The 253,666-nt window shown below is 39.7% G+C and overlaps 3 non-coding genes and 2 gene segments (V, D, J or C); 1 reads left to right on the top strand and 4 right to left on the bottom strand.

Annotated features, from left to right (window-relative positions):
• Positions 1–16,514: 16,514 nt before the first annotated feature.
• LOC101435371 (immunoglobulin kappa variable 3-20-like) lies at positions 16,515–242,067 on the bottom strand. The segment is given in 2 exon segments: positions 16,515–16,809; positions 241,985–242,067. Coding segments are annotated over 2 exon segments (351 nt in total).
• LOC111762142 (U6 spliceosomal RNA) lies at positions 60,064–60,170 on the top strand. Its single transcript, XR_002795327.2, has one exon. It is a non-coding gene; the product is annotated as a U6 spliceosomal RNA (small nuclear RNA).
• LOC111760893 (small nucleolar RNA SNORA9) lies at positions 69,595–69,731 on the bottom strand. The gene has a single exon (XR_002794462.1). It is a non-coding gene; the product is annotated as a small nucleolar RNA SNORA9 (small nucleolar RNA).
• On the bottom strand, positions 86,089–86,696 carry LOC101416719 (immunoglobulin kappa variable 3-11-like). The segment is given in 2 exon segments: positions 86,089–86,432; positions 86,615–86,696. Coding segments are annotated over 2 exon segments (426 nt in total).
• Positions 114,200–114,334, bottom strand: LOC111761893 (small nucleolar RNA SNORA9). Its single transcript, XR_002795132.1, has one exon. It is a non-coding gene; the product is annotated as a small nucleolar RNA SNORA9 (small nucleolar RNA).
• Positions 242,068–253,666: the final 11,599 nt, after the last annotated feature.

The raw sequence follows: 253,666 nt of genomic DNA, 5'->3' as shown, positions 1-253,666 counted from the left end.
TACTCATATCATTGGATAGATTAAGATGCAGTGCACGTATGGTGTATGTATCTCAGTCTAGATTTTAAACAGGTATTTGAAGCTCCTCTTCAACATCCCAAGGGCACCTCACTTAATATATCCAAAAAAAGACCTTCGTATTGCCCTTAATACAAATAATACTCCCAGAAATGAGTCACCAGATACTTACAAATCACCCTAAGCACTGTCATTTAAGTCAGCCATTTTATAAAACCACTGATGACCTGATTAGCAGAACTGAAGTGTAACACCTCCACCTAGTGGTCATAGGTAAAATGGCTTCAGCTCCCAAGGTCTGATAGAGCAGTTCATTTATTCCTACCCAAAACTAATGATACTTTTAGAACTATGCAGATAACGATATCATGAACACTTCTGGGCATAGGACACAATTCTGTGGATATTAGTGAGTGGTGGGCAATATTCTGTGGATATTAGGGTATTAGTGAGTGGTGCCCCTCTCATTTCCACCCCTTAATTCCAGGATTGTGAACCCCAGCTAGGGGAGAAATAGCACCACAGAGTGAATGCTGATTTAGAGCATACAAAGCTTCCTGGAAAGCATTGCCCCAGCCCTGCAGGTGCTGTCACCTAGTTGACAAGGTAAGTGAGCCCTAATAGGACCAACACACTGAGATGGAAGGACCCTGTATTTTGTTGGGTTTATCTCCCATCCTCTCTCCTCCAAATGTCAGGTTATTCATTAACAGCCTTTATTGTAATCCTAGTACAAAAAAGAGTACCAGGACTGTATGAGATAGCAACTATAGTATTTGTATAATAAGTATATGAATGAAAAGATAAATAAATAAATGATATAAATCAATTATGTAAAATTTATTTACAAGTAAAACAGAATTATAAGAAATAAACTAATGAGTGATTTTAGATTTTTTTTTGTTATTTCATAAATTTGCAGAAATGAAAATAGGTCAGCATACCCATAAATATTCAAGGGGAAATAAAGTTTAACAAAGGATAATGCTACCAAATATGAAAAATGTTTTAGGGATTAGACTCTTGGATGCAAACAACAGAAATGGAGTGGGTTTTGCTAAGCAAAAATGAAAGTATAAAATGAATATCCTTGGCTTACAGATCTGATCACAAGCTGGGGCAGCATAGGAAATGTGTTGGAAGTTAGATGGCATTAACACAGTCTGGGACATCACAAAAAGAGAAAGACATGATCCCACTCCTACCACAGATGGAAGGTGGACACTCCTGATGACAACATCAATGCTGGATGCCAGTCATGAGACACTGGAGGTTGAAGACATCTACTGCTGACATCATGGCAGAGGATAGTTTAGACTCAGAGATGCATATTAGAAAATTTTCCACATGTTATGTCCAAATTGTGTGAATCTAGCAACTGTAAATAAATTGCTAAATGCAATTACTGTTTTCCATCTTAGTGTTATCAGAGAATGCACAACATATGACTTCTTCCTGCATATAAGTAAGGAGAAATAGAACCAGCAAGATGGTGGCAGAGTAAGGAGCTCCTAGAGTCAGTTCGTGCTACAGGCCAGTTAGTAATCCCCCAGAGCTATCTAAAGCACCTGTTGGGTGGCTCCAGGAGACAAGAAGGTTATCGTGCAACATCGTAGAAAGATTGGAAGGAGAATATTCCTCATCTGCAGAGAAGATTTAAGAGTAGGGCACTCCACATCCCAGAGGCTGGTGCCCATCTTCCACTGGCTAAACGTGCTGCCTCAGGAGTAATTCCATGGCTGGAATTGGAAGCTCCACTTCCCAAAAATGGGGAAGGAAGAGAGGGTTCTGTACCAACTTAAGATACTGATCAGTAAATCTGGTGGGCTATCTTATAATCCTTAGAAGAGGTAAAGTTTGAACCTGTCCGGGTTAGAAAGAGGCCAGTAGCACCATTTTAACTCCACCTCTGGCAGAAGGGGAAGCAGCATGTACTGAATATCACACTGCTGGTAGGGTCTAGCTTCTTTCCATCCTGACCAAATTGCAGTTATAGCATAAACCCCATCCCCACCTCTGGCAGGGACATAACTGGAAAGGCATGCACCAGCCTATCCAGGAAACTATAGGCCACACCAAGGAGGCTGGTGATCATCCTGCTTGGCCATGCAGGCCACTTCAGGGGCCATCCTGTGGCTGGAATTTGTATCTCCATTTCCCAAAAACAGGGAGGAAGAGATGGTTGACCACTGATTTCAGCTATTGATTAATGAATTTAGATGGCTAGAGTATAACTCTAAAAATAGGTAAAGTTTTAAAATGTCCAAGTCAGAAAGTGACTGGTAACCTCCACTTTGACTATGAACACAGCATGAGGACAAGCAGGCTCACTGAAAATTACCATGATCGAAGGGACAGGTATCTTTCAACCAGGTTGCCCTCAGTCCAAGCCTAAGCTTCAACACCACATCTAGCAGGGAGAACTTGTCAGGCCCTGCAACAGCCTTTCCAGGTAAATGACAGTGCATTTGGCTAGCACTAACGGAATAGCATGATATGTACAAGACAACTGCAGTCACCTTGGACCTGTAATACATACATTGCTCCCCACACCTGTAGCTCCATCCCAGCCCCAGGAAGAGGAGAAAGGCACTTAAAGCTTTATAAGTCTATCTGGGCAATCACAGTCTAGAACAACACAACTTGGACTATCACACACAGATATAGCTTGGTTCAAACACCTGGCAAGAAAAAACTTGGAAGAAATTTCATCAGTCCCTGGGGCACTGAGGGCAACTTGATCCTCCACAGCTCACAACACCAACTGCATCCTTGGACCCTACTACACAACCAGCAAGGGAGAAAGGGCAAGAAAACCCTAAACTAAAGAGCAAAACTGCACCCAGAATGAATACTCTAGGAAGCCAGACATCGAGGTACCAAAAAAATTTCTACCCATGCTAAGAAACAGGAAGGTATTACCCAGAAAAAGGAGCAAGATATGCCTCCAGATGGCATAAAAGGGTTGAAACAACTAATTATAGTTGTTTAAACAAATCTCCTTAATAAACTCATTGAGATGGCAAAAGAGATTAAGGATATAAAGTAGACATTGGATGAGAACAAAGAAGAATTTGAATGCATACATAGAAAAATAGCAAATCTTATTGGAAAGAAATCAATAAATGAAATTTAAAATACACTAGCACAATCCCCCAAGTGCAGCGGGAAAGACCAAAAAAGAATGAAGGTCCAACAATGAGCCCTTGATACTAATGACTATGCTTGTGAGCCTGTGCACCTGAAATAACAAGGCCTAGAGCTGCAGGGTGCCTAAGAGTTACTTCCTGAGAGCTTCCATGTTGCTCAAATGTGGCCAGTCTCAATGCCAAACTCAGCATGTAAATGCATTGACTTCCCCCCAGCGTGGGACATGACTCCAGGGCATGAGCCTTCTTGGTGCTGAGGGATTACTACCAAGTACCAGCTGATGATGTAACTAGAAAATGACCATGAATAAAAGGGTCAACTCGGACAAGCAGAATATCTCAATCTATATATAATACCAGGAGTTAAAAATCCTTTTTGACATGAATAAATGGTGGAAATGGAAAGGACAAATGAGTTATATGGCTATGATTCTCCAAAAAGTGCCCAGAGGTTATCAGTGGGGTTGCCCTTATGCACACCTCAGCAGAGTCCCAGAGACAGATAAAGTAGATACAACCCCAAGTATTGGTTCTTCTGAGGGCTTCAGAAACCCATAGATTCTTTGGTCATGGCAGATCGAGTTCAGTGCCATCTCAGTTTGCCCTACTTTGAAATTTGTGTTTCTGTGTGATGTAGCTGGACTCAGATGTGATCTTTGTTCACAAGCTTCTCCTCATACTTTTAACAGAACTGTAGTTGGTGCTGGGGTTTAATGTATACCCAGGGGACCTGAATCTCTGGACTGACCACGTGATAGCCAGGCCCTGAACCTCAACAGACTTGCAACTCCTACCCTCCGGTTTATTGGACTTACCCCACTCAGCTAACATGGAGGTGAAGAAAGTCAACCACCACACCAGGGAGCCAAGAGTGCCTACAACTGAAAGCAGGAGAATTGCATCCAGCGTCCATGTGGAATCTAAGTCCCCTCTTGATATAGATGTGGAGTGGACACAACCATTCCAAGGTCCACAGGATGGAGGAATAGAATATGGATTAGAATGGACTTACTGATATTCTATTCATGAACAATTGTGATTAGTAATTGAAGGAAATGTGGCATCGGTGTGGAGAAAGTGGCCATGGTGGCTGCTGGGGGTAGGGAATGGGAGGAAGAGATTAGATGTGGAGGCATTTTCGGCACTTAGAGTAGTCCTGGGTCACACACTTTTTAAATCCAGAGTTTAGGATTCACTTTCAGGCAGCCTGATAAAGAGCCCTAATTCTAAAACAGAGTGCTGCTCCCTCAGTAGCTACTACTCATGGTTTCTATATTTAGGGACAAAGAATCAGAGACTCTTAGAAGGAGAAAGAAGCTTAGAAATGAAAGTTCTCATTTATTAATTAGGAAACAGAAGGACAGCAAAGTGAAGGACTTGGTCTAGTCATTTAGGCACAGAATTTAAATTTGAGACCAGTGCTCATTTACCTATGTTTTTGTTTGTATTTTTTTTCTTGAGGCCACCATCGAATTGTATAAAAAGACTCCCTACAATGCTGAGGGAAATATTTCACTGATAGAAGTTGCAGTCAGCTGTAGATGCAATCAACTGATTACGTAACCCAAATCCTGTTATGGTTTTACTCAATGCAATAGTGAACTAATTACAGACATCTTAGGGAAGTAATCCATGGACCTCTGTAAAAATGGAGAATTAAGAGCGGTAGTTGGAAATGTAACCCCTTCATCAAAAGTCATTTTCACACCCAACATTTTCCATCATGTCATCCCTCAAGCCCCAATCATGCCTCTAACCATTCCCTCCCCCAGGCTGATTATCAACAATTTACAAGATGACTGAACTGAGAAGATTTAAAAAGTAACAATACCTTATGAGTGATAGTCCCAGAGACAAAGATAGCAAATGTCCAAGCAATGGTCACACAGAATTAGTCAAGGAGAAGATCCTTGAGGCCTCATGAGGTCTGAAGATATATTTCTGTGTGTTTGTAGTCATCTGAAGGAGACCCTATTAAGCAATCCTAATCCTGGGAACCTATATGTGTTACCTCATATATAAAATCTCTGTGGATGTGATTAAGTTATAACTTCAGATGGGAGAATTGCCTGGATCAAAACCCTGGACCCCCAATGGCATCACATATATTCTTACAGGAGGGACATTTGACAACAAATAGAAAATAAAGTGGTATTAAGACAGTAAAGACAGGAATTAGGAGGCTTGAGGACTGAACAAACTCACCCACAACAATAAAATTATTCATTGCAATAAGGCTCTTAATATAGGTCTTATGTTTTATTTCTGTGGTGGAATCCTGACGGATTTTAGTACCAAGCATGGGTGGTTCTATAACAAATACCAAATATGTGGAAATGACAATCAAAATGGTTTATGGGTAAAGACTGGAAGAATTTTGAGACCTCTTATAAAACATAGATTTCTTTAAGCAGAACATTGTTAGAAATATAGACATTTGCTTCCGTTGTGGGCTCAGAGGAAATGATGAGCTGTTACCTTTAAAAGGAAATATGATAATCCTTGTATATAGAAGCAGAACATTGCTGAATTTTGTCTGAGTATTTTGCGTGAAAAGCAGAACTCGAAATCAATAAACTTTCACACTTAGCCTAGGAGATTTCCAAGCGAAGGATTCATGCCACGTCTCATGTTCATCTCGCTACATATGCAAACTACAGAAGAGAGGGAAAATGGTAAAGTGAAAAAGTAACTGTTAAGTAAAAAGGAAATAGGAATTTATGATTTGGGTAATATTCCATCTGTCTAGAACAAAAGATGCTAAATTTAATTTATGATCTGTAAAGAAAGAATGAACTGAACATAAGGTCAAGGGAGATTTGACAACTTTTGCAAGTTGAAAGACATTAGGCATGTGTATACGGATCACTTCAAACAAGGAGCAGAAATGAGGAACAGAGATGAGAATATCCTGGAAAGATTCATGGGGGACCCTCTTGTCTAATGATATGTGAAATGGAGAGAAGGCGTGCACATTTAATACCTGATACTCCTTCATATCAGTTATTAAATTTTCAAAAATATTTCACTTATTTTTTCTAGTATAAAATAAAAACATATATAATGCACTGTTGTTACACTATTTAACCTGCCATACATACTTCATCCATCATATAAGCAATAGTTGCTTAAAATACATTTTTTATTTACTTTAAGAAGAATATCTGTAGCTACACAAAGAGATTTCAACCCATCTTTTTAATCAAATTTTAGATTGAATTGATCCTAGCTTGTCTTATCTTATAGACTTCAGGGAAGCTTCCATGCAGCTCTGTCAGGAACTCAAATATTCCAAATTCTGGATTTTTATACTGCTTTGTAGCAAATTCTCTCTAAGTCAAGCAAAGAGATGCCACTTAAAAGTTCCTGTTGAATGAACAGACAACATTAAGCCAACAGTTATTTCAGTCTATGAAATTGTTTTCAGGTTATGCACATTTTTTCACTTTATTGAAATATATCATTCATCATAAACAATACATGTATAGTAATAATTGTGAACTTACAAAACAAAAATATGTAACATCATACAGGATTCTTGTACCTCACCCTACAACCAAACTTGCATGGTTGATAAACATTTTTAAGTATTTATTAAAAAGCATTGTCAATATATTACTACCCACCAAAATATTTTCCCCAACACACCCTATTATTATAATTGTATCATTTATATATGAAGATACAAAAACAACAAGTGTATATTAAAAGTTGTGCACATATATAGCAAACATGCATAACACCATAATGGAGGCTCATACATTGGCCCACCACAAATACCTTGCATTCTTACAAGATGCTTGTGACACAGTAAGAAAGAGTATTGTGAAAATCTTACTACTAATTATAGTCATTATCTTATATTTGGTGCATTTTCCTAAAAAACCACTGTGTTATTATTTTTTAAATATATTTTTATGACAGAAGTTGTAATCTTATAACACAATCATGCACATGTGCAGAATTCCCAAACAACATCCCTTTAGCAACACACCACACAGTGGCAGCGTATTTGTTACAGGTAAGATAATGTCCTCTGAATATTACCACTTACATAGTGTACATTTGGCCCACATTTTGCATACTGCCCCATTATTAACAAAGTACATCTTTTGCATAGATGCAAGAATATTATATTATTACTGCTAACCACAACCCATATTTCACTCCAGCTGTTATTTTCCCATGCTTCCCGACATTCCCACCACCCTGCATTAGTGATGTACATTTGCCCTAGCTAACAAAGGACACTCTTGCGTTTGTACCATCAACCACAATTCTCATCCATCTCTTGGTTTACCATGCTATTCAGTTCCTAGAATATTCTCTAGCATTCTGTCAATTGGCTCTTACATCCCTAGACATCCATTTTCATCCACAACCCCTTTTATAATCTATTAATCACTATGTATTATTATCCACTCTATACATTTCTGCACTTATACCATAAAGCTAATTAAAACTTCTACATACATTAAACATCAGTAGCCCGTCCCTGGCTTCCTCTTATTTCCTTTGAGATACCACCATCTAACACCATGTCTTGAAGATATTTTCTTACATTTTCTTCTAGAAAGCTAATGGTTCTTGGCTTTATTTTTAGTTTTTTTATCAGTTTTGAGTTAATTTTTGGATAACGTGTGAGATAGGGGCCCTCATTTATTCTTTTGGCTATAGATATCATACTTTCAGCATCATTTCTTGAATGGACTGTTCTGACCAAGATGTGTAGTTTTGACAGGCTAGTCAAAAATCACTTGACCATACATGTGAAGGTCTGTTTCTGAAGTTTGGATCCCTTTTTCTATATGTCTGTTTTTATGCCAGTACCAAGCTGTTTTACCACTGTAGCTAGATAACATGCTTTAAAATCTGGACATGACAGATTGCTTTTCCTTTTTAAAAGTTTCTGGCTATTCAGGACCCCATACCCTTCCAAATAAATTTGATAATTGCATTTTTGATATTTTTAAATGCTGGTGCAAATTTTACAGGATTGCATTGAATCTATATATAAATTAGAGTGGAATTAACATCTTAATTATATTTAGTCTTCCAATGAATGAGCATGGAATGGTTTTCCATTTATTTAGGCCTTTTTTTATTTCTTTTAACATTGAGTTGCAGTTTTCTGAGTACTAGTGCTTTACATCATTGCTTAAGTTTATTCCTGCCTAATTGAGTGTTATCTGCCATATTCTATTTTCAACACTCTTTTGACATTTGGTACTTTTATTGATATAATCTTCATTTCTAGACTCTCTTCCAAGCCTCTCTCTCCTGTCTTTCCATGTTCTAGGACACCCTTAGTATTTCCTGAAAATCTGGTCTCTTCTTTAGAAATTGTCCCAGTTTCTGTTTATCACTGATATTCTAAACTCGCCCTCATTTTTGAAATAAAATCTTACCAAATATAAGATCCTTTTTTTAAAATTTTTTAAATTGATTTTGTAAAAATATTACATTGAAAAAACAATATGAGGTCCCATTCAACCCCCCCACCCCCCCCCACCACTCCCCCCCCCACAGCAACACTCACTCCCATCTTCATGGTACATCCATTGCATTTGGTAAGATCCTTGAATGTAAGTTTTACTCTTGTAATATTATAAATATATCATAGCACTGTCTTCCTGCCTCAATGGTTTCTTGTGAGAAATTAGCACTCTATCTTATTGGGTATCCTTATTTTTTATGCATTGCTTTTATATTGTTCTCAGAATTCTCTCTGAGACATTGGCATTGGGCATTTTGGTCAGTGTGTGTCCTGAAGTTGGTCTATTTAAAATATTTGGAAAGGGAGTACATTGGGCTTCTTAGACATGGATGTCTATGTCCTTCAATAGGGTTGGGAAAATTTCTACCATTATTTCTTCTAATATTCTTTCTTCCCCTTTTCCCTTCTCTTCTCCTTCTGGGACATTCATGACATGAATGTTTGCACAATTTTTCATGTCATTATTTCCCTGAGACCTTGTTCAATTTTTTCCATTCTTTTCTTCATCTGCTCTTTTATTGCACACTTAAAGAAGCCATTTTTAAGCTCACCAAACCTTTCTTCTGTCTCCTCAAATCTGCACTTTATGATTCCAATATTTTAAAATTTGACTTATTGTACCATTCATTCCCAAAAGATCAGGTTTTTTTGTATATGCTTTCAAATTTTAATTTGTGATCATCCATAACTTCTTAGTATCCATAATCTCTTTAGCCATCTCATTGAATTTATTAAGGAGATTTATTTGAACATATATGATTAGTTGTCTCAACTCCTTTATATCATCTGGAGGCTTAACTTGTTCCTTTAACTGGGTCATATCTTTCTGTTTTTTGGTGTGGATTAAAGTTTTTGTTGGTGTCTTGGCATCTGGCTTACTACAGTATTTATTCTGGGTGTAGTTTTTCTCTTTAGTTTAGGGCTTCCTGCCCTTTCCCCCTTGCTGGTTGTGTAGTAGGAGCCAAGGATGTAGTTAATGTTATAAGGTATGGAGGCTGAAGCTACGCTCATCGCTCCAGATACCAATGCAGCTTTTCCCAACTTTCTCCAGGGGTAGGGACAAAGTCACAGCTATGTGGAATAATACAAGTTGTGCAAGCCTAGACTGTAGTTGCCCAGAGAGACTAATGAAGCTTCACACCCCTTTCTCCCTTGCTTTGGGTTGGGGAGAGCTGCAGGTGTGGGCAACAGTCTATGCAGTTTGGGTCCAAAGATGACCACAGTTGCCCCAGCAGACTTCCCATTATTCAGTCTTTGCCAGCCTAATGTACCTGCGGTTACCTGGATAGACTTGTGCAGGGCCCACCAACATCCTCCCTGCAAGAGGTAGGGCTGAAGACTGGGCTAAGGCTGCAGGGTGATGTGGGTGAAATAACCTGTATCCTACAGTCAATGTGATTTTTGTTCTGCCCGGTTTCCCTTTGTGCTGGGGACCGGATAAAAGTGGAGGGTAACAGCCTCTTTCAGACTTTGACAATTTCAAACTTTAGATGTTCTTAGGATTATACTTTAGCCATATTTCCTAATCAGTACCTGAAAGCGGTGGCCAAACATCTCCTCCTCCCCTGTTCTTGGGAATGGAGTTTCCAATTCCAGCCACAGAATTGCTTCTGGGTGATTTGCATTGCCAACTTAGCATGACCAAATGGCTCTGAGACTTGGCCAGTAATTTCCTAGAGAGGCTGCCACGGGTCCACCAACTTCCTCCCTGCTGGATGTGGCACTGGGCCCTAGGCTAGACCTGCAATATGTCCTGGATGGAAAGAATCTGGCCCCCACCAGCACTGTGATTTTCAGTCCTGCCTACTTCCCCTCATGCCAGGCGCAGAGTTAAGATGGCAGCTACCAGCTTCTTTCTCACTTGGACAATTTCAAACTTTAGCTGTTCTTAGGGTTGTAATTCTACTCACCAAATTTACTCATCAGTAACTGAAGTTAGTGCCCAACCATCTCTTCCTCCCCCATATTTTGGAAGTGGAGCTTTCAATTTCAGCTGCAGAACAGCTCCCCAGGTGGTTTATGCCTCAATTGGAGGATGGGCACCAGCCCCATGGCTTGGAGTGCTCTACTTCTGAGTTTTGTCTGCAGATGGGCAACCTCCTCCTTTCATTCCTTCAAGAATGTTGCAGGATGCACTTCTGGTCTCTTGAAGCCCCCAGGCACGTTCTTCAGCTATCTCAAGAGCTCTGAGCATTTACTAACTCCGCCATGTAGCAGGAGATGACTCTAGATGCTCCTTACTCCGCCCTATCTAGTTGGTTGTTCTCTCAGGTTATGCACCTTTAAAGAAAAAAAGTATGTAGAAATATATTTGAGGATATTGTGAGGAATTGGAAATATTGCAAAGTTCCCGTTTATTTGATCCTAATGCACTTATTTCTTGTACAGCACCATGGCACTCTAATAGAATCCAGTTGTAACCAAATTTTCTAGTTTAGGACAAAGGCCTGTTAGAGGTCTTCAGGATTTATGAAATTCCAGCCTCCTTATCCATAGTCCCTCCACTCATTATTGATTTGTGTTCCTCTAAACTAGAATATTTTTGAGAATGTTATATTATCAAAAGTACTGTCTGCTGAGGTGAAAGAGACAAGAGGACAAAATTAAAGAAGGCTGTGGAATTACAAAATTCTACATACTGATAAAACTATGAACTTCAAAAACCCTTTGAAGAAAAACAAGGTATGATACCTTATTTTCCCAGGCTACTATCATAGGTACTACAGAATGGGATGGCTTGAACACTGAGAATTTATAGGCTCACTGTTTTGTGGTTAGGAAAAAATCCACCACTAAGAAAGCAGCAAAGCAATGCTTTCTCCCTAATCTCTACAATATTCCAGTGCTGGCTACCAGAGATCCTTGAGGTTCCTTGGCTACTCTCCCTGCCTTGCCTTCATAGCAATGTCCTCTTCTTTCTCTTCTGGTTGCTGTTGACTTCCATCTTATGGATCCTCCCTGTGGCTTCTATATTTTGAATGAAGTTACCATGCTTATAATAGAATCCAATAATCTGATTAAGGCCCCCTTCCAATCATGTCAGCCACACCTTAACTCAAATAACATATTCAATGTCCTAACTACAATATGCCCATACAGACAGGAATACTGACAATGATTAAGAATATATATGTACTTCAATCTACACCTGATAAGACAGAGGTCAGCTCTGCAGGGAGAGTTATAACAAACATGGGCTCAGAGGCCAGAGACTTGGGTACAGAAGCCAAAGCCAGAGGTCCAGAGGGCAGAGACGTGTCACAAAGGGCAATCCCTTGGTTATAGAGATGACTCCAGGCAGTGAACCTAAAAGAACTTCAGGATTTCAAAATTGCTTGGAAGCAGTGCTTCCTTTCTTCCTTTCATCTTCTCCCTTTTGGAATTAGGATGTCTGCAATATTTATACAATGCGTGCCCCACCAGGGTATTTTGTAGTGAGTGAAATTCTTTTCTTGTTTCTGGTCGACAGACAGAAATAAATTTACCCCAGATTGGACCCTACTGCGAATGTAATGCCTACCTAATTTATCTAATTTAGACAATTTAGATGGTGACTTGTGACTGTTCAGGACATGATATTTAGATGAGGCTTGGGAATTGAGTTGAGGCTATAATTTGTTTGGATATTTGGGCATGTTGGGATGAGGACAGGTATTTTGCATATGGGATAAATGGACATCACTGAGGTTGAAGAAAACACACTATACACTGAACACCAGCCTGAAAATACCTTGTCTTAAATTCTGGTGCCCATGCATGCTACGTCATATGAAACATTCACGGTACTTTGTTTAGTTTGAGATGGAGACATTATCCTGGGACTTCAGGTTAGGCAAAAATACTATCACGTGTACTCCTATAAAAGGGATACAGGGCAGCTCCATGTCCCAAAGACACCTCCACCTCTCATCTCTTCCTGCCTTTCCCATTGACTATGAGGTGCAGAGGTGCCCAAAGATGTACTTACCAAATCCAATGGATGTGTCATGATGATGGGAACGAGTGTTGTTGGGGGGGGAGGGGGGGTGGGGGGTGGGGTTGAATGGGACCTCACATATATATTTTTGATGTAATATTATTACAAAGTCAATAAAAAATAAAAAAAAAATAAAATAAAAAATAAAAAAAAATTAAAAAGGGATACAGGATAATTTGGCAGACAAACATAAAAATGCAAGAGAGAAAAGAGCATAGAGTAATTTGAAGATGCTGGACTTGAAAGCTGGAGTAATGAAGTCTCAAAACAAAAAATTCTGGCAGCCTCCATGAGCTCGTAGAGTCATGGAATATATGAAGAGCTTCCAAAAGTTTGGCCTTATAGAATCCTTGATTGCAGCCCTGAGATACTGATTTCAATTCTCTGGCTTCCAAAAGTGTGAGTGATTTGAATTCTGCTATTGTGAGTTATCAAGTTTTTTTTTTTTTCAATTTGTTAAAGCAGCCACAAAAAAACTAATTTAATCATTAATAATTGATGAATAATTGAGGGATTTTAAAAAGAGACATGAAAAGCCTATCAATCATTGGAAATGAGGGTTTTATATGTATCAGGTTTGGCTCATAACCTGTTATGAGTGTTGAGTGTGTTGACTCATTTTGCCTCAAGACATCCTCACGAAATAGGGACAATTAGAATAAACACTTTATATCTGAGAAAACCTTCACACTGGGAGGTTAAGTAATTTACTTGAGGACACATGGGCAGAAACTGTTAAAGATGTACAAAATTTGCACGTATTTATAAGTAGGATTAGAAAATTGTGGGATGGCCTTTAACAGGAAGAGAATGACAAAGACAGATAATGTTCAATCTTTTTAAACTTTCTCTTATTTTCAAAATAAAATGGAGGGCACATCAAAGGTATTGAGGTAGTTCTGTAAAATACAATCAGGGGACACTGAGCAGAAGGGCCTGCCCCAACAGAGGGTCCAGTAGGTAAGGAGGGAGAGTGACAGACAAGACCTCCAGAGGAGAGTGTGAGCCTGTGCTGGTGAGGATTATACCTTTATGTCATATGTGGAGGACAATAACAGGGACCAGAGGAAGGGAAGGAGAATGAGGAGTCAAAATAGGAAAGTTTAGATAAAGGAGGCACAGGGAAGAGGTAGTTGATCCATCAGGGAATGAAACACTCTGAAATGGGCTTTCATTTCATCTTTCGGAGCATGAAAATAGCCATCAGAAGAATGTAGAATTAGTCTGCCAGGTGGTTAAAGACATGTGGTGTAGGCAACCCAAAGTCAGCCTGAGGGCCAGCTGAGGAGCATGTGAAGGAGATCAAAGATGATTGAGCCTAGAACACACAGACCTCAGGGGACCTGCCAGATAACTATACACCAAGAGAAGGCCCTGATGAGTCAGTGAGGCTCCCATATGAACAAAATGCACAGCTCACCAAAAACTCACCAGCTAACGCTTTATGATACTGGTGTTGGGCATGGTATCTTACATGACAGTGGCTAACTGACATATTTTCATCTTTTAAATTGCTATTCATTCTAAGCCACAGTCTCCTCCCCAGACCTGATTTATTTTTTAACCTAGCACTAAAAAATGACCTAGTGTATATTTTTCATATGTGTTTTTATCTCATTAACTACAATGATAGGAGAGAACTTTGCAAAAGACAGAGGAACCATTCAATAAATGTTCATTGTGTGAATGAATGACATGGATTCAATGATGAAAATACCTTTCATTACTAAGAGTAAAGAACAGTTTTGTGTGTCAGAGAGTTCAGTATATTCTCCTCTGATTTAATGAGATATTTGGTGAAACTAAATTTCATCCACCAAAATATTTATGAAGAAGTTTCAGAAATAATACTAGAATATTCAGAGTATTTCCACTAGTACACTGAGAATAATGTGTTAATTACATTTTATCCAGGGAAGTGGATTTGAATCAACTGGTAGATTGTCTCCCTACCACTTAGGAGGTGCAGGGTTCAAACCCAGGGCCTCCTGGCTCATGGGGTAAGCTGGCCCATGCACAGTGCTGAGGCATGCAAGGAGTGCCATGCCACTCTGGGGTATCCCCCGTGTAGGGAAGCCCCACACACAAGCAATGTGCCCCATAAGGAGAGCTGCCCTGTGCAAAAAAAGCAAGCCTGCCCTGGAGTAGCATTATACACACGGAGAGCTGACACAGCAAGATGACACAACAAAAAGAGACAGATTCCTGGTGCTGCTGATAAGAATACAAGCCGACACAGAAGAATACACAGGGAATGAATGCAGAGAGCAGGCAATGGGGTGAGGGGGAGTGGGCAGTGAGAGGAGAGAAATAAATAAAATAAATAAATGAATAAATAAATAAATTTATCTAAAGTGTTCAGGTTACAGCAGTTTTAAGGATGGTAAGAAAGAAAGTTGACGATTGGTGAAAGAGTTCAGGGGGAAAAGTCTCACACATTTCTAGAAGGGTAAAGCTGAAGAATTAGAGAGTAGCCGTGAAAGAATGAGAATAGCTGAAAGACATGCAGAAAAGTAAAAGGGCTTTATAAAAAGGGCAGACTTTCAGTTATTTTATAAATATTTGGATATAGACTGTTGTAGTTAGCCAGACTGAAATGGATTGGCTTTCACAAGAGGTATTTATTAACGTACAAGCTTACAATTTTGAGACTGAGAAAAATGTCTAAATCGAGGCATCATCAGGTAATGCTTTCTCCCCAAAGACCAGCTGCCAGTGATGCTCGAATCCTCTGTCACATGGCAAGACACATGGAGGCATCTGCTTCTTTTTTCCATAACTTTCAGGATTCATTGCTTCAGATTCTTGCTGCCATGGCTTTCCCCTTCTTTGTTTAAATCTCATTCTCTTATAAAAGACTCAAATAGAGGGACTGAGACTCACAGTGATCCAGGCATGAACTGAAGTAACCACCTCAAGGTGTCCCAACTATCTACAATAGGTTACATCCACAGAATGGATTCACCTTAAGATCATACTTTACCGAGGTTCCCACTGTTTCACACCATCAAAAATACATATGTTCTATTTGAATTGTTTTTTTTTAAACAGATGGAACATACAATGTTAGGTAATATTGTAAAGAATAAAATTTTATACGTGTCCTTTCAAATATATGGGAATAAGATGAAGTAAACACAGACCTTACAACAACATAGAACACATTTAATTTTTGGCAAGTTTGATGGTTCAGCCATTTTATAAGAGAACTATAGAAATAGCATGGCAATTGCAGGAATATGAAGCCCACTTGAAAATTTTATATCCAAACTGAAATCAACATATGTCATTGGCTGAGCATCATCCCTTATAACCAAAGCATTCTTCAATGAGTATAGTATATTAAGGCACCCACAATTACTATTTGATGGCAATTACAATGAAAATAGTTATCTAAATAAAAAAACAAGGTAGAGTAGCAAATGTAATCATCTTTTGTAACACTGAAAAGAAAGGTTTGGATGACAATGAGTCCAGGGAAGGAAAGAGTAAGGGAGGAAAATGACCTTCCACAGGGGAAGTTTTGAATATGAAGGATCAAGGATTTAATCTTGGGAAGGACCAGTTGTAGGAGGATGATGGGGGAGAAGAAAGAAGATGATGAATTTTTAAACATTAAGGAGATACAAGGAATAGAGAATCATTCCATCAGGTTGTAAAGTTTAAAAAACCCTAGCCAAGAGGGTCAATTCACCCTGATATTTGATATGGCCAAGTGAAAAAAGGATTTCTATGGTACAGTCCCCTGTAGCAGACAGAGGGAGGAAGCAAACATATTCAAGTCTATTTGAGGAGGAAGCAGCTGGTACCGCAAGACTGACTACCCTACAGCCCTGGGGAGGAGGTTTGTGTTCGAGGTTGAAGCACTGTGGGAGGAGAGCTCTGGTGTTGCTGACAGTACTAATCTCCCAAATCTTCAGGCTGGAATCTGCTGATGGTGAGAGTGAGATCTGTCCCAGACCCACTGCCACTGAATCGATCAGGGACCCCAGATGGCCGGTTGGATGCAGTGTAGATGAGCCGTTTAGGAGCCTGTCCTGGTTTCTGGTGGTACCAGGCTAAGTTGCTGCTAACACTCTGACTGGTCTTGCACTTGAGGGTGACGGTCTCTCCTGCAGATGCAGCCACAGAGCCTGGAGACTGGGTTATCACGATGTCCCCACTGACACCTGCAACCAGAAAAGAACATTGATCATACATTCAATCACATATGTATAAAATATGTATCTAAATATAGGTTTTCTTATTTATCATATATATTCAGATATTCTTTAGATGAAATGGTTTTCTCACTCTGCATGTTAAAACCATTCTCCAAATATAAACATAATACTCTTCTAAACCTCTCACCTGAGGCCCAGAGTAACAGCAGGATTGGCAGTTAGGAATGTGACATCATCTTGCTCACCTGTGTGATGTACTCAGTTCCCATCTCCAGGGAAACTACATTAATAGAGCTCTGAGCAGACAACCAAGTCCCCGAGGAGCATATGCAAATCTATAGAGAGTATAAAGTCAAATGTACCTGTGCAGTGAGTTGGAAAGATAAATTATGGATGGAGATTAAAATATCATGACCACAGGAAATGTAACTACACACCTGCAAAAGGCAGGGTATCAACTTAGCACCACAACTTTCAACAATATTCAGAAGAATTCGGAAAATGAAATATTTTATCCCCAATTGTACTCTTTCAAATCAATTGCACCCATCTTGAAAACAGAAGGAATTTGTAAGAAAACACATACATCTGTAAGTGTAATATCAGAACGTAATTAAATGTTATAAATACGGTACCAAAACCTATGTGGAATATCCTCATATCATTGGATAGATTACGATGTAGTACACGTATTGTGTATCTAACTCACTCTATTCTAAATTTTAACATCCCAAAGGAGCCTCACTTAATACATCCAAAACAAGTCCTCTGTTTTGCCCTTAATACAATATTACTCCCAGGAAGTAATCATCAAATATTTACAAGTTACCCTTAGAGCTATCATTTAAGTCGACCACTTTCTAAATTCACTAATGTAGTGATTAGCAGACCTGAAGTGCAACACCTCCACCTAGTGGTCATACGTAAAATGGCTTCAGCTCCCAAGGTCTGATAGAGCCTTTCTTCATTTATGCCTAACTAAAACTAATGATACTTTCAGAATAATGCAAATAACAATATCATGAACACTTCTAGACACGGGACATTAAATTGTGAACAAGTAGAACGATTCGTTTTACTGGGAGGTTACACAGTAAACAAGTAACATTTCTGCAGCCATTTCTAACCTGCTTCTTTGAGATTTCCTCCTCTGAGCTAAGCTGTTACTCAGGAAAGGTAGGGCCATGTGAACCTGGTCCATTTCAGGATCAACCCTCTGCACGAACAGTCAGAGGTAAGAGAAAATTTAGGACACTTTAACAATTATATGCATAAAAAATTCTTCCAATATCATGAGTATAACTTTTCCTGCAGACTTTTTCCAAAGCTCCTGAGGTTTTCCATGATGTGGAATGTCCTAAGGCATGTATTGTTCTAATTCTAATTAAGAACTTCATTTCCTATGAGCACTTTACCTTAGGAGAGGGTCCCCTCCCAGCATTCAGGAATGGTGCTGCACATACCCACCTCATCAGGGAGGGCGTTCCTTCTAATCTACAATCCACCCTGCTCTTGGCCCACCATGTATTTATATTTAGAAGATGTTAATAATTAATTCAGGTTTGCTCTTTCCACCCATGTATTTTTTCCTCCTCTTCCATGAAGTTGCATTTAATATACATTCTTTATTTTGCTTGAATTTCTACTACTTAATTGAAAGGTTTCCTGCATCAGTGCAACAGAATTTCCTTCACATTCTTACACACATTCAAAAATTTAAAGTCATCATGGATGACAGGATGATAAAAAAAAGGATGTGTCATGCAGGGTAACTGGCCCAGAGGGGTCCATGTGAAATGTGGAGGAAGGAAACATTGTCTTCAAGTAGGGGAGAGTTGGCCTAATGCGTGAATAGAGGAGGGGGCTGTCCTTCAAACCCAGGGAAGAGCACTTCAGAAAATGATCAGGATTGGGAAAAGATGGGCCTGGATATTTAATAAAGACTAACGAAACAGAGCGTGAAAGCAGAACGGGCATGATCCAAGGGAAACATTACTTCGATGAAAGTTTACGGCTTAGGTTATGTACTATGAGAATCCATGGAACAGGAGTTGAAATTAATTTTTTCATCTTAGGAGGTAATTCTGGGTCATTTTACAGCAATAACACTCCAAAGGTGCTCACACAGTGGAAGCCACTAACGTTTCAGTGCAGCTCGGAAACTAGCTTTCCTATCATCTTCTTCCCTGAAGTCATATGATGATTTTTAAAAATAAAATTTTCCAAATGCTCTCCCAATGCCAAAGATCCAATTGAGGTGCAATCAATCTTTGGTAAATGATTTAAGAAGAACACTTCGTGTTAATTAGAGTTCTAAAAAAGCCTGGGGACTCCTGCCCACAGTATATACACACCTTCTCTCAATTGTTGAAACATTATTCAGGTGCTGCTGTGAAGGGATTTTGCAGATATCATTAAAGTTGTTGACTTTAAGAAGGGGGGTACGTTAAATCTTGATCTACTGGTCAGAGAGAAAGAGCCCAGAGAAATTCATAAATAATTAGTATTTGAAATGGAAAAATGCATCTGAATTTGATTGTGGAGTTTCAGGGACCAGGTGGCAAGGAATGTGGGCAGGCTCTAGGAGGAGAGAGCTGACAGCCAGCAAGGACATGGGATCTCAGCACTATCACCTGAGGAACTGCTTCTGCCAAACCCCATGAGCTTGGAAGAAAACTCTATGCCCTGGACAGAAGGCAGCCCTATTTAACCATGGAGGAACCTGAGAAGAAAGCCATCAACTGTGGACCCAGACTCTTGAACCATGTAGGAACCTGAGAAGAGAATCATGAACATTGGACCCAGACTCTTCATCTACAAAACTCTGACCTAATCAATTGCTAATTAGTTATAAAATGAGAGAAAAGTGATGTGTGTGTGTCCATATATGTATTAAATTGAACCACATGCTAGAAGGGAAGTCATAAATCCAGATACAAGAGTTATCATCCCATTTTGAGCTCATAGCTGAATGGTGTTGACACATGTCTCTTCTCATGAAATGTGCTGTGCTTTAGGCCCCTTTCACCCACAGATGATTTACTGATGAGTTACCACATCCACAGGGTCAGAGCTGAATACTGTGCTATGAAAATACAGGTAAGAGCAGAACTAGCTTTGAAGGTGGTCAGGATCTGTCCCCTCTGTTTCCATGGCCATGTTCTCTGACAACTGAAGAAATTCTAGACAGGGTTGTTGGTAAGAGGGCAGTGACCTGGGGGCATCCCAGGTAGACCTGAACCAAGCTGCTGTCTTCACATTTGCTTTAGACTCTGGAATATTTCAGATTTCTAAATGTGGATGACTCATTCCTTCTACATGGATCAAAATGGGAATATTGTATTTTGTCTTGATCTAAGCAGTAAACTGACTTATGCTTCCATTTATTGAGAATTTACAATTCTATGTGTTTTATTTAATTTTGTATACTCCTGTTTTTCAAATGACCAACAAAATCTTAATTATAGATAAAATCAACTTAGCAAGTACATTTTCTTGGGACAGCTCATACTGCCCCATGAACTTACCAGGGGGCAATATAGCCAAGTGCTTTTGTTGCAGACATGAAATCAAGCTGATTGTAATAAGAGGCATGATTCATATGCAGCCAGATCTAACATGCCTTAGGTTCTGAAACAATTCTACGTTATCTATGGAATGCTTTTACCCCAGTATAGATACAGGGCCCCAGTGAATGTGCGCAAAACATTGGAGCATGAATGGATGAAAGTAATGTGTTACCAAATTCTTAATATGAAGGCAAAATTAATCCATAAACTTTAAATAATGAGATTTGTTGCCAAATGCATAGAATATTGATGTACAGAATAAAACATGATGCTGTTTCCTTAAAAGGGGAACAATGCATTAGCAGTGACCAAGACATTTTTCAGTAAAGGGTATACGATATTCCTGAAACAGATTCATGGAAACCAAATGCATGTGGTGTCCTGGACTGGAATCTGGAAACAGGGTAAGAGTAAAAAATTAGATAAAACTGAATGAAGTCTGGAGTATAGTTACTAAATTTGTACCAATGTAAATCTCTTAGTTTGACCAATGTACCATGATTATGTAAGATGTTAACATTAGGGGGAAGTGGGCAATGGTGTGCAGGGACTCTCTGGACAACTTCTACAACTTATATATGAATCCAAAATTATTCAAAAATATAAACTTATTTAACAAAACACAAGGAGAGAGATCTCAGTATAGCAGAGTGAACATTGTATTTAACCAAGTGAGGTCTGAAATGACGAGGTCATGTAAGATAATCCTATTCTAAAGCCAGACCCCATCTGCAGTGACATTAAAATGCTTGCTCCAGACATTCAGCATCTCCCTTTGTAAGTGAAAGCTGCACAACTTGCCATAGTGACTTTTCGACTCGTGATTTTCCTCACCTTATTGGACCCTGGTAGGCAAAAAGGTTTTCCCAGGGGTTCATGGCCAAGAATAGGTTTAATGGAGTACATTTCTAGATCTATGTATTCTGCTCAGATTCTTTCTTAAAGTGGATCTTTCCAAGAACAGTCAAGTTGTGCTGCTGACTCCTTTCCCACCTCATGTGCACAATCACCCTCAACTGCTTTAATAAGTTGAGTGAGCACTCACTCCTCTTACCACAGGCATTTCTATGGGATCCAAAAGAAAATGCAGCAAGAAATGTAGAGATTTTTTTTTTTCAGAAATCCACGTGGGTCAGCGTACAGAAAGTGAACGACTCCAGAAACTGGCAACTCTCCTGTGGTGCCAAATATTTCACACCCAACAAACTGAAGGAAGATATAGTTGAGTTGTCACAACAAATATTCCAACTTGAATCAGGGAATTTCAAAATTCATAGCTTGAGTCCACCTTGTTTATTCTTGTCTCTTCTATATTTTAATAAAACAACCTGATTGAAAACTTTCCATTTTCCAATTGGATCTAGCTAAACATTACAAGCTGGAATTTCCCACTCTTTTGAAAAAGGGATTAAAGAATTCCCAACTAATTTTTGAATATAATTTCTGAAAATTTTACATGATTTCTTTACAAAATGTTCATTAAAATAAAAAGCACCTTGGTTACTTTATGCATTTGAACAAAAGGTTCAAATATTTTGCAAATTAACCTATAATTCACAAAGAGAGAAGGTATGGAATGGATTATTATGCTTTTATTCAATATCAAATTGTCTAGGTCCCTATTCAATTACTCTGTGTGTTCATGTGTGTACAGATATCTGTGCGTAGACATATAGATATATTTTTAATATATATGTATTATAATATTTATGCATATAAGCATTTGTAAATTTTGATCACCATAGTTTCTCTTTGTGTGAATCGAGTAACAGAGGTTTCTTGATTCAAAGTATGAAAAAGTTTTTACCAAAATCAAATTTAAAAAAATCTCATCATCTTTGCATTCTTAAATTGGAAAGAAAATTATTCCTACCACCACATTTTGCTTTGCAGAAATTTGTCCTACCGTAACCACACACATAGATCAGTTTTCTTCAATGCTGAAGTTTTTATTTAATTTACAATAGGATTAATAAGAGAAGACATTGGGCCTCAAGCAGAATGAATTTTAAAAACCGTTTTCTCTCTCCTTCCCCCCAGATTTGATGCCCACCCAGAACCTCAGAATGTGAAATAGGGTCCCTGCAGATGGAGTTAGTTAGATGAAGATGAGGCCGTGCTGGATTAGGGGACCAAATCCAGGGGCTGGCGTCTTTCTAAGGAGGGACGTGGAGACTGGAGCCACGGAGGAGGGCGGTGTGAAGACGGGCAGAGAGGCAGGAGCCCCCACGCCAGGCACCGCCCAGGACTGGAGCCCCCGGGCGTGGAGGGGCTCTGCTCGCAGCCTCTAAGGTCCCGGCAATGATGACACCAGGATTTTGGACTTTGGCCTCCAGAACTTAGAAGAAAACGCCCTTGGGTAGCTGGTGCGCTTGCGCAGGGGTCCCCGCTGTCCAGGTGCGGCCCAGGCCCACGAGAGGTGGTGCCCGTGCGCTGGTGACAGTGACCCCAGGTGCCCCCTGGGTCAGTCCCAGAAGTACCTGCCTTTGAAGAAGGGTCCCCGTGTCGGGTCCACTGCGTCAGACTCAGCGTCACTCCTGAGCGGAACATCCTAAGAGTGGGATGCTGGATCTCTTCTCTGGGGTCCCAGAAGACTGGAGGCTTATCCGGTGGCGCAGTGGAGGACATGGACTCCCAGACGCCCTGCAGCTGCGAGGTGCGCACTTCATCCTCCTGGGGAGGCAGCAAATCAGGGGGCGCCCTCCAGGCCCTGGGAGTTTGGCTGCATGATGGACTGTGGGGCCAGGAAGTGGCTCAGCCAAATGCCATGGCCAAACTGATGACTGCCACCAAGAGCTGGTTCATTTAGAAAGTTACTGAAAATATGGCCAAAAATGAAATCAGTATTGCAAATAAACTATTTCCTAATGGAAGCATCTGAGGTATTAATGGAAAAGAGACATCATTGAGTTGTTAGTGAAACCATTCTTTTTCTAATGGAGAAAAAGCCACTTTATAGTTCATACTTGCACACACAAAAAACATGGAATTAAAGATAAGCAAAATTAATTTAGAAGAACCCCCTTTTGATCTAAATGAAATCTAACATATCAGAGATACTTAAATACATCCTAGCAGATACATGTGACAAATTGGTGTGAGGAATAGTGCTATTAAAATAAAAGTTTCCCTGAGCTACAGATGCTAGTATTCTGTCACTGATGTGTGTTCTGTTTTCAACGAGGTTAATACTCACACTATACTGTAAATTTCTACAAACTTTTAGTGCAAGTTATACTTTTGTTATCATTTACTCTTTGTAAAAAGGAAAACATTGAGATCTTCCTCGTGGCTCAAATGTGGCCTTTCTCTAAGTCACTCATTCAGCATATAAATTCATTACTTACCGTCAATGTAGGAAACATCTCACAGAAATGAGCCTCCCTGGCAGTGAGGGGTTACTACCGAGCACCAACTAGCAATGCAACTGGAAAAAGACCTCAGCAAAAAGAGCGAAAGACTAAAATGAGTTCATATGGTTAAGAGACTTCAAAGTGAGTTGGAGGTCATTCCAGAGGTTATGCCTATGCACATTTCCATAGGATCTCATTGACAGCCCAAGTAAATATTGCCTGAAATAGCAGGGCACCTGCAGATCATGGAGGCATCTAGACACTAGAAACATGACAAAGAACTCAGCAGTTTGGTGCCCTGACACTGAACCCTACTTTCGAACTTATATTCCCCAGTATGACAGAGATGGACTCAGTTTCACAAAATATGGCCGTTCTATCCCTTCTATTTGAACCTAGTGTTAGTACTAGCTCTGAAAAGTTATGCCCAAGAGACAAATCTTTGGGCTGTCCATCTCAACAGTTACCAACACCTCCTTCCGAGGTTATTGGATTCACCCAGGACAACTAACAAGGAGATGATGATGAACAATGAACATTTCAAGGAACAAAGAGAGTCTGCACCTGCAAGCAAGAAAGTCACATCCATCTGCCCCATGGGCTCTAATCCCAATGTTATTTGGAGGTAGAGTTGGAAAAACCTTCCAAAAATCCTCAGGATTGGACAATGAATGATGGACTAGAGTACTGGTATTTTACTATAGATGTGGTTCTAGCAATGGAGTAAATTTTCTCTTTGATGGGGAGGCAGTGTACACAAGAGGTTCTGAGAGTGGGTAAAACAGGTGTTCTATGTGGACATTTTCAGGATGTGGGAATCATCTTGAATGACATTGCAAAGACAGATACAGGTCATTGTATATCTTGTCATAATTTACAAAATTGGTGAGGAGATAATGTAAATTACAAAGTAAACAAAAATCCATGCCAAGTGTTCCAAAATGTGTTCATCAATGATAACAAATGTATCATGAAAAGGAAAGATACTGTTATTGTGGTAAAATATGGAAGGGACTGGGAGCAATATTTTTATATAACATTTATGCAATATAAATAATTGTAAAACTTTTTTAAAGTACAAAAAAGGAAATGAACCCTTTTTAAAAAAGAAAAATATTCATTAATTTTTGCTTTTGAGCATTCATTTTTCTTTTTCTATTGCTGCCTAAAATGTTTTTGAGAACAAAATGCTGGAGGGAAATGATAAAATAGTTACAATGTACCCCATACACTAAATAACAGAGCCACTTTAGCAAGATAATTTACATTGTCCTTTATTACTTTCATGGCAGGATTCCTGTGTCTCTTCTCCAGCAAATATTTTACATTTGATTAACCTTTAATTCCCATATTTGCCACTATTTACACCAAGTCCAACTTGGCATCTTCGTGCATCAAGGTGGACAGCACAGACAAAGGTACAGTACCCAAGAGAATGGGGGTTTCAAAATGCATCAAACATTTCACGTAACATCTTCTGAGACTAGATGGAGTTGGCTTTCCCAAGTTGATAAGGAAATGGTGAGGAACACAAGAATGGTTGACATAGGTCTCTCACAGACTTAAACAGAAGGTAGTGACAGCTCTGTTTTCTAAACTGGGATCTCATTAACTAAGACCAGAGCAGAAGCTAGAAGCAAAAACATAAACTAAAACTACAATGATTTTATTTGTACCTACTAATGACACTTTCAAGGTAACAAAAAGTCTGGAACAAATGTTAAAATGCAAAGTACACTACAACAATTGATACAAAGATAGAATTTTTCAGGCATTCTTGAAAAGAGAATGTTACGGAATTGACAAAAGAGCTCAATCTCTGAAAGTTCACCTATTACATAATCAACTAATATCTCGGCATCTCAGATCAGCTGAATATCAGAATCAGGTGTCACAATGGTTGGAAATATGAATCTTGAGCCACAATTGGACAAACTAGTCAAAATTTCCAGACCTGGATTTCAGGAATCTGTTCTGACCAAACTCACCAAATTTATAGCCTGTTGCACAAGTCCATGAATGGGATTTTAGAAATTAATGCTGCAACATATAAGCTGTCCCAATGACATCAAGCACAATATTAAATGTTATTAGGTAGATTTTATGAAGATTGAGATAAATAAAGCATAGCATGATGATCATTATATTTATCTCAAATGCAAAGAAATGACAACCTGGTTAAGGATTGAAAAAATGTAGATGTGATTTTGAAATTAACGGTCAATCTCTTACTTTATTGTCATCTTGGCAAAAAGCAGGAATGTGCAGACTATTCAACAGAAGAAGAGGCAAAAAAAAATAGGTTACATCAGAAACTAGAGGATTCTGAGATATGAGGATATATCTTTATTATAAAGACACAGGACATAATACACTGAGAATAAACAGCCACCTGTAGAGACTGAAAATGAAGACAGTGCCCAAATGTGGTCTTAGTTCCAGGCAATGCTCCCATGTTTTACATGTATAGACTTAGTGAGCCTCACAACAATGCTAAAAACATGAAACAATTTTCATCTCCTTGTACCATAGAGTAGTCAAGTAGCTTCAATTTCCGGGACTAGGAAGTGCCAGAAGTATATACAAAAACTTCATACTTTAGGGATCAAGGTCCTAGAGAAATCTGTACTCAGTTATTGATAGGTATATTTACAAAACAGAGTGATTCTTAGTAGGATTATGAAAGAAAAAGATTACCCATCTTTTGTGTATTGCTTTCTCTTTTTAAAATAAATCAATTTAATGCATAATATCAATAAAGCATGAATCCATCGAAAGTGAACAATCAAACTTATTTAGTATAAGCTATATTTAGCCTGATTTTTGCATATCGATCCTGTATCCTAACAGTCTAATGAAATTGTTTATTGACTCTAGCTAGGAATAAATATTCATGACCATTGTAGGCTTCATTTCTGTAACTGGTCACATGGTCAAAGTACCTATCCATCACTACATTCTCCCACTACCTATTCCATGTTCCCTTCACCCTCACCCAGCCCCTCAGTTGGCCCTGTTTCTTTGCCTGATGGGATGACTCAGGCCTTCATTCCTGAGGATTCTGGACCACTGACATTCATTCCTGGGGTGACTTGTTGCAGTTTTCCATTGACTTTGGTCACAGAGCATTGTAATACTAGGAGGTGCCCTAGGTCATCTGCATCCCAGACAAACTCTTCCTTACCACCATTGTGTAGTAACCGTCCTTTTCCTCTTTTTTTAAAAGATTTATTTATTTATTTAATTCCCCACCCTCCCCCGGTTGTCTGTTCTCTGTGTCTATTTGCTGCCTCTTGATTCTTTGTCCGCTTCTGTTGTCGTCAGTGGCATGGGAAGTGTGGGCAGTGCCATTCCTGGGCAGGCTGCACTTTCTTTCGTGCTGGGCAGCTCTCCTTATGGGGCGCACTCCTTGCACATGGGGCTCCCCTATGCGGGGGACACCCCTGCGTGGCAGGGCACTCCTTGTGCGCATCAGCACTGCGCATGGGCCAGCTCCACACGGGTCAAGGAGGCCGGGGTTTAAACCGCGGACCTCCCATGTGGTAGATGGATGCCCTAACCACTGGGCCAAGTCCGTTTCCCCCCCTTTTCCTCTTGATAGGATCAATCACCCCAGCCAGTACAGTAATTCCTTTCTTTCTCTTTTGATTCAGAGGCATGAAAAGACCAAAGTGGGCAAGCTGTAGGCTTACCATCAAGATCAATGGAATCGTGCTTGTGTTTCCTGGTGGAAGCACTCCTCCTTTTGGGACAAAGACCTTTGCTTCCTGGTGGAAGCACTCCTCCTTTTGGGACAAAGACCTGAAGACCATTTGAGCTTGAGGTTGCACGGACAGGGAATAAAAACTTTCATAGCGAACCCTGGGCCTCCTTGACCCGTGTGGAGCTGGCCCACGCGCAGTATTGATGTGTGCAAGGAGTGTCCTGCCACAGAGGGGTGTCCCCCGCATAGGGGAGCCTCACGTGCAAGGAGAGCACCCCATAAGGAAAGCCACCCAGCACGAAAGAAAGTGCAGCCTGCCCATGAATGGCACCGCACACACAGAGAGCTGACACAACAAAATGATGCAACAAAAAAGAGACACAGATTCCCATGCCGCTGACAACAACAGAAGCGGACAAAGAAAAAGAAGCAGCAATAGACACAGAGAACAGACAACCAGGATGGCGGGCGGGGTGGGGGGGGGGAGGAAGAGAGAAAATAAATAAATAATAAAGATATCTTTAAAAAAAACCAAAAAACTTTCATGGTGGATCACTGATGTAATCGTGAATGTTGCCACTTGCATTTCCAACCCTTGTTTCTAGGATTGTGAATCCCAGCTAGGGGATAAATAGCACCATAGAGTGAATGCTGATTTACAGCATACAAAGCTTCCTGGGAAGCATCTCCCAGTCTTGCAGGTACTGTCACTTACTTGAAAAGGTAAGTGAGCCCACATAGGACCAATACACTGAGATGGAAGAACCCTGTATTTTGTTGGGTTTATCTCCCGTCCCCTCTCATCCAAAAGTCAGGTTATTCATTAAAAACCATTAGTATAACCCTAGTACACAAATGATTACCAGGCCTATAGGAGATTGCAACTAGTATTTGTTTAATAAGTATGTGAATGAACAGGTAAATAAAGGATATAAATCAATTAAGTCATCTTTATTTACAAGTAAACCAGAATTCTAAGCAATAAACTGATTAGTAATTTTAGGTTTTGTGCTATTTCATAAATTAGTGGAAAAGAAAATAGGTTACAATAATCATAATTAATTCAAGGAGAAATAAATTTTGATAAAGAATTTTGCTACCAAATATGAAAAATAATTTATAGATTAGTACTCTTGGATGCAAATAACAAAAATGGAGGGGTTTTTGCTAAGCAAAAATGAAAGTACAAAATGAATATCCTTGGCTTGCAGATCTGATCACAAGCTGGGGCAGCATAGGAAATGCGCTGGAAGTTAGATGGCACTAACAGTCTGAAACATGACAAAAAGAGAAAGACATGCTCCCACTCCTACCACAGATGGATGGTGGACACTCCTGATGGCAAACATCAATGCTATATGCCAGTCATGAGACATTGGAGTTTGAGGACATCTACTGCTGCTATCATGGCAGAGAATTCAGTCTGAAATATTTTACACTCAAAGATGCATATTAGAAAATTTTCTACATGTTATGTCCAAATTGTGTGAATCTAGCAACTGTAAATAAATTGTTAAATGCAATTACTCTTTTCCATCTTAGTGTTATTAGAGAACCCAAGACAAGATATGACCTCTTCCTGCCTATAAATATATAAGAAAGGAGAAGTAAAACCAGCAAGGTGGTGGCAGGTAAGGAGCTCCTAGCATCAGCTCGTGCTACAGGTCATTTAGTAATACCCCAGAGCTATCTAAAGTACCTGTCTGTTGGCTCCAGGAGACAAGAAGGTCATCCTGCAACATCGTTGAAAGATTGGAAGGAGAATACTACTCATCTGCAGAGAATATTTGTGAGTAGGGCCCTCCATATCCCAGAAGCTGATGCACATCTTCCACTGGCTGCACATTCTGCCTAAGGAGTAATTCTGTGGCTGGAATTGGAAGCTTCACTTCCCAAAAAGGGGAAGGAAGAGATGGTTAGGCACCAACTTAAGGTACTGATTAGTGAATGCGGTGGGCTATATTATAATCCTAAGAAGAGCTGGAGTTCGAACATGTGCAAGTCAGAAAGAGGCCTGTAACACCATTGTAACTCCTCCTCTGGCACATGGGGAAGCAGCATGGACTGAAAATCACAGTGCGGTTATGGACCAGCTTATTTTCATCCTGATCAAATGGCAGTTCTGGCATGAGCCCCATCCCTACCTCTGCCAGGAACATAGCTGGAAAGGCATGCACCAGCGTATCCAGGAAAATATAGACCAAGGCTGGTGATCATCCTACCTTGGTGATGCAGGCCACCTCATGTGCTACCATGTGGCTGGAATTGGAAGCTCTATTTCCCAGGAACAGGGGAGGAAGAGATAATTGACCACTGATTTCAGCTACTGATTAATAAATTTGACTGGCTAAAGTATAACTCTAAAAATAGCTTAAGTTTTAAACTGTCCAAGTCAGAAAGTGATTGGTAGTTGCCATTTTGACTACACACACAGCATGAGGACAAGCAGGCTCACTGAAAATCACCGTGATTGTAAGGACAGGTATCTTTCACCCAGGTTGGCTTGCAGCCCAAGCCTAGGCTTCAGCCCCATCTCTAGCAGGGAGAAAGCTGGTGGGCCCTGCAAAAGCCTTTCCAGGTAACTGAAGTTGCACATTTCACAAACAGAATAGTATGATATGTACAGGGGCAACTGCAGTCATATTGGGCCTGCGCTGCATAGATTGCTCTCCATATAACTAGCTCCATCGCAGCTCCAGGAAGGGGAGAAAGGCACTTGAAGCTTCATAAATCTCTCTGGGCAACCATAGTCTAGAACTACACTACTTGGATTACTACACACAGTTGTAGCTTCATCCAAACACCTGGCAAAAGAAATGGAGATGAAGTTTCATCAGTTCATGGGGCACGGAGGGCAGCTTGAGTAGCACAGCTCAGAACACCAACTGCATCCTTGGCTCCTACTACACAACCAGCAAGGGAGAAAGGGCAAGAAAGCCCTAAACTAAAGAGCAAAACTCCACCCTGAATGAATACTCTAGTAAGCCAGATGTCAAGGCACCAAAAGAATTTCAATCTACACCAAGAACCAGGAAGATATGACCCAGTTAAAGGAGCAAGTCAGGCCTCCAGATGACAAAAAGGAGTTGAAACAACTAACATAGATGTTCCAACAAATCTTCTTAATAAATTCATTGAGATGGCTAAAGAGATTAAGGATATTAAGTAGACATTGGATGAGAATAAACAAGAAATTGAAAGCATACATAGAAAATTAATAGATTTTATTGGAATGAAAGACACAATAAATGAAATTTAAAATACACTGGAGTCATTTAATAGCAGATTTGAGGAAGCAGAGGATTGGTGACCTTGATGAAATGGCCTCTGAAAGTGAACAAACGAACAGATGAAGAAAAGAAGGGAAAAATTGTACAGTGTCTCAGGGAAATAAATGACAGCAAGTGATGTGCAAAAACATGTGTCATCATTGTCCGAGAAGGAGAAGATGAGGGAAAAGGGGCAGAAGGAATATTTGAAGACATGATGGAAGAAAATATCCCAACCCTATTGAAGGATACAGATTTCCATGTCAAGAAGAACAACATACTAACTTCCAAATAAACTGAGTTTCTAACCAAAAGACTAGCATTGCAGGAAATACTAAAGTGTGTGCTACTGCCTGAAAACAACAGATTGTCAAGAGAGGCCTGGGAGAGCGTAAAGAAATGATGATTATATCAATAAAAGTAATTAAAGTATCAGAAGAGTGGCAAAAATAATATAAGACAGGAAAAAATATTCAGGAATAAACTTAACCTATGATGTAAAGCACTTACATCCAGAAAAATACAACTAATTGTTCAAAGAAATCAGATAGGCCTAAATAAAGATAAAGACCTAAATAATTGCTCACAGCTTGGAAGACCAAATATCGTTAAGATGACAATTATACTCAAATTGATATACAGATTCAATGCAATCTGGATAAAAATTACACTAGAAATTCTAAATAAATTAAAAATATGATTATCAATTTTATTTGGAAGGGTGTTTGGTCCTGAGTAGTCAGAAGCATCTTAAAAAGGAAAAGCAAAGTTGGATAGCTCTCATTTCCAGACATTAAATCATATTACTTGGTTACCTTGGTATAAACAACATGCTACTGGCATAAAGACAGACACATAGACCAATGGAACCAAACTGATGTTTCAGAAACAGACACTCACATTTATGGTCAAGTGATTTTTGACTAGCATGTCAAAAGCACTCAGCTCTGGCAGAATAGTCCATTCAACAAATGGTGCTGAAAGAAATGGATATCCATACCCAAAAGAAGGAAAGAGGACCTCTATCTCATACCTTATTCAAAATTTAACACAAAATGGGTCAAAAACCAAAATACAAAAGCAAGAACCATATTGCTTCTAGAAGAAAATGTAGGAAAATATCTTCAAGACCTGTAGTAGGTTATGGTTTCTTAAAGGAGATAAGAGGATGACTGAGGTAGGCTACTGATGTTTAATGTATGTAGAAGCTTTAATTAACTTTACTGTAAAAATGTGGAAATGTACAGAGTTCATAGTAACACAGTGAGTGAGTAAGAGCTGTTTTATAAGTCAGAATGTTCTTTAAAATGGTAGTCTAAGGGTATAAGTGTCAATTGAAAGAAAACTAGAGAATAATCTAGGGAATGAATAGCACAGTAAATCCAGAAGTGGATGAGAATTGTGGTTGACGACACAGAGGCAAGAGTGATCTTGGTGAGCTAGAGCAGGTGTACATCATTCTTATAGGGTTGTAGGAATGTGGAGAAGCATGGAAAAAAGCAATCGGATAGACTAATGGATTGTGGTTAATGGTAATAATGTAGTATTCATGCATCTCTGCCAAAGATGTACTGTGTTGATAATGGGGGATCATGGAAAAGGTGTGCCAAATGTATGCTAAGGACCTTGTAATAATTTGATGATACTATGTCATAATCTATAAAAAATGTTCCTCTATGGTGTGGTTTGTTGATAGAGGGGTGTTGTTTGGGAATTCTGCACATGTGTATGATTGTTTTGTAAGCTTACAACTTCTGGCATAAAAATATCTTTAAAAAATAGTAATAGGGTGGGTTGAGGGAACATACACCAAATGTAAGATAATGACTATAGTTAGTAAGATTTTGGTAATATTCTTTCATAATTTGTAACAAATGTCTCAAAACAATGCAAAGTATTGGTGGACTCTTGATATATGGGACCCCTGTATGCTGTTATGCACTTTTGCTTGTAAGTTGCCAACTTGTACTATACATTTATTATATATGCATGTTCATGTATAAATAATATAAAATAATAATAGGGTGGTTTGGGGAAAATACTTTGGTTTGGTTAGCAGTAATATTTTGAGGTTACTTTTTAATCATTTGTTAAATATATTTCACAGCAATGCAAGGTATTGTTGGTAGGTTGAGGTATGAGAGGACTCTATGATATTATGTATGTTTGACTTGTAAAGTCCACAACTCTAACTATACACTTATTTTTTATGTGTATTTATGACTGATACACTTCAATAAATTTTTAAAAAATACATATAATATATGGAGAGATAAATAGATAAATAGATAGATGAGAGATAGAAAGATAGATTAGATATAAAGAGAGAGTGGCTTACAAGGTTTTAAACCCTAACACTCTGCTCTGAGAAATGCAACTTCATCTTCACTGATTCATTGCAGGAACATCCCACAGCCAACATACATTTTGTAGCAGCTTGTTGATCTGAGCCTCACAAATGGAGCCTTTTATCTGAGGCATATGGCCAGAGAAAGAACAATTAATGATAAGATGAAAAATACTCAGGTTTCTGTTCTACTGTGGCCTTATTACGGATTTTTACAAACTTGAAATTTTCCTAGTTCATGATCCTCCTATTCAGGTAGATCTAAGTTATTAAATGGGATATGACTCAAATGCTACCAGCATCACAAGCTTCTCTACCTAACAGTTAGAGACTGTATTTTTCCTTGATTATTTTTCCTATCATGAGTAGCACAACACCACTGTATCAGTCCCCTGTCTTTTCTTCGCAACATTAAGACTTTGATCAAATCATTCTTTCTCAGTAGAGAGTTCCATGGCATTCCATGTCCCCAATTTTTTACCTCCTCCATGTGCCATGCTTATGAGCGTGTGCCTTTACAACTTTTCCTACAAAGAGGTACAGACCATTTGCTTGCCTCTTAAGTGTGAGCTTGTCCTGGGAATTCCATGGATCAAAACAATGCAAGGATAGGAAATTGTTCTTATTCTAGGTTTTCAAGAAACAAAGAATGGCTGCAAGATGATGACACTATCCCAGATCCTCAGGCTCCTGCCCCGCTGTGTTTCAGATGAGAGAAGGTGTGCAAACTTGACCATGGTATTTTCTTTCCAAGGTCATCCTCTTTTTCAGATATAAAGTCCATCATATTAAAATAGGATTTGAAATAAATGGTGCAATCATCTATAAAGGTAATATCATATGTAAAAGAAAGAAAGTTTGATTTTCCCTCATACAAGTTGGTAGGTGCCTTTACTCTCCACCCTTTCCTTACCTCACCTATTTTAGAAAAATTCAGATTGTAAATGAGTTCTCTGTCCTTTTCGGAGGTGTGTATAGTTTTTGTGTGTTTTTGTTTTTATTTTAATTGGCTTTTAAAAAAAGACATATAGGTCACAAAAATGTTACATTAAAAATATAAGAGGTTCCCATGTACCTCACCCCACTTTTCAAAGGTATATATTTTTAAAAGATAAATAGTTGCTTAACATACTGATCTGTTTTCTTTTAACAGATACTACATATGTACTCTTGAGATTCTTGACACTCTATTAGAGAATGTAGCAGGACTCACCAGGAGGGAAATTTAATACTTTCTTTTTATTTTGTGGGTCTCCGCCCAATGAGATGACACCCTAGGACAATATGAACACATTCAAGACCTTAATATTAATGTGAAACTATGAAACTTATCCTTGGAAGGCTGAAACTTAGTGATTACCAAAGATTCCAAGGGGACAGAGAGAGAAGAATAGTGGAATAGGGCATATTGAGAGCACTGGAATTGTTCTGCATTATTTATCAATGATGCATGCATTATGATACATTATGTCAAAACCAATAATATAGTACAGTGCAAAGTATAAACCATAATGGAGACCATTGTCCATGGATAGTAGCAATGCTTCAATATTTGTTAATCAATTGTAACAAATGGACCATACTCATGTCAGATATTATTAATAAGTTAAAATGTGAGAGAAGGGGGGACGGGGTGTATAGGAAGACCCTATATTTTCTATGTGACTTTTCTGTGACTTAAAGCTTCTTTGAAAATAAAATAAAAAACAAATAAGACACTGAGGGAACATACTGAAGAAATTTTCAATATACATAAAAGATAGATCATACACTGATGAAAGATGCAAGGGAAAAGAATTTGGTTTTGTTTTTTTGGAAGTTTTGGATGACATAAAAGTTACATCTATGGCAGGAAAGGATAACTGGTGCAATTATTGTGTAGGGCAAATTGTGTGGTCAAAGTATAAACAAATTGTAAGCTATAGATCATGGTTAATAACAATGTTTCAATATTTAATCACCATTTGCAATAAATGTACCACACTAATGAAAGGTTGTTAATGGGGGGAAGTATGAGGGATGCAGTATATAGGAATTCCTCATATTTTTGATGTAACTTTTATGTAATCTAAAACTTCTATAAATATAGAGGAATATCTTATCTTTCTCAATCACCTGGGAACCATCTCTTGGAAATGGAATAATCAGGAAGATAATGCCCTTCTCTCCCATTTTCTGTGGAAGAGTAGGTGGAAAACTTAAATGGACACCTGGCTCCAAGTTGAAAATCTACCTTATGCCCTAAAAATATGATACTTTTATATTTCTCTTTATATTTCCTTGGAAAAAGGCAATTAACTAAGCCAGAGTTTCACCTCCATTTCCACATGTGATTAAGATAAACTCTTTGTGATGAATGGAGCTGTCAGTTTTCTTACTGGAGAACCAGTTAACATTTACCTTGAGAACATGGGTGTATAATGAGTAGTTTTCCTATAGATGTCTAAAAAGTTAATATTTTCTTCTGACTTTGCAACCTCTTTACAGTATTGTCTGGAAGTACATCACTTTGCTATATTTAATTAATCAAACTGTTTCCTTTCTCATCTACCCTTTTGGAGTAGTTTTGTGATTGGCAGAATGTTTTATTTTGAAATATAATTTCCTCAGGTGTGATGATATGGATTGAATTAGCTGGAAACTTACTGAGTTAGGTAGATAATTTACAAGACTTGTGGGCACATAGCAGTCAGGTAAAGACCCTGAATTATTAAGTGTCCCAACTAGATCTTCATTTTTTTCAAATACTAAGCAAATAAAACACACTATTGAAAAAGTCTGGGAAATACAGAGTCTCTAATCCTGTGAGAAACAACATACTGTTGGCTAATTTGGAAGCTAGAACCTTCTCTGCTAGTATTTCTCCTAAAGGAATACTATGTCTCTGTCATATTGGGAAAGGGCTTATGAGAAAACAGTATTGATATTGCCTCACAAGGATTCCTTTGATTTGGATAAATTAATGGATTTGTTGGTTCGTAGGCCTCATCTCAGGCAAATAAATTCCTGGAATTCATGTAATGTACATCATTTTAGAGGAAAGGAAAAACTCTTGTCAAAAGCTTGAAGGTAAGATTGTGAAAATTGGAAGAGGAAATGTAAAATTAAAAGCTACTTTCTCTTTGAAGGTGCAATCCTTCTTGCTCTATTGTCCTCACTTGATAAGGAGGGTGACTCCCTTGTTAGGTGCTAATGTGGTGGGTGATTGTAAATTGAAGCCTATGCTCATTTGCCTTCTGGAAAATCCCAGGACCCTTAAAAATATGCAAAATCTACTCTGCCTATGCTCTAAAAATTGAACAAGAAATGCTGAATTACCACCCACTTGTTTACAACACAGTTAGCTGAAAAATTTAAACCCACAGTGGAGATCTACTGCTCAGAAAAAAAGATTCCTTTCAAAATATTTCTGACCAAGTGACAATGCACTTGGTCACCCAAAGCTCTGATGGAGCTGTACAATGAAATTCACATTGTTTTCCTGCCTGCTAATCCAACATCCATTCATCAAACCATGGATTGAGAAGTCATTTTTAATTCAGGCCTTATTATTTAAAAATACATTTTATGAGTTACAGCTGCTTTAGACATTGAGATTTCTTATGGATCTCAGCAAGTAAATGGAAAAAATTGTGAAAATGATTAACCATTATAGATGACATTAAGTTTAGTTGTGATTATTGGGAAGAGTTCAAACTATCAAAACTAACAGGACTTTGGAAGAAGTTGATTCCAACTCCCATGGAAAATGTTCAGGGGAAGTAATGGCAGATGATATGACTATAGGAAGAGAACTAGAATGACATCATTTCATTTTAAAAGAATGAATACAGCATTTACTCAAATAAGAAGTAACATCATCTGAAATATAGAATACTTAAGCTTTGCATATTCCTTCACAAATTTTTCCTCACTTCATTAATTTTATCTGTACTTTAGATATACCTATATGAAAGAAAAGAATTATGATTCTGTATATTTCTTAAATCATCACTTTTTATATAACGTATTTATTATATTATCATGTTGAATTTCCCCAAAGTAGATATTTTTTTTTTTGAGAAAAGAAAGGGCTTTATTTTTTTTCCCAAATTCTACTCGATTTATTCATTTTTTAAAAAGATATTACATTAAAAAAATATGAGGTCCCATTCACCCTCACCGCCCCCACCCCACCACTCCCCCCACAATAACACTCTCACCCATCATCATGTCACATCCATTGCATCTGGTGAGTACATCTCTGGGCATCGCTGCACCCCATGTCCCGTGTTCCACACCATAGCCCACACTTTCCCACGTTCCATCCAGTGGGCCATGGGAGGACATACAACATCCGGCAATTGTCCCTGGGGCACCACCCAGGACAACTCTAAGTCCAGAGAATGCCTCCACATCTCAAAGTAGATATTTTTAGCGCATTGTATGAATAAGGAAAGTGAGGTCCAGAGAAAACCAAAGATTGAGACCTTGAGGACTTAAACCAAAAGCTTTTTAGTATTGCTTCTTTTATTCTTTCTACTATGTCTTAGCTCCTTCATTTTTCCCACAAGCTAATTGTACGGGATATTCTTTGAGATATGAATGAGGGCATTGTGACACTGTCTAGTTTCTCTTCCTGGCTTTGCTACTCTCATCTGTAACAAATGTTCCACAACTAAGCAAGGATTGGTGGAGGGGTGAAGTTTGGGGATTTTGCATGTTATAAACGATTGTTCTCTAAGCTCACAATGTTTTTAATAAAAATATTTTAATTGGAAAAAAAAGAGAACTAGAGTAAGCACTGGAGCCTAAAGATGGGACTGAACTTCTGCAATCTCATGAGGCATATTTAACGATGAGGAGTTGCTTCTTCTGAATGAACAAAGAAATTGTAGTCTTGAAATAAATCTATTCCTGGTGAAGATCCATCTCAAGCACACCTGGAACATTCTCCAGGATACACTACATGCTTGTTATCAGAACTAGTCTCAACAAAATTAGACTGATTGAAATTTGCAAACTAATTTCTCTGACCACAAAAGAATGAAGCTGGAAATTAATAAGGGACACAGAACGATAACAGACATAAAGAAATGGAAGTTAAACAATCAGTGGGTCAAGGAGGAAATTGATAAAGAAATGAGTAACTTCCATGAAATGGATGAAAATGAGAGCAGAACATGTCAAAACACATGGGATGCAGTAAAATTAGTGGAGAAATTTATAGCCATAAATTCTTATATAGGAAGGATGGAAGGGAGGGAGGGAGGGAGGGAGGGAGGGAGGAAGGAAGGAAGGAAGGAAGGAAGGTCAAAGACCGAATTGAACACCTGGAGGAACTAGGAAAGAACAAAAAATTAATCCCAAAGCAAACAGAAAACAGGAAATCACAAAGGTTAGAGCACAATTAAAGGACATGAGAATTGAAAAAAAGAAAAGAAAAGAAAATTTTAACAGATCCAAAGATGGATCTTTGAGAAGGTTAATGAAATTGACAAACCTAGGAAGCAGATATGGCTCAACCACTTGGCAGCTGTCTATCATATGGGATGTCCAGGATTCAGGTCCCAGTGCCTCCTAAAAAAAAGAGACAGACACCACCCCTCACCACAACAGAGCTAGATGCTGCCACAGCAAAGCTAGACATGCCCCCACTGCAACAGCAGAGGCTACAAGCCAGCAGACACCACAGTTTACAGGGAGCAGATGTGGCTCATTCTTTGGACACTCCCCTCTAATGTGGGAGGTCCAGGTGTGGTTCCCAAGACTTCCTGAGCAAGGTGAGCAAACAATTAGCACACAGAGGGGAGAATTATCTGGGGGAAGAGGCAGATAAATAAAGTAAATTTTTAAAAAGTAGTTTAAAATAATAGAAAAACCTTTAGCCGGGCTAAGAAAAAAGAGAGAGACAGAAGATTCAATTAAAATAAAAAATGAGAGAGGAGATATCACCACTGATTCCACAGGAAAAATATATCATAAGATGATACTTTGAAAAAATATATGCCAACAAGATGGCTAAATTAAATGAAATGGACACACTTCTGGAAACACACAAGCAACCTACATTGACCAAACAATAAATTGATGAACTCAATGTACCAGTCACAAGCAACAATATTGAATTAGTCTTCAAAAATCTTCCAAACAGGAAAAGCCCAGGATCAAATGGCTTCTCAGCTGAATTCTACCAAGCATTCTAGAAAGAACTGACAGCAATCCTACTTAAATTCTTCCCAAAAATACATGTGGAGGGAACATTGTCTATCTAAGTCATTTTATGATGTCAGCATAACCCGAATACCCAAACCACTTAAAGATGTCACCAGAAAAGAAACCACTGACCAAACTCTTTAATGAACTGCATGCTAACATCCTCAACAAAATATGTGCAAAACATACCCAGCAGCAGATCAAATCAGTTTTAGACTGTGATCAACTGGGTTTCATCTGTGGTATGCAAGGATGTGTCAATATAAAAAATAATCAACAAATATAATACACCACATTAGCAGATCAAAAGAAAAAAATCACATGATCATTTCTATTGATGCAGAAAAAGCATTTGACAAAAATACAGCATCTTTTTTTAATAAAAACACTTCAAAAGAAAGGAATAGAAAAAAAAATTCTCACCACGATTAAAAGCATTTATGAAAATCCCACAGCAGACAGGCAGGTCAACATAAGTGCACCCATGTCATCTCTTCTACAAAGAAAACGGCTTTGTGGGGATAAAATCATGCCTGAGTGAGGTGTTTTGGGGAACCCACAAAGCAGGAGGCTTCTGGACATCAATCTGGAGAGTGTGTGACAAAAAAGTGTCAAGGTAAAACCACAGGTTTCTGGTGCTTGTGGAGCTGTGAGAAGGCAAATCCCACCCTTAGGGCAGGAAGCTGCAGCATTCTCTAACCCTCATGCCCCCATTCCGGTGCTCCCTGAACCCCACCAGCCTCAGAAAAACTACAAGATTTGGAGGGTTCTGATGTAGGGTGCTGAGGGGTCTGATGAATGTGGGTTCAAATGTATGGACCCCGCTTTTTGAGCATACCAGTTAGCTTGAAGCAAAACTAGGAATAGGTGAGAGGTGAATCTGCTGAGGCAGACTGATTTACCTAAATTCCCTGGGAAAGGGAAAATTGGTCTAGGAGAATGTGAAGTCAGGCAGTTAGCTAATCCTGTGCAACACACTTAATGGAGGGGGACAGTAGGAAGTGCTCAGTAGGTTTCCAAGAGCATATTTAGAGTTCCTGGCAAGGTGTGGATGCTCTTTCTCAAAAAGACTGAGAGTCATTATTTTCTGTGGTGGGTTGGTTCACCAGAGTCCCATTTGAATCTGGAAGGATAGCTTTCATACGGGCTTCCTGCTAAAATCAGCAGGAAATCAGCACTGAATTTATTGAGCTTCTGAAGAAAAGGCCAGGTTCTTAACGTTGCACCGGGATTGCAAACCCTCTAAGGAATGAGTCAGGAGACACAGTGTCTTGGGCAGGTAGAGGAAGTGTGCATGCGCAGAGCTGTGGGGGGAGGAAACAGCTGGTGCAGCAAGGAAACACCTACAGGCAGCCAGGGGAGGGGGTTTGTGCTGGAGGCTGAAGCTCTGTGAGAGGAAGGCTGCTATTCTGCTGACAGTGATAATGTCCTCCATCTCCTTCCTGCAGCTTGGTGATGGTGAGCGTGAAATCTGTTCCAGAACCTCTGCCACTGAATCGATCGGGGACTCCAGATGCCTGGACTGATGCGTAATAGATGAGCAGTTTAGGAGCCTGACCTGGTTTCTGCTGGTAGCAGTCTATGCTTCTGCTAAGACTGCCTGCACTTGCAGCTGATGGTGATGGTGTCTCCTGGAGACACAGCCATGGAGGCTGGAGACTGGATCACACAATGTCACCACTGGACCCTGCATCAGAATGGACAATGACACACATTCCTACCACTTTATCAGAGACAGATTAAATGCATCATTTAAACTGTGCTTTCTAATGCTTTCCAATTAAATAAATAACGGCACATAATTGGGTCATTTTGAAAACAGGCATTATGTTCCTTCCATCTTAAAATCATTTCTCAATTCTTCAAAGATATTGTTCTGAAGACATTGGAGCACTTTTAAATTTATCACCAGAAATCAGAGGAGCAAGGACATGAGGACCTGCATCTTTGAGATCATCTTGCTCCTCTGCTTACATGATACTGCTCAGTTCACTTTGCAAAGTGCTCATTTATAGAATCTGAGCAGCTGACCTGGGCCTGGGGGAGCCTATGCAAAGCAATCAGTGCATGTGGAGAAAATGCATGGGCAGTGAGTGGTGGACTATAGAGTGGAAATAAGAGTTAAAAATATTATCACAGAGAGTCTAATTTTGTGACAACTCAGAAGTTTTAATACAAACTTAGAATCTCTAAAACTACAAATGGTATCAGATCTAATGAAGAGATTTTACTTTAAGTGAAAATATATTTATGGTGGTGGGTTTCCTGATGTCAACCTGTGCTCCCTCTTCACCTTTTCCTGGTCTCTGCTAGCTGATGTTCAACCTGAACTTACTTTTGAAGGGACCGCCTCCCAGGCCAAGACAGGGCTGGGCTAAGGAGGCTGGCAGCAGGTTCCTGTAGTTCCTTCAGACCTGAAGTCCTTAGAAACCTTGGCATGAGCCTCAGGCCTCTGTTTTCCTCCTTCTGCAGCTCCTACCTCTACAAACAGGGCTTCATCTTACCAGGCTCCAGCTGCTCAGTGTTTTAGCTGTGCTTTTGTTGGGGCCATTGCTGGGGCACCTGCTGTGCTGTGCTGTGTGGTGACATTTGTGGGGGCCACGTACTGCTACCTGCTCTCCAAGACTTTTGGCAAACAGTTGGTGGTCTCCTGCTTACTGGTAAGTGACCTATGCAATTTCCTTTAGGTACAGAAAGACTCCATCCTATCATCCCTCATTCCTCTAGATTCTCTTTTCTTCTGGGAAACAGCTCTTAAGTTGACACCATTTCCTTAGTGATCTAAGTTCCTGGGACACTCTTTGAAAAATTTATCCAGAAACACCTGTAATTTGAATGGAACAAGAAACTTTCATCATTGAAATAGTAGAAATGAGGGTTTCCTCTGCAACTTCTTGCTAATGACCTATTCTTCTACAATCCAAGGGAAGCAAGCTGATGAAATGCATGGGACTTGCACATGGAGCTGAAATGCACAGTGACTTCTGTGGATCTGTTTGTGTTCAGATGCACTAATGTCACCATGTTTATCAAACCTCCTTCTGATCTGAGGCCCTGACAATTAAGCTGATTGCAAACACAATGCTACGGATGAATAGAGCAATCTTGTATGTTTTAGATATCTTCTTGAGAAATTCACATCCATCTAGATGAGAGGGCAATGCCCTTGATTCACCTGAGTGCAATGACCATCATTACATTTTCTAATCTGTCCTTTCTGTATTGGAGTTCCTTTTACCTCCTCCTCAGCACACCAGGATTTTAGTCAATGCACCTTCTGAATGGTCTTCAATTTGTCATTTGACAAGAAGAGCATAGGAATAACTTTTCTTTTTTATTTTAATTAAAAGAGAAAAACTTGGTTTCTGATATTATTATGTTGTATTTTAATTACCATATAGTTCCCATTGCTCCCTACAGCTACAGTATTGACTTGGCAGAGACCATGTTAATATGTCCAAGGGCAGAAGGACCTGGACAGAAAACCTGCACAGCTCTGTGATTTTGCACCCTACAAGAGCAGCTCACAACCACTTACCAGCAGTGATGTCCTTGAGCGTCACCTGCTGGATTTTTCACCTTGTCGAGAGCTTTAATCAAGGCCACTTGCTCTATATCAATGCTTGGGAATACTCGTGTTCCACAGGAAAAGTGACTTCCTAGACTGTGTTTTGGGGCATCTTAAAATCCTTTTCACATCAGGATTTCCTTTAAAATTGTGTTTCTTCATAGAAGAGGTGGCATTGGATTGGGAAAAGTGGACATAATGGACAAAGGGTATGGGGAAAGGCAGGAAGAGATGAGAGGTGGAGGCATCTTCGGGACATGGAGCTGCCCTGGATGGTGCTTCAGAGGTAATCACCGGACATTGTAAATCCCCACAGGGCCCACTTGATTGAATAGAGGAGAGTATGGGCCATGATGTGAACCAATGTATATGAGGTGCAGAGGTGCCCAAAGATGTACTTACCAAATCCAATGGATGTGTCATGATGATGGGAACGAGTGTTGTTGGGGGGGGGGGGGAGAGGGGGGGTGGGGGGTGGGGTTGAATGGGACCTCACATATATATTTTTAATGTAATATTATTACAAAGTCAATAAAAAATAAAAAAATTAAAAAAAAAATAAAATTGTGTTTCTTTAAAAGAAGCTTTGTGCTGGCATAGGTGGAAGGAAGGATATACAAGGAAGTATTGCATGGTTACAAGTCCCCTGCCATTTAGCAGAACTCTTAAATATTTCACCCTTCTGATTTTGCAGCAATGTATCTTCCCACTTGTGAGTTTACTGGCAATTTCCCAAATAAATGGATATAAATGGGCTCAGTTTCTGAAAATAATCTTGGTGAAATAATAATAATATACTCTGGGGGGAAAAACAGAAGAAAGAAAGAAGACTAGAGAAGATTAGATAAAAGAAAGAGGAAAGAGTAGAGGGGAAGAGAAGGAAATGTATAACTTTGGGTCCAAATTTTATAAAATTCAAGGACCAAAAATATGTTTAACTCTAAAGCCATTTTTATCCTGAAGGTATTCAAGGACAGTACAAATAGTTGATCTTTGGTTCCAGGGCTATACAAGTGTCTGAGTGGTAAAAGACAGTCAAGAATTTACCCCTGTGGGGTACATTATCCTGAAGGACCTACCATGTACTATGGGCTAGAGAGGCACAAATCCCAAAGTAAAGGTGAACCATAGTAAAAGTGGAATCTATCCTCCTGCAACAGAAAGGAACTAATAGAAAGGTTTGTTTTGTTACAAAATGGATAATAAAAGATATATTAGCAGTCTAAAGAGAAACATAACTGACAAGAGCTATCTGTAAATAATAGCTTGGTGCAAAATTAATTGTGGTTTTGTATTGTTGAAATTGCCATTTGATATTGGCATATATTGTTATATAAATGTAATTATGTTATACATTGTTTTAATGTGCATTTCTTACTTTATGTTTCTTTGCAATTGACTTATTAATTGCTGTTTATTTTATATTTATTTTAGACTATGGAAATGATATTAGACTAAAAGCAAATTTGAGCAATTTTCTTATTTGAGTACAAAATGGGTCATAAAGCAGCAGAGACAACTCACATCATCAACAACACACTTGTTCAGGATCTGCAAACTAATGTACAGTGCAGCGGTGGGTCAAGAAGTTTTGCAAAGGAGATTAGAGTCTGGAAGATGAGGAGCATAGTGCCCAGCCACCAGAAGTTGACAACGACCAACTGAGAGCAGTCATCAAAGCTGATCCTTTGACAACTGCACCAGAAGTTGATAAAGAACTCAACATTGGCCCTTCTATAGCATTTTAAGCAAATTGAAAAGGTGAAAAAGCTTAATAAGTGGGTGCCTCTTGAGTAACTGAAAATTTTAAAAAATTGTTGTTTTGAAATCTTGTCCTCTCTTACTCTATGCAAAAACAAATAATTTCTTCTTCAGATTGTGACATAGGACAAAAAGTAGATTTTATACAATAACCAATGACAACCATCTGAGTTGCTAGACCAAGAAGAAGCTCCAAGCACTTCCCAAATCCAAATTTGCCCCATGTGGGTGAGTGCCGGCCCATGAGCAAGACCGTGCACTGCAACGTACGCAAAGTCTCCAAGGCTGCTGGCACCAAGAAGCTGATCCAGAAATTACGAGACTGGACACCTGTCTGCCCCCTTGGCTCAGTATAAATAAACTTTATTCACATTTACAAACAAAAAACAAAAAAGAACTTGCACCAAAAACTGGTCTTGGTCACAGTTTGTTCATCTGCTTCCAGTCTGATCCACCATAGCTTTATGAATCTGGTAAAACCATTACATCTGTGAAGCATTCTCAGCAAATCCATGAGATACACTGAAAATTGCCATGCCTGCAGCCTGCAGAAAGGGCCCAATTCTTCTCCATGACAGCGCTTGACTGCATGTCACATAACCAATGCTTCAAAAGTTGAATGAATTGGGCTACAACATTTTGCCTCATCTGCCTTTTTCACATGACTTCTTACCAATTGACTACCAGTTCTTCAAGCATCTCAACAACTTTTGTCAGGAAAAACACTTCCACAACCAGACGGATGCAGAAAATGCTTTCCAAGAGTTCATCAATTTCAAAAGCATAGATATTTATGCTACAGGAATAAATAAAAATATGTTGATTGTAATGATTCCTATTTTGATTAAGAAAGATGTGTTTGAGCCTAGTTATAATGATCTAAAATTCACGGTCCAAAACCATAATTCATTTTGCTCCAACCTAAAAATATTAGAAGATTTTATAAAATTGTCTTACATGACTATTGGGATGCACATATCCAAATTGTGTAAAGCACTGCAAGCTGGGCACTCCAAAGAAACTTTTTCATATATTTCCCAGGAGAATCTGGCAGGCTGAATTAGAGACATTCTCTCTTCAGGCTGCTTGCAATTTACTGATGATTTTAATGTACACTATAACAATTAGGCCAGTTCTTGCTTCAACAAACAATTGGGTGCCATTAGCTGGACAAGCTGACACATGAATCTAACCATCACAAAAGACAAGACTTCAAACCAGAGGCAAGGAACATAGCCTCGTGAGCACCCCCTCTTTGGTGGGCCTTATTTGTTAATGGATGGTAATCTACTTCTCCAATATAACAAAGCTATACTCATTTATAATACAACTAACTACTCATGATTCTTCTAAACCTTTATGCAAACCTATAATTATAAATATACCTATTAAATATATCTCTCAGAATCTTATGTCTTTGAAGTGTTCAAATGCTGGTTGAGACCTGAATCCCAGAAGAATTGCTGCTAACTCCTCTCCAGTTCTTCATTATATATAGAATCAGGCCTCTGCATTACCCTCAGAACAAAGGTTTTCTCTGAAAATGAGCAACAAGATGCTTAGATGTCACCCTTAGCACTGTCCTTTAGGTCAGTTTGTCAAATAACAAAGTGATTAGTATCTTAAAGTGCAACCCCTCCACCTACTTGTGATAGGTAAAATGGCTTCAGCTCCAAAGTTGTCATAGAGCAGGTTCTTCATTTACTCCCACCAAAAATCAATGATATTTTTAGACTTATGCAAACAACATCAGATCACTTCCACACTTAGGACACCAACGTAGGAACAAATAAAACAGAAGCCCTGACCTCATAAAGCTTTCATTTTACTGGAAGGGACAAACAATAGACAAATAATATCTCTGTATCCTCTCTTATCCTGCTTCTCTGAGATTTCCTCTCCTGTGTGCTAGGTGCACAGTACAGGTACCACAGCTCTTTTCTCCTCTGACTTGCCTTTCAGGAAGCTGAGATGGAGTCCTCAAGGTGGCGCCCACTGCCCCCTTCCCTCCTTTCCCTCCTTTCCCTCCTACTGGGATGGGCATGCTCACAGCACCCCTGTGGTGGGCAGAGATGTCCCTGGGTGTCATGATGCAGTAGTGCCTCACTGCAGTTCCTGGTGCTTAGGGAGATGGGCTCCCACTCTACCTCCAGATCCTCTGACTTTTGTAGGAAGAGTGAAGGGACCCAGCTAATTGGGGGGTTGAGTGGAGTTATCTGCCCCCAGCTGCTTCCTGGAATCTCTAGGAAAGGACAAAGTAAGCCAGGGCATCTACCGCGTCCCTGTTGTGCACCAAGCTCTGCCTAAACCAGAGGGCAGAGTGTCCCTGCAGACTCACCTAGCAATCATTATTAGAGTCTACAAATGCTCTAATAATGATTGAAGTGATGAATGCACAACTATGTAATTATGCCAAATACTACTGTTTGTACAATTTGTATGAATTGTATGCTTTATTAATATGTATGAATAAAATAGATTTGTTCTAAAAATATGAAGCAATAGAATTGATTTTTAAAAACTGAGAGGGGAAGAACTCTTCTGGAATAAGATAAAATCAAATTGAATCGCTCTAACCCTTTGCAATGTAGGAACTTTCCTATTCAGTATGAATTTAAGTAAATTTTAAAAGTACATAATTTTTTCTTTAAAAAACTATTTTGTCTCCATTTGCACTTCATCTTTACATTCCCGTGCACTACATAGATCTGTGCTGTGTTGACTTTTCCTTTGAATAAGTTATCATCTCTTTCTGGATTATTCATATCATATGAGTGTTGGAGATTTGGACACGAAGGATATTGGGAATGAAAGTAACACATTATAGTGAGTAGCAATTGGTTTATAAATGGGATTGTGACTAAAAAGGTAATCTTGGGAAGTAAATGTCAGTAGTAAAAAAGCTAAAGAATAATCTAGGGACTGAATAACACAGTGAACCCAGAGGGTACAAATGCAAGAAAGTCCTTCTGTGAGCCACAGCAGATGTACATCACTATTGCAGTGTGATGGGAATATGGAGAAACATGGAAAAACTACAATTGGTGTGACCTACAGACTGTCGTAAACAGGAATACTATAATATTCTTGCATCAATGTATTGTGTTGTATTGTGTTGATAATGGAGGTGTATGGAAAAAGTGTGCCAAATGTATGCTATAGACCATGATTGGTGGTAATAGTCTGATGATATTATCTCATAATCTGTAACAAATATTCCACCAGGGTGCAGAGTTGTATGGGAAATCTACACATCTGTATGATTGTTTTGCAAGTTCACAATATTTGTAGCAAAAATATATTTAAAAAAATAGTATGGATTGGGGGAAAATACAACAAATGTAAGATAAGGATTATAGTTGGCTGTAATATTTTGATGATGCTCTTGCATAGTTTGTAACAAATGTTTCACACCAATGCAAAGAGTTGGTGGAGGAGTGATGTATGAGACTCCTATGTGATGTTATGTATGTTTATTTTGTAAGTTCGCAATCTTTACTATACACTTATTGTTTATGTGTGTTCATGTATGAATGATATACTTCAATAAAAATTTTTAAAATGTGAAAAAAAAAGAAAGAAAGAGAAAAGGGAGAAGGAAACAAAGAGAAAGAATGAGAGAGCTGGTATCAGGGGTTCTGCGAGTAATGACTCATCAGACAACTTAATTGTGTACAAGGGGCTCTTTATATATCCAGTGTACCTGCCAAGAAGCAGGCATACGTAGCCTATGTGCCAATAAGCACAAACATAGCGTACATGACATTAAGCAGGAACATGTATTAACTATCAGCATTACCTATAGTCTAAGGAATTTTAAAAAATCTTATCTCAAGGTAAAAAGTCTAAGTGTTCTATTCATATAAAAGATATGTGCTCTATTCTATTCATATAAAAGATATGTGCTCATCTTTTCTTTCAGCCTTTAACAGCTTCATCCCATTTGCTGAGAACCCTTAATTACCGCATTCCTTAGGTTGCAAGCATAGCCATGGAGACAGCACTAGCATGGAGAGAGCACATCTCTCCTTGAGAGGCCACTGTGCCTCAGTTTCCAACATATGAGTAAAATAAAATTTTAACACACAATTTTTATATCCATATAAAAATTATGATTTTATTTTTTCTGAAAATATATTTTAACAAATCAATGTCAGTTTTCTTAAATGCCTCATATTCTCATTTTCCTCCTTACCCAGATTAAATTATATGATCCTGCTTAATAACAATTCCCTTAAGCACATGAAATCACTTGCCCTTCCTGTATTTCCTTATCTTCATCCAGGAAGACCCTACCCATAGCAAAAATCCAACACTTCACATGCCTGTATCCACGCCTCTGTGGCTGGTGAATCGATCTAACTTGCCTCACTTTAAATTCATGAACACTCACCTCATATGGGCACTGAATCTTGCCTCACAAACATACTTCATTTCCCTGGACCCTTCACCCTCTACTCTTTCTTTTTATTATCTCTCAAGTTCTAACATCTCTTCCCTGTCCTAACTACAAAGCAATTGCCTTATTTCCTGTTTACTGTGTAAAAAGAAGCAATAAGAGGAACAAGTCCATTAAGAATAAAGGAGTAAAGTCACTGAGGGGGGAATGAAGCTGGCTAGTAAGACTGAGAATCAATAGATGATCTGGAACCTGGCAGAGAGTCCACATGGACATCAGCAACCCCAAGGTGGCTGCTGGAAGAACCCCCCCCCCCCCACACACACACACAAGATTCTGCCACTCAGATGATTTCCTCCAGAAGTCAGGAGAAGCCCCGATATTCCCCAAGGACATTATAATTGGGATTTCCTGGGGGCTGATGGGTGGGTCAATCAAAACAGCAACAGCTGGAACTCCTGGCCTGCCATTAGCAAAAGGCTGGATTAATTAATGGTTTAAAAAGCAGGCAGATCTCTTGCTCTACTGCCTTTGACCTGTCCCAGTGCCTGTCTGGTGCTGGTCCTGCCCTGTTCCTGCCTTCTGTGACCTGCTCTCACTATTTCCCCACATGGATCAACACACAAGTTGGGCATTTATAATCCATAATGGGAAATTGTAGTCTGTAAATTAGCCCACTTTTCAGTCCCTTCTTTTCTACCAGGGACCCATGATCCGTCATTTTCTCTCATTTCTCTTCCTTCCCTACCTGAATAAAGTACTGGTCTAACTAAAGAAAAAATAAATATATATATTTTTAATTTAAAAAGAGGAACAAGCTCACAAGTCCCTCCCATGTATCCTCTGTTTCACAGATAACTATGTCCTCCTGCTCTGCCTTCCTTCTAGTTATTGTAGATGAGCAGGCAGCCCTCCTATGTGAGGACAAACCCTCAGATCCTATCCCTCTCATCTGCTCAAGGATATTGCTCATTGTGTCCATCCCTCTCTTTTTGAACTATCAATGTTCCCCTCTCTTCGCATCATTTCCATAAACATGCAAATATCATTTTTTTAAATATAGAAAATTACTGTTAATTTAATAAGGTCATTTACCATATAAATTACTATATGTTATATTTTAAACAGTATATATTCTATATAATAAAATAAATATGTAGACATGTTAATATTAAATATATATTATTCTAACAATATTGTATGCTTATTCTTTATAAAATTAACAATATATACTGATTTATGCTATTTTTAAGTGTTCTTTAAGAAAATTATTCGATGCTCTTTTCAAGACTGTAGCTTTGTGGTATGTTTTGAAGATTAAAAAAATTTCATTTTTATTTCAATATGTCTTTGCCTATTCTAGGTCCCTTTCCTTTCCAAATAAATTTCATAGTTTTTATTGCTCATTAAAGAATTCTGTGTTGATTTACATTGGGAATGCATTGAATCTGTACATCAGTTTTGGTAGGATAGACATCTTAATAATATCTAGCCTTCCTATCAATGAACAGGGAATATTCTTCCATTTATTTAGGTCTTCTTTGAATTCCTTCAACATTGTTCTGTAGGTTTTTGTGTATAAATCTTTTACATCATTAGTTAAATTTATTCCTAGGTATTTGATTTTATTATTTACTATTGTAAATGGTATTTGTGTCTTGATTTCCTTCTGAGATTGCTCATTATTGCTGTACAGAAATGTTACTGATTTTTGCACATTGATTTTTTTTTACAGGTAAGCAACTTTTATTCCTTATTCATATGAAAACCACTTACTTTTCCCTTCCCAAAGTCCCTAAACCCTTAACTCACTCCTCAATCTCAGTAGCGAGTATGTTTTTTTTCTTAAAAAATGGTAAGAGATACACTTCATCCTTTTATTTATTTATATTTCCTCGTGGCACATTCATTGCATTTGGTGAATACATTTTGGAGCACTGCTGCACCACATGGATAGTGGTTTACATTGTAGCTCACACTTTTCCCAGGTTATAACCTGTGACTTTACTGAACTCAGTTATAATTTCTAGAGATTTGCTGTAGACTTTCCAGGTTTTTTTATGTATAGGATGATGCCATCTGCAAATAGATAATTTTGATTTCTTCCTTTCCACTTTAGAGGCCTTTTATGCCTGGTTCTTGCCTCAGACCAGGAGAGAGAGTACTTCTAATACAATGTTAAATGGAAGGGGTGATATTGGGCATCCTTGTCCTTTTCCTGATCTTAGAGGGAAAGATTTTAGGATTTCACCATTGTAAATGATGTTAGCTGCAGGTTTTTCATATATAAGATTTATCATTTTCAGAAAGATTACTTTTATTCCAATCTTGCAGTGATTTTTGTCAAGAAAGGGTGTTGTATATTGTCAAATGCTTTTTCTGCACCCATAGATATGATCATGTGATTTTTTTCCCTTCAATCTGTTTATATGATTTATTACATTAATTGATTTTCTTATGTTGAACCATGCTTGCATACCAGGAATGATGTGGGAGGAGTGGGGTAAGGGGGGCATATGGGGACATCTCATATTTTGTAATGTAACATTTTAAAAAAATAAACAAAGATAAACAAAGAAAAAGAAAATTATTCGACCACATACATACTCCATTTTTTGAGCACTTATTTTTATTGTATTTTTGGATGATACATAGATCACAATAAATGTTACATTAAAAAATATAAGAGGTTCCCACATACCCTGCACCCCACACCCACACTCCTCCTACATCAGCAGCCTCTTTCATCATTGTGGCACATTCATTGCATTTAGTAAATGCATCTCGGAGCACTGCTGCACAGCAGGGATTGTAGTTTACATTGTAGTTTACACTCTCCCCCAGTCAATTCAGTGGGTTATGACAGGATATATAATGCTCAGCATCTGTCCCTGCAATATCATTTAGGACAACTCCAAGTCCCAGAAATGCCCCCACATCACAGCTCTTCTTCCCTCTCCCTGCCCTTAGCAACTACTGTGGTTACGTTCTCTACATCAATAAAACAGTTTCTTCCTTTACTAGTCACAATAATTCTATATAGAATAACAGTAATGTCACTCCAATCCATATTATATTCCTCCATCCTGTGTGCCCTGGGATGGTGATGCCACTCCACCTCTATATTGAGAGGGGGCTTATCCCACATGGCTGATGCATGCAATTCTTGTGCTTGCCATTGTAGGCAATCTTGGTTCCCTGGTGTGGTGGTTGACCACCTTCTCCTCCCTGTTAGCTGACCTAGGGAAGTCCAATGAACCAGAGAGTAGGAGTTGCAACTCTGCTGAGGTTCAGAGTGCAGCTGGCACATGGGCAGTCCAGAGATTCAAGTCTTCTGGGTATTCACCAATGCCAGCATCAACCACAGGTTCAGTGAAAGTGACAGGAGAGGCATGTATAGAGAGATCATATTTGAGGCTAAGTCCATCACACTCAGGAACACAAATTCCAAAGGTGGGCCAACTGGCAAAGCTCTGAACTCCAGAGCCAACTGCCATGACTGTTGAACCTGTGTGTCTCTGTAGCCCTCAGGAGCACCAATATCTGGGGTTGTATCTATTTCGGCTGTCTCTGGGATCCTGCTGAGGCATGTATAAGTGTGACTGCACTGATGACCTCCTAACTCTTTTTAAAGACCCTTAACCATATAAACTCATTCATTTTTACCATTTTCCCTTTTATTCAAGGTAGCGCAGGGAATTGGGGGGAGGTTTGGGGGTAACAGTTGAACATAAGGGTTTGTTGGTATGTGGTTGAAAATATAATGTTGAGAATACCCTTTAGAAAATATAATATGGAAGTATTACCTGTTTAAGGTTATCAGGGGGAGCTGCTGGCACAGGGACAGTCTTCTAGGAGGGTGTGTATGCTCATCTTTTCATACTGTGTTATACCATTGGGTGGAGACCCCTACAATGAGTGGGAAGGTGTACCCACATCTTGGGGAGGCATGATGATGTACAACATTCCATGGAATGTCCCTGCCCCCTTTGAATCAACTAATAAAAGCACAAATCTGATGTGCTTGGAATTCTGGAGGACAGTAGAGACTGGAGAAGAAATCCAAAAAACACTGAATCAAAGATAAAGAAAAAAAATACAAAATCAGTTTGGAGATTTACATTCCAGAACCACCAATCCAGACCCCTCCCCATCACTTGGTTCTATACAGATTAAGAGTCACAGAGAGACACCATGGCCTGAGACCCTCCTAACATGAATAATGACCATAGAGCCACTCACAGCAGTGAGTTAAAATCCTACATATATCCAAGGAAAGGGCCCCAGATCTAAAGGGACCCAGGACAGAACAGAAGCAGTGGAGGAGTGTCAAAGGGCAAAAAGAGACTGCAGGAGAATTGTTGGCAAGAAGTACATGCATTCAAGCCAGGATCTGTTTGCTTAGACCATGTAAAGACAAAACAGACCTTCCTGAATGACCCCATCTGACCCCCTGTGATAGGTCCCAGAACTAAAAGTGTAATGAAAAGGAGGCACTGAGTAAGGTAGAGAATTTAAACAAATCATGGGAACTGGGGAGAAAATTCTGCACACATAAAAAACAAACAAACAGAAAAGAGTAAGATTCCAAGGGAAAGAACAGAGAATAGGAAGCTTTCCCCTGGAGGTGAAACAATTGCACACTAAAAGGCCAACTTAAAAATTGTACCAAATAATCTAGGGAAAGAATAAAGTACAAAAGAGCTGGCAAAATCTGGACTGTTGCACATAGGGTACTCTAAAGGATCAGAATAAGCTGCACCAAGCATCAAAACAGTCTTTACAGAATTCAAAACAACCATAATACCTTAGGCAATAAAGATAAATTGAGCTTCAGTGTTAGAACATCAAAGTAAGCTGATGCCCAGATTTGTGCAAAAATAATAACAACCCATGCTAAGAAAAAGAAATATATGGCTCAGTCAAGGAAACAATTTAAATTCCAGAGGATACAAAGAATTGGGACCAACTACTCAAAGAATTTCAAACAAATCTACTAAATTAATTCAAGATGAAGGAAAATATGGATAAAAATAAACTGATAGTGGATATAGAGTAATATTATAAATTATGAATATAAAGAAGAATTTATAAGTATGAAAAGAATCATGACAAAAATTACTGTGAAGAAATGCACTATAGTTGAGATTCAAAATTCGCTAAAGGCATACAATAACACCTTTTAATAGAAGAAAGAAATAATTAGAAAAATGATGTGACAGGACAAAAAAATCATACAGTCAGAAAAACACAAAGATAAAAAATACAAAAAATTGAGCAGTGTCCCTGGGACTTGAATGACAACATAATGTGTACAAACATATGCATCATGGGTGTCCCAGGAGTAGAGGATAGAAAAGGGGCAGAAAAAATATTTGAGGAAATATTGGATGAAAATTTCCCAAGTCTTATGAAAGACATAAATATACATGTCCAAGAAGTGCAACATATTGTGAACAGAAAAAACACTAAGAAACCTACACCAAGACACATACTAATCAGAATGTCAAATCCATGGATAAAGAAAGAATTCTGAAAGCAGCAAGAGAAAAACAATTTTGTCATGTAAAGGCATCCCCAATAAGACTAAGTGCTGATTCTCTCATCAGACAACATGAAGTTGAGAAGGCAATGGCATGATATATTTAAGGCACTGAAAGAGAACCCCTGTCAGCCAAAGTCTTTCTTCAACAAAACCGCCTTCAAAAAGGAGAGAGGCTAAATATTCACAAAGGAATAGAAACTGAGTGTATTCATCAACAAATGCCTGCCTAAAATAACTGCTAAAGGACATGTGACCTCTAAGTCTCCTCTCAATTTAGAAGTGGAATGGACATTGCCATCCTGGGGTCCTCAGGATGGAGGAATAAAATATGGATTAGCGTGGGTTTACCGGTATTCTCCTATAGACTTATTGTGACTCCAGCATTGGAAGAAATTATATCATTGATGTGGAGACAGTGGTCACAGGAGTTGCTGAAGACAGGGAGAAGGGAAAAATATGTGTGATGTGGGGGCATTTTCAGGACTGGGAGTTGTCCTCAGTGATATCACAGGGACAGATGCAGAACGTTATATATCCTGCCATAACCCACTGAATGGAGAGGGAGAGTGTGTAAACTACAATATAGACTATAATCTATGCTGTGTAGCAGTGCTCAAAAAAGTACTCATCAAGAGAAATGAATGTACTACACTAATGAAAGACGATTTCAATGTGGGAGAAGTGTGGGGTGTGGAAAGTGGGGTATATTTATATTATATTATTTTAATATGATGCTTTGGGTGACAGATGCATCTTTTTTTAACAGACAATAAAAAATTGCTAAAGCAATTCTTGAGGTTGAAATGAAAAGACCAGAGAGTGACTGGGAGTAGGATGAAGATGTGAAGCTCTTCAGTAAAAGTATCTAAAAGTGTAAATTCAACATCCAGTAGTACTGTATCTTCAATATACTACCTTAGTACTGAATCCTCAATACACAACTGGTAGAGAGTCCACATGGACATCAACAACCCCAAGGTGGCTGCTGGAAGACTCCCCCCACACACAAGATTCTGCCACTTAGAATGAGATTTCCTCCAGAAGCCAGGAGAAGCCCAGATATTCCCCAAAGACTTTATCATTGGGATTTCCTGGGGGATTGATGAGTGTGGCAATCAATCAAAACAGCAAACAGTTGGAACTCCTGCACTGCCATTAGCAAAGGGGTGGATTAATTAATGGTTTAAAAAGCAGGCAGCCCTCAAAGGAACCAATACCTGGGGATTGTATCTACTTTATCTATCTCTTAGACTCTGCTCAGTTGTACATAAGGGCAATCCTTCTGACAGCCTCCAGACTCTTTTTTTTTAGAGACTCATAGCCATATAAACTCATTTCTCCTTTCTATTTCCCCCTTACATTAGGTCAAATAGCATTTTAAAGTCATATTATTCTATGTAGACAGGGATATTCTACTGATCTGCATTGAACCTTCAATTCAAGGTCATTTTCCAGTTGCATTATCAGTTGTTAGTTGATAGTGATCCCTCGGTGCCAGGGAGGCTCATCCCCGGGTATCATGTCCCACACTGGGGGGAAGGCATTGCATTTAGATGCTGAGTTAGGCTTCGAGACTGGCCTCATGTGAGTAACATGAAGGCTGTCAGGAGGAAATTCCCAGGCACAGTGCTGCTCTGGGCCTTGTTCTTATTTCAGGCATATAGGCTCACAAGCATAGTCATTAGTATCAGGGGCTCACTGTTGGACCCTCATTCCTTCTCGGTCCTTGTCGCTGCACTTGGGGGACTGCCGCTGCTCCCCTAGGGACCACGGCACAGCACCCCCGGCCAGGGACCCACTACCCCCCCCAGCTGTAGTTTTTAATTGTTGCCACTATGAATATATCCAAACATTAACATGCACCCTGGACATATGCCCTGTATAGCTCCCTGTCTACCATATATTCCCTGTCTATAGTATCCTATACCAGTATTCCTCCGCTGCCATTGTTGGACCACTCTGGGATCCAGAACTTCCTGAATATTGAAGCCCCAATATCATGTCAGGATCTCTTACTAACAAAATGGGATATAGCGATGGGTTTAAAGGTTAGATATAGAATACGTGTTGACTTGGAAAAATTCTACATCCTATCTTTTTCTTTTCCTTTTTTTTCCCCTAATTATTGAACTTCTCTTCACAAAAGCCCTAGACCACAGCAATTCATGTATACAATATACAGCACTCCCACACATCCACCACAAAACCTTTTCCCTTCCACAGCGATACTCTTACAACCTATTCACAACATATTTACTTAAAGTGATGTACAGAGTCTGAGACAATAGCTTTCAAACCAGGTGACATCTGTGCTTACATTGTGGTGCATACTTTAGGACATGCAGTTTTCTAACATTTTTAGTTATCCTATGTTTTACATTATGGTTTACATTATCATTCTGTCATCCCCTATATGTTTATGATGTAATATTACATATTTTATATCCATCCTTGTGTACTCTCACGAAACTCCTCTCTTACCCCACATTTACCTTGGTTCCACACATTTAACATCCATTTTCCCATCCCCTTGATGCCCACAGTGACAGCCAACCTCTGTTTCCCGAGGAGCCATGTCCAGAGATACTTGCAACAGTGTTCAGGTCCTAACTTGCTCAGCTGCCCCAATGCCCTGGGAGCCACCCTTTCTCTCGAGAGATACAGTTCCCTCTATTTGATGGCATTAGTCCTCCCCAGGATGTGGGTCTACCCCCACTCTCACTACTTGGGTCTCTACCCAGTGGTATCACCCACTCTGGCAAAATGGGCATTCAGACATTCCCCAGGAGCCCGTCCCGCATCAGACCATCCCTTCCGAGCATCCTAAACAGGTAACCCTCTTAATTATATTTTGATACGATTTTCTCAGCATTTTACTCTCAACCAACACCTGACACTCTCCTGTGTTCGTATGCTACCCCTCCCTCCCCCCACTTTTTGGGCAATATTACCCATCCGCCCATCCCCAGCCCCCCTCAAACCCGCAAAGCCCCATCCAAAGGCAACCCCTTGCCGCCATTTTATCTCTTCTCTGTGTTCATACTTACCGCCAGCGCCTTCAACCTGTCCCAGTGGCTGTCTGGTGCAGGTCCTGCCCTGCTCTTGCTATTTCCCCCATATGGATCAATATGCAAGTCAAACTTGGGCATTTGTAATCCATAATGGGAAATTGCTGTCTGTAAATTAGCCCACTTTATCACTTTTCAGCCCCTTCCTTTCTACCTGGGACCCATCCATGATCTGTTACTTTCTCTCATTTCTCTTCCTTCCCTACCTGAATAAATTACTGGCCTAACTAGAGAAAAAATTAAAAAAAAATTTTTTTTAAAGTTTAATAAAGAGGAAAAGTGCACAAGTCCCTCCCAAGTTTCCTTTGATCCAGGGATGCCTATGTCCCCCTGCTCTGCCTTCCTTCCAGTTATTGTAGATGAGCAGACAGTCCTGTTTTGTTAGGCCAGACCCTCAGATCCCATCCCTCTCATCTATTCTAGGATATTTCTTATTGTGTCCACCCCTCTTTCTGAACTATCAATGTTCACCTCTCTTAGCATCATTCCCATCAACATGCAAATATTATATTTTAAATATAGAAAACTACTGTTAATTTAATAATTTACCATATGAATTACTATATGTTATATTTTAAACAGTATATATTCTATATCATAAAATAAATATGTGAACATGTTAATATTAAATATACATTATTCTAACAATATTGTAATCTTATTCTTTATAAAACTAACAATATATACTGATTTGTTCTATTTTTAAGTATTCTTTACAAAAATTATTTGATGCTGTTTTCATTACTGTAGCTTTGTAGTATGTTTAGAAGTCAGGTAGTGTTATTCCCCAAGTTTCATTTTTCTTTTCGAATATGTCTTTGGCTATTCGAGGCCTCTTTCCTTTCCAAATAAATAGTTTTTCTAGTTCATTAAAGAATGCTGTGTTCATTTTTATTGGAATTGCATTCAATTTGTAGATCAGTTTTGGTAAGATAGACATCTTAATAATGCTTAGTCTTCCTATTCACTGCATAACAACCTCTTTCATCATTGTGGCACATTCATTGCATTTGATGAATACATTTTGGAGCACTGCTACACTGATGGATTATAGTTTACATTGCAGTTTACACTCTCCCTGAGTACATTCAGTGGGTTATAGCAGGACATATAATGTCCTGCATCTGTCCCTGCAATATCATTTAGGACAATTCAAAGTCCTGAAAATGTCCCCACATCACACCTCTTCTTTCTTCTCCTTGTCTTCAGAAATGCCCATGGCCACTGTCTCCACTTCAATGATACCATTTCTTCCATTGCTAGAGTCACAATTGTTCTATAGTCGAATACCGATAAGTCCACTCTAATAAATATTTTATTCCTCAATCCTGTGGACCCTGGATGGTGATGTATGAGCCACCTTTATATCGAGATGTGGCTTAAATACCACATGGCTGATGGATGCAATTCTCCTGTTTGCAGTGGTAGACACTCTTGGTTCCCTGGTGTGGTGGTTGACCATCTTCACCTTCCTGTTAGCTGACCTGGGTAAGATAGTTTTTTAAAACCCCTAATTATAGTTTGACTGTTATGTTTGGACTTGGTCCTTCCATCTCATTTAGTATTTCTATTTATCATACTTTCCTCTTGGGTTTGATTACCCTGTCCAGAATTTGGCTGGATTGGTTTAGTTATCTTTGCACATCTTGTTCCTTCAAGTGGTTTGGAAGTGTTAAATCCTGTTGCTGTTCTGTGTCTACTAACATTACCCCTTTTTATGTCCATTACTGTCCACACAGCCTGAAGGGGAGAGCCAAGGTCTCTGAACATGGACAGATGCTACTCCATGTGATTCTACATTCCACTGGCCACCTCACCCAACCTAAGCCCATGAAGAATGAGGTGGGCTTTCCCCAGCTCTGTGCAGACAACTAGCACTGCCTGGTTCAAGGGCTAGTCCTGCTCACACAAAATAATAGAAGTTTCCAGATTCCTGTTTCTCCATCAGTTTGATCACATAAGTTAAATCTTTGAGGTTTTCCTCAAAATTTGTTTTCTGCTAAATGAATTCCAATCATGATTCTCCAACTGTGAAATAAATTTAGCAATTTTCTATTTTTCCTCTGATTTCAAAGATTTTGAGAGCATGAAATACTGACATAAAGTCCTCATGGACAAGGGTTTCAATCTCTTTACTTTCCTCCTGGTCTGCCTTCATCCTATCTGCTCTTCTTTGTTGGAACTTTATCTAGGTCTCTGTCAGGATTACCAGGGCAGTGTGGGGAATGGGAGACAGTGCACCTTGCTGCTTCTTCCCAGCAACAGACCAGCAGGACTTACCTGTGCACTGAGGAGGATGAGTGGGAGAATCAGGAAGCAGCCTAGCTCAACCCTAACTAGCACACAGAGGCACCAGTCAAAGGAGAACCAAGGCTATGAGAGTGGATTTAAGACATCCCCTAAATCTCCAAGACAAATTATTTTTAATTTTTTTATTTTTAAAGAAACTTTAGATTACATAAATGTTACATTAAAAATATATAGTGCTCACTTTGGCAGCACATATACTAAAATTGGAACAATACAGAGGAGATTAGCATGGTCCCTGCACAAGGATGACACGCAAATTAGTGAAGCGTTCCATATTTTTTAATGTGGAGAAAGTGGCCATGGCAGGTGCTGAGGGTAGGGAAAGGGAAGAAGAATTATGATGTGGGGACATTTTCAGGACTTGGAGTTGTCCTGGGTGGTACTGCATGGACAGTTGCTGGACATTGCATGTCCTGCCATGGCCCACTAGGTGGACTGGGTGAGAATGTAAGCTACAGTGTAAACCACTATCCATGTGGTACAGCAGTGCTCCAAAATGTATTCACCAAATGCAATGAATGTGCCACGATGATTAAAGGTTGTTGATGTGGGAGTAGTGGGGTGAAGGGGGTGGGGGCTATATGGGGACATCATAGATTTTTTAATGTAACATTTAAAAAATTTAAAATTAAATTTAAAAATATGTATATAAGGGACTCCCTTAAGAATACAATGGAAATAAAATATCAACCATCTGACAGTCTAGTAGAGTGGAAAGAATCTGATGCTGATAAGAGCAATTAGGTGTTCTAGGCCCAATTGCCTGCCTCTGTGCTCTGCATGATTTGGTCAGCTGCTTACAGATAATCCAGGAGACATGAGTCTTAGAAACAATTAGGTGTTCACATTCTGACCCAAGTAGGCAAAGGTTTTGTCAAGTAGAGGAAGTATTTTCTAAATGCTGAAGGCCACAAAAGATCTTTAAGCAGTTTAGGCTGGTGGGAGCAACGTATTCTGAGGGTGGGAGTGGAGGGTTACAAGGGAAACAAGACGACAGTAGATGAAGCTGTTCACAAAACAATGTGAGGTTTTGGTATCCCTGCTTGTGTTCCTATGGAAATGCCGTGGCATGCCATGATTCCCTGGCAGCCCAAAGACAGCAAGGACCTGGGTGAGCTCCGCAGAAATGGTGGCACCTGTTATGAGCTTTACCTGCCCTACGACAAGAGAACAATCAGCCAAAATAAAATCTACTTGCCTACTCTTTACCTTCATTTTCATATCACATCATCAGTTGCTTAATAGCAAGTACATTTCAAAGAAATGTATATGCCTTGGATTGGTATACAGTTAGTCTGTCTGTTTAGAAACAGCATCATGGCCAAGGAAAAGTTCCAGCAGGAAGACAGGCTGGCATTAATCTTAACTTAGAGACGCTAACAAGTTTCTTAATTACAGTGAATGAGGGTTATCATTTGCAAACCACCTCTCCCCATCTGGAGAAGGTGTGAAGAGGTGGCAATCTTTTTATTTTGCTTGTTTTTTCTTCCCAATTTACATTCAGCCTACATTAGGGGAAGGAGGGAGGAAAGCAATCCTGATGTGGTAAAATGCTAGAGAAAGGGAATGTTGGGCCATGGACAAAAACGTATTAATCTCTAGGACTTCAGATTTCACCTAAGGAAACAAACATTTCCGTCTGTCAGGAAAGTCCATGGCTCCCGCACCTGCTGGAAAAGGGAGATAAGATTCAGCAGCTGAGCCAGGCTCTGTTGCACTTCAATGAGAAGGGTTTTTGTACAGCAAGAAATCAGAGAAATATCACGGGCTTGGATGTTCTGCCAAGGGACCAAGATGGAAATCAAACGTGAGTAAAATCCAAACTTTCCTCCCTCAGCTGTCTGCGTCTTGTGATCTTTGTGTTATAAAATGACCTATAAGCTCACTCTTTGCAGCCAGACTCTGATATCCTACGGGGTAAAGATAAAGATAAAGCCTGTAAGCAAACTAGAGAATCGAGTGCACATTTTCTCTGTTTCTCTGAAGGACAAGATTCAGTCACTGGGTGAGAATAACTTGCTTGAGTGATAGTTTCAGAAATTTACTGGGGAGCATCATCACAGATTCTGAACAGAGCCTTGCTCAATGGTCAGAAAGAGAAACTCAGTTTTTGTATGAGTGAGAGATTAAGAGAAACCACTGTGTAATGGTCAGAAAGAGAAACTCAGTTTTTGTATGAGTGAGAGATTAAGAGAAACCACTGTGTGTACAATTTTGGCAAGGGAACCAAGCTGGAAATCAAATGTATGTTATGTTTCCAACTGTTTCTTACTGTTTCTGTCCATTGGATTTGCTTTTTGTTCCTTCTTGTGTATCATGGTGCAGGCCAGGGATGTAAAAAATTTCATTCCTAGGTTAGATATAGAGAAGGGAAAATTGTTCCCCAGAAGGGTAGCTGATGGCTAATTTTTCTGATTTCCAAATCAAAATAATTTAATTGGAGAAGGGATCTTGGTGCCCCTCTCAGGGAAGATTTTTGTAGAGGAGGAAACTTAAGAAGAAGCACTATGGTTCACTTTTGGCCAAAGGACCAAATTGGAAATGAAATGTAAGTACATTTTTCCTCCATTATTTGTGAAGTTTTTGCAGTGTTGTAACATTTGTGTGAATTTGTGATATTTAGGCTAAATTAACCATTCCTAGTGACCCAAAAGTAAATGGCAGAAAATCTGCCAATTAGGTGAGCCAACAAATTGTTGGATTTTTTTAAGGTGACTATGGTTTGTAGGGAGAATGAGAAAGAAAGAGCTGGAATTCCCTCCAAATTAGCCAATCTAGTCTGATTAGGTTAAAAAAGAGGAGGTTTTTGTTGAGGGGGAAGTGTGGGTCCTATCACTGTGGCTCACCTTCGGCCAGGGGACCAAGGTGGAGCTCAAACGTAAGAGCCCTTCTCTAACTGTTTTCTTGTAAATTTGTGAAATTGGGGGCTTTTCATATTTGGGATATGGGTTGAGGTCAGTTCTAAGGAGAATGGGATTCTCCCTGAAAGCAGATGAGTAAGGGGCTGACAATCGGTTCATCTCAAGGAAGAACGTAGAGCTACTCAGTTGATGCAGCATTTAAATGGCCAGATTTTCTCCGTATCAGACAATATAGTAGGAATGGCAACAGGAAGGTATTTTTGTTGAGGAGAAAGTAATTAAGCTAATACTGTGGATCACCTTTGGCCGAAGGAACCATCTGGAGATTAAACGTAAGTAATTTCTCTCCACTGCTTTCTGAAATGTATGTCTAATTGCCAGTATTGTCTAATAGAGGCTTAAGCATAAGTTTTGTAGTGATAATAATTGAGAACATTTCAGATTTGTCATCAGTTTAAGAAAGTTAGACTCAGTTCCAAAATTAGATTTGAAGACAGAAAAAATGATGAAAATTGATCTAAATTAAATAACTCAGAAAAACGTGTGTAGATTAATGAAGAACTCTTGGAATTATAAAGAACAAAAGTAATTTCATTTTCGTTGGGCTTTGCCTAATATTTTATTGGTGTTTTGCTCATCATATATGATTAAGAAAAGGAAAGAAATGTATTTCTTAGTCTGTGTTCTCTCTTCTGCCTGAGAATTATTTTACAAGTAGAAAAATCAATAGTGTGAACTAAAAGCCAGCAAAAAGCTAGAAAAGTATACCCAGTTGTAAAGTAGAAGAGGTGGCTTAATGTCATTTTTTAGAGTCTGAGTGGTAGACTGTCAAAATCAGCTTAGAATGTTCATGTTCTTTTATAGGAAGCAGGCCTATGAGACTGAACATGAAATGATCTTTTATGATAATGGTGGCAAGACTGTTGTCCCCAAAAGCCTAGTTTCAAAGAAATGTTTAAATGAAGGAAAGTAAAATTACTGCATTTTTAATTGGCCATGGACTTGTAGAAAAGCAGGAAACATTTTACTTTAAAGAGTGGCCACATTTTTATACCGCCAAGGAGACCGTGGCACGGCTAGCATGGGCCATAATCTTCTTGGCAGTATTTCTTCATGATTGAGTGACTTCCATGGCCATGGCGCTCGTGTGGCAGTGAGTGACTGGCTGCTAAGGTCTGCAGCAACCCGGCAATGATCCGTTTAAATTTGCCATGGCCTGCTCTTCATGACACACAGTGATACAAATAATGCCACTCATGAAATGTGGTGGACATTAGCTAACGTGGGAAAAACAGGTAACATATCAACTTGTTAGAGATTTAGATATAAAGTTCACATTCATTCCTATTATTATATACCCTTAATTTTCACTAGGGGACTATAAAGAGTGGAATGCAATCTTTTTCAGTGACATATAAATTATTTCAATACCTGTGATAAAATTTATTTAAATGATAAAAGCATAGTCCGAAAGAGATAAATGTATATAAGTCTTTCAGGTCAAACTCCACAGCAGAAAAATCAGATTCAATGCCAGCAGTCTAACCTCTCAGGTCTTCATAAATTTTACTGAGTTCACATCAAATATCATTAATACATATTAACCGATAAATAGAAATAAGCTAAATTTGTGATGTTTTTAATTTTCAAAAATGTAACTGATTTGGGTAGGAGTACGATATTTCAGTTGTAAAAAATATCTAATTATTTATATATGTCATTAATAATTTAACATAAGCATATTTTCAGTACCTTAATTCTTTGATAGAAAAATTTTAATCTAGATATTTTAATCCCATCACCTCTAAAAGAGTTTATTAATTTGGCTTTACTTAGCAGCAGCTGATTTCAAAAGTGATGTTTAAGGGGGATTATTCTGGTCTAGACAAACTTGGCAGGAGTATTTATGACCTTTAAAACTCTATTAAAAGCTAATATGATTATTTGAAATAATGCTCCGATCTAAGGGAATAATTGTTTGATGTTTTAACGAGTAGGGAAACCCAGATGGGAATATCACAGAATGTTTTGCCTCTCCTTAATTTCTAGAGATCATATTATTTTTCTGCGAGGCTAACTTATGCAAGGCCCTGGAAAAATTAGTCATGTAAATTTAAAAGAGAAAGTTAAAAGTTCAGTATCTTATATTGAACTGCTTGGGTAGCTTCATAAGAACCATAAATTTATCTGATGACTCCTAGAAAAGGATTCTGGACTTTTATGCTTTAAATGAAAGCAAACTGAGTGGGCTGTTGGGGACTTGGTGTCCCACTCAGGGCTGGAACACAAGGGGCATTTCCAGGGGCCATATCGCAGCTGCTCAAGGTCAGAACTGAAGCCAACCAGCTCCTCCTGGGCAGGTGGCCAAGGTCACAGTGGACCCCAAATCATCTCAGCACCCCTGGGCTGGCTGAACATCAGCCCCGCTCAGTTAGAGACTCGGGCCAGGGCCCAGGACTCACCTAGAGCCTCTGGGGAGGGGAGAGTGGGTGGCAGGGCCCAGAAGGCAAAGGGGCCTCCCCGCTCCAGGAGCAGACACGGGCTTGGGACCCACTCTGCAGGGTGCCTCCAGCCCTGCCACGGCGGGGGAAGCACGGGGCGGGGGCAGCCTCGAGCCTAGGGCAGCTCTGGAAGGGGGACGTGGCAGTGGGAGCCGGAGCCTTCCCCAGCGGCTGCTGCCTCTTCTTCCTCCACGGGGACAGCCCACACCTGTCCTGGGTTCTGAAGGAGGGTCGGAAGAAGAGGTGTGGGTTTCTCTGCCCATGGCACTGAGATCACTGCACAAGGCAAGGAGAGCAGGGGAAGGACAGAAGGTGAGGTCAGACCAGCGAGCCAGGAGACCTCAGGTGGTGTCAGAGTTAGAGCAGCGATGAGCCACCCGAACGCAAGGAAAGAGCCACAGGAGACGGAGGTTGTTGATGTGGGAGGAGTGGGGGGAGCATATGAGAAACTTTTTTAAAAAAATGGGTAGGTGGCGAAGAGCAGAGACTCAGAACCCTTGAGCCCTGCACGGGGCCTCCTGGGCTCATGGCTGCACTGACACGGAGTAGGCATGTTGTCTGTCTGTCTGTCTGTCCCCACGCCCCGCCTGACCACCCCTCTGTGCTTCCCTCCCCAGGGAGCGTGGCCAGCCTGTCCCTTCCTCTTCCCCCGTCCCTGGAGCAGCTCACTTCTGGAACGGCCTCCGTCCTGTGCCTGTGAACGGCTACTGTCCCGGTAACGCCAAGGTCACCTGAAGGTGGACGGAGACGAGCGGACCAAGGACGTCCAGAGCAGCGCCTGGAGCAGGACAGCGAGGACGGCACCTCCACCTCCACAGCGTCCTGACGCCGCCCGCGGCCAAGCACAGCGCCCACACCAAGAAGGACTGCAGGTCACCCCGAGGGCCTGCGCTCCTGCTGGTCAAGAGCTTCACCAGGAACCAGGCTGGAGCCTGCGAGGCCGCCCGGGCCCAGGGCGCTGCCCTCTCCCCAGAGAAGCCCGAGCCTCTCAGTCCTGCAGCCCCTCCCCAGCTCAGCTTCCCCTGCCCCTTTAGGTTAGAGATCCTAATATTTGGGGAAAAAGAACAAAAAAGAATGAACCAATAAAGTAAATGAAAATGCTTTGCACCTGTGGTTTCTCTTTCCTGACTTAATGTTGTAATACGTTGTTTTTCAAATTGTCCATTTTTTCTTCTAAGGAACTAAGTCATTAGTTACCCCAAGGACACCACCATTTAAGAAATCCGTCCTCTACCCTGCCCTCTATAAAAGCCCACCTGTCTTCAGAGCCTGCTCCACCGCACAGGGCATGAGAGGCTGCCTTGCTTTCCCTTCTCAGCCATCCCATGTGGTCTTTCCAGGGAGGAAGTTCTCAAAGTTACACATGCTTGATCCCGTTAAACCTCTCCTGAGAACTTAACCCAAGCAAGTTTTCAGCAGGAAACAGCTATAAGGAGAGTCATTCCCTGCAGTATAATATTAAAAAAAAAAAAGAAAAAACAGAAACCACCTAAATGAACAAGCAATAAGAAAATGTTTAAGTCCATTGTGGTACTTCAAATTAATGGAGAGTATTAAGCCTTGGTTACATTTTTATTTTTATTTTTAAAGATTTTTTTATTTGTTTGTTTCTCTCCCCTTCCCCCCACCCCGGTTGTCTGTTCTCTGTGTCCACTCGCTGCATCGTCTTTGTTCGCTTCTGTTGTTGCCAGTGGCACGGGAATCTGTGTTTCTTTTTGTTGCGTCAGCTCTCCGTATGTTGGGCACCTTTCCTGGGCAGGCTGCACCCTCCTTTGCGCTAGGCGGCCCTACCCACGGGGCACACTCCCTGTGCGTGGGACACCCCCACGCTGGAAACACCCCAGCGCGGCAAGGAACTCCTTGGGCGCATTAGCACTGTGCGTGGGCCAGCTTCACACGGGTCAAGGAGGCCCAGGGTTTGAACCTTGGACCTCCCATGTGGTAGATGGACACCCTCACCACTGGGCCAAGTCCGCCGCCTTGATTGCATTTTTAAAGGCGTATTGGGGGCCTTCTGTCTTCCAAGCGCCCTTAGAAGCACTTTAATGCTCACAACCCTGTGAGGTTAAAAATGAACATTAAACTCTCAGGCAGGTTCTATACAGCTCAGGACTGGTCATTCCATAATCCAGCAGTTCCACTCCTAGATGGAATCGTTCCACTCCTAACACCTGTCCACCAAAAAATATATATATACAATAGTGTTCAGAGCCAAAACTGGAAATAACTGAAATGTCTACAACAGTGAAAGGGATAATTACCTTGTGGTATACTTACACATTGGAACACAGCTCAGTAAGGAGACACAACACCCCACAACTACACTCAACAATGTAGATGAATCTTATAAGCATGATGCTAAGCAGAGGAAACCAAATGCAAAAGGTACATTCTATATGTTTCTATCCATACGAAATTCAAAAGCAGAGGGAAGTAAAATAAAGTTAGACATTGGGATGGGGTTCCTCTTTCATCATGTGGGGTGGGGTGATGACTGGGAGGGCCAAGAAGAGGGTCTGGAGCTCGGCACTATTCTGCCCTCTTTTTGTACAGTGCTGCTTTGTGAGAGCTGTACAATTACGACTTGCACACTTTTCTGTATGTATATTATATTTCAAAATAAGTTCATCTAGAGGAATGTCTAAGACCCAGTTTACAGGTAAGAGAGGCTGAGAAGAATAGTAACAGGTCGAGGCCGTACAGCTGGTAAACGGTGGGCAGGGATCAAATCCCTCCTGCCTGAACCCGCCCTCTGAAGCCCCCACTGCTCTCCTTCCAGCGCTAACGGGGCTCCACAGACCACGGGGTCAGACGTGCTCCTTCCCCGCCTCCACCCCCTAGTGAGGGGCACCAGGTATGGAAACAGAAGGGAGCAGGCTTCAGCAGGGCACAAAGGACAGCGCTGGGGGCCCACGTATGAAACGTCACGTATTGGGGTGGGGTGGGGGAGCATAAACCCACTCTGATTCTCCTCCCACTCCTGTGTGGGCACCGAGCCTTCCGCTCTCGTTCACCCACCCATCCAGCTAACACTCACTGAGTTTGCTCTCAGCAAACACTCTTAAGGAAGTACGGAGACACCTAAGGCAGCATCCCTTCCCTCAAGCAACTGATAATCCAATTATTCTACTCTTTTTCCTTTGCCTTTTCAAACCTAGAGCAGCGGGTGGGAAAGCACAGTGGTGGGAAAGCTGGATAGGGAGACCCCTTGCCATCCTTTCTCTCAAGAATATTCACTATTACCACAGTTTTGAAACTTAGAAAGTCTGAGTAGAGTTCAGAAAGGTTCAATACCATCCCTTCAAATCATATAAAATTGCTCAGCCATCCCTGGGAGCCACATTCAACAATTAAGGGCTCCCCTCTTTCTTTTTCACCCCACAGATATAAAACCACCTTTATTCAACCACTCCCACCCCACCCAAGGCTTAAGTCTCAGCTGGACACTCTACCCACCAGTGTTACTCCAAGAATCAGAAATTCCAATGACTTTTTGGGGAGGTCATTTACCTCCCCCTCCCTGTTGTTTGCACTCACACTATCTGCTCATTTTCTTTTCTTCTTAGGAGGCATTGGGAACTGAACCCGGGACCTCCCATGTAGGAAGGAGGTGCTTGATCCACCCCCGTTCGTTGCTTGTTATGTCTCCCACTGTGTTTCCTCATTGCATCATCTTATTGCATCAGCTTGCTGTCTTCTTTATGAGGCACCAGGACCAAATCTGGGGACTCCTATGTGATAGGCAGGTGCCCAACTTCTTAAGCCACATCAACTTCCTCATCACTGCACAGATTCCATGGAACAGCCTGATGGACGCCGAAGGCACAGGCTTTCAAGGATATTCCAGCTCTGGCATTATGGGAATTTTGCTGCTCAAACACCAGGGAAATGGTAGACTCCAAAGTGTGGAGAACCATGGTGGGAAGACATGACAGCCGAGGTTTGTCTCCAACAGGAACCCTGCTGAGGTCCAACATGTTCAGCCTCTGCTCCCACACAGTTCTGGAGCTACAACTATTCCTCAACATTGATACTAAGCTGAGTGTCAGCAGGTTTGGCACAAGATGGGTGCTCAGCAGACATTCTCACCTGACTCTCCAATGCTCTTTCATTAAATTCAGCTTGTACTGCCCTCACCCTCCCCTAGTTCCTCAGGCATTCAGCTCTTCAGTAAAAACTTAGCCTTCTTTTCTCTAATCGAACATCCTGTATACTCAGAGCCTCTGAAAATCTGAATCTTAAATTTTACTTTCCGTTAAACAAGCCAAACATGGCCAGGTGGCTGCAATATTCGACAATGCAGACAAAACGCCGGGTACACGAGATTCAGGAGGGGGCAAGCAATTGTCTGAAATTCCTATTGGCTTGCTCTGTAGACGGAGCAGAGCAAGGTCTCAAACCGTTTCAAAACTGTTCTGGCAAGCACTGTAGGAATGCACAGGGTTTCACTGCAGACCCAAGCACGCTGGAGGCTTGCAGGCCCCTTGTTCTTCTGTAATTCTTCTATGAACCTGGCGTCAGCTTCTCTTCAGAAAGCAACATTCTGAAACCAGAACCTCCAGGACCCAACAAGTAAAGCCAGATGTCGTGGGTTGAATTGTGTCCCCTGAAAGGGTATACTGAAGTGTGAACCTCCCCATACTACGAACGTGGCCTTATTTAGAAATAGGGTCTTTGCTCATGCACTTAGTTCACATAAGGTCCTGTTGGACGGGAGTGGCCCTAACCCAGTGGCGGGTGTCCTAGTAAGGAGGGGGCGATTGGAAACCCCAGCTCAGGAAGGTCAGGTGGGGAGCGCAGGGACACATCTGCAAGCCTAGGAACGCCAAGGCTTCCAGCAAGGAAGCCCCGGGAGCTCAGAGAGAGGAGGGGTGGTTTCTCCCTCTGAGCCTCCAGAGGAGCCAAACCTGCAACACCCTGATTTCCAGCTTCTGCTCCCCAGGACCATGAGAGAAGACATTTCTGTTTGCTTTTTAGTTCAATAAAGCTCTGCCTCAGGCTGCCACGAGCAGAGGTTGTTCCAGGAGCTGGAGGGAAGGGAAGGCGGGGCAGACAGGTCCAGCATCCCTCGGGGGTTCCCTGGACTTCACAGACTGTGCTGAGGGTGCAGATTTTCCAGGTGGCTGGTGGACAGGTGGTGGAATCCCGAGCTGACCCAGGCAGTTTCTGCTGTTTTCGGCCACGAAGTTTGTGCCCTTTGTTGCAGCATCGCTATGAAACTAACCCAATGGGACTGGCAAAGAAGAGCACTCAGCTCCTCAAGTGCAAAACATTGCTGAATTTTGTCCGAGAGTTTTTTGTGTAAAAAGCAGAACTCGAAATCAATAAACTTCGATACTTAGCCTAGAGGATTTCCAAGCAACGAGTTCAGTCATGTCCCAGGTTCATCTTGCTATGTATACAAACTACATGAGGAAAGGTAAAATGGTAATGTGAAAAAAAATCTGTTAAATTGAATGGAACTATGAATTATGATTTGGGTAATACTTCATCTGTCTAGATTGCAAAAGATGCTAAAAGAAAGATATCAACTGCAAAGAAAGAATGAACTGTCTATAAGGTCAAGGTAGACTTGATAACTTTTGCAAGTGGAAAGACATTAGGCATGTGCATGGGGATCACTTCAAACAAGGAGCAGAAATGAGGAACAGAGATGGGAATATCCTGGAAAGATCTGTGGAGGACCCTCTTGTCTAATGATATATGAAATAGACAGAAGACATGTGCAAATTTAATACCTGATACTCCTTCATATCAGGTATTAAATTTTCAATAATTCCCTTATTTTTTCTAATATAAAATAAAAAGTTGTATAATTCACAGTAGTTACATTATTAAATCTGATGTATATATATCATCCAACATACAACCAGTAGATGCTTAATGGTCATTTTTTATTGAATTTAAGAAGAATATCTAAGCTACCCAAATAGATTTCAACCCATCTTTTTAATCAAATTTTAGATTGACTTGATCCTAGCTTGTCTTATAGATTTCCTGGAAGCTTTCATGAAGCTATGTCAGGTACACACATATTTCAATTTAGAATTTTTATACTGCTTTGTAGCAAAGACTCTCTGAGTCAAGCAAACAGATGCCACTTAAAAGTTTCTGTTGAATGAACAGACGACATTAAGTCAACAATTATTTCAGTCTACGAAATTGTTATCAGGTCATTCACACTTTTTTAAATTTATTGAAGTGTATCACTCATACATAAACATATAAACAATACATGTATAATAATAATAATTGTGAACTTACAAAACAAACACATATAACATCATACAGGAATCTCCTACCTCATCCTACCACCATTAACTTGCACTATTGCTAAACATTTTTACCTAGTTATTTTTTTTTGTTGTTTATCTTTATTTTTTTAATGTTATATTAAAAAAATATGAGGTCCCCATATATCCCCCACCCCCCTCACCCCACTCCTCCCCCCATAACAAAAACCTCCTCCATCATCATGAGACATTCATTGCATTTGGGGAATACATCGCTGTGCACTGCTGCACCTCATGGTCGATGGTCCACACCATAGCCCACACACTCCCACAGTCCACTCAGTGGGCCATGAGAGGACATCCAATGTCTGGTAACTGTCCCTGCAGCACCACCCAGGACAACCCCAACTCCTGAAAATGCCCCCATGTCACATCTCTTCCTCCCACTCCCTAACCCCAGCAGCCAAAATAGCCACATTTTCCACACCAATGCCACATTTTCTTCGATTACTAATCACAATAGTTCATGAATAGAATATCAGTAAGTCCACTCTAATCCACACACTATTCCTCCAGCTTGTGGACCTTAGAATTGTTGTGTCCACTCCACATCTATATCAAGAGGGGGCTCAGATTCCACTTGGATCCTAGATGCAATTCTCCTGCTTTCAGTTGTAGGCACTCTTGGCTCCCTGGTGTGGTGGTTGACCTTCTTAACCTCCATGTTAGCTGAGTGGGGTAAGTTCAATAGACAAGAGTGTAGGAGTTGCTAGTCTGTTGAGGTTCAGGGCCTGGCTATCACATGGTCAGTCCAGAGATTCAGGTCCTCTGGGTATACATTAAATCCCAGCATCAACAATAGTTCAGTAAAAGTAACAGGAGAGGCTTGTGGACAAAGATCACATCTGAGTCCAGCTCCATCACACAGAAACACAAACTCCAATGTAGGGCCAACTGACATGGCACTGAACTCCATTTGCCATGACCATAGAACCTATGGGTCTCTGTAGCCCTCAGAAGATCCAATACCTAGGGTTTTATCTGCTTTATCTGTCTCTGGGACTCTGCTGAGGTATGCATAATAGCAACCCCTCTGATAACCTCCTGGCTCTTTTTGGAGACTCATAACCATATAAACTCATTTGTCCTTTCCATTTCCCCCTTTTATTCAAGTCAAAAGCATTTTTAACTCCTGGTATTATATGTAGACTGATATTCTGCTGGTCTAAATTGACCCTTTTATTCAAGGACATTTTCTAATTACATCATCAGCTGGTACTTGGTAGTAAAACCTCAGCACCAGGGATGCTCATCCCAGGGAGTTATGTCCCACACTGTGGGGAAGGCAAGACATTTACATGCTGAGTTTGGCTTCAAGACTGGCCATATTTGACCAACATGGACACTCTCAGGAGGTAACTCTTAGGCATCCTGCACCTCTAGGCCTTGTTCTTATTTCAGGTGCACAGGCTTACCAGCATAGTCATTAGTGTCATGGGCTCATTGTTGGACCTTCCTTCTTTTTTGGTCTTTGCTGTTGTACTTGGGGAATTTGTGCTGTTCCTTTAGTGACTGTGATAGAGCTCCCCTGGCTAGGAAGTCAGCACTCCCTCAGTTGTTGTTTTTTAATTGTAACCACTATATAAATATCCAAACATTTTTATGTACCCTGGATATATGCCCTGGAGAACTCCTTGCCAACTGTGGGTCCCCTGTCAATAACACCCCACACCAGTATTTCTCCCCTGCCATTGTTCAACCTCTCTCTGATCCAAAACTTCTTCAAAAATGAAGCCCAATATATTGCCAGGTTTCATTAATAGTAAACTGGAATACAGTGATGAGTTTAAAGGTTAGATATAGAATACATATTAATTTAGAAAAATTAAGGTAAAAATAAATTGGGGTATCAAAAAATTAAAAAATGCAAAAGCTTTGTTTTTGATGTTTTCCCTTCCATCACTGCAATAAGTGTTGCCCTGTATTCAAATTGGCAAGGCAACTTCTTCCATCCTTTCCTCAGTGTCTAAGTCCTTTGTTTTTCTTTTTCTTTTCCTAATTATTAAGCTTATCTTCACAAAAGTTTTGGATCACAGTAATTCATATATACAATATACAGTACTCCCACATATCCTACATAAAACCCTTTTCCCTTCCACAGCAATAATCTTTTTACATATTCATACTATATTAACTGAAACTGATGTACAGATATTGAGACAATAGCTTTCAAACAAGGTAACATTTGGGTTTACATTGTGGTTTATATTTTAGACTATACAATTTTTTAAATTTTTAGTCATCTTATGTTTTACATTATGATTTACATTTTAGCCTACCAGCCACTATATATTTTTGGTGTAATTTAACATGTCTTATATCCATCCTTGCGTAATCTTGTGGAACACTTCTATTGCCCACACAGTTACATTGGTTCCATCTATTCAATACCTCTTTCTCCCTCCTGTTAGCGCCCACAGAGACAGAAAAATCTTCATTGCTTGAAGGGCCATGTTCAGAGATATTTGCAACTGTGTTGAGGGCTTGACATGCATGACTGCCCTAATATATTGGGAGCCACCATTTCTCTCGAGAGATACAATGCCCTCTATTTGAGAACATCAGTCCTCCGCAGGATGTGGGTATACCTTCACTCTCATTATATGGATCTCTATCCAATGATATAACCCATTATGGCAAAATGAGCACTCACACACTCCCTAGGAGCCTGTTCTGCATCGGATTACCACATTTAAGCATCTTAAACACATAACCTCTCTTATTATATTTTTGAAAAAGTTTTCTCAGCATTATACTCTCAACTATATACCTGAAAATCTCCTATGTTTGTATGTTCCCCCAACCTCCCCCCACTTTCTTGGGCAGTATTTCCCATCCTCCCATCCCTAACCCCCCTCAAGCCTGCAAAGCCCCAACCAAAGGTCACCCTATGCTCCCATTTTATTCCTTCCTTTACAAATATTTATTTCCAGCTTATCATAGATTTCACCCATGTAGGTGTCAGCTTACATCATTCCTCTACCCCCCAATTACTTTTAAGCCTATCATCCAGTCTCTAGCACTCTGAGGCAGTTTGGTTTACTTATTTCATATCATTGAGATCATGTAGTATTTGTCCTTGATTGCCTGGGTTGCTTCACTCAACATAAGGTTCCCAAGATTTATCCATTTTATCATGTGTGTTTGATGTGTATTCGTTCTTAAAGCTGAGTAGTATCCATTGAATGTATATACCACGTTTTATTTATCCATTCATCTGTTGATGGGCATTTGGGTTGATTCCAACTTTTGGCAATAGTGAACAATGCTGCTATGAACATTGGTGTGCATATATCGGTTTGTGTCCTTCTTTTCAGTTCTGTTGGGTATATACTCAGCAGTGGAATTGCTGGGTCATATGACAAATCCATAGCTAGTTTTTTGAGAAACCGCTAAACTGTCCTCCAGAATGGCTGTATCCTTCTCCATTCCCACCAGCAATGGATGAGTGTTCCCATTCCTCCACATCCTCTCCAGCAATTGTCATCTTCTGTTTTTTTTAATAGTTGCCAATCTAATGAAGTAAGATGGTATCTCATTGTAGTTTTGATTTGCATTTCCCTAATAGTTAGAGATTTGGAGCATTTTTTCATGTGCTTTTTAGCCATTTGTATTTCTTCTTTGGAGAAGTGTCTGTTTAAATCTTTTTCCCATTTTTTAAATGGGTTGTTTGCCTTTTTATTTTCAAGATACAGGAGTTCTTTATATATGCAGGTTATAGGTCTCCTATCAGATATATGGTTACCAAATATTTTCTCTCATTGTGTAGGCTCTCTTTTCACTTTCTTGACAAACTCCTTTGAGGTGAGAAAGGCTTTAATTTTGAGGAAGTTGCATTTATCTACTTGTTCTTTTGCTGCTCCTTCTTTGCATGTGAAGTTCATGAAGCCATTTCCTATTACAACGTCCTGTAGATGCTTCCCTACACTGCTTTTCAAAGTCTTTATGGTCTTGGCTCTTATATTTAGGTCTTTGATCCAAATAGAGTTGATTTTTGTATGAGGTGTGAGTTGGTAATCCTCTTTCATTCTTTTACATATGGATATCCAGTTCTTCAGGCACCATTTGTTGAATAGGCCATTCTCTCCCACTTGAGAAGGTTTGGTGTCTTTATTGAATATTATATGGCTATATATATGAGGATCTATATCAGAACTCTCAATTCATTTCCATTGGTCTGTGTGTCTCTCCTTGTGCCAATACCTCTGCCTATTGTTGGCTCTCTTTGCATCTGGCCTCATCCACCGAGTCTGTATCACCACCTGCTTCATCTTCTCCATGGTTGGTCTGTACTACATCAACAAGATCTCTTCCACTCTGTACCAGGTAACAGCTCCAGTCCTTACACCAGCCAAGCTCATGGGCAAGGGCAAGAAGAGAAATTGACCCTGAATGTTCAATAAAGTTCATTCTTTGTAGTATGTAGCTTTGTAGTATATTTTGAAGTCAGATAATGTGATTCCTCCAATTTCATTTTTCTTTTTCAATATGTCTTTGGCTATTTAGGGCCTCTTTCCTTTCCAAATAAATTTCATATCTAGCTTTTCTAGTTCATTAAAGAATGCTGTGTTGATTTTTATTGGGATTGCATTGAATGTGTATATCAGTATTTGTAGGATAGATATCTTAATAATATTTACTCTCCCTATCCATGAACAGGGAATATTCTTCAATTTGTTTAGGTGTTCTTTGATTTCCTTGAACAGTGTTGTGTAGTTCTCTGTGTATAAGTCTTTTGCCTCTTTACTTAAATTTATTCCTAGGTATTTGATTTTTTAATTTACTATTGTAAATGGTATTTGTTTCTTGATTTCCCCTGAGATTATTCATTATTGGTGTAGAGAAATGTTATGGATTTTTGCACATTGATCTTATAACCTGTGATGTTACTAAACTTATTTATAAGTTCTAGAAACTTTGTTGTTGACTGATCAGGGTTTTCTATGTATAGGATCATGTCATCTGCAAATAATAAAATTTTCACTAATTCCTTTACAATTTGAATGCCTTTTATGTCTGGTTCTTGCCTCAGTGCTCGAGCAAGTACTTCTAAGATAATGTTAAATAGAAGAGGTGAGAGTGGGCATCCTTGTCTTGTTCCTGACCTTAGAGGGAAAGATTTTAGGATTTCACCATTGTAAACATTGTTGACTGTGGGTTTTCATATATACTCTTTATCATATTCAGAAAGTTTCCTTCTATTCAAATCTTTTGCAGTGTTTTTATCAAGAATGCATGCTGTATTTTGTCAAATGCTTTTTCTGCATCTATAGATAAATCATGTGTTTTTTTTTCCTTCAGTCTGTTTATATGGTATATTACATTGATTGATTTTCTTATTTTGAACCATCCTTGCATACCTGGAATGAATCCCACTTGGTCTTGGTGTATCATTTATTTAATGTGTTGTTGAATATAGTTAGCAAGTATTTTGTTGAGGTTTATTGTGTCTCGGTTCATTAGAGAAATTGGTCTGTATTTTCCTTTCTTGTGGTGTCTTTGTTTGGCTTTGGTACTAGAGTAATATTGGCATCATAGAATGAGTTAAGTAATGTTCCTTCTGTTTTGATTTTTTGGAAGAGTTTCAGCAAGATTGGCATTAGTTCTTTCCGGAATGTTTTGTAGAATCCACCTGTGAGGCCGTCTGGCCCTGGGCTCTTCTTAGTTAGGAGGTTTTTATGACTAATTCTATCTCTTTACTTGTGATTGATTTGCTGAGATCATCAATTTCTTCTTTTGTCAATATAGGCTGCTTTTGTGTTTCTAGGAAGATGTCCATTTCCTCTGAATTGTCATTTTTGTTGGTATACAGTTTTTCAAAGTATGCTCTTATTATAGTCTTTATTTTTGTGGGGTCAGTGGTGATATCTCCTTTCTCATTTCTTATTTTGTGTATTTGCATCTTCTCTCTTTTTTTCTTTTTTCTTTTGTTTTTTTCTTAAGATTTATTTATTTATTTAATCCCCCACCCCCTTCCCCGGTTGTTCTCAGTGTCTATTTGATGCATCTTGTTTCTTTGTCTGCTTCTGTTGTTGTCAGAGGCCCGGGAAGTGTGGGCGGTGCCATTCCTGGGCAGGCTGCGCTTTCTTTTCTCACTGGGCGGCTCTCCTCACAGGTGCACTCCTTGCGCATGGGGCTCCCCTACGTGGGGGACACCCTTGCGTGGCACGGCACTCCTTGCACGCATCAGCACTGCGCATGGGCCAGCTTCACACAGGTCAAGGAGGCCAGGGGTTTGAACCACGGACCTCGCATGTGGTAGACGGACGACCTAACCACTGGGCCAAGTCCGTTTCCCTCTTTTTCTTTGTTAGTCTAGGTAAGGGTTTGTCAATTGTATTGACCTTCTTAAAGAACCAGCTCTTGGTTTTATTTATCTTTTCAAGTACTTTCTTATTTTCTATTTCATTTAGTTCTGCTCTTATCTTTGCTATTTCTTTCTTTCTTCTTCCTGTGGGGTTACTTTGTTGTTTTTTCTTTTACTAATTCCTCCAAATGTGCAGTTAGTCTTCAATTTTAGCTTTCTTCTTTTTGATGTATAAATTTATGGCTATAAATTTCCCTCTCAGTACTGCTTTTGCTGCATCCCATTAGTTTTGGTATGTTGTGTTATCATTTTCATTAGTTTCAAGGTAGTTATTAATTTATTTGAGATTTCCTCTTTGACCCACTGTTTCTCTAAGAGTGTGCTGTTTAACTTCCATATCTTGTTGTGAAATCTGGGCCTCTGGCCCTTGCAGATTTCCAGCATCACTCCATTGTGATCATAGATATTATTTTGTATGATTTCGATCTTTCTGAATTCATTGAGCCTTTCTTTGTGGCCTAGCCTATGGTCTATCTTGGGAAATGATCCATGTGCACTTGAGAAAAATGTATATCCTGCTGTATTTGGGTGTAATGATCTCTATGTGTCTATTAGGTCCAGCTCCTCTAATATACTGTTCAAAGGTTTTGTTTCTTTATTGATTCTCTTTTGAGATGTTCTGTCCATGTTGCTAGTGGTGTATTAAAGTCTCCCACAATAATTGTAGAGGCATCTATTCTTTCACTTTGTTTTTCCAGTGTTTCCCTCACATATTTGGATGCACCCTTGTTAGGAGCATATTTATGATTGTTTGTTCTTGTTGAAAGTTTATCCCTTTCACTAATATGTAGTATCCATTTTTGTCTCTCAAAATCATTTTGCATTTAAAGTCTATTTTGTCTGATATTAATATAGATACTCCTGCCTTTTTTGGTTATTGTTTGCTGGTAAGATTGTTTTCCAGCCATTCACTTTCAACCTCCTTGAATCCCTGGGTCTAAGGTGTGTTTCTTGTAGACAGAAAATAGATGGGCCATATTTCCTTATCCAATCTTCCAGTCTGAATCTTTTGACAGTTGAGTTTAATCCATTGATATTCAGTGTTATTACTTTCAAGGAATTATTTATGTTAGCCATATAGCCATATTTCATTTGGACTTGTGTTTGTCATATTTTGTTTGTTTGTTTTCCTTCTCTTTTTGTCTTTTTGGTTGCTTTACACTCTCCTCCATCTCTGCCTCTCCTGTTTCTTTCTTTCCACAGCACTCCTTTTAGTATTTCTTGAAGGGGAGGGTTTTGGTTGACATACCATTTTAATTTCTGTTTATCTGTGAATATTTTGAACTCTTCATCATTCATCATTTTTGACTGCTAGCTTAGCTGGGTAGAGTATTCTTGGTTGGAAATTTTTTTCTTTTAGTACCTTGACTATATCATACCACTGCCTTCTTGCCTCCATGGTTTCAGATGAGAAATCAGCACTTAATCTTATGGAGCCTCCCTTGTATGTGATTTTTCTCTTTTCTCTTGCTGCTTTTAGAATGTTCTCTTTGTCTTGAGCATTGGATAATTTGACAAGAATATGTCTTGGGGTAGGCCTTTAAGGATTTATGGTGTTTGAGGTGCATTGTGCTTCATTGACATTTACATCCATCTCCCTCAGCAAATTTGGGAATTTTTCAGCCATTATTTCCTCCAACACTCCTTTTGTCCACTTTCCCTTCTCTTCTTCTTCTAGGATGCCTATAATACGTAGGTTTGTGCATTTTGCATTGTCATTCAGGTCTCTAAGTCCCAACTGGATTTTTTTTAACTTTCTGTCAGTTATACTATTTGTTTGATTTCAGATGTACTGTCTTCTACATCACTAATTCTCTCCTCTGCCTCTTCTAATCTGCTGCTATTTGCTGAGAGTGTATTTTTGATTTTTGAACTGTGGTGCTCATCCCCATCATATCTGTTATCTTTTTGTGTATTTCTGCAATTTCCTCTCCAAGTGATTTCTTCATATTTTAATCTCTTCCTTTACTTCATTAAGTTGGTCTCTAATATATGTTTTGAGATCTTTAATTACTTGTCTGATGTTCTGCTCCTCTTCCTGGTTTTTAGTTTGTTTATTGGATTCGACCATGTTTTCCTGATTATTTGTTTAGTTTGTAGTTTTTTGTTGCTGTCTGGTCATCATTTTATCTTGGTGGGTTTAATCAGTTCCTTAGCTTCATTGTCTAGTATTGGGGATTGATTAGTTGTTGTTTGTGCATAAGTGTTATGTCTCTCTTAGTCACTTTGTTCTTCTTACTCTATTTTCTTGTTGCTGGCTAAGTTCACTTTGAAGGAAAACATTAGGGGCAGGGAGAGCAAAACAAGTAAGACAAGAAAATACATAAAGTAGTATTAGTAATAAATGTTAACAGAGCAACAATGTGAGATCTAGGAGAATGGATATTAGCCCCATATAATTTGTGTAGAGTTATATCAGTAAGTAGAGTACCTATAATGAACATGGGGAGGAATATAGTATGAATTAAAAGGCCAGTATTTTCATGAGAGAGGGAAAGAGAATAGAAAGACAATAATATCAAAAGTAGATAAAAGAAAGAAAACAGAACAAAGGTATTAGAACTTAAAAGTCAGACAATTTGGGGGCCAAAGAAAAGGAGGTGAAGTGTAAGAGAAACAGTGGATGATGGAGGATAGAAAGATGTAGCACAATGTGGATAGTTTAGATGGCCAAGATCAATACACAGAGATAAGAGGAAATGTAGGATGAGGAAACACAGCAAATATGAAGCACTCCCTGTGGCACCTATTGTATAAAGAAAATAAAATAAAAAAGAAGAAAAAGAGAGAAAAGAAAAAAAGGAAGAGAAAAAAGGGAGCAAAGAAAAGCAGAGAAACAAGGAAGAAAAAGAAAAAGAAAAGAATTAAATAAATGAGAAAGAACCTTGGGGGATAAAATGGGAGAAAAGACCAGAAGACAATGCAATATTAGCAACCACAAGAAAAACAAAAAACAAACAAACAAAAAGAGAACCAACATTTCAAGCTAGGAATCCTCTTTGCAGTTAAATAATACACTTAGGGATCTGACCTTCCCCCTTTCTCCCTTTCTCACTTATCTCTCTCCCGGGGCAGCAGGAAAGCTGCCTGAGAGTTCCAGTAGGAGATTGAACCAACTCAACACAGAAGACTATGGCTGTTTATTTCCAGCATGAGAGCACCTACAACTCACCAGAAACCCCAAATATGCTATTGGAAGCTTGGATAGCACGTCTTACATTTCCTCCCCCTTAGGCATGCTACGGAGTTCTAATTAATTTTCTGACTCCACCTTCTCCCAGACCAAGTTTCCTATCCCAGGACATTTAGGTAAATTGGGCTTTCTCAGCAGATTCACCACTCCTTTCTTCCCAGACTCTCCCCAAGTCAGCTGCTACACCCCTCCAAGTTCAAGGAGAGAGAGAGAAAAAAATGCAACACAAAACACAGGGGGCTAGGGTAATTAAGGACCTCAGATGGACCTCAGGGCACAGTGGATTCAGGTATGGGAAGTCTGTGATATTGCAGACTGAAAGTGTGTGAGTCCCTGGAGCGTGGGCCACCAGGGTTTAGGGAACACAGACCTGGGAACCACGCATCTGGTTAATACAGGGCCTGGGAACACCACAGCACAATAAAGCCTTCAGGGATAGCTGCAGCTGGGATGCCAGCCCTAGGGGGAGGGGTCCCACCCACAACTGCTGACCTCCATGTCAGAAACCCAAAATTGCACCACTCGCAAGAATCTCCTCAGTCACTGTCTCACCAAATCGACATCCAGACACCTCCCACCCTGCAAGCCCCTGAAACAGCCAACTCAGGGCTTGGGAACACTCCAGCACATCCTTAACTAGTTATTAAAGAGCATTGTCAATATATTACTACTAACCTAAGAATTTTCCCCCAACCCACCCTATTATTATTATATTTGTATCATTTATATATGAAGACACAAAAATAATAATTGTATAATAAAAGTGAATTTACAAAGCAAACATGCATAACATCATACAGGAATCCCATACGTCAAACTTGCACCAACACCTTGCATTGTTGTGAGACGTTTGTTGCACATGAAGAAAGAATATTGTCAAAATCTTTCTACTAATTATAGTCATGATCGTACATTTGGTGTATTTCCCCCAAAACACCGTTATTATTTTTTAATATATTTTTATGATAAAAGTTGTAATTCCATAAAACAATCATGTACATGTGTAGAAAGTCCAAGCAACACCTCTCTAGCAACACATCATACTGTGGCGGGATATTTGTTACAGGTAAGATAATGTCATATGATTATTACCACCTCCATAGTATACATTTGGCACACATTTTGCATACTGCCCCATTACCAACAAAGAACATCTTTGGCATAGACGCAAGAATATTATATAATTGCTGCTAACCACAATCCACAGTTCACTCCAGCTGTATTTTTCCCATGCTTCCCCACATTCCCACCACCCTGCAATAATGATGTACATTTATCCCAGCTAACAAAGGACATTCTTGCATTTGTACCCCCCAACACAGTTCCCATCCACCTCTTGGTTTGCCAAGCTATTCAGTTCCTAGAATATTCTCTAGCATTCTGTCAACTGACTTTTACATCCCGAGACAGCCATTTTCAGCCACATCCCCTTTTATAAACTGTTAATCGCTGTGTATTATCATCCACTGTATAATTTCCACACTTATACAGTAAAGCTAATGAAAACTTCTACAACACTAAATATCAGTAGTCCGTACCTGGCCTCCTCTTATCTCCTTTGAGAATCTTCCACCTACCACCAGGTCTTGAAGACATTTTCCCACATTTTCTTCTAGAAGCTTTATGGTTCTTGTTTTTACTTTTAGATTTTTGTTTCACTTTGAATTAATTTTTGGATAAGGTGTGACAAAGGGGTCTTCTGTTCTTCTTTTGGCTATAGATATCCAGTTCTTTCAGCACCATTTGTTGAATGAAGTGTTCTGCCCAAGATGTGTAGATTTGACAGGCTAGTAAAAAAAATCACTTGACCATACATGTGATGGTCTGTTTCTGAAGCATCAATTGGATTCCATTTGTCTTTGTGTCTTTCTTTATGCCAGTACCATGCTGTTTTACCACTATAGCTAGATAACGTATTTTAAAATCTGGAGATGAGAGTTTGATTTTCCTTTTAAAATATTTCTGACTATTCAAGCCCCCTTACCCTTCCAAAAAATTTTGATAATTCCATTTTCAATTTAAAAAAATGCTGGTAGAATTTTTATCAGGATTGCATTGAATCTACACATAAATTAGAGTAGAGTTGACATCTTAATGATATTTCATCTTCCAATGCATGAGAATGGAATGATCCTCCAGTTATTTAGGCCATTTTTTATTTCTTTTAACTTTGAGTTGCACTTTTCTGAATACTAGTGCTTTGTATAATTGTTTAAGTTTATTCCTGCCTATTTGAGTGTTATCTGTGATATTTTATTTTTACCACTCTTTTAACATTTGATACTTTTATTGATATAATCTTCATTTATAGACTCTCTTCCAGTCCTCTCTCTCCTGTCTTTTCTTTTCAGGCTCTAGCACACCCTTTAGTGTTTCCTGAAAATCTGATCCTTCTTTAAAAATTCTCCCAAATTCCGTTTATCTCTGATATTCTAAACTCACGCTCATTTTTCAAATATAATCTTGCCAAATATAAGATTCTTGAATGGACATTTTTCTTTTGTAGCATCATAAATATATCATACCACTGTTTTCTTGTCTCCATGGTTTCTTGTGAGAAAGCAGCCCTCTGTCTTATTGAGTATCCTAATTTTTTTTTGCATTGCTTTTATCTTGTTCTCAGAATTCTCACTTTGTCTTTGGCATTTGAAATTTTGATCAGAGTATGTCCGGAAGTTGTTCTATTTGGAGTATTTTGAATGGGAATACACTGGGCTTCTTAGACAGGGATATCTATATCCTTCAATAGGTTTGGGAAATTTTCTACCGTTATTTCTTCAAATATCTTTTCTGCCCCTTTCCCCTTCTCTTCTCATTCTGGGATACTCATGAGATGTATGTTTGCATGATTTTTCATGTCATTAGTTCCCTGAGGCCTTGTTAAATTTTTTCCATTCTTTTCTTCATCTGTTCTTTTGTATGTTCCCTCAGAGGCCATTTTTTAAGTACACCAATCTTATCTTCTACCTCCTCAAATCTGCTATTTATGATTCCAATATTTTTAAATTTGACTTATTGCACAATTCATTCCCATAAGACATGGTTTTTTTTTCTATGTATGCCTTCAAATTTTATTTTGTGCTCATCCAATCTCTTCTTAATATCCTTAATCTCTTTAGCCATCTCATTGAATTTATTAAGGAGATTTGTTTGAACATATATGATTAGTTGTCTCAACTCCTTTATGTAATCTGGAGGCTTATCTTGTTCCTCTAACTGGGCCATAGTTTCCTGTTTCTTGGTGGGGATTACAAGTTTTTGTTGGTGTCTTGGCATCTGGCTTACTACAGTATTTATTGTGGGTATAGTTTTTCACTTTAGTTTAGGGCTATCTGCCCTTTCTCCCTTGCTGGTTGTATAGTAGGAGTCAATGATGTAGTTGGTGTTACAAGATAGGGAGGCTGAAGATGCCCTCATTTTACAAGGCACCAAGGAAGCTTCTCCCATCTTTCGTCTTTGCTAGGGGTAGTGACAAAGTCACAACTTGTGGAATAACACAAGTTGTGCTGGCCTAGACTGTAGCTGCCCAGAGAGACTGAGGAATCTTCACACCCCTTTCTCCCTTGCCTTGGGTAGGGGTAGAGCTGCAGGTGTGGGCAAAAATCTATGCAGTTTGGGTCCAAAGATGACCACAGTTACCCTGGTAGAATTCTGATTATTCAGTGTTTGCCAGCCTAATGTATCTGAGGTTATCTGGATAGACAAGTGCAGAGTGCTGAAGCCTGGTCTAAGGCTGAAGGGTGATCTGGGTGAAATAACCTGGTTCCTACAGTCAATGTGATTTTTGTTCAGCCCTGTTACCCCTCACGCTGGGGGCAGGGTCAAAATGGAGGGTAACAGCCTCTTTCAGACTTCAACAGTTTCAAACTTTAGATATTCTTAGGATTATACTTTAGCCAGCCAAATTTACTAATCAGTAGCTGAAAGCAGTGGCCAAACATCTTCTCCTCCCCTCTTTTTGGGAATGGAGCTTCCAATTCCAACCACAGAATTGCACTGGGTGACTTGCAATGCCAACATCAGGTGATCAAATGCTTCTGAGACCTGGCCAGTAATTTCCTAGAGAAGCTGCCACAGGCCCCAGCTTCCTCCCTGTAGAGGTGGGGCTGGGGCCCAGGCTAGACATGCAATATGGCTTGGATGGATTGAAACAAGTCACCACCAGCAGTGTGATTTTCAGTCCTCCCTGCTTTCTCTCTGCCAGGTGGAGAGTTAAGATGCCAGCTACCGGCCTCTTTCTCACTTGAACAATTTTGATCTTTAGCTGTTCTTAGGATTATATTTTTGTCCACTGAATTTATTCATGAGTAGCTGAAGTTGCTGCCCAACTGTCTCTTCCTCCTCCATATTTTGGGAGTGGAGTTCAATTCCAGGCACGGAAGAGTGGCCAAACTAAAATCAACATATTTCATTGGTTGAGCATCATCCCTTATAACCTAACCATTCTTCAATGAGTATAGTATATTAAGGCACCCACAATTACTGTTTGATGGCAATAAGAAATGAAAATAGCTATCTAAATAAAAAAAGAAGGTAGAGTAGGAAATCAAATCATCTTTTGTAACAATGAATGTAAAGGCATGGATGGCAAAGTGTCCAGTGAAGGAAATGAGTAAGGGAGGTAAATGCCCTTTCATAGAGGAAGTTTTGAATATGAAGGATCAAGGATTTAATTTTGGGAAGGACCAGAGATGGAGGATGAAGGGGGAGAAAGAAGAAGATGCAAGGGATAAGGAAAGAAGATGATAAAATTGTAAATGTTAAGGAGGTACAATGAATAGAGAATCAATGCATCAGCGAGTAAAATGTAAAAAAACCCTAGCCTAGAGGGTCAATTCACCCTGTCATTTGATCTCACCAAGTGAAAGAAAGATTTCTATGGTACAGTCCCCTAAAGGACATGGTTTCTCACACAGATGGAGGAAGCAAACCCATTCAAGTCTATTTGAAGAAGAAGCAGCTGGTGCTGCAGGACTCACAGCCCTACAGCCCTGGGAAGGAGGTTTGTGTTCGAGGCTGAAGCACTGTGGGAGGATAGCCATAACTATGCAGACAGTAATAATCTCCCAGATCTTCAGGCTGGAATCTGCTGATGGTGAGAGTGAAATCTGTCCCAGACCCACTGCCACTGAATCGATCAGGGACCCCAGATGGCCGGTTGGATGCACTATATATGAGCAGTTTAGGAGCCTGGCCTGGTTTCTGGTGGTACCAGGCTAAGTTGCTGTAAACACTCTGACTGGCCTTGCACTTGAGGGTGACGGTCTCTCCTGCAGATGCAGCCACAGAGCTTGGAGACTGGGTCATCACGATGTCCCCACTGGTACCTGCAACCAAAAAGAACATAGATCATACATTAAATCACAAATGTATAAAATATGTATCTAAATGTAGGTTTTCTTATTTAGCATATATATTCAGATCTGCTTTAGTTGAAATAGTTTGCTCACTCTGCATGTTAAAACCATTCTCCAAATTTATAAAGATAATACCCTTCTAAACCTCTCACCTGAGGCCCAGAACACCAGCAGGATGAGCAGTTGGGAATGTGACATCATCTTGCTCCCCCGACTGATGTACTCAGGCCCCATCTCCAGGGAAACTGCATTAATAGATCTCTGAACAGACAACCAAGTCCCCGAGGAGCATATGCAAATCAATAGAGAGTATAAAGTCAAATGTGCCTGTGCAGTGAGTTCTAAAGATAAATAGTGGAAGGAGATAAAAATATCATGACCACAGGAAATGTAACTACTCACCTGCAAAAGGCAATAAATCAACTTAACGCCACAATTTTCAACAATATTCAGCACATTCAGAAAATGAAATATTTTATCAGCAATTGTACTCTTTCAAATCAACTGCACCCATCTTGAAAACAAAAGGAATTTGTAAGAAAATACATACATCTGTAAGTGTAATGTTATAACTTAAATAAATGTTATAAATATGGTGCCAAAACCAGTGGAAAAGACTCATATCATTGGATAGATTAAGATGTAGTGCACATATGGTGTATCTATCTCAGTCTATTCTAAATTTTAAACAGATATTTGAAGCTCCTCTTCAACATTCCAAAGGAACCTCACTTAATATATCCCAAACTATTCCTCTGCATTGCCCTTAGTGCAGTATTACTCCCAGAAATGAGTCACCAAATACTTACAAGTCACCCTTAGGACTATCATTTTAGTCGACCACTTTCTAAAATCACTTATGTAGTGATTAGGAGACATGAAGTGTAACACCTCCCCCTAGTGGTCATAGGTAAAATGGCTTCAGTTCGAAAGCTCTGATAGAGCAGTTCTTCATTTATTTGTACCCCAAGCCAATGATACTTTTAGAATTATGCAAATGACAATATCATGAACACTTCTTGGCATAGGATGTTAAATTAGAAACAAGTAGAACGATTCATTTCACTGGGAGGTTACACAATAAACAAGTAACATTTCTTCAGCCATTACTAACCTGCTCCTTTGAGATTTCCTCCTCTGAGCTAAGCTGTTACTGAGGAAAGGTAGGGCCATGTGAACCTGGTCCATTTCAGGATCAACCCTCTGCATGAACAGTCAGAGGTAAGAGAAAATGTAGGACACTTTAACAATTATTTGGGTAAAAATTTCTTCCACTATCATGAGTATAACTTTTCCTGCAGACTTTTTCCAAAGGTCCTAAGAGATTTTCCTTCAAGGTGAATGACTTAAGGCATGTATTGCTCTAATTTGAATGAATAAGCTCATTTCCTGTACTTTGTCTCCTTATGAGCACTTTACCTTAGGAGGGGCCCCCTCCGAGCATACAGGAATGGTGCTGCAGATGCCCATATCATCAGGGAAGGCATTCCTTATCAACAATCCATCCTGTTCTTATTTTACCATGTCTTTATATTTAGATGTTAATAATTAATTCAGGTTTGCTCTTTCCACCCATGTATTTTTTCCTCCTATTCCATGAAGTTGCATTTAATATACATTCTTAAGTTTGCTTATTTTGCTAGAAATTCTACTACTTAATTGATAGGTTTCCTGCATCAGTGCAATATAATTTCCTTCCCATTCTTACACACATTCAAAAATTTAAAGCCATTATGGATGACAGGATAACAAATGAGGATGTGTCATGAAGGGTAACTGTGCCAGAGGGGTCCACATAAAATGTGAAGTAAGGAAATGTTGTCTTCAAGTAGGGGACAGTTGGCCTAATGCGTGAATAGAGGAGGGGGCTGTCCTTCAAAGCCCAGTGAAGAGCACATCAGAAAATGAACAGGACTTGGGAAAAGATGGTCCTGGATATTTAAGAATGACTAATGAAATAGAGTGTGAAAGCAGAACAGGCATACTCCAAGGGGAATATTAATTCGATGAAAGTTCAAGGATTTGGTTATGTACTATGAGAATCCATGAACAAGATTTTGAATTAATTTTTCATTTTAGCAGGTACTTGTGGATCATTTTACAAGCTATAACACTCCAAAGATGCAGACACAGTGGAAGCCACTAACGTTTCAGTGCAGCTGGGAAACAAGCTTTCTGTCATATAATGATTTTTAAAAGTGAAGTTTTCCAAATGCTCCCCCAATCCCAAAGATCCAATTTAGGCCCAATCAATCTTTGATAAATGATTTAAAAAGAACACATTGTGTTAAGAGGAATTCTAAAAAAGCCTGGGGACTCCTGTACCTAGTATTCACACCTTCTCTCAGTTGTTGAAACACTGTTCAGGTGCTGCTGTGACGTGATTTTGCAGATATCATTAAAGCTATTGACTTTAAGAAGGGGGCTCCATTAAATCTTGCTCTGCTGGTCAGAGAGAAAGAGCCCAGAGAAATTCGTAAATAATTAGTATTTGAAATGGAAGAATACATCTGAAGTTGGTTGTGGAGTTCCAGGGGACCATGTGGCAAGGAATGTGGGCAGGCTCTAGGAGGAGAGAGCTGACAGCCAGCAAGGACATGGGATCTCAGCACTGCCCACCTGAGGAACTGATTCTGGCAAACCCCATGAGTTTGGAAGAGAACTCTGTGCCCTGGACAGAAGGCAGCCCTCTTTAACCATGTAGGAACCTGAGAAGAGAACCATCAACACTGGACCCAGACTACTGATCTACAAAACTCTGACCTAATAAATTGCTAATTAGTTATGAAATAAGAGTAAAGTTATATATATATATTTATATATATATATATTTGTATTAAAATAACCACATGTGAAAAGGGAAGTCATAAATCAAGATACAAGAGTTATCATCCCATTTAGCTCATGGTTGAATGATGCTGACACATGTTTCTTCTCATGAAATGTGATGTGCTTTATGCCACTTTTACCCACAGGTGATTTCCTGATGTTTACCACATCCATAGGGTCAGGGCTGAATACTGTGCTATGAAAACACAGGTAAGAGCAGAACTAGCTTTGAAGGTGGTCAGGATCTCTCCCCTCTGTTTCCATGGCCATGTTCTCTGACAACTGAAGAAATTCTAGACAGGGCTGTTGGTAAGAGGCCAGTGCACTGGGGACATCCCAGGTAGACCTGAACCAAGCTGCTGTCTTCACATTTGCTTAATACTAGATGACTCATTCTTTTTACCTGGGACAAAATGGGAATGTTGCATGTTGTCTTGATCTAAGAGATAAACTGTATTCTGCTTTATTTTATTTAGAATTTACAATTCTACGTGTTTTATTTAATTTTGTATACTCCTATTGTTCAAGTGACCAAAAAATCTCAATTAATTATACATAAAATCAACTTAGCAAGTACATTTTCTGGGCACAGCCCACCCTTCCCCATGAATTTACCAGGGGGCAGTCAAGCCAAGTGCTGCTGTTACAGACATGAAATCAGGCTGATCGATACATGAGGTGTGATTCATATGCAGCCAGACCTAATATGCTTCAGGTTCTCAAACAATTCTACATTATCTAAGGGATTCTTGTTCCCCAGTGTAGATACAGGGCCCCAGTGAATGTGCTCAATTCATTTGGGCATGAATGGATGAAAGTAATGTGTTAGCAAATTCTTAATATGAAGGCAAAATTAATCTTTAAACTGGAAATGATAAGATTTATTGTTAAATGCATAGAATTTTGATGTGTAGAATAAAACATTATGCTATTCCCTTAAAATGTGAGCAATGCATTAGCAGTGACCAAGACATTTTCAGTAAATGTCACACGATAATCCTGTAATAGATTCATGGAAACCAAATGCATGTGGTGTCCTGAATTGGAATCTGGAAGGGGCACAGTATAGGAGTAAACAATTAGATACATCTGAATGAAGTCTGGAGTATAGGTACTAAATTTGTACCAATGTAAATCTCTTAGTTTGACAAATGTACCATGATTATATAAGATATAAATATTAGGGAAAAGTAGGCAATGGTGTGCAGGGACTCTCGGGACAACTTCTACAACTTACATAGGTTTTTAAAATTATTTAATAATAAAAACTTACTTAACAAAGCACGTGGAGAGAGATATCTGTATAGTTGAGTGAGCATTGTATTTAACCAAGTGAGGTCTGAAATGATGAGGTCATGTAAGATAATCCTACTCTAAAGCCAGACCCCATCTGCAGTGACATTAAAACACTTGCTCCAGACATTCAGCATCTCGTTTGGCAAGTGAGAGCTGCACAACTTGAAATAGTAATTTTTGACTCCTGATTTTCCTGACTTAATTGGACACTTTGGTCCAAACAAACCTACTTTAGAGCAAAATCTTCAACCAGGATATGTGTCCCACTAGTAGGCACAAAGATTTTTCCATGGCTGAGAATAGGTTTAATGGAATACATTTCTAGATCTATGTATTCTGCTCAGATTCTTTCTTAAATTGGATTTTTCAAAGAACAGTCAAGTTGTGCTGCTGACTCTTCTTTCCCACTTCATGTGCACAATCAGATACAGGCCAATATATGTTTTGTCGGGGAAACGGACTTTGGCCCAGTGGTTAGGGCGTCCGTCTACCATATGGGAGGTCCGCGGTTCAAACCCCGGGCCTCCTTGACCCGTGTGGAGCTGGCCATGCGCAGCGCTGATGCGCGCAAGGAGTGCCGTGCCACGCAAGGGTGTCCCCCGCGTGGGGGAGCCCCACGCGCAAGGAGTGCGCCCGTGAGGAAAGCCGCCCAGCGTGAAAAGAAAGAGCAGCCTGCCCAGGAATGGCGCCGCCCACACTTCCCGTGCCGCTGATGACAACAGAAGCGGACAAAGAAACAAGACGCAGCAAATAGACACCAAGAACAGACAACCAGGGGAGGGGGGGAAATTAAATAAATAAATCTTTAAAAAAAAAATATATATATATATATATATGTTTTGTCATAATTTACAAAAATGGTCAGGAGATAGTGTAAATTACAATATAAACTAAAATTGATGCCAAGCGGCAGTATTCCAAAATGTGTTCATCAATGATAACAAATGTACCACAAAAAATAAGGATGTTGTTAATGTGGCAAAATGTGGAAGGGGTTGGGTGCTATATTTTTTTGTAAAATTTATGTAATATAAATATTTTGAAAATGTTTTTAAAGTATAAAAAAGATAGACCCATTTTTAAAAAGAAAAATATTCATTAATTTCTGCCTTTGAGCATTTATTTTTCTTTTTTTATTGCTGCCGAAAACGTTTTTTGAGGACAAAATGCTGCAGAGAAACAGTAATATAGTCACAATGGACCCCATACACTAAAAGACAGAGCCACTTTAGCAAGGGAATTTATATTGCCCTTTATTACTTCCATGGCAGGACTCCTGTGTCTCTTCTCCAGCAAATATTTTACATTTGATTAACCTATAAGTTCCCATGTTTCCACTATTTACACCAAGTACAACTTGGCATCTTTGTGCATCAAGGTGGACAGCAGAAACCCAGGGAGTGTACCCAAGAGAATGGGGGTTTCAGATGCATCAAATATTTCATCCAATATCTTCTGAGACTAGATGGAGTTATCTCTCCCAAGATGATAAGGAAATGGTGAGGAACACAAGAATTGTTGATACAGGTGTCTTTCAGACTTAATCACAATGTAGAGACAGCTCTGTTCTACACTGGGATCTCATTAACTAAGACCAGAGCAATGTCTAGTTCAAACACATAAACAATTACTAAAACCACAATGATTTTTTACATTGTAGCTATTAATGACACTTTCTAGGTAATAAAAAATTTAGAACAAATGTTAAACAGCAAAATACACTACAACAATTGATATAAAGATAGACTTTTTCAGACATTATTGAAAAGGGAAGGTTGAGAAATTGACCAAAGATCTCGGTCTCTGAAAGTTGACCAATTACATAATCAACTTAGATCATCTCGGCATCTCAAATTAGCTGAATATCAAAATCAGGTGTTAAAATGTTTGGAAATAGGAATCTTGAGCCACATTTGGACAAACTAGTTAGAATTTCCAGAATTGGAGTTTGCAAATCTGTCCTAAGCAAAGTCACTGAATTTGTAGCCTGTCTGCATAAGTTCATGAATCGGCATTTAGAAACTAATGCTGCAACATATAAGCTGTCCCAGTGACATCAAGGACAGAATTCAATGTGTTTAGCATCATTTTATGAAGATTGAGATAAATAAATCATAACATGATAATCATTACATTTATCTTAAAAGTAAAGAAATGACAACCTGTTTGAGGACTGAAAAATGAAGATGTGGTTTTGAAATTAAAGAGCAATCTCTGACTTTATTGTGGTCTTGGCAAAAACAGGAATATGCAGAGTGTTCAAGAGAAAAACAGGCAAAAAAAATAGGTTACATCAGAAACTAGAGGATTCTGAGATGTGAGGATATATCTTTATTATGATAAACCCTCAGTACACAATACACGATGAAGAAACAGCCACCTGTGGATTCTGAAAATGAAGACAGTGCCCAAATGTGGTCTTAGTGCCAGGCACTTCTCAAATATTTTACATATATAGACTCATTGAACCTCACAACAATCCTAAAAAACATGAAACAGTTTTTATATACTTGTACCACACAGTAGTAAAGTAGCTTCAATTTCTGGGACTAAGAAGTGCCTGGACTATAAACATAAACTTCATACTCTAGGGATCAAGGTCATAGAGAAAACTGTACTCATTTATTGATTGGTATATTTACAAAATAGAATGGTTCTTAGTAAGTGTATGAAAGAAAGAGATGATTGCCATCTTCTGTGTATTGCTTTCTTTTATTAAAACAAATCAATTTAATGGGTAGATATCAATAAAGCATGAATCCACCCAAAGGGTAAAATCAAACTTATCTTGTATAAATTATATTTAGTCTGATTTTTGCCTACTGATCCTGTATCCTAAAACTCTGCTGAAATTGTTTATTAACGCCAGCTAGGAATAAATATTCACGACCACTGTAGACTTCATTTCTGTAACTGGTCACATGGTTAAAGTACATATTCATCACTACATTCTTCCACTACCTATTCCACGTTCCCTTTACCCTCACCCAGCACCCCAGTTGGCCGTTTTTCTTTGCCTGATGGGATGACTCAAGTCTTCATTCCTGAAGATTCTTGGCCATTGATAGTCGTGCCTGGGTTGACTTGTTGCAGTGTTCCATTGACTTTAGTCACAGAGTATGGTAATACAAGGAGGTTCCCTAGGTCATCTGCATCACAGACAAACTCTTCCTTACCACCATTGTGTAGAAGCAGTCCTTTTCCTCTTGATAGGATCAATCACCCCAGCCAGTACAGTAATTCCCTCTTTCTCTTTTGATTCAGAGGTATGAAAAGACCAAAGTGAGCAGGTTGCAGTCTTACCTTCAAGATCAATAGAATCATATTTGTGTTTCCTGGTGGAAGCTCTCCTCCTTTTGGGACAAAGACCTGAAGACCAGTTGAGCTTAAGGTTGCAGGGACAGGAAAGAAAAACTTTACTGGTGGATCACTGGGATAATAGTGAGTGGTGCCACTTGCATTTCCATCCCTTGATTCCAGGATTGTGAACCTCATCTAGGAGAGAAATAGCACCATAGAGTGAATGCTGATTTAGAGCATACAAAGCTTCCTGGAAAGCATTGCCCCACCCTGCAGGTACTGTCACCTACTTGACAAGGTAAGTGAGCCCTATTAGGATCAATACACTGAGCTGGAAGAACCCTGTATTTTGTTGGGTTGATCTCCCATCCTCCCTCATCCAAAAGCCTGGTTATTCATTAAAAGCCATTATTATAATCCTACTACAAAAATAGAGTACGAGGACTGTATGAGATTGTAATAAGTATACGAATGAAAAGATAAATAAATGACAAATTATGTCAACTTTATTTACAAGTAAAATAATTCTAAATAATAAACTAATAAGTAATTTTAGATTTTTTTGCTATTCATAAATTAGCAGAAATGAAAATAGGTTAGCATAGCCATATATATTCAAGGGGAAATAAATTTTGATAAAGAGTAATGTTACCAAACATGAAAAATATTTTGGGGAATAGTTCTCATGGATGCAAACAACAGAAATGGAGTGGGTTTTGCTATGCAAAAATGAAAGTTTAATATGAATATCATGTGGCTTACAGATCTGACGACAAGTTGGGGCAACATAGAAAATGTTTTGGAAGTCTGATGGCATTAACACAGTCTGGGACATCACAAAAGGAGAAAGACATGATCCCACTCCTACTACAGATGGATGGTGGACACTCCTGATGGCAACATCAATGCTGGATGCCAGTCATGAGACATTGGAGTTTGAAGACATCTACTGCCACCATCATGGCAGAGGATTCAGTCTGAAATATTTTAGACTCAGAGATGCATATTAGAAAAATTTCTACATGTTATGTCAAAATTGTGTGAGCCTAACAACTGTAAATAAATTGCAAAATGCAATTACTTCTTTCCATCTTAGTGTTAATAGAGAATTCAAGACAAGATATGACCTCTTCCCACATATAAATATATAAGTAAGGAGAAATAGAACCAGGAATTGGTGGCAGAGTAAGGAGCTCCTAGAGTCAGCTCATGCTACAAGGCAGTTAGTAATCACCCAGAGCTATCTAAAGCACCTGACTGTTGGCTCTGGGAGACAAGAAGGTCATCCTGCAACATCGTTGAAAGATTGGAAGGAGAATACTCCCCATCTGCGGTGAAGATTTGCGAGGAGGGCACTTCACATCCCAGAGACTAGTGCACATCTTCCACTGGCTACACATGCTGCCTAAGGAGTGATTCCATTGCTGGCATTGGAAGCTCCGCTTCCCAAAGATGGAGAAGGAAGAGATGATTGGGCACCAATTTAAGATACTGATTAGTAAATACCATGGGTTATATTATAATCCTAAGAAAAGCTAAAGTTTGTACCTGCCCAAGTCAAAAAGAGGCCGGTAACACCATTTTAACAACTCCTCTGGCACAAGGGAAGCAGCATGTACCAAAAATCACAGTGCTGGTAGGGACCAGCTTCTTTCCATCCTAACCAAATTGTCCTTCTAGCAAAAACCCCAGCCCCACCTCTGGCAGAGACATCGCTGGTAAGGCATGCACCAGCCTATCCAGGAAAATATAAGGCACACCAAGGAGGCTGGTGATCATCCTACTTGGCCGTGCAGGCTGCCTCAGGAGCTATCCTGTGATGGAATATGAATCTCCAGTTCCCAAAAATAAGGAGAAAGAGATGGCTGACCACTGATTTCAGCTACTGATTACTAAATTTGGATGGCTAGAATATAACTCTAAAAATAGCTAAAGTTTTAAAATGTCCAAGTCAGAAAATGACTTGTAGCTGCCATATTGACTATGCCCACAGCATGAGGACAAGCAGGTTCACTGAAAATGACCACGAATGTAGGGACAGGTATCTTTCACCCAGGTTGGCCTGCTGCCCAAGCCTTGGCTTCAATTCCACCTGTAGCAGGGAGGAAGCTGTCGAGCCCTGCAACAACCTTTCCAGGTAAATGATGGTGCATTTTGCTAACACTAACAGAAGAGCATGATATGTATGGACAACTGCGGTCATCTTGGACCTGTAATGCATAGATTGCTCCTCAAATATGTAGCTCCATCCCAGCCCTAGGAAGCAGAGAAAGTCACCTGAAGTTTCATAAGTCTCTCTGGGCAACCACAGTCTAGAACTACACAACTTGGATTATTATACACAGAAGTAGCTTGGTCTGAAAACCAGGCAAGAAGAAATGTGGAAGAAATTTCATCAGTCCCTGAGGCACTGTGGGCAACTCGAGCCTCCATAGCTGACAACACCAACTGCATCCTTGGCTCCTACTACACAACTAGTAAGGGAGAAAGGGCAAGAAAGCCCTAAACTAAAGAGAAAAACTCCACCCTGAATGAATACTCTAGGATACCAGACATCAAGGTACCAACAATAAATTTCTATCAACACCAAAAAACAGGAAGATATGACCCAGTTAAAGGAGCAAGATAGGCCTCCAGATGACATAAAGGAGTTGAAACAACTAATCATAGATGTTCAAACAGCTCTCCTTAATAAATTCATTGAGGTGGCTAAAGAAATTACATGTGTCGGAGAGAGATCAAGATGGTGGCTGAGTGAACTTGCCTTGCGGTCTCTCCTGGGAAGTGGCAGCTGGGCGCCGCTGGACGTTCTCCAAGGCCAGGCTTTTTCAGGATTTTTGCAGGGCAGGAAGTGTCTGGACATCAGTTTGGTGGAAAGGTAACGGAGAGGATTGGTCTATAAGATATAATTTGGGTTCTATTGCCCGGAGGTGAGACCTGCACATGGGTTGCTCCCTCTTTGGGGGTGGGTGGAGCCATGGTATTGGCACGGGGGCTCCGCTTTTTGGTGGCTCTGTGGTGCTGGGGAGTTCGTGAGTCCTGGGCAGGCTGTTGGGGGATTGATGGGACGGGATATCTTTGCGGATCGATTTTGGGAGACAGACGGTGTTTTGTTGTGAAGCGGGGGAATTTTTTATTGTGGACACAAATAATAGCGCTTCCACCTGGAGCCCTGCCCCCACAAGCCCAGCTGCTGATCTGCAACAGAATTGGATTGTTGGCAATAAAGGGATGTAATTGGGAGGTTGTTACAGGCTGCGGCGAGGAAGGGGGACACGTCGGGAAGCCGAGTGGGGAATATTTTGCGAAGCCTGGGAATTCCGGTTTTGGAAACTGTTTTCAGCGTTTCCAACTGGAGCCCAGCCCATGGGCCGGGCTTTGGATCTGCATCATTAAATTGGCTGTGTTGTAGAGGTGCCCTCACGTGGCCCTTTTGTGGGATCACAGGGTGGGAGCTGTCCAAAAGCTGAATTGACGATAAAGCCACAAAATAAACCCTACTGAATAAGTGAATTGCAGGGTTCAGACATAATATAGAGTTTGCGGATCTGACTCCCCCCATAGGGCTGGCACCCAGATGCGGGGATCCCTGAGGGCTGTGTTACACTGCAGGACTCCTAGGCTTCCTATTGACCAGATTTGAGGTTGCCGGGTCTGAATTCCCTAAACTCTGGTGGCCCACACCCCAGAGTCTCACACCTCTTGAGCCTTCAATATCTCAGACTTTCCACCTCTGAATCCATCATGCCCTGAGGTCCATCTGAGGTACTTGAATGTCCTAGCCTACAACGTTTGTGTTTTTTCTTTATCATTTCATTTTGTTTTGTTTTTATTTTAATTTTATCTTATTTTTTTTTACTTTTTTTAATGTCCTGATTGCTAATATTGCATTATCCCCTAGTATTTTCTCCCAGCGTATCCCCCAAAATCTTTTTTTTAAATATTCAGTTATTTAGGGGTTTGTTTTTTTTTCCTCTTGTTGTTGCTGTAGTTGGTGTTGTAATTTTGGTTTGTGTATATCTGTTTTTTTCTTTCCCCTACCTGTTCCCCACCCTTTGCCCACCCCCTTTTTCTTTCTTCCTTTCTTCTCTTTTTTCTTTTCTTTTTCTGTTTTCTCTCTCCCTCTTTTCCCTCATTTTCTACTTATTTTATTTTAACTCAATTATACAATAGATGTGGCAGGGAACACCTCACATTTGCTGGGTTTTCTCATCCTCCACTGCCTCATTTCTGTGTGAACTGATTTAGGCTACCTACACTATCCCCTTTCCTCTACATCTTGATATCCACCATCATCTACTGTCTCTCCTATATTCCACCTCTCACCTCCCTTTCTTTGATCCACAAAGTGTCTAACATTTAATTTCTAATACCTTTGTTTTGTTTGCTGTCTGTTATCGACTCTTGAAACTATTACCTTTCTTTTCTCTTTCCTCTCTCACGTAAACAATAGCTTTTTAGCTCATAACATATTCCTCCCATATTCAGTCATCTACCTCATAATAGGTACTCTACCTACTGTTATAACTCTACACAATTTACATGAATCTAACTTCCATCCTCCCAGATCTCATATTCTTGCTTTGTTAACATATATCACCAATACTACTTTACACTTTTTCCTTGCTTACACAATTGCCTTTCCCAGGCACTAATACTTTCCTTTAAAGAGAACTTAACCAGCAACAAGAAATTAGAATAAGAAGAACAAAGTGACAAAGAGAAGACATAACACTTACGCAAAAACAATAGCTAATTAATCTCCAAGAGTAGACAAAGAAGCTAAGGAACTGATTAAACCCATCAAGATAAAATGCTGACCAGACAGCAACAAAAACCTACAAACCAAACCAGTAATCAGGAAAACATGGCTGAATCCAATCAACAAACAAAAATCAGGAAGGGGAGCAGAACTTCACACAAGCAATGAAAGATCTCAGAACATTTATTACTGACAAATTTGATGAAGTAATGAAAGAGGTTAACAACATGAAGACAACACTTGGAGGGGAAATTGCAGACATACGCAAAAAGATAACAGATATGATGGGAATGAACACCACAGTTCAAGAAATCAAAAATACACTTGCAGCAAATATCAGCAGACTAGAGGAGGCAGAGCAGAGAATTAGTGATGTGGAAGACAGTACATCAGAAATCAAACAGATAGTAGAAGGGGTCAATAAAAAGATGGAAAAAAATCCAACTAGGACTTAGGGACCTGAATGACAATGCAAAACGCTCAAACATACATATAATAGGCATTCCAGAAGGAGAAGAGAAGGGAAAGGGGTCAGAATGAGTGTTGCAGGAAGTAATGGCTGAAAACTTCCCAAAACTACTGAAAGAAACAGAAGTACATATCCAAGGACAGCGCACTCCACTAGTCATAAACCCCAACAGGCCCACCCCAAGACATATACTTGTCAAATTATCCAATGCTCAAGACAAAGAGAAAATCCTAAAAGCAGCAAGAGAAAAGAAAACCATCACATACAAGGGAAGCTCCATAAGATTAAGTGCTGATTTCTCATCTGAAGATAGTCAAGGTACTAAAGGAAAAAAATTTCCAACCAAGAATACTCAATCCAGCTAAACTAGCATTCAAACATGATGGAGAGTTCAAAATATTCACAGATAAACAGAAACTGAAAGAGTATACCAACAAGAAACCTCCTCTTCAAGAAATTCTAAAGGGAGTTCTGCAAAAAGAAAGGAAAAAACAGGACAGGCAGAGTTGGAGGAGAGTATAAGAGCAACAAAAAAAGACAAAAATAGAAGGAAAAAAATACATACAAAATATGACAAACACAAATCCAATCAAAATATGGCTAACACAAATAATTCCTTGAAAGTAATAACACTGAATGTCAACGGATTAAACTCACGTATCAAAAGATTCAGACTGGGACATTGGATAAGGAAATATGACCCATCTGTATGCTGTCTACAAGAGACACATCTTAGACCCAGAGACGCATGGAGATTGAAAGTGAATGGCTGGAAAACAATCATACAAGCAAACAATAACCAAAAAAAGGCAGGAGTAGCTATATTAATATCAGACAAAATAGACTTTAAATGTGAAACAATTATGAGAGACAAGGAAGGATACTACATTTTAGTGAAAGGGAAAATCTGTCAAGAAGATAGAACAATCATAAATATTTATGCTCCTAACAAGGGTGCCTCTAAATACATGAGGCAAACGCTGGAAAAACTAAGTGAAACAATAGATGCATCTACAATTATAGTGGGGGATTTTAATACACCACTATCTACCTTGGACAGAACATCTCAAAAGAGAATCACTAAAGGAACAAAACATTTGAATAGTAAATTAGAGGAGCTGGATCTAATAGGCATATATAGATCATTACACCCAAACACAGCAGAATATACATTTTTCTCAAGCACACATGGAACATTCTCCAAGATAGACCATATGCTAGGCGACAGAGAAAGGCTGAATGAATTCAGAAAGATTGAAATCATACAAAACAATATCTCTGACCACAGTGGAGTCAAGCTGGAAATTTGCAAGGGACAGAGTCCCAGGTTTCACACCATGATTTGGATATTAAACAGCACACTCTTAGAAAAACAGTGGGTCAAAGAGGAAATCTCAAAAGAAATCAATGACTACCTTGAAACAAATGATAATGATAACACAACATACCAAAATTTATGGGATGCAGCAAAAGCAGTACTGAAAGGGAAATTTATAGCCATAAATTCATATATCAAAAAAGAAGAAAGAGCACAAATTGAAGAGCTCACTGCACATTTGAAAGAATTAGAAAAACAACAACAAAGTAACCCAACAGGAAGAAGGAAGGAAATCACAAAGATAAGAGCAGAACTAAATGAAATAGAAAAATACGAAAGCACTTGAAAAGATAAACAATACCAAGAGCTGGTTTTTGAAGAAGATCAACAAAATTGACAAACCTTTAGCGAGACTAACAAAGAAGAAAAGACAGAAGATGCAAATACACAAAATAAGAAATGAGAAAGGCAATATCACCACTGAACCCACAGAAGTAAAGACTATCATAAAAGGATACTTTGAAAAATTATATTCCAACAAAAATGACAATTTAGAGGAAATGGACAAATTCCTAGAAACACATAAGCAACCCATATTGACAAAAGAAGAAATTGATGATCTTAACAAACCAATCACAAGCAGAGAGATAGAATCAGTCATTAAAAATCTCCCAACTAAGAAGAGCCAGGGCCAGACAGCTCCACAGGTGAATTTTACAAAACATTCTGGAAAGAAATAACACCAATCCTGCTGAAACTATTCCAAAAAATTGAAACAGAAGGAACGTTGCCAAATTCCTTCTGTGATGCCAACATTACCCTAGTACCAAAGCCAAACAAAGACACCACAAGAAAGGAAAATTACAGACCAATTTCTCTAATGAACCTAGACACAAAAATACTTAACAAAATACTTGCTAATCGTATTCAACAGCACATTAAATGAATTATACACCACGACCAAGTGGGATTTATTCCAGGTATGCAAGGATGGTTCAACATAAGAAAATCAATCAACGTAATACACCATATAAACAGATTGAAGGAACAAAATCACATGATTATAGCTATAGATGCAGAAAAAGCATTTGACAAAATACAGCACCCTTTCTTGATAAAAACACTCCAAAAGATTGGAATACAAGGAAATTTTTTGAACATGATAAAGAGTATATACGAAAAACCTAAAGCCAACATTGTTTACAATGGAGAAATCCTAAAATCCTTTCCTCTAAACTCAGGAACAAGACAAGGATGCCCATTGTCTCCGCTCCTATTTAACATTGTCTTAGAAGTACTTGCTCGAGCACTGAGGCAAGAACCAGATATAAAAGGCATTCAAATTGGAAAGGAAGAAGTCAAAATTTCATTATTTGCAGATGACATGATCCTATACATAGAAAACCCTGAGAGATCTACAACAAAGCTTCTAAAACTCATAAATGAGTTTAGTAAAGTCACAGGTTATAAGATCAATGCACAAAAATCAGTAGCATTTCTGTACACCAATAATGAGCAAGATCAGGAGGAAATCAAGAAACAAATACCATTCACAATAGTAAATAAAAAATCAAATACTTAGGAATAAATTTAACTAAAGAGGTGAAAAACTTATACACCAAGAAATATACAAGACTGTTCAAGGAAATCAAAGAAGACCTAAATAAATGGAAGAATATTCCTTGTTCATGGATAGGAAGACTGAATATTATTAAGATGTCTATCCTACCAAAACTGATCTACACATTCAATGCAATCCCAATAAAAATCAACACAGCCTTCTTTAAGGAACTAGAAAAACTAACTATGAAATTTATTTGGAAAGGAAAGAGACCCCGAATAGCCAAAGACATATTGAAAAAGAAAAACAAAATTGGAGTTAACACACTACCTGACTTCAAAACATACTACAATCTACAGTAGTAAAAGCAGCATGGTATTGGCATAAGGAGAGACAGACACACAGACCAATGGAATCGAATTGAAAGCTCTGATATTGAACCTCACATATATAGCCATATAATATTCGATAAAGCCACCAAACCCTCTCAACTGGGAGAGAGTGACCTATTCAATAAATGGTGCCTGGAGAACTGGATATCCATATGTAGAAGAATGAAAGAGGATTACCATCTCACACCTTATACAAAGATCAACTCAAGATGGATCAAAGACCTAAATATAAGAGCCAAGACCATAAAAACCTTGGAAAGCAGTGTAGGGAAACATCTACAGGACCTTGTAATAGGAAATGGATTCATGAATATCACACCAAAAGCACGAGCAGCAAAAGAACTAATAGATAAATGGGACTTCCTCAAAATTAAAGCCTTTCTCACCTCAAAGGAGTTTGTCAAGAAAGTAAAAAGGGAGCCCACACATTGGGAGAAAATATTTGGCAACCATATATCTGATAAGAAATTTATAACTTGCATATATAAAGAACTCCTATTTCTTGAAAATAAAAAGATAAACAATCCATTTTAAAAATGGGAAAAAGATTTAAACAGACACTTCTCCAAATAAGAAATACAAATGGCTAAAAAGCACATGAAAAAATGCTCCAAATCTCTAGCTATCAGGGAAATGCAAATCAAAACTACAATGAGAAACCATCTAACTCCCATAAGAATGGCAGCTATGAAAAAAACAGAAGAATACAAATGCTGGAGAGGATGTGAAGAAAGGGGAACACTCATCCACTGCTGGTGGGAATGCCGGAGGATCCTATCATTCTGGAGGACAGTTTGGCGGTTTCTCATAAAACTAACCATAGATTTGCCATGTGATCCAGCAATAGCACTGCTGGGTATATACCCAGCATAACTGAAAACAAGGACACAAACCGATATATGTACACCAATGTTCATAGCAGCATTGTTAACTATCGCCAAAGTTGGAAGCAACCCAATGCCCATCAACAGATGAATGGATCAATAAAATGTGGTATATACACACAATGGAATACTACTCGGTTGTAAGAACAAATACTCTACAAACACACGTGATAACATGGATGAATCTTGAGAACCTTATGTTGAGTGAAGCAACCCAGGCATTGAAGGACAAATACTACATGACCTCAATGATATGAAATAAGCAAGCTGCCTCAGAGAGCTAGAGACTGAATGATAGGCTTACAGAAAATCAGGGGGTGGAGGAAGGATGTGAGCCAACGTCTGCAGGGGGGGAATTTATGATGAGCTGGCGGTAAGTATGAACACAAAGAAGAGATAAAATGGGGGCAAGGTGTTGCCTTTGGGTGGGGCTTTGAAGGTTTGAGGGGGACTGGGGATGGGCAGATGGGTAATATTTCCCAAAAAGTGGGGGGAGGGAGGGTTAGCATATGAACATAGGAGAGCGACAGGTGTTGGTTGAGAGTAAAATGCTGAGAAAATCATATCAAAATATTAAGAGGGTTACCTGTTTAGGATGCTCGGAGGGGATGGTCTGATGTGGGACGGGCTCCTGGGGAATATCTGAATGCTCATTGTGCCAGAGTGGGTGGTACCATTGGGTAGAGACCCAAGTAGTGAGAGAGGGGTGGACCCACATGCTGGGGAAGATGAATGCCATCAAATAGAGGGAACTGTATCTCTCGAGAGAAAGGATGGCTCCCAGGGCTTTGGGGCAGTTGAACAAGTTAGGCCCTGAACACTGTTGCAAGTATCTCTGGACGTGGCTCCTCGGGAAACGGAGGTTGGATGTCACTGTGGGCACCAAGGGGATGGGAAAATGGATGTTAAATGTGTGGAACCAAGGTAAATGTGGGGTAAGAGAGGAGTTTCGTGAGAGTACACAAGGATGGATATAAAACATGTAGTATCGCACCATAAACATATAAGGGACGACAAACTAAGAATGTAAACCATAATGTAAAACATAGGATAACTAAAAATTTAGAAAAATGTGTGTCCTAAAGTATGCACCACAATGTAAGCACAGATGTCACCTTGTTTGAAAGCTATTGTCTCAGACTCTATACATCACTGTAACTAAATATGATGTGAATAGGTTGTAAGAGTATCGCTTTGGAAGGGAAAAGGTTTTGTGGTGGATGTGTGGGAGTGCTGTATATTGTATATATGAATTGCTGTGGTCTAGGGCTCTTGTGAAGAGAAGTTCAATAATTAGGGGAAAAAAGAAAAAAAAAAAAGAAAAAGATAGGATGTAGAATTTTTCCAAGTCAACACATATTCTATATCTAACCTTTAAACCCATCGCTATATGCTACTTTACTAGTAAGGGATCCTGACATTATATTGGGCTTCAATTTTCAGGAAGTTCTGGATCACAGAGTGGTTCAACAATGGCAGCAGAGGAATACTGGTATAGGATACTATTGACAGATGATATATGGCTGACAGGGAGCTATACAGGGCATATGTCCAGGGTGCATGGTAATATTTGGATATACTCATAGTGGCAATAATTAAAAACTACAGCTGGGGGGGTACTGGGTTCCTGGCCAGGGGTGCTCTGTCATGGTCCCTAGGGGAGCAGCGGCAGCCCTCCAGGTGCAGCGGCAAGGACCGGGAAGGAATGAGGGTCCAACAGTGAGCCCCTGATACTAATGACTATGCTTTTGAGCCTATATGCCTGAAATAAGAACAAGGCATTGAGCAGCACTGTGCCTGGGAATTTCCTCCTGACAGCCTTCATGTTACTCAAATGTGGCCAGTCTCGAAGCCAAATTCAGCATGTAAATGCAATGCCTTCCCCCCAGTGTGGGACATGACACCTGGGGATGAGCCTCCCTGGCACCGAGGGATCACTATCAACTACCAACTGATGATGCAACTGGAAAATGATCTTGAAATGAAGGTTCAATGCAGATCAGCAGAATATCCCGGTCTACATATAATAACATGACTTTAAAATGCTGTTTGACCTAATGTAAGGGGGAAAAGGAAAGAAGAAATGAATTTATATAGCTACGAGTCTCTGAAAAAGAGTCTGGAGGTTGTCAGGATTGCCCTTATGCACAACTGAGCAGAGTCTCAGAGACAGATAAAGTAGATACAATCCCCAGGTATTGGTTCCTTGGAGGGCTAAAGAGACCCATGGGTTCTATGGTCATGGCAGATGGGGTTCACTGCCATGTCAGATGGCCCTTCTTTGGAGCTGGTGTTTCTGCGTGATGAAACTGGACTCAGATGGGATCTCTTTTCATAAGACTTTCATGCTACTTTACTGAAATTGAAGATGGTGTTGGGGTTTAAGATATATTTATGGGATTTGAATCTCTGGACTGACAATATGATACCCAGGCCCTGAGCCTCAAGAGATTCCAGCTCCTACAATCTGATTTATTGGACTCACCTCACTCAGCTGAGATGGAGTTGAAGAAGGACAACCACCACACCATGGAGCCCAGAGTGCCTACAACTGAAAGCAGGAGGATTGCATCCACTATCCATGTGGAATCTGAGCCTCCTCTTGACATAGAGGTGCAACGGACACAATCAATCCAAGGTCCACAGAGAAAAGGTGGCATTGGAGTGGGAAAAGTGGACATGGTGGCTGATGCGTATGGGGAATGGCAGGAAGAGATGAGATGTGGAGGCACCTTTGGGACTTGGAGTTGCCCTGGATGGTGCTTCAGGGGCAATCACCGGACATTGTAAATCTTCCCAGGGCCCACTGGATGGAATGGGGGAGAATATGGGCCATGATGTGGACCAGTGACCATGAGGTGCAGAGATGCCCAGAGATGTACTTACCAAATGCAATTGATGTGTCATGATGATGGGAGTGAATGTTGCTGGGGGGGGGGAGTGGGGGGTGGGGGTGGTGGGGTTGAATGGGACCTCATATTTTTTTTAATGTAATATTTTTACAAAATCAATAAAAATTAAAAAAAAAGCAAATCAGTAAAAAAAAAAAAAAAAAGAAATTACATGTGTCATGGGTGTGCCAGAAACAGAATAGAAGGGAAAGGGGCATAAGGAACATTTGAAGATATAATGGTAGAAAATATCCCAACTGTACTGAAGGACAGAGATTTCCATATCAAGAAGCACAACATACTCCCATACAAATAAACCAAGAGACCAGTTTTGCAGGACATACTAAAGGGTGTGCTACAGCCTGAAAACAGAAGACTGAAGAGAGAGGCCTGGAAGAGCATAAAGAAATGAAGATTTTATCAATAAAAGTAACTAAAAGTATCAGAATAGTGGTGAAAATAATATGACACAATAAAACAAATATTCAGGAATAAACATAACCACTGATGTAAAGCACTTCTATCCAGAAAAATACAACTAATTGGTAAAAGAAATCAGAAAGACTTAAATAATTGAAAGAACATGCCATGCTCAAAATTTAGAAAACCAAATATCAGTAAAATGTCAATTCTACTCAAATTGATATACAGTTTCAATGCAATCCAGATAAAAATTCTACCAGAATTTCTAAATAAATGGAAAACATGATTACAATTTTATGGGGAAGGGTGAGCTGTCCTGATTAGGCAGAAGCATCTTAAAGAGGAAAAGCAAAGTAGGTGAACTCTCATGTTCAGAATTTAAACTGTATTACCTACGTACCTTTGTAAAAGCAGCATACTACTATCATAAAGACAAACACAGAGACCAATGGAACCAAATTGATGGTTCAGAAACAGACACTCACATCTATGGTCAAATGATTTTTGACTAGTGTGTCAAACACACTTACCTCTGGCAGAACTGTCCATTCAAAAAATGGTGCTGAAGGAACTGGATGTCCATACCCAAAAGAAGAAAAGAGAAGCCCTATCCCAAACCTTATCCAAAATTTAACACAAAATGGATCAATAGCCTAAATATAAATGCAAGAACCATATTGCCTCTAGAAGAAAATGTAGAAAATTTCTTCAAGACGTTGTAGTAGGTGGTGTTTTCTTAAAGGAGATAAGAGGATGACTGAGATGTGCTACTGATGTTTAATGTATCCAGACGTTTTATTTAACTTTACTGTAAAAGTGTGGAAATGTATACAGTGGATGGTAACACATTTAGTGAGTAATAGCTGGTTTAAAAATTTGAATGTGGCTGAAAATGGTAGTCTAGGGATGTAAATACCAAATTAAAGAAAACTAGAGAATTATCTAGGGAATGAATAGCACAGTAGACCCAGAAGTGGATGTGAATTGTGGTTTATCGTACAGAGTAAAGAGAGTGACCTTGTTAAGCTAGAGCAAGTGTGCATCATTATTACATGGTGGTGAGAATGTGGAGAAGCATGGGAGAAATACAACTGGAGTCACTAATGGACTGTGGTTAACAGTAAAAATGTAATATTCATGCATCAATGCCAAAGATGTACTGCGTTGATAATGAGGGAGTATGGAAAAGGTGTGCCAAATATATGCTAAGGACCTTGTAATAATCTGATGATACTTTCTCATAATCTCTAAAAAATGTTCCTCGATGGTGTGTTGTGTTGATAGAGGGGTGTTGTTTGTGAATTCTGCACATGTGTATGATTGTTTTGTAAGCTGAAACTTCTGTCATAAAAATATATTTAAAAAATAGTAGGTTCAGGGAAAATACACCCTATGTAAGATAACGACTATACTTAGAAATATTTTAGAAATATTCTTTCATAGTTTGTACCAAATGTCTCAAAACAATGCAAGGTATTGGTGATGGGTTGACATATGGGATCCCTTATGATGTTATGCATGTTTGCGTGTAAGTTGCCAACTTGTACTATACATTTATTATTTATGCATGTTCATTTATAAATGATATAAAAAACAATAGGGTGATTTGGGGAAAAATACATAGATTTGGTTAGCAGGAATATTTGAAGTTAGTCTTTACTCATTAGTTAAAAATGTTTCAAAACAATTCCAGTTATTGTTGGTGGATTGAGGTATGAGAAACCTCGAAGATGTTATGTATATTTGACTTGTAAGTCCACAACAGTTAGTATACACTTATTGTTTATGTATATGTATTTATGACTGATATACTTGTATAACTTTAACATATATGAATTTATAATAGTATACATAAACATGTGTATGAATATACATATACATATATATGGAGAAACCAGCATACAAGGTTTTAATCCCTAACACAGTGCTCTGAGAATTTCACCTTCATCTTCACTGATTCATTGAAGGAACCTCCCTTAGCCAAGATACATTTTGTAGCAGCATTGTTGGTCTGAGCCTCACAAATGGAGCCTTTTATCTGAGGTATATGGCCAGAGAAACAACAATTAGGGATAAGCTGAAAATTACTCAGGCTCCTGTTCTACAGCGATCTTATTACAGACTTTTTACAAACCAGAAATCTTATTAGCACATGATCCTCCTGTTCAGGTAGATCCAAGAAATAAAATGGGATATGACACAAATGCTACCAGAAACACAAGCTTCTCTATGTAACACAGTTAGAGACTGTATTTTTGCTTGATTATTTTTCCTGAGTTGCTTAACAATTCTGGATCAGTCCCCTGTCATTTCCTCACAACATTAAGACTTTAATCAAATCATTCCTTCTCCGTAGAGACTTCCATGACATTCCATGTCCCCTATTTTTTACCTCCTCCATGTTCCATGCTTATGACCATGTGCCTTTACAACTTTTCCTGGAAAGAAGTACAGAGCATTTGCTTTCCTCTTAAACGTGAGCTTGTTTTGGGAATTCCATTAATCAAGACAAAGCAACCATAGAAAAATTGCTCTGACTCTATGTTTCCAAGAAAGAAAGAAAGGCTACAAGATGATGAGACCATCCCAGAACCTCAGGCTCCTTATCCTCTGTGTTTCAGATGAGAGAAGATGTGTAAACTTGAACAAGGGATTTTCCTTCCAAGGTCCTCCTCCTGTTCAGATATAAAATCCATCATATTAAAATAGGATATGAAATAAATGATGCAGTACTCTATAAAGGTAAAATCAAATGTGAAAAAAAAACAAAATTTGATTTTCCCTCATACAAGAAAGTAGATGCCTTTACTCTCCTCCTTTTCCTTAGCTCACCTATTTCAGAAAAATTCAGATTTTAAATGAGTTCTCTATCCTTTTCAGAGGTATGGATATTTTTTGTTTGTTTTTATTTTTTATTTATTTTTAATTGGCTTTTTAAAAAAGATAAATAGGCCAAAAAATGTTACATTAAAAATATGAGGTTCCCTTATACCTCACACCCCACCCCACCCAACACTTCAAAGGTATATATTTTTAAAAGATAAATAGTTGCCTAACATACTGATCTGTTTTCTTATATTAGACACTACATATGTACTCTTGAGATTCTTGAACTCTATTAGAGAATGTAGCAGGACACACCGGGATGGGAATTTAATATTTCCTTTTTTTTTATGTGGATCTCCACCCTATAAAATGACACCCTAGAACAATATGAACACATTCAAGACCTTAATATTCATGTGAAACTATGAAACTTATTCTTGGGAGGCTGAAACTTAGTGGTTATCAAAGTTTCCAAGGGGACAGAGAGTGAAGAATAGGTACATAGGGCATATTTAGAACCCTGGAATTGTTCTGCATTACTTTTCAATGATGGATGCATTATTATATTTTATGCCAAACCCCGTAAAATAGTGTAGTGCAATGTGTAAACCATAATGGAGACCATTGTCCATGGAGAATAACAATTATTCAATATTTATTCATCAATTTTAACAATGGACCATACTCATGTCAGATATTATTAATAGGTTAAAATGTGAGAGAAGGGGCTTGGGGTGTATAGGAAGCCCATATACTTTCTATGTGACTTTTCTGTCTCTTAAAGCTTCTTTGAAAATAAAATGATAAACACAAATAAGACACTGAGGGAATAAACAGAAGAAATTATCAATATTCATAAAAGAGAGATCATACAGTGATGAAAGATGCAATACAAAAAATTTTGTTTTGTTTTTGGGGGAAGTTTTGTATTACATTAAAGTTACAACTATGGCAGGGAAGGATAACTGGTACAATTATTGTGTGGTTCAAATTGTGTGGTCCAAGTGTAAACCATAATGTAAGCGATAGACCATGGCAAGTAGCAATGTTTCAATATTTGTTCATAATTTGCAACAAATACATCACTTTTTCTTTTAAAATATTACATTAAAAAAATATGAGGTCCCATTCAACCTCACCACCCCCACCCCCCACTCCCCCCACAGCAACACTCTCTCCCATCATAATGATACATCCATTGCACCTGGTAAGTACATCTCTGAGCATCGCTGCACCTCATAGTCAATAGTCCACATCATAGCCCACACTCTCCCACGTTCCATCCAGTGGGTCCTGGGGGGATCTACAATGTACCGTAGTTGTCCGTGAAGCACCACCCAGGACAACTCCATGTCCCGAAAACGCCTCCCCATCTCATCTCTTCCTCCCATTCCCTGCACCCAGCAGCAGCCATGGCCACCCTGCCCACACCAATGCCACATTTTCTCTGAGGACATTGGATTGGTTGTATCCATTGCACATCTATGTCAAGTGGGGGCTTAGATTCCACATGGATACTGGATGCACTCCTGCTTTCAGTTGTAGGCACTCTAGGCTCCATGGTGTGGTGGTTGACCTTCTTCAACTCCATCTCAGCTGAGTGGGGTAAGTCCAATAAATCAGAGTGTAGGAGCTAAAGTCTGTTGAGGCTCAGGGCCTGGCTATCATATTGTTAGTCCAAAGATTCAAATCCCCTAAATATACTTAAACCCCAGCACCAACTACAATTCCAGTAAAGTAGCATGAAAGTCTTATGAAAAGAGATCCCATCTGAGTCCAGTTCCATCACGCAGAATCACCAGCTCCAAAGAAGGGCCATCTGATATGGCAGTGAACCCCATCTGCCATGACCATAGAACCCATGGGTCTCTTTATCCCTCAAAAGAACCAATACCTGGGGTTGTATCTACTTTCTCTGTCTCTGAGACTCTGCTCAGTTGTACATAAGGGCAATCCTTCTGACAACCTCCAGACTCTTTTGTAGAGACTCGTAGCCATATAAACTCATTTCTCCTTTCCATTTCCCCCTTACATTAGGTCAAATGGCATTTTGAAGTCATGTTATTATATGTAGACAGGGATATTCTGCTGATCTGCATTGAACCTTTAATTCAAGGTCATTTTCTAGTTGCATCTTCAGCTGGTATTTGGTAGTGATCCCTTGGTGCCAGGGAGGCTCATCCCCGGGTGTCATGTCCCACGCTGGGGGGAATGCACTGCATCTACATGCTGAGTTTGGCTTCGAGAGTGGCCACACAAATACATCACATTAATAAAAATTTGTTAGTGGGGGGACATATGAGTGATAGGTATATAGGAATCCCTCATATTTTTTATGTAACTTTTATGTAATCTAAAACCGCTATAAAAATAGGAGGAATACCTTTCCTAATCACCTGGGAACCATCTCTTGGAATGGAACCATCAGGAAGACAATACCCTTCCCTCCCATTTCCTCTGGGAGATTACATGCAAAACTTAAATGGACACCTGGCTCCAGGTTGAAAATCTACCTCATGCCATAAAAATATGAGTACTTTATGTTTCTTTGGAAATCGTCGATTAACTAAGCCAGAGGCTCACCTCAGTTGCCAGATGAGTTTCAGATGAACTATTTGAGATGAATGGAGCTGTCAAGTCTTCTTACCAGAGGACTAGTTAACATTTACTACAATTAGTTGTTATCCTCCCGACTGTCTAAAAAAGATGATATTTTGTTCTGTCTTTGCAAAACCTTTAGAGAATTGTCTGGAAGTGCATCACTTTCTTATTTCAATTCATTAATCAAAATGTTTCCTTTCTCTTCTACCATTCTGGAGTAGTTTCATGATTGGCAGGATGTTTTGTTTTGAATTATATTTTCCCCAAGTGTAATGACATGGACTGAATTAACTGGAAACTTTCTGAATTAAACAGATAATTTACAGGAATTGTGGGCATGTAGAAGTCAGGTTAATTATGCTGAATTATTCAGTGTCCCTACTACATTTTCTTTTTTTGGAATTCTAGGCAGATGAAACACACTAGTGAAAAAGTCTGAGAATTATGAACTCTATAATCCCATGAAAAAACATGTGGTTAACTAATTTGGAAGCCAGAATTTTCTCAGCTAGCTTTTTCTCCCAAATGAGTTCTATATCTCTATTATGTTGGGAAAGGGCTTATGAGAAAACAGTGTTAATTTTGCCTCAAAAAGATTCCTTTGATTTGGATAAATTAATATATTTCTTGGGTTCTTAGGTCTCGCCTCAAGAAAATAAAATCCTGTAGTACATGTAATGTACATCATTTTAGAGGAAAGGAGAACATCTTGTCAAAGACATGAAGGTAAGATTGTGAGAATTGGAAGAGGAAAAGTAAAAATAAAAGTCACTTTCTCTTTGATGGTGCCATCCTTTCTTCTCTGTTGTCCTCACTTGATGGAACAGAGTGACTCTCTTGTTGGGGGCTAATGTGCCTGGTGATTTTAAGTTGAAGCCTCTGCTCATTTATCATTCAGAAAATCCAAAGACCAATAAAAAGATATAAAAACATATGCCAAATCTGCTCTGCCTGTGCTCTTGAAATTGAACAAGAAATCCTGAATGACAGTCCTCGGTTTCCAACATGGTTAGCTCAGTGGTGGGAAAGCTGGATAGGAAGACCCCTTGCCATCCTTCCTCTTGAGAATATTCCCTATTACCATATTTTTAAAACTTAGAATGTCTGAGTAGAGTTCAGAAATGTTCAATATCATCCCTTCAAATTACATAAACTTGCTTACCCATCCCTGGGAGCCACATTCAATAATTAAGGGCTCACCTCATTCTTTTTTTCCCCACAGATTTAAAATCACCTTTTTTCAACCACTCCCACCCCACCCCAGGCTTAAGCCTCAGCTGTACCCTTTACCCACCAGCGTTACTCCAAGAATCAGAAATTCCAATGACTTTTTGGGAAATAATTTAACTCCCTCTCCCCGTTGTTTGCACTCACAGAGTCTGCTCGTCTTCTTTTCTTTTTAGGAGGCACAGGGATCTGAACCTGGGACCTCCCATGTAGGATGGAGGTGCCCAAATGCTTGAGCCACCCCCTTTGGTTGCTTGTTGTGCCTCTCACTGTGTTTCCTCATTGCATCATCTTATTGCATCAGCTTGCTGTCTTCTTTATGAAGCACCAGGACCAAATCTGGGGACCCCTATGTGGTAGGCAGGTGCCCAACTTATTGAGCCACATTGAGTTCATCAACACTGCCCAGATACCGTGGAAGAGCTTGACGGGCATTGAATGAACAGCCTTTCAAGGATCCTCCAGCTCTGGCATTATGGGAACTTTGCTGCTCAAACACCAGGGAAATGGTAGACTCCAAAGTGCCATGCACCATAGTGGGAAGACATCACAGCCGAGATTTGTCTCCAACAGGAACCCTGCTGAGGTCCAACATGTTCAGTCTCTGCTCCCATTATGGTCTGGAGCTACAACTATTCCTCAACATTGAAACTAAGCTGAGTATCAGCAGGTTTGGCACAAGATGTGTGCTCAGCAGACATTCTCACCTGACTCTCCAATGTTCTTCCATTAAATTCAGCTAGTACTGCCCTCACCCTCCCTTAGCTCCTTAGGCATTCAGCTCCTCAGTAAAACTTAGCCTTCATTTCTCTAATCAAACATCCTGTAGATTCAGAGCCTCTGAAAATCTGAATCTTAAATTTCACTTAGCATTAAACAAACCACACATGGCCAGGTGGCTACAGTATTAGACAGTTCAGACAAGACGCCCAGTACACGAGATTTGGGAGGGGGAAGCAACTGTCTGAAATGTCTATTACCTTGCTCTGTAGACAGAACAGAGCAAAGCCTCAAACCATTTCAAACCTTTTCTCGCAGGCACTGTAGGAATGCACAGGGTCACTGCAGACCCAAACACGCTGGAGGCTGGCAAGCCCCTCTTCCTCTATAATTCATCTATGAACCTGACGTCAGCTCCGCTTCAGAAAGCAACACTCTGAAACCAGACCACCAGGACTGAAGCTAGTAAATCCACATTTCATGGGATGAATTGTGTCCCCCAAAATGGTATATTGAAATATGAACCTCCCCATACTGTGACCGTGGCCTTGTTTAGAAATAGGGTCTTTGCAGATGCACTTAGTTCACATAAGTTCCTGCTGGACTGGGGTGGCCCTAACCCAGTGGCTGGTGTCCTAGTAAGGAGGGGGCGATTGGAAACCCCAGCTCGGGAAGGTCAGGTGGGAGCGCAGGGACACACCTGCAAGCCAAGGAACGCCAAGGCTGGCTGGAAGCCCCGGGAGCTGTGGGAGAGGAGGGGCGGTTTCTCCCTCTGAGCCTCCAGAGGAGCCAACCCTGCAACACCCTGATTTCCAGCTTCTGCTCCCCAGGACCGTGAGAGAATACATTTCTGTTTGCTTTTTAGTTCAATAAAGCTTTGCTGACAGGCTGCCACGAGCAGAGGTTGTTCCAGGAGCTGGAGGGAAGGGAAGGCGGGCAGACAGGGCCAGCATCCCTCGGGGGTTCCCTGGCCTTCACAGACTGTGCTGAGGGTGGGGATTTTCCAGGCGGCTGGTGGACAGGTGGTGGAATCCCGAGCTGACCCAGGCAGTTTCTGCTGTTTCCAGCCACCAATTTTGGGCCCTTTGTTGCAGCATCACTATAAAGCTAACCCAATGGGGCTGGCAAAGAAGAGCACTCAGCTCCCCAATGGCAAAACATTGCTGAATTCTGTCTGAGAGTTTTTTGTGTAAAAAGCAGAACTCGAAATCAATAAACTTCTACATTTAGCCTACGAGATTTCCAAGCAAAGAGTTCAACCACGTTCCAGGTTCATCTTGCTATATATGCAAACCACAAAAGGAAATGTAAAATGGTAAACTGAAAAAAAAAATCTGTTAAGTTAAAAGGAACTAAGAATTATGATTTGGGTAATACTTCATCTGTCTGGATTGCAAAAGATGCTAAAAGTAAGATATCAACTGTAAAGAAAGAATGAACTGTCTATAAGGTCAAGGGAGACTTGACAACTTTTGCAAGTGGAAAGACATTAGGCATGTGCATATGGATCACTTCAAACAAGGAGCAGAAATGAGGAACAGAGATGGGAATATCCTGGAAAGATCTGTGGAGGACCCTCTTGCCTAATGATATGAGAAATAATCAGAAGACATGTGCAAATTTAATACCTGATACTCTTTCATATCAGGTATTAAATTTTCAATAATATTTCACTTATTTTTTCTAATATAAAATAAAAAGATGCATAATTCATTGTAGTTACATTATTAAAACTGACATACATGTATCATCCATCATACAAGCAATAGTTGCTTAATGGTCATTTTTTATTGACTTTAAGAATATCTAAAGTACCCAAATAGATTTCAACCCATCTTTTTAACCAAATCTTAAATGGAATTAACCCTAGCTTGTCTTATCTCATACACTTCCTGGAAGCTTCCATGTAGCTGTGTCAGGAACACACATATTCCAAATTAGGATTTTTATACTGCTTTGTAGCAAATTCTTTCTAAGTCAAGCAAACAGATGCCACTTAAAAGTTTCTGTTGCACCAATCCAGTGTCCACATAGAAGAGGTGGCATTGGATTGGGAAAAGTGGACATAATGGACAAAGGGTATGGGGAAAGGCAGGAAGAGATGAGAGGTGGAGGCGTCTTCGGGACATGGAGCTGCCCTGGATGGTGCTTCAGAGGTAATCACCGGACATTGTAAATCCTCACAGGGCCTACATGATGGAATAGAGGAGAGTATGGGCCATGATGTGAACCAATGTATATGAGGTGCAGAGGTGCCCAAAGATGTACTTACCAAATCCAATGGATGTGTCATGATGATGGGAACGAGTGTTGTTGGGGGGGGGGAGAGGGGGGGTGGGGGGTGGGGTTGAATGGGACCTCACATATATATTTTTAATGTAATATTATTACAAAGTCAATAAAAAATAAAAAAATTAATAAAAAAAAAATAAAAGTTTCTGTTGAATGACAGACAACATTAATTCAACAATTATTTCAGTCTATGAAATTGTTTTCAGGTTATTTTCATTTTTTAAAAATTTATCAAACTTTGTCACTCATACATAAGCATACATAAATAATACATGTATAATAATAATTGTGGTCTTACAATACCAACATGTATAATATCATAAAGGACTCTCCTACCTCATCCTACCACCAATACCTTGAACTGTTATTAAACATTTTAAACTAGCTATTAAAGAGCATTGTCAATATATTACTACTAACCATAGAATTTTCCCCAACCCACCCTATTATTATTATTATATTTATATCATTTATATATGAAGATACAAAAACAATAAATGTATAGTAAAAGTTGTGAACTTACAAAGCAAACATGAGTAACATCACACAGAAGTCCCATACATCGACCCTCCACCAATACTTTGCATTGTGGTAAGATGTTTCTTACACATTAAGAAAGAATATTGTCAAAATCTTACTACTAATTATAGTCATTATATTGCATTTGTTGTATTTTCCCCCAAACCACCCTGTTATTATTTTTTAATATATTTTTATGACAGAAGTTGTAATCTTATAACACAATCATGCACATGTGGAGAATTCCCAAACAACATCCCTCTAGCAACACACCACAGAGTGGTGGGATATTTCTTACAGGTAACATAATGTCCTCTGATTATTACCACCTCCATAGTGTACATTTGGCACACATTTTGCATACTGACCCATTATCAACAAAGTACATCTTTGGTATAGATGCAAGAATATTATATTATTACTGTAAACCATAATCCTTAGTTCACTCCAGCTGTATTTTTCCTATGCTACCTAACATTCCCACCACCCTGCATTAGAGATATACATTTGCCCTAGCTAACAAAGGACACTCTTGCATTTGTACTGTCAACCACAATTTTCATCCACCTCTTGGTTTACCGTGCTATTCAATTCCTAGAATATTCTCTAGCATTCTGTCGATTAGCTCTTACATCCCTAGACATCCATTTTCAGCCACACCCCCATTTATAATCTGTTAATCACTATGTATTATCATCCACTCTATACATTTCAGCACTTATACAGTAAAGCTAATTAAAACTTCTACATACTTTCAACATCAGTAGTCTGTCCCTGGCCTGCTCTTATCTCCTTTGAGAAACCACCATCTAACACCAGGTCTTGAAGATATTTTCTTACATTTTTGTCTAGAAAGTTAATGGTTCTTGATTTTATTTTTAGGTTTTTTTAAATCAATTTTGAGTTAATTTTTGGATAAGATGTGAGATAGGGGCCCTCATTTCTCCTTTTGGCTACAGATATTGTACTTACAGCACCATTTCCTGATTGGACGGTTCTGACCAAGATGTGTAGGTTTGATATACTAGTCAAAAATCACTTGACCATACATGTGAAGGTCTGTTTCTGAAGCATCAGTTTGGATCCATTTGTCTGTGTGTCTGTTTTTATGCCAGTACCAAGCTATTTTACCAGTATAGCTAGATAACATGCTTTAAAATCTGGACATGAGAGTTTGCTTTCCTTTTTAAAAGTTTCTGGCTATTCAGGACTCCTTACCCTTCAAAATAAATTTGAAAATTGTGTATTTTTTTAAAAAATGCTGGTGGAAATTTTACAGGATTGCATTGAATCTATATATAAATTGAGTGAAATTGACATCTAATGATATTTAGTCTTTCAATGCATGAACATGGAATGTTTTTCTAGTTATTTAGTCCTTTTTTTAATTTCTTTTAACATTGAGTTGCAGTTTTCTGAATACTAGTGCTTTACATCATTGCTTAAGTTTATTTCTGACTATTTGAGTGTTATCTGCCATATTTTATTTTCACCATTCTTTTGACATTTGGTACTTTTATTGATATAATCTTCATTTCCAAACTCTCATTTAAGCCTCTCTCTCCTGTGTTTTCATGCTCTAGGACACCCTTTAGTATTTCCTAAAAAACAGGTCTCTTCTTTAGAAATTGCCCCAGTATCTATTTATCACTGATATTCTAACTCGCCCTCATTTTTGAAATATAATCTTGCCAAATATAAGATCCTTGAATGGAAGTTTTTCTCTCGTAGTATCATAAATATATCATACCACTGTATTCTTGTCTCCATGGTTTCTTGTGAGAAACTCTATCTTATTGGGTACCCTTATTTTTTATGCATTGCTTTTATCTTGTTCTCAGAATTCTCTCTGAGTCTTTGGCATTGGACAGTTTGGTCAGTGTGTGTCTCAAAGTTGCTCTATTTGGAGTATTTTGAATGGCAATACATTGGACTTCTTAGACATGGATGTCTATGTCCTTCAATAAGTTTGGGAAATTTTCTACCATTATGTCTTCAAATATTCCTTCTGCCCCTTTTCCCTTCTCTTCTCCATCTGGAACATCCATGACATGTATGTTTGCTTGATTTTTCACGTCATTAATTCACTGAGACCTTGTTCAACTTTTTCCATTCTTTTCTTCATCTGTTCTTTTGTATGCTCACTTCCAGAGGCCATTTTTAAAGCTCACCAATCCTCTCTTCTATCTCCTCAAATCTGCAATTTATGATTCCAATATTTTAAAATTTGACTTACTGCACCATTCATTCCAAAAGGATCTGCATTTTTTGTATATGCTTTCAAATTTTAATTTATGATCATCCATGTCTTCTTAATATCCACAATCTCTTTAGCCATCTCATTGAATGTATTAAGGAGATTTGTTTGAACATCTATGATTAGTTGTCTCAACTTCTTTATATCATCTGGAGGCTTAACTTGTTCCTTTAACTGGGCCATATCTTTCTGTTTGTTGGTGGGGATTATAAGTTTTGTTGGTGACTTGGCATCTGGCTTACTAGAGTATTTATTCTGGGTATAGTTTTTCTCTTTAATTTAGGGCTTCCTGCTCTTTCCCCCTTGCTGGTTGTATAGTAGGAGCCAAGGACGTAGTTGGTGTTTTAAGATATGGAGGCTGAAGCTGCCCTCATCGGTCCAGATACCAATGCAGCTTTTCCCAACTTTCTCCTTTGTCAGGAGTAAGGACAAAGTCACAGCTTTGTGGACTAATACAAGTTGTGCAGGCCTAGACTGTAGTTGCCCAGAGAGACTAATGAAACTTCAAATTCCTTTCTCCTTTGCCTTGGATAGGGGTGGAGCTGCAGGTGTGGGCAACAATCTATGCAGTTTGGGTCCAAAGATGACCACAGTTGCCCCAGTAGACTTCTGATTATTCAGTCTTTGCCAGCCAAATGTACCTGCAGTTACCTGGATAGACTTGTGAGAGCCCGCCAGCACCCTCCCTGCAAGAGGTGGGGCTGAAGCCTGGGCTACGGCTGCAGGGTGATCTGGGGGAAATAACCTGGTTCCTACAGTCAATGTGCTTTTTGTTCAGCCCTGTTACCCCTCACGCTGGGGACGGGGTCAAAGTGGAGAGTAACATCCTCTTTCAGACTTCAACAGTTTCAAACTTTAGATGTTCTTAGGATAATTCTTTAGCCAGCCAAATTTCCTAATCAGTAGCAGAAATCAGTGGCCAAACATCTCCTCCTCCCCTGTTCTTGGGAATGGAGCTTCCAATTCCAGCCACAGTATTGCACTGGGTGATTGCAATGCCAGCATCAGGTGATCAAATGCCTCTGAGACCTGGCCAGTTGTTTCCTAGAGAGGCTGCCGCAGGTCCCCCAGCTTCCTCCCTGTAGAGATGGAGCTGGGGCCTAGGCTAGACCTGCAATATGTCCTGGATGGAAAGAATCCAGTCCCCACCAGCGCTGTGATTTTCAGTCCTCCCTGCTTCCCTTCATGCCAGGCGCAGAGTTAAGATGGCAGCTACCGGCTTCTTTCTCACTTGGACAATTTCAAACTTTAGCTGTTCTTAAGGTTATACTTTTACTCACTGAATTTACTCATCAGTAGCTGAAGTTAGTGCACAACCGTTTCTTCCTCCCCATATTTTGGAAGTGGAGCTTTCAATTTCAGCTGCGGAACAGCTCCTGAGGTGGCTTGTGCCTTATTGGAGGATGGGCACCTGCCTCATGGCTTGGAGTGCTCAACTTATGAGTTTTGTCTGCAGATGGGCAACCCCCTCCTTTCATTCCTTCAAGAGTATTGCAGGATACACTTAAGGTCTCCTGGAGCCCCCAGGCAGGTTCTTCAACTTCTCAAGATCTCTGAGTGTTTCCTAACTGCCCTAGACATGCCTTACTCTGCCCCATCTTGCTGGTTGTTCTTTCAGGTTATGCACCTTTTTAAAAGAATATATGTAGAAATGTATTTGAGGATGTTGTGAGGAATTGGAAATATTGCAAATTTCCCATTTATTTGATCCTAATGCACTTGTTTCTTGTACAGCACCATGGCCCTCTAATAGAATCCAGTTGTAACCAAACTTTTCTAGTTTAGGAGAAACACCTGTTAGTGGTCCTCAGGATTTATGAAATTTCAGACTACTTATCCATAGTCCCTCCACACATTATTGATTTGTGTTCTCCTAAACCAGAATATTTTTGAGAATGTTATATTATCAAAAGTACTGTCTGCTGAGGTGAGAGAGACAATGAGAGGAAAAAATTAAGGAAGGCTGTGGAATTACAAAATTCTACATGCTGATAAAACTATGAACTTCAAAAAACCTTTAAAGAAAAACAAAGTATGATACCTTACTTTGCCAGGCTGCTATCATAGATACTACAGAATGCGATGGCTTGAACAGTGGGAATTTATGGGCTCACAAGTTTGAGGTTAGGAGATGTCCACATTGAGACATCAGCAATCATTGCTTTATCCCAAAAGTCATTCTGATGCTGGCTACCAGAGATCCTTGAGGTTCCTTGGCTACTATCCCTGCCTTGCTTTCATAGTAATGTCCTCTCCTTTCTCTTCTGGTTTCTGTTGACTTCTATCTTATGGATCCTCCCTATAGCTTCTACATCTTTGAATGAAGTTATCATGCTTTTAAGAGAATCCAATGGTCTGGATTAAGGCTCCCTTACAATCATGCCAGACACACCTTAACTCAAATAACATATTCAATGTCCTACCTACAATGTGCCCACACAGACAGGAATACTGACAATGATTAAGAATACATATTTAATTCAATCTACACCTGATAAGACAGAGGTCAGCTCTGTAGGGAGAGTTATAAAAAATATGGGCTCAGAGGCCAGAGACCTAGGTAAAGAAGCCAAAGCAGAAGTCCAGAGGGCAGAGACATGTCACCAAGATCATTCCACAGGCCATAGAGATGACCCCAGGCAATGAAACTAACAGAACTTCAGGATTTCAAAATTGCTTGGGAGCTCTGCTTCCTTTCTTCCTTTCATCCTCTCCATTTTGGAATCAGGATGTCTGCAATATTTATACTATGCGGGCCCCACCAGGGTGTTTTGTAATCAGTGAAATTCTTTTCTTGTTACTGGTCTACAGATAGAAATTAATTTACCTCAGATTGGACCCTACTGAGAATGTAATACATACTTATTTTACCTAATTTAGATGATTTAGATGGTGGCTTGTGACTATTCAGGAGATGATATTTAGATGTTTTGGGAATTGAGTTGAGGCTATAATTTGTTTGTATATTTGGGTTTGTTCAGATGAGGACAAGGTATTTTGCATATGGGATAAATGGGCATCATTGAGGTTGAAGGAAACACACTATACACTGAATACCAGCCTGAAAGTACCTTGTCTTAAATCCTGGTGCCCATGCATGCTGCCTCATATGAAACATTTGTTGGACTTTGTTTAATTTGAGATAGAGAGATTATCCTGAGATTTCAGGTTAGGCAAAAATACAATCACATGTATTCCTATAAAAGGGATACAGAATAATTTGGCAGACAAACATAAAAATGCAAGAGAGGAAAGAGCATAGAGTAATTTGAAGATGCTGGACTTGAAAGCTAGAGTAATGAAGTCTCAAAACAAAAAATTCCGGCAGCCTCCAGGGGCTGGTAGAGTCATGGAATACATGCTCCTGAAGAGCTTCCCGAAGTGTGGCCTTACAGAATCCTTGACTGCAGCCTTGAGACACTGATTTCAATTCTCTGGCTTCAAAAGCATGCGTGATTTGACTTCTGGTATTGTGAGTTATCAAGATTTTTTTCCTCAATTTGTTAAAGCAGTCGCAAAATAATTAATTTAATCATTAATAATTGATGATTAGGCAGCAGACTTGGCCCAGTGATTAGGGCATTTGTCTACCACATGGAAGGTCCACGGTTCAAACCCCAGGCCTACTTGACCCGTGAGGAGTTGGCGCATGCGCAGTGCTGATGTGCGCGAGGAGTGCCGTGACACACAGGGGTGTTCCCCACTTAGGGGAGCCTCATGTGTAAGGAGTGTATCCCATAAGGAGAGCCACCTTGTGCAAAAAATCACAGCCTGCCCAGGAGTAGCACCACACACATGGAGAGCTGACGCAGCAAGATGCTGCAACAAAAAGAGACAGATTCCTGGTGCTGCTGATAAGAATACAAGCAGACACAGTAGAATACAGAGTGAATGGATGCAGAGATCAGACAACGGTCTGGGAGAGGGCATGGGAGGAGAGAAATAAATAAAATAAATAAATGAATAAATGAATAAAGTTTATCTAAATTGTTCAGGTTACAGTGGTTTTAAGAACCATGAATTCCTTCAGAACCAAAGGATGGTAGAAAGGAAGTCGGCAATTGGTGAAAGAGTTCAGGACATTTCTAGAAGGGTAAAGCTGAAGAATTAGAGAGTTGCCATGAAAGAATGAGAATAGCTGAAAGAGATGGAGAAAAGGAAAAGGGATTTATAAAAAGAGGCAGATTTTCCGTTATACTATAAATATTTGGAAATAGACTGTTCTAGTTAGCCAGGCTGAAATGGGTTGGCTTCCACAAGAGGTATTTATTAACTTGCAAGCTTACAATTTTGAGACTGAGAAAAATGTATAAATCAAGGCATCATCAGGCAATGCTTTTTTCCAAAAGACCAACTGCCAGTGATGCTAGATTCCTCTGTCACATGGCAAGACACATGGTGGTATCTCCTTTCTTCCATAACTTTCAGGATTCATTGCTTCAGATTCTTGCTACTGTGGCTTTCTCCTTCTTCACTTATATCTCCTTCTCTTATAAAAGACTAAAGTAAAGGGACTGAGACTCACAGTGATTCAGGCATGAACTGAAGTAACCTCCTCAAAGTTTTCCAACTACAATAGGTTACACCTTAAGATCCTACTTACTGAGGTCCACACTGCTTCACAACAACAAATATGCATATATTCTATTTGAATTATTTTTTCTTTTTTAAACAGATGGTTCCATCTGTTCATACAATATTGGGTAATATTGTAAAGAATAAAATTATATGTGTGTCCTTTCAAATATATGGGAACAAGATGAAGTAAACACAGACCTTATAACAATATGGACAATATTTGATTTTTGGCAAGTTTTACACTTCAACCATTTTATAAGGGAACTATAGAAATAGTGTGACAATCACAGGAATATGAAGCTCACTGGAAAGATTTATATCCAAACTGAAATCAGCATATTTCATTGGCTGAGTATCATCCCTTATAACCTAAGCATTCTTCAATGAGTATAGTATATTAAGGCACCCACAATTACTATTTGATGGCAATTAAAATGAAAATAGTTATCTAAATAAAAAAACACGGTAGAGTAGCAAATATAATCATCTTTTGTGACATTGAAAAGAAAGACCTATATGACCATGGGTTCTGGGAAGGAAAGAGTAAGGGGGTAAATGACCTTCCACAGGGGAAGTTGTGAATATGAAGGATCAAGGATTTAATCTTGGAAAGGTCCAGTTTTAGAGGATGATGGGGGAGAAGAAAGAAATTGATGAATTTTTAATTATTAAGGAGATACAAGGAATATAGAATCAATGCATCAGGGCGTAAAGTTTAAAAGACCCTAGCCTAGAGGTCAATTCACCCTGTCATTTGATCTGGCCAAGTGAAAAAAATATTTCTATGGTAGAGTCCCCTAAAGGACATGGTTTCTCAGACAGATGGAGGAAGCAAACATATTCAAGTTGATTTGAGGAGGAAGCAGCTGGTGCTGCAAGACTCACTGCCCTACAGCCCTGGGGAGGAAGTTTGTGTTCGAGGTTGAAGCACTGTGGGAGGATAGCTGCGAACTTGCTGACAGTAATAATCTCCCAGATCTTCAGGCTGGAATCTGCTGATGGTGAGAGTGAAATCTGTCCCAGACCCACTGCCACTGAATCGATCAGGGACCCCAGATGGTCAGTTGGATGTACCATAGATGAGCAGTTTAGGAGCCTGTCCTGGTTTCTGGTGGTACCAATATAAGTAGCTGCTAACACTCTGACTGGCCTTGCACTTGAGGGTGACGGTCTCTCCTGCAGATGCAGCCACAGAGCCTGGAGACTGGGTCATCACGATGTCCCCACTGGAACCTGCAACCAGAAAAGAACATAGAGCATACGTTAAATCCCGAATGTATAAAATATGTATCTAAATGTAGGTTTTCTTATTTAGCATATATATTCAGATCTGCTTTAGATGAAATGGTTTGCTCACTCTGCATATTAAAACAATTCTCCAGCTTTATAAAGATAATATTCTTCTAAACCTCTCACCTGAGGCCCAGAATACCAGCAGGATGAGCAGTTGGGAATGTGACATCATCTTGCTCACCCGCGTGATGTACTCAGGCCCCATCTCCAGGGAAACTGCATTAATAGAGCTCTGAGCAGACAACCAAGTCCCTGAGGAGCATATGCAAATAGGGAGTATAAAGTCAAATGTACCTGTGCAGTGAGCTGTAAAGATAAATAATAGATGGATATAAAAATACCATGACCAGAGGAAATGTAACTACATGCCAGCAAAAGGCAAGACATCAACTTAACAACACAACTTTCAACACCATTCAGCATAATTCGGAAAATGAAATATTTTATACACAATTGTACTCTTTCAAATCAACTGCACCCATCTTGAAAACAAAAGGAATTTGTAATAAAATACATTCATCTGTAAGGGTAATATAAGAACTTAGTTAAATGTTATAAATATGGAGCCAAAACCTAGGTAAAATATACTCATATCATTGGATAGATTAAGATGTAGTGCACACATTGTGTATCTATCTCAGTCTATTCTAAATTTTAACACCCAAAAGAACCTCACTTAATACTTCCAAAACAAGTCCTCTGTAAGCCCTTAACACAATATTACTCCCAGAAAGGAGTTACCAATATTTACAAGTCACCCTTAGGACTATCATTTAAGTCGACCACTTTCTAAAATCACTAATGTTAAGGAGTAGCAGACCTGAAGTGTAACACCTCCACCTAGTGGTCATAGGTAAAATGGCTTCAGCTCCCAAGTTCAGATAGAGCATTTCTTCATTTATTCCTACACAAAACTAATAATGCTTTTTGAATTATGCAAATAATAATATCATGAACACTTCCAGGCATAAGACATTACATTATGAACAAGTAGAATGATTCATTTTACTGGGAGGTTACACAGTGAACAAGTAACTTTTCTGGAGCCATTACTAACCTACTTCTTTGAGATTTCCTCCTCTGAGCTAAGCTGTTACTCAGGAAAGGTAGGGCCATGTGAACCTGGTCCATTTCAGGATTAACCCTCTGTGTGAACAGTCAGAGGTAAGAGAAAATTTAGGACACTTTAACAATTATCTGTATAAAAAATTCTGCCACTGTCATTAGTATAACTTTTCCTACAGACTTTTTCCAAAGCTCCTGAGGTTTTCCATGATGTAGGATGTCCCAAGGCATGGATGTTCTAATTCTAATTATTAAGTTCATTTTGTGTAGTTTTTCTCCTTATGAGCACTTTACCTTAGGAGAGGGTCCCCTCCCAGCATTGAGGAATAGCACTGCAGATGCCCACATCATCAGGGAAGGCATTCCATCCATCAACAATCTGCCCTGTTCTTACAACAGCAAAGTATCTGTGTTTAGAAGATGTTAATAATTAATTCAGGTTTGTTCTTTACACCCATGTATTTTTTCCTCCTCTTCCATGAAGTTGCATTTAATAAACATTCTTAAGTTTACTTATTTTGTTTGAATTTCTACTCCTTAATTGATAGGTTTCCTGCATGAGTGCAATATAATTTTCTTCCATTCTTATACACATTCAAAAATTTAAAGTCACCATGGATGACAGGATGATAAAACAGGATGTGTCATGTGAAGGGTAAATGGCCCAGAGGCGTCCACGTAAAATGTGAAGTAAGGAAATATTGCCTTCAAGTAGGGGACAGTTGGCCTAATGTGTGAATAGAGAAGGGGGCTGTTCTTCAAAGCCCAGGGAAGAGCACTTCAGAAAATGAACAGGACTTGGGAAAAGATGGTCCTGGGTATTTAAGAAAGACTAAAGAAACAGAGTGTGAAAGCAGGACGGGCCTGATCCAAGGGGAATTAATTCAGTGAATTAATTCAGTGAAATGTTTGAAGCTTAGATTATGTACTATGAGGATCCCTGGAACAAGAGTTAGAATTAAATTTTCATTTTATCAGCTTCTTCTGGGTCATTTTACAAGCAATCACACTCCAAAGATGCAGACACAGTGGAAGTAACTAACGTTTCTGTGCAGCTGGGAAACTAGCTTTACTGTCATATAATGATTTTAAAAAGTGAAATTTTCTAAATGCTCCCCCAATCCCAAAGATCCGATTTAGGCCCAATCAATCTTTGGTAAATGATTTAAAAAGAACACATTTTGTTAAGTAGAATTCTAAAAAAGCCTGGAGCCTCCTGCCCCTGGTATATACACACCTTCTCTCAGTTTTTGAAACACTGTTCAGGTGCTGCTCTGATATGATTTTACAGATATCACTAAAGCTATTGACTTTAAGAAGAGGGGTCTGTTAAATCTTGCTATACTGGTCAGAGAGAAAGAGCTCAGGGAAATTCATAAATAACTAGTATTTGAAATGGAAGAATACATCTGAAGTTGGTTGTGGAGATCACGGGGCCATGTGTCAAGGAATGTGGGCAGGCTCTAGGAGGAGAGAGCAGACATCCAGCAAGGACATGGGATCTCAGCACTGCCACCTGAGGAACTGCTTCTGCCAAACCCCATGAGCTTGGAAGAGAACTCTGTGCTCTGGACAGAAGGCAGCCCTATTTAACCATGTAGGAACCTGAGAAGAGAATCATCAACACTGGACCCAGACTACTGATCTAAAATCTCTGACCTAATAAATTGCTAATTGGTTATGGAATGAGAAAAGTGATAAATAGATAGATATAGGTGTATATATATATTAAAATGAATCACGTGATAAAAGAACTATCATAACTCCTGATACAAGAATTATCATCCCATTTAGCTCACAGTTGAATGATGCTGACACATGTCTCTTCTCATGAAATGTGCTGTGCTTTATGCCCCTTTTATCCACAGATGATTTCCTGATGTGTGACCACATCCACAGGGTCAGAGCTAAATACTGTGCTGTGAAAATACAGGTAAGAGCAGAACTAGGTTTGAAGGTGGTCAGGATCTGTCCCCTCTGGTTTCCATGGCCATGTTCTCTGACAACTGAAGAAATTCTAGACAGGGCTGTTGGTAAGAGGGCAGTGCACTGGGGTCATCCCAGGTTGACCTGAACCTAGCTACTGTCTTCACATTTGCTTAAAAGTCTGGAATCTTTCAGATTCTTAAAAGTGGATGACTTGTTCCTTCTACATGGGACAATGTGGGAATGTAGCATTTGGTCTTGATCTAAGAGATAAATGTCTTATACTTCTATTTATTTAGAATTTACAGTTCTACATGTTTTATTTAATTTTCTATACTCCTGTTGTTCAAATGACCAAAAAATATCAATTAATTATACATAAAATCAACTTAGCAAGAACATTTTCTGGGCACAGCTCACCCTACAAAATGATCTTACCAGGGGACAGTCAAGCTAAGTGCTGCTGTTTCAGACATGAAATCAGGCTGATCGATATATGAGGCATGAATCACATGCAGCCAGACCTAGCCTGCTTCATGGTTCTCAAACAATTCTACAGTATCAATGGAATTCTTATTCCCCAGTGTAGAATCAGGGCCCCAGTGAATGTGCTCAATGAGTTTGGGCATGAAAGGATGAAAGTAATGTGTTAGCAAATTCTTTATATGAAGGCAAAATTAACCTTTAAACTTGAAATGATGAGGCTTGTTGCCAAATGCATAGAATATTAATGTACAGAATAAAATATTATGCTATTCCCTTAAAATGGGAGAAATGCATTAGCAGTGAGCAAGACATTTTCAGTAAAAGTCACATGATATTCCTGCAACAGATTCATGGAAAACAAATGCATGTGGTTTCCTGGATTGGAATTTGGAAGGGGGACAGCATAGGAGTAAAAGATTAGATATATCAGAATTAAGTCTGGAGTATAGTTACTAAATTTGTAACAACGTAAGTATCTTAGTTTGACCAATTTACCATGATTATGTATGATGGTAACATTACGGGAAGTGGGAAAGGGTGTGTGGGAACCCTCTGGACAACTTCTACAACTTATATAGGAGACAAATCTTTGGGCTGTCCATGTGCCAGTTGTAACTGTTTATCTCAACAGTTACCAACACCTACTTTCGAGTTCATTGGACTCACCCAGGATAACTAACAAGGAGATGATGATGGACAATGGACATTTCAAGGAGCAAAGAGAGTCTGCACCGGGGAACAAGATAGTCCCATCCATCTGCCCCATGAGATCTAATCCCACTCTCACTTGGAGGCAGAGTGGGCTTCACCATTGAAGAAACCTCAGGATTGGAGAATGAATGATGGACTAGAGTAGACTTACTGTTGTTCTACTATAGACGTGATTCTAGCAATGGAAGAAATTTTCTCATTGGTATAGAGGCACTGGGCACAGGAGTTTCTGAGAAGGGGGAGAAGGGAAAACAGGTGTCCTATGTGGGCATTTTCAGGATGTGGGAATCATCCTGAATGACACTGTAAAGACAGATACAGGCCATTGTATATCTTGTCATAATTTACAAAATTGGCCACACTCAGCTAAGATGGAGTTGAAGAAGGACAATCACCACACCATGGAGCCTAGAGTGATTACAACTGAAAGTGGGAGGATTGCATCCAGCATCCATGTGGGATTTGAGCCTCCTCTTGACATAGAGGTGCAATGGACACAACCAATCCAATGTCCACATAGAAGAGGTGGTATTGGATTGAGAAAAGTGGACATGGTGGACGATGGGTATGGGGAAAGGCAGGAAGAGATGAGAGGTGGAGGTGTCTTTGGGACATGGACCTGCCCTGGATGGTGCTTCAGAGGCAATCACCGGACATTGTAAATCCTCACAGGGCCCACTGGATGGAATGGAGGAGAGTATGGGCCATGATGTGGACCATTGACTAAGAGGTGCAGAGGTGCCCAAAGATGTACTTACCAAATCCAATGGATGTGTCATGATGATGGGAACGAGTGTTGTTGGGGGGGGAGAGGGGGGGTGGGGGAGCGGGGTTGAATGGGACCTCACATATATATTTTTGATGTAATATTATTACAAAGTCAATAAAAAATAAATTAAAAAAAATAAAACAATTATAAAAAAAATTACAATGTAAACTAAAATCCATGCCACATGGCAATATTCCAAAATATGTTCATCAATGATAAGAAATGTACCACAAAAATTAAGGATTTTGTTAATATGGGAAAGTGTGGAAGTGGTTGAATGCAATATTTTTATGTAAAATTTATGTAATACAAATATTTTAAAAACTTTTTTAAAGTATAAAAAAAGAAATGGACACATTTTAAAAAAGAAAAATATTCACTAATTTTTGTTTTGAGCATTCATTTTTCTTTTTTTATTGATGCCTAAAAGTTTTTTAAGAAGAAAAAGCTGGAGGAAAACAATAAAATAGTTTCAGTGGACCCCGTACACTAAATAACAAAGCCACTTTAGCAAGAGAATTTACATTACCCTTTATTACTTCCATGGCAGGACTCCTGTGTCTCTTCTCCAGCAAATATTTTACATTTGATTAACATATAAGCTCCCATGTTTGCCACTATTTACACCAAGTCCAACTTGGCATCTTCGCGCATCAAGGTGGACAGCAGAGAGCCGGGGAGGTTACCCAAGGGAATGGGGATTTTGAGATGCATCAAATATTTCATCCAATATCTTCTGAGACTAGATGGAGTTATCTTTCCCAGGATGATAAGGAAATGGTGAGGAACACAAGAAAGGTTGATTCAGGTCTCTTTCAGACTTAACAACAAGGAAGAGACAGCTCTGTTCTCTGCACTGAGATCTCATTAACTAAGACCAGAGCAGAAGCTAGAAGGAAAAACATAAACAAACAATTACTAAAACCACAATGATTTTTTTAATTGTAGCTATTAATGACACTTACTGGTAATAAAAAATCTGGAACAAATGTTAAACAGGAAAATACACTACAACCGTTGATATGAAGATAGACTTTTTCAGGCATTCTTGAAGAGAGAAGGTTGAGAAATTGACAAAAGAACTCAGTCTCTGAAAGTTGTCCAATTACATAACCAACTAATATCATCTCAGCAACTCAAATTAGCTGAATATCAGAATCAGGTGTCAAAATGTTTGGAAATATGAATCTTGAGGCACATTTGGACAAACTCGTCAGAATTCCCAGAAGTGGAGTTTGTGAATCTGTTCTGAGCAAAGTCCCTGAATTTGTAGCCTGTCTGCACAAGTTCATGAATGGGCATTTAGAAACTAAGGCTGCAACATCAGCTCTCCCAATGACACTGAGGACAAAATTAAATGTTTTTAGCAAGATTTTATGAAGATTGAGATAAATAGAGCATAACATGATAATCATTATATTTACCTTAAAAGTAAAGTAATGACAACCTGGTTAAGGATTGAAAAATGTAGATATGATTTTGAAATTAAAGATCACTCTCTGACTATATTGTAGTCTTGGCAAAAGCAGGAATGTGAAGAGTATTCAAGAGAAGAAAAGGCAAAAAAATAGGTTACATCAGAACCTAGAGGATTCTCAGATATAAGGATATATCTTTATAATGATGAAGACTCAGGACACAATACACTGAGAAGGAACAGCCACCTGTAGTTTCTAAAAATGAAGACAGTGCCCAAATGTGGTCTTAGTGCCAGGCACTTCTCAAATATTTTACATAAATAGACTCATTGAACCTCACAGCAATCCTAAAAAACATGAAACAATTTTTATATCCTTGTACCAAAGAGTAGTAAAGTAGCTTCAATTTCTGGGACTAAGAAGTGCCTGAACTATAAGCATAAACTTCACACTTTAGGGATCAAGGTCCTAGAGAAATCTGTACTCATTTATTGATAGGTATATCTACAGAATAGAGTGGTTCTTAGTAGGCGTATGAAAGAAAGAGATGATTGCCAAATTCTGTGTATTGCTTTCTTTTTTCAAAATAAATCAATTTAATGGGTAGATATCAAAAAAGCATGAATCCACACGAAGCGTAAAATCAAACTTATTTAGTATAAATTCTACTTAGCCTGATTTTTGCATATTGATCCTGTAACGTAACACTCTACTGAAATCCTTTATTACCTCTAGCTAGGAACAAATAAATATTCATGATCATTATAGACTTCATTTCTGTAACTGGTCACATGGTCAAAATACATATTCATCACTACATTCTTCCACTACCTATTCCATATACCCTTCACCCTCACCAGCACCTCAGTTGGCCATGTTTCTTTGCCTGGTAGAATGTCTTGAGCCTTCATTCCTGAAGATTCTGGGCCATTGATAGTCATTCCTGGGTTGACTTGATGCAGTTTTCCATTGACTTTGGTCACAGAGCACAGTCACACTAGGAGGTTCACAAGGTCATCTGCATCCCAGACAAACTCTTACTTACCACCATTGAGTAGTAGCAGTCCTTTTCCTCTTGATAGGATCAATCACCCCAGCCAGTAGAGTAATTCCCTTCTTTCTCTTTTGATTCAGAGGCATGAAAAGACCAAAGTGGGCCGGCTGCAGGCTTACCATCAAGATCAATGGAATCGTGTTGTGTTTCCTGGTGAAAGCCCTCCTCCTTTGGGACTAAGACCTGAAGACTAGTTGGGCTTAAGGTTGCAGGGACAGGAAATAAAAACTTTCCTGGTAGAATACTGGGGTAATAGTGGGTGGTGCCACTTGCATTTCCACCGCTTGATTCCAGGATTGTGAAATCCAGCTAGTGGAGAAATAGCACCATAGAGTGAATGCTGATTTAGAGCATACAAAGCTTCCTGAAAACATTGCCTTAGCCCTGCAGGTACTGTCACCTAGTTGACAAGGTAAGGGAGCCTTCATAGGATCAATACACTGAGATGGAAGAACCCTGTATTTTGTTGGGTTTATCTCCCACCCTCTCTCATCCAAAAGTCAGGTTATTCATTAACAGCCATTATTATGATCCTAGTACAAAAAAAAGAGTTCCAAGACTATATGAGATTGCAACTAGTATTTCTTTAATAATTATATGAATGAAAAGTTAAATAAATAAAGGGCATAGATAAATTCTGTCAACTTTATTCACAAGTAAAACAGAATTCTAAGCAAAAAACTAATGAGTAATTTTAGATTTTTTTTGCTATTTCATAAATTAGGAGAAATGAAAATAGGTTAGCATAGCTGCGGCTGCTTGCTCGGTCGGTAGAGGCGGGGTCCGGCCGCAGACGAGGGGTCGGTCCCACCTGGGACGAGGGGTCAGCCCCACCCGGGACGAGGGGTCGGTCCGGCAGCAGACGAGGGATCGGTCTCACAAGGGGTTGCGCGGTTCGGTTGACGGGGTCGCCCGGCGAAGCCAGCGACAAAGGGGTCGCCCAGAGAAGCAGGCGACGAAGGGGTCGCCTGGAGAAGCAGGCGACGAACTGGGGACAAGGGAGGCCAGGCCCTTGTCGGGGACCCCCAGGACTGGAGGGCGCACGGCAGAAGAACTACCGCGGAGACAAGGTAAACACGCAAGTCCACTTTATTGAGGGAGAGGCAACAGTTTTATAGGGGCTGGGGAAGGCTGATTGGTCGAAGCCACGCCCTGTTCTGATTGGTTGCCGGCGAAAGGTCAGTGGGCGGTACTGGATGGGGGAGGGGTGGTGGTTAGGGATTGGCTGTCGCTGTTGATGGGGGAAGGGGCAGGGTTTAGGGATTGGTGGCTGCTGTTGCTGGGATGGAGGGCAGACTGGATTTTTCCGCCCACGCCTGGCTGTTGCTGCTGTCGGGGGAGGGGAAAAGGGCAGACTGGAATTTTCTGCCCTGCACCTGCGCAGGGAGAAAGAAGAAGAAGGGTGCCGCCCCACAGGCATCGGGTGGCGCCATCCGGGAGGAGGGGCGGCCACGGAAGCATGGCTGCCGAGAAGGGGAGACCCGAGGGCACTCTGTGCCCATGCCGAGCTTCCTTCAGGGGTGGCGGTGAGTCCGACCAGCCACCCTATTATGGGGGCAGCGGCTTGGCCTGCCACGGCTGCTCCCCCGCCAGGCCAGCAAACCACACTTCAGCCCGAGGGGTGACCGCACATAGCCATAAATATTCAAGGGGAAATAAATTTTGATACAGAGTAATCCTACCAAATATGAAAAATATTTTAGGAATTAATGCTCTTGGACGCACACAACAGAAATGGAGTGGGTTTTACCGACAAAAATGAAAGAATAAAATGAATATCGTGTGGCTTGCAGATCTGATCACAAGCTGGGGCAGCATAGGAAATGTGTTGGACATTAGATGGCAATAACACAGTCTGGAACATCACAAAAAGAGAAAGACATGATCCCACTCCTACCACAGATGGATGGTGGACACTCCTGATGGCAACTTCAGTGCTGGATGCCAGTCATGAGTCATTGGAGGTTGAAGACATCTACTGCTGCCATCATGGCAGAGGATTCAGTCTGACATATTTTAGACTCAGAGATTCATATTAGAAAAATTTCTACATGTTATGTCCAAATCATGTGAATCAAGCAAATGTAAAAATTGCTAAGTGCAATTACTGTTTTCCAACTTAGTGTTATTAGAGCATCCATGACAAGATACGACCTCTTTTTGTATATAAATATATAGGAAAGGAGAAGTAAAACAAGCAAGATGGGAGCAGAGTAAGGAGTTCCTAGAGTCAGCTTGTGCTACAGGGCAGTTAGTAATCACCCAGAGCTATCTAAAGCATCTGTCTGGTGTCCCCAGGAGACAAGAAGGTCATCCTGCAACATCATTGAAAGATTGGAAGGAGAATACTCCCAATCTGCAGAGAAAATTTGTGAGTAGGGCACTCCACATCCCAGAGACTGGTACCCAATTTCCACTGGCTGCATGTGCTGCCTAAGGAATGATGCAAAGGCTGAAATAGGGAGCTCCACTTCCCAAAAATGGAGAAGGAAGAGATGGTTAAGCAGCAACTTAAGATACTGATCAATACATCCGGTGGGCTATCTTATAACCCAAAGAAGAGCTGAAGTTTGAAACTGTCCAAGACCGAAAGTGGCCAGTAGCACCATTTTAACTCCACCTCTGGCACAAGGGGAACAGCATGGACTGAAAATCAAAGTGCTGGTAGGGACCAGCTTCTTTTCATCCTGACCAAATTGCAGTCCTAACATAAACCTCATCCCCACGTCTGGCAGGGATGTAACTGGAAAGGCATGCACAGCCTATCCAGGAAACTATAGGCCACACCAAGGAGGCTGGTGATCATCCTACTTCGCCATGCAGGCCGCCTCAGGACCTATCCTGTGGCTGGAATTTGCATCTCCATTTCCCAAAAACAGGGAGGAAGAGATGGTTGACCACTGATTTCAGCTACTGATTAATAAACTTGGATGGCTAGAGTATAACTCTAATATTAGCTAAAGTTTTAAAATGTCCAAGTCAGAGAGTGAATGGTAGCCACCATTTTGACTATGCACACAGCAGGAGGACAAGCAGGCTCGCTGAAAATCACCATGATTGTAAGGACAGGTGTCTTTCATCCAGGTTGGTCTGCAGCCCAAACTTAGGAAGCTGGCAGGCCCTGCAATAGTCTTTCCAGGAAAATGACAGTGCATTTAGCTAGCACTAACAGAATAGCATGATATGTATGGGACAACTGTGGTCATCTTGGAATTGTAATGCATAGATTTCTCCCCACACCTGTAGCTCCATCCCAGTCCCAGGAAGGGGAGAAAGGCACTTGAAGCTTCATAAGTCTCTCTGGGCAACCATAGTCTAGATCCACACAAATTGGATTATTACACACAGAAGTAGCTTGTTCTGAACACCTGGCAAAAGAAATGTGGAAGAAATTTCATCAGTCCATGGGGCACTGAGGGCAGCTTGAGCCTCCACAGCTCACAACTCCAACTACTTCCTTGGCTCCTACTACACAACCAGCAAGGGAGAAAGGGCAAGAAAGCCCTAAACTAAAAAGCAAAACTGCACCCAGAGTGAATAATCTAGGAAGCCAGACATCGAGGCACCAATAAAAAAAATTTCTTTCCACACCAAGAAACAGGAACCCATGACCCAGATAAAAGAGCAAGATAGGTCTCCAGATGGCATAAAGGAGTTGAAACAACTAATCATATATGTTCAAACAAATCTCCCTAATAAATTCATTGAGATGGCTAAAGGAATTATGGATATTAAGGAGACATTGATGAGCACAAAGAAGAATTTGAAAGCATACATAAAAAAATAGCAGATCTTATTGAAATGAAAGACACAATAAATGAAATTTAAAATACACTGGAGTCATATAATAGCAGATTTGAGGAAGCAGAATAAAGGATTGGTGAGCTTGAAGAAATGGCCTCTGAAAGTGAACAAAGGAACAGATGAAGAAGAGAAGGGAAAAAACTGTACAGTGTCTCACAGAAATAAATGACAGCAAGAGACATGCAAACACATGTTTCATGGTTGTCCCATGAAGAGAAGAGACGGGGAAGGGGGCAGAAGGAATATTTGAAGACATAATGGTAGAAAATATCCCAACCCTACTGAAGGACAGAGATTTTCATATCAAGAAGCACAACGTACTCCCATCCAAATAAACCAAGAGACCAACATTGCAGGAAATACTAAAGGGTGTGCTACAGCCTGAAAACAAAAGATTGGATAGAAAGACCTGGAAGACCATAAAGAAAGGAAGATCATATCAATAAAAGTATCTAAAAGTGTCAGAAGAGTGGTGAAAATAATAAAAGAGAGTAAAAAAAAATATTCAGGAATAAACTTAACCAATGATATAAAACACTTGTATCCAGAAAAATACAACTAATTGGTAAAAGAAATCAGAAAGACCTAAATAATTGGAAGAACATTCCATACTCATAGTTTAGAAGACCAAATATCATTAAGATGCCAATTCTACTCAAATGGATATGCAGATTCAATAAAACCAGATAAAAATTCCACCAGAGTTTCTAAGTAAATGGAAAACATGAGTATAAATTTTATGTGGAAGGTTGAGTGGCTCTGAATAGGCAGAAGCATCCTAAAATGAAAAACAAACTTGGAGAACTCTCATTTCCAGAATTTAATTTGCATTAACTAGCTACCTTGGTAAAAACAGCACTCTACTATCATAAAGGCAGACACATAGAACAATGAAAACAAATCTATGGTTCAGAAACAGAGACTCACATCTATGGTCAAGTGATTTTGATTAGTGTGTCAAACATAATCACCTCTGGCAGAACAGTCCATTCAACAAATGGTGCTGAAAGAACTGGATATCCATACCCAAAAGAAGAAAAGAGGACCCATTTCTCACACCTTATCCAAAATTTTACTCAAAATGGACCAAAAACCTAAATATAAAAGCAAGAAACCTATTGCTTCTAGAAGAAATTGTAGAAAATATCTTCAAGACCTAGTAGTAGCTGGTGTTTTCTTAAAGGAGATAAGAGGATGACTGAGATGGGCTACTGAAGTTTAATGTATGTAGAAGTTTTAGTTAACTTTACTGTAAAAGTGTGGAAATATATAGACTTGATGGTAACAAATTTAGTGAGTAAAAGCTGGTTTATAAATTGGATTGTGGCTGAAAATGGTAGTCTTGGGATGTAAACATCAATTGAAAGAAAGCTAGAGAATAATTTAGGGAATGAATACCACAATAAACCCAGAAGTGGATGAGAATTGTGGTTGATGGTACAGAGACAAGAGTGCCCTTGGTGAGCTAGAGCAGGTGTGCATCATTATTACAGGGTAGTGGGAATGTGGAGAAGCATGGGAAAAATACTACTGAAGTGACTAATGGACCCTGGCTAATAGTAATAATGTAATATCCATGCATCTATGCCAAAGATGCACTGTGTTGATAATGGGGGAGAATGGAAAAGGTGTGCCAAATATATGCTAAGGGCCTTATAATAATCTGATGATATTATCTCATAATCTCTGAAAAATGTTCCTCCATAGTGTGGTGTGTTGATAGAGGGGTGTTGTTTGGGAATTCTTCACATGTGCGTGATTGTTTTGTAAGCTTACAACTTCTATCATAAAAATGTATTTTAAAAAATTGTATTAGGGTACGTTAAGGGAAAATACACCAAATTTAAGATAAGGACTATAGTTAGTAAGATTTTAGCAATATTCTTTCATAATTTCTAATAAATATCTCAAAACTATGCAAGATATTGTTGGTGGGTTGATAGATGGGACCCCTGTATGATGTTATGCATGTTTGCTTGTAAGTTGCCAACTTGTACTATACATTTATTATTCATGCATGCTCATGTATAAATGATATAAAAATAATAATAGGGTGGTTTTTGGAAAAATACTTTGGTTAGCAAGAATATTTTGAAGTTACTCTTTAATCATTAGTTAAAAATGTTTCATAACAATGCAAGGTATTGTTGGTAGGTTGAGTTAGGAGAGACCTCTATGAGGTTATGTATGTTTGAGTTGTAAGTGCACAACTGTTACTACACACTTATTATTTATGTATGTGTGTTTATGACTGATATACTTCAATAAATTTAAATATATATGTATTTATGTATGTATGTATATACATATACATGTGTATCTATATACATATACATATATAGAGAGAAACCAGCTTACAAGGTTTTTTTTTAAGATTTATTTATTTGTTTATGTCTCTCTCCACCCACGCCCCCCACCCAAGTTGTCTGTTCTCTGTGTCCATTTGCTGCGTGTTCTTCTTTGTCCACTTCTGTTGCTGTCAGTGGCACTGGGAATCTGTTTCTTTTTTTGTTGCATCATCTTGCTGTGTCAGCTCTCCATGTGTGCGCCACCATTCCTTTCGTGCTGGGTGGCTCTGCTTACAAGGCTTTAATCCCTAACACTGTGCTCTGAGAATTTCACCTTCATCTTCACTGGTTCATTGCAGGAACCTCCCTTAGCCAAGATACATTTTGGAGCAGCATTGTTGGTCTGAGTCTCACAAATGGAGCCTTTTATCTGAGGTATATGGCCAAAGAAACAACAATTAGGGATAAGTTAAAAATTACTCAGGCTCCTATTCTACAGTGATCTTAATTCAGATTTTTCACAAACATGAAACGTTCCTAGTACATGATCCTCCCATTCAGGTAGATCTAATAAAGTAAATGGGATATGACTCAAATGCTACCAGCAACACAAGCTTCTCTACCTAACACAGTTAGAGACTGTGTTTTTGCTTGATGATTTTTCCTATCATGAGCTGAACAACATCTCTGGATCAGTGCCCTGTCTTTTCCTCACAACTGCGGCGGCTTGCTCGGTCAGTAGAGGTGGGGTCTGGTTGCGGACGAGGGGTTGGTCCAGCTCTGGACGAGGGGTCGGTCCCGCTTGGGACGAGGGGTCGGTCCGGCAGCAGACGAGGGATCGGTCTCACAAGGGGTTGCGTGGTTCGGCTGACGGGGTCACCCGGAGAAGCAGGCGACGAAGGGGTCGCCCGGAGAAGCAGGTGATGAACTGGGGACAAGGGAGGCCAGGCCCTTGTCGGGGGCTCTCAGGACTGGAGGGCGCACGGCAGAAGAACTACCGCAGAGACAAGGTAAACACGCAAGTCCACTTTATTGAGGGAGAGGCAACAGTTTTATAGGGGCTGGGGAAGGCTGATTGGTCGAAGCCACGCCCTGTTCTGATTGGTTGCCGGCGAAAGGTCAGTGGGCGGTACTGGATGGGGGAGGGGTGGTGGTTAGGGATTGGCTGTCGCTGTTGCTGTGGGAAGGGGCAGGGTTTAGGGATTGGTGGCTGCTGTTGCTGGGGTGGAGGGCAGACTTGAGTTTCCCGCCCACGCCTGGCTGTTGCTGCTGTCGGGGGAAGGGAAAAGGGCAGACTGGATTTTTCCGCCCTGCGCCTGCGCAGGGAGAAAGAAGAAGAAGGGTGCCGCCCCACAGGCATCGGGTGGTGCCATCCGGGAGGAGGGGCAGCCGCGGAAGCATGGCTGCCGAGAAGGGGAGACCCGAGGGCACTCTGTGCCCATGCCGAGCTTCCTTCAGGGGTGGTGGTGAGTCCGACCAGCCACCCTATTATGGGGGCAGCAGCTTGGCCTGCCGCGGCCGCTCCCCCGCTGGGCCACACTTCAGCCCGAGAGGTGACCGCAACAACTATTAAGACTTGGATCAAATCATTCCTTCTCAGTGGAGACTTCCATGACATTCAATGTCCCCAATTTTTTAACTCCTCCATGTTCCATGCTTATGAGCATGTGCCTTCACAGCTTTTCCTGCAAAGAAGTACAGACCATTTGCTTTCTTCTTAAATGTGAGCTTGTCTTGGGAATTCCATTAATCTAAACAAGGCAACCATAGGAAATTGCTCTGATTCTAGGTTTCAAAAAACAAAGAAAGGCAACAAGATGAGGACACCATTTCAGAACCTCAGTCTCCTGCCCCACTGTGTTTCAGATGAGAGAAGGTGTACAAATTTGAACACAGTATTTTCCTTCCAAGGTCCTCCTCCTGTTCAGATATGAAGTCCATCATATTAAAATAGGATATGAAATAAATGGTGCAGTCATCTATAAAAGTAAAATCAAATGTGAAAAAAAGAAAATTTGATTTTCCCTCATACAAGAAGGTAGATGCCTTTACTCTCCTCCTTTTCCTTAGTGCACCTATTTTAGAAAAATTCAGATTTTAAATGAGTTCTCTGTCGTTTTCAGAGGTATGTATATTTTTTGTTTGCTTTTATTTTTTATTTTTATTTATTTTTAATTGGCTTTTTAATAAAGATATATAGATCTCTAACAGTGTTACATTAAAAAATATAAGAGGGGGAAGTGGACTTGGCCCAGTGGTTGGGGCATCCATCTGCCACATGGGAGGTCTGCGATTCAAACCCTGGGCCTCCTTGACCCATGTGGAGCTGGCCCATGCACAGTGCTGATGCGCACAAGGAGTGCCCTGCCAACAAGGGGTGTCCCCCGCATAGGAGAGCCCAACGCTCAAGGAGTGCCATCCAGCATGAAAGAAAGTGCAGCCTGCCCAGGATTGGTGCCGCACACATGGAGAGATGATGCAGCAAGATGATGCAACTAAAAGAAACACAAATTCCCGTGCCGCTGACAACAACAGAAGAGGACAAAGAAGACACAGCAAATAGACACAGAGAACAGACAACCAGGTTGGGTGGGGGGGGAGGGGAGAGAAATAAATAAATAAATCTTTAAAAATATAGATATATAAGAGGTTCCCATATACTCCACATTCCACCCCACCCCACTATTCAAAGGTATATATTTTTAAAAGATAAATACTTGCATAGTATACTGATCTATTTTCTTTTATTAGACACTATATATGTACTCTTGAGATTCTTGACACTCTATTAGAGAATGAAGCAGGATACACCATGATGGAAATTTAATATGTTCTTTTTTATTTTGTGGGTCTCCACCCAGTAAAATGACACTCTAGGACAGATGAACACATTCAAGACCTTAATATTCATGTGAAACTATGAACCTTATTCTTGGAAGGCTTAAACTTAGTGGTTATCAAAGGTTATCAGAGAGGGAAGAATAGGGACATAGGGCATATTGAGATCACTTAAATTGTTCTTCATTACCTTTCAATGATGGATGCATTATGATACATTATGTCAAAACCCATAAAATAGTGCAGTGCAAAGTGTAAACCATAATGAAGACCATTGTCCGTGGATAGTAGCAAAGTCTCAATATGTGTTCATCAACTGTAACAAATTGACCATACTCATGTCACATATTATTAATAGGTTAAAATGTGAGATGAGGGGGAGATAGGGTGTATAGGAAGCCCCTATATTTTCTATGTGACTTTTCTGTGACAAAGCTTCTTTGAAAGTGAAATATTAAACACAAATAAGACACTGAGGGAACATACAGAAGAAATTATCAATATTCATAAAAGATATACAGTGATGAAAGGTACAATACAAAAAAAATTTGGTTTTAATTTTGAGAGGAGTTTTGGATTACATAACAGTTACTACTATGGCAGGGAAGGATAACTGGTGCAATTATCATGTGGTTCAAATTTGTGACCGAAGTGTAAACTATAATGTAAGCTATAGACTATGTTTAATAGCAATGTTTCAATATTTGTTAATCATTTGCAACAAGTATACTGCACTAATGAAAGTTTGTTAATGGGGGAAAGTATGAGGGTTGGAATATATAGGATTCCCTCATATTTTTATGTTAGTTTTATGTAATCTAAAACTTCTATAAAAATAGAAGGAATATCTTTCTCAATCACCTGGGAACCAACTCGTAGAAATGGAATCATCAGGAAGATAATGTCCTTCTCTCCCACTTTCTGTGGGAGAGTAGGTGCAAAACATAAATGGACACCTAGCTCCAGGTTGAAAAACTACCTTATGCATTAAAAATATGAGAATTTTGTATTTCTCTTTAGGTTTCCTTGGAAAAAGGCAATTAACTAAGCCAGAGTCTCACCTCCATTGCCAGATAAGTTTAAGATGAATTATTTGTGATGAATGGAGCTGTCAATTTTCTTACTGGAGAACCAGTTATCATTTATCTTGAGAACATGTGTATAAGCAGTTGTTTTCCTACCAAGATCTAAAATGGTGGTATTTTTTTCTTTCTTTGCAGCCTGTTTAGATTATTGTCAGGATGTGCATCACTTTTCTATTTTAATTTATTAATCAAACTGTTTCCTTTCTCATCTACCTCTTTGGAATAGTTTCATGATTGGCAGGATTTTTTGTTTTGAATTATATTTTCCCCAAATCTGATGACATGGATTGAATTAGCTGGGAAATTACTGAATTAAGCAGATAATTTACAAGACATCTGAGAAAGAAGCAGTCAGGTAAAGGATCCTGAATTATTCAGTGTCCCTAATAGATCTTCATTTTTTTGGAATACTTTGCAGATAAAACACATTATTGATAAAGTCTGGGAATTATAGAATCTCTAATCCCATGAGAAACAACCTATGGTTAGCTAATTTGGAAGCCAGAACCTTCTCTCCTAGTATTTATCCTAAAGTAGTACTATATCTCTGTTATATTGGGAAAGGGCTTATGATAAAACAGTATTAATGTTCACTGGCAATGATTCCTTTGATTTTGATGAATTAATGTATTTGGATCTTAGAGTTCATCTCAAGCAAATAAATTACTAGGATGTATGTAATTTAAATCATTTTAGAGGAAAGGTGAAAATCATTTCAAAGGCTTGAAGGTAAGATTATGAAAACTGGAAGAGGAAATGTAAAAATATAAGCCACTTTCTCTAGAGGGTGCCTTCCTTCTTTCTCTATTGTCCTCACTTGATAGGGAGGGTGACTCCCTTGTTAGGTGCTAATGTGGCAGGTGATTGCAAATTGAAGCCTATGCTCCTTTGCTGTTTGGAAAATCTAAGGACCCTTAAAAATATGCAAAATCTACTCTGCTCATGCTCTAGAAATTGAAAAGAAATGCTGAATGACAGCCCATCTGCTTACATGGTTAGCTAAAAAATTTAAGCCCACTGTTGAGGCCACTCCTCAGAACAAAGGATTCCTTGCAAAATATTCTACAACTGAAAGCAGGAGGATTGCATCCAGCATCCATGTGGAATCTAAGCCCCCTCTTGATATAGATGTGGACTGGACACAACCATTCTAAGGGCCACAGGATGGAGGCATATAGTATGAATTAGAGTGGACTTACTGATATTCTATTCATGAACTGTTGTGATTAGTAATCGAAGAAAATGTGACATTGGTGTGGAGAAAGTGGCCATGGTAGGGAGTGGGAGGAAGAGATGAGATGTGGGGGCATTTTCGGGACTTGGAGTTGTCCTGGGTGGTGCTGCAGGGACAGTTACCGGACATTGTGTGTCTTCCCATGGCCCACAGGGTGGCCATGAACTGTTGTGATTAGTAATCGAAGAAAATGTGACATTGGTGTGGAGAAAGTGGCCATGGTAGGGAGTGGGAGGAAGAGATGAGATGTGGGGGCATTTTCGGGACTTGGAGTTGTCCTGGGTGGTGCTGCAGGGACAGTTACCGGACATTGTGTGTCTTCCCATGGCCCACAGGGTAGACTGTGGGAGGGTGTGGGCTATGGTGTGGACCATTGACCATGAGGTGCAGCGGTGCTCAGAGATGCATTCACCAAATGCAATGAATTGAATGTCTCATGATGATGGAGGAGGTTGTTGTTATGGGGGGAGGAGTGGGGTGTGTGGGGTGGGGAGTATACAGGGACCTCATATTTTTTAGTAATATTAAAAAAATAAATAGAAAAAAAATAAACAAAAAAATAGACAAAAAAAAATATTGCTGCACACTGACAATGCACTTAGTCACCCAAAGCTCTGATGGAGTTGTGCAGTGAAATTCAGATCATTTTCATGCCTGATAACCCAACATCCATTTTGCAACCCATGGATTGAGAAGCACTTTGAATTCAGGCCTTATTATTTAAAAACACATTTTATAAGTTACAGTCGCTATAGACATTGAGTTTTCTTATGGATCTTAGCAAAGTAAATGGCAAAAATTGTGAAATTGATTCACCATTATAGATGACATTAAGTTCATTTGTGATTCATGGGAGGAGTTCAAACTATCAAAATTAACAGGACTTTGGAAGAATTTGATTCCAACTCGCGTGGAAGATGTTCAGGGGAAGTAACTGCAGATAGTGTGGATATAGGAAGAGAAATAGAATGTCATTGTTTCACTTTAAAAGAATTAATACAGCATTTACTCAAATAAGAAGTAACATCATATGAAATATAGAATGTTTAAGCTTTGCAAATTCCTTCATAAAATTTTTCCTACTTGATCATTTTTCTCTATCTTTTATTTTTTATATAATTGTTTCCTTCTTTATTTTTTTAAGTCACATTAAAAAAATATGAAGTCCCTGTATACCTCCCATCCCCCTCATCCCACTCTTCCCACATTAACAACCTCTTTCATCATCGTGGCACATTCATTGCATTTGCTGAATACATTTTGGAGCATTGCAGTACCACAAGGATAGTGGTTTACATTGTAGTTGACACACTCCCCCAGGCCACCCAGTGGGCCATGGCAGGACATGCAATGTCCAGCATCTGCCCCTGTAGTACCACCCAGGACAACTCCAAGTCCCGAAGATGCCCCCACATCATATCTCTTCTTCCCTCTCCCTAGATACACCTACTCAAAAGAAAAGAATTATCATTCTGTATATGCCCTAAGTCCTTCACAGTTCATGTAACATATTTATTATATAATCATGTTGAATTTTCCCAAAGTAGATATTTTTAGCTCATTGTATGGCTAAGGAAAGTGAGGTCCAGAGAAAACAAAAGATTGAGATCTCGGGGACTTAAACCAAGAGCTTTAATTATTGCTTCTTTTATTCTTTCTACTATATCTTACCTCCTTCATTTCTCCTACAAGCTAATTTAGAGAATATTCTTTGAAATATGAACAAGGGCATGTGTGACACTGTCTGGTTTCTCTTGCTGGCTTTGCTACTCTCATCTATAACAAATGTTTCACAACAATGCAAGGTATTAATAGAAGGGTGATGTTTGGGGATTCTGAATATTATACATAATTGTTTTGTAAGCTCACATCTTTAGTAAAAATATTTTTAATTAAAAAAAAAGAAAGAGAAAGAGAATTTGAGTAAGAAGTGGAGCCTGAAGATGGGACTGAACTTCTGCAATCTCATGATACATATTTAACCAATGAGGAGATGCTTCTTCTGAATGAAGAAAGAAAATGGAGTCTTGAAATATAATCTATTCCTGGTGAAGATTCATCTCAAGCACACCTGGAACTTTCTCTAAGATACACTTTATGCTTGTTAACAGAACTAGTCTCAACAAAATTGGACAGATTGAAATTTACAAACTATTTTTGCTGACTGCAACAGAATGAAGCAGGAAATGAATAAGGTGCAGAGAACCATAACAGGCATAAAGATATGGAAGTTAAACAACACACTCTTAGACAATCAGTGGGTCAAGAAGGAAATTGATAAGGGGGAAAGAACCAGAACAGACTGGGCCAAGGAGGCTGGCAGCAGTTCAGTCCATCCATCTCCTACAGACCTGGAGTCCTTAGAGACCAGAGGAAGGAGCCCCAGGCTTTGCGTCAGGCTGCCATGAGCAGAGGTTGTTCCAGGACCTGGAGGGAAGGGAAGGTGGGGCAGACAGGTCCAGCATTCCTCGGGGCATCCCTGGACTTCACAGACTGTGCTGATGGTGGGGATTTTCCAGGCGGCTGGTGGACAGGTGGTGGAATCACGAGCTGACCCAGGCAGTTTCTGCTGTTTTTGGCCACTCAGTTTGTGGCACTTTGTTGCAACATAACTAAGAAGCTAACCCATTGGGGCTGGCAAAGAAGAACGCTCAGCTCCCCAAGGCTTCATTCCACAAGGTCCAGTGGCCCCAGTAAGGGTTCGTGCACCCCAATATGAATGAATCCCCTCCCAGAAATGGGACACTGTGGGCTCTGAATGCTCCTCGGATCCAGAAAGTTCATGCCAACATGTGTTCACGTCCAAGCAGGTGAGAGAGCCAGGCTGCACCTGTGGGTTGTAGACATGAACTCTGGGTCAGAACTCTGCCATTTACAGGCTGTGGCACTCTGAGAAAGGTTCTTCACTGACCTGGGCCTCACGTTGTCTCCCTTAAAATGCAGATAATAATAGTCACCACCTTGTAGGTTAAAAAAATTGCGAGGATTAAAAGCGATAGCAGGTGAGGAGTTCACACCCTGGCACCTCTGAAAGCCCAGTGGGTGCAACCTATTGAGTGCAGACAGCTCTGAGCATGCGTGGTGGTACCTGTAAGAGAGAAGTGAGAGGGGAAGGTGAAAACGAGGAGGAAAAGGAAAGAGAAGAAATTAAAGAGGAAAGGGGAAGGGGAGGGAGAAGAGGAAAATAAAAAAGAAAGAAAACAAGAATGAGGGAAGGATCTCTGGCAAGGAGACTAGGAAGGCCCTGCCCTGGACGCCCCATCAGGCAGGGCTGCTGTCCTCTCTGAGGGCAGAGAGAGCGTCTCCACACTCTGCACATAGCAAGTGGGAAGCAGTGACTCCTCCTGAGACGGGGAGATCCACCCATGGCAGAGGACATCAACTGTTGAGGGCAAAGATGTCTGGACATCAGGAAAGAGCATGTAGATTGTATATGAACTAAGACAGAGTGAGAGGAGCTAAGACTTCCTGGTAGCTGGAGGAAGTTATATAATAATAACAAAAGTTTCATCTCCCAAGACTGGGGCAGTCAGCTGCTCACTCGTCACCCCACCTGTCCCTGCTTTTGGCCACATACACCGCAGCAGGCACCCCTGGGTGCACCGCTTTACCCATGTCCTCCCTCAGCCAGTCTGCAAGACCAAGAGCCTGTTTGGGGACCCTGAGGCCCTTTTCCAACTCTGATGTCCAGACCTCTGGATGAAATTCTCTTTGGCTTCAATAGTGGAGTGTAGCTTCTGTTTTTAACTCATTTCTGTAAAAGGAGGTTTTTAGAATACTCCATGTTTCTTCATGTTGATGCTTGCATGTTCCTGCCCACAAGACCTGGAGCAATTTCATGAGGTAAACATAGTATTTTGAAGCAATGGGAAAAGGGAGTGGAGAGGATGAGTAAACAAAATAAAAAGTACAGGAGGGGGCGGATGTAGCTCATGATTGAGTGCCTGCCTCCCATGTACAAGGTCCCTGGTTCCTCCTTAAAAAGAAAAAAAGAAGCAAAGGAAGATGGAGAGAAAGAAATTGGGAAGGGAGAGAAAGAGAAGCAGAAAAAGAGGCAAGAGTTGACTGATGAGAGGATAAGATATGAAATAGGAAGAGAAGAGGGAAATAAGAGATGTTTGTTTGTTGTTTGTCTTTTTATAGCATGCCTTGTTCCAGGCATTGACAATTCCAATTCCTAGCTTTTCAATCAGCATCACTCCATCCTAACAATTGTATTTGTTCTTTCCTGAAGTCCTGGCTCCCAGGGAGATCACGTGTAGGTCAGGCCTTCTCATCTTCCCATAGAAGGAGCCACTTAGGCTGGCTCCAGGGCTTGGGGAGGAAGAGGAGAGTTTATAAAGGCTAACGAGGTGGGACCTAACATTGTACCATGCTAAATTGTTGACAGAGTGGCCACTGGAGAACGTAAGGCCAAGATGCCAGGACACGGGCCCTGAGCTCCGAGGCCCCATCCCCATGGGTGAGCACAGGTGAATTACCACCAGGGGTCAAGGCAGCTGGGATTTAAGCCTGGAAAGACTCAGTGGATAAACTATTGAGCTCCTTTTCCCACATCATTGTTTGCATGTAATTGCCCAGGAAAATAGGCTCACAAGTCATAATAGGAAATTACTTGAATTTTATGCCTCATTTTTCTCATATGTAAGGGGAGGAATATGACTTAGTAAAACCGACCGATGTAAGGATTAAATGTAAAAAATCACATAAAGTGCTAAGCAGCTGGCTTAATACACACTCAGGTTGCTAAAAATGTCAATCACTGTACGTAACAGGAGTAGCTCAATCTGCCTATTGTTTGACTTCCTTCCAGGCTCCTTGAGCCCATTCTTCACAGTCATAAATCTTTCAAGCTCAAAATATTTGAAGCTTGCTGTTCCTCTCTGTCTTCAGTACAGCTGTCACTAGCCACACGTGGCTACTGAGCCTGGAGATGAGGCTAGTCCATACTGAGATTTGCTGTAAGTATAAAAACACACCAAATTTGAAAACAGTACAGAATTATATGTATGAAATACTTGATTAATAATTTTATATTGATTAGCTGTTCAAATGGTAATATTTTAGATATGTTAGATTAAATCAAATAAGTTGTCAGAATTAATTTCACAGCTTTCTTTTTACTGTTTTAATGTGGCCACTGGAAATTTTTTAGTTATGTATATGGTTTTCATTATATTTCTCTAAAGCAGGGATGTCTAGATAATTTTTTACTACCCCACATATCCAAGGCTTTACACAAAAATGTTTTGAATTTGACATTAATCTGCCCCATGGGAAAATGAGATGAATTTCCCTGGGCTCACACCAAGCACCTTAGCAAAGCTTAAAGTAACTATTATTGAAAAGATTCTTTCCAGTACAGTCCCCTCATGCAGATGAAAACTCCAGCAGAGGGATGCCTGCTTCAGATGGTTCAGCTGCTAAACACCTGGGCTCCTGTGTCCTGACATCTAGTTTGCTACTGATTCCTCTTTATCACTCTATCTCCTTCTAATCAATTATTCCTCAAAAAAATCTCTCAATCCTTTTTTTCACAAGTATGGGCATAGAAGTTACAACAATGTAAGCCATAATTACATAACTCCTAGGAATACAAATATACTCGGACTCAAATATTTAGAAGATGTGAAATACCACAAGTTTTGAGGGGAGGGATAGGGAAGAATAGGTGTAACCTGGGGGCATTTTCAGGACATTGGAATTGTCCCACATGACATTGCAATGAATGATACAGGCTATTATACATTTTGTCATAACCTATAAAATTGAGTTGAGCAGAGTATAGAGTATAATATAAACTACAGTTCACGGTTAGTAGCATTGCTTCAATATGTGCTCATCAACTTTAACAAAAGTATCACTTTAATGAAAGATGCTAATGTGGGAAAGTGTGGGAGGGGGAGGGAGTGAGGTAAGTGAGAAGAACCCTCTATATTTTTTATGGAACATTTATATAATCTAAATCTTCTTTAAAAAGTAAAAAAATAATTTAAAAAAATGTGTGAAATATTTCACAAAATATTAGAGGGTGGTAGATCTAATTTCTCACATACCTACACAAGCTCACATATTTACTGGACATGACATATGATGTAGGGAGCTAAAGGGAGGTTAGCAACTTCTATATCCCCCTCCCAATGCTAGCAATAGTGGGGAACGTAAAACAATATGAGACCAGTTTCATGCCCCTTGCCACAGATACTCTTACAATCTAATTCCACGATCAAGATACACACAAGAAACTGAAACAGTCCCTTAAGACAACAGCATCAGATGGGAAACGCAGTGTGGGGAAACAGAAAACTTATGACCAATAGCTCGTGGACTAGAACCCCAGTTTACTCACTCATTTAACAAGCATTTATTAAATGCCTGTACTAGGTCAGATACTGTTTTAGATTCTGAGAATACCAAACAGGTAGAGCTTTCTGCCCTCATGTAGCTTCTAGTCTAGTGGGGGAGAAAAAATAATAAACAATATTAATAAGTACACAATGTACTATCTTAGATAATAGTATGTGCTAAAAAGAAAATTAAGGTTGGGAGGAAGGACAGAGGTTGCTGGAGCAGTTTTATAGGTTTGGGTAAATCAGGAAAGGTGTCAATGAGAAGGTAACATTTAGGGAAAGAACTAAATGAAATGAGGAAGCAAACCGTGTGGATGAAGAGGAGAAAATATTCTGGACACAGGAACAACAAAACAAAAAGTCCTCGGGTAGGTGTGTGCCCAGTGTGTTCACAATCCAGGGAAGAGGCCAGAGAGGTCAGGAAGAGCAGCAGATCATGTAGGTTCTTATCGGTCACAGGTTGAACATTTTTACTCCAAGAGACATGAATATTCGTGAGTTTCGAGTAGGGGCACCTTTGCCTTTGACTTGTATTTAAACATGATTTCACTAGATTTTCTGATGAGAACAGCAATCAGGGTTCAGTTCAGGGGCAAGTATGGAGGTAAGGGCCAGAGCTAGGAGGCTATTATAATATTGTAAGCTATCTTGAAAGTGGACCTGACAGGATATACTGACTGTGGAGGTGGGAGGGAGAAAGAAAGAGAGAGAAAAGAAAAGGGTGACTCCAGAATGCACAGGCTGAGGAATCAGAAGAATACAGTTGCTTTAATTGAAATTAAGGAAACCTATAGAAGGAGCAGATTTGGGAGGAAAGACCAAGAGCTAAATGTTGATCCCTCTGGAGTTAATTTTTTTGTATGGTATGATGTAGGGGTCAAGGTTCATGAATTTCCCTGTGTATATCAAGTTGTTCCAGTAACATTTATTGAAAGACTTCTTTGTCCCATTGGATTGCTTTGGCATCTTCATTGAAAATCAACTGTCCATGTCAATTTGGCCTATTTCTGGGCTCTATTCCATTTCTATGTTCTATTTCAACATCCTTATGCCAATAGGTACTCTCTTGATGTCTAGGATTTAGGAGCTCTATTTTGGAAATGTTTAATCTGAGGTGACTGTTAGACCACCAAGTGGAGATGTTAGGTAAACAGCTGGTTATGAGTCTGGAATTCAGAAGAGAGTGGCCAGTGCCAGAGACATAGGAATGGTTTCTTTCCCCACAGAGATGGTGTTTAAAGCCTTAAGACTGAGTGAGAGCACATAGGGGGTGAGTATGGAAGAAGGAATCCAAGTACTGAGCTGGGAGGCACTCCAACTTTAAGAAACTTGGCAATATGAGGAGATGTTATTAAGTTAAAACTTCAGATGGGAGAATTGCCTGGATTAAAACACTGGACCCCCAATGCCATCACATATATTCTCATAGGAGGGACATTTGACCACAAATAGAAAATAAAGCAGTATGAAAACAGTAAAGACAGTAATCAGAAGCCTTGAGGCCTGAAGCAAGTCAGCCACATCAGTTAAATTATTCATTGCAAGAAGGCTCTTAATATAGGACTTATGATTTATTTATGTGGTGAAATCCTAATGGATTTTAGTACCAAGCATGGGATGGTGCTATAACAAATACCAAATATGTGGAAGTGATTTTGGAAATGGTTGATGGGTAAAGACTGGAAGAATTTTGAGGCCTTTGATAAAGCCTATATTTCCTCAAGCAGAACATTGGTAGAAATGTAGACATTTGCTTCTGTTGAGAGCTCAGAGGAAACGACAAACTGTTACCTTAAAAGGGAAAGATGACAATCCTTTTACATAGAAGCAGAACATTGCTGAATTTTATCTGAGTGTTTTTTGTGTGTGAAAAGCAGAAATTGAAATCAATAAACTTCTACATGTAGCCTAGGAAATTTCCAAGTGATGTCTTCACACCATGTCCCAGGTTCATCTTGCTACATATGTAAACTACAGAAGAAAGTTAAAATTGTAAAGTGAAAAAAAAACCTGTTAAGTAAAAAGGAACTACAAATTATGATTTGGATAATACTCCATCTGCCTAGATTGTAAAAGATGCTAAAATTAAGGTATCTACTATAAAGAAATTATGAACTGGAGACAAGTTCAATGGAGACTTGACAACTTTCGCAGGTGAAAAGAGATTAGACATGTACCTATAGATCACTTCAAACAAGGAGCACAAATGAGGAACAGAGATGGGAATATCCTAGAAATATCTGTGGAGGACCCTTTTGTCCAATGATATGTGAAATGGAGAGAAGATACGTGCAAATTTAATACCTGATACTCCTATATATCAGGTATTAAATTTTCAATAATATTTCACTTATTTTTCTAATATAAAATAAAAAGATGTATAATGCACTGAGTTACATTATTCAACCTTCCATACATACATCGTCTGTCATACAAGCAATAGTTGCTTAATGGACACTTTTTATTGACTTTAAGAAGAATATCTATAGCTACCCAAATATATTTCAACCCATCTTTTTAATCAAATTTTAGATTGAATTCATCCTAACTTGTCTTGTATTATAAACTTCCTGAAAAATTCCATGTAGCTATGTCAGGACCACATATTCCAAATACTGGATTTTTATACTGCTATGTAGTAAAGTCTCTCTATGTCAAGCCAAGAGATGCCACTTAAAATTTCCTGTTGAATGAACATACAACATTAAGTCAACAATTATTTCAGTCAACAATATTTCAATTATTTCAGAAAACAATTGTTTTCTGGTTATGCATATTTTTAAACTTATTGACAAATGTCACTCATACATAAACTTACATAAACAATACGTATATAGTAATAATTGTGAACACTTCCAAAACAAACATATATAACAGCATACAGGACTCTTGTACCTCACCCTACCACCAGTACCTTGCATTGTTGTTAAACATTTTTAACTAGTTATTAAAGAGCATTGTCAATATATTACTACTAACTAAAGTGCTTTCCCCCAATCAACCCTATTATTATTATATATGTATCATTTATATATAAAGATACAAAAAAAAGTACATAGTAAAAGTTGCGAACTTACAAAGCAAGCATAACATCATACAGGAGTCCCTTACATCAATCCTCCAACAACAGCTTGCATTGTCATGAGACGTTTGTTACACCTGAGGAAAGGATATTGTCAAAATCTTACTACTAATTATAATCATTATCTTACATTTGGTGTATTTTCCCACAAAACACACTGTTATTATTTTTTAAATATATTTTTATGAAAGAAATTGTAATCCTATAAAACAATCCGTATATTTGCAGAATTCCCAAACAACATCCCTCTAGCAACACACCACACTGTGGCAGGATATTTGTTGCAGGTAAGATAATGCCATCTGATTATTATCACCTCCAGAGTGTACATTTGGCACACATTTTGCATACTGTCCCATTATCAACAAAGAACATCTTTGGCATAAACGCAAGAATATTATATATGCAGCGGATTTGGCCCAGTGGTTAGGGCATCCGTCTACCACATGGGAGGTCTGTGGTTCAAACCCTGGGCCTCCTTGACCCATGTGAAGCTGGCCCATGTGCAGTGCTGATGCACGCAAGAAGCACCCTGCCATGCAGGGTGCCCCCGCGTAGGGGAGTCCCGCGCGCAAGGAGTGTGCCCCATAAGGAAAGCCCGCCCAGTGCAAAAGAAAGTGCAGCCTGACCAAGAATGGTGCCACCCACACGGAGAGCTGATGCAGCAAGATGATGCAAGCAAAAGAAACACAGATTCCCATGCTGCTGACAACAAAAGATGCAGACGAAGAAAGAAGATGCAGCAAATAGACACAGAGAACAAACAACAGGGGTGGGGGGAGGGGAGAGAAATAAATAAATATATCTTTTAAAAAAAGAAAATTATTTAATTACTGCTAACCACAATCCACAGTTCAATCCACCTGTATTTTTCTCATGATTCACCACATTCCCACCACCCTGCAGTAGTGATGTACATTTGCCCTAGCTAACAAAGGACACGCTTGCATTTGTACCATCAAACACCATTCCCATCCACGTCTTTATGTTTATCATGCTTTTCAGTTCCTAGAACATTCTCTAGCATTCTGTTGATTGTTTTTTTACAACCATTTTCAGCCACATCCCCATTTATAAACTAACTGTTAATTACTATGTATTATCAGACACTCTATACATTTACACCCTTATACAGAAAAGTTAATTAAAACTTCTATAGACATTAAATATCAGTAGCCCATCCCTGGCCTTCTCTTATCTGCTTTGAGAATCTACCACCTACCAGAGATCTTGAAGATATTTTCCTACACTTTCTCTAGAAGCTTTAAGGTTCTTGCTTTTATGTTTAGGTTTTTTATTCATTTTGAATTAATTTTTGGATAAGGTGTGAGATAGGGGTCCTCTGTTCTTCTTTTGTCTATAGATACCCAGTTCTTTCAGCACCATTTGTTGAATGGACTGATCTGCCCAAGATGTGTAGATTGGACAGGATAGTCAAAATTCACTTGACCATACATGTGAAGGTCTGTTTCTGAAACATCAATTGATTCCATTTGTCTATGTGTCTGTCTTTATGCCAGTACCATGCTGTTTTACCACTACAGCTAGATAACATGCTTTAAAATCTGGAGATGAGAGTGTGCTTTTCCATTTTAAATGTTTCTGGCTATTCAGAACCTCTTACTGTTCCAAATAAATTTGATAATTATGTTTTCAAATTTTTAAAAAATGTTGGTAGAATTTTTATCAGGATTTCATTGAATCTATACATAAATTAGAGTAGAATTGACATCCTAATGATATTTAGTCTTCCAATGCATGAGCATGGAGTGTGCTTCCAGTTATTTAGGCCGTTTTTCTTTTTCTTTTTTTTAACACTGAGTTGCAGTTTTCTGAATACTAGTGCTTTATATCATTGGTTAGTTTATTCCTGCCTCTTTGAGTGTTATCTGCCATATTTTATTTTCACCATTCTTTTAACATTTGGTACTTATATTGAGGTAATCTTCATTTCAAGATACTCTTCCAGGCCTCTCTCCTGTCTTTTCTTTTCAGGCTTAGTACACCCTTTAGTGTTTCCTGAAGATCTGGTCTCTTCTTTAGAAATTCTCCCAGCTTCTGTTTATCTCTGATATTTTAAACTCACTCTCATTTTTGAAACATAATTTTGCCAAATATAAGATTCTTGAATGGAAGTTTTTCTCTTGTAGAATCATAAATATATCATACCACTGTCTTCTTGTCTCCATGGTTTCTTATGAGAAATCAGCACTTTATCTTATTTGGTATCCTTATTTTTATGCATTGGCTTTATCTTTTTCTCAGAATTCTCACTTTGACTTTGGCATTTACATTTTGATCAGTGTGTGCCTTGAAGTAGTTCTATTTGGAGTATTTTGAATGGGAATACATTAGGCTTCTTAGACAGGGATATCTATGTCCTTCAATAGGGTTGGGAAATTTTCTACCATTATTTCTTCAAATATTAGTTTTGTCCTCCTTTCCCATCTCTTCTCCTTCTGGGATACCCATGGCATGTATGTTTTCAAGATTTTTCATGTCATTAATTCCTTGAGACCTTGTTCAATTTTTTCCATTCTTTTCTTCATCTGTTCTTTTGTATGTTCACTTTCAGAGACCATTTTTAAACTTATCAATCCTTTCTTTTGCCTCCTCAAATCTGCTATTTATGATTCCAATATTTTTAAATTTGACATATTGCACTATTCATTTCCATAAGATATGCTTTTTTTCTATGTATGCCTTCAAATTTACTTTGTGCTCATCCAATGTCTTCTTAATAACCTTAATCTCTTTAGCCACCTCATTGAATTTATTAAGCCGATTTGTTTGAACATCTATGATTAGTTGTCTCAACTTCTTTATGTCATCTGGAGGCTTATCTTGTTCTTTTAACTAGGCCATATCATCCTGTTTCTTGGTGTGGATTATAATTTTTGGTTGTGTCTTGGCATCTGGCTTACTAGAGTATGTATTCTGGGTGCAGTTTTTCTCATTAGTTTCAGGCTTCCTGCCCTTTCTCCCTTGCTGGTTGTGCAGTAGGAGCCAAGGATGTAGTTGGCATTACAAGATATGGAGGCTGAAGCTGCCCTCATTGCAACAGATTCCAAGGAAGCTTCTCCCAACTTTCTCCTTTGCCAGGGAAAGGGACAAAGTCACAGTTTTGTGGAATAGTACAAGTTGTGCTGGCCTAGACTGTAGCTGCCCAGAGAGACTGATGAAGCTTCACACCCTTTTCTCCCTTGCCTTGGGTAGGGGTGGAGCTGTATATGTGGGCAACAATCTAGGCAGTTCAGGTCCAAAGATGACCACATTTGCCCCAGTAGAATACTGATTATTCAGTCTTTGCTAACCAGATGTACTTGTGGTTACCTTGATAGGCTTGTGCAGGGCCCGCCAGCCTCCTCCCTGCAAGAGTTGGGGCTGTAGCCTGGGCTAAGGCTTCAGGGTGGTCTGGGTGAAGTAAACTGGTTCCTATAGTCACTGTGATTTTGTTCAGCCCATTTCCCCCTCACACTGGGGGCAGGGTCTGAATGGAGGACAAAGGCCTCTTTCAGACTTCAACAGTTTCAAACTTTAGATGTTCTTAGTATTATACTTTAGCAAGCCAAATTTACTCATCAGTAGCTGAAAGCAGTGGCCAAATATCTGCTTCTCCCCTGTTTTTAGGAATGTAGCTTCCAATTCCAGCCACAGAATTCCCCCAGTGTGACTTGCATTGCCAACATCCAGTGATCAAATGCCTCTGAGACTTGGCCAGTAATTTCCTTGAGAGACTGCCTCAGGTCCCCCAGCTTCCTCCCTGTAGAGGTGGGGCTGGGGCCTAGGTTAGAACTGCAATATGGCCTAGATGGAAGGAAACCGGTCCCCAATACACTGTAATTTTCAGTCATCCCAGCTTTCCCTCTGCCAGGTGCTGAGTTAAGATGCCTGGTACTGGCCTCTTTCTCACTGGAACTATTTCAAACGTAACTGTCCTTAGGGTTATATTTTTGTCCAGTGAATTTAGTTATCAGTAGCTGAAGTTGGTGCCCAACCCTCTCTTCCTCCCCCATATTTTGAAAGTGGAGCTTTCAATTCCAGCCACAAAGCAGTGGCCAAACTGAAATCATCATATTTCATTGGCTGAGCATCATCCCTTATAACCTAAGCAGTCTTGAATGAATACAGTATATTAAGGCACCCACAGTTACTATTTGATGGCAATAAGAAATGAAAATGGTTATCTAAATTAAAAAAGAAGGTAGAGTAGCAAATCAAATCATCTTTTGTGACAATGAAAAGAAAGGCATGGATGGCAAAGGGTCCAGTGAAGGAAAAGAGTAAGGGAAGTAAATGACCTTCCGTAGGGGAAGCTTTGAATAGGAAGGATCAAGGATTTAATCTTGGGAACCCAGAGTTGAAGGATGATGGGGGAGAATGAAGAATATGGAAGGGATAAGGAAAGAAGATGATACATTTTTAAACATTAAGGAGATACATTGAATAGATAATCAATCCATAAGGCTGTAAAGTTTCAAAGACCCTAACCTAGAGAGTCAATTCACCCTGTCACTTGATGTAAAGTTTCAAAGACCCTAACCTAGAGAGTCAATTCACCCTGTCACTTGATCTGGCTAAGAGAAAAAAAGATTTCTATGGTACAGTCCCCTAAAGGATGTGATTTCTCATACAGATGGAGGAAGCAAACATATTCAAGTCTATTCAAGGAGGAAGCAGCTGGTACTGCAAGACTCACTGCCCTACAGCCCTGGGGAGGAGGTTTGTGTTCGAGGTTGAAGCACTGTGGGAGGATAGCTGCGAACTTGCTGACAGTAATAATCTCCCAGATCTTCAGGCTGGAATCTGCTGGATGGTGAGAGTGAAATCTGTCCCAGACCCACTGCCACTGAATCGATCAGGGACTCCAGATGGCCGGGTGGATGCACCATAGATGAGCAGTTTAGGAGCCTGTCCTGGTTTCTGGTGGTACCAATGTAAGTTGTCACTAACACTCTGACTGGACTTGCACTTGAGGGTGACAGTCTTTCCTGCAGATGCAGCCACAGAGCCTGGAGACTGGGTCATCACGATGTCCCCACTGGCACCTGCAACCAGAAAAGAATATAGAGAATACATTAAATCATGAATGTATAAAATATGTATCTAAAACTAAGTTTTCTTATTTATCTTATATATTCAGATCTGCTTTAGATGAAATGATTTGCTCACTCTGCATGTTAAAACCATTCTCAAAATTTATAAAGATAATACCCTTCTAAATCTCTCACCTGAGGACCAGAACACCAGCAGGATGAGCAGTTGGGAATGTGACATCATCTTGCTCCCCCGTCTGATGTACTCAGTACCCATTTTGAGGGAAACTGCATTAATAGAGCTCTGAGCAGACAACCAAGTCCCCAAGGAGCATATGCAAATCAATAGGGAGTATAAAGCAAATGTACCTGTGCAGTGAGTTGTGAAGATAAATAATGGAAAGAGAAAAATATCATGACCCCAGGAAATGTAACTACACTCCTGCAAATGGCAAGAAATCGGCTTAACACCACACCTTTCAAAAATATTCAGCACAATTTGGAAAATGAAATCTTTTATCAGCAATTGTACTCTTTCAAATCAACTGCACCCATCTTGAAAACAAGAGGAATTTGTAAGAAAATACATGCATCTGTCAGTGTAATGTCAGAACTTAATTAAATGTTATACATATGGTTCCCAAACCTAGGTGGAATATATTCATATCATTGGATAGATTAAGATGCAGTGCACGTATGGTGTATCTATCTCAGTCTAGATTTTGAACAGATATTTGATATGTACATCTTACCAGGTGCAATGGATGTGTCATGATGATGGGAGTGAGGGTTGCTGGGGGGGGAGTGGTGGGGTGGGGGTGGTAGGATTGAATGGGACCTCATTTTTTTTAATGTAATATTTTTACAAAATCAATAAAAAAAAGAAAAAAAAAGAAAAAAAGAAAAAAAAGTAGATTAACAATAAATAAATAAATAAATAAACAGATATTTGAAGCTCCTCTTCAACATCCCGAAGGCACCTCACTTAACATATCCAAAACAAGACCTTCGTATTGCCCTTAATACAAATAATACTCCCAGAAATGAGTCCCCAGATACTTACAAGTCACCCTTAGCACTGTCATTTAAGTCAGTCACTTTATAAAACCACTAATGACCTGATTAGCAGAACTGAAGTGTAACACCTCCACCCAGTCATGATAGGTAAAATGGCTTCAGCTCCCAAGGTCTGAAGAGCAGTTTATTTATTCCTATCCAAAACTAATACTTTTAGAACTATGCAGATAGCAATATGAACACTTCTAGGCATAGGACACTATTCTGTGGATAACTAGGGTAACAGTGAGTGGTGCCCCTCGCATTTCCACCCCTTGACTCCAGGATTGTGAATCCCAGCTAGGGGAGAAATAGCACCATAGAGTGAATGCTGATTTAGAGCATACAAAGCTTCCTGGAAAGCATTGCTCCAGCACTCCAGGTACTGTCACCTAGGTGACAAGGTAAGTGAGCCCTCATAGGATCAATACACTGAGATGGAAGATCCCTGTATTTCTTGGGTTTATCTCCCATCCTCTCTCCTCTGAAAGTCAGGTTATTCATTAACAGCGATTACTATAATCCTAGTACAAAATAAGAGTACCAGGACTGCATGAGATTGCAACTAGTATTTGTATAATGAGTATATGAATGAAACTATAATTAAATAAATGATACAAATAAATTATGTCAAGTTTATTTACAAGTAAAACAGAATACTAAGCAATAAACTAATGAGTAATTTTAGATTTTTTTTTGCTATTTCATAAATTTGCAGAAATGAAAATAATCAGCATAGCCATAAATATTCAAGGGGAAATAAATTTTGATACAGGGTAATGCTACCAAATATGAAAAATATTTTAGGAATTAGTGCTCTTGGATGCAAACAACAGAATTGGAGTGGGTTTTGCTAAGCAAAAATGAAACTATAAAATGAATATCATGTGGCTTGCAGATCTGATCACAAGCAGGGCAGCATAGGAATTGTGTTGGAAGTTTGATGGCATTAATACAGTCTGGGACATCATTAAAAGAGAAAGACATGATCCCACTCCTACCACAGATGGGTGGTGGACCCTCCTAATGGCAACATCAATGCTGGATGCCAGTCATGAGACATTGCAGTTTGAGGACATCTACTGCTGCCATGATGGCAGAGGATTCAGTCTGAAATATTTTAGACTCAGAGATGCATATTAGAAAAATTTCTACATGTTATGTCCAAATTGTGTGACTCTAGTGCTGTAAATAAATTGCTAAATGCAATTACTGTTTTCCAACTTAGTGTTTTTAGAGAATCCAAGACAAGATATGACCTCTTCCTGTATATAAGTATATAAGTAAGGAGAAATAGAACCAGCAAGATGGTGGCAAGTAAGGAGCTCCTAGCATCAGCTCATGCTACAGGTCATTTAGTAATCCCCCAGAGCTATCTAAAGCACCTGTCGGGTGGCTCCAGGAGACAAGAAGGTCATCGTCCAACATCGTGGAAAGATTGGAAGGAGGATACTCACTATCTGCAGAGAAGATTTAAAAGTAGGGCACTCCACATCCCAAAGGCTGGTACCCATCTTCCACTGGCTACACGTGCTACCTAAGGAGTAATTCCATGGCTGGAATTGGAAGCTCCACTTCCCAAAATCGGGAAGGAAGAGAGGCTTATGTACCAACTTAAGACAGTGATCATTAAATCTGGTGAGCTATTTTATAATCCTAAGAAGAGGTAAAGTCTGAACCTGTCCAGGTCAGAAAGAGGCCAGAAAGACCATTTTAACTCCACCTCTGGCACAAGGGGAAGCAGTATGTACTGAAAATCACAGTGCAGGTAGGGACCAGCTTCTTCCATCCTGACCAAATTGCTATTCTAGCATAAACCCCATCCCCACCTGTGGCAGGGACATAACTGGAAAGGCATGCACCAGCCTATCCAGGAAAATATAGGCCACACCAAGGAGGCTGGTGATCATCCTACTTTGCTGTGCAGGCCACCTCAGGGGCCATCCTGTGTCTGGAATTTGAATCTCCATTTCCCAAAAACAGGGAGGAAGAGAGAGTTGACCACTGATTTCAGCTATTGATTAATGAATTTGGATGGCTACAGTATAAATCTAAAAATCGCTAAAGTTTTAAAATGACCAAATCAGAAAGTGATTGGTAACCACCATTTTAACTATGCACAGATGAGGGCAAGCAGGCTCACTGAAAATCACCGTGATTGAAGGAACAGGTATCTTTCATCCAGGTTGTCCTGCAGCCCAAGCTAAGCTTCACCCCACCTCTAGTAGGGAGAACTTGTCAAGCCCTGCAACAGCCTTTCCAGGTAAATGACGGTGCATTTGGCTAGCAGTAACAGAATAGCATGATATGTATGGCACAACTGCGGTCACCTTGGACCTGTAATGCATAGATTGCTCCCCACACCTGTAGCTCCATCCCAGCCCCAGGAAGGGGAGAAAGGCACTTGAAGCTTCATAAGTCTATCTGGGCAATCACAGTCTAGAACTACACAACTTGGATTATTATACACAGATGTAGCTTGGTCCAAACACCTGGCAAGAAGAAATGTGGAAGAAATTTCATCAGTCCCTGGGGCACTGAGGGCTCCTTGAGCCTCCACAGCTCACAACACCAAGTGCATCCTTGGCTCCTACTACACAACCAGCAAGGTAGAAAGGGCAAGAAATCCCTAAACTAAAGAGCAAAACTCCACCCAGAATGAATACTCTAGTAAGCCAGACATCAAGGTACCAACAAAAAATTTCTATCCATGCTAAGAAACAGGAAGATATGACCCAGATAAAGGAGCAAGATAGGCCTCCAGATGGCATAAAGGAGTTGAAACAACTAATTATAGACGTTTAAACAAATCTCCTTAATAAACTCATTGAGATGGTGAAAGAGATTAAGGATATTAAGTAGATGTTGGATGAGAACAAAGAAGATGAACGCATACATAGAAAAATAGCAGATATTATTCGAATGAAAGACACAATAAATGAAATTTAAAATATGCTACAATCATGTAATAGCAGATTTTAGGTAGCAGAAGAAAGGATGGGTGAGCTTGAATAAATCGCCCCTGAAAGTGAACAAACAAAAGAATATATGAAGAAAAGAAGGAAAAAAATTGAACAGCTTCCAGGGAAATAAATGACAGCAAGTGACACACAAACATATGTGTCATGGATGTCCCAGAAGAAGAAGAGAAGGTAAAGGGACTGAAGGAATACTTGAAGACATAATGTTAGAAAATATCCCAAACCTACTGAAGGACAGAGATTTCCATATCAAGAAGCACAACATCTTCTGATGGTTACAGAGACCCACAGGCTCTTTGGTCATGGCGGAAGGACTTCAGTGCCATGTCAGTTGACCCTACTGTGGAGTTTGTGTTCCTGAGTGTGATGGAGTTGGACTCAGATGTGAACTTTGTCCACAAACCTCTCCTGTTACTTTTAATGGATCTGTAGTTGGCACTGGGGTTTAGTGTATACCCTGAATCTCTGGATTGATCATGGATAGCCAGGCCCTGAGCCTCAATGAACTTGCAACTCCTGCACTCTGGTTTATTGGACTTACCCCACTCAGATAATATGGAGGTGAGGAAGGTCAACCACCACACCAGGGAGCCAAGAGTGCCTACAACTGAAAGCAGGAGGATTGCATCCAGCAGCCATGTGGAATCTAAGCCCCCTCTTGATATAGATGTGGAGTGGACATGGCCATTCTAGGGTCCACAGGATGGAGGAATAGAGTATGGATTCGAGTGGACTTACTGATATTCTATTCATGAGCTATTGTGATTAGTAATTAAAGAAAATGTGGCATTGGTGTGGAGAAAGTGGCCACAGTAGCTGCTGGGGTTAAGGAGTGGGAAGAAGAGATGTGATGTGGGGGCATTTTCGGGACTTGGAGTTGTCCTGGGTGGTGCTGCAGGGACAGTTACCAGACATTGTATGTCCTCCCATGGCACACTGGGTGGACTGTGGGAAAGTGTGGGCTATGGTGTGGACCATTGACCATGAGGTACAGCGGTGCTCAGAGATGTATTCACCAAATGCAATGAATGTTTCATGATAATGGAGGAGGTTGTTGTCATGGGAGGAGTGGGGTGAGGGGAGGCAGGGGTTATATGGGGACCTCATATTTTTTCATGTAACATTAAAAAAAAAAGGACAAAAAATAATAATACTTAATTAGTCTTCAAAAACCTTCAAACCAAGAAAAGCCCAGGATCAGATGGCTTCACAGTTGAATTCTACCAAGCATTCCAGAAAGAACTAACAGCAATCCTACTTAAATTCTTCCAAAAACTACATATGGGGGGAGCATTGTCTATCTAACTCATTTTATGATACCAAAATAACCCAAATACTGAAACCACATAAAGATGTCACCAGAAAAGAAACCACTGACCAATCTTTTTTTTTTTTTTTTTTTTTTTTAGTAGATATAGAATTCTGATTTTATTTTGGCAAAAGAATAGACACATAAATTGATGGAACAGAATACAGAGTTCAGAAATACATGCACTCAAAATGCAGACAAATATAATCAATTGATACTTTTACAAATGTGCAGAGGTAATTTAATGAAGAACAGACAGACTTTTCAACTAATTAGGCAGGAATAACTGGATATTCATGTATATAAAAAGAAACCTCAATCTATAACTCAGACTTCATACAAAAATTAATTCAAATAAATCATAGATATAAATGTAAATTTTTTTTTTAATTTTTTTATTTTTTATTGACTTTGTAATAATATTACTGATGATGCAACTGGAAAAGGACCTTATATGGAAGATTCAATGCGGATCAGCAGAATATCAATGTCTACATAAAATAACATGACTTTAAAATGCTGTTTGACCTAAAGTAAGGGGGAAATGGAAAGGAGAAATGAGTTTATATGGCTACGAGTTTCTAAAAAAGAGTCTGGAGGCTGGCAGAAGGATTGCCCTCATGCACAACTGAGCAGAGTCAGAGAGACAGATAAAGCAGATACAACCCCCAGATATTGGTTCCTATGAAGGCTAAAGAGACCCATGAGAGTTATGGTCATGGCCGATGGGGTTGACTACCAGGGAAGATGGCCCCTCTTTGGAAACGGTGTTTATGTGTGATGAATCTGGACTCAGATGGGATCTCCCTTCATAAGGCTTTCATGCTAATGTGATAGAGGTGCAGTTAACGTTGGGGTTTAAGATAGATTTAGGGGATTTGAATCTCTGGACCGACAATGTGATAACCAGGTCCTGAGCCTCAACAGACTCCAGCACCTACAATCTGATTTATTGGACTTACCACACTCAGCTAAGATGGAGTTGAAGAAGGACAATCACCACACCATGGAGCCTAGAGTGATTACAACCGAAAATGGGAGGATTGCATCCAGCATCCATGTGGAATCTGAGCCTCCTCTTGACATAGAGGTGCAATGGACACTACCAATCCAATGTCCACAAAGAAGAGGTGGCATTGGATTGGGAAAAGTGGACATGGTGGACGATGGGTGTGGGGAAAGGCAGGAAGAGATGAGAGGTGGAGGCGTCTTTGGGTCATGGAGCTGCCCTGGATGGTGCCTCAGAGGTAATCACTGGACATTGTAAATCCTCACAGGGCCCACTGGATGGAATGGAGGCGAGTATGGACCATGATGTGGACCATTGTCTATGAGGTGCAGATGTGCCCAAAGATGTACTTACCAAATCCGATGGATATGTCATGATGATGGGAACGAGTGTTGTTGGGGGGGGAGAGGGAGGGGGGGGGGTGGGGATGAATGGGACCTCACATATATATTTTTAATGTAATATTATTACAAAGTCAATAAAAAAAAAAGAAAAGGAAAAAAATATATATATATGTGAGGTCCCATTCAACCCCACCCCCCCCACCCCCCATCTCCCCCCCCCCCCAACAACACTCGTTCCCATCATCATGACACATCCATTGGATTTGGTAAGTACATCTTTGGGCACCTCTGCACCTCATATACATTGGTTCACATCATGGCCCATACTCTCCTCTATTCCATCAAGTGGGCCCTGTGAGGATTTACAATGTCCGGTGATTACCTCTGAAGCACCATCCAGGCAGCTCCATGTCCCGAAGACGCCTCCACCTCTCATCTCTTCCTGCCTTTCCCCATACCCTTTGTCCATTATGTCCACTTTTCCCAATCCAATGCCACCTCTTCTATGTGGACATTGGATTGGTTGTGTCCATTGCACCTCTATGTCAAGAGGAGGCTCAGATTCCACCTGGATGCTGGATGCAATCCTCCCATTTTCAGTTGTAATCACTCTAGGCTCCATGGTGTGGTGGTTGTCCTTCTTCAACTCCATCTTAGCTGAGTGTGGTAAGTCCAATAAATCAGATTGTAGGTGCTGGAGTCTGTTGAGGCTCAGGATCTGGCTATCACATTGTCAGTCCAGAGATTCAAATCCCCTAAATGACCAATCTTTTTAATGAACCTCCAACCTAAAATCCTCAATAAAATATGTGCAAAACATATTCAGCAGCAGATCAAATCAATTTTAGACCATGATCAAGTAGGTTTAATCTGTGATATGCAAGGATGGGTCAATATTTTAAAAATCATTAAATATAATGCACCAAGTTAGCAGATCAAAAGAAAAAAATCACATGATCATTTTGATTGATGTAGAAAAAAACATTTGACAAAGATACACCATCTTTGTTTATAAAAACACTTCAAAAGACAGGAATAGAAGAAAAATTTCCCATGGTGATTAAGGGCATTTATGAAAATCCCACAGCAGAGAGGTGGGTCAAAATGATGTCAAAATAATTGTACCCACATCATCTCACCTGCAAAGAAAATGGCTGAGTGGGGATAAAATCCTGCCTGAATGAGCTGTTTTGGGGAACCCACAAAGCAGGAGGCTTCTGGAGAGCGATCTGGAGTGCCAAAATTATCAAGGTAAAACCACGGGTTTCTGGTGCTTGTGGAGCTGGGGGAAGGCAAGCCCCACCCTTAGGGCAGGAAGCCACAGCTTTCCCTGAATCCCGTGATCCCTGGACACGCCTTCACCCAAACCATGTTCCCCGAACCCACATTCCCTGAACCCAGCATTACCAAACCCCAAACCCGGTGCGGACCCCACCGGTCTCAGACAAACTACAAGATTTGGAGGGTTCTGATGAAGGGCACTGAGGGGTCTGATGAATATGGGTTCAAACCATGGGTGCCCCTTTTTGAGCTTTAAGAAGCACGCCATATGGCCTGAGGCAAAACTAGGAACAGGTGAGAGGCGAATCTGCTGAGGCAGACTGATTTACCTAAACTGCCTGGGATAAGGATATTGGTCTAGGAGAATGGAGAGTCAGGTAATTAACTAGTCCTTGTAACACACCTAAGGAGGGGGACAGTGGGAAGTGCTTGGTAGGTTTCCAAGAGCATATTTAGGGTCCCTGGCAAGGTGTGATTGCTCTCTCTCAAAAAGACTGAAAATCATTATTTTCTGTGGTGAGTTGGATCACCAGGGTCCCAATTGATCCTGGAAGGGGAGGTCTCACGCGGTCTTGCTGCTAAAACCAGCAGGAAACCAGCACTTAATCTCATTGAGCTTCCCTTGTATGGGATGGTTCTCTTTTCTCTTACTGCCTTCAGTATTTTCTCTTTGTCTTGAGCATTGGATAATTTGACAAGTATATGTCAGGGTAGGCCTGTTGGGATTTGTACTGTTTGGGGTGTGCTGCACTTCCTGGACATGTACATCCATCTCCTCAATAGGTTTGGAAAATTTTCAAGCATTATTCCCTCAACACCCCTTCTGTTCCCATTCCCTTCTCTTCTCCTTCTGGAGTGCCTATAAAGTGAATGCTTGGGCATTTTGTGTTGTTATTCAGAGCCCTAAGTCCCTGCTGATTTTTTTCTCTCTTTTTATCTACCAATTCTACTATATCTTTGATTTCATATGTACTGTCTTCCACCTAAATATTTCTTTCCTTTGCCTCTTCAAATCCGCTGTTATTTGCTGGGAGTGCATTTTTTATTTCTTTGACTGTGCCATTCATTATCATCATATCTGTTATATTTTTATGTATGTTTATAATTTCTTCAGTATACTCTCCAAGTGTGTTCTTAATATCATTAATCTTTACCTTCACATCATTATTTTGGTCCATGATAGTTGTTTGGACAAATTTGATTAATTTTGTTGCTGTCTGGTCATAATTTTTTCTTGACGGGATTGTTTGGTTGATTAGCTTCTCCTAGTTTTATGTTTTATTTAGGTGCTGTTTTTGTGTGTGTGTTGAGTTTTCTCTTTGCCACTTTGTTCTTCTTATTCTATTTCCTTGTTGTTGTCTAAGTTCCCTAGAAGGAAAAAGATTAGGGCCAGGGAAAGAAAAAGAGATAATAAAAGAAAAAGTGTAATAGTAGGATTGATTGTAAATGTTACCCAAAGAACCATATGAGACCTAGGAGGATGAACATTAAACTCATGTAAGCAGTGCAAAGTTATATGAATAAAAAATGGAGCATCTATCATAAAACGAGAAACTGAATATGGAGAAGAATTGCTGAAGGCAGGGAGAGGGAAAAAGCTGTGATATTGGGACATTTTTGGGACTTGGAGTTGTCCTTAAGGATATTGCAGGGACAGATCCAGGACATTATATATCCTACCAAAACCCACTGAGTGGACTTGGAGGGAGTGGAAACTACACCGCAAACTATAATCCATGCTGTGTAGCAATACTCCAAAAAATATTCATCAAATGCAATGAATGTACCATACTAATGAAAGAAATTGTCAATGTGGGAGGACTGGGGTTGTGGGGAGCATATCTTTCTGAAAAAGGTAATAAAAAGGTAAAAAATATATATATATATATATGTCTATATTTCAGCTGGCAGGTTTGCTGATGTCACACTGTGACCCTATTCTCTTCCTCCTGTCCTCGGCCAGCTGCACCTTCATCCTGTACTTGCTTTTGAAGTGACCACGCCCTGGGCCCAAGACAGGGATGGGCCAAGAAGGCTGGCAGCAGGTCAACCCATCCATTTCCTGCAGACCTGGAGTCCTCAGAGACCACAGGAAGGAGCCCCAGGGCTCTGTGTACCTCCTTCTGAAGCTCCTGCCTCTACACTCTACACACAGGGCTTCACCAACAGAGGCTCCAGCTCCTCGGTGCTTTAGCTGGTGCTTTGTTTGGTCCATGGCTGGAGCACCTGCTGCACGATTTGCAAACATCTGTGGGGGCTACATGCTGCTACCTGCTCTCCAAGACTTTTGGCAAACAGTTGATGGTCTCCTGCTTCCTGGTAAAGTGGCCCAAACCATTTCATTTGTGTACAGACAGTCTCCATCCTATTATCCCTTACCTCTCTGGATGCTCTTTTCTTCCAGAAAACTCCCATCAAATTGCCACCATTTCCCTAGTGATCTTAGTTCCTGGGATGCTTTTCCAAAAATGCATCCACAAACACCTGTAATTTGAAAGGAACAAGAAACTCTATTCATCAAAATAGCAGAAAATGAGTGTTTCCTCCACAATTTCTTGCAAATGACCTACCTCTTTCACAATCCAAGAGAAGCAAGCTGACAAGCTGCCTGGGACTTGCACATGGAGCTGAATACACAATGACTTCTGTGGTTCTGTTTGTGTTAAAAAATGCACTAAAGTCACCATATTTATCAAACCTCCTTCTGATCTCATGCCCTTACAATAAAGCTGATTGCACACAGACTACTTCGGATGAATGGAGCAAACACTGTATGACTTAGATCTATGTTCTGGAGAAATTCTTATCCATCTGGATGATTGGTGACAGGGCCTTGATCCACCTGAATACAATGACCATCATTACATTTTCTAATCTGTGTTTCTGTATTGGAATCCCTTTACCTCCACCTGCTAGGGGGAAAGACTCAACCCACCAGGATATCAGTCAATGTATTCCCTGAATGTTCTTCTATTTGTCATTTGACAAGAAGAGCTGAGGAATAACTTTCTTTAATGTTTTAATTAAAAGAGAAAACCTTGGCTTCTGATATTATTATGTTTCATTTTACTAATAATTACCATAAAGTTCCCAAAGCTTCCTGATGCTACAGTACTGAATTGGCACGAACCATGTTAATAATTCCAAGGACAGAAGGACATGGACAGATAAACTGACCAGCTCTGTGACCTTGTGCCCTACAAGAGTGGCTCACCATTACCTACCAGAACTGTTGTCCTTGAGCTAAATCTGCTGGAATTTTCTTGCCAAGAGCCTTAACTACAACTGTTGCTCTAATCAATCTTCTGTTCAGCAGGAAGAATGAATTCCTGGATGTGTTTTGGTGCATCAGATAATGCTTTGACACCAAGGACTTCATTTGTAAAATGGGTTTCTTTTGAAGAAGCTTCAGTATCAAAAGTGGAGGTGAAGTTGTACTTTGAACTGGAGTAGGTGAGGGGAAGGATGAACAAGGAATTTTTGCACCATTGCAAGTGTGTGCCCTTTGCTTTTAGCAGGACTCTCGAATTTTCACCGTTGTCCAGATTTTGCAACAAAGTGACTTATCACTTCTAAATTTACAGGCAGTTTCCCAAACAAATGGATATAAATGGCTTCAGTTTCCAAAAATGTTGGGTCCGCAATCCTGGTGAAATAATAATTCATGCTGGAAAACAATATCAACAAAAAGAAAGACTAAAGAAGATTAGACAAAAGAGAGAAAAGAGAAAGAGCGGAAGAGAAGAAAATGTGTAACTTTGGGCAGAAATTTTATAAAAGTCAGGCACCAAATAATTTTTTAACTCTAAAGCCATTTTACCCTTAAGTATTTAAGAATAGTGTAAAGAGTCTACCTTCATATCCACAGTTTCTGAGGACTCTAGAGACATCTGGACACTATCAGTAGAGCAGACAACCCCAGCAAATCAGCACCCATCTGTGGGACATTCCTTTGAATATACATTAAACTATCTCTCCAACGTAACACAGTTAAGCTCCTTTATAATTTCCTTACACATGGTTCTTCTTCCCCTTTTACTTGAACCTGTAATTAGCACTATATCCATTAAATATCTGTCCCTAAAATGTAAATCTTCAGTCTGTTCATTAGCCAGGTAAGCCTGAATCCCAGCAGAGTTGCAGCCAACGCCTCCTCTCCAGTTTATATGACTTACTCAGGACAACTAACAAAACAATGATGAAAAACAAGGTCAATGCGAAAAAAATGAAGAGAATATATATAACTTAAGGCCAGACAGTTCCATCCATCTCCCCTATGGAATCTCAGCTCCCTCTAAGTCAGAGGCAAAGTAGGCCTCACCATCACAAAGGCCTCCAATTGAGGAATGAACAAATGTAAGGGGGAATGCACCTATAGACCAAAGTAAACTTATTATTCTAGTAATTGAAGAATTTATAATATCAATATAAAGACAGTGGTCTCCAGAGATTCTGAGGGGAGGGAGAGGGAAGAATAGTATAACGTGGCATTTTTGAAATGACAGAAGTGTCCTGCATAATATTGCAATGGCACATAGAGGCCGTAATAGATTTTATCAAAACTAAGCAATGGTGAGCTGCAAAGTGCAAACTATAATGGAACACGTAGGCCATGGCTAGTAGTAATGCTTCATTATGCATTCATTATTGTAACCTACTAACATGCAAATTAAAGAGGGTGTTAATATGGGAGAATGTGACAGTAAAAGGTGTTGGGGTTTTGGGGAATCCCCTGATTTTTCATGAAACTTTTCTGTAATCTAAAATTTCTTTCAAAATAAATTTTAAAATAATTCAAGTGAAAACTGCCTATATTGTAATAACATTGAATGTTAATTTATTAAACTTCCAAATCAAAAGACACAGATTGTCAGAACAGATAAGAAAATATAATTTATTTCTATTCTGTCTACAAAACACTCACCTTAGGCCTAAGGATACAAAAACATAGAAAATGAAAGGCTGGAAGAAGATATTCTATGCATGCAGTAATTTAACCAAAATTCAGTTTACTCATTAGTAGCGTCTAGAAACACTACTGGTTTTTGCTCTTTGAACTTATATCAAGCCACTTTGATGAGCTCTTTTACTAGATCTAGTAACTTTTTCATAGATATTTTAGAATTCTCTAAATGTAGGAATATGTTATGTGCAAACACCAAGAGGTCACTTCCTTGTTTGCAATTTGGGTGCCTTTCATTTATTTTTTTCATTTAAGCACTTTAGCTAGAACTTCTAGTACAATGCTTAATAACAATGATTCCAGGGGTATTTCTGTCTTGTTTACAATCTTAGAGGGAATGTTTTAAAACTTTTTAAAAAAATTTTCTTATTCTATTTATTCTTAATTTTCTTTTCTTGAAGGTATATGGATAAAAAAGTGACATTAAAATATAAGACTATACGATTTTCAAAATTTTTAGTTATCTTATACTTTACATCAGAGTTTACACTTTAGCCTATAGATTTTTATACATTTTTTGGTGTAATGTAACATGTCCTATATTCATCATTGCATGACCTCGTGGTACACTTCCATTGCCCCACAATTGCACTGATTCCATCTATTCAACATCTCTTTCCCCCTGCCCCAGGGCCCACAGTGGCAATCAATCTTCATTACCATATTGAAGGACCATATTCAGAGATACTTGTAGCAGTGTTGAAGGCTTGACATACCCGAATGCCCTAACCCATTAGAAGCCACCCATTCTCTGGAGAGAAACAATTCCCTCTGTTTGAGAGCATCAGCCCTCCCCAGGATGTGGGTATATCTTCACTCTCATTGTATGGGTCTTCACCCAATGATATAATTCACTATGACAAAATGAGCACTCACACACTCCCTAGAAGCCTGTCCTGTGTCAGATGCCCCCCCACTTAAGCATCTTAAACAGATAACCTTCCTTATTATAATTTCTAGAGTTTTCTCAACAATTATAGTTTCAATGACCTACCTGACAATTTCCTATGTTCAAATGTTCCCCCTACACTTCCCCAAATTTCTTGGGCCATCTGACCCATCCTCTTATCCCTAGCCCCCCTCAAGTCTGCAACTATCCACCCAAAGGTATCCTTATGCCCCCATTTTATCCTTTCCCTGTACTATGATGTGGGGGCATTTTCAGGACTTGGAGTTGTTCTGGGTGGTACTGCAGGGACAGATGCTGGACATTGTATGTCCTGCCATGGTCCACTGGGTGGACTGGGGGAGAGTGTAAACTGCAATGTAAACCACTATCCATGCGGAGCAGCAGTGCTCCAAAATGTATTGACCAAATGCAATGAATGTCCCACGATGATGAAAGAGGTTGTTGATGTTGGAGGAGTGGCATGAGGGGTGTGGGAGGTATATGGGGACCTCATATTTTTTTGGCAGTAAAACAAAAAAAAATAAAGGGGGAAACAAATATATATAAGAGGTACCCATATACCCACACCCTGCCCCACCCTACTCCTATCACATCAGCGACATCTTTGATCATTGTGGCATGTTCATTGCATTTGTTGAATACATTTTGGAGCACTGCTACGTTGAGAATGATGTTCACTGTGAGTCTTCAATACATGCCCTTTATCGAGTTGAGGAAGTTTCCTTTTATTCCTATTTTTCAAAGAACTTTTATCTAGAAAGGGTGTCGTATTTGGCCACCTAATTCTTTGGCATCAGTGAAGATGATGACAAAGTTTTCTTCCCTTTGATTGTTATGCTGGTGGATTATGTTAATTCATTTTCTTGTTTTGAACCACCCTTGTACATCAGTAATAAAACCTATACGTGCATGCTGTGTAATACTTTTACTGTGCTGTTGGATTTGATTTGCAGGTATTTGTTGAGAATTTTTGCATCTTTCCTCATGACAGAAATTGGTCTGTAAATTTCTTTTTTCATAGTATCTAATCTGGTTTTGGTATGGTATTAAGGCAATGTTGGCTTCATAACATGAGCTGGGTAATGCTCTATCCTCCTCAGGATTTTGGAAGAGTTTAAAGAGGACTGATCCTCATTCTTCTAGAAATGTTTGATAGAATTTCCTTGGGAAGCCATTGGTCTTGGACTTTTCCTTGTTAGTAGATTTCTCTTGTCTATTTCAATTTCTTTATGCGGATTTACTTCTTGACTCCTTGTAAAGTCAAAGTAGTTGTTTGTGCTTCTTCAGAATTTGTCCGTTTCACATGGCTTGTCTAATTTCTTGGCACAAAGTTTTTTTTTAATGAAATCCTCTTATGATCCATTTTATTTATTTGGTGTCAGTCTTAGTGTCCCTCCATTCATTTCTGATTTCATTTGTTTGCATCATCTATCTTTTTTCTGCTAAATGTTTATAAATTTTATGGTATTTCTCAAGAAAAATATTTTGGTTTTATTGGTTTTCACTATAGATAAAAACATCTAAGTACCATTTATTCCTGCTATAATCTTTGTTATTTCTTTCTGCTAATTTGGGATTGGGTGCTATCCTTTTCCTCATTCATGGAAGACAATAATATCTTTTTATTTTAGCTCTTTCATACTTTTTAATATAAGAAGGTAGGGCTATATATTTCACTCCTAGAACTTCCTTCACTGTATACTATAAGTTTTGAAAAGCTGTTTTCATTTTCATTGAAATCTACAGATTTACTAATTTCTGTAACAGTTTCTTCTTTGATGTACTGTTTATTTTAAAATTTATTATTTATTGTCTATGTATTTGCAAATATTCCCATTCTCTGTCTCTAATGAATTTCCAGCTTCATTCGATTCACGATGCATGACAGTGCTTGGTCTAATTTCAAACTTTTAAAATTTTTGAGACCCAATTTTAGCTCCACAGATGGTCTGTCCTGGAGAAAGATCCATGAACACTTTAAAAGAATGCATACCCTGCTGATTGGGGGTGCAATTACCTTTATATCTTTTAGGTCTAGCTTGTTAGCATATTGTTCAAGTTCTCTGCTTACTCTTTTATCCTCAGTCTATTTGTTCTATTGGTGATTGTAGAGACATTTTTTCTCCCTTCAGTACTGTTCCAGTTTGCCTGATGTATTTTGCGTCTCCCTGGTTAGGTCCATAGATATTTATGCCTGTTACTCCTTCCTAGTGAATTGTCCCTCTTAATAAATATAATGGCCTACTGAATCTCTATTCATTTAAAATATCTTTTTTCTGACATTTGTATAGCTGTCCCTGCTCTTGTTTTGGATACATTTGAGAAAAATATCATTTTCCATCCTTTCAATATCAGCCTATTTGTTTGTTTTGGTCTAATGTGACTCTCTTGCATTTTTTAAAATCCATTCTGTTATCCTGAGTCTTTTGACTGGGAAGGTTTTTCCATCAACATTCAATGTTATTATTTTAACATCATTATTTACTTACACCATTTTATCCATTGACAGGCATGGGTAAGTGGATTCATACTGTCTGTTCTGAGGGTGGAGGACTGGGGGCCAGCAAATGCAGATTTACTCATGGATCTTCTGCCCTGAGACACCTTTTCTTGACCCCTCTCTCTTCTGGGTGCTGAACAGTCTTCCCCTGCTGTCCTAAACCTTAGATCTCTGTTCTGACAGTGCCTGCCTGTCCTCTAGCTATTTTTCTGGGAGAGAAGTGAGTTCTGTGTCTCTCTAATGTTCTGTCTTCCTGGATGTTCTCCCATTGAACATTTTCTCAGCACAGCTCCTGCACTTCATGCTCTTTCCCAGTTAACACCCAACACAACATGTTCTTTTTTGTTTGTGTCTTTATTTATTTTCTAATATTACATTCAAAAAATATGAGGTCCTCATATACCTCCCAGATCCTTCACCCCCTCCTCCCCCCATAGCAACAATCTCCTCCACCATCATGAGACATTCATTGCATTTGGTGAACACATCCCTGAGCACCGCAGCACCTCATGGTCAATGGTCCACATCATAGCACTCACTCTCCCACATTCCACCCAGTGGGCCATGGGAACATGTTCTTGATGCAGATATATCATCAGAATGAATGAGTGTGGAAGGCTTGATTAACTCTGGCAGCTTTCACATCTTTCAGGATCCTCAAACAATTGTGCATGGTTTGGGACACTTGTTTCCCCACAGTGCTCTAAACACACAAAATATACCTTTAACTACTGTTTATCTTAATAGAAAAATAAGTTCAAAAACTTCAGCAGGAAATTCTGAATCTAGGAGCACATATTTTTTTAACCATTAAATTTTATAAACCATTGCATTGTTTAAGACATAGGTCGAGTTTATATTGCTCAAGCCATACCATCTTTTTTTTTTTTTCACAATATTGTATTTCTAAAGGAGTTAGGATGATGCATTATATCTTTCGTAAAGAAGTCTCAGGTGCAATTCCTCTTATGAATATTTCAGGAAGCAGGTTTTATTATTCAGTCTTACCCTTGAAAACAAGATAAATAATTGGTCTTGAATGATCAGATTTGGTGACAAACTCATTGAATATTAATGTGTACAATAAAATATAATGTTTGCAAGTAAAACACATAGTGTTAGGAGAAGCCATGCTTTTCTGTATGAAGTGCACCCTATTTTCAAGTAATTTCCAAGTAAATTCATAGAAAACAATTACAGAAGCTTGTCCATAATTGAAACCTGGAGTTGGAAAAGGGCATTAATGGAGAGATGCTTAAATTCAAATAAAATCTGGGGTTAATTATTTTAGATGTATAATGCACCATGGTTACAAGAAATGTTAACATTTTGTATACTGGCATATGGCAAACAGAAATTCTACAGATTTCTTTAAATCTAAAATAAAAATAAATTTTATTTTAAAAACAGTCAGATAGATGTATTTGTAAAGCTGACTGGACACTGGATGGGCCATCATTCTTTGTCACCTAATTTTTCTTTGCTCATTCCAAATACTCCTCTTTTAATGCAGCCCTCTTCAAACCAGGGTATTTGGAACACCGATGTATACAAATGTTCTCCCAGAGATTCCTGAGCATAAATGTCTGATAGGGAGTTAAATTCCTCACCTTACTATTCTGCTTAACCTATTTACAAAAATTATCTACCTAAGAACAGTCAAGTTATTCTTCTAAGTTCTCAATCATCTTTCTTTAATTTACTAAAAAAAAAGCTACCATTCATCTATCTTGCTCATTTCCTACAGTATCAAATGAAGAATTTTCAAATCTCACACCAGGCTCATTGAGAAAGTATGTGATTGGATTGTAGAAAGTGGGCAATAATTCAACCCACAAATCCAACAGTTTTTCAAGTGTTGTCATTTAACAAAATCTAGGGACACCTCATATAAATTCCAGCCCAAACATTTCAAAATGCTATAGTGGAATTTCAAAATTAAAATATTCCTGGAGCTCTCATCTTTAATTATTTCAATTCTTGCTTTGCTTTCAAATTTAAAAAAAAATATTTTTCCTAGTTGCAATTCCCTGAAAAATGAAAAGCTGTCCTTTTTGGCATATCATTGAATAACTGGATTGAAGATTGCCCACCGATTTTCAATAATATTTGCATACAATTTAGTGGACATTCCCGCACAAACCTCATTATCAATGCTCACTTAGGCTGGATTAGTACATCTTTAAAGGCTCAATGTTTTATGAAAATTAGCTCATAATAGGCAGTTAGGAGAAAAGGCATGTACTGAATTATTTCATTTTCTTTGATATCTACATACATAAAATTTACTATTCATTTATTCTGTGTGTGCATGTGACAGTATTGTGAGTTTGTGTGTTTACAAATATACAATATGTGAGTGTGTTGTAACACCAAAACAAAGTACCTGTATCTGGATGGCTGAAAACCAAAAGAATTGTATTACTTTCTGTTCTGAAGGCTGGCAATCACAAATCAGGGCACTGGCATGGCCATGCACCATCTGCATTCTTTAGAAAGAATCTGATCTATGACCATCTCCTAGTTCTGGGGTGGCTGAATAACTCCCATGTGCTTGTCCATAATCACTCTGCCTTCTCCCATGTGGCTGTCTCTGTAAAAATTCCCCCTGCTTATAAGGACAAGGAGCACATTGGAATGGGACCCCTCAGCTTAAGGTTGACCTCACATTAATTTAACTAATCCAATATCAAGTGAACCAAGTTCCAAATAAGGGCACATTCTGAGATGATGGGCTGAGATAGGACTAAAACAAATGTTGTGGGGGATACACAAAATAACTGCTTAATAAGTAATAATTAATTTTGCCTTTGCAGTTTCTCTTTCTTTTAAGAAGATGCCATAGAAATTTGGATGCACTTAAAAATATTTAAGAACCATGATCAATTTCTAGTTGTCAACCTTAGGTTTCATAGTTTCTTCATAAAATCATTTTTCCACAATGGATAGTTGTGTGTTACCCAACTTTATTTAAATCATTTACAAAGATAAATAACTCATCTTTATTATTGAGGGTTTTAATAGAATTTATAATGGTATTCACATATTAGATATTTTATTATTCCCAAAATGAAGTTCCAAATCTTTTCTGAAATACCATAAATTACAAAAGTAAATTACTATAGAAATCAGTTGATTTTCTATTTAAAGGAGGATTTATTCCTATAAAACTGGTATCATTTGTCTTTCTGCAAAATTATTCTTCTATTAATGGAGCAAGCTATAGAAGATATCATTTCATTTTTCTCTATAGGGAAACAGAATCAAAATGAGCAAAATTATTTTGTAAGAATCCTTAGTTTGAGCAACATGGAGGCTCTCTGGAGGTAACTCCTATGCACCCTGCAGCTCTAGGCCTCGTGGAAATTTCAGGCACTTGGGCTCATAAGCATAGTCATCAGTATCAAGTTGCTGAGGGTAGGGAGATTGAAAAAGAGATGCAATGTGGGTGGCATTTTTGGCACTTGGATTTGTCCTAAATGATATTGCAGGGACAGATGCTGGACATTATATATCCTGCCATAGTCCACTGAATGTACTGGGTGAGAGTATAAACTACAATATATACTATAATCCAGGTGATGCAACAGTGCTCCAAAATGTATTCACCAAACGCAATGAATATGCAGCAATGATGAAAGAGGTTGCTGATGTGGGAGGAGTGGGTTAAGGTGTGGGGTTTACGGTAACCTCTTATTTTTTTTAATGTAATATTTTTTGTGATTTATCTATCTTTAAAAAGAAAGGCAATTAAATAAAATAAATAAAAAGAACTCTTAATTATCTAAAAGAAAGCTCCTAATTCATGCACATATAAATGAACCTTCAATAGCTACACACAGTAAAATTTTTCATGTCCCATACTCTTAAATGCTTATGCAGAATTGCTAGCCTAAGTTGCTTAACAGATTCATGTCACCCTGATTTCATGTGGTCGACTTGATGGCATAGAGTAAATAACAATAAACTTTTCTGCATATTTCATATTTAATTTTTCTAATGGTTGAGAAAAAACCAGTAGTTGTGAACCATGCACTTGCATTTTTTTATCTCCTTGCTTACAAAATGGTTTCTTATGACATAAAAACAACTATCAACAAAAAACTAAGTAAAGTTACAAATGAAACTAAAGTCACAAATTTCACCATCCCCTTAATGCCTGTCCTCTATGTCTTCTATTGCAGCACTGCTGAGCCTCCATTACCCACAAATACTTTACATTTAACTAATCTGAAATTGCCGACATTTTCCATTACCCCAATGTTATGGATTTATTTGTATCCCACAAAGCGGTATGCTCTATTCCTAACAGCAAGCTCCCTGACTGTGACCAGATGTGGAAACAGGAATTTTGAAGATATTGGTTGAGAAGAGTCCAAAAACGACTAAGCCACCTTATCCAAGGATCCTGGTAAAATCCTAAGTAGAGGAAATTGAACACAGATGGACAGACAGAGGGGAGACACAATGTGACAAGTGTGGCAGGAAGTGCCATAGACAAAACACAGACTGAGGCACAATAGGATGGAAGAGCAAGAGTGGGTGGGACAGCAGCTTCACATGCTTCACCAGGCATGTGAGACCAGGAAGACTTAGTTGTCTAAAGTTTATATGGACAAGGGACAAGAAAAGTTAGGTGCATAATTGGGGATTAATCAAAAATTTAATGAGTGTATTTAAAATAAAGGGTCTATGAAATCATACTGGTTCAGTTCATTTTAACTTAATTATTAATACTGTTTTATGAGGATATACAATGTTTTAGACAAATGCTCAACTAGAAAAGACAAGAGGTCTATTACTCAGAGTAATCAGGACAGTTTCAGGCAACCCTAATGTAACCCTACCCAAGAATGAACTCACCCACAGAAAGGGCAGGACACAAGGTCTCATAACCATCAAAGATGGTCACAGTTTCCCAGATTAGATACGCATGAAAATCATCTGGGAAACCTGTTAAAAATATGAATCTTGGGCTACATTCCAGTTAAACTGGTCAAAATTCCCGGAGTTTGGACCATATACAATCAAGACCCCAAAATTTTCTTTTGCAGCCTTTCTGAGCATTCATGGTTTTGAACATTGACTATATATTAATACAATGATGTCTCATGAAGAAATGAAAAATATGGATATGATTTAGTATTAGAATCATGTTGTCTCTCAAGTATTCAAGACAAATTAAGGTAAGAAATGGAGTTAACAAATATAAAGTGAATTAGTAGCTAGAGGACTCATGAGGCCTGAGGATATATTTTCTATGTTTGTAGTCCACTGAAGGAGACCCTATGAAACAATCCTAATCCTGGGACCCCGTGTGAGTTACATCAGATGTAAAATTTTTGCAGGTGTGACTTAGTTAAAACGTCAGATGGGAGAATTGCCTGGATCATAACTTGGACCTCAAATGCCATCACATATATTCAGCTAGGAGCGACATTTGACCACAAATAGAAAATAAAGTGGTATTAAGACAGTAAAAACAGGAATTAGAAGCCTTGAGGACTGAAGCAACTCAGCCACAACTATCAAATTATTCATTGCAATAAGTCTCTAATATAGGTCTTAATTTCTATTTCTGTGATGGAATCCTGGCTGATTTTAGAACAAGCATAGTGTGATGCTATAACAAATACCAAATATGTGGAAATGACTTTGGAAATGGATGGTGGGTAAAGATTGGGAGAATTTTGAGGTCTCTGATAAAGCCTTAATTTCCTCAAGCAGAACATTGGTAGAAATATAGACATTTGCTTCTGTTGAGGGCTTAGAGGAAATGATAAACTGTTACCTTAAAAGTGGAAAGATGACAGATATTGTATATAGAAGTTGAACATTGCTGAATTTGTCTGAGAGTTTTTTTGTTTGAAAAGCAGTACTTGAAATTAACAAACTTCTACACTTAGTCTAGGAGATTTCCAAGCAAAGTGTTCACACCATGTTCCTGGTTCATCTTGGTATGTGTGTAAACTCCAGGAGGAAATGTATAATGGTAAAGTGAAAACTAACTGTTAAGTAAAGAGGAAGTAGGAATTATGATTTGGGTAAAACGCCATCTGTCTAGATTGAAAAAGGTGCTAAAATTATATCAACTCTAAAGAAAGAATGGACTGGAGATAAGGTCAAGTGAGATTGACAATTTTTGCAAGTGAAAAGGACTTTAAGCATTTGCATATGGATCACTTCAGCCAAGGAGCAGAAATGCAGAACAGAGATGAGAATATCCTGGAAGTGGAGGAACCTTTTGTATAATAATATGCGAAATAGTCAAAAGACATGTGCAAATTTAATACCTGATACTCCTTCATATCAGGTATTAAATTCTTAATAATATTTCACTAACTTTTTCTTATATAAAATAAAACAATGTAGTTACATTATTCAACCTGCCATACATATATCATCTGTCATAAGAACAATAGTTGCTTAATGTACATTTTTTATTGCATTTAAAGAAGAATATCTGTAGCTACCCAAATAGATTTCAGCCCATCTTTTTAATCAAATTTTAGATTGAATTGATCCTAGCTTGTCTTCTCTTACAGACTGCTTGGAAGCTTCCATATAGCTATGACAGGAACAAACATATTCCAAATTCTGGATTTTTGTACTGCTCTGCAACCAAATCTCTCTGAGACAAGCAATGAGATGCCACTTAAAAATTCCTGTTGAATGAACAGGCAACATTAAGACAACAGTTATTACTGAAGCTTCTCCCAACTCTCTCCTCTGCCAGGGGTAGAGACAAAGTCACACCTATGTGGAATAAAACCAGTCATGTAGTTCTAGACTTTAGTTGCCAGAGACTGATGAAGCTTCACGCCCCTTTCTCCCCTGCCTCAGGTGGGGGTGGAGATGCAGCTGTGGGCAGCAGTCTATGCAGTGTGGGTCCAAGATGACCGCAGTTGCCCTGGTAGACTTCTGACTATTCAATCTGTGCCAGCCCAATGTACCTGTGGTTCCCTGGACAGAGCGATACAGGGCCCTCCAGCCTCCACCCTGCCAGAGGTGGGACTGAAGCCTAGGCTAGAACTGCAAGGTGACCTGGAAGAAACAAACTAGCTCCTACCATCACTGTGATTTTCTGTCAGCCTGGATTCCTCTCAGGCTGGGGGCAGAGTAAAAATAGTGGCCACTGGCCTCTTTCCAACTGTGACAGGTTCAAACTTTACCTGATCTTAGGGTTATACTTTAGCAGGACTTATTCACTAATCAGTAGCTGAAATCAGTGGCCAACCATCTCCCATCTCCTCCTCCCCAGTTTTTGGGAATGGAGCTTCCAATTCTAGCCACAAAATAACCCCTAGAGCAGCTTGCACTGTGAAGGTAGGATGATCACAGGTCTCCGCATTTTGGCTGGTAATTTCCCAGAGAGGCTGGGGCAGGTCCCCACAGCTTCCTCCCTGCCAGAAATGTGGCTGGGGCCTAGGCTAAATCAGCATCTGATCTGGATGGAAAGAAGCCGGTCCCCAACAGCACTGTGGTTTTGAGTATTCCCTGCTTCCCCTCATGCCAGGTGGCTACCAGCCTCTTTCTCACTTGGACAGTTTCAAACTTTAGCTGTTCCTAGGATTACACTTTAGTCCCCTAAATTAACTAATCAGTAGCTCAAGTTGATGTCCAACCATCTCTTCCTCCTCAGGTTTTGGGAAGTGGAGCTTTCAATTCCAGCTGCAGAACAGCTCCTGATGTGGCTTGTGCCTCCAGTGGAGGATGGGCACCAGACCTCGTGGCTTGGAGTGCTCTACTTTTGAGTCTTCTCTACAAATGGGCAGTTTCCTCCTTCCATTCCTCCAAGGATGTTGCAGGAGTCTCATTTGGTCTTCTCAAGCCCACAAACACATGCTTCAACTAGCTCCAGATAGTTCTAAGTGCTTACTAAATATCCTGGAGCAGGAGTTGTCTCTAGAGGCTCCTTACTCTGCCCCCATTTTGCTGGTTGTTCTCTCAGGTTATGCATATTTCTAAAAGAAAATATGTACAAATATATTTGAGGATATTATGAGGAATTGGACATATTCCAAAGGTCCCATTTATTTGGTCCAAAAGTGCTTTTTTCTTGTACAGCACCATGCCCTTTAGTAGAATGCAGTTGTAACCAAACTTTTCTGATTTAAGTGAAAGGTTTATTAGAGGTCCTCAGGATTTATGAAATTTCAGACTCCATATCCATACTCCCTCCCCACATTATTGGTTTGTGCTCTCCTAAACCAGAAGATTTTTGTGAATGTTATATAATCAACACTGTCAGCTGAACTGAAAGGGGCACAAAGAGGACAAAATTAAAGAATGCTGTGGAATTACAAAATTCTACATACTGATAAAACTATGAAATTTCAAAAAAACTTTGAAGACAAACAAAGTATATCTTACTTTGCCAGGCTGCTATCATAGCTAGTATCAAATGAGATGGCTTGAACAATGGGAATTTATGGGCTCATAGTTTTGAGTTTAGGAGGTTTATGCTATTGTGATATCAGCAAGGCATTGCTTTCCCCATAAAGTCTATAACATTCTATTCCTGACTACCTGAGATCCTTTAAGTTCCTGGGCTACAAACCCTGCCTTGCATTCATAGCAATGTCCTCTTCTTTCTCTTCTGTTTTCTGTTGACTTCCATCTTCTGGCTCCTTCCTGTGGCTTCTATATCTTTCAATGAATTTCTAATGCTTAGAACAGAATCCAATAATCTGGAAAAGGCCCCTTTCAATCAGGTGGGCCACAACTTAAATAAAATAACATATTTAAGGTCCTATCTACAAAGCACCCACACCCACAGAAATACTGGCAATGATTAAGAATACATATGTAATTCAATCTACCACAGAAGAAGACAGAGGTCAGATCTGCAGGCAGAGATATCACAGACATGAGCTCAAAGACCAGAGACCTGGGTGCAGAGGAAAAAGCCAAAGGTTCAGAGGGCAAAGTCATGGGCCCAAGGGAAAATCCATGTGCCACAGAGATGACCCCAGGCAATGAACCTAACAGAACATAGGATTTCAAAATTGCTTGGGAGCAGTGCTTCCTTTCTTCCTTTCATCCTCTCCCATTTGGAATTAGGACGTCTGCAACATTTATACTATGCCTGCGCCACTAGAGTATTTTGGAATCAGTAAAATTCTTTTCTTGTTACTGGTCTACAGAGAGAATTGAAATTACCCCAGATCAGATCCCACTGAGAATGTAATATACATCTAATTTACCTATTTAGATGATTTAGATGGTGACTTGTGACTGTTCAGGTGATATTTAGAAGAGATTTGGGAATTGAGTTGAGGCTATAATTTGTTTAGATATTTGGGGATGTTGGGATGAGGAAAGATATTTTGCATGTGGGATAAATGGGCATCATTGGTGTTGAAGGAAACACACTATGAACTGAATACCAGCCTGAAAATAGCTTGTCTTAAATCCTGGTGCCCATGCATGTTACCTCATATGAAACATTTGTTGTACTCTGTTTAGTTGGAGATGGAGAGATTATCCTGGGATTTCAGGTTAGGCAAAAATACAATCACATGTATTCCTATAAAAGGGATATAGGAAAATTTGACAGACAAACATAAAAATGCAAGAGAGAAAAAAAGCATAGAGTAATTTGAAGATGCTGGACTTCAAAGTTGGAATAATGAAGTCTCAAAAAAAAAATTTTGGCAGGCTCCACGGGCTAGTAGAGGTATGGAATATATGTGCCTGGAGCATTTCCAGAGGTGTGGCCTTACAGATTCCTTGATTTCAGTCTTGAGATACTGATTTCAATTCTCTGGCTATCAAAGTGTGAGATTTCAATTCTGCTATTGCGAGTTATCAGGTTTTCTTTTTCAATTTGTTAAAGCAGCCACAGAAAACTAATTCAATTATTAATAATTGATGAATAACTGAGGAAATTTTAAAAGAGATATGAATAGGTTATCAATGATTGGAAACAGGGGTTTTCTATGTATCAGGCTTGGCTCATAGACTGTTATGTGTGTTGAATGTGTTGACTCATTGTCCATCACGACAATCTCCCAAAACAGGGACAATTATAATATACACTTTATGTCTGAGAAAACCTTGACACTGAGAGGTTAAGAAATTTACTTGAGGACACATTGACAGAAAGTGTCAAAGAAGTACAAAAAACTAAACCGATACCTGAGGGGAAATGGTCATGGGGAAATTTGCACATACTTTTAAATAGGATTAGAATATTATGGAATGGCATTTAATAGGAAGAGAATGACAGAGAGAGATAATGTTCAATCTTTTTAAATTTTCTTTTATTTTCAAAAAAAAACATAGGACGCAGCAAAGCAAAGCTAGGCCTGAAAATACAGCAGAAGACACTGTGCAGAAGGGCCTGCCCTGACAGAGGGTCCAGTAGGTAAGAAAGGAGAGTGACAGACAAGATCTCCAGAGGAGCGTCTGAACCTGTGCTGGGCAGGATTATATCTTTATATCATATTTGAAGCATAATAGCAGGGACCAGAGGAAGGGAAGGAGAATGAGAAGGAGTCGAAATAGGAAAGTTTAAATAAAGAAGGCACAGGAAAGAGGTAGTTTGCCCCGGCCCACGGGACGGCAACAGAGACCCGAAACCTGCCGAGAAAGAATGGTGGGACAAGAGACACAAAGAATGACAGCAAGACAGGGTTCTGATCAAACTGCAACTTTATTAAAGGGGGCAAAGTATATATACCCTCGGGTGGGGGAGGAGCGGGGAGCGAGTTAGTGGAGGCTAAGGATTGGTTGTTGCTGTCGCCGGGGTGGGAGGCAAACCTTAGTTTCGTGCCTTGCGCCTGCGCACTATCTTCTCAGCCTGGGCAGTGGCGGGAAGACAGAAAAGAACTGAGGGGGAAGAAGAATGAGGAAGTAACAGGGCAGATTTGAGTTCTGCCATGATGTGGGACCCGCCATGTTGTGGTGAACTAATTATAGCTTACTCAAATAGGAAAGTTGGCTCCGCTCCGGCGGCCGTGCTGCTGGCTCTGCTAAATTCGGTGTGTGCTCATTTTTACTGCCCCCAACATCTCCTCCCTTTTTCTTTTATAGCACAGTATTTCTCGTACAGCTAGCTGAGGGAAGTAGAGGCCTCACTTGCCTGATGTGGATGGCTCTGATTTTTCAGGAAGGGGTGTTATTGAGTATGCAGTAAAGGCAGACGGAATGAGGGGGGGCTGTGCCTGGTTTAAGTTGGAACCACACCCGGTGAGCCGTTTCAGCTCACTCAGACACGTGACCAGTCTTACCCATCAAGGGGAGGCATGGCAGCAAAAGGCCATGTCCCTGTCTTAGGTTGACTGTTAGGACGGTTCAGTTGCCCGTCATTGGCTAGCCAGCCCAGCTCCCTGAGCAGTCAGAATGCTATCGACGCATCCCGCCTGTCTATGCAGGCCAAATGTGGTTGAAGCACCCTGCCTAGTGGCCTTGGCAAACAGAGCGCACCCCTGTAACAATGAGGCATACTTCTCAGAGATCAGTTAGGTTGTGCTTACCTCTGTCTCTTGCAGTGCTGTGCCTTGCACTCAGCAGCTTATTGGTGGGGAGAGTTCATCCAGGAGGGGAGGCAGTCTGGATGGTCCATAGACACACCCTGGTCAGCGAGGTGGAGCCGGTGGTAATGCACCTGGATAGGCCTGCCAAGAGCGGAGTCAATTTGGTCCTTGACTAACTGGATAATTCTTTTTATGGCTCAAGGTTCGAGAGACAGTATGAGAAGTATGGTTATTAATGGGCCTAGTATAGGGAGGATATAGGGAAGGATTCCATTGAATCCCCAGGAGAAGTTTCCTTGGGCTTCTCTTTATTACGCTTTGCTAGTCCATTTCTGAGCTGAGCCATGTTATTTCTAATAAGGCCGGAATGATTAGCATAAAAGCAGCATTCCTCTCCTAATGCTGCATAAATCCCTCTCTCCATAAGGAAGAGGAGCCCTCTGCAGTTTTGGAGGACAATCTCAGATAATGAATTTAGGGACTCTTCTAGATGGGAAATGGAGGTTTCGATGCGGGCTATATCTTCATCAACGGCTCGCCTGATAGAGGAGAAAAAAGTTTGTTGTGTAGTTAGGGCTGCTACTCCAGTACCAGCGCCAGCGAGACCTAAAAGTGAAGCGATTGTGATGGCAGTGATGATTTCTCTTTTTTGTACATAGGCTGGTAGGAGGTGGCACTGCCAGGAGTTAAAGAAGTGGTTATTATTATGAAAATAAATGCGGGGGAGTATAATAGCAAGCACGCAGGTTTCACAGGTGGTGTTGAGGGCTTGGACGCTAAGATGTGGGGTGAGGCCGGTGGAGGAACACAGCCATTTTGTATTATTATGGGGTATTAAGAATGTTGCACTTGAAGCCTTTTAACTTTATTTCGAACAATGCCAGACTTGTTGGCATAAAGGCAGCACTGTTGCTGCAGAGCTAGACATATTCCTCCACGTTCTGCTGTAAGCAGATTTAACCCTCTTCTGTAACACTACCTCAGCTAGAGAGTCTATTTGATCTTGAACATCTTGTATAGTGCTCAACAAAGCCTGGATATTATTAATTAATTGCTTAGATAATTTTGTATATTGGGTAAGAGAGAGAGTCCTAACCCCGCAGTACCAGTGGCTAGGGCTCCAGAAATGCCTAAGGTAACAAAAAGTGGGATAAGTTGCACAGCTCATCTAGAGTGGCCAGCAATGTAGTCCATGCTGGGGATAGGTACAGGTTCAGTTCCATTAATAACACTAACATCGGGGAGGAGGATGACTGCGAGGGCAGTATCCCTTCCTGCAATTCTTGTATTTTAACATTTTGCTCAACAATACCAGATTTATTTATATAGTAGCAACATTCTTTCTGGAGAAAAGGCAGGTTCCCCCTTTTTCAGCTGTAAGTTAAGGGCCTTGAGGTTTTGTAAAGCTACTTGGGCGAGGGATGTTAGTTGCTGCTGCATAGAGTTTAAGAGACAGTGCACTGGATTCTAGGCTAATTTGTCGTTGTTGTTTAAAGTATTGCAAGCTGATGAGGCCATGACCAAGAGCACCACGTGCTGTGGCAGCTGCAGTGACTGAACCTGTGAGGCTAATTTTTTACCAATATAGGGAGGAAGGCGGCTCTCTTTGACACAGATGGGGATAGTAAAATTTTTTAGTTTGCCTTCTCCATAGTATGTTAGTTGTGGGGTAATGGCTACTAGGATGCGAGGCCTCATTTTTATAGAATAGTACATTTTTGGGTTATGGTAATTTTCCAACCACAAACACATGAGGATTTCTTACACATGCCTGAAGATGAATTTGATTTAAATGCAGATATTGACTATTCTTACTATTATTCCAAATCCATTCTATAGTAGGAGCTATTCCTAGAAAAACTTTCCACAGATACTTCTGCTTGTGTATAGATGTGATATTACACCATGGAGAAGGGATTCATTTCCCCTTCTGTTTCCAAACACTATTATTTTTAGTAAAAATTATTTTTTGTTGTCCTTTACTATTTAGACCGTGCCAAATAAATCTGTCATTATATTCAATGGGACTCCCCATAGGGGCACTTTCCCACACTATTCCATAGGAATCATTAAAAATGACAGATTTTCTTCTTATATGGCATTCTTGCCATCCTTCTTTATCCCTACTGTCTTTTTGCAGACAATCATAAGTAGGATTTTTAGTCATGATTAAATCATAAGAGGGAAATAAAGTCACAATAAACTGAGTATTATTATTTTTGAAGATAGCTATGGCCCGATTTTTAACATACATACAGGAAGGATGATTACCAATGCATAAGCATTGATAATCAAATGGTAATATGAGATTATCAATTCTTTTTCTTAATAGGGTTTAATTGGCAATCGATTATCAATTGGTATAGGGAATATATGGGTTTTATTCAGATATATATGAAAGAATGGATTTTTCCAGGTTAACACTCTAAGTAATGGGGGGTTAGGTATATAGGCCTAATAAGTGTAATTACTGGCAGCTTCCTTATTACTTACGATCACCATCATCAGAAGTTGTAGAAGACTCCATCTCTTCATTCTGGAGCTTAATCCTTTTCACAGGTAACTAAATTTGTTCTCCATTTTCTGAAATGATAAGAGCATAGCCTCACCCCCTTACTTTAATCCTGCCTTTTTTTCCCATTCATTGCTTAAAATATCTTTCTAGAATATTGGTTGATCTTCATTTCCTGTGCCTACTGTAGATGTTTGACATTTTCTAAGTGACATTCCACAGGTGTTAATGAATTATAAACATTAAGAGAATGTAAAGTAAATAAAGCTTTTGCTAATTAATCTTTTGGTGTCATAATACCATTATCTCCCCCCTTTTTGTTTTAAAATCATAGTTTTTAGAGTATGATGGCTGCATTTAACTATGGCTTGACTTGTAGGATTATAAGGAAAGCCGGTAACATGTTCAATACCATTATTTTAAACAGAAAGATTCAAAGGATTTACTAATGTAAGAAGGTCCATTATCAGTTTTAATTTTCAGAGGGTATCCCATTACAGCAAAAGCAGACCAGAGGTGTGAGTGAACATGATGAAACTGTTCCCCACTTTGAGCAGTAGCCCACATGAAATGAGAGTAAGTGTCAATATAAACGTGAACAGATTGTAGTTTACTAAGGGATGGTATGTGAGTAACATCCATTTGCCATAATTGATTAGGAGTCAGGCCTCTGGGATTAGTCCCAGCCTGAAAAGACACTGTAGTTAAGGGTCCACAGGTGGGACAGGTACAGATAATTCCTTGTGCCTGTAGTCTTGTTAACTTTTGATATTTATTTCACAGGCCTTTAGCATTAATATGAGTTAAAGCATGGCAATCATGAGCACTTTGTAAACACCTTACCAATAAATCAGCTCGAGCATTATTTGATGTCATAGGACTAGGCAAAGAGGCATGAGAGATATATGAATAATGTAAATAGGTTTTAACCTAATGAGATGTTGCAAGTCAGTGAAAAGTTAAGATAACTCATCAGTAGCAAAGATATGAGCTGTTTTAATATGCTTGACAGTAAGACTTACATATTTAGAGTCAGAGACAATGTTCAAGGGCTCTTAAAACATTTGTAAAACTTTAATGATGGCTTAAATCTCTGTGCATTGAGCAGATGAATAAGGAGTTGGCTAAACCTGTTCTTTTTGAAAAGTAATGTATGCTGCTTTTCCATTACTATTACTATCAGTAAATACTGTACAGGATGGTTGGGCTATGCACACAGCCTTGAAAAGCACTGCAAAAGTTTATTGTTGGGTTTTTTACAGATAAAGGAATGCAGCTGGCTTGATTTTTGTAAGACACTAAAGAGAGTCTCAGCAAGTTTTAAAACAAAGTGATAGCAATACAGCTGGACTTTAACTTTTTGCAACAAACTAGCAGTATTTGGTATTGCTGCATACTAGTGTTGTTACTTTAATCTATGATAGAGGTTGTTTTTGTGACCTATACTCTTTTATAATAATTAAAACCATAATCAACCACATTGTACTTTTCTTTAATATTATGCTGAAATATTGGTAACTTTATACACTCTTAAGCATTTATAGAAAACTTTCACTCAGACAACTTTAATTAACAGAGGGTTAAAGGAAAGAAAAAACTTGTTAATTTTCTAACACTTTAAAACATCTTTTATTTAACTTATAACATATCAAATGAACTTAATTACTTTAATTTTTCTTTCAAGGTAAAAGAACAAATCTCTTATAATTAGTTTGGAATAAAAGGCTACTGTTCAGGATTAGGTTTTGAGAAAGCAGTTTTGAACGTTATGTTCCTTTAAGAGATAAAGCTTTCCTTCTTGGAATACCTAGGAAATGATAAGCACAAGAAACACAAGACAGACTTTCTTTGTATGCTGACTGAGGATAAGAACTTTTACCAAAACAGATTAAGGGTGAGAGGCCTTGAGAAAGAACAAAAATTTTTAACTTTGCATCAGCATACTACCTGACACCAAAGCCTGTAAAATTTTACAGATAGACTCATTAAATTTTATTTAACTTTAACTGTAAAAATTCCTTTTCTACTAACCTTCTGCAGTTTCAGCATTCACTCAGGCTTCGTTCCATACTCCACTCTTTCTAATACTTAATTATTTTATCTCAGGACAAAATCACTTTCTGTTCCTTTAATAATAAAAACAAACTCCACACAGTCTACACACAAAGCCATCAAGCAAATTTCTTATAATACTGTGAACACTAAACAAGCTTGTCAAAACAATGAACTCCTCTCTAAATACTTAGCAGCATGCAATACCAGAAACAGCCTCCCAGAAGCAAGTTGGCAGGGTAGGCTGGCCGCTGCCAATCCTTCCTGTCACAAAACCACCTCTTATTATTATTATCATCAATTCAGTTTTATATATATTTAAGAATGACCTTTTGGAATTAGCCATTTAATACCTTAATGTAAACAATGCTTTATTAAACCTTTTATTTATAACCATATAGACTATTGAAGACAAATTTTATCTTTACAGAACACACTCCCCTACTTAAAGTTATCACAATACCCTCCACAGCTTGCCGCATGCAAATTAAGTTTCAAGAGTTTATGAAAAATTAGCCATTCTACTTTAGGACAAAATACAACTTTTTGCAAAACTTATTACATTTCAGTTAGCATTTTCACAAACTTTTAACCTTTTTAATATTCATTTAAGCTTTACATTCTTTATATTATCCTGTGAAGAAAAATAAGTTATTCATTTTAATCTGGGCAAGAACAACCTTTTATGAAGACGTACAGTTAATCTTGTCAATCAAGACTTACAATTTCTGTTATTGTAGATATCTTATTAACATTCAAACCTATGTATTAATATAATAAACTTAAGTATTAATATAAGTGCTTATTTAATTTTTGGCCATTTGAATAGAGCTCTTTTAAAAATTTCTAGTAATTTATATTTACCATCCGGAGGTATCACAATATACATCGACATTGAATGAACAGACAAACACAGAACAATTACAACACATTAACAGAAACATACAATTTATTTACAATCGACTCATAATTCTTTACTTTCTTGGTATAGCTGCTTCCAAATCCTCTGCCATATAGCATATTATAGAGTATACCCTTCAAGATTTCCCCTGGACTTCATGTTGCCTGTAATATGAAAGCTTGTGCTTGGAAACATTTTTATTAGTTATCAGCAATCAGTTAAAATAACTTGAGCAGCAGTTAGGCAGACTATTAGCACACATTTTTGGATAATTACTGTAAGACTATACTGAGACTTGAAGTTCTGGAGATAATTATTGATTTAAAACTGAAAATTCCTTTTAGACCTTGATAAAAATTTTGTACTCATTTTATTATCTTGGTTAAATAAGCCCAATCAGAATTAGCATGGAAATAAAACAAAACACAAATGTTGCCACGTTTTTCTCTCAGACCAGTGGATTAACTATATTCGCCTTTACTAGCCCAGAGCTACATTGTCATGTAGATAGTAGGGAGTTGTGAAAGGATTGGCATTTGCGGGAAGAAAGCTGATTGCCTTATAAGCTTGTTTGGATTTTGGGGCTTGTGGCTCACCTTGCTGATAGGCGGGGCCAATTTCAGAACAAAGCCTGAAGTAACCAGACAAGTTCTCCTACTTTCTATAAGATCTAACTGCGGCCTGATAAGCCACATTTGCATTTACAAAGGCAATTTGCTTAACAAAGTCTGTTTCTGTGTTGGTATCGCCAAACAGTTTTTCTGCAGCCATGCACAATTTGCCTACAAACTTTGAAAAGGGTTATTCTGGCCCCTGCTTAATATTAGTGAGAGAGGAGGCAGTAGGGATTAGCGACTCATTTTTGAAAGAGATGAGGCTAACGGGTGAATCAGAACGCTCAGGGTTATTCTCTTTTGTACTTTCCCCACCCTGGTTTCTATTTCCCTTGTCTCAGCCGCTGCAACATGAGGCAGGGCGGGAAGGTGATTGTGATTTAAGGACAGTTTTTCCTTCCAGGACAGCTTTTCTTTCCATAATAATATCTTTAATATCAGGGGGTTTATCGTCAAAGGAAATTAAGCTAAAGGGTGAGTCTGGGCATGAGTGATGGGGTTGCGAGTGATGTTCAGACCTCTTACTGCAACCCGAAGGGGGTTGAGAACTTAATTTTAAAGCAGTCTCCCCTTCTGTAACTAAATTCTTTATATTTAGTTGGGGGGTGATTCCTAGTACATCTTGTACTAGCCGCCAGTAGCTAAAGGCGGTGACGGGGACCCTTTGAGGTCCAAAAGTTTTGTAATAATCAGTTAAACAATTGTCTACTCTGTTCCAACATTTTTTCATCTATTGTGCCCTCATCGGGAAACCATGGACAGGTTTTGATAACAAACTTAAAGAACTCAGTTAAACTTTTCTTTTTAACCTTAACTCCTCGTGTCTTGAGTGCCTCCTTTACTTGGCAAAGAAATAATGAGTGTGAGGATTTTGCTTGTCCCATGATTACAAAGAAGTGAAGCGAAATAGAGTATTTCACTTACCCGCTTGGCCACCGCCAATGATTGAAGGATTTACGGGTTGGTGCAGAGCTGTTCCCTTTCCGCTGCTGGGAGCCTTTCATCAGCTGATGTGCTGGGAGTACTCCCTTCCTGGGTGGAGCGATGTTCTTTTCTCAATTACAGGGAATCGTCGAGCCCCACACGGGGCACCAGACTGCCCCAGCCCATGGGACAGCAACGGAGACCCGAAACCTGCCAAGAAAGAATGGTGGGACAAGAGACACAAAGAATGACAGCAAGACAGGGTTCTGATCAAACTGCAACTTTATTAAAGGGGGCAAAGTATATATACCCTCGGGTGGGGGAGGAGCGGGGAGCGAGTTAGTGGAGGCTAAGGATTGGTTGTTGCTGTCGCCGGGGTGGGAGGCAGACCTTAGTTTCGCGCCTTGCACCTGCGCACTATCTTCTCAGCCTGGGCAGTGGCGGGAAGACAGAAAAGAACTGAGGGGGAAGAAGAATGAGGAAGTAACAGGGCAGATTTGAGTTCTGCCATGATGTGGGACCCGCCATGTTGTGGTGAACTAATTATAGCTTACTCAAATAGGAAAGTTGGCTCCGCTCCGGCGGCCGTGCTGCTGGCTGTGCTAAATTCAGTGTGTGCTCATTTTTACTGCCCCCAACAGTAGTTGATCCATCAGGGAATAAAATACTCTGAAATGGGCTTTCATTTCATATTTTGGAGCATGAAAATAGCCATCAGAAAAATCTAGAATTAGTCTGCCAGGGAGTAAAGACATGTGGTGCAGTCAATCCAACTTCAGGCTGATGGCCAGCTAGGAACATGTGAAGGAGATCAAAGAGAATTGAGCCTACATCAGCCAGGTTTCAGGGGACCTGCCAGATAACTATAAACCAAGAGTAGGCCCATAGATGTCAGTCAGGCCTCCATACTACAGACTGCACAGCTCACCAAAAACTCACCAGCTAAAGCTTTATGATACTGGTTTTGGGCATGGTATCTTACATGACAGTAGCTAACTGTTATATTACTATCTTTTTGGGGTTTTTTGTTTTGTTTTGTTTTGTTTTTTTGTTTGTTTTCCATTTTTTTTAACACTGCAATATCATTTACTTCTTCATCTTTATTTTTTAAATGTTACATTAAAAATATGAATTAAAGGTTCAATGCGGATCAGCAGAATATCCCTGTCTACATATAATAACATGACTTCAAAATGCTGTTTGACCTAATGTAAGGGGGAAATGGAAAGGAGAAATGAGTTTATATGGCTATGAGTCTCTAAAAAAGAGTCTGGAGGTTGTCAGAATGATTGCCCTTATGCACAACTGAGCAGAGTCTAAGAGACAGATAAAGTAGATATAGCCCCAGGTATTGGTTCTTTTGAGGGATAAAGAGACCCACGGGTTCTATGGTCATGGCAGATGGGGTTCACTGCCATATCAGATGGCCCTTCTTTGGAGCTGGTGTTTCTGCCTGATGGAACTGGACTCAGATGGGAATCTCTTTTCACAAGACTTTCATGCTACTTTACTGGAATTGTAGTTGGTGCTGGGGTTTAAGATATATTTAGGGAATTTGAATCTCTGGACTGACAATATGATAGCCAGGCCCTGAGCCTCAACAGACTTCAGCTCCTACACTCTGATTTATTGGACTTACCCCACTCAGCTAACATGGAGTTGAAGAAGGTCAACCACCACACCATGGAGCCTAGAGTGCCTACAACTGAAAGCAGGAGGATTGCATCCAGTATCCATGTGGAATCTAAGCCCCCACTTGACATAGATGTGCAATGGACACAACCAATCCAAAGTCCACAGAGAAAATGTGACATTGGTGTGGGAAGGGTGGCCATGGTGGCTGCTGGGTGTGGGGAATGGGAGGAAGAGATGAGATGGGAAGGCATTTTCAGGACATGGAGTTGTCCTGGGTGGTGTTTCATGGGCAGCTATGGTACATTGTAGATCCCCCCAGGGCCCACTGGATGGAACGTGGGAGAGTGTGGGCTATGATGTGGACCATTGACTATGGGGTGCAGCGATGCCCAGAGATGTACTTACCAGGTGCAATGGATGTTCATGATGATGTGAGAGAGTGTTGCTGTGGGGGGGGGGGTGGGGGGTGGGGGCGGTGGGGTTGAATGGAACCTCATATTTTTTGAATGTAATATTTTTTTAAAAAATGAATTAAAAAATAAAATATATATATATAAAATATGAGGTCCCCACATTCCGCCTCCTCACCCTCACCCCACTCCTCCCATATGAACAATCATGGGACATTCATTGCATTTGGTGAATACATTTTTGAGTACTGCTGTACCACATGGATAATGGTTTACATTATAATTTACGTTTTACTCCAGTCCACCCAGTGGGCCATGGCAGGTTATACAACATCCTGCAATTGTCCCTGCAGTACCATCCAGGACAACTTCAAGTCCTGAAAATGCCCCCACATCATATCTCTTCTTCCCTCTCCCTACCCTCAGCAGCTACCGTGGACACTTTCTCCCCATCAATGCTACATTTCCTTCCATTTACTAATCACAATAGTTCCAGAATTGAATAGAATAGAGTGGATTATCCACTCTAATCCATAATTTATTCCTCCATCCTGTGGACTTTTGGATGGTTATGTCTACTCCACCTCTATATCAAGAGGGGGCCTAGATTCCACATGGATGATGGATGCAATTCTCCTGCTTGCAGGTGTAGGCACTCTTGGCTGCCTGGTGTGGTGGTTGACCTACTTCAACTCCCTGTTAGCTGGCTGGGGTAAGTCCAACAAACACAAAGGTAGGAGCTGCAAGACTGTTGAGGCTCAGGCCCTGGCTATCACATTGACAGTCCAAAGATTCAGGTCCCCTGAGTATACACTAAACCCCAGCACCAACCACAGGTCTGGTAAAAGTGACAGGAGAGGTTTGTGAACAAAGATCACATCTGAGTCCAATCACACTCAGGAACACAAACTCCAAATTAGGGCCAACTGACAGAGCACTGAGCTCCATCTGCTGTGACCATAGAACCTGTGGATCTCTGTAGCCCTTAGAAGAACCAATACCTGGGCTTGTATCTACTTTAGCTATCTCAGGGACCCTGCTGAGGCATGCATAAGGGCGACCCCTCTGATGATCTCCTGACTCTTTTTTGGAGACACATAGCCTATGGACTCATTTGTCCTTTCCATTTCCCCCTTTTATTCAAGGTTTAAAAGCATTTTTAACATGTGCTATTACATGTAGGCTGAGATATTCTGCTGCGCTGAGTTGACCCTTTAATTCAAGGTCGTTTTCTAGTTACATGATCAGCTGGTACTTGGTAGTAATCCCTCGGTACCAGGGAGACTTATCCCCAGAAGTCATGTCCCATGCTGGGGGGGGAAGGTAATGTATTTACATGCTGAGTTTGGCTTCAATAGTGGCCACATTTGAGCATCATGGAGGCTCTCAGAAGGTAACTCTTTGGCACCATGCAGCTCTAGGCCTAATTCTTATTTCAGGTGCACAGGTTCACAAGCATATTCATTAGTATCAAGGGCTCACTGTTGGACCATCCTTCTTTATTGGTCTTAGTCATTGCACTTGGGGCATTGTTGCTGTTCCATTGGGGAATGTGATCAAATGGCATATTGCATATTTTTCATATGTGTTTTTTTCTCATCAACTACAATGATAGGTGGGAACATTGCAACTGACAGAGGAACCACTTAATAAATATTTCTTGAGTGAATGAATGACATGGTTTCAATAATTAAAATACCTCTCATTACTAAGAGTAAAGAGCAGTTATGAATTTGGAGTATTGGGTGTATTCTCCTCAGGTTTAATGGTACATTTGGTAAAACTAAATTTCATCCACCTATGTATTTATGAAGAAATTTCAGAAATAATACCAGAATGTCTCAAATATTTCCAGCAGCACACTGAGAATAATTGTTAATTAACGTTTATTCAAAGTGTTCATGTTACAGCAGACTTAAGATCCATGAATTCCTTCAGTGCCAAAGAATGGTAAGAGAGAAAGTTGACAATTGGTGGCAAAGTTCAGGAGGAAAGTTGTCACACATTTCTAGAAGGTTAAAGCTGAAGAATTAAAGAGTTGCCATGAAAGAATAAGAATAGCTGAAAGAGATGGAGAAAAGAAAAAGGGCTTTACAAAAGTAGGCAGGTTTTCCGTTATGCTATGAACAATTGGATATAGACTATTCTAGTTAGCCAAACTGAAATTGGTTGGATTTCACAAGAGGTTTTGATTACCTTACAAGCTTACATTTTTGAGGTTGAGAAATATATCTAAATCAAGGTATCATCAGGCAATGCTTTCTTCCCAAAGACCAGCTGCCAGTGATGCTGGAATCCTCTTTCACATGGCAAGAAACATGGTAGCCACTGGATGAACGTGGGAGAGTGTGGGCTATGGTGTGGACCACTGGCCATGGGGTGCAGCGATGCCCAGAGATGTACTCACCAGATGCAATGGATGTGTCATGATGATGGGGGAGAGTGTTACTGTGGGGGGAGTGGTGGGGTGGGGGTGGTGTGGGTGAATGGGGACCTCATATTTTTTGAATGTAATATTTTTTTTAAAAATGAATAAATTAAAAAAAGCAAAAAAAAAAAAAAACATGGTAACATCTGCTTGTTTCTTCCATAACTTCCAGGTTTCATTGCTTCAGATTCTTGCTGCCATGTATTTCTCCTTCTTTGTCTGAATCTCATTCTATTAAAAAGACTACAGTAAAGGGACTGGGACCCCCAGTGATGCAAGCGTGAACTGAAGTAACCTTCTCAAATGGTTCCACCTACAATAGGTTATGCCCACAGAATGAATTCACCTTAAGATCCTACATTATTGAGATCCATATGGCTTCACACCATCAAATATACTTATATTCTATTTGCATTATTTTTTCTTTTTTAAACAGATGGAACATACAATATAAGGTAATGTTGTAAAGAATAAAATTATGTATGTGTCATTTCAAATATATGGGAATAAGATGAAGTAAACATAGACCTTAAAACAGTATGGAAAACATTTAATTTTTGGCAAATTTTATGGTTCAACCATTTTAAAGAGAACTATAGAAATAGGGTGAAATTGCAGGAATATGAAGCTCACAGGAAAATTTTATATGCAAACTGAAATCAACATATTTCATTGGCTGAGCATCATCCCATATAACCTAAGCATTCTTCAATGAGTATCGTATATTAAGGCACCCACAATTACTATTTGATGGCAATAAGAAACTAAAATAGTTATCTAAATAAAGAAAGAAGTTAGAGTAGCAAATCAAATAACCTTTTGGGACACTGAAAAGAAAGGCTTGGATTGCAACTGGGTCCAGGGAAAGGAAGAGTAACGGAGGAAGATGACCTTCCATGAGGGAAGTTTTGAATATGAAGGACCAAGAATTTAGTCTTGGGAAGGACCAAGGATGGTGGGGAGAAGAAAGAAGATCAAAGGAATAAGGAAAAAATGGTGAATTTTTAAACATTAAGAAATTACAATGAAGAGTGAATCAATCCATCAGGGTGTAAAGTTGAGAAGACCGTAACCTATATGGCAAGAGGTAGAAATTTATTCACCCTGTCATTTGATCTGGCCATGTGAGAAAATGATTTCTATGGTACAGTCCCTTAAAGGATGTGGTTTCTCAGACAGATGGAGGAAGTTAAAAAAAAATAGTCTATTTGAATTGGAAGCAGTGGGTGCTGCAGGACTCAATGCTCTATAGCCCTTTGCAGGAGGTTAGTGTTTAATGTTGAAACACTATGAGAAGATAGCTGTAATACTGCTGACAGTAATAATCTCCCAAATTTTCAGGCTAGAATCGACCGATGGTGAGAGTGAAATCTGTCCCATATCCACTACGATCAGGGACCCCATATGGCTGAGTGGATGCACCATAGATGAGCATTTCAGGAGCCTGTCCTTGTTTCTGGTGGTACCAGGCTAAGAAGATGCTAATACTCTGACTGGACTTCCACTTGAGAGTGATAGTCTCCCTGGCAGATGCAGCCACAGAGCCTGGAGACCGGGTCATCATGATGTCCCCACTGGCACCTGCAACCAGAAAAGAGCATTCATACATTCAATCACACATGTATAAAATATGTATCTAAATGTAGGTTTTCTTTTTTATTTTGTAATTATTTATTTTTAATTAACTTTTTTAAAAAAATTAAGAGATCACACAAAATGTTACATTAAAAAACATAAGGGGTTCCCATATAGTCACTCCCTACCACCCACCACCTACCCTCATCATTTTGTAAATGTAGTTTTTTGAAGATATATAGATCACACAAAAAAATGTTGCATTAAAAAATACAAGAGGTTCCCATATACTGCCCCCATCATACTCCACTCCTCCCACATCAACAACATCATTCATCATTGTGGCACATTCATTGCATTTGGTGAATACATTTGGAGCACTACTGCACTACATGGACGAGAATTTACATTGTAGATTACACTCTCCCCCAGTATATTCAGTGGGCTATGGCAGGATATATACTGTCCTGCATCTGTCCCTGCAATATCATTCAGGACAACTCCAATTCCAAAAATTCTCCCACACCACATCTCTTCTTCCCTCCTACTGCCCCCCTGTGGACACTTTCTCCACATCAATGCTGCAATTTCTTCCATTGCTAGTCACAATAGTTCTACAGTAGAATATCAGTAAGTCCACTATAATTCATATTTTGTTCCTCCATCCTGTGGACCCTGGATGGTGATATCCACTCCACCTCTGTATTGAGAGGAAGCTTAGATTCCACATAGATGGTGGATGCAGTTCTCCTGCTTGCAGTTGTAGGCACACTCAGTTCCCTGGTGTGGTGGTTGACCATATTCACCTCCCTGTTGGGTGTCTTGGGTAAGTCCAATGAAGCAGAGAGTAGCAGGTGCAATCCTGCTAAGGCTAAGGGCACAGATGGCCCATGGACAGTCCAGAGATTCAAGTCCCCTGAGTATACATCAACCCTAGGGCCAACCACAGGTTCAGTAAAAGTACCAGAAGAGACTTGTGTAGAAAGGTCACATCTGAGTCCAACTCCATCACAGTCAGGAGCACAAATTCCACAGTAGGGCCCACTGACAAGGCACTGAATTACAGAGCCATCTTCCATGTCCATTGAAATGTGGGTCTCTGTAGCCTTCAGGTGAATGAACCAGTACCTAGGGTTGTATGTACTTTGGCTGTATCTGGGGTCCTGCTGAGGAGTACATAAGCCTGACCAATCTGATGACCTCCCAACTCTCTTTGAAGACTCTTGGCCATATAAACTCATTTGTCTTTGCCATTTCCCCCTTTTATTCAAGATTAAAAAGCAATTTTTAACACATGAGCCTACATGGAGGTTGGGATATTCTGCTGGTCTGAATTGACCCTTTTATTCAAGGTCTCTTTCTAGTTGCATCACCATTTAGTGATTTGGAATAATCCCTTGGCACCACGGAAGCTCACCCCCATGAGTCCTGTCCCACATTGGAGTGAAGGTAATGGATTTATGTGCTGGTTTGACTTAGAGAGTGGCCACATTTGAGCAACATGAAGTCTCTCAGGAGGTAACTCTTAGGCACCCTTCAGGTCTAGGCCTAGTTCAAATTTCAGGCACACAGATTCATACCATATTAATCAGTATCAAGGGCTCAACTTTGGACCATACTTCTTCATTGGTCTTTGCTACTACACTTTGGGGATTTTTGTTCTTACATTCGAGAATGTGACAAATATCCCCTGGATAGGAACTCAGCACTCCCTCGGTTGTTGTTTTTAACTGTAACTACTATGAAAATACCCAAAACATCGAAACACTTTTAGTTGACCTATATATATACCAAGGAGAACACCCACAGAGCAGAATTTTTCATTTTAGCAAGTACTTCTAGGTCATTTTACATACAATAACACTCCAAGGATACAGACACAGTGGAAGCCACTAATGTTTCAGTGCAGCTGGGAAACTAGATTTTCTATCATCTCCTTCCCTGAAGTCATATAATGATTTTAAAACGTGAAATATTTCAAATGCTCCCCCAATGCCAAAGATCCAACTGAGGCCCAATCAATCTTTGGTAAGTGATTTCAAAAAAGGACATTGTGTTAAGTAGGATTCTAAAAAAGCCTGGGGACTCCTGCCCCCTAGTATATACATAACTCTCAGTTGTTGAAACACTACTCAGGTGCTACTGGGATGATTTTGCATATATCATTAAGCTGTTGACACTAAGAAGGGAGGTCCATTAAATCTTCCTCTACTGGTCAGAGACAAAGAGCTCAGAGAGACTCATAAATAAGTATGATCTGAAATGGAAGCATGTACTTGAAGTTGGTTGTGGAGATCGAGGGGGCCATGTATCTAGGAATGTGGGTAGGCTCTAGGAGGTGAGAGCTGACAGCCAGCAAGGACATGGGATATCAGTTCTACCACCTAAGGAACTAACTCTGCCCAACTCCAAAGTTTGAAAGAGAACCCTGTGCTCTGCATAGAGGTTAGCACTATTTTAACCATGTAGGAATCTAAGAAAAGAATCATCAACCCTGGACCCAGACTCCTAATCTACAAAACTCTGACTTAATAAATTGCTAATTAGTTATGAAATGAGAGAAAAGTGGTGTATATGTGTGTGTGTGCATTAAAACGAACCACATGCTAAAAGGGAAGTCATAAATCCAGATACAAGAATTATCATACCATTTAGCTCATGGTTGAATGACTATGACATCTCTCTCTTCTCAGGGAATGTGGTGTACTTTATGCCCCCTTTACCCACAGATGATTTCCTGACATATGAGCACATTCACAGGATCATGGCTGAAAACTGTTCTATGCAAAAACAAGTAAGAGCAGAACTAGCTTTGAAGGTGGTCATGACCTGCCCCCTCTGGTTTCCACGACCATGTTCTCTGACAACTGAAGAAATTCTAGACAGGGCTGTTGGTAAGAGTGGCCAGTTCACTGGGGACATACCAGGTAGACCTGAACCATGCTGCTGTCTTCACATTTGCTTAAGACCTTGGATTGTTGGATTGTTTCAGATTCCTAACTGTGGATGATTTCTTCCTTCTACGCGGGACAAGGGAACTTGGTATTTGGTCTTAATCTAAGAAATAAACTGTCTTATCCTTCCATTTATTTAGAATTTATAATTCTATGAGTTTTACTTAATATTGTATACTCCTATTGTTCAAATGACCAAGAAAATCTTAATTAATTATACATAAAATCAACTTCACAAGTAGATTTCTGGGCAGAGATCACTCTATTTTATTAAGTTACTGGGAGGCAGTCAAGTCAAGTATTCCTGCTGTGGACATAAAAGCAGGCTGAGCAATATATGAGGTCTGATTCATATACAGCCAGATCTAACATGCTTCAGGATTCTCAAACAATTCTACATTATCTGTGGAATTGTTGTTCCCCAGTATAGCTACTGAGCCCCAATGAATGTGCTCAATTTATTTGGGCATGAATGGATTAAAGCAATTAATCTTTAAACTTGAAATCATGAGATTTGTTGCCAATGCATAGAATATTGATGTACAAAATAAAACATAATGCTAGTCCCATTAAAATGGGAGCAATGCATTAGCAGTGGCCAAGATATTTTTCAGGAAAGGTCACAGGATATCCCTATACCAGATTCATGGAAACCAAATGCATGTGGTATTCTGGATGGAATCTGGAAGGGCAACAGGATAGGAGTAAAAAATTTGTTACATCTGAATGAAGTCTGGAGTATAGTTATTAAATTTGTACCAACCTAAAATCTCTTAGTTTAACAAATGTACCATGATTATGTAAGACATTAACATTAGGGGGAAGTGAGCAAGTATGTGCGGGAAATCTCTGGACAACTTCTGCAACATATATATGAATCTAAAATTATTCAAATATAAAAATTTATTTAACTAAATACGAGGAAAACTATCTCAGTATAGTTGAGTGAACATTGTATTTGACCAAGTGAATATTGCCAAAGATGAGGTCATATAAGATAATCCTACTCTAAAGCCAGACCCCATCTGTAGGGCCATTAAAACTCTTGCTCCAGACATTCAGCATCTCACCTTGCTGTTTGAGCTGCACAACTTGCAAAAATGATTCTTTGGGGAAGTGTACATGGCTCAACTGATAAAGCATCTGCCTACCAGATGGAGGATCCAGGGTTGGATACCCAGGGCCTCCTGACCTGTGTGGTAAGCTGGCCCATGCACAGTGCTGCTGTGTGTGCTGTGCCACACCGGTGCACACCCATGTAGGAGAACCCCACAAGGAAGGAATTTGCCCCGTAATGAGAACAGACGCCCGTGAAAAAGCAGCCCGCCCAGGAATGGAACTTCACACACAGAGAGCTGACACAGCAAGATGAAGAAAAAAAAAAAAAAGGACATACTCTCCTTGTGCCACCTGACAATGCAATTGGACACAGAAAAACACACAATGAATGTTCACAGAGAGCAGACAATGGGGGGAGGTGAAAGAAATAAAAATAAAAATAAATCTTTAAAAAATAAAATACTACACAGCAGCAACAACAACAACAAAAACTGATTCTCTGGCTATGGTTTTCCTGACCTCATTGGACCCTTTGGTCCAAACAAACCTACTTTAGAGCAAACTCTTCAACCAGGGTATGTGTCCCACTGGGTAGACAAGAAGGTTTTCCCAGGGTTTCATGGCCAAGAATAGGCTTAATGGAATACGTTTCTAAATCTATGTATTCTGCTCAGATTCTTTCTTAAATCGGATCTTTCCAAAAAAAGTCAAGTTGTGCTGCTGACTCTCCGTTTCCACCTAATGTGTATAATCACCCTGAACTGCTTTAGTAAGATATGAGCACTCACTCCTCTTACCATGGGCATTTCCATGGGATCCAGAACATATGTAGCAAGAAATGTAGAGATTTTTCAGAGTTCCACGTGGGTCAACATACAGAAATTGAATGGCTCTAGAAACTGACAACTCTCCTGTGGTGTCAAATATTTCATACTCTACAAACTGAAGGAAGATCTACTTGAGTTGTCAGACCATCAGGGAATTTCAAAATTCATAGCTTGAGTCCACCTTGTTTATTTTTGTCTCTTCTATATTTTAATACCAACCTGATTAAACACTCTCCATTTACTAATTGGAACTAGCTAAACAGTACAAGCTGGAATTTCCCACTTCCTTAAATGAAGGGATTAAAGATTTCCAACTAATATTGAATATAATTTCAGAAAATTTTACAAGATTTCTTTAAAAATGTTCATTAACATAGAAGAAACCTTGGTTATTTATGCATTTTGAACTAAGGCTCAAAAATTTTTGAAAATTAACCTATAAATAGCAAAGAGAGAAGATGTGGAATGAATTATTTTGTTTTTATTCAATATCAAATTGTCTAAGTCCCTATTCAGTTACTGTGTGTGTGCATGTGTGTGCGTGTGTATAGATACCTGTGCTTAGACATAAACATATTTTATATATTCATATTATAATATGTAGGCATATAAACATTTGTAAATTTTGATCTCCATAGTTTCTCTTTGCGTAAAGAGAATAACACAGGATTCTTGGATCAAAGTATGAAGACGTTTCTACCAAAATCATATAAAAGAAAATCTCATCATCTTTGCTTTCTTAAATGGGAAATAAATTTTTCTTACAATCACTTTTTGCTTTGCAGAAATTTGTCCCATCATAACCACACACACAAAGATCAGTGATTCTCAATATTGAAGTTTTATTGAATTTACAATAGTAGTAATAAAAGGAGACATTGGGCCTCCAGCAGAATGAATTTTGAGAACCTTTTTCACTCCCGTTCCACCGGGAATTGATGCCCACAGAGAACCTCAGAATGTGAATCGGGTCCCTGCAGATGGAGTTAGTTAAATTAAGATGAGGCCGCCCTGGAACAGGGGACCCCTTCCAGGGCCTGGTGTCTTTCTAAGGAGGGGACGTGGAGACTCAGAGCCACGGAGGAGGGCGGTGTGAAGACGGGCAGAGAGGCAGGAGTCCCCACGCCAGGCACCACCCAGGACTGGAGCCCCAGGCATGGAGGGGCTCTCCTCGCAGCCTCGAAGGGCCCATGCTCATGACGCCAGGATTTTGGACTCTGGCCTCCAGAACTTGGAAGAAATCGCCCTTGGGGTCGGTGGTGCGCTTGTGCAGGCATCGCCACTGTCCAGGTGCGGCCCAGGCCCACCAAAAGTGGGACACGTGCTCTGGCCACATTGACCCCAGGTGTCCTCTTGGTCAGTCCCAGAAGTACCTGCCTTTGAAGAAGGGTCCCCGGGGTAGGGTCCACTGTGTCAGAGTCAGCGTCACACCTAAGTGACACATACTAAGGGCAGGATTCTGGATCTGTTGTCTGGGGTTCAACAGGAGGGGAGGCGCCTTAGGTGGCGCATCGGGGACACGGACTCCCACTCTCACTGCACCTTCTAGGTGCACACTTCATCCACCTGGGGAGCCCATAGGAGATGGGGCACCCAGCAGGCCTTTGTGCTGCTGCCTCATAGTGGGCTGCACGGCCAGGAGAAGGCCCAGCCCAGTGCCGTGGCCAAGTGGAGGACTGCCATCATGAGCAGCTCCACCTAGAAAGATACTAAAAATATGATGAAAAATGAGATCAGTATCAAAGTAAACTATTTTTAATGGAAACACGTAAGGCTATTGATGAAAAAGAGACATCATTGAAGCTTTTTTTCTTATTTTTTTAACTTTTTTTTGTCTTTATTTTTTAATATTACATTCAAAAAATATGGGGTCCCCATATACCCCCCATCCGCCTCATCCCACTCCTCCCCCCATAAGCAACAATCTCCTCCATCATCATGAGACATTCATTGCATTTGGTAAATACATCTCTGAGCACCAGTGCACCTCATGGGCAATGGTCCACATCATAGCCCACACTCTCCCATGTTCCACCCAGTGGGCTATGGGAAGACATACCATCTTCTGTTACTGTCCCTGCAGCATCAACCAGGACAACTCTAAGTCCCAAAAATGCCTCCACATCTCACCTCTTCCTCCCATTCCCCACCCCCAGCAGCCACCATGGTCACTTTCCCCACACCAATGCCACATTTTCTTCAATTACAAATCACAATAATTCATGAATAGAATATCGGTAAGTCAGCTCTAATCCATATTCTATTCCTCCATCCTGTGGACCTTGGAATGGTTGTGTCCACTCCACATCTATATCAAGAGGGGGCTTAGATTCCACATGGATGCTGGATGCAATCCTCCTGCTTTCAGTTGTAGGCACTCTTGCCTCCCTGGTGTGGTGGTTGACCTTCTTCAACTCCATATTAGCTGAGTAGGGTAAGTCCAATAAACCAGAGTGTAGGAGCTGAAGTCTGTTGAGGCTCAGAGCTTGGCTATCATATGGTCAGTGCAGAGATTCAGGTCCCCTGGGTATATATTAAACCCAGCACCAACTACAGTTCTGGTAAAAGTAACAGGAGAGGCTTGTGGACAAAGATCACATCTGAGTCCAACTCCATCACACAGAAACACAAACTCCAAAGAAGGGCCAACTGGCATGGCACTGAACTCCAACTGCCATGTCCATAGAACCTGTGGGTCTCTGTAGCCCTCAGAAGAACCAATACCCGGGGTTGTATCTACTTTATCTGTCTCTGAGACTCTACTAAGGTGTGCATAAAGGCCACCCCTCTGATAACCTCCCGGCTCTTTTTGGAGACTCATAGCCATATAACGCATTTGTCCTTTCCATTTCCCCCTTGATTCAGGTCAAAAAGCATTTTTAACTCCTGGTATTATATGTAGACTGAGATATTCTGCTGGTCCAAGTTGACCCTTTATTCAAGGTTACATCATCAGCTGGTACTTGGTAGTAATCCCTTGGTGCCAGGGTGGCTCATCCCCTGGAGTCATGTCCCATGCTGCGGGGAAGGCAATGCATTTACATGCTGAGTTTGGATTCGAGACTGGCCACATTTGAGCAACACAGTGGCTCTTAGGAGGTAACTCTTAGGCACCCTGCAAGTCTAGGCCTTGTTCTTATTTCAGGTGCACAGACTCACAAGCATAGTCATTAGTATCAAGGGCTCATTGTTGGACCTTCATTCTTTTTTGGTCTTTGCTGTTGCACTTGGGGGATTGTTGCTGTTCCTTTAGGGACTGTAATAGAGCTCCCCTGGCTAGGAACTCAGCACTCCCTCAGTTGTTGGTTTTAATTGTATCCACTATGAAAATATCCAAATATTTTTATGTACCCTGGATATATACCCTGGAAAACTCCGTGCCAACCATGGGTTCCCTGTCAATAATATCCCACACCAGTATTCCTCCGCTGCCATTGTTGAAACTCTCTGTGATCCAAAACTTCCTGAAAAGTGAAGCCCAATATATTGCCAATTTCCATTAATAGTAAAATGGAATATAGCAATGAGTTTAAGATTAGATATAGAATACATATCAATTTGGAAAAAATATGGTAAAATAAATTGGTGTATCATAAAATTTAAAAATGCAAAAGCTTTGTTTTTGATGGTTTGCCTTCCATTACTGCAGTGTTGCCCTGTATGCAAATTGGCAAGACAATTATTTCATCTTTTCCTCAGTGTCTACATCTTATCTTTTTCTTTTCTTTTTTCTAATTATTAAGCTTATCTTCACAAGAGTTTTAGATCACAGTAATTTATATATACAATATACACTATTCCCACATATCCAACATAAAACCTTTTCCTTTCCAGAGCAATAATCTTTTTACATATTCATACTATTTTTACTGAAACTGATGTACAGATATTGAGACAATAGCTTTCAAAAAAGGTAACATTTGTGTTTACATTGTGGTTTATATTTAGGCTATACAATTTTCCAAATTTTTAGTTATCTTATGTTTTACATTATGATTTACAATTTAGCCTATCCGCCCCTGTATATTTTTGGTGTAATTTTACATGTCTTATATCCATCCTTGCATACTCTTGTGGAACACTTCTATTGCCCACACAGTTACATTGGTTCCATCTGTTCAGTACCTCTTTCCCCCTCCACTTAGGGACCACAGTGACAGTCAATCTTCATTGCTTGAAGAGTCATGTTCAGAGATACTTGCAACAGTGTTGAGAGCTTGACATGCTCAACTGCCCTAATGCACTGAGAGCCACCATTTCTCTTGAGGGATAAAATTCCCTCTATTTGAGGGCATCATTCCTCCCCAGGATGTGGGTATACCTTCACTCTCATTATATAGGTCTCTATCCAATGATATAACCCACTATGGCAAAATGAGCATTCACATATTCCCTAGGAGCCTGTCCTGGGTCAGATTATCCTCTTTAAGCATCTTAAACTGTTAACTTTCCTTATTATATTTTTGAAAAGGTTTTCTCAGCATTATACTCTCAACCAACACCTGATATTCTCCTACGTTCGTATGTTGCCCACCCGTCCTTCAATTTCTTGGGCAATATTACCCATCCTCCCATCCCTAGCCCGCCTCAAGCCCACAAAGCCCCACCCAAAGGTAACCCTATGCCCCCATTTTATCATTGAACTTTTTGCGAACCATTCTTTCACTAATGGAGAAAAAAAGTCACTTTATATTTCATACTTGCACACAAAAAAACCACATGGGGATAAAGATAAGCAAATTTAATTTAGGAGAAACCTATTTGATCTAAATGTGATTTTGAAAATAAAGATCAATCTCTGACTTTATTGTGATCTTGGTTAAAGCAGGAATGTGCACTGTATTCAAGAGAAGAGCAGTCAAAAAATAGGTCACATCAGAAACTAGAGGATTCTGAAGTGTGAGGATATATTTTATTATGATAAAGACTCAAGACATAATAGACTGAAAAGAAAAAACCACCTTTAGAGACCTGAAAATGAAAACAGTGCCCAAATATACCCTTGTACCACAGAGTAAAGTGGATTCAATTTCGAAGACTAGTAAGTGTCAGAACTATAAAAATAAAATCCACAGGTTAAGAATCAAGGATATAGAGAAATCTGTACTCATTTATTGATAGGTATATTTACAAAATAGAGTGGTTTTTATTAAGAAAATGAGAAAAGAGAAAATTGCCAATCCTTTGTGTATTGCTTTCTTTTTAATAATAAATAAATTTTATGGATACATATCAATAAAACATGAACCCATCCAAAGTGTACAATCAGGGAGGCAGACTTGGCCTAGTGGTTAGGGCATCCATCTACCACATGGGAGGTCCATGGTTCAAACACTGGGCCTCCTTAACCCCTGTGGAGCTGGCCCATGAGCAGTGCTGATGCACGCAAGGAGTGCAGTGCCACTCAGGAGTGTCTCCTGCGTAGGGGACCCCCACGCACAATGAGTGCACCCCTTAAGGAGAGCCGCCCAGTGCAAAAGAAAGTGCAGCCTTCCCAGGAATGGCACTGCACAACCGGAGAGCTGACACAGCAAGATGATGCAACAAAAAGAAACAGATTCCTATGCCGCTGACAACAACAGAAGCGGACAAAGAAGATGCAGCAAACAGACACAGAGAACAGACACCCAGGGTCAGGGGAGTGGGGAGAGAAATAAATAAATAAATAAATCTTTAAAAAACAACAACAAAAAAAAAACCCACAAAAGTGTACAATCAAAGGTATTTGGTATAAGTGACATTTAGCCTGATTTTTGCATATAGATCCTGTATTGTAACACTCTACTGAAATTGTTTATTAGCTCTAGCTAGGAATAAATTTTCATGACTATTATACTTCTCATTTTTCCAACAGGTCATTTGGTCAAAGTACGTATTCATCACTACCTTCTTCCACTTCCCATCCCATGTTCCTTCACCCTCAGCAAGCACCTCAGCTGGCTGTGGTTCTTTACCTAATGGGATGACTCAAGCCTTCAGTCCTGAAGATCCTGAGCCATGGATAGTCATGCCTAGATTGACTTGTAGCAGTTTTCCATTGACTTTATTCATAGGGCATGGTAATACTAGGAGGTGCCCTAGGTCCTCTCCTGCCTTCCAGGCAAACTATTCCTTTCCTCCATTTTGTACTAGCAGTCCTTTTCCTCTTGATAGGATCAATCACCCCACCAGTGCAGTAATCCCCTTCTTTCTCTTTTCATTCAGAAGTATGAAAAGACCAAGGTGGGCAGGCTGCAGTCTGACCATCAAGATCAATGGAATCGTGTTTGTGTTTCTTGGTGGAAGCACCCCTCCTTTGGGACTAAGATTTGAAGAGCAGTTGACCTGAAGGTTGCAGGGACAGGAAAGAAAAACTTTCATGGTGGATCACTGGGGTAATAGTGAGAGGTGCCACTCACATTTTCACCCCTTGATTTCAGGATTGTGAACTCCAGCTAGGGGAGAAATAGCACCATAGAGTGAATGTTGATTTATTTATTTATTTTTTTAAAGATTTATTTTTATTTATTTAATTCCCCTCCCCTCCCCCAGTTGTCTGTTTTCTGTGTCTTTTTGCTGCATCTTGTTTCTTTGTCCGCTTCTGTTGTCGTCAGTGGCACGGGAAGTGTGGGCGGTGCCATTCCTCGGCAGGCTGCTCCCTCCTTCGCGCTGGGCGGCTCTCCTTATGGGTGCACTCCTTGCGCGTGGGGCTCCCCTACACGGGGGACACCCCTGTGTAGCAGGGCACTCCTTAGCGCATCAGCACTGCGCATGGGCCAGCTCCACACGGGTCAAGGAGGCCCCGGGCTTGAACCGCGGACCTCCCATGTGGTAGACGGACGCCCTAACCACTGGGCCAAAGTCCGTTTCCCATGAATGTTGATTTAGAGCATACAAAGCTTCCTGGAAAGCATTGCCCCATTGCTGCTGGTACTGTCACCTAGTTGATAAGGTAAGTGAGCACTCATAGGACCAATACTCTGAGATGGAAGTACCCTGTATTTTATTGGGTTTATCTCCCATCCTCTCTCATCCAAATATCAGGTTATTCATTAACAGCCATTATTATAACCCTAGTACACAAAAGAGTACCAGGCCTGTAGGAGATTGTATATGAACAAGTATATGATAATAAGTATAAGATAAGTATATGAATGAAAAGATAAATACATAAATGACATAAATCAATTTGTCAACTTTATTTACAAGTAAAACAGAATTATATACAATAAACTAATGAGTAATTTTATATATATATTTTGCTATTTCATAAATTAGCAGAAATGAAAATAGGTTAGCATGGTCATAAATATTCTGGGAAAATAAATTTTGATACAGAGTCATGCTACCAAATATGACAAATATTTTGGAGATTAGTGCTCTTAGATGCAAACAACAGAAACAGAGTGGTTTTAAGGTAACTGATATGAAAGTACAAAATGAATAACGTGTGGCTTACAGATCTGTTCACAAGTTAGGACAGCATAGAAAATGTGTTGGAAGTCCAATAGCATTAACACAGTCTGGTACATCACAAAAAGGGAAAGACATGATCCCACTCCTACCACAGATGGATGGTGGACAATCCTGAGGGCAACATCAATGCTGGATGCCAGTCATGAGACATTGGATGTTGAAGACATCTAGAGCTGCCATCATGGCAGAGGATTCAGTCTGAAATATTTTAGGCTCAGAGAAGCATATTAGAAAAATTTCTACAAGTTTTGTCCAAATTGTGTGACTCTAGTAACTGTAAATAAATTGCTAAATGCAAATACTTTTTTCCACCTTAATGTTATTAGAGCATCCAAGACAAGAGATGACCTCTTCCAACATATAAAATATATAAGTACGAAGAAATAGAACCAGCAAGATTGTGGCAGAGTACGGAGCTCCTAGAGTCAGCTCATGCTAATCACCCAGCACTATCTAAAGCACCTGTCTGGTAGCTCCAGGCCATCAGAAGAACACTCTGCAACATTCCTGAAGAAATGGATGGAAGAAACTGCTCATCTGGAGAGAAGACTCATGAGTAGAGGACTCCACACCACGGAGGCAGGTGCCCATCCTCCACTAAAGACACAATCCTCCTCGATAGCTGATCTGCAGCTGGAATTGACAGCTCCGATTCCCAAAAATGGTGGAGGAAGAGACAGTTGGGCACCAAGGTTAGCTACTGATGACTACATTCAGGAGGCTAAAGGATAATCCTGAGAACAGTGAAAGTTTGAGCCTGAGCAAGTCAGAAAGATGCCAGGAGCCACCATCTTAACACCACACCTGGCATGAGGGGAATTGGGAAGGACTGAGAATCCCAGTGCTGATGGAGACCAGCTTCTTTCCATCCAGATCAGATTGCTGCTCTAGCCTAGGCCCCAGAACCACATCAAGAAGGGAGGAAGCTGCGGGGACCTGTGCCAGCCTCTCCGGGAATTGTTTAAAATCTTCCAAAAAAAAATAGATGTGGCCGGAGCATTGCCTAACTCATTCTGTGATGCAAAATAACCTTATTACCAAAACCACATAAAGATGACACCAGCCAAGGAAACTACAGACAAATCTCTCTAAGAACCAAGATGCTAAAATCCACAAGAAAATATGGACTAATATTCAAAAACACATCAAATGAATTAATGTATTTCATTAACACAGGATGTTAATTAAATGCATGTAACACCATGATCAAGAGGGTTTCATCCCTGGTATACAAGGATGGTTTAACCAAAAAATAAAAATCAAACAATGTAATACATGTAAACATTCGCAATTTGAAGGAAAAAAACCATTTGATGACATCTATTGATGCAAAAAAAAGCATTTGATGGAATAGAGGAGAGTATGGGCCATGATGTGAACCAATGTATATGAGGTGCAGAGGTGCCCAAAGATGTACTTACCAAATCCAATGGATGTGTCATGATGATGGGAACGAGTGTTGTTGGGGGGGGGGGGAGAGGGGGGGTGGGGGGGTGGGGTTGAATGGGACCTCACATATATATTTTTAATGTAATATTATTACAAAGTCAATAAAAAATAAAAAAATTAAAAAAAAAAAAAAAAAAAGCATTTGACACAACAGAGCATTTTCTTGATAAAACACTTCAAAAGATAGGAGTAGAAGAAAACTTTGTCAACATGATTAAGGGTAGTTATGAAAAACTCACAGCCAACCTCATATTAAGTGGTGTAATACTAAAGGTTTTCCCTCTAATATGTGGAACAAGACAAGGATGCCCACTGCCTCTGCTCTTATTTAATGTTATGCTAGAAGTACTTCCTCAAGCAGTTAGGCAAGACAAAGAAATAAAAGAGTTCCAAATTGGAAAGGAAGAGGTAAAAATTTCACTATTTAAAAATGACATGATTTTATACAAAAAAAATCCCTGAAAGATCTACATCAAACCCTCTAGAGCAGACAAATTATTTTAATAAATGGACAGGAAAAAATTGACATGCAAACTCAGTAACATTTCCGCACACTAATAATTAGCAATGTGAGTAGGTAATCAAGGTGGGGGGGATCTATTTAACAATAGCAACCAAAAAATCAGATATCTAGGAATAAACTTAACTGAAGATGTAAAGGCCTTATACACAGAAAGACTACAACATTGTTAAAGAAAATCTGAAGACCTAAATAAATGGAAGAATATTATGTGTTCATGGATTGGAAGAACAAACATCACTAAGATGTCTGTCCCACCCAACTTGATTTACAGATTTAATACAACCCCAATAAAAATTACAACAGCTTTTTTGGAAAAGTCAATTACAAATAGCATTTATTTGGAAGGACAGTGTGCCCCAAATAGCCAAAAAACCTATTGAAAGAAAAAATGAAATTGGAGGAAGTCTGCTACAAAGCTACTGTAGTCAAAACTGCATAGTGTTGACACAAGTATGGACATATTGACCAATGGAACCAAATTGAAAGTTCTTATACATATGCTTACTAAGACATTCAACTGATATTCAACAAGGCCACCAATCCCAATCAACTGGGACAGACAGGCCTCTTCAAGAAATGGTGTTGTGGGAAACGGGTGTGCCTCAACCAATTGGGCTCGCATCTCCCATATAGGAGTCCCAGGGTTCAATGCCTAGGGCCTCCTGGTGAGGGCAAGCTGGCCCACAAGGAGTGCCAGCTCATACGGAAATGAAACCCCACACAGGGAGTGCTGCCCTGTATGGGAATGCCAACCTGTGCAGGAAAGCAGTCCTGCATAGGAGTGCTGGCTGCTTTGGACAGCTGACACAGCAAGATGATGCAACAAGAGACAGAGAAAATAAGAAGACATAGCAAAACAGGGAGCTGAGGTGGTGCAAGAGAGTAATCACCTCTCTCCCACTCTGGGGCATCCCAGGATTGGTTCTCAGAGCTGCCTAATGAGAATATAAGCAGACACAGAAAGATACACAGTGAACAGACACAGAGTAGACAGTGGGGGGAAGGAGGGAAGAAATAAGTAAAAAACATTTTAAAAGGAAAAAAAAAAAACAAACAAATGGTGTGAGAACTGAATATCCGTATCCAAAAGACTGAGAGAGGATCACCACATCATGCCCTATACAAAAATTATTTCAACATGAATCAAAGATGTAAATATAAGAGTGAAGACCATAATGCTCCTATAAGGGATAATTTAAGAAAGCATCTATGAGGTCGTGTAGTAGGGAATAGTTTCAGAACTTTACACCCAAAGTACCAGCAATGAAAGTAGACATTGATTAATGGAAACTCCTCAAAATTAAAAAATTTTGAACTACAAAGGAGTTTGTCAAGAAATAGAAAAAACAACTTACTCAATGGGATAATATATTTGGAATTCACTTATCTGAATAAAAGACTAGTATCCACAAAATACAAAGCAATCCTACCTCTTTAAAATAAAAAGATAGCCTATTTAAAAATGAGAAAAAAGTTTGAATAGGCACTTTTCCAAAGAGGAAATACAAATGGCTAAAAAGCAAATGAAATTATATTCAACATCACTAGGTATTTATGGAAATGCAAATTAAAACAATGAGTTTTCTATTTAGACAGTTGGTTATTAAAAAATCAGAGAACTGCTAGTTTTGGAGATTATGTGGAGGAAAGGTAACACATCCACTGCTGGTGGGAATGTAGAATGGTGCAGTGATTGTGGAGGATGGTTTGGATGTTCCTCAGAAAGCTAACTTTAGAAATGCCATATGATCGGGCAATCCCACCACTGGGTATATACCCAGAAGAACTGAAAACAAGGACAAGAATAGATAGATCCCCACAATGTTCACGGCATTAGGTATCACTATTGCCAAAAGATGGAAGCAACCTAGTGTCTCTCAACAGATGAGTGGATAAGCAAAATATGATATATACATGCAATGGAAATTACTGAGCTGTAGGGAAGAATGCACTATTAACACGTGGCATATCATGGATGAATCTTGAAGACCTTATATAAAATGAGGTAAGCTGGCAATGAAGGACAATTATCACATGACCTCACTGATATCACTTAAGCAAATTGAGCAGACTCACTGAACTAGAGACTGGAAGATAGGATATTAGGAGACAGAAAGGGAGGAGAATGTGGTGAGCCAATGCTAATGTGGGCAAAACCTATGGTAAGGTCGAAGGGAGTGGTTTGGCAGTAGAGGGAGGTGATGTTGGTGCAGGGATGTGAGTTGGGTCAATGGTGCTGGAATGGGAGGGTCATGAGTGTAGGAGGGTGGAATTGACTCTCTGTGGAACTGAGGAGAAAGCTGTAAGAAAAAACAGGTGAACTCAGGGGATATGTAGGTCTGTGGTAGAAAATACAATGGTGGGAATTAATTTTTAGCAAAAATGGCAGGGAAGGGTTACTGGTGCAGGGTGTTGGGGTGGGGGGATATGTAGGAAAAGGTGTACCTGGGCATGCATCTGTGGAATATGCATGTATTCGTCTTGTCATGAGGTGTTATCTCAGTGGATGGAAACACACAATAAACAAAATTATAGTAAACTCGCACTGTGAGGAGTCCTGCCATGTTCTCACATCGAGGGACAAGTGTCTCTTGAGTACATAGGTAGTGTCTAATAAAAGTAAGTGAACCAGTATGTCAACACTCAATATTAATGCATGTATATATGAAACTTCTTCAAAAACTGAAACTTAGTGGTTGCCAGAGATTGTGAGGAGATGGAGAGGAAAGATTAGGTGTAACATGGGACATTTGGGGACATTGTTCTGCTTGATATTGCAATGCAGGATCCAAGCCATTATACATTTTGTCAAGCCTACAAAATTATGTGGTGTGACGTGTAAACCAAAATGTAAACTCTAGACCATGCTTAGTAGCGATGATTCAATATGTGTTCACCAATTGTAACAACTGTGCCACACTAATGAAAGTTGCAGTTAACAGGGGGAAATGAGGGTAGGGAATAGGGTGCAGTATATGGTAATCCCCTATTTTTGATGTGACATTTATGTAACCTTAAGTTCATTTAAAAATAATCAAAAAAACGACGTAGTGTTTACATGCACATGTGGTTTTACATTTCCACTAATTAAAATGAAAGCAGGTGTTTTGTGCCTAAGACATAGTAAAAATTATGCTCTTAAATGACATCAACTCCATATTATCAATATTGTTTAAAAAATATCTACTTTGTTAGTGAAAGGAGCTGTTATACAGGTAAGAGAACTCAGTGTATTTGTTTCAAATTTGCTGGACCTATCTTAGATCTAAGTGTCATTAACTCAAGTATTGTATAATGGTACATAAATAATACTAGACTGCCTGGGGTTTTTAAAGATTTATATTGCGATGGTATGCTTATTAATTAAGTGTTAATTAAAATGATTCATCCTCCAATCATGAGATTGGAATCATATATAAAAAGGAAGAATTGTCCTGCGGAAAGCTGTCACCTATATCTGGAGTGATGAGGTTAAATAATAAGGGAATTGCCATTGAAAGAATGAATATCTCTGAAAAAATAGAAAGAAAAGAAAAGAACACTAAAGAAAGAAGTAGGGAAGGAAAGCACCCTCAGTGGCACTGAAACTTCCTTAGGCAGGAAAAGAGGGTGTGTGCAAGGAAAGACTGATTCAGGGAGACTGCCTTCCATGCAGGGGGCTTTGGATAGGATAGGGCCAATTTGGAAGGTCCAAAGTTAGAGGGTAATTGCAAAGAAAGGAGGAAAACTGGGAGAATAATGCATTAAAAAGTAAAATCTAGAATCAAGGAGGGATGGGGAAGAGATCGTCACCTATCAGGGTATAACTCTCACTGCACACTTCCTCACAGGATAGACACAGAAGATAATTGGCTCAGACGTGTGATCCATTCACACAAAATGTGAGTTACCACTTACACAAAATTCCTGGCCATGTCTATGAGAACTCACAGCACTTTTCTTAAATAACCTCACCCAAAGAGTTCCAGAAAAGGCCAAGTCCTTAATATTCCCCTGGGACTACACACCCTCTAAGGAATGAGTCAGGAGACACAGCATCTTGGGTAGCTAGAGGAAGTGTGCATGCTCAGAGCTGTGAGGGGAGGAAACAGCTGGTGTAGTAAGGAATCACCTACAGGCAGCCAGGGGAGGGGTTTGTGCTGGAGGCTGTAGCACTGTGGGAGGAAGGCTGCTATACTGCTGACAGTAATAATCTCCTGTACCTTCTACATGGAGCTTGGTGATGGTGAGAGTGCAATTTTTCCAGAAGCACTGCCACTGAATTGATAGGGGGCTCCAGATGCCTGGTGACATATAAGAGATGAGCATTTTAGGAGCCTGTCCTGGTTCCTCCTGGTACCAGTCTATGCTTCTGCTAATACTGTCTGGACTTGCAGCTGATAGTGACGGTGTCTTCTGGAGACATAGCCATGGAGCCCGGAGACTGGGTCACACAATGTCACCACTGGTCCATCAGAATGGACAATGACCCCAGATTCCTACCACTTTATTATAGACATATTGCATACATCATTTAAAAAATGATTTCTAATGGTTTCTAATTAATAACAGCACATAATTGGGCCACTTTGGAAATAGGCATTAAGTCCAATGCATCTTAAAATCATTTCTCAATTCTTCAAAGATATTATTCTGAAGACATTGAGGCACTTTAAAATTTTTCACCAGAAATCCAGAGGAGCAGGGACAGGAGGCCTGCATCTTTGAGACCATCTTGCAGGTTCTGCCTGCACGATGCTGCTCAGTTCACACTGCAAAGTGCTCATTTATAGAATCTGAGCAGCTGACCTGGGCCAGCAGGAGCCTATGCAAAGCAATCAGTGCACGTGGAGAAAATTGTATGGGCAGCGAGTGGTGGACTATCCAGTGGAAATAAGAGTTAAAAATATCACAGAAAGTTTAATTTTATGACAACTCTGAAGCTTTAATATACTCTTAGAATCTCTAAATCCACAAACAACTATCAGCTCTAATGAAGAGATTTACTTTAAATTAAAAATATATTTAGGCTGGTGGGGTTTCTGACATAGATCTGTGTTCTCTGTTCACCTTCCCCTGGTTTCTGCCAGCTGCACCTTCTTCCTGTGCTTGCTTTCAAAGTGAGCACCCCCTGCTCCAAGACAGGGCTGGACCAAGGAGGCTGGCAGCAGGTCAGTGTGGTTCCCTCCAGAACTGGAGTCCTTAGGAGCACAGGAGGGGACCCAGACCTCTGTTTTCCTCCTCCTGCAGCTCCTACCTCTACACACAGGGCTTCATCGTCCCAGTCTCCAGTCCTTGGTGTTTTAGCTGGGATTTTGTTGGGGCCAAAGCTGAGGCACCTGTCGGGTTGTTTGTAGATGTCTGTAGAGGCCACATGATGCTACCTGCTCTCCAAGACTTTGGCAAACATTTCCTGGTCTCCTGCTTTGCTGGCAAAGTGGCCCAAACCATTTCATTTGTGTCCAGATAGGCTGCTATCACCCCTCTTACCCCTTACCTCTCCAGATGCTTTTCTCCTAGGAAATAACCCTTAAATTTTTCACCATCTCCCTAGTGGCCTTACTTCCATGGATGCTCTTTTAAAAATAGCCAGAGAGAGAAACAGCTAGATCCAGCAGAGTAAGGACCTCCCAGAGACAGCTCCTGGTAAGGGCAGTTAGTAAACATACAGTGCCATCTGGAGCTAGCTGAAGCACTTGCTTGGGGGCTCCGGGAGGCCAGAAGAGCATCCTGCAACATCCCTGAAATTTGGCAGGAGAAGACTATCCATCTGCAGAGAATATATGTGAGTAGGGCACTGCACACGCCAGAAGCCAGTATCCATCCTCCACTAACTGCATATGCTGCCTCAGGAGCTACTCCATGGCTGGAATTGGAAGCTCCATTTCCCAAAAATGGGAGATAAAGAGATGGTTGGGTACCAACTTAAGCTACTGTTTAATAAATGTTATAGGCTATAGTATAATCCTAAGAACAGCCAATGTTTGAACCTGTCCAAGTCAGAGAGAGGCCGGGAACTGCCATCTTAACTCCGTGCCTGGCAAGAGGGGAAATGGGGAGGACTGAGAATCCCAGTGCTGATGGGGACTGGCTTCTTTCCATCCAGATTTGATTGCAATTCCAACATAAGCCCCAGCCCCACCTCTAGCAGAGAGGTAGCTGGAAGGACATATGGCAGCATCTCCAGGAAAATAGAAGCCTCACCAAGGAGGCTGATGATCATCCTACTTTGGCGGCATGGCTGCCTCAGGGCTATTCAGTGGCTGACATTGGAAATTTCATTTCCCAAAATAGGGGAGGAAGAGGGAGTGGAGCACTGATTTCACCTACTGATTAATAAGTTCTGCTGGCTAAAGAATAGCTCTAAAAATAGCTAAAGTTTTAAAATGTTCAAGCGGAAAGTAGCTGGTAACTACCATATTGACTCTGCACCCAGCATGAGGGCAAGCAGAATGACTGAAAATCACCATGATGGTAAGGGCTGGTATCTTTCACCCAGAGCCTAGCGTAGACTTCAGCCACACCTCTAGCAGAGAGGAAGATGGTGGGTCCTACCCCAGCCTCTCTGGATAAATGAAGGTACATTTGGCAAGCAAGCCGAAAATAGTAGGAAATCTATTTGGGGACAACTGTGGTCATCTTGGACCTGTACTGCATAGATTGCAGCTCTGGCCTAGGCCCCAGCACCACCTCCTGCAGGGAGGAAGCTGCGGGGGCCTGTGCTAGCCTCTCTGGGAAGTTACTGGCCTAGCGTGGAGGCTGGTGATTATCCTACTCTGCTGGCACTAGCCACTCCAGCTTTTCTGTGGCTGGAATTTGAAGCTACATTTCCCAAAACAGGGAGGAGGAGACAGTTGGCTGCTGATTTTGGCTACTGATTAGTAGACTCATTTGGCTAAGATATAACCCTGGGAACAGCTGAGGTGTGAATCAGCCCAAGTTCAGAAAGAGGCTGGGGGCCCCATTTTTACCCCACTCCCAGCATGAGAGGAAGCCGGGTGGACTGAAAATTGCAATGACTATAGGAACTGGTTTCTTTCACCCAGGTCAGCCTGTAGCCCTAGCCTGGGATTCAGCCCCACCTCTGGCAGGGAGGAGGCTGGCAGAACCTGCAGTAGCCAATCCAAGTAATTGCAGGTAACTTCAGCTTGCATACACTGAATAATCAGAATTCTACTCAGGCAAGGCCCTCACTGCATAGATTGCTGCCCACACCTGCAGCTCTATCCTCACTCCGGGCAGGAGAGAAAGAGGCATGAAGCTTCATAAGTTTCTCTGGGCAACTACAGTCTAAGCCTGCACTACTTGGATTATTCCACATAGCTGTGACTCTGTCCCTACCCCTGGCAAAGAAGAAAGATGGAAGAAGTTTCATTGCTCCATGGTGCAATGAGGGCACTTTCAGGATCCACAGCTTACAGCACCAAAGACATGCTTGGCTCCTACTGCACAACCAGCAAGGGAGAAAAGGCAGGAAGCCCTAAATTAAAGAAAAAAACTGTACCCAGAATAAATACTCTAGCAAGCCAGAAGCAAAGACACCAACAAAACATTACAATCCACACCAAGAAACAGGAAGCTATGGCCCATTTAAAGGAACAAGATGAGCCTCCAGATGACATAAAGGAATTGAGACAACTAATCACAGATATTCAAACAAATCTGCTTAATGAATTTTTTGTGATGGCTAAAGAAATTAAGGATATTAAGAAGACACTGGATGAGAACAAAGAAGAATTTGAAAACACACATAGAAAAATAGCAGATCTTATTGGAAAGAAAGACACAATTAATTAAATTTAAAATACACTGGAGTTTTATAATAGCAGATTTGAGGAAGGAGAAGAAAGGATTGTTGAGCTTGAAGAAATGGCCTCTGAAAGGGAACATACAAAAGAACAGATGAAGAAAAGGGTGGAAAAAATTGAACAGGGTATCAGGGAACTAAATGACAGCAAAAGACATGCAAACAAACATATGTGCCATGGGTTACCCAGAAGGAGAAGAGAAGGGTAAAGGGGCAAAAGGAAATTGGAAAGACATAATGGTAGAAAACTTACCAACTATATAGAAGGACATAGATATTTATTTACAAAAAGCACAACATACTCCCCTCCAAATAAATCTGATTAGACCAACACTGAGACACATACTAATCAGAATGTCAAATGCCAAAGAGAAAGAGAAAATTCTGAAAGCAGCAAGAGAAAAGTAATGCATCACATATATGGGATACCTAATAAGAATAAAGGCCAATTTCTCATCAGAAACCATGGAAGCAAGAAGATAGTGGTCTGATATATTTAAGATATTGGGACCTCACATATATATTTTTAATGTAATATTATTACAAAGTCAATAAAAAATAAAAAAATTAAAAAAAAAAAAACATACAGAGCAAAAGCAAAAAAAAAAAAAAAAAAAAAAAAAAAAAAGATATTGCAAGAGAAAAACTTCCAACCAGTATTCTTATAACTGGCAAGAATGTCTTTGGAAAATGAGGACAGATTTAGAATATTCACAGATAAATTGAAACTGAGTTTGTAACCAAGAGACCACCATTGTAGGAAATACTGAAGGATGTGCTATAGCCTAAAAACTAAAGACAGGAGAAAGGGGCCTAGGAGAGAGTCTAGAAATGAAGGTTATATGAATAAAATCAGTAAAAGTATCAGAAGAGTGGTGAAAATAATATATGACAGATAAAATCCAAATATTTAGGAATAAACTTAACCAACAATGTAAAGAAAGCACTTATATCAGGAAAAATACAAGAAATTTTTAAAATAAATTAAAAAAATGTAAATAATTGGAAGAACATTCCATGCTCACAAATTAGAAGGATAGTATCATTAAGATGTCAGTTCTACTCAAATTGATACACAGATTCAATACAATCCTGATAAAAATCCCACCATTATTTTTAAATAAATGGAAAATATGATTATCAGTTTTAGGTGGAAGCATGAGTGGTCCTGAAAATTGGAGAACTCTCATTTCCAGACTTTAAATCATATTACCTAGATACCTTGGTAAAAACAGCATGGTACTGGCGTAAAGACAGACACGTAGGTCAATGGAACCAAATTGATGGTTGAGAAACAGATACATCTATGGTCAAGTGTTTTTTGACTAGTGTGTCAAACCCTCTCAGCTCTGGCAGAAAAGTATATCCAACAAATAGTGCTAGAGGATTGGATATACATAACCAAAATAAATAAAGAGGATCCCTATATCACACCTTATCCAAAAATTAACTCAAAATGGATCAAAACCTAAATACAAAAGCAAGAACCATAATATTTCTAAGAGAAAATGTAGGAAAATATCTTCAAGTCCTAACAGTTGGAGGTGGTTTCTTAAAGAAGAGGAGGCCTGAGATGGCCTAATGATGTTTAACATATGTAGACATTTTAGTTAGCTTTACTGTAAAAGTGTGGAAATGTACAGAATTGATGGTAACACATTTATTGAGTAACAGCTGGTTTATAAATCGGAATGTGACTGACAATGGTAGTTTAGGGATGTAAATGCCAATTGAAAGAAAGCTAGAGAATAACCTAAGGACCAAATAGCACAGAAAACTCAGAAGTGGATGAGAATTGTGACTGATGGTACAAAGGCAAGAATGTCCTTGGAGAGCTAGAGCAGGTGTACATCACTATTACAGGGTGTTGGGAATGTGGAGAAGCATGGGAAAAATACAACTGGAGTAATGTATGGCCTGTGGTTAATAGTAATAATGTAATATTCATGCATCTATGCCAAAGATGTATTGTGTTGACAGTGGGCAAGTATGGAAAAAGTGTTCAAAAGTATGCTATGAACCTTGTAATAATCTGATGATACTATCTCATAATCTCTAAAAAAATGTTCCTCCATGGTGTGGTGTGTTGATAGAGGGGTGTTATTTCGGAATTCAGCACATGTGCATGAATGTTTTTTAAGTTTACCACTTCTGTCATAAAAATATATTTAAAAAGCAATATTAGGGTTGGTTGGGGGAAAAATACACCAAATGTAGGATAAGAACTATAGTTAGTAAGATTTCAGCAATATTCCTTCATAATTTGTAACGAATGTCTCAAAACAATGCAAGTAATTGGTGGTGGGCTGTTATATGGGACCCCTGTATGATGTTATACATGTTTGCTTGTAAGTTCACAATTTTTACTATACACTTACATGTTCATGTATAAATGATATAAAAAGATAGGGTGGGTTGGAGACAAATATTTTGGTTAGTAGTAATATTTTGAGGATGCTGTTTAATAATTAGTAAAAATATTTCACAAAAATGCAAGGTAATGTTGGTAGGGTGAGGTATGAGAGCCCTCTATGATGTTATGTATGTTTGTTTTGTAAGTCCACAAATGCTACTGTACTCTTGTTGTTTATGAATGTGTATGTAAGACTGATATACTTCAATAAATTTAAATTTAAAATATGTGCGTGTTTCTATATGTAAGGAGAGACAGGCTTACAAGGTTTTAAACCCTAACAATCTGCTCTGAGAATTTCAACTTCAGCTTCACTGGTTCACTGCAGGAACATCCCTCAGCCAACATACACTTTGCAGCAACACTGTAGAGTTAGGCCCCAGAAATGGAGACATTTATCTGGAGATTGTGGCCAGAGAAACATCAATTATGAAACACTGAAAAAGGCTCAGGCTCCTGGTCTACTGTGGCCAATGACAGATTTTTACAAACTTGAAATTTTTCTAGTACATGATCCTCCTATTCAGGTAGATCCAAGATATTATATGGGATATGACATAAATGCTACCAGCAACACAAGCTTCTCTACCTAACTCAGAAAATGTGTATTTGCTTAATTATTTTTCCTATGCCTGAGTTGCACAACATCTGTGGATTAGTCCCCCATCATTTCCTCACAACCTTTAGACTTTGATCAAATCATTCCTGCTCAGTAGAACCTTCCATATCATTCCATGTCCCCAGTTTTTTACTTCCTCCATGTGCCATGCTTGTGATCATGTGCCTTTACCACTTTTCCTACAAAGAGGTACAAGCCATTGGCTTTCCTCTTAAATACGAGCTTACCATGTGAATTCCATAGACCAAAACAAGGTAACCATGGGAAATTGCTCTGATTCTAGGTTTTCAAGAGACAAAGAAAGGCTGCAAGATGATGAGACCATCCCAGAAGCTCAGGCCCCTGCTCCACTATGTTTCAGATGAGAGAAGATGTGCAAACTTGACCATGGTATTTTTCCTCCAAAGTCGTCCTCCTGTTCAGGTATAAAATCCATCATATTAAAATAGGATATGAAATAAACGGTGTGATTACATGTAAAGGTAAATACAAATATAAAAAAAATGAAATTTTGAATTTTCCCTCATGCAAGAAGGTAGACACCTTTACTCTCCTCCCTTTCTTAGCTCACCTACTTTAGAAAACTTCAGATTGGAAATAAATTCTCTGCCCTTTTCAGATGTATATATATATATTTTAAAGATAAACAGGTGCTTAATACACTAATCTGTTTCATTTTATTAGACACTACATATGCACTCTCCATGTTTTTGACATTCTATTAGAGAATGGAGCAGGACTCACCAGGATGGGAGTTTAATATTTTCTTTTTTATTTTGTGGGTCTCCACCAAATAAGATGACACCCTAGGACAAGATGAACACATTCAAGGCCTTAATATTCATGTGAAACTATGAAACTTATTCCTGAAAAGCAGAAACTATGTGGTTACCAAAGTTCCAAAGGGACAGAGAGGAAAGAATAGGTGGAACATAGGGCATATTTAGAGCACTCAAATTGTTCTGCATTACTTTTCAGGGATGGATAAATTATGATACATTATGTCAAAGCCCATAAAATAGTGCAGTGCAAAGTGTAAACCATGATGGAGACCATTGTCCATTGCCATAGCAATGCTTCAATATTTATTCATCAATTGTAACAAAAGGACCATACCCACGTCAGATATTATCAATAGGTTAAATATGAGAGGATGGGGAGTGGGGTATATAAGAATCCCCTATATTTTCAAAGTTACTTTTCAGTGACTTAAATCTTCTTTCAAAATACAATAAAATTTAAAAAATCATGTAAGACACTAGGGGAACATACAGAAGAATTTATCAATAAATATAAAAGGTAGATCATACAGTGATGAAAGATACAATACAAAAAAAAGTTTGATTTTGTTTATGGAGGGTGTTTTGGACAACATAGAAGTTACAACTCTGCCAGGGAAGGATAATATTCACAATTATTGTGTAGTGAAAATTGTGTGGTCAAAGTGTAAACCATAATGTAAGCTATAGATAATGGTTAATAGCAATGCTTCAATATTGGTTCATTTGCAACAAATACACCACTCTAAAGAAAGTTTGTCAATGGGGGGAAAGTGTGAGGGATGGGGATACAGGAATCGTTCATATTTTTGATGTAGCTTTTATGTAATCTAACACTTCTATAAAAATAGAAGGAATAGCTTCCCCAATCTCCTGGAAACCCTCTCTTGGAAATGGAACCTTCAGGAAGACAATGCTCTTCTCTCCCATTTCTCCTGGGAGATCAGGTGCAAAACTTAAAGGACACCTGGCTTCACGTTCAAAAGCAAACTCATGCCATAAAAATATGAGAATTTTCTGTTTCTTTTTATGTTTGTTTCCTTGGAAATCGTCGATAAACTAAGCCAGGGGCTCACCTCCATTGCCAGATGAGTTTAAGATGAACTATTTGATGAATGGAGCTGTCAAGTCTTCCTACAAGAGGACTAGATAACATTTACCTAGAGAACAATGTGTACAATTATTCGTTATACTACTGACTGTCTAAAAAGGTGATATTTTGTTCTGTCTTTGCAAAACCTTTAGAGAATTGTCTGGTAGTGTATCAATTTCCTATTTTAATTCATTAACCAAAGAGTTTCCTTTCTCTTCTAACTTTTTGGAGGATTTTCATGATTGGCAGGATGTTTTGTTTTTAATTATACTTACCCCATGTCTAATGACATGGATTGAATTAACTGGAAACTTATTGAATGAATAAGACAATTTACAGAAATTGTGGGCACGTAGAAGTCAGGTAAAATACCCTCGAATTATAAAGTCTTCCTTCTAAATCTTCATTCTTTTGGAATACCAGATGGATAAAACACACTAGTGAAAAAGAATGGGAAATATGGGCTCTCTAATTTGGAAGCCAAAATGTTTTAAGCTAGTTTTTCCCCTAAAGGAGTACTATATCTCCATTATATTGGAAAAGGGCTTAGGAGAAAACAGAATTGATGTTGCCTCACAAGGATTCCTTTGATTTGGATAAATTAATATATTTGTTGATTCTTAGACTTCATCTCAAGCAAATAAATTCCTGGAATTCATGTATTGCACATCCTTTCAGAATAAAGAAGAACATCTGGTCAAAGACTTGAAGGCAAGATTGTGAAAATTGGAAGAGGAAATGTAAAAACAAAAGCACATTCTCTTTAATGGTGCCTTCCTTCTTTCTCTATTGTCTTCATTTGGTAGGACAGAGTGACCCTCTTGTTAGGGGCTAATGTGGCTGGTGATTTTAAATTGAAACTTATGGTCATTTATCATTCAAAAAATCAAAAGACCAATAAAAATTATGCAAAATCTACTCTGCCTGTGCACTTGAAATTGGGCAATAAATCCTGAATGACAGTCCTCTGTTTACAATATGGTTAGCTGAAAAATTTAAGCCCACTAAAAAGGTCTACAGCTCAGAACAAAAGATCCCTTTCAAAATATTACTGCTGAGTTTGGCTTAGAGAGTGGCCACATTTGAGCAACATAGATGCTCTCAGGAGGTAACTCTTAGGCACCCAGCAGCTCTAGGTCTAGTTCAAATTTCAGGTACACAGGCTCATAATCTTAGCCATTATTATCAAGGGCTAATTGTTGGACCATCCACCTTTATTGGTCTTTGCCATTGCACTTGGAGGATTGTTGCTGTTCCATTGGGGAATGTGATACAGCTCCCCTGGCAAGCACCAGCTGATGATGTAACTAGAATATACCTTGAATAAAAGGGTCAACTCAGAATAGCAGAATATCTCAGACTTCATGTGATATCAGGTGCTAAAACCTGCTTTATGATTTTGGATAACAGGGAGAAATGAAAAGGACAAATGAGTTTATATAGCTATGAGTCTCCAAAAAAGAGTTGAGAGGTCATCAGAGGAGTATTGATTTTGCACACCTCAGCAGGGTCCCAGAGACAACCAAAGTAGATAGAAGACCAGGTACTGGTTCTCCTGATAGCTACAGAGACCCACAGTTTCTACAGTCATGGCAGATGGCTCTGGAGTTCAGTGCCATGTCAGTTGGCCCTACTTTGGAGTTTGTGTTCCTGAGTGTGATGGAGTTGGATTCAGATATTACCTTTCTACACATGCCTCATCTGTTACTTTTACCAAACCTAGGTTGGTGCTGGGTTTGGTGTCTATTCAGGAAACCCGAATCTCTGGACTGTCCATGTGACAGTCAGTCCCTGAGCCTCAGCAGACTCGCAACTGTTACCATCTGGTTTATTGGACTTACCCTGGCCAGCTAACAGGGAGGTGAAGAAGGTTAACCACCACACCAGGGAGCCAAGAGTGCCTACAACTTGCATCCATCATCCATGTGGAATCTAAGTCTCTTGATACTGGGATGGACATAACCATCCCAGTGTCCACAGGATGGAGGAATATAGTATTGATGTGAGTGGACTTACTGATATTCTACTATGGAACTATTGTGATTAGTAATGGAAGAAATTGTAGCATTGATGTGGAGAAAGTGGCCACAGTAGCTGCTGAGGGAAAGGAGAGGGAAGAAGAAATATGATGTGTGGGCATTTTCAGGACTTGTTGTCCTGAGTGGCACAGCAGGAACAGATGCTGGACATTATATGTCCTGCCATGGTCCACAGTGTGGACTGGGGGAGAGTGTAAACTACAATGTTAACCACTATCCATGTGGTGCAGCAGTGCACCAAAATGTATTCATCAAAAGTAATGAATGTGCCATGATGATGAAAGAGGTTGTTAATGTGGGAGGAGTGGGGTGAGAGGGGTGGGGGGTATATGGGGACCTCATATTTTTTGAATGTTACATTTAAAAAAATAAAAAAACAACAAAAAATATATATTACTGCACATTTAAAAGTCACTTGGTCACCCAAGAGCTCTCATGGAGTTGTATAATGAAATTCATATCATTTTCATATCTGATAACCCAACATCCATTCTGCAGGCCATGGATTGAGAAGTCCTTTCTAATTTCAGGCCTTATTATTTAAAAATACATTTTATACCAACTACAGTTCTGGTAAATGTAACAGGAGAGATTTGTGGACAAAGATCTCGTCTAAGTCCAGCTCAATCACACAGAAACACAAACTCCAAAGTAGGGCCAACTGAGATGGCACTGAACTCCATCTGCCATGACCATAGAACCTGTGGGTCTCTGTAGCCCTCAGAAGAACCAATACCTGGGATTGTATCTACTTTATCTGTCTCTGGGACTCTGCTCAGGTGTGCATAAGGGCAACCCCTCTGATAACCTCCCGGCTCTTTTTGGAGACTCATAGCCATATAAACTCATTTGTCCTTTCCATTTCCCCCTTTGATTCAGGTCAAAAAACATTTTTAACTCCTGGTATTATATGTATATTGAGATATTCTGCTGGTTTGAGTTGACCCTTTTATTCAAGGTCTATTCTAGTTACGTCATCTGCTGGTACTTGGTAGTAATCCCTCGGTGCCAGGGAGGCTCAATCCCAGAGTCATGCCCCAAGCTGGGGGAAAGGCAACACATTTACATGCTGAGTTTGGCTTCGAGACTGACCACATTTGAACAACGTGGAGGCTCTCAAGAGGTAACTTTTAGGCACCCTGCAGCTCTAGGCCTTGTTCTTATTTTGGGTGCACAGGCTCAAAAACATAGTCATTAGTATCAAGGTCTCATTGTTGGACCTTCCTTCCTTTTTGATCTTTGCCATTGCACTCGGGGGATTGTTGCTGTTCTTTTAGGGACTGTGATAGAGCTCCCCTGGCTAGGAACTCAGCACTCCCTCAGTTGTTGTTTTTAATTTTAACCACTATGAATATAGCCGAACATTTGTATGTACCCTGTATATAAGCCCTGTAGAAGTCCCGGCCAACCATGTGTCCCCTGTCAATAATATCCCACACCAGTATTCTTCCCCTGCCATTGTTGAACCTCTCCATATGGTCTATTTCTTTGGTGGAATCCTGATGGATTTTAGTACCAAGCATGGGTGGTTCTATAACAAACACCAAATATGTGGAAGTGGCATTGAAAATTGTTGATGGGTAAATACTGGAAGAATTTTGAGACCTCTGATAAAGCCTAGATTTCCTCAAGCAGAACATTGTTAGAAATATAGACATTTAATTCTGTTGTGGGCTCATAGGAAATGATGAACTGTTACCTTAAAAGGGAAAGATGATAATACTTGTATATAGAAGCAGAACATTGCTGAATATTGTCTGAGAGGTTTTTGTGTAAAGCAGAACTCGAAATCAATAAACTTCTACACTTAGCCTAGGAGATTTCCAAGTGAAGTGTTCACACCCTATCTCAGTTTCATCTTGCTACTTATGTAAACTACGGAAGAAAGAGAAAATGGTAAAGTGAAAAAATAACTGTTAAGTAAAAAGGAAATAGAAATTATGGTTTTGGTAATATTACATCTGTCTAGAAGCAAAAGATGCTAACATTAATTTATCAACTGTAAAGAAAGAATGAGCTGAACATAATAAGGTCAAGGGTGATTTGACAACTTTTGCAAGTGGAAAGACATTAGGCATGTGTATATGGATCTCTTCAAACAAGGAGCAGAAATGAGGAACGGAGATGAGATTATCCTGGAAAGATCCATGGGGTACCCTCTTATCTAATGATATGTGGAATGGAGAGAAGACGTGCCCATTAAATACCTGATACTCCTTAATATCAGGTATTAAATTCTAAATAGTATTTCACTTATTTTTTCTAATATAAAATAAAGATATATAATTCACTGTTGTTACACTATTTAACCTTCCATACATACATCATCCATCATACAAACAATAGTTGCTTAAAGGCCATTTTTTATTGACTTTAAAAAGAATATCTATAACTACCCAAATAGATTTCAACCCATCTTTTTAATCAAATTTTAGATTGAATTGATCCTAGCTTGTCTTATCTGATAGACTTCCTGGGAGCTTCCATGTAGCTCTGTCAGGAACTCAAATATTCCAAATTCTGGATTTTTGTATGGCTTTGCAGCAAAGTCTCTCTGAGACAAGCAAAGAGATGCCATTTAAAAGTTCCTGTTGAGGTGGAATCTGACCCTCCTCTTGACATAGAGGTGCAATGGACACAACCAATCCAATGTCCACATAGAAGAGGTGGCATTGGATTGGGAAAAGTGGACATAATGGACAAAGGGTGTGGGGAAAGGCAGGAAGAGATGAGAGGTGGAGGCGTCTTCGGGACGTGGAGCTGCCCTGGATGGTGCTTCAGAGGTAATCACCGGACGTTGTAAATCCTCACAGGGCCCACTTGATGGAATAGAGGAGAGTATGGGCCATGATGTGAACCAATGTATATGAGGTGCAGAGGTGCCCAGAGATGTACTTACCGAGTCCAGTGGATGTGTCATGATGATGGGAACGAGTGTTGTTGGGGGGGGGGAGTGGGGGGGTGGGGGGGTGGGGTTGAATGGGACCTCACATATATATTTTTAATGTAATATTATTACAAAGTCAATAAAAAATAAAAAAATTAAAAAAAAAACAAAAAAAAAAAGTTCCTGTTGAATGAACAGACAACATTAAGTCAACAGTTATTTCAGTCTATGAAATTGTTTTCAGTTATGTACATTTTTTACTTTATTGAAATATATCACTCATATATAAACATACATAAACAATACATGTATAGTAATAATTGTGAACTTACAAAACAAAAATATATAACATCATACAGGACTCTTGTACCTCACCCTACAACCAGAACCTTGCATTGTTGTTCAACATTTTTAAGTAGTTATTAAAGAGCATTGTCAATACATTAATACCAACCAAAGCATTTTCCCTAACCCACCCTATTATTATTATATTTGTATCATTTATATATGAAGATACAAAAACAGTAAGTGTATAGTAAAAGGTGTTCACTTAGAAAGCAAACATGCATAACATCATAAAGGAGGCCCATACATCGACCCACCACAAACACCTTGCATTCTTATGAGATGCTTCTGACACATTAAGAAAGTATATTGTGAAAACCTTACTATGAATTATAGTCATTATCTTATATTTGGTGTATTGTCCCCAAAACCACTGTGTTATTATTTTTTAAATATATTTTTATGACAGAAGTTGTAATCTTATAATGCAATCATGTACATGAGCAGAATTCCCAAACAGCATCCCTCTAGCAACACACCACACAGTGGTGGGATATTTATTACAGGTAAGATAATGTCCTCTGATTATTACCACCTCTATAGTGTATATTTCACCCATATTTTGCATTCTGCCCCATTATCAACAAAGTACATCTTTGGCATAGATGCAAGAATATTGTATTATTACTACTAACCACAGTCCATAGGTCACTCCAACTGTATTTTTCCCATGCTTCCCCACAGCCCGCCACCCTGCAATAGTGATGTACACTTGCCCTAGCTAACAAAAGGCCCTCTTGCATTTGTACCATTAACCACAATTCATATCCACCTCTTGGTTTACCTTGCTATTCAGTTCCTAGAATATTCTCTAGCATTCTGTCGATTGACTCTTACATCCCTAGACATCCATTTTCAGTCACAACCCCATTTGTAATCTGTTAATCACTATGTATTATCATGCCCTCTATACATTTCTGCACTTATACCATAAAGCTAATTAAAACTTCTACATACATTAAGCATCACTAGTATGTCCCTGGCCTCCTCTTATCTCCTTTGAGAACCACCATCTAACACCAGGTCTTGAAGGTATTTTCTTACATTTTCTTCTAGAATGTTAATGGTTCTTGATTTTATTTTTAAGGTTTTAATCAATTTTGAGTTACTTTTTGGATAAAGTGTGAGATAGGGGCCCTCATTTCTTCTTTGGGCTATAGATATCGTACTTTCAGCACCTTTTTTGAATGGACTGTTCTGACCAAGATGTGTAGGTTTAAAAGGTTAGTCAAAAATCACTTGACCATACATGTGAAGGTCTGTTTCGGAATCATCAGTTTGGATTCATTCGTTTGTGTGTCTGTTTTTATGCCATTACCAAACTGTTTTACCACTATAGCTAGATAACATGCTTTAAAATCTGGACATGAGAGATAGCTTTTCCTTTTTAAAAATTTCTGGCTATTAGGGACCCCATACCTTTCCAAATAAGTTTGATAATTGTGTTTTTAATTCTTTTTTAAATGCTGGTGGAAATTTTACAGGACTGCATTGAATCTATATATAAATTAGACTGAAATTGACATCTTAATTATAGTTAGTCTTCCAATGAATGAGCACGGAATGTTTTTCCAGTTATTTAGGCCTTTTTTTATTTCTTTTATCATTGAGTTGCAGTTTTCTGAATACTAGTGCTTTACATAATTGCTTAAGTTTACTCCTGCCTATTTGAGTGTTATCTGCCATATTTTATTTTCACCACTCTTTTGACATTTGGTATTTTTATTGATATAACCTTCATTTCTAGACTCACCTCCAAGCCTCTCTCTCCTGTATTTTCATGCTCTAGGACACCTTTTAGTATTTCCTGAAAATCTGGTCTCTTCTTTAGAAATTTTCCCAGTTTCTGTTTATCACTGATATTCTGAACTCGCCCTCATTTTTGAAATATAATCTTGCCAAATATAAGATCTTTGAATGGAAGATTTTCTCTTGTAATATCATAAGTATATCATACCACTGTCTTCTTGCCTCCATGGTTTCTTGTGAGAAATTAGCACTCTTATCTTATTGGGTATCCTTATTTTTTATGCATTGCTTTTATTGTGTTCTCAGAATTCTCTCTGAGTCTTTGGCATTGGATATTTTGGTCAGTGTGTGTCTTGAAGTTAGTCTATTTGAAGTATTTCGAGTACATGGGGCTTCTTAGACATGGATGTCTATGTCCTTCAATAGGGTTGGGAAATTTTCTAATGTATTATCTTCAAATATTCCTTCTGCCCCTTTTCCCTTCTCTTCTCCTTCTGGGACATCCATGACATGAATATTTGCGTAATTTCTCATGTCATTAGTTTCCTGAGACCTTGTTCAATTTTTTCCATTCTTGTCTTCATCTGTTCTTTCATATGTTGACTTCCAGAGGCCATTTTTTAAGCTCAACAATCCTTTCTTCTGTCTCCTCAAATCTGCAATTTATGATTCCAATATTTTTAAATTTGACTTATTGCATCATTCATTCCCAAAAAGTCTGCTTTTTTTGCATATGCTTTGAAATTTTAATTTATGATCATTCATGTCTTCTTAATATCCATAATCTCTTTAGCCATCTCATTGAATTTATTAAGGGGATTTTTTTGAACATCTTTGATTCATTGTCTCAACTCCTTTATACCATCTGGAGGTTTAACTTGTTCCTTTAACTGGGCCATATCTTTCTGTTTATTCCTGGGGATTATAAGTTTTTGTTGGTGTCTTTCAATCTGGCTTACTATAGTATTTATTCTGGGTGTAGTGTTTCTCTTTACTTTAGGGCTTCCTGCACTTTCTACCTTGCTGGTTGTATAGTCAGAGCCAAGGATGTAGTTGGTGTTATAAGATATGGAGACTGCAGCTGCCCTCATTGCTCCAGATATCAATGCAGCTTTTCCCAACTTTCTCCTTTGCCACGGGTAGGGACAAAGTCACAGCTTCATGGAATAATACAAGTTGTGCACACCTAGACTGTAGTTGTCCAGAGAGACTAATGAAGCTTCAAACCCCTTTCTCCCTTGCCTTGGGTTGGGGTGAGCTGCAGGTGTGGGCAACAATCTATGCAGTTTGTGTCCAAAGATGACCACAGTTGCCCCGGTAGACTTCCGATTATTCAGTGCTTGCCAGCCTAATGTACCTGAGGTTACCTGAATAGACTTGTGAGAGCCCGCCAGCATACTCCCTGCAAGAGGTGGGGCTGAAACCTGGGCTAAGGCTGCAGGGTGATCTGGGTGAAATAACCTGGTTCCTACATTGAGTGTGATTTTTGTTCAACCAGGTTTCCCCTCATGCTGGGGACGGGGTCAAAGTGGAGGGTAACACCTTCAGACTTCAACAGTTTCAACCTTTAGATTTTCTTAGGATTATATTTTAGCCAGCCAAATTTTCTAATCAGTAGCTGAAAGCAGTGGCCAAACATCTCCTCCTCCCCCATTTTTGGGAATGGAGCTTCCAATTCCAGCCACAGAATTGCTCCTGGGCAATTCGCATTGCCAACTTAGCATGACCAAATGCCTCTGAGACTTGGTCAGTAATTTCCACAGGTTGCCACAGGTCCGCCAACATCCTCCATGCTGGATGTGACACTGGGTCTAAGACTTGAACTGCGATATGGCCAGGATGGAAAGAATCTGGTCCCCACCAGCACTGTGATTTTCAGTCCTCCCTACTTCCCCTTATGTCAGGTGCAGAGTTAAGATGGCAGCTACCAGCTTCTTTCTCACTTGGACAATTTCAAACTTTAGCTCTTCTTAGGGTTATATCTACTTATGAGTTTTATCTGCAGATGGGCAGTCTCCTCCTTTCATTCCTTCAAGAATGTTGCAGGATGCACTTCTGGTCTCCTGGAGCACCCAGGCAGGTGCTTCAGCTAGCTCAAGAGCTCTGAGTCTTTACTAACTGCCCTGTATCAGGAGCTGATTCTAGACACTCCTTACTCTGCCCCATCTTGCTGGTTGTTCGCTCAGGTCATGCACATTGTCAAAAGAATATATGTAGAAATGTATTTGAGGATGTTGTGAGGAATTGGAAATATTGCAAAGTTCCTATTTATTTGATATTAATGCACTTGTTTCTTGTACAGCACCATGGCCCTCTAATAGTATCCAGTTGTAACCAAATTTTCTAGTTTAGAAGAAAGGCCTGTTAGAGGTCCTCAAGATTTATGAAATTTCCAACTCCTTACCCATAGTCCCTCCACACATTATTGATTTGTGTTCTCCTAAAGCAGAATATTTTTGAGAATGTTATATTATCAAAAATACTGTCTTCTGAGGTGAAAGAGACACTAAGAAGACAAAATTAAAGAAGGCTGTGGAATTACAAAATTCTACATACTGGTAAAACTATGAACTTGAAAAAATCTTTGAAAAAAACCAAAGTATGATACCTTACTTTGCCAGGCTACTATCATAGGTACTACAGAATGGGCTGGCTTGAACACTGGGAATTTATAGGTCCACTGTTTTGAGGTTAGGAAAAAATCCACTACTGAGACAGCAGCAAAGCAATGCTTTCTCCCTAAACTCTACAGTATTCCAGTGCTGGCTACCAGAGATCCTTGAGATTCCTTGGCTACTACCCCTGCCTTGCCTTCATAGCAATGTCCTCTCCTTTTCCTTCTGGTTTCTGTCTTCTTCCATCTTATGGCTCCTCCATTTGGCTTCTATATCTTTCAATGAATTTCTCATGGTTATAACAGAATCCATTGATCTGGATTAAGGCCCCCTTCCAATCATGTCAGCCACACCTTAACTCAGATAACATATTCGAAGTCCTACCTAAATATGCCCACACAGACAGGAATACTGACAATGATTAAGAATACATATGTAACTCAATCTACACCTGATAAGACAGAGGTCAGCTCTGCAGGGAGAGTTATAGCAAACATGGGCTCAGAGGCTAGAGCCCTGGATAAAGAAGCCAAAGCCAGAAGTCCAGAGGGCAGGGACATGCCACCGAGGACAATCCACAGCTCATAGAGATGACTCCAGGCAATGAACCTAACAGAAATTCAGAATTTCAAAATTGCTTAGGAGCTGTGCTCCCTTTCTTCCTTTCATCCTCTCCCTTTTGGAATTAGGATGTCTGCAATATTTATACTATGTGTACCCCACAGGGTATTTTGTAATCAGTGAAATTCTTTTCTTGTTACTGGTCTACAGATAGAAATTATTTTACCACAAATTGGACCCTACTGATAATGTAATATATGCCTAATTTAGATGATTTAGATGGTGACATGTGACTATTCAGGAGATGTTATTTAGATGAGGTTTGGGAAGTGAGTTGAGGCTATAATATGTTCGGATATTTTGGCATGGGATGAGGACAAGGTATTTTGCATATGGGATAAATGGGCGTCATTGAGGCTGAAGGAAACACACTATACACTGAATACCAGCCTGAAAATACCTTGTCTTAAATCCTGGTGCCCATGCATTCTACCTCATATGAAACATGTGTTGTACTCTGTTTAATCTGAGATGGAGAGATTATCCTGAGATTTCAGGTTAGGCAAAGATACCATCACATGTATTCCTATAAAAGGGATACAGGATAATTTGGCAGACAAACATAAAAATGCGAGAGAGAAAAGAGCATAGAGTGATTTGAAGATGCTGGACTTGAAAGCTGGAGTAATGAAGTCTCAAAACAAAAATTCCGGCAGCCTCCATGGGCTGGTAGAGTCATGGAATACATGCTCCTGAAGAGCTTCCAGAAGTGTGGCCTTACAGAATCCTTGACTGCAGCCTTGAGATACTGATTTCAATTCTCTGACTTCCAAAAGTGTGCGTGATTTGACTTCTGCTATTGTGAGTTATCAAGGTTTTTTTTCTCAATTTGCTAAAGCAGTCACAAAAAACTAATTTAATAATTAGTAATTGATGAATAATTGAGGGATTTTTAAGAGAGATATGAAAAGACTATGAATCATTGGAAATGAGGGTTTTATATGTATCAGGTTTGGCTCATAACCTGTTATTGTGTGTTGAGTGTGTTGACTAATTTTGCCTCAAGGCATCCTCACAAAACAGGGACAATTAGAATATATACTTTATATCTGAGAAAACCTTGACAGTGGGAGGTTAAGTAATTTACTTGAGGACACACGGGCAGAAACTGTTAAAGATATACAAAATTTGCACATATTTATAAGTAGGATTAGAAAATTGTGTAATGGCCATTAACAGGAAGAGAATGACAGAGCCAGATAATAATCAATCTTTTTAAATTTTCTCTTATTTTGAAAATAAAATGGAGGACACAGGAAAGGCATTGAGCTAGGCCTGTAAAATACAATCAGAGGATGCTGAGCAGAAGGGCCTGCCCTGACAGAGGGTCCAGTAGATAAGGAGGGAGAGTGACAGAGAAGACCTTCAGAGGAGATTCTGAACCTGTGCTGGTGAGGATGATACCTTTATACTGTATTTTGAGGGCAATCACAGGGACCAGAGGAAGGGAAGGAGAAGGAGAAGGAGACAAAATAGGAAAGTTTAAAAAAAGGAGGCACAGGGAAGATGTAGTTGATCCATCAGGATATAAAACACTCTGAAGTGGGCTTTCATTTCATCTTTTGGAGCATGAAAAGAGCCATCAGAAGACTCTAGAATTAGTCTGCCAGGGGGTAAAAGACATGTGGTGCAGTCAACCCAAAGTCAGGCTGATGGCCAGCTAAGGGACATGTGAAGGAGATCAAAGATGATTGAGCCTAGAACACATCGACCTCAGGGGACCTGCCAGATGACTACACTCCAAGAGTAGGCCCAGGTGAGTCAGTCAGGCCTCCATATGAACAGACTGTACAGCTCACCAAAAACTCACCAGCTAATGCTTTATGATACTGGTTTTGGTATATTACATGAGAGTGGCTAACTGATATATTAACATCTTCAAAGTTGGATTTCATTGTTAAGCCACAATCTCCTCCCCAGAACTGATTTATTTTTTATCCTATCACTAAAAAAAGGCATAGTGTAAATTTTTCATGTGTTTTTTTCTCATCAACTACAAAGGAGAGACCTTTGCAAATGACAGAAGAACCACATAATAGAGGTTTATTAAGGGAATGAATGACATGGATTCAATGAAGAAAATACCTCTCATTAATAAGAGTAAAGAGCAGTTACATGTGTCAGAGAATTTGATGTATTCTCCTCTGGTTTAATGAGAAATTTGGTGAAACTAAATTTCATCCACCAACATATTTACGAAGAAATTTCAGAAATAATACTAGAATATTCAGAGTATTTCCACTAGCACACTGAGAATAATGTGTTAATTACAGTTTATCCAGGGAAGCAGATTTGAATCGACTGATAGATTGTCTGTCTACTACTTAGGAGGTGCAGGGTTCAAACCCAAGGCCTCCTGGCCCATGGGGTAAACCGGCCAATGCACAGTGCTGATGCACACAAGGAGTGTCATGCCACGCTGGGGTGTCCACCATGTAGAGGAGCCCCACATGCAAGGAGTGTACACCATAAGGAGAACTGCACCATGCAAAAAAAGCACAGCCTGTCCAGGAGTAGCACCACACACACAGAGAGCTGACACAGCAAGATGCTGCAAAAATAAGAGACAGATTCCTGGTGCTGCTGATAAGGATACCAGCAGACACAGAAGAATACACAGTGAATGGATGCACAGAGCATTCAATGGGGGGTGAGGGGAGAGAACGTGAGAGGAGAGAAATAAAAAAAAATAATAAATGAATAAGTAAAGTTTATCTATATTGTTCAGGTTAAGCAGGATTAAGAACCACAAATTCCTTCAGGGCCAAAAGATGATAAGAAAGGAAGTTGACAATTGGTGAAAGAGTTCAGGGGGAAAAGTCACACATTTCTAGAAGGTTAAAGCTGAAGAATTAGAGAGTTACCATGAAAGAATGAGAATAGCTGAAAGAGATGGGAAAAAGGAAAAGGGCTTTATAAAAAGAGCAGATTTTTAGTTATTCTATAAATATTTGGATATAGACTGGTCCAGTTAGCCAGACTGAAATGGGATGGCTTGCACAAGAGGTATTTATTAACTTACATGCTTACAATTTTGAGACTGAGAAAAATGTCTAAATCAAGGCATCATTAGGCAATGCTTTATTCCCAAAGACCAGCTGCCAGTGATGCTCGAATCCTCTGTCACATGGTAAGACACATGGTGACATCTGTTTCTTTCTTCCATAACTTTCAGGATTCATTGTTACAGAATCTTGCTGCCATGGCTTTCTCATTCTTTGTTTAAATCTCATTCTCTTATGAAAGACTCAAGAAAAGGGACTGAGACTCACAGTGATCCAGGCATGAACTGAAGTAAACTCCTCAAAGTGTTCCACCTATTATAGGTTACATCCACAGAATGGATTCACCTTAAGATCCTACTTTACTGATGTCCATACTGCTTCACACCATCAAATATACCTATATTCTATTTGAATTGTTTTTTTTTCTTTTTAAACAGAGCATACAACGTTAGGGAATATTGTAAAGAATAAAATTATATGTGTCCTTTCAAATATATGGGAATAAGATGAAGTAAACACAGATCTTATAACAATATAGAAAACATTGTTATTGACAGGCTATATATGGTTGACAGGGAGTTATACAGGGCATATGTCCAGGGTGCATGGTAATGTTTGGATATACTCATAGTGGAAACAATTAAAAACAACAGCTGGGGGGTACTGGGTTCCTGGCCGGGGGGGGCTCTGTCGTGGTCCCTAGGGGAGCAGCAGTAGTCCCCCAGGTGCAACGGTAAGAAGCAGGAAGGAATGAGGGTCCAACAGTGGGCTCCTGATACTAATGACTATGTTTGTGAGCCTATACGCCTGAAATAAGAACAAGGCCTAGAGCAGCACTGTGCCTGGGAGTTTCCTCCTGACAGCCTTCATGTTACTCAAATGTGGCCAGGCTGGAAGCCAAACTCAGCATGTAGATGCAGTGCACTCCCCCAAGTGTGGAACATGACACCCGGGGATGAGCCTCCCTGGCACCGAGGGATCACTACCAAATACCAGCTGAAGATGCAACTAGAAAATGACCTTGAATTAAAGGTTCAATGCGGATCAGCAGAATATCCCTGTCTACATATAATAACGATTTTAAAATGCTGTTTGACCTAATGTAAGGGGGCATTGGAAAGGAGAATGAGTTTATATGGCTATGAGTCTCTAAAAAAGAGTCTGGAGGTTGTCAGAAGGATTGCCCTTATGCACACTTGAGCAGAGTCTCAGAGACAGATAAAGTAGATACAACCCCAGGTATTGGTTCTTTTGAGGGATAAAGAGACCCATGGGTTCTATGGTCATGGCAGATGGGGTCACTGCCATGTCAGTTGGCCCTTCTTTGGAGCTGGTGTTTCTGCGTGATGGAACTGGACTCAGATGGGATCTCTTTTCATAAGACTTTCATGCTACTTTACTGGAATTGTAGTTGGTGTTGGGGTTTAAGATATATTTAGGGGATTTGAATCTCTGGACTGACAATATGATAGCCAGGCCCTGAGCCTCAACAGACTTCAGCTCCTACGCTCTGATTTAGTGTACTTACCCCAGTCAGCTAACATGGAATTGAAGAATGTCAACCACCACACCATGGAGCCTAGAGTGCCTACAACTGAAAGCAGGAGGAGTGCATCCAGTATCCATGTGGAATCTGAGCCTCCTCTTGAAATAGAGGTGCAACAGAAACAACCAATCCAAGGTCCACAGAGAAAAGGTGGCATTGGAGCAGGAAAAGTGGACATGGTGGCTGATGGGTACGGGGAATGGCAGGAAGAGATGAGAGGTGGAGGCGCCTTTGAGACTTGGAGTTGCCCTGGATGGTGCTTCAGGGGCAATCACCAGACATTGTAAATCCTCCCAGGCCCCACTGGATGGAATGTGGGAGAGTATGGGCCATGATGTGGACCATTGACCATGAGGTACAGAGATGCCCAGAGATGTACTTACCAAATGCAATGGATGTGTCATGGTGAAGGGAATGAGTGTTGCTGGGGGGGGAGTGGTGGGGTGGGGGTGGTGGGGTTGAATGGGACCTCATATATTTTTTTTAATGTAATATTTTTACAAAATCAATTAAAAAAAAAAAAGAAAATGATGAATTTTTAACCATTAAGGAGATACAAGGAATAGAAAATCAATCCATCAGGGCATAAAGTTTAAAAGTCCCTAGCCTAGAGGGTCAATTCACCCAGACATTTAATCTGGCCAAGTGAAAAAAAGATTTCTATGGTAGTCCCCTAAAGGACATGGTTTCTCAGACAGATGGGAGGAAGCAAACATATTCAAGTCGATTTGAGGAGGAAGCAGCTGGTGATGCAAGACTCACTGCCCTACAGCCCTGGGGAGGAGGTTTGTGTTCGAGGCTGAAGCACTGTGGGAGGTCTGCTGTTATGCTGCAGACAGTAATAATCTCCCAGATCTTCAGGCTGGAATCTGCTGATGGTGAGAGTGAAATCTGTCCCAGACCCACTGCCACTGAATCGATCAGGGACCCCAGATGGCCGGTTGGATGCATTATAGATGAGCAGTTTAGGAGCCTGTCCTGGTTTCTGGTGGTACCAGTTTAAGTAGCTGCTAACACTCTGACTGGCCTTGCACTTGAGGGTGACGGTCTCTCCTGCAGATGCAGCCACAGAGCCCGGAGACTGGGTCATCACGATGTCCCCACTGGCACCTGCAACCAAAAAGAACATAGATCATACATTCAATCACGAATGTATAAAATATGTATCTAAATGTAAGTTTTCTTATTTATCATATATATTCAGATCTGCTTTAGATGAAATGGTTTGCTCACTCTGCATGCTAAAACCATTCTCCAAATATAAAGATAATACCCTTCTAAATCTCTCACCTGAGGCCCAAAGTATCAGCAGGACGAGCAGTTGGGAATGTAACATCATTTTGCTCACCTGTCTGATGTACAAAGTCCCCATCTCCAAGGGAACTGCATTAATAGAGCTCTGAGCAGACAACCAAGTCCCCAGAGGAGCATATGCAAATCGATAAAGAGTATAAAGTCAAAGGTACCTGTGCAGTGAGTTGTGAAGATAAATAATTGAAAGAGATAAAAATATCATGACCACAGGAAATGTAACTACACTCATGCAAAAGGCAAGAAATCAACTTAACACCGCAACTTTCAACAATATTCAGCACAATATAGAAAATGAAATATTTTATCCGCAATTGTAGTCTTTCAAATCAACTGCACCCATCTTGAAAACAAAAGCAATTTGTAATAAAATACATGCATCTGTAAGTGTAATATCAGAACTCAATTAAATGCTATAAATATGGTGCCCAAACCTAGGTGGAATATACTCATATCATTACATACATTAAGATGTAGTGCACATATGGTGTATCTATCTCAGTCTATTCTAAATTTTAACATCCAAAAGGACGTCACTTAATACATCCAAAACAAGTCCTCTGTATTGCCCTTAATACAATATTACTCCCAGAAAGTAGTCATCAAATATTTACAAGTCACGCTTAGGACTATCATTTAAGTCGACCACTTTCTAAAATCACTAATGAAGTGATTAGCAGACCTGAAGTCTATCCTCTCCACCTAGCGGTCATACGTAAAATGGCTTAAGCTCCCAAGGTCTGACAGAGCATTTCTTCATTTATTCCTACCCAAAACTAATGCTACTTTCAGAATAATGCGAATAACAATATCATGAACATGAACACTTCTAGACATAGGACATTAAATTACGAACAAGTAGAACGATTCGTTTTACTGGGAGGTTACATAGTAAACAAGTAACATTTCTGCAGCCATTTCTAACCTGCTTTTTTGAGATTTCTTCTCTGAGTTAAGCTGTTACTCAGGAAAGGCAGGGCAATGTGAACCTGGTCCATTTCAGGATCAACCCTCTGCTCCAAGAGTCAGAGGTAAGAGAAAATTTAGGACACTGTAACAATTGTATGGATAAAAAATTCTTCCAATATCATGATTATAACTTTTGTTGCAGACTTTTTCCAAAATTTCTGAGGTTTTGCATGATGTGGCATGTCCTAAGGCATGTATTGTTCTAATTCTAATTAATAAGTTCATTTCCTGTAGTTTGTCTCTTCACGAACACTTTACCTTAAGAGACGGTCCCCTCCCAGCATTCAGGAATGGTGCTGCAGATGCCCACATCATCAGGGAGAGCATTCCTTCTCATCTACAATCCACCCTGTTCTTGGTCCACCACATATTCGTATTTTGAAGATGTTAATATTTAATTTATGTTTCTTCTTTATACCCATGTAGTTTTTCCTCCTCATACATGAAGTTGCATTTAATATACATTCTTACATTTACATATTTTGCTTTAATTTCTACTACATAATCGATAGGTTTCTTGCATCAGTGCAATATAATTTCCTTCCATTCTTACACACATTCAAAAATTTAAAGTCATCATGGATGACAGCATGATACAAAAGGATGTGTTGTGCAGGGTAACTGGCCTAGAGGGTCCACCTAAAATGTGGAGTAAGGAAATATTGTCTTCAAGTAAGGGACAGTTGGCCTAATGCATGAATAGAGGAGGGGGCTATCCTTCAAAGTCCAGGGAAGAGCACTTCAGAAAATGAACAGGACTTGGGAAAAGATGGTCCTGGGTATTGAAGAAAGACTAACGAAACAGAGTGTGAAAGCAGGACGGGCCTGATCGAAGGGGAACATTAATTCGATGAAAGTTTGAAGCTTAGGTTATGTACTATGAGAATCCATGGAACAAGAGTTAGAATTAATTTTTTTATTTTAGCAGGTACTTCTGGGTCATTTTACAAGCAATAACACTCCAAAGATGCAGACACAGTGGAAGCCACTAATTTTTCAGTGCAGCTGGGAAACTAGCTTTCCTATCATCTAGTTGCCTGAAGTCATATAATGATTTTAAAAAGTAAATGTTCCAAATGCTCTCCCAAGGCCAAATATCCAATTGAGGCACAATCAAGCTTCGGTAAATGATTTAAAAAGAACACTTTGTGTTAAGTAGAATTCTACAAAAGCCTGAGGTCTCCTGCCCCCAGTATATACACACCTCTCGATTGTTGAAACATTATGCAGGTGCTGCTGTGAAGGGATTTTGCAGAAATCATGAAAGTTGTTGGCTTTAAGAAGGGGGGGTCTGTTAAATTTTCCTCTACTGGTTAGAGAGAAAGAGCCCAGAGATAGTCATAAATAATTAGTATTTGAAATAGAAGAATATATCTGAAGTTGATTGTGGAATTCCAGGACCATGTGGCAAGGAATGTGGGCAGACTCTAGGAGGACAGAGCTGATAGTCAGCAAGGACATGGCACTACCACGTGAGTAACTGTTTCTGCCAAACCCCATGAGCTTGGAAGAGAACTCTGTGCTCTGGGCAGAAGGCAGCCCTATTTAACCATGTAGGAACCTGAGAAGAGAACCATCAACATTGGAACCAGACTCCTCACCTACAAAACTCTGACCTAATAAAATGCTTATTAGTTATGAAATGAGAGAAAAGTATGATACACATATATATGTGTGTGTGTGCATGCATATATGTATTAAATTAAGCCACATGTTAAAAGGAAGTCATAAATCCAGATACAAGAGTTATCATCCCATTGAGCTCATAGCTGAATGGTGTTGACACATGTCTCTTCTCATGAAATGTGCTGTGCTTTATGCCCCTTTCACCCATAGATGATTTCCTGATGTGTTACCACATCCACAGGTTCAGAGCTAAATACTGTGCTATGAAAATACAGGTAAGAGCAGAACTAGCTTTGAAGGTAGTCAGGATCCATCCCCTCTGTTTCCATGGCCATGTTCTCTGACAACTGAAGAAATTCTAGACAGGGCTGTTGGTAAGAGGGCAATGACCTGGGGCATCCCAGGTAGACCTGAACCAAGCTGCTGCCTTCACATTTGCTAAAGACTCCAGAATGTTTCAGATTTCTAAATGTGGATGACTCATTCCTCCTTCACGGGACAAAATGGGAATATTGTATTTTGTCTTGATCTAAGCAGTAACCTGACTTTTGCTTCCATTTATTTAGAATTTATAATTCTATGTGTTTTATGTAATTTTGTATAATCGATCAAATGACCAACAAAATCTTAATCAATTATAGATAAAATAATCTTAGCAGGTACATTTTCTTGGCACAGCTCACACTGCCCCATAACTTACCAGGGGCCAATAAAGCCAAGTGTTGTTGATGACATGAAATCAGGCTGATTGTAATAAGAGGCACAATTCATATGCAGCCAGATCTAACATGCGTCAGGTTCACAAACAATACATTATCTATGGAATGCTTTTACCCCAATATAGATACAGGGACCCAGTGAATGTGCTCAATGTATTTGGGCATGAATGGATGAAAGTAATATGTTAGCGAATTCGTAATATGAAGGCAAAATTAATCCTTAAATCTGAAATGATGAGATTTGTTGCCAAATGCATAGAATACTGATGTACAGAACAAAACATGATGCTGCTCCCTTAAAAGGAGAACCATGCATTAGCAGTGCCCAAGACATTTTTCAGTAAAGGTCACATGATATTCCTGCAAAAGATTCATGGAAATCAAATGCATGTGGTGTCCTGGACAGGAATCTGGAAGGAGGACAGGATAAGACTGAAAAATTAGATACATCTGAATGAAGTCTGGAGTATAGTTACTAAATTTGTACCAAAGTAAATCTCTTAGTTTGACCAATGTACCATGATTTTATAAGATGTAAACATTAGGGCGAAGTGAGCAATGGTGTTTGGGGACTCTCTCGACAGCTTCTACAACTTACATATGAATCTAAAATTATTCAAAAATAAAAACGTATTTAACAGAACATGAGAAGAGAGATCTCATTATAGCTGAGTGAACACTGTATTTAACCAAGTAAGGTCTGAAATGATGAAGTCATGGAAGATAATCCTATTCTAAAGCCAGACCCCACCTGCAGTGACATTAAAATGCTTGCTCCAGACATTCATCATCTCCCTTTGTAAGTGAAAGCTGCACAACTTGAAACAGTGACTTTTTGACTCATAACTTTCCACACATCTTTGGACCCCGGTAGGCAAAAAGGTTTTCTCAGGGGTTCATGTCCAAGAAGAGGTTTAATGGAATACATTTCTAGATCATGTATTCTGCTCAGATTCTTTCTTAAATTGGATCTTTCCAAGAACAGTCAAGTTGTGCTGCTGACTCTCCTTTCCCACCTCATGTGCACAATCACTCTGAACTGCTTTAATAAGAGAAGTGAACAGTCATCTTACCATAGGCATTTCCATGGGATCCAAAAGAATATGCAGCAAGAAATGTAGAGATTTTCTTCAGAGATCCATGTGGGTCAGCATACGGAAAGTGAATGACTCCAGAAATTTTCAACTCTCCTGCAGTGCCAAATATTTCATGCCCAACAAACTGAAGGAAGAGCTAGTTGAGTTGTCACACCAAATATTCCAACTTGCATCAGGGAATTTCAAAATTCATAGCTTGAGTCCACCTTATTTATTCTTGTCTCTTCTATATTTTAGTAACAACCTGATTGAAAGCATTCTATTAACTAACTGGATCTAGCTAAACAGTACAAGCTGGAATTTCCCACTCATTTGAAAAAGGGATTAAAGATTCCCAACTAATTTTGAATATAATTTCTGAAAATTTGACATGATTTTGTTACAAAATGTTCGTTAACATAGAAAGCTCCTTGATTACTTTATGCATTTGAACAAAGGTTCAAATTTTTTGGAAATTAACCTATAATTAGCAAAGAAAAATGATATGGAATGGATTATTTTGTTTTTATTCAATATTAAATTTTCTAAGTCCCTATTCAGTTACTCTGTGTGTGCATGTGTGTGCAGGTGTGTACAGATATCTATGCTTAGACATATATATTTTTAATATATAAGTATTATAATATTTATGTATATAAACATTTGTAAATTTTGCTCACCATAGTTTCTCTTTGTTGAATCAAATAACACAGGTTTCTTGGATGAAGACGTTTCTACCAAAATCAAATAAAAGAAAATCTCATCATCTTTGCATTCTTAAGTTGGAAAGAAAATTACTTTTACCACCACGTTTTCCTTTGCAAAATTTGTCGTACCATATCCACACACACATAATTCAGTTTTCTTCAATACTGAAGTTTTTATTTAATTTACAATAGTATTAATAAGAGGAGACATTGGGCCTCCAGCAGAATGAATTTTAAGAACGTTTTTCTCTCTCCTTTCCCCCAGAATTGATGTCCACCCAGAACCTCAGAATGTGATACAGGGTCACGGCAGATGGAGTTATTTAATTTAAGACGAGGCCGTCCTGGAATAAGGGACCAAATCCAGGGGCTGGTGTCTTTCTAAGGAGGGGACGTGGAGACTCGGAGCCACGGAGGAGGGCGGCGTGAAGACGGGCAGAGAGGCAGGGGCCCCACGCCAGGCACCGCCCAGCACTGGAGCCCCCGGGCGTGGAGGGGCTCTCCTCGCAGCCTCGAAGGGCCCGGCAATGATGACACCAGGATTTTGGACTTCAGTCTCCAGAACTTAGAAGAAAACACCCTTGGGGTCGCTGGTGCGCTTGCGCAGGGGTCCCCGCTGTCCAGGTGCGGCCCAGGCCCACGAGAGGTGGCGCACGTGCGCTGGTGACAGTGACCCCAGGTGCAAGGCAGGGTCAGTCCCAGAAGTACCTGCCTTTGAAGAAGGGTCCCCGGGCCGGGTCCAATGCGTCAGGGTCAGCGTCACACCTGAACGCACATCCTATGGGCGGGATGCTGGATCTCTTCTCTGGGGTCCCATAGGAGGGCAGGCTAATCTGGTGGTGCAGTGAGGGACATGGACTCTGGCACGCCCTGCAGCTGCCAGGTGCACACTTCATCCTCTTGGGGAGGCTATAGATTAGGGGGCGTCCTCCAGGCCCTGGTGGTTTGGCTGCATGGTGAACTGTGGTGCCAGGAAGAGCCTCAGCCAAATGCCATGGCCAAACTTGATGACTGCCACCAAGAGCTGGTTCATCGAGAAAGTTACTAAAAATATGACGAAAAATGAAATCAGTATTGGAAATAAACTATTTCCTAATGGAAGCATCTGAGGTTATTAATGGAAGAGAGACATCATTGAACATTTTGTGAAACCATTCATTTTCAAATGGAGAAAAAAGTCACCTTCTATTTCATACTTGCACAATAAAAACATGGAATTAAAGATAAGCAAAATTAATTTAGAAGAACCTCCATTTGATCTAAATGAAATCGCACATATCAGAGATACTTAAATACATCCTCAGCAGATATATGTGGCAAATTGGTGTTAGGAATAGTGCTATTAAAATAAAAGTTTCCCTGAGATGCAGATGCTAGTATTCTGTCACTGATGTGTATTCTGTTTACAACGAGGTTAGCTCTCACACCATACTGTAAATTTCAACAAACCTTTAGGGCAATTTATACTTTTATTATCGTTTACTCTTTGTAAAAAGGAAATCATTGAGATCTTCCTCATGGCTCAAAAATGGCCTTTCTCTAAGCCACACATTCAGCATATAAATTCATTACTTACCTTCAGTATAGGAAATGACTCACAGGGATGAGCCTCCCTGGTACTGAGGGGTTACTACCGAGCGCCAACTAGCAATGCAACTGGAAAAAGACCTCAACAAAAAGGGGGAAAGACTAAAATGAGTTCACATGGTTAAGAGACTTCAAAATGAGTTGGGAGGTCATTCCAGAGGTTATGCTTATGCACATTTCCACAGAATCTTATTGACAACCCAAGTAAATATTGCCTTAAATAGCAGGGCACCTGAGGACCCTGGAGACATCCAACACTAGAATCAGGGGAAACAAGTCAGCAGTTTGGTGCCCTGCTACTGGACCCTACTATCGAACTTATATTCCCCAGTGTGACAGAGATGGACTCAGTTTCCCGAAATATGGCCCTTCTACCTCTTCTATTTGAATGTAGAGTTAGTACTAGAGCTGCTAAGTTATGCCCAAGAGACAAATCTTTGGGCTGTCCATGTGCCAGTTGTAACTGTTTATCTCAATAGTTACCAACACCTACTTTTGAGGTTATTGGATTCACCCAGGACAACTAACAAGGAGATGATGATGGACAATGAACATTTCAAGTAATAAAGAGAGTCTGCACCTACAAGCAAGATAGTCCCATCCATCTGCCCCATGGGCTCTAATCCCACTGGCAATAGGAGGCAGAGGTGAAATAACCTTCCAAGAATCCTCAGGATTGGACCATGAATGATGGACTAGAGTACTGGTATTCTACTATAGATGTGGTTCTAGCAATGGAATAAATTTTCTATTTGATGTGGAGTCAGTGTACATGGGAGTTTCTGAGAGGAAGGAGAGGGAAAAACAGGTGTCCTATGTGGACATGTTCAGGATGTAGGAATCATCCTGAATGACATTGCAATGACAGATACAGGTCATCGTATATCTTGTCATAATTTTAAAAATTGTGCAGGAGATAGGGTAAACTATAATATAAACTAAAATCCATGCCAAGTGTTACAAAATGTGTTCAATGATAACAAATGTATCATGAAAATGAAGGATGTTGTTAATGTGGGAAAATATAGAAGAGGTTGGGAGCAATATTTTTTATATAACATTTATGCAATATAAATATTTGTAAAACTTTTTTAAAGTACAGTGAAAGAAATGAACCCATTTTTAAAAAGAAAAATAGTCATTAATTTTTGCTTTTTAGCGTTTGTTTTACTTTTTCTATTGCTGCCTAAAATGTTTTTGAGAACAAAATGCTGGAGAGAAACAATAAAATAGTCAAAATGCACCCCATACACTAAATGACAGAGCCACTTTAGCAAGAGGATTTACATTGCAATTTATTACTTCCATGGCAGGACTCAGGTGTCTCTTCTCCAGCAAATATTTTACATTTGATTAACCTATTAAGTTCCCATGTTTGCCACTATTTACACCAAGTCCAACTTGACATCTTTGTGCATCAAGGTGGACAGCACTGAGGAAGGTAGTGTACCCAAGAAAATGGGGAGGGAGGAGGCAAGATGGTCGCTGAGTGAACTTGCCTTTGTGGTAGGTCCCGGGAAGAGATGGTTGGGCACGGCTACAGGCTCTCCAAGGCCGGACTTTTTCGGGATTTTTGCAGGGCAGAAGTGCCGGGACATCGATTGGGTGGAAAGGTAACGGAGAGGATTGGTCTAGTAGATATAATTTGGGTTCTATTGCCCGTAGGTGAGACCCACGCACGGGCTCCTCCCTATTGGGGGTGGGGGAAACTGCAGTCCAGCCCAGCGGCACCGCTTTTAGACGGCTCTGAGCTATTAAGGAGTTCGCGAGTTCTGGGCGAGCTGTGGACGGGTTGATGGGACGGGTCGCCTTTGCAGAGCAATTTGGGAAGATAGACGGTGTTTTGTTGTGAAGCGGGAGAAACTTGTGATTGCGAACATAAACAATAGCGCTTCCACCTGAAGCCCCGCCCCCAAAAGCCCGGCAGCCGGTCTCCGACCCAAATAGGCTGTAGGCAATAAAGAGACGTAATCGGAAAGTTGTTTTAGGCTGCGGCAAGGGAGGGGGACACGTCTGGAAGCCGATTAGGGAATATTTTGCGAAGCCTGGGAATTCCGGTTTTCGAATCTGTTTTTGGTGTCACAGGTGGGGCTTCAGATCTGTACTAGCAAAGTGGCTGCGGTGTAGAGGCACCCTCTAGTGGCAGTGGTTTGGAATCACAGGACGGGAGCTGTCCAAAAGCTGAAGTGAGATATACTAATGAGCCCAGCTAAGTAAATTAATTGCAGGGTTCAGTCATAATATAGAGTTTGCGGATCTGACTTCCCCCTTAAGGCTGGCACCCAGCTGTGGGGATCCCTGAGGGCTGTGTTACACTGTGTGGCTCCCAGGCTTCCTGTAGACCAGATTGGAGTTTGCCAGGTCTGAATTCCCTAAAATCTGGTGGCCCACACTACAGAGACTCACATCTCTTGAGACCTCAATATCTCAGACTTTCCATCCCTGAATCCATCACGCACTGAGGTCCATCTGAGGTCCTTAAATGCCCTAGCCTTCAACGTTGGCGTTCTTTCTTTATCATTTCATTTTGTTTTGTTTTTATTTTCATTTTGACTTGTTCTTTACTTTTTTCAATTTCCTGATTGCTAACACCGCATTATCCCCTAGTCTTCTCTCACAGCTTATCCCCCAAAGTCTTTCTTTTACTCAATTATTTAAGGCTTTTTTTCATGGTAGGTGCTGTGTAGTGGGTGTTTTAATTCTGGGTCGTGCATATCTGTTTTTTTCTTCTTTCCCCTACCTGTTCCCCACCCTTTGCCCACCCCCTTTTACTTTCTTCCTCTCGTCCCTTCCCCCCACTTTCTTTTTTTTTCTTTCTTTTTTTCTGTTGTCTCTCTCCCTCTTGTCCCTCATATTCTACTTAGTTTATTTTAACTCAGTTATACAATAGGTGCAGCAGGAAACACCTCACATTCGCTGGGTTTTCTCATCCTCCACTGCCTCATTTCTGTGTGAACTGATTTAGGCTACCTACACTATCCTCTTTCCCCTACATCTTGATATCTGCCACCATCTACTGGCTCTCCTATATTCCACCTCCCACCTCCTTTTCTTCGATCCACGAAGGGTCTAAGTCTTAATTTCTAATACCTATGTTTTGTTTTCTGTCTGTTATCCACTCTTGAAACTATTACCTTTCTTTTCTCTTTCCCTCTCTCATGAAATCAATAGCTTTTTAGCTCATACCATATTCCTCCCGTATTCAATCATCTACCTCATAATAGGTACTCTACCTACTGCTATGACTCTACACAATTTACATGAATCTAACCTCCATCCTCCCAGATCTCATATTCTTGCTTTGTTAACATATATCACCAATACTACTTTACACTTTTCCCTTGCTTACACAATTGCCTTTCCCCAACACTAATACTTTCCTCTAAAGTGAACTTAACCAACAACAAGAAACTAGAATAAGAAGAAAAAAGTGACAAAGAGAAGATATAACACCTATGCAAAAATAACAGCTAATTAACCTCCAAGAGCAGACAAAGAAGCTAAGGAACTGATTAAATCCGTCAAGATAAAGAGATGACCAGAAAGCAACAAAAATCTACAAACCAAACCAGTAATCAGGAAAACATGGCTGAATCCAATCAACAAACCAATAATCACGAAGGGGAGCAAAACTTGGCACAAGCAATGAAAGATCTCAGAACATTTATCACCGACAAATTTGACGAAGTAATGAAAGAGGTTAACAACATGAAGACATCACTTGGAGGGGAAATTGCAGACATATGCAAAAACATAACAGATGTGATGGGAATGAACACCATAGTTCAAGAAATCAAAAATACCCTTGCAGCAAATATCAGCAGACTAGAAGAGACAGAGCAGAGAATTAGTGACGTGGAAGACAGTACATCAGAAATCAAACAGATAGTAGAAGGGGTCAATAAGAAGATAGAAAAAATCCAATTAGGACTTAGGGACCTGAATGACAATGCAAAACGCTCAAACATATGCATTATAGGCATTCCAGAAGGTGAAGAGAAGGGAAAGGGGTCAGAAGGAGTGTTGCAGGAAATAATGGCTGAAAACTTCCCAAATCTACTGAAAGAGACAGATGTACATATCCAAGAAGCACAGCACACTCCAATAGTCATAAAGCCCAACAGGCCCACCCCAAGACATATACTTGTCAAATTATCCAATGCTCAAGACAAAGAGAAAATCCTAAAAGCAGCAAGAGAAAAGAAAACCATCACATACAAGGGAAGCTCAATTAGATTAAGTGCTGATTTCTCATCTGAAACCATGGAGGCAAGAAGGCAGTGGTATGATATAGTCAAGGTACTAAAGGAAAAAAATTTCCAACCAAGAATACTCTATCCAGCTAAACTAGCATTCAAACATGATGGAGAGTTCAAAATATTTGCAGACAAACAGAAACTGAAAGAGTATACCAACAAGAAACCTCCCCTTCAAGAAATTCTAAAGGGAGTTCTGCAGGAAGAAAGGAAAAAACAGGAAAGGCAGAGTTGGAGGAGAGTATAAGACCAACAACAACAACAAAAAAGACAAAAATATATATATATACAAACAAAATATGACAAACACAAATCCAATCAAAATATGGCTAACACAAATAATTCCTTGATAGTAATAACACTGAATGTCAACGGATTAAACTCACCTATCAAAAGATTCAGACTGGGACATTGGATAAGGAAATATGACCCATCTGTATGCTGTCTACAAGAGACACATCTTAGACCCAGAGACAAATGGGGATTGAAAGTGAATGGCTGGAAAACAATCATACAAGCAAAGAATAACCAAAAAAAGGCAGGAGTAGCTATATTAATATCAGACAAAATAGACTTTAAATGTGAAACAATTGTGAGAGACAAAGAAGGATACTACATTTTAGTGAAAGGGACAATCTGTCAAGAAGATCGAACAATCATAAATATTTATGCCCCTAACAAGGGCGCCTGTAAATACATCAGGCAAACGCTGGAAAAACTA

The sequence above is a fragment of the Dasypus novemcinctus genome, chromosome 17, assembly GCF_030445035.2.
Source record: "Dasypus novemcinctus isolate mDasNov1 chromosome 17, mDasNov1.1.hap2, whole genome shotgun sequence".
Lineage (NCBI taxonomy): Eukaryota > Metazoa > Chordata > Mammalia > Cingulata > Dasypodidae > Dasypus > Dasypus novemcinctus.
The sequence above is the reverse complement of the archived record's forward strand: the minus strand, read 5'-3'. Positions and strand labels throughout refer to the sequence as shown.